We start from the raw sequence: 271,527 nt of genomic DNA on the forward strand, positions 1-271,527 counted from the left end.
TGCTCCTCCGATACGACGGATTTGTTGTGACTGCCCCTCCTCGCTTTTGCGGTTTTAACTCTCTTATGTGTGTTTTCCCTTCTTTGCCCGTGTTTTCGTGCCGCAGATTGCAAATAACCGGAGAGTCGAAAATTATTTTTTTACACGGCGCTTCGTATCTGGGGGCCAGCTTCGCCGCGAATCCTTCTGCTGCTTTTGATAGATGGTGCTCCTTGGCCCATACCGTATCTCCGATCTGCGGTCTCCAAGGGCGCCTCCGGAGATTGTAGTGGCGCGCCTGATCCTGCGCCGCCTTCTCCATGTTCCATTTAACGCATTCCTCACCATGACTATTGGTGGGATGTACGGACTCCTTGACGGTTCGATGCAGCCCTTTTCAAGTAGCTCGTCTACTTTGGCGTTGATCTCGCCCTGCATTTTTGGATTTTTCGGATAGTACCGCTGTTTGACCGGCTGATCTTCCTTCATAGTGATCCTGTGTACTGCCACGTTTGACGTGCCTTGCAGATTTTCCAGGCTCTCCAACTCGGTCTTTAAAAACTGGCCCACATCCTTTTCTGTCCCGGTATCACAACGATTTTACGTCTCCGCATCTAGCGTCCGCAACCCGTACTTGACTCTTTGTAGGTCCAACCTTTCCTGTCGCCTGCAGCCTGTCCGCCAGCTCTTTGCTTATGAAGCTCGCTGTGGCCGCAGGTGTCCACCGTGGCCTTAACATTTGCGTCACCTATGAGCACTGTGGCGGAGAGTTGCACTTCTTCCGCCTTCAGGTCGCCCCTCGGAGGCTGGGATCGTTGCGCGTTTTCCGAACAGCACTCCACCGTTCGGACACCTATTTTACCGTATCGCCAGCAGAACGTGTCTCCGCTTTGCCCGGGTCCAAGGTCCGTTGTTTACCGTTTGACCTTGTTGCCCTTCACTCCTCCGGCATTCTCGCCTCCTTCGATGTTGCTAGGCAGCTCTCCTGCATCGGGATTTGTGGGGAGTTTTAAGACTCCTCACAACTTTATAACTTGTAAATTATAATACCCTCGTATTAATAATTAAGAAACAACAAAAAATTATGTTTAGTTGAGAGATAATTTGCTTAAATCACCAAAAAGGTATTGGAACTAAAAACAAACGCCTTACTATTAAGAGTAGGAGCTAGATTACAAAACTGCCTAGCCGTATTTCATACAAAACATCCGATAATTCTAGATAAGTGTAAATTTAAAATTTTCTTTGAAATAATTTCAAATCAAATCAATCCCGCCGTGTTAATGTTTCTCTACTAACTTCACTAATACTTTACTGATTATCAAGTATTCACATAGAGAAATATTAACATGGCGGAATTAATTTGATGCGAAATTATATTCAAAGAAAATTTTGTGATATTCGTATTGAGGTACAGTAAAGTGTGCAAGATCTAGACAAATTACGCCAGAATAAATTAAGGGAAATTTACCAAAAGCATAGAGTTACTAAGGCCCACCCGTTTTTAAATACTGGGGTGGACTATAAGATGCTCAAAGAATCGTGGTCAAAAATCTATAAAAGGTTAATTTACTGTAATTGTTTGCATGCCAACGAATGCCTTCCATTTGAAAGTAGTTAGCGATTTGATTTCAGATGCCTTTATATTTGCCATCAAAAATTCTTTTCAGAAGGGGAAAATGTGCGATAAAAAATTTCTGATAGAGGAACAAATTTTTTGGTTGCCTTCAGAGAGTTAAATGGATTTAAAAAAAGTTCTTAACGAAAATTATTCCCATATCCCAAACGAACAAATTGAATGGGATTCTAAGCCCCCGTAAGGACCCCATCTTGTAGGTATATGGGAGGCTATAGTGATATCTGTAAGATATCACCTTAAAAGAATAATAGGGGATAATAATCTATTTTATGAATAGATAAAACTCTTTTATGCCAAATTGAAGCTGTTAAATTCTAGACATTTTTATACAGCCAATACTGACATTGACTATTTAGAAGTTTTTACTCCAGGTCATTTTCTGATAGTAAAGCCCACTACAGGACCTATAGTCATTCATACATAAGAGTAATTATTTTGTCGGCTTTTTTGACGATTGGCCTTCCGCAGCGTGCCCTATCTTTAACATCAAAATTCCAAGATCGAAATCAAGGAAACCAGAATCGTGCATGGTTGGCAGTTTCAGTATTAGGGACCTATATTCCATTCACATTTTTAGCTGCCTGGCTTGCGTTTTCGCCTTTGACACAGAAAAATTGTACAATATAGCGAATTTTTGAGCTCTCAAAGCGTTGGTGCTTGCGATCACAAAACTTTTCTTAGAAGCTTTTTAGTACGAATGCTCAAATTTCTAATGCCACCTAATAAAATTAAATCGGACTTAAACAACGCGAGATACAGATCACTAAAGTCATCTGTTGTTCTAATAATGTATTACTTTTTACTTGACCTTATATAAGTAAATTTTGCATTTACTCATATCACATTTGGAAAAATTTCGATGCATTGTCGAACAAGTGCGAAAGTTCTGTTTTGAAAATTTCTATTGCAGGCTTTTTGTTTGTTCATTTTACTAAAGAGAGTTGTTATGCATTAATGTTGGCGCTATTTAATCTTCATTTATATTCCAAGAAAATAAAAAAAAAGTAAAAGAAAAGATGCGTTTCATAGTCACCTTATCTGATTCTATCGCTGACGCTGTGCTTCTAAGGTTTATGCTTAGTTAAGCACACCATTTGCGGTCGAAACAAATTTTTTGACAGCAAACAAATTAAAAAAGAATTTGGTTTAGTATAGGCAGTGCATTAATTTTAAAACTTCTTTAAGTTTGTCGCGTGCAATAAAAAAACCAAAAATTTAGAAATGATTTTATTATATATTATTTTAATGTAGATGAAATAAAGGCAAATTAACATAAACGGAGTTGCAATTTAGTTTATGCCATCTAAATGAATTTAAAAGATAAGTTAAGTCATTAAAAGTTTAGTTAAATGAATGACATGCAAAGCAAATAATATTTTTTGTTTTACCTTAATAAAAAAAAAATAATTTAGGTTTTATGCACGTCTAATTATTTCAAAAGTAAATAAACAACATTAAAAGTATGATGGATGAAAAGGTCGCTTGCAACATAACGCGTGCAACAGTGATTAAAATACAATTTGTAAAGAACAATCAATTTATAAGATTAAAAAATTAATTTTATTTAAATCTTCCATCACGTTTTGCTGAAACCAGGGTTTGAACTAGTTTTCAATGAAGTCACTTCTGTCGGTGTAGCGTGCAAATGGCTTAGATTTTGTTAATATCCTGAAAACCAACAACGGCCAAAACTCTGTCTTATCACCAATTACAGGGCTTATTAATAGCTAAAAGAATAGCCTTTTGTAATAATAATACAAAATTTGGAGCTTGAGTTTGAGTTTGCATTTGTTTGAATGCATTGCTGCCTCCCAGAGCCCACCGAAATGTTGTGCTCTAGGCGGGATAAAGCAGAATTTTACTCCAGTGTTTTTGCTGAATGCTTCAAGATCCTGTTTACTTTGCGGGCTGAAGAGTTCTTGCTTGAAGTGGTTAAGTTGAACGCAGGCTCCAGTGAAGTTTGTCGCATTATCACAATATATGCGACTTGGGCTGCCTCTTCGAGAAACAAAGCGCTTTAATGAAAGAATAAATTTATAACTTGGTATGTTTTTATCTCTTACTTGAAGAACTCTGAGGAATTGGTGTCCTACGTCAACCTTTGACAAGTACGGCGAAAATCCTTGAAGAGTTTTGTCCTTGATTTCTCGATGTCCCATGAGTTGTGCGATCTCCTTTGAGAACGAAGCATGTTGAATTCCAGCAACGATGTGTGTGCAGCTGCAGTTTTTCAGGTGCGATTTTCATTGCGGCTTGAATTTCGGATTGGCTGGAGCTCTGTTAAATACGCGGAGGACATCCGCCACTGTCCTGGGAACACGCCGATAGGATCCAAAGCGAGAGATGATGTCCAACAGAACGTTGCCGAGAAGTTGCTTGTTGTAGCGTGTAACGTCCGACTAAAGTGCAAAGTACTTTAATGTTTTCAAGGATCTGTATTGGCTGGGCACGCTAAATATTCCGGCTCTAGCTCGCCGGCTTGGTGGGTGGAGATCTTGCTCGTACAGATCTTGATATTAAATCTACGTATTAAATCAGAATTAAGCGTGTATGCACCAATATCAAAAGATAGTTACTTAACCGGAAGAAAAGATGCATAATTAAGAAAAGAAAAGTTTTGAGAAATTATTGAAAGGGGACAGAGTAAAAGAAAGAGAGAGAAATTTGTCGTTTGCGACGCCTTAGATGTAATTTGGCTCGCATATTGCCCACCCTACCTATGACCACCTGCCGCTAGAGCATAACTCTCATCAGCTGAGTTCAGTTATTTAGTTATTTTAAGCTTCCATTTCAATATTTAATTCTACTGCTAGTAACATATTTAATCTTTCTTAGATAATTTACGACAGGGTGAAACAATTTCGGCGAGAAAAGATAAAATATACTAAGTGTTAAACCGCATGGCCAAATACTGGGCTTCACAGGTGTATATAATTATTAATGTAAAGTACATATGTGTGGTAAAAATAGTTAAAAATAAGTATTGTGTGTATCAAACAATATGATTTTTCAAAAAAAAAAATTGTTTTATGTTCAAAGGAAATTCAATAATTTGTTCTTTTATGATTATTAATATCCATTCTCAATTCATCATTCATCAGTGGCTCGCTAGTTAATTACTTTTAATTTTATTTAAAATTATTTTTTTTTTTCAAAAGGAAATAATTCACAGTGTAAATTCATTTTTTGGTTCAATTCAATTTTTTTCATATATATATGTTTTTTTTTTGCTTATGAGACTTTAATTGGCACTAATATTTTTAATTTTTTTTTTGTTTTGTAATTTGAAATAAAGGTAAAGCAACTCACACAGCTGGTTTCTTGGCGGACGATCGATCTTCCGACGCAGGCAGGCTGGAAAAGAAATCACGGCATTCCTGCTTTGACATGGGTTATATTTTATATAATAATATAATGTAATATAATATATATTATATTATATGTGCACTGATAAACGTTCCATAATTATTTTATTGTTTTTCGAATCAATACGAATTCAAGAAAACTTTTTGCAGGGAGATAGAAACCGTAAATTAACCGCGCACTAGATGAATCATAACTTATTTTTGAGCTTATAATTATTTAATTAAATTAAATTACATTTTTTTATAACATAATTATTGTCACTTCAATATTCAATCGCATTCTTTAAATAATTTTTCTTGATTTACGTTAACACATGTTTAGGAATTTTTCCCCAGTGTAGCCTGTTTGGCTGATATGCAAGTGAAAATTTTCACAAGCGTAGCTTTTACATTTTTTCTTTAAATTTTGGTTAGGGCCGATCTAATTGGACATTTTTTCCTAGCTTTTATGATTATCTGGCCGAGGAAATTCCTCGTTAAGTTAAACGAGAGAGTGCTCCCTGATTCAACTGCTGATCACTGTGATTCGCCGGCCAAGGCGGATGCTGCTCAGGGCGGGTGCTCCTCCGGGCGGATCCGAATCGCTGGGCAGCGTGGGTGCTCCACAGGGCAGATCCGGATCGCTGGGCAGCGTGGGTGCTCCACAGGGCAGATTTGGACTGCCGGCCGATGTGGGTGCTCCCCGGAACGTCGGCGAAAGTTACCTGGGCACCTTGTACATGCACTCGTGCAGGTTTGCCGTGGCGGCTGAGGCGGCCGTATCGGGAAACGTAGAATTTCAGCCTTTAAAAAAAACCGAAAATTCAGCACTTGAAAATATTTAGCGAGAAAACCCAGAGAACTCACTTCTTTGCTTGAATTAGTTCGTTGGAAAAATCACTTTGCGGGAACTTCGAAATGCCGCGTGTATTTTTTTTTTTGCACCGCTTTACCGAATGGGAACGAATAAAATTTCACACGTCTGACTGCCACGCCGGATTAATTAAGAAGGAAGTTCATAATTCATGCGGCGTCGGTTTCGGCCTTTTCCAGAAATTTCTGCCATTTCGGCTTAGGACAAGCTTCTCAGCAACAGCTGATTGTAGAACTATCTGGCATTACCCGCAAAAAATACTAATTAGTATTTTTTTTGCTAATCACTAATTTCCGACACTAAATTTGGCTAGTCTCCAAAGGTCGCTAAATACTAAAATAACCGCCAGTTTCCAAGCTAAACAAAAAAAAACCCCAAACGTTCTACAAAGCCCCCCGGAAAATCTGGCTGGGGTTACCCTAGACAAATACCGACTGAAGACATGTTATTGTCGAATATCTTTTGCATGATAGGTACCTCTAATTCGACCCTTTAAATCTTCCAATTCGTAATAAGAGTTTCCTAACTTTCTCCGAACCCTCGCTTTCACAAAGGAAGAACCGAATTTGGCGTTGTAACCAGTTTGAAAACAGCTTTGTTTAAAATTTCGACGGAAAATCTCTTGCCCTTCTTCAAAAGACACAACTCGAGATCGAAGATTATATCGCCTCTCGCTTACATCGTGCTTTTCCTGCATTAACTTGCAAGCTTTTTCTCGAACTATTTCAAATGAATCCTGACGATTGAATTTCAAAGAACGATCATCTAGTAAATTTAACTTCCTTTACAAAGAATATGTACCACCGGATGTAATCATATGTTGTCCGAAGACCATATAGTAGGGAGAGGTTCCCAAACTAGCATGAACGGACGATCTCAACGCGCAACATATTCTGTTGAGATACTCGTCCCAGTCCTTTTGGTCAGGTAGAAAATAAGCTCGGACGCATTAGCCTGAGGCGAATGGACGGCCGTCAGCGTATGCGTAATGCCGTATTGCTGCACTAATTTCTGAAAAGCGTAAGAGCGAAATGGTGAGCCGTTGTCGGACACCACTGTTTCAGGAGTCCCATATGCCAAAAACAATTCCCCTCCTAGATATTTTATTACTGCAATTGTATCTATTTTCCTTACGGGTTTGAGAAAGACATATTTTGAAAAATGGTCGAGCACGATAAATATACCGATATTTCCACTTCTAGATCTGGGATAAGGTCAAAGGAAATTTATGAACAACCGTTGGAAAAATCGCTGACTTTCCGGCGCTTTTCCTAATGACGATCGCAATACACAATTCGGAGATTTAGTGGTCTTGCACACTTCGCAGTCATTTATATAAGCCTTTACATCTGGAACAAGGCCAGGCCAAAAATAGTATCGCCGCCGTGAGAAGATAAAGGACTATCGTGACCTCGCGAGAGGATTTCTGGAACCAGTTCTTTAGGTACCCTAGGCTCTCCTGTTAAATGTTCGTCTTTCTGATAAACATAACCACTGTCAGACTTAAGATCAGGAAAATTTTCTTGGTTGGCTTTTACCTTTTCCACAAGAGAAACATAGTCAGCTGATTGGAAATGCTCTGAGTTCATGTCCACTACAAATCCTTCGCGTAAGTCTATAGTGGCTACCACGTCTTCGTTAACACGGATAAGTGAATCGGGCACAATATTCAGAGAACCCTTTCGATGTTCAATTGTGAAATCATATTTTTGTAAAACTAAAGCCCATCGAGCTAGTCGCGAATTTAGGTCGTGAATAGACACTAGCCACTTCAAGGTGGCATGATCGGTTATGATTTTAAATTTATGTCCCTCCACATACGCCCTAAAATTCTTACCGCCGCTAGACATTCTTGCTCGGGAACAGTATAATTATGCTGAGCTTTGTTCAGCTTCTTTGAAAAGAAGGCAAAGGACCGTTCGTCTCCTTCTTCAAACACCTGTACTACTACTGCGCCTATCCCTGTTTTACTAGACTAGAGCCTTGCTGAGTGAAAGTTTAAAGACTTCGAAAGCTTTAATGGCTTCGTCGGTTAAACTAAACCTTCGTTTTGTGGTCATTAAGTCATTAGGAAAGGAGCTGAGAGTAAAGCGAAATTGGGAACAAACTTACGATATCACCCACACAAACCCATAAAACTTCGTAGACTGCGTAACGTCTTCGGTAACGGAAAATTAGTAATTGCGGCCAGCTTTTCTGGGTCGGTGCGTATTCCACCATCGCCGATTATATGACCTAGGTATCGCACACGAAGCATACAGAAGTGACTTTTGCCAATATTGATCGTCAAACCTGCACGCTTTGTCTGCAGACCGATCTCTCTGAGAACTTCAAGATGCCTCTCAAAGCTGGAAGAAACTACCAAAAATCGTCAAAGTAAATGAACACCTCGTTTCTGAGATGAGCTGGCACAACCTTGTCCATTAAACGGGACATTGTACTAGTGTCATTGCACAGCCCAAAAGGCATAACCTTAAACTGGTAGAGCGGTCTACCAGGGTCAGTGAAAGCCGTTTTTGTCTCGTGATGAAACCTCTAAAGGAACCTGCCAATAGGCATCCTTAAGGTCAAGGCTGGATATGAATTCCGCCTTAGGCAAACGACTTAAAATTCCCGCTATCTGGGGAAAAGGGTATGCATCCTCTTCCGTTAAACTGTTTACCTTTCGGCAATCTAGACATATCCTAACATTTCCGGGTTTCGTCACCATTACAATAGGAGAAGACCACGAACTTTCGGACTCCTCTATCACACCTAATTGACATTCTGTCAATCTCGGCATATATGGCCTTTTCTACTGCGGGTGAGACATGAAAGTGTCGTTGTTTTATCGGTTCAGCCGTACCGACATCGATTGAGTGCGGTATCAAGTAGGTCTTGTCGAGACCTTCTTGAGTGAAAGGCGGAAAACAATTAATGAGGTTCGTTAATTTGGCTTTGTCAAACTCGGACAAGTTATGCTGATCAGCATTAACCTTACGGTCGGGATCGGATTCTAGTGAAGATATATTAATCCATTTCGGAAGCAAATGGTAAAGTTTCCAGAAATCTATGCCTAAATACAAATTTTGCTTCAGCGAAGGTACCACGTAAATTTTTAAAGGTCTTTTAACGTGGTTGTATTCTACAACAGATTTTAAATGACCAACTATCTGTTGAGTTGTTCCATCATCAGTTGTAGCGCTGCCTTTTATCGTCTTAAATTCTTTGCTGTTAATTATGTCACTGGCTAGGTTTCAGAGTCTAACATTCCGTAAACGGTACGATCGAACATACGAATTGATAAAAAGGGTCGAGGATCTTTTGATCCTGCAGTCCGACTTTACACGTTTTGACCTCTTGCCAAAATTATTTTATTCGGACGGAACTTCGCGTTTTTCGATTTTCTAATTCTTGTTCATTATTTTCCTCCAGGATATTAACTTTTTCTAATATTGGAATTTTCCTATGAAGCAAAGGACAGTCTGGGAATATTTGTACGTCAAAGGAAAATGTTGATGCAACTATAGCTGCGTGCTCTATGGATCGGTCATCGTTGCCTGGCTTCGAACGCCACTGGAGGCCTTCTGTTTGTATGGCGGCATCGACACGCCCGCTCTGGAGCTTTTTAAACACTTGTTACAACTTGATTTGTATATGTTGGCGGCTCCGCATCCATAACAAAAACTCTTCTTTTGGCTACACAGTCCTGATACCTGTGACCTTCCTTGCGGCAGTTCCTTCACAACAAGGAAAAGGCTTCGATATCGCCTTCTTTATCGGATTCCGATTCTGGAGGCATCTCATGTTCTGGACTAAATTCCGAGACTTCACGTTTGAAAGGGGAAGATCTGAAATAACCCTGACAACGTCTGACATCAGACAAAAACTCTTCACGCCTGCGACAAATCTCCCTCAGTTCTGAAACTGATTGAATGTCGATATTCAAAATTTCATGTCTAATTTCGGGACAAAGATTGTTTCGGAGAACCCGAGTGAGCTTGTGAGGCATCCAAGGCTGTTCTAATTGATCTATTAGACTTGAAATGGGGTCATAAAAACTATCAAACGTTATGTTTGACTTTAGTTTGGTGTTCCTAATCAACTCCTCAAGATCGTCATCATCCCTACTCGGTCGAAACTGTAGACGCAAGGCTTACTTGCTTTCCCGCGTTATCTGCGGGCTGACGGTTCTTCGACTGGCTACGAGTTTGTCGGCTATCCCCACTCTTTAGGAGAGTTGGTCTACAGGAAGCTTTGCACACCGGACACAGTGCACTTTTCTTCCAATGTGCTTCTATGCATCGCTTGTGAAATTCATGTTGACATGATGTAAGGCAAACCTCTACTAGGTATACTTCGGCCTTGCATATCGGACAGACGATGTTTGCGCCCCTTTCGGCAACCCTTTCCGGAGATCGGTCTTTCCCCATCATGCACACGGACGATAAAAAAAAATAGTTTTAGCAAATCAACTATAATAAACGGAAAGATATTTTCCTCAAAAATATCAGCGGTACGAGAGTAGTTTCAGTGATAACATTTTAGCGGTACGATAGTAGTTTCATTGATAAGATACAAGAGATACGATAATAGATCAGCAAAATTTTAAATCTTTGAAACAAACGAAAAAATCGATATTACGTATATGGAAATAATAACTGAACTCTTTGCTTGATGCTCTGTGACGAAGAGTATTTATATTTTAAAAAAATTTCTCAGAAATTAAAAAATAAAAGAAGAAGAACGAAAAGAAGTTTTATACTTTATTTGGACTTGGTCAGCGGATTGTTCTAGAACATACTCGCTTGTATTCCAACTCCAGATTAAAAGAATATAAATCCTCTAGTCACAAGAAGGGAAAAAAATTTGGTCATAACCTCATTCTGGATATGGCACATCTCGTGAGTAATGCTAGTATTTTCCGTTTAGAGAAGTATATGTACTCATTTTATTTAAGAAGGGTGATTAGCTCAATGACTCGGCGTATGATTCCGGGACAGAAAATCTACCTAGTTCTGGTTTATGCCTCTGTTTTCCTCAGATCAAGCCACCATGTCCTTTCTGCTATTTATTATTAATATCGGGGTGTTCAGTGTACCGCGACCTGTAAGATCTATTGTACCCCCATTCAGAGCCTACAGCTCAGATATTAGCCCACTTCCTCGAATAAAGTCGAGGAGTTTTAGTGAGTTGATTCTTCCTAGGAGCTCAGATGTAAGAGTTCTGGTTCCTAAGATTTTATATCTTATACTTGCTAAGGCCGGACAGTCTGCGCTGATGTGTTTAGAGGTTTCGTCCTCTATGTCGCAGAATCTGCAAGTTCTACTGCTGGTTATTCCCATTATACCTAGGTGACTTTTCAGTCTACAGTGCCCGGTTAGTAATCCGGTAACGATCCTAAGTGAATTTTTCCCTAGCTGAATAAGTTCCTTGAACCTCTTCTTGTTGTAGTTATTTATTTGTGTTTTGGCTTGCCTTAGGCCTGGGGTATTTCTCCAGTGTTCTTGTCTCATGGCGCCTTGCTCTTTTCTAAGGTATTCTTTTATAGTGTGCCTCCCTATGCCACAGTAGGGCTCTGGGCCTATCAGGGGCTGTTCGGCTCCTAGTTTTGCCATTTTATCGGCAAGTTCATTTCCGGATATATCCTTGTGTCCCGGAATCAATCTGAGGGCCAGTCTGTTTCGGCTGCCCAGTATATTTAGCTTACTCTTCACCTCTAGGACTAGCTTCGAGGTAATTTTGTTACTATGTAAAGCAGTAATTGCTGCTCGGCTGTTCGGAAGGATCGATATGTCCTTTTCCTTGTATCCACGCTGTATGTTGAGCTCTGCACAACGTCCAATGGCACATACCTCAGCCTGGAATATGCTGGTGTATTGGCCAAGGGATTCGTGGTGTTTTATGCGAGGCCCTACCACTCCAAGGCCCGTGCCTTGTTGTGTCAGGGATCCATCTGTGTACCATGCAATGGTGTGTTTAGCCATCGGGTGCACTTCAGACAATGTGGTCCAATCTTTCTTATTGCCTAGGTGTGCTGTGAAGTTCTGCTCGAAGATTAGTTCGGCTGTCATTTCATCCCTAGGGTGGAGTATTAGGGGCACCTCACCTAACAGATTAGTCGCATCCCTGTTATTTAGAATGCAACCACAACCTGTGCCCTCGGTGCTTATTCTCAGGAGTGTAGCTTTGCGTTGGATTTCAATTTCTCGTTAATTTATAATTTTCGGACAGTCAAAAATACTAATAGTCACTGGATCTGTTTTCCAGGAATAATTAAAAATTTAAGAAAGAACTTTAAAAAGAGTAAAGAAAAATGTTAAAGACTGTTAAATTTATGCATCTGTGAGTCTCAATGAATTAAACTGTATTCATTAAGGCCCCACATTGGGCGCCACTTTTCTTATTAATAATAATAAATTATAACTGTAGCGTGTAACGTTTGACTAAAGTGCAAAGTACTTTAATGTTTTCAAGGATCTGTATTGGCTGGGCACGCTAAATATTCCGGCTCTAGCTCGTCGGCTTGGGGGGTGGAGGTCTTGCTCGTACAGATCTTGACACTGTCTACGTATTTCTATTAATAAAATCAGAATTGAGCGTGCATGCGACAATATCAAAAGCTAGTTACTTAACCGGAAGAAAAGATGCATAATTTAGAAAAGAAAAGTATTGAGAAATTATTTAAATGGGACAGAGTAAAAGAAAGAGAGAGAAATTTGTCGTTTGCGACGCCTTAGATGTCATTTGGCTACCATATTGCCCACCCTACCTATGACCACCTGCCGCTGGAGCATAACCCTGGCGATCCTTTGTATACCCTAAGACCGCAGAGACATCAGATGAGTTCAGTTATTTAGTTTTTGTAAGCTTCCATTTCAATATTTAATTCTACTGCTAGTAACATATTTAATCTTTCTTAGATAATTTACGACAGGGTGAAACAATTTCGGCAAATACTGGGCTTCACAGGTGTATATAATTATTAATGTAAAGTACATATGTGTGGTAAAAATAGTTAAAAATAAGTATTGTGTATATCAAACAAAACAACGATTATTCAAACAAAATAGTTTTATGTTCAAAGGAAATTTAATAATTTGTTCTTTTATGATTATTAATATCCATTCTCAATTCATCATTCATCAGTGGTTCGCTAGTTAATTACTTTTAATTTTATTTAAAATTAAATTTTTTTTCAAAGGAAAAAATTCTCAGTGTAAATTCATTTTTTGGTTCAATTCATTTTTTTCATAGTTAATTTTAGAAGTAATAGCTTTCTTAAATTTTCGGCATTGATATATATGTTTTTTTTTGTTTATGAGATTTTAATTGGCACAAATATTTTTAATTTTTTTTTTTTGTAATTTGAAATAAAGGTAAAGCAACTCACACAGCTGGTTCCTTGGCGGACGATCGATCTTCCGACGCAGGCAGGCTGGAAAAGAAATCACGGCATTCCTGCTTTGACATGGGTTATATTTTATATAATAATATAATGTAATATAATATATATTATATTATATGTGCACTGATAAACGTTCCATAATTATTTTATTGTTTTTCGAATCAAAACGAATTCAAGAAAACTTTTTGCAGAGAGACAGAAACCGTAAATTAACAGCGCACTAGATGAATCATAACTTATTTTTGAGCTTATAATTATTTAATTAAATTAAATTTCATTATTTTTTATAACATAATTATTGTCACTTCAATATTCAATCGCATTCTTTGACTCCTGTCCGATTCCCTCTGACTTGACTGCGGCGAGGGGCGAAACTCTGCAACATAATAAAAAAAATCACAATTAACAAGCATATGCACAAATAAAAAAATTAAAGTCTACACATTTCTGACACAGATGCGTCTGGTGCTCCTGTCCAGATCCAGCTGACGAAGCTATGATGAGGTTTGAGACTGCGTGTAAATAAATACAAATTATAAAAACATTTGAAATCAAAATAAACACAACACTTACCTGCCTCAAACGCATTCTGGCTCCCTGACAAATACCTACTGTTGTGACTGCAGAGAGGGATGAGACTGTGGAAATAATAAAATTAAAATAAATACACAATAAATAAAATTAAATCAATGACCACACTTACCTCCCAAAATAGCGTTTTGACTCCTGTCCGATTCCCTCTGACTTGACTGCGTCGAGGGGCGAAATTCTGAAACATAATAAAAAAAACACAATTCACAAACATATGCACAAATAAAAAAATTAAAATCTACACATATCTGCCACAGATTTGTCTTGTGCTTCTGTCCAGATCCAGCTGACGTAGCTATGATGAGGGTTGAGACTGCGTATAAATAAATACAAATTATAAAAACATTTAAAATCAAATAAAACACAACACTTACCTGTCTCAAATGTTTCCTGTCTCCTTGACAAATCCCTACTGGTGTGACTGCGTCGAGGGATGAGACTGTGGAAATAATGAAATTAAATTAAATACACAATAAATAAAATTAAATCAATGACCACACTTAACTGCCAAAATAGCGTTTTGACTCCTGTCCGATACCCTTTGACTTGACTCCTGCGAGGGACGAAACTCTGAAACATAATAAAAAACACAATTAACAAGCATATGCACGAATATAAAAATTAAAATCTACACATATCTGCCACAGATGCGTCTCTTGCTCCTGTCCAGATCCAGCTGACGAAGTGTTACGTCGGTGTATTAGTGCCCAGTCCAAAGGACTTGGGCCGAGGGAGTTGCGTCCTGGGTAGGCACGCTGGGTGCCGGCTCAGCTCCCCGGATGGGGTGGATTCTTTGGAAACCACTCCCTCCACCTACATAACGAGAATAAATTTATCGTGCCTTAGGGAAAAGATAGAGATCGTTAATTCCTTTTTGTCATTTGTCGTCGCTTGCTTCTCAACTAGCTAGTTCGAGCGCTTGACTGAATTTCGATCGGCAGCGTGTGGCTGTTTTACCCTGCCCCTTCATACCTCCCGTATGCCGATGTATCGCCGCCGGCCACTGCAATGTGATCCCCTATTGACAATGTCGTCACTCGAAAGTTACGTCATTGTTCTTGACCCGAGTTTTTCCATTTGCGCCTGCTCCCCCTTTTATAAACGATTACCAAGACATTATTGAGTTCTGCTTCATATTAAAATTTATTGAAAAGATTTTTCATTTAAAAGGTGCGCATAAAATTGACAGATAAATGGGTAAATTAGGGTGTCAAATTAATTAAATTGAGAAATATTCTACGCGGTGTATATAATATTTGTATAAACGTATAATAAAACTGTTGAGAATGAATAAATTTTTAAAGAATAATATTTTGAGTTAATTTATAAAAATAATAATATGGATAATATGAGGATTCGATACATATCAAAATGAGTAAGTTGCACATAGATCTAGGTATATATGCATATGTGTAAATATATATATCTATATACTTTTGCTACACAGTAAGTCGAACGCAACGCACTTACCCCTTTTTATTTCCATCGACGAGAGCTCTCATTGTGGTATTTTGGGTTTGGGAAATTAATTATAGACATAAGCATAAATATATTTATATTAGTGCAAATTCACTTAACATTATTACTAAAGTGTTGGATTAATTTATATAAAAAAAGTTATGTTAATTGTAATTTCTTGGGCAATTGTTGGTCTTATTTCACAAACAAAAGAAAAAGTTATTCGCTTTATTGCGATACGAATTGCGAGGAAGAGAAGAGTGAAAACGCACTCGCGACGATTGACGGTAGCACTTCTAGCTGCGGCTTCTTCTAGTGGTTCCAATTACAAATAGAAACTTTGGTCTTTTGCTTGCATTTAATTGTTTGTTTATTATTGATGGGTGTCGTTGATTGTTTTGCCGAAATTGAAATAATAATAATGAAGTAATTGTTATATTTGCACGGGTTGATTTGTTAGTGCTGGCTCCTTTCTGGCCAATTGGCGGTGGCAGCTATGACTTTCTCCAGCTCGTGTCCGTGCTCCCGACGACTCTGCACAGATCGCTTGTACATCCGTAGGATCCGTAGTACATCCGTAGTTCAGAATCAACATAAGGATCAAGAGTCCAGTAATGAGGCACAAAACATTGTAGACTTTGGTTATGTCCTCCTTGTGGTCTACAATTTCGACGTTGCTCACCACGTTTGCCGTGTTGTCAGATGGTTGTAGATCCCATGATATATAAGTTATATTTCTATCGGGTTCTAGGTTCGATCACTCAGATAGATCCTCCGCGATTACTGTTTTTGCCAGTAGAGGACTTAACGCGGTTCCGCGGTCGTTTCTGTCTCGACTCCCGATTCTCAATTATCTTGGACTATGACTGCCCGATTCGCAATCATCTTGGACTATGACTGCCCGATTCGCAATCATCTTGGACTGTCTTCCTACTGGTCTGACTGCGGGGAGGGATGAGACTGTGGAAATAATAAAATTAAAATAAATACGCAAAAAACAAAATTAAATCAATGACCACACTTACCTGCCAAAATAGCGTTTCGACTCTTGTCCGATTCCCTCTGAATTGACTGCGGCGAGGGACGAAACATTGAAACATAATATAAACACAATTAATAAGCATATGCACAATAAACAAATTAAAACAATACAAACATAAAACACATTAGATAAAACTGCGTTTTCTGACTCCTGTCCTGATTCCGCGAACTAAGCTGTGGCGAGGGATGCGCCTGCGAAAAAATCAAAATTATAAAGACACGTAAAATCAAATCAAACACTTTACTTACCTGCCTCAAACGATTTCCGGCTCCTGGACAAATCCCTGCTATTGCGACTGCGGCGAGGGAGGAGACTGTTGAAATAATAATAAAAAAATATAATCAAAACAAATACGCAAAAAAAATCAAAACAAAAATCACACTTACCAGCCAAAACTTCGTTCCATGCTCCTGCCCAGATCCAGCTGACGATACTGTGGAGAGGGATGCGCCTGCATAAAAATGAATATTAAAACATGTAAAATTTACAAAATCAAATCAAATGCAACACTCACCTGTTCAAACTGCGCTCCGGCTCCGGCCAAAATTCTACCAAAGTGACTGCGGCGAGTGATGCTGCTGTCTTGCAGAGTTGTATTTGGAACAGCTGAATATGATGTGCGATGCGTTATCGAAATCGTTGCAACTGGCACATCTGTTGTTGTTTACTACGTGCATTTTGTTTAGAGTATAATTGTCAAAAGCGTTACCGCTCATTAATCTGTTTATGATTTTTATACCCGAAGGTCTGAGGTTGCAGTTCAAGTTGTTAAACCAAGGTTTGTTTAGCGTTGTTGGGAAGAGTTCGCAGTAACCCCGCTGTTTACCACTAGCGCATTCGGCGTACTCCTTGTCCCAGTCCTCCTGTATTAATCTGTGTATTTCAGCTGAGGCATCATTGTCAATCGCTAGCAGTTCGTCCGATAGAGACAACAAAATCTCGTTCGTTTAGAAACTGGCTGTAAAATTCGAGCTATTTACTAGAAACGCTGCTCTTGAATACCTATATGTTACTGACCCGTCTGTGAAAATGATGTCAAAGTCCCTATTCCTAAGAGATCCCATTTTATTCCTTCATTTCCCATTTACTCCTTCCTTCCTATATCACATTTGTTTTTGGCTGTTCCCTTAAAGAAATCTAGGTCTACCCCTCTTTTACTATTATGTACAGGTAATGGATCACAGATTTTGACTTGATCTAGGATATGTTTAAAGTCTTTATATAATTTGGCATAACTAGTATTAATTTCACTATTGGATACAAGTGTATCTTTGGCTGGCAACTCATGGGCAGCTCCGCTGCCATGTGATGTACTATCGGTACCAGTGAACACTTTATTAAGCCGAGTACGCGTCTAAGACTGAAATTAGTTTGTACTTTTATTTTATCCATAGCTGTTTTGGACATATTGCTAAATGAGAAACATGCATATTCTAGCCTACTTCTGGCAAACGCTTTGTATAGCAGAAGACCTTTCCTGGGATTTACCCCGAAAGTGCATCCACTAAGCAATTTTAAAAATGCTCATGTTTTGTCCAGTAATGAGGCACAAAACATTGTAGACTTTGGTTATGTCCTCCTTGTGGTCTACAATTTCGACGTTGCTCACCACGTTTGCCGTGTTGTCAGATGGTTGTAGATCCCATGATATATAAGTTATATTTCTATCGGGTTCTAGGTTCGATCACTCAGATAGATCCTCCGCGATTACTGTTTTTGCCAGTAGAGGACTTAACGCGGTTCCGCGGTCGTTTCTGTCTCGACTCCCGATTCTCAATTATCTTGGACTATGACTGCCCGATTCGCAATCATCTTGGACTATGACTGCCCGATTCGCAATCATCTTGGACTGTCTTCCTACTGGTCTGACTGCGGGGAGGGATGAGACTGTGGAAATAATAAAATTAAAATAAATACGCAAAAAACAAAATTAAATCAATGACCACACTTACCTGCCAAAATAGCGTTTCGACTCTTGTCCGATTCCCTCTGAATTGACTGCGGCGAGGGACGAAACATTGAAACATAATATAAACACAATTAATAAGCATATGCACAATAAACAAATTAAAACAATACAAACATAAAACACATTAGATAAAACTGCGTTTTCTGACTCCTGTCCTGATTCCGCGAACTAAGCTGTGGCGAGGGATGCGCCTGCGAAAAAATCAAAATTATAAAGACACGTAAAATCAAATCAAACACTTTACTTACCTGCCTCAAACGATTTCCGGCTCCTGGACAAATCCCTGCTATTGCGACTGCGGCGAGGGAGGAGACTGTTGAAATAATAATAAAAAAATATAATCAAAACAAATACGCAAAAAAAAATCAAAACAAAAATCACACTTACCAGCCAAAACTTCGTTCCATGCTCCTGCCCAGATCCAGCTGACGATACTGTGGAGAGGGATGCGCCTGCATAAAAATGAATATTAAAACATGTAAAATTAACAAAATCAAATCAAATGCAACACTCACCTGTTCAAACTGCGCTCCGGCTCCGGCCAAAATTCTACCAAAGTGACTGCGGCGAGTGATGCTGCTGTCTTGCAGAGTTGTATTTGGAACAGCTGAATATGATGTGCGATGCGTTATCGAAATCGTTGCAACTGGCACATCTGTTGTTGTTTACTACGTGCATTTTGTTTAGAGTATAATTGTCAAAAGCGTTACCGCTCATTAATCTGTTTATGATTTTTATACCCGAAGGTCTGAGGTTGCAGTTCAAGTTGTTAAACCAAGGTTTGTTTAGCGTTGTTGGGAAGAGTTCGCAGTAACCCCGCTGTTTACCACTAGCGCATTCGGCGTACTCCTTGTCCCAGTCCTCCTGTATTAATCTGTGTATTTCAGCTGAGGCATCATTGTCAATCGCTAGCAGTTCGTCCGATAGAGACAACAAAATCTCGTTCGTTTAGAAACTGGCTGTAAAATTCGAGCTATTTACTAGAAACGTTGCTCTTGAATACCTATATGTTACTGACCCGTCTGTGAAAATGATGTCAAAGTCCCTATTCCTAAGAGATCCCATTTTATTCCTTCATTTCCCATTTACTCCTTCCTTCCTATATCACATTTGTTTTTGGCTGTTCCCTTAAAGAAATCTAGGTCTACCCCTCTTTTACTATTATGTACAGGTAATGGATCACAGATTTTGACTTGATCTAGGATATGTTTAAAGTCTTTATATAATTTGGCATAACTAGTATTAATTTCACTATTGGATACAAGTGTATCTTTGGCTGGCAACTCATGGGCAGCTCCGCTGCCATGTGATGTACTATCGGTACCAGTGAACACTTTATTAAGCCGAGTACGCCTCTAAGACTGAAATTAGTTTGTACTTTTATTTTATCCATAGCTGTTTTGGACATATTGCTAAATGAGAAACATGCATATTCTAGCCTACTTCTGGCAAACGCTTTGTATAGCAGAAGACCTTTCCTGGGATTTACCCCGAAAGTGCATCCACTAAGCAATTTTAAAAATGCACATGTTTTGTTTGCAGATGATATTGCCTGTTCAATGTGTGCGCATGGAGAATTATTGGCGGCTACTATTGGAATTCCCTTATAAAAAACTTGAAGCGGCTGTTTGCGAAGATTAAAGTGAATAACTCTGGACTTAGTTAGATAAAAGTATAAATTTAGCTCACTACACTCTATTTCAAACTCTGCTATTTTTTCTAAAGGTATATCCCTTGCTCGTAAAAGGGTAGCATCGAAGCAAACCAGAAAGAAGTCGTCTGCGTATTGACACTTTTCGCAGTTTTCGTCATTCAAACTGTGAAGATTGGCAGTGTATAGATTAAACAAAGTGGGGCTAAGGCAACTGCCTTGGCAGACTCCTCTATCAACTTTAAGGCGACTTTTCCCCTTGACAAGAAATCGCTTCCTAAGGAAGTTAACCAGGCAACGTGGTGTTGATTGAAGTTGAGTGAAAGGCTTGCAGATCCTTACCGACCACCAGCCACTTACCTTTTCCGTCTCGGACAAAAACCCTAACGCGAGACTAAATCGCTGGAAGGGGACGATCACGGCGCGAAATTAGTTTATAAACCTGGCAAAAAAAACCTTGTGGCAGACGCGCTGTCTCGCCAGAACATAAACGTCTTAGAAGACGAAATAGAATCAGACGTAGCAACCATACACAGCGAACAATCACTGACATACACCATAGACACGACGGACAACCCAGTAAACTGTTTCCGGAACCAAATAGTAATTGAGGAAGGAAACAGCTCCTCTGTTGACACATTAATCTTGTTTAAGAGCAAGGTGCGACACGTAATAAAAATTTCTAACCGAGAAAATCAGCTTAACACTTTACAAGATTAAGTTAATGCTGAGGTGGTAAACGCAACATATTGCTCCCTACCGATCTTGGCATTTATTCAACATTGACTAGTCGAATTGTTCCCCAACACGTCATTCAAATATATGAAAAGCTTCGTGCAGGACATAACGGATACAACAGAGCAAAGGGAAATTGTCATAGCAGAACACAACAGGGCTCACCGAGCAGCACAAGGGACTATTTTTTCCCTAAAATGCTTCGGTTAGCAACAGAGACACCTTTGAATTGCAAGACCTGTTCAATGGCAAAATACAAACGCCATCCATCTAAGCAAGTGGTAGCAGAAAAACCGAATCATTTCAATATCACCATCGCCAACGCCCCGCCCCTACATAGCTCCTCAAACGGTAAAGTAGAAAGGTTTCATAGCACCCTGGTAGAAATAGCCAGATGCTTGAAAATAGAGGGCAACTTAAGCGATACGACCGAACTAATTCTTTTGGCAACCAACAAATACAACAATTCTATCCACTCGGTAACCAACAAAAAAACCATAGAGATTGTTCACTCAAAACCCGCGGATTTCGAAAGCAGAATTAGAATTAGAATTAGAATTAGAATCCAACAGGCTCAAGAAAAATCCCTTGACCAGGTAAACAAAAATAGGACCCAAAAGGGCTATCAAGCTGGTGAAAAAGTTTTCTTAAAGGCAAACAAACGCATAGGAAACAAGCTCTCGCCACTATGTTCGGAAAAAATCATTGAAGCAGACCCAAATTGAGGGGAGGGTGGACCACAAGGACAATCTACGCTAACCATCTTCGCGAGATTACTGAACCCCTTTTTCTATTATTTTTATATTTTTCTAGGTTAGGAAAATTCGTCTTAGTTTTTGTACTTACGGCTGTCAAGACGGACGCGACAAATGCATCCTGTGCTCCTGTCCAGATACAGCTGACGAAGATACAATGAGGGATGAAACTGCCGAGTGGTTTGATGTGAAATTCAGAAATTGTTTCACTAAGGCATTTTTCAAGTTCCAATCCTGCTTGCGAAAGAATATTAGTTACTTCACGAACCTTTTCCAATATCTCATCAAGGGAATCTGCCTCTGTGAGCAGTACTGATGCACCAATAGGATTCTGCTCTTGGCTTCGTTAAGCAATAAAGCGAAGACTCCTAATGGCCGTATAGTGCTCATGCGATTCCGTAGGTTACCGTATTGAGCTGATAAGTTTACAATGGGTGCTCAGGTAAAGATCTCCAAAATATCAGCTAAAATTTTCGAACGTTGGGGTGAACCATATGTCCGCTGTAAAAATATATCTGTGAAGGCGAAATGAAAGAATTGTAATTAAAAATGTGAATATCATTGAGCGATAAGTCACTAGATGTGGTAGCTGACGCATCGAATACTACGCGCAACTTCGTGGTGGAGCTGTCTGGACGCCGCACTCCGCTGTGAGGGATGAAATAGTTTGGCTGGGAAAGGTCAACCGTATCTACAATCTGCATGTGTACATCTGCTTAAGTTGAGGGTTGTGATCTACACGCTTCTTCCATTGTTAGAAGCGAGATTTGGCAGTCTCCAATGACGAACCAAGAGTTTATGGGGGTGCTTGAATGGTAAGCACATCTCAATGCGAATCAAGAACTGCCACATGAGGATCAAAATGTTCTTCACAGGCTTTATCTTATTCTGTAAGAGGTGGTTGAACTGTGCCAAGTTTCACGATTTCCCAAAAACGCGGCAAGTCGAAATTGATATCGCAATTTCTTTTTCTTTTGCTTATAAATGCGTGAGTATTTACTATGCTCTCTGGCTGACTGAGTAATAGATTTGGTTACAGCGAATTCGAGGAGCCACTCACCTAGTCCGATTCTTGATTTGATTGTTGTGGCAATCGAGAACATAATTTTGGTACGTACATCTGCAATGCCACATCATAAGTTTCATAATGTTGACGAACATAATTGAGTTGGAACCGCTTCACCAGTTCCTCGGTAATGAAGGGAATCTCGGATCCCGAGTCTAGAAGAGCTCTTGCTTGTTGATTAGTGCAACATTTATCCTTGATAAGTACAACTGCTGTTGGAATAAGGGAACGTCGGGACTGCCTGGCTAAAAGAGATACTAATCGATTTGTGCTGAGGTCAGCTTGTACAGTATCTTCCATTATCGGTACTGCTTTGGCATGCTGAGCAAACAAACCCCCAGTTATTTGAAGCGGCAATGAATTATAAGAATAGGATAACTAGAATGTAACTAAACGTTAAAATAGAGTACCATTAGAATACGCATTAGATCTCCTCACACCCATGTCATCCCGACATATTCATACACGCACCACAGACTCAAGCCCCGGGGATCGAAGTCCCTCGTAGTTTTAGATACACCCTGGAAAGAATTCGCAAGTGGAAACTACAATTTGATGGCCGATCCGGCCCTCTAACCTTTATCGAGGCGGCAGATAAATGGTTTCAGACCAGCCGACTTCAAGGGGCGGACTGGATAACCTTGCGCAAGGAATTTTTAGAATTCTTCTTACTTTCACGGCTAGACGATAGGACAAGGGGGCGAAACCAGTAGGACGGCGAGAGCTTTAAGGACTTTGTGCTGGATCTTCGTGAACTCATGAGGCATGCGGGTTACCCCGAACAACAGGGGCTCAACCGACTCTACGAGAACGCTGCACCGGAGTACCAAATGTACACACGTCGCCCCGAATTCAAAACTAACGGAAAACTGACCCAGCTTTCCACAGAATTTGAAACCGTTAAACAACGTAGCCTAAGTCGAGACCTCAACATCCAATCTCGGCGGCCCTGACTCTAGTGAAGACGAGGTGGCTATCGACCTGACAGACCCACCGTGCGCCCCCGTGAGCGCTGCGCTGCCCACTAGGCACTCAACCACCGGCCCGGCGCGTCAGTCAGAGCGCGCACACTCCGCTCCCGACGCCGCCCTGGACCTGACGCCCTCACCAAAGTACCCCCACACAGCCTCTAGTTCGCGTTCCACGCTGAAGCACCGGCCATCTACGATACCCTACCTCAGAAGGCACCCTCGCCGCTCTCAAACAACTATCAGCTATCACCTGTGCCGTACGTCATCTGGATCACGTGTGATCGTCAGTCGCGGCCAGTGGAAAGTGCATGGACCAAATCAAGCGACTCCAATGAAGACAACGTCGCCATATTTCGACGCAGCCGCAGGAGGAAACGTAACCAGCAATCCCAACAGCAGCAGACAGTGGGCGCTATCAAGAAGACTCTCCGTGCCCGAACTCCTTCGGACACCAGCGTCAACGCACTATAGCTAGGGATCTCCGACGAAGCAATGGACGACTTAATGGCCGAACTTCATCCAGAGGTCGAGAATATGGTGCTGGACTGGATGCCAGATGGATACGGACCAGCTGCTCCACTAGTTCAGAGCTCGGATCAACCGCTGGACGACATCCACCAAGACCTTCCGGAGAGGTGGATCCAACGGCCGGAGGGAAGCTTCAGGGTCACCAGTTCAACAAACGGCACCATTCGGATCCTTTTCGACCCCCCGAAGTAGGAAGGGGGTGTGACGCATCGTTCCACGAGGCACAAAAGTTTCATTTAGTTCTCTTCCTTATTGACAACTATTATAATATATTATGTTATGTTATTAATATAAGAGAAACTCCCATGGAGTATTTTCGTTATAATAGTTCTAAGGACCCCTGTGAAACCAATATACGTTGCCATTTACTTCGCTCGTGGACAACGTCACCAGATCGCAAGACCTTGCCAAACAGCCACGTTGACAGACCACTATCGATAATCGTAGTGGGTACTCGATACTTGAAGGGGTGGCAACCTAGAAAGAATAACGGGCAGCGATCTGAATGGTTCGATCAGTGACAGGGAGCAGTCGCGTGCTCCAGAATTTTGTAAAGTTAAATCATGCGTGGCTTAAACATTTAAGAACTCGATGCAGCAGCAGGGAAGCAAGCCAGGTCAAGTGAGAATAAAGTGAATCCTTATGTTTTAATCTCCTTAACCCCAGTATATTCCTTAAGTACGTCTCCTTAGATAAAGCCTAGCGGCTCTTCCGTTGCTGCTGCTCCTCGTCGTCGACTGCTGGCTAGTGTCTGACTCGTGACGGCTTTTCCGAGACTCTTGATGTTATGCGAACCTTACTGTCGGGGCCAGCAAGGTGTTTCGCCTAGCAGGTAGAAATAGGTTCTAATTCTTCGTCCAGCCCACTTTATCGCAGGCTCCCTAAGCTTGGTCTGGATTGTGTCGGCAAGTAGTGGCAAAGACGAAACTGGAAGCCCGATGAACAAAGTAATTGAGATAATTTCGGCGATGAGCAATTCTTCTCAAAGGGAAGGTTCACGAATATTAATCAGAAACTGCTATACGACATAAGTTCGCGTGAAATTATGACGTTTTAAAACTACTTGTGGCGGACTTATGTCGTTTTAAAGAGCCTAAGTCCGGCGAGGAAAAAACGACATAATTTTGCCAACCGCGAAATTAAATCGCTGCTAAACAACATAAGTTCGCGCGAAATTATGACGTTTTAAAACTTTTTGTGGCGGACTTATGTCGTTTAAAAGTGATATAAGTCCGCCGAGGAAAAAACGACAAAATTTTTCCGGCCTGGAAACTATAAATATATTTATATATACATATGTTGCAGCATTGATATTTTTTTCCGACATTGTAATAGCGCAGCGAGTTTCGGTTTTACACGCACGAAATCCTGAACGCAACTACTGGCGTCATCCCTTCTTCTTTCTGTGCTTACCACCGAACCACACTCGGCGACAGCAACACAACGCTGTCGCCCCGCTAAAACGGTACTTCTTAAGCGACAACACGCATACAACCAAACAAAGCACCGTTAGAGGCCGATGCAATATAACTTTACTGATGAAATTAGTCTTCTGGAATTTTCTAGAGACTGTATACCCATAGACTCATACCAACATCCACACACTTTTAGTGTGCGCCGACACGGCCATCCTGACCATTACACGACCTCGTGCAATTTTACCAAAAATGCTTTGTTACCATTCAACACCTTATAAAAGTTTATTCAAATATAATTTTTAATTTTTCATCTTAATCTATTATTTTCATTACAAATAACATCTTCTTATTGATACAGCTCATTTTTACATTATCATTAACCACTCAGGTTTCTTAAAATATTATCTAATGCGCCACACGCCATGATCAAAACAAATGTTTTGCACTTGTGCTTACATTATTATAACAGATTTTATTATTAACTCTTAAAAACAAATGTCTCTTTCAACAGTTTATCTTTACATTATTTCAGTACTGTCTCTTTCAACAGTTTATTTTTACATTATTCAGTACTGTCTCTCTCAACAGTGTCCTTTTCAACTACTTCATTACTGTCTCTTTCAACAGTTTCTGATTCAATTCATTTTCTTTATTACTGTCTCTTTCAACAGTTTATTTTTACATTATTTCAATACTTTCTTAGGAGGTGGCAAGGTAATTAACGCTGTAGCTTTAAGCGAATTCGGGCGGATTTCACCTGCACTCACTTCATACCCCAGATATTGAACTGTTGACTAGAAAAAAGAAAATTTTTTACATTGAATGAGAATCCAGCCTCCGTGAGACAATTAAGAGTAATTTGCAACCTTTCCAAAGCCTCACTTTTTGTTGCAGCAGCCACCATTACGTCATCCATATAAACGACGACAAACGTATTTGCAAGGTCTCCAAGAGCTTGCATGACTGTGCGTTGAAATACTGAAGGTGCGTTTCTGAGCCCAAAAGGCATTGCCAAAAATTCATATTGCCCGTCTAGTGTGACAAATGCTGTACACTCTACCGATTCTTTGTGCATGGGAATTTGATAATACCCACTTGCCATGTCTAAACATGTAAAATATTTTGCTCCATAAAGTCTGGCTATCTGAACTGATATAAGTGGCAAGTGATATCTATCTTCGACTGTATTAGAATTTAATTCGCGGTAATCAACACACAAACGATGAGTGCCGTCTTTTTTGTTAACCAACATTATGAGACTGGCGTAAGGTAAGCAACTTGGTTTTATGATTTTATGTTTTAATAATTCCTTAATCTCGTCTCGTACCAATTCTCTTTTATTTGGGCTAAGCCTATATGGTCTTCTTTGAACAATTTTTCTTGGGTCTACTAATTTAATTTTCATTTCACCCGAACTAACTCTAGACGACGGAATTCCATTAATAAAAGCTTTTGAATATTTTTCCAATATATCTAGTAATTTATCTCTATCTTCTCCCACAAGATCGGTATTTAATTCACAAAATTTCTCATCTGAACAATAATTTACAGTTTTTGATCTAACAATTTCAAATTTTCCTGGTGATATTATATCATTAAATCCAGGATACAGTACTTCTCGACCAATAACAATATCATTCTTCAAATACTCATTGTCCAAAACATGAAACAAAACTTCAATACAGTGTTGGTTAATTTTTACGTTGCTAAGTATTTGTAATGTGCTACATATGCCACCACTACCAATACCCTTCAACATCACTACTTTGTTAGTTCTTTTACCAACTAATTTGACACTTATCTTCTGCTTTATCAATGAACATTCCGATCCAGAATCGAAAGTTGTTATGAACGTCTCGCCTTGATGAACCATCTCTCCTTTGGGCCCAACCACTTCGCATAGCTCCACTCTTTTCATCTGGTGTGTATCCTTGTGTTTATCCATCTTGAACTAATTGCAATGTGTTGATATATGGCCAAGTTCACCACACTTAAAGCAGGTTACGTTCACTTTTTTATGGTGAGCAAGTGCGCTCCTGTCGCTATTGTTCCAGAATGTTCCGTTAGACGAAGGATGAAGGCCTAATTTTCCACAAAAATGGCACTTGATTGTTGAAAGTTTCGGACGCTTTACGTCAGCTGAAGATATTTCCGCTTGCAAAGTTTTCTTTCTTTTGTTGAACATGAATGCTTTAAGCTCGGTTTGCAACTCACTTCTGGTGCGCATATTTGAAGTAAAGGTTAGGCGCTGCAATCTGTTATCAACATGAGCCATCTTGGCAAGCGTTACCGAAACTGCAATTTCCTCCACATTCATGTCACGCCATTTTGTGAAAAGTGTCGTCATCATACGGCTAGCATAATTAGAGAGACATTCGCCATCGGCCGGAGATTTAGATAACATTGACAGAAACTTAGCCGCTGGCGTTTCTACACTGCCAAAACGCTGCATGAAGAGTTCTTTAAATTCGTCCCATGTTATGTCAGGATAACATGTTTGTGCAAACCACTGCGACGCACTACCTTCCAACGATGCACTCAAGGCCATCACCAACGCGCTGCCTTTTATGGTATTTTCTGTCAAAACTATATTCACTGTAGAACACCACGCCGATGCGTCTGCGCCATCAAGATCCGCGTTGAATTTTGGTAGCACAATTGTTTTTTATTTGTTGTTTCAGGTGTCGATGATTGTACAGCTTTAATAAGCTCGATCAAATTTTTATTTAGCATTTCCATTAAAATTCGCCATGGTCCATCTGATTCATTAGGCACCGAGCAAAACCCACTTCTGATTTTGCAGCATTGATATTATTTTCCGACATTGTAATAGCGCAGCGAGTTTCGGTTTTACACGCACGAAATCCTGAACGCAACTACTGGCGTCGTCCCTTCTTCTTTCTGTGCTTACCACCGAACCACACTCGGCGACAGCGACACAACGCTGTCGCCCCGCTAAAACGGTACTTCTTAAGCGACAACACACATACAACCAAACAAAGCACCGTTAGAGGCCGGTGCAATATTACTTTACTGATGAAATTAGTCTTCTGGAATTTTCTAGAGACTGTATACCCATACACTCATACCAACATCCACACACTTTTAGTGTGCGCCGACACATACATGTGTGGGTGTACAAATTGTATATGTAAGTAAGTGAATATAAGTAATACGTTGATTTCACTTCAAAATTTTTCTATTATTCATCAACATTTTTGTATTTATTTATTTTTGATGCAACAATATTTTTTAATTTTTTACTTATGTTAATATATAAGTGAAGACAAGACTATTTAGTTAGAATTTATAATCTTTGTTAAATGGAATCACTCCCGTTCGTTGATTGACATTAATTAGAAATCCGTTATTTGTATACCCTTGCAGAGGGCATTATAATTTCAGTCAGAAGTTTGCAACGCAGTGAAGGAGACATCTCCGACCCTATAAAGTATATATATTCTTGATCAGCATCACTGTCCGTCTGTCCGTCCGACTGTCCGTCTGTCCGTCCGTTTCTATGCAAACTAGTCTCTCAGTTTTAAAACTATCTGCATGAAACTTGTCTTTCTATTGCAGGTAGTATACAAGTCGGAACGAGCCGGATCGGACGACTATAGCATATAGCTCCCATAGGAACCATCGGAAAAATAAATACAAAAATATTATAGCTTTGGAGTTTTTTAATTTTTTTTTTAGTTCTTCGACATATAGTAATGGTTAAATATTTCAGAATTACGGTTTAAATTTCATCAAAATCGGACGACTATAACATAAAACTCCCATGGAAACAATAAAAATATAAAAAAAATTTGTTTTAATATAACTTTTTTATTTTGTAATTTTTTTTTAATTCTTTTTGAATATTTAATTATTTGACAGTTCAGAATTACGCTTTTAATTTTATTAAAATCGAAAAACGATATCATATAGCTGTCATAGGAATTATCAAATAATTGAGCTGCAAATCTTCATAGCTTCAAGTAAATCATAATTTTAATGTCTTCAAGAATATTTAATATTTGCCATAGCTGCAATTGTTTATGAACTTCGGCTTGCCGAAGTTTGCTTCCTTTCCTGTTGCAACTACTTTTTGTTTTTTAAATTTGTCCGGGAGTCCGTTTGAATTCCTTTCGAGTCTGTTAAGAACTAATTAGAACCAAGAAAGCCGGGCAGAAGGCTTGACGTCGGCAGTGACGAGCAGATTTGACGGCAGCTCTATGGGCAGAGAGCTAGCCTTGTACTTCGCATCCACTGCATAGCCAGCTGCATTACATTACCGCCTTGGTCAGCGGGACTAGCGTGGGACCGCTAACTTAACGCCTCGTGCCCGGTGCATTCCCCCACCAGGTTTTATATATCATTTTTGCAGACCGCTGATTTGGAGAATTGCATCCGGTTTTGCAACACCTTTGGCTTCCGTGCTAACTTATATGTACATTCATACATGAACAGACAATACATGAAATATTCTCAAAATACTAAGTAGTGATGATTTTAAAATGGAAATGTTATTGATAAATAAAACCAATCATCACCATATCATCGGCAAAAAAACACTTCGTCGCAATCGTCGTAATGATGAAAGCCTGGTGAATTTCGCGCGCAAAAGAAATATTCGCTACATATCAAGTTATGTATAAGAGATCTGCATTGGTGCACAGCAATAACAAGTTCACGGCACACACGTAACGTTTTTTTAAGCTCGTGTGACAAAACACCGCATTAAAAAATTATGCCCGGTTTTTTTACTCGTTTCTTTTGTGCTTTGTGGGACCAAAGAGTAACTGCATATATTTCTTTGTACACTTTTTACTCTTATGAGCGGCCACCGAATACAAATTGTGTATGCAAAAACAACCCATTATTTTTGGTGCCAAATGAGCTTGCATTGAGTTGGTGCTCGAATGTAGTTAGCAAGAGTAAATCGGAATCGCAACGTAAAAAGTCAAAGCAACTGTAATATTCGAATTGTTTTCTAGCATATTGTCATTCTTCTATGGTATATTCGCCTTGTCTGATTTTCGGCTTGTGCATTTTGCACCGCACCAAAAAAGAATGGGCGAAAATGACGCATAAAAGCAACAGACATAAAAAACATACATAAAAAACATGCGCCGCGTGTCATGAAAAAATGTAACTGTATGTGAAAGGTTTTCGGACCACGTGAGTTGCACATATATGTACAGTTACGGTCAATATAATAGTAGTTTTTACCTTATGAACATATGAATCAAAATAGTTTAGAAGAAACTATTTAAAACTATTTTTTTTTTATTTTCGTGAAGTTATTACTATAAAATAATTGGGAGAGTAATAAAAATACAATTATTAGGGGTATAATATTTTTAATTTTTTTTTTTAAGATTTGAAAATTTAATACTATTTTGTATTAATAAAAGAAAGCTTGTCCTTCAGCTCAGAACGGGCAACAGGGCAAGTCGGTGCACTGCTCGCCGATACTCCCCCTCCTGCGTCCTAAAGTCCACCACGCGAACCTTGCTGTCGGCGCGGGCGTGCACTGCTAGCACATGATCAATCCTCCACTGCTGGAGCGGAAGGTTGTCTTCGGCGACGACGACGATGTTGGTTTTCCCCTGTACTCCCGGGACCCTCGCTGCCAACACATGTGCCTGAGACACGAGACACCTCGCCATCGTCGCAAGGAGGTCAGGCTGATCTGGTCCGGGAGCGCCACTGATGGTGGCGCCAGAAGAGGGCCCCCGATGAGCAGATGACCGAGGGTCAGGGCTTCTCCGTCGTTCGGGTCGTTGAGGGAGTTGAGCACGTCCTCCACGCTAGTGAGGAGAGTTCCGCGGTCAAGAGGTCTTGGCCTACCGTCCGAAGCAATAGGTGCTTTGCAGACTTCACACCCGCCTCCTATAGTCCGCCGCGGTGCTCTGGGCGGTATAAACGAAAACTCACATCCTTTTTTGATGCGACCTGTGAGCTTTTCGTACGGGATAGGAGCATTCAATAACCGACCCCCAACTCATATCTATGTCGAGGAACACCAATCTAATTTATTTTCCTGAAACAACAAGTTTAGCAGGTATGACACATAGAATCTGACGAACTATGAACTTTTCGTACTTGGAGCATTCAATAACCGACCCCCAACTCATAGCAATGTCGAGGAACATCAATCATCATAAAGAGTTTAGCTTTTGAAAATTCGTTGCTACCGGTGTATTTTTTCGAACTTTACTTATGTCGTCCCTAAATTCGTGAAATTGGGGGAAATTCAAAATTTTAAAGCGAAATCCAGTTCTCTTGGCGGAATACTTTTTTAAAGGGCTTTCTGCGCCTTTTGAATACAACGGAAAACCCACACGAACACTCTCGGAAGCTTTAGGTGCGACGAAAAGGAATCTATTTTCTGAAGCATATAATTTGATCTGGGCTGACTACGAGAGCTAGTTCCGATTGGCGTAGCTCCATCGACACTACATAAATCGGCAGTTTGAAATGTCAACCTAAAGGCCAATTATTTTCTGAGTCAAGCAAGAACGAAGGCCCACCGAACTAAATAGACGTTGTAAGCTCCTCTACGTCACATCCTCGGTACAAATTGCTTTCTCTGTCCACTCCTGAATTTCTGAAAACCGGCTCGAAACAAAGCCGACAAATACGAGGGATGGGTTTTGATCCAGGAAAACATTCTCAACGGGACTATTTAGCAATGGCCTGACACGCTGATAGAGATCTGCTAAAAGGTGAGCTGCACACGGCTCAAGGCGGGGCAAAGTTTACGTCTTGAGGGGAGCTACTTTCGATTTGGCGGTCAATAAAGAAACTTTCAAACCTTTAGAAGTTTGAGTTTGAACGTAGATGGGCGCTCCATACGCTCGAATGAAAGGGTCAGTGAATCCAAATATTTGAATCGGGACTTGTGGATCTGTGTGGAGTAATCGCGATACCTTAATTTTCGGCAGCTGCAGAAGCGTCGCTTTAAACGTCTCCCACGATGTAAGCAACTGCATCGGTAGCGACTCGTCCCAATCTTATTTTCGAAGCCTGCAACAATATCTTTGCCTTTGCGGCCAAAGGACGCAAGAGACCAAGCGGGTCAAGAAGTCGAGCAGTCATCGACAAAATATTTCGCTTTGTCGCGCGAAGATCCACGAAAGAGTTATCCAGCCAATATTAAGGTAATCAAACCACTCCTCTTGCAAGACCTGAGAGACTTCGTCTCGAAGACTTTTAAGGTCCTCAACGCATCCGGCGCCAGTCAAAAAATCGTCAACATAAAAATCATTCTGACTAATCTTTGCGACTTTTGGATGAGTTGCTTGCGCTATTTCTCCTAGCCGCATTAAACACCGAATCGCCAAAAAGAGTGCTGGCGAAGCTCCATATGTAACGGTGTTTAACTTACATATTTTCAGGGACTCGGAAGGATCTCGTCTCCATACTATGAGCTGAAAGTTTCGGTCGGCTTCAGCTGCGCCGACGTCAACTCAACAAGCAGTGTCACACTCGCCCTTCCCATAGCGCCGATATAATTATAATTAGGAACGTGGTCCGAACCAACCCTACTATTAAAATATAACCATACTCTGTAGGGTTCGATTTGTGTTATTCTTTGGAGAAAGTTGAAATAAATTTCTGTCTTGAACCCTGGCCACGGCGAGCTATACCGCCTCCCGAAACAGGGTCGTGACAAGCTCCTCTTGGATAGTTATGCCTACCATCAAGATGTGATTCAACGCTACCTGCGTGGAAGTACGGCTCGATGCATCGAAAACTACTCTCAACATAGTTCAAGTAGAACGCATTGGTGCGGAATGAAAAAGTGCGGAGTATTCGGAATTTTGTAATTGGTTGAGTACATATGGCCCATTAAAACATATTCCTGCATGAATTCAAGATACATCTTCTTCAGCGAACAGTCCTTTGACCATTTCCTTTCTAGCGGCAAAAATCTACATTTCGCAACTTCGTATGATGAACCAACATTTTTTGGGTCCAGTTTGAACGGCAAACGAACCGAAAATCTACCGGACGACGCTTGAGCTAATACAAAGTCGCCACTTTTGGTTTGAACGCTCACAACAGCAGTTGCAAGATTGACTCGATCTGATGCATTCGCATGCAAAACATGCGAAGTGGATGGAGACTCCTGCATGAGCGTGGGCTGAGAAGGGGGTTTCAACGTGAAATTTGTGTTTGGGCAATATATGTTAAGCAACGAGTGTGTGAAGAATTGTACACACTACACTCTGTTAGGGTTGCGAAGAAAGCCCAATCTAATCTTCAGCTGAGTTGCAATACACGCATTGAACAGGGTTGTTCCTGGCAGCGACAAACGAAAAACTCCTATTTCCATTCTTCTTACGGTTAGTTTGGGTCTGCTGAACAGTTTTGGGCTTTGAAGCCTCTTCCGATACCATACCTTGGTATCACCTGTTGAGGGCCGCCTTTCATTCGCTCCGAAGTAGATGCGAAGTAAACATGCCTCTTACAGTTTTCATTCGGAGATGAATTCGTTAACATTCAAATTTCCCTTGCTTGCTACCAAATTTCCTAGGGAAAGTACTATTTGGCGGGAAATAAAACAGCTGACTGCCGCTACTGCTCTTGATAAAAGCCTATGTTTGGCCTCAGTTTTCCAGGCATATCTCTGTTCAACATTTGGCCCGCCGCTGTTCCTTATCTTTGTGCATTATTGGAGCACACATTTAATGTCTTAAATCAGTCAAGAAATCATTGATACCGAAAAATAAATAAATTTTACTTATTTTAAAGGCAGTGATGGAAACTGACCAACAAAAGTGTTGAACAGCTCGTGTGCCCGAAATAGTTCAAAAATTGTTGGTTTGATTTTAACAATGTTTTTGCAACTTTTGGCAAAGAACGAGTTGAGAAGACAACAACTGTTGGACATTAAAAGCAATAACCGAAATTTAAGATGCAATGCTCCATTTGGCATCCAAGGTAACTCTGTCACCTTTCACGAACCCCCGGGCAATTTCCACGTTCTCCTCCATGGACTTCATAAATATGACGTCTTGCTTATTGTTCTTATATTTCATCCTAATAAAATTAATTTTAAATAGAGAAAATACAAGTTGTTCTTACTTACGTTTTTATACCCTTGCAGACGGTATTATAATTTCAGTCAGAAGTTTGCAACGCAGTGAAGAAGACGTTTCCGACCCTATAAAGTATATATATAATTGATCAGCATCACTGTCGATCTAGCCATGTACGTCTGTCCGTCTGTCCGTCCGTTTCTATGCAAACAAGTCTCTCAGTTTTAAAGCTATCTGCATGAAACTGGTCTTTCTATTGCAAGTCGTATTTAAGTCGGAACGAGCCAGATCGGACGACTATAGCATATAGCTCCCATAGGAACCATCGGAAAAATAAATACAAAAATATTATAGCTTTCGTGTTTTTTAATTTTTTTTTTAGTTCTTCGACATATAGTAATGGTTAAATATTTCAGAGTTACGGTTTAAATTTCATCAAAATCGGACGACTATAACATAAAGCTCCCATAGGAACAATCGGAAAAAATAAAAAAAAAAATTATAACTTTGGTGTTTTTTAATTTATTTTTAGTTCTTCGACATATAGTAATGGTTAAATATTTCAAAATTACGGTTTAAATTTCATCAAAATCGCACGACTGTCCGTCCGTTTCTACGCAAACTTGTCTCACAGTTTTTAAGCAATCTGCATTAAACTTTACCAAAAGTTGTCTTTCTATTGCATGTAGTAAATAAGTCGGAACGAGCCGGATCGGACGACTATAGTATATAGCTCCCATAGGAACAAACGGAAAAATAATAGTAATAGTTAAATATTTCAACATTACGGTTTCAATTTCATCAAAATCTGAGGACTATAACATAAAGCTTCCAAGAAAACAATAAATTTATTACAAAAAAAAACAACATTAAAAATGAAACTTTTCTGTTTTGTTGTTTTTTTTTATACCCTTGCAGAGGGTATTATAATTTCAGTCAAAAGTTTGCAACGCAGTAAAGGAGACGTTTCCGACCCTATAAAGAATATATATTCTCGATCAGCATTACTAGGAGAGACGATCTAGCCATGTCCGCCTATTTGCATAAAACTTTCCCAAAAGTTGTCTTTCTATTGCAGGTAGTATATACGTCGGAACGAGTCGGATCGGACGACTATAGCATAAATCACCCATAGAAACAACCGGAAAAATAAATGAAAAAAATTATAACTTAGCTGTTTTGACATATAGTAATAGTTAAATATTTCAAAATTACGGTTTGAATTTCATCAAAATCTGACGACTATAACATAAAGCTTCCAAGAAAACAATACATTTATTACAAAAAAAAAAAAAAAAACAATATTAAAAGTGTAACTTTTCTATATTGTTATTTTTTTTATACCCTTGCAGAGGGTATTATAATTTCAGTCAGAAGCTTGCAATGCAGTGAAGGAGACGTTTCTCGATCAGCATCACTAGGAGATCTAGCCATGTCCGTCTGTCCGTCCGTTTCTACGCAAACTAGTATTTCAGTTTTAAAGCTATCTGCATAAAACTTTCCCAAAAGTTGTCTTTCTATTGCAGGAAGTATATAAGTCGGAAATTCTTTTTGACTTACTAATAAGTTGACAGTTCGAAATTACGCTTTTAATTGTATTAAAATCGGAAAACGATATCATATAGCTGCCATGAACCAAATCATAATAGCTTCAAAGTTTTAAATGATAATTTTAATGTTTTCAAGAATATTATATTTTTGCAATATCTGCAAGGGTATATAAACTTCAGCTTGCCAAAGCTTGTTCTATTTTAAATTTTGTGCGTGATTCAACTGTTTGTTATCAGTGTGCAAACTTTTCACAATTGTGTTTGGGACCAAAGTTGCCAAAGACAATGAAAAAGATCCCAATACAACACGCTTTGCACAATAAGTACATAAAATTAAGGTGTAATAAGAACAAAAATACTTTAAAACTAAATTTAGCTAATTTACACTTCTAACCATATGAGAACAAACCGAAAAGCACTTGCTAAAAATAAGTCCTAAGAAAATAATTATTAATTTTCGTACCATGACAACCCTTGCTTTGTTTCTGTATAATTCGTTCGGAAACTAGAACAGGGGCGTCGGATTTCCAAAACTTCAGTAGGTTATAATCGAAGCCATTCTGAGGTGCCTACACAAAATAATTTTTTAAAAGTCAAATATGTAAAAACTGGAACAGGGCTGATAATCTATCTATTCTTCCCATTTCTTTTTAGTTTCTGCATCGACCTTGCTCATTACCAGATGAATTAAAAGAGCATTAGTGATGCGTCTATCATCCCCAACAGACAGCGAGGAGTCATACAAGGCTGTGACCGTGTCGATGAGGGCTTTCAAGGCTGTAGCTAAAGGGTGCAAATTAAAAAGTGTCGATGTGTTGTTAAAAAAAAGACAATCATTATCGTACACTGGCTTCAGGCTAGTGCTCATAGCGTGCTCAATAAAAGTCAAAGAGCAGATGAATGACGATTTCGAAAAGTGAATTTTAAGGAATTATTGACAGTTTTTAATTTCCTTAAAAAACTAAAACAATATCAAAGGCTTTTTAAGTCTCATTTAACACCGAGAAAAAAACCGTTCTCAACAGTCTCGATTAGAGTATTTCCGTGCTCAATAGTGAGCCAAGAACGGAATTACTAAAATCAAGAAGTCGTTTTCTAAGATCAAGACTGCTTTTTTAAGACTGAACATACTCGATTTCAGAATATGTCTTTTTGGCTTCGAGAGTAATTCGCTCTCAAAATCAAAAATGATTTACTCTTGAAAACGAGAGCGCCTATACTTGGACTCAAGAACCTATTCGTTCTCAGAACCAAGAAGACCTCTTCTTAAAACTAGAATAATCAGTCTTAAAAAACATTTTCGATTTGAGAATAAGTCTTCTTGGCTTCGAGAGTAAACCGTTCTTACCTATTCGTTCTCAAAACAAAGAAGACTTATTCTCAAATCCAGGATTTTCAGTCTTAAAAAAGCATTCTCGATCTATGAAAATGTTTTTTTGATTTCAGTAAATCCGTTCTTGGCTCTATTGAGCACGGAAATACTCTTATCGAAACTGTTGAGAACGGTTTTTTGTTCAGTAAAAATCCCAAAATTTTTTTTAAAATTTTTGTTTTTGTTTTATTTTTTTTCTTATATTTGTTTTTTTATACATCTTTATTCGAACTTAAATTTCTAAATATATTTTGCTGACAAGGAAGCCTTAAGGACTTTTAACTTAACAAATGACTTACTTTTAAATGTGAAATTAGGTTGTTCGGTATTGAAAATGATTTATAGCATCAAAAACAGGTATACATGATAACTTAGTCTTTATTCAAAAAATCAAAGAGGTTTTGCAATCGTTAAGTTCGTATCCCAGCCCAGGATTCTCAATTATTTCAAATAGAAAAAAAAATGTTTGCCTAAGCAAAATTTAAACTAACAAGAAACGAAGCAAACTTCGGCAAGCCGAAGTTCATATATCCTTGCAGCTATTGCAAAAATTAAATATTCTTGAAAACATTAAAATTATGATAGACTTGCGTATATGTTTAAAAATATTGAAGCTATGGTGATTTGCAACTCAATTATTCGATAGTTCCTATGGCAGCTTTATAATATCGTTTTCCGATTTTATTAAAATTAACAGCGTTATTCTGAACTAATGCGTCTCCAGCTAAACACGAAATTAAATGATTGAATTTTTCAATATCGTGTAAAGTGTCGTTTTTGCCAACGAACGTTTTAAAAGTGTTAAACAATTTTTAAATTTGTAGTGATTTCCGCTATATATTGGAAAAGCGACGCTCGGCAGTCGGCATTGAGGCAAGCGAATTGCCGGCGGAGCGAATTTCTCGATATTATTTCGTTTGAATTTGTCAATACAGCCTTCTCTTCCAACTCTTCGCGGTATACGTATTTTGTATTTTTCACTTCTTTTCGGTTTTGCAAAAGTGAAGCATTTTCAATGTGTTTATTTAGAATTTCAAATCGACACTCAAACTCAACCGGATTCACAGATCTTTTCAGAGGCGATACGTTCGGCTAATACTTTTAACGCAAACAACTTGTTGGTGTTAAGCTCTTCGATATCGTTGGTTGCAATTGCGTTTATTTGTATTTATTTTTGTTAGTATCGAAGAGGTGTTAAATATTTATTTTTATTAATACTATTTTATTGTTTAATAATCTAAATAAAAACCATCGAGTAATATGCCGAACGCACGCAGTGTAGGGAAACTAAGTGCCAAGACAAGTACAGCAAAAAAATCTAAATAGGGTTTTTATATTTCAAGCGAACCGAAAAAACTAACAAACGTTTAAGCATACCAAAAATTGCACTGCTCCATCGTTCGAAAACGAAAACGACCAAAGATAACTCGAAATAGCGGCAGCGGTGTCGGTAGGCGAGTGTATGTGTACGCTGCTAGCATCTATACTCCTAGGCAAATGCTAACGGATACACTGACCGACAACTAAGGTCAATGAATATATAAGCCTGATCCCGAAAAGCGCTGATAGTGAAAAGCGCGGGAAAATGTTCAGACAAACTGCGACGGAGTTTTTTTTTCCGCTAATTTTTGAGAGTTACTCATTTCACAATTTTCACTTTTGTTCAGCTTATTTTATACCCTAAATTGGTGCTTGTGTGTTTTTGTTTAGTAATTGTTTTAATTTTTCACCGAAAAAAATTGGTAAAAAATCGCGAACTCTACTGCGATTACGTCGGGGTCACCATATAAAAGTTAAGGCCAGACATGGCCGGGGGGTACGAAGCTCCCCTATACTACCTTATCGTGTTGTTTATCAGCTGCATCTCACTTGATCACACGTCCTCTTTAGTACTCAAGGAAGGCAACAACTTTACTTTTTTGATTACGTTATTTTTATAATCTAATATTCAGTCCGCACGGTACTACGGTGGTTACAGAAGTGAGCTCTTAACCAACTCCGGTCCTCCGGCGTCAGCATGCCGTTGGCAGACGCGGAAGTACCGTAGCCGACGGCAGCGGTTTTGGTTGGTCCGCTTGTTGCGCTCCGGATGTGAGCGCTGCATTTTATCTAGCGCAGTGGTAGGGGCGGCGGCTGTTGAGCTGAGGCAGCTAGCGGGCGGTCAACGGTCTTTCGCTTGCTTGTTGCTGCCGTTGCTCTTCTGTCGCTGACGTTCTGGCGCTGCCGCTGTCGTTCTCACGCTGCCGCTGTCGTTCTGTCTCCATCGTCGCGTCGCTGCCGCTGCATCGCTGCTGTTGCATCTCTGCCGCTGTTTAGCTGCTGCTGCCGCCGTCGCTATTGCTGGTTCTGCCGCTGTCGCTATTGCTGGTGCTGCCGCTGTCGCTATTGCTGGTGCTGCCGCTGTCGTTATTGCTGGTGCTGCCGCTGTAGCTCTTGTGGCCCAGCGGCCGGGTCATTGCAGCCACTTGAGTTGGTGTCGTCTTCATGTGACCACTTGAGCGTAATGTTGTCGCTGTGTGGCCACTCGAATTGAATGTGTACGATGTGGGTGGCTGAGGGGTTGAATGCGATGGGTCGTCGTCGGGTATCGTGGATGTTGAGAGGGGGTGAAGGGAAGGGGGCGCTAGCCGGTGTTAACTCCTCCCCACCACAAGATCTGTGTCCCACAGATCCTTAAGCCTTTGTCGGTTCGAGGTTCGCAGGTGGGGGTCGCAGCCTTGGGATCCCTTTGGTTGATGTTATCTTCCTCCAAACAAGGTAGATTGCTATTATGATGGATACTGTTATAATTATTTCTGCGGAGAAGGATATTAAAATTTTATTAGACATAGTTGATAATTTTTTTAGGTTCTCCACGCTGAAGTCATGCACGTATTTCAGTGATAGTTCGTAACCCGTTGTCGTTATTTGAGTCAAGACCGCTGGCATTGCCATCAAGTGCGTTGACGAATAACTGCTGAAATTCCGGTCACCGATTGTGACCGTTTCGTTGTCAAATTGTACGACGTAAGAGCCTTCCAGGTGGTGTTCTTTTGTTGGAGTGGATATTGTGCCATTGAAGTTCGTCAGGAAGATTGTGCCGTCATCGATGAGTTCCACCGTTTGTTGGTTTGTCCTAAGATAGTCGCATGCAGCTTGACCTCCTTTAAGAAGTCTTGGAATACAGCTATCCTTTTCTCGGCAGACAGTTGTATTGCCGATGGATACGCAATTCCCAAGAAGGGCGTATGTTTCCACCTTATTCATGGCCAGTTTGTTGTACTTCAGCACAACCTGTTTGCCGTCGGATACCGTTGGGTAAATTAGCATCAGTCGGTATTTTTGGTCCATCACCTTGGGCATTGTCAAGATATACAATAATGTAGTTCCATTCGTGAGGATTGTTGGTCGGGAAAATTCAACGGCTTCGACCACGTTCTGATAAGGAAGGCTTTCTACCTCTGTCAAAATTTCGTCTATTTCCTCGTGGTCCAATAGATTCGTGTTGACCACGTCAGTCTTTGCCAGTTGGCAGGCTCTTAGTATTTCACTGACTTGGTCCGCTATTATTATTGCCTTGTGGAGTACGGCGGTTGTGACATGGAAATCGTCGTCTATTGCGTTGACTCTTCCGATGACGTCGTTTAATCTCTGGAGTGATTCGTGTGTCGAGTCAAAGAGTTTGGTATTTATCCGGATCTGCTGGTTATTGTTCCTGGTTATGTCGTCTTCTGTTTTTAAGATCGCGTTCCAGTCAGACCTATCAGGTGACCCTGCTACCCATTTTCAGGCTGATCCTAGCCAGTCGATTGATCGTGGCCTCCGTGCTGGTGTGCCATCCATGCGTGAGATGCCCTCTGATGCGTGTTGCAGGTAGTGGAAGACCAAAGCATTGATCCGTTGGTCGGTGATTATCGTAGCTTCGTTGGTTGTTTGGTCGATGACTTGCTTAATGCGGCCTAGATCGATAATATGGGCCAGCTTAAAAACACCGTTGGTTCGCCAGACGGTACCCTGTTGTAAGGGGACAACTGGTGCGTCATATTTGAAAATACGAAGTGCGGTCGCTACGTAGAGCGTGGACACGCTTGTAGTGCCGAAAAAAAAGGGTAATAAATTCTTATAGTTAGGTGATTAATAGTTCTTAGTCTAGATATTTCGTGTAGGTGTTGTTTGTGTTGTTTCTTAATTTTTGGTCTTAATTTTTGGTATTAAGCTAAGTTTATATTATTTTGAAAGTTTTATATTCGATATTGTTTAATTTCATTACTTTAATTTAGGTTCTCTTATTTGTTTTTTAATTTAGTTTATTTTAGTTTATATGCTCAGGTTTGATATTGTTTTAGTTCAGTGTGTTTCTCTGTTAGGTTTTTTTGTGTTTTTTGTTTTTAGGTTTGTTAATTTTTTTGTGTTTAAGTTTGTTTTTGTTGTGAATTTTGTGTTAAGTCTGTTAGTGTTGTAAAAAAATTTTCCTGTGTTTTTCTTATCGGTCTAGATTGGTTTTGTGTTTTTATTGTGTTTCTCTTATTTTTATATGTCTTAATTTTTTTGTGTTCTAGTTTGGTTTCCTTTATTTTATATGTTTAGATTAATTTTGTTTTTTTTTTTTTATATGTTTTTTTTATGTTAGCGTTTGATGGTATTTTGGTGTGGTTATTTTGTAATTATTTTTGAGCTTGTGAAACGTTAAATACACTTTTCCCTTTTATTATTGAAGTGACATTTAAAAGTTGTAAAATTTCAGGGATATCCTGTTACCAGCCTATTGCTAACGGCGGGGGTGCTATTAGTGAGCGTGAAAAATGATTGTATTTATTGCCCATAAATTAACTTCTCAAGTGAGACTTATGGAAAATTTTTCCCGAAGATGGATTGCGGACTTTGATTGCAGTGGAAAAAGTTTGGCGAATTTGGAAAATTTATCAATGCAGCTTAAAAAAATTTTTTTCTCTAGTGTAAAAACGTCTATGTGAAGAATTTCGCAAGGGTAATTGGGGATAGGCGTAGGTTGGAGTGTTGGTTTATTTGGGTGTGTATCGTACTTGTGTAATTTACAAGTAGTGCAAGTAGAAACTTGTGTTCTAATGATACTAGACATCTTAGGAAAATAATATTTCTCCAGGATTTGAATACGGACTTCCCTCGAACTTCTATGGGCTCTATGGTGCTCTTTTTCTATGATCTCACAAATTTCTTCTTCTTCTGTCACATCTTTTACTAAGCGTTGCGTTATACGAATCTTGTATAGCTTGAAATTTTGGTGACAGCAAGTTTGAAGAAGCTGCAGGTAAGTGTCCGAAATTTTAATTCCATTGATTATTGAGGGCTTTAAATATTTATTAAGAGAATCTATCAAGTCTGATGGGTTGTGGTCTTTAATAGGGATTATGTGGCGCTCATAACTGGGGTACGGGTACTCGCATGAGTAATCGGACACATCTGAATAAAAAATTAATTGGTTTCGATAAGCATTAATCGGGGTTTCAACATGAGGAATTAGACGGGAAGCGTCTTCTAGAGCGCTATGAATTGTTGCGATTGAATCTGTCTCGGAGGCGGTGTCATTACCCAAGTGATTTACGTACGTCGTGACGCGTGAAAGAGCATCGGCTACTATATTGGATTTCCCTGGTTTGTAAATTAGTTCGCAATTGTATTCTTCAATGCGGGACTTCCAACGTTTTAATTTGGCGTTAAAATTCCTATTGCCCAGAGCAAATGTTAATGGTTGGTGATCGGTGTAAATCTTAATAGACCCAGCACCATACAAATATGATCGAAGGTTGTCTAAGGCCCATACTATCGCCAACATTTCTTTTTCGTTTGTGGCGTAATTCTCTTCTGATTTACTTAATGATCGGGAGATATAAGCAATTGGCCGATCTTTGTTAGAGTCTACCTGGGAAAGGACTGCACCAATGGCATAGTTTGATGCGTCTGTGGTTAGGTGAAAAGGTTTCGAGAAGTTGGGGAACGCTAGAACTTCTGAGGACGCTAGAATGGTTTTTAAATCATTAAAGGATTTTAAAGCCTGCTCATCTAGTTCAATGGGAACTTTTTTTGACTGAGATGATTTAACCCTCGCAAACTCCCCTCGAGTTAGATTGGTAAGTGGTTTTGCAACTTTCGCGTAATCTTTAATGAATTTCCTATAATATGATGTCATACCCAGGAAGCTTTTCAATTCTTTTACATTGGTGGGTGGTTTCATTTTTGTGACCCCCTCTACCTTTTTCTCGTCCGCTCTGATGCCATCTGCGGTCACTACATACCCTAGAAATTCAACGTGTGTCGAGAGAAAATTAGTTTTTTCCAAGTTGACCTGGAGTCTAGCCTTCTTCAGATTGTCGAAGACAGCTCGAAGGTTTTTCCAGTGGCTATCATAGTCTTCACTGAAGACTATTATGTCATCGATATACACGTAGCATATCTTGCCAATGTGCTCCCTTAGTACGTCGTCGATCATCCTCTGAAATACCGCGGGGCCGTTTTTTAGTCCAAAAGGAAGACGAAGAAACTCGTACTTGCCGTTTAAAGTTGAAAATGCGGTTTTCGGGGTATCAGATTCCAGCATGTGGATTTGGTGGAATCCCGATGTCAAGTCGAGGGTGGTAAAATATTTTGCTTTACCCAGGCTTGCTAGTATGGAATTAATATCTGGTATTGGATAAGAATCTGCAATTGTGATGGCATTTAAGCGCTTGAAGTCGATGACCATGCGGTATTGTTTTTCTCCGTTCGGCTTAGGTTTTTTCGGTACTACCCAAACCGGGGAGTTATATGGGTTTTTTGATGGTTTAATGATCCCATCCCGCAAGAGTTCTTCAATTTGTCTATCCACTTCCCCTCTCATGTTTGTAGGGTAGGGATAGCTTTTTGTGTATATAGGGTCTGAGGTGCTAGTGCGAATCTCAGCCCTGATGCTCGTGTCCACGGCCTCTCCGGGCGAGAGTGGCTCGAATATCCTAGAATATTCGCGAATGAGAGCATTTAACGCACCCTAGCAAGCTCAGGGTGCGTTGCGTCTAATAAAGGGTGTACATTTTTTGAATTTTTTGCCAGGAGGGGTATCTTAATATTGGGTGTTATTGTCAACAGGTCATTTTTCCTGTCGATCAGGGCTTTTAGGGCTTTCAATGTGTCGTCCCCTATAATGCCGTCGAAAGATTTTAGACCCGGGAGTACAAAAAAGGTGAGAACAGTGTTGTTCCCCATTGGCTTAAAAAATTGTCCTGTGATACAGTGTGTGATTTTTATGTTATATCCCCCAGCGGATTGTACAGAAAAAGGCGTTAAAAGTGTTTTTGAACCGGCGGAGTTTTTGGGGCTAATAAAATTATTGTTAGCGCCGGTGTCTATCAGGAATTGCAATTTCACCCCATCCCTGGTCTCGTATTCTATGTATGGTACGCTTGAGGGGCATCGGTCATAAAATTTTGACCCTCTTTGTTGATGGGTCCTAATTCCTCCATATGAGAATCTGGTTCTATTCCCTGAGATGAGTCCTCAAATTTGCCTGTGTTATCTTGGTTGTCATTACGATTGTAATAGAGGTCATCTTGTGATTCCTGATGATATTCGGTCGGGGCGAGGTACGTTGGTGGTGCAGACGTAATGTGGTAAAGCTTTTGGGCCTTACGGAATGGGTTTAAATTGAAGTTGGCACTTGGGCTTCGTTTGATGTCACCTGCCTCTCCCTGGCGCGAGTTGAAGCTGCCCCTATAGGTTTGGCCTGATTGGTTAGGCTCGTGCTTAATTGCCGATCTGGCCCCCTGAAACCTGGGTGATCCGCGGCTGTTTCCACTTTGGGCGTAATTGTACGCGGAGCCAGTTTGCACCCTATGGCTGAATTGATGGGTTGGGGGAACTCTTTGTGAATTTGGTGGTCGGTAATTCTGATAACTTTGGTAATTAGTGTTGGGAATTTGCCTGAATGTTGGGACGCTTGCTGGGAGGTTCCTTGATTGCATTTTTTTCAACTCTAAGCTAATGGAGTATGCTTCATGAACGTCCCCGGGCTTGCGTACAACTAGCAACCTAGAAGCGTCGCCCCTCAACCCCCTTATAAATGCGTTCAATGCCTTGTCTCTTTGACCCGCAAGGAGGGCATTCGTGGTTTCTACGGAATAATTCATACCCTTTATGCGATTCATAATGAGCGAAACGTGATTGTTTACTCGTAAGTAAAAATCCTCTAACTTTTGGTTGCCCTGGGTCATTTGCGTTAATTCGTATTCTAACGTACCGAAATCTCGTTTATCCGCGTACCGTAGAGCTAAAATGCGTTTGATTTCCGGCCAGTCGTCATCTCGTACGCTGTACGCGTTGAGCGCTGAGTCGGCGTTACCCCTGATTTTTTGCCTGATCTGAATGAGAACAGACCTATACAAAGGCCTTTCCCTAATGATTTCGTAGTCATCCACAATAGACTGGGCCCTATTCAACCAAGAGACGTATTTTTCGGGGTCTCCCTCAAATGTTACTAATTCTTTTACACAATCTGGTATGACTGATGATTCCTTAAGCTCGTATTCAGTGCGTGGGTGTGTTAGCGGTAGCGGTATTTCCGTCACCGGGTTACGTTTCCCGAAATCGGACTCGAGAGTACCTATTCTATTCCCTACTTTCTTAGCCTCGTCCTTCATCTCTGCCATTTGGGCAGTCAAGATTGTCATGGAGGCATCAAGGCGTTTTAATACTTCCTTCATTTCCTCCATTTTTTATTTCCTGATTTTTTGCTAAGTATTTTAAAAAGAATTTCCTTTGGTCAGACCGTGTATTTTATTTTTTTTTAAAAAGAATAGAGTGAAAAATGCAGATGGCGTTAGACCCATCTAACAGTTTGTCTCCTTACTATTTTTTTTATGTTTTTTATTTATTCAGGGGAAATTGTTTTATTTAAACGTTTCACTCACCCGTTGGTTTCTTTTTTGCTTCGCAAAGAATCTGTGGTTTTTCCTGATTTGTGTGTGTTTTTTGGCCGTTTTCTTGTAGTCTTGTGGTGTTCTTACAGAGTTCTGAAATTAAATTTTTTATTAGTATTTTGTTTTTTGAAAAATTCGTATGGTTTTGTAAGATTTTTCTTCTTGGGGCGTTGTGCGTTAATACTTTGTGTGAGTTTTTTCTTAGTGCGGTTATTGGGTACTGGGCGCGATGGTCCGTATTTGTCCGTTCTGGCGTTTTGCCTACTAAGGTACGGTTGCCACACAATCCACTGGGCAGCCCTTTTTGAATGCATTCCGCATTCGTGAGCCTTTCCAGCAGATTGCCACACACCACTTTTTGTTTTATTATTATTTTAATTTTATTATCACCTTCGGCTTTTTTCCTAGTTTGAAACCCGAAACAACACTAAAAAAGAATTGGAAAAAAAGTATTCCCAATTATTTTCCAGTGCTATCTCCTTTCTCAAACTAAAATAATTATTTTTTGTTGCCAAAGCCTTTTTCTGTCTTTTTTTATAGTGCAATTTTTGCGCTCGCGATTAAGCTACCTACTTAAGTGGACTTAACGCCGCAGCGGGTTATTGCTTCTTTTATTTTATACAGAATTTTTTGTGCCTGCGAATACGCCACACTGAGAGGTGCGTGGACATATCACCGCGGCAGGTTCACTGTTTTATTATTTTATTACAACTTTTTTTGCGCCCGTGGGGAATGCCAGCTGCGAAAGGCAGCATCCTCACCGCGGCGGGTAGTTGTATTACACACATTTTTGCGCACTCTCACATACACAACGCTGTATTAAATAATTTTTTACCCTTTTTTGGGTTTTTCGCTTCACACACACAACGCCGTATTAAATACTTTATACCCTTTTTTGGGTTTTTCGTTTCATTTTAATTTTTTCCCATTTTTGGGTTTTTTTTTTTATTTTTTATATTTAATAATTATTCACAGGGTACCCGTAGCTTTTTAATTTTTTATGTTTTCTTGCTGGGGGGTACCCTTCTTCTCTTTTCCTTTTTTTTCTTAACACATTTTTATTCTCTTTGATTTTTTGTCGGGGGGTACTCGCAAAAATTTGGGTCCCACTTTCGTGAGAAAGTGGAATCTGCTCGGGCGCCAGTTAAGGCCAGACATGGCCGGGGGGTACGAAGCTCCCCTATACTACCTTATCGTGTTGTTTATCAGGTGCATCTCACTTGATCACACGTCCTCTTTAGTACTCAAGGAAGGCAACAACTTTACTTTTTTGATTACGTTATTTTTATAATCTAATATTCAGTCCGCACGGTACTACGGTGGTTACAGAAGTGATCTCTTAAATACTAGTGGGTTGGCCTCTTAACCAACTCCGGTCCTCCGGCGTCAGCATGCCGTTGGCAGATGCGGAAGCACCGTAGCCGACGGCAGCGGTTTTGGTTGGTCCGCTTGTTGCGCTCCGGATGTGAGCGCTGCATTTTATCTAGCGCAGTGGTAGGGGCGGCGGCTGTTGAGCTGAGGCAGCTAGCGGGCGGTCAACGGTCTTTCGCTTGCTTGTTGCTGCCGTTGCTCTTCTGCCGCTGTTTAGCTGCTGCTGCCGCCGTCGCTATTGCTGGTGCTGCCGCTGTCGCTATTGCTGGTGCTGCCGCTGTCGCTATTGCTGGTGCTGCCGCTGTCGTTATTGCTGGTGCTGCCGCTGTAGCTCTTGTGGCCCAGTGGCCGGGTCATTGCAGCCACTTGAGTTGGTGTCGTCTTCATGTGACCACTTGAACGTAATGTTGTCGCTGTGTGGCCACTCGAATTGAATGTGTACGATGTGGGTGGCCGAGGGGTTGAATGAGATGGGTCGTCGTCGGGTATCGTGGATGTTGAGAGGGGGTGAAGGGAAGGGGGCGCTAGCCGGTGTTAACTTAAATGTAATACTATTTTGTATTAATAAGCGCACAGCGAAACTTGTGTAACTGCAGTAGGAACGGCGGATTTAATTGCGAAAATAACTTGTATAAAATTTAGCGAAAATTGCGACGTCGAAAGGGAAATATTCCAACAATTTCTCTTAGAACCTACATATGCTAGGGTGGCGAGACCCGGGCGAATTCACAAGAGCGAACGAACGAACGCTTTATCGGCTACCGCTCTCTCCCTACAACTACTAACTTCAATTTAATTCAAATAATAGCGCCAAGTGCGCAAACAAGATTGTTAAAATAAAAGGGATTAAGTTTTTAATTAAAAACAGGTCAGATATTAAAAGCGTGCTCATTAAAAGTCAAAGAGCAGATTAATGACGATTTCGAAAAGTGAATTTTAAGGAATTATTGACAGTTTTAAATTTCCTTAAAAAACTAAAACAGCCTTTTTAAGTCTAATTATACATCGAGAAAAAAACCGGTCTCGATGAGAGTATTTCCGTGCTCAATAGTGAGCCAAGAACGGATTTACTGAAATCAAGAAGACGTTTTCTTAGATCAAGACTGATTTTTTAAGACTATTGCAAAAAATTAAATATTCCTGAAAACATTAAAATTATGATTGACTTGCGTATATGTTTAAAAATATTGAAGCTATGGTGATTTGCAACTCAATTATTCGATAGTTCCTATGGCAGCTTTATAATATCGTTTCCGATTTTATTAAAATTAAAAGCCTAATTCTGAACTGTCAAACTATTAATTAGTCAAAAAGAATTTCTAAAAAAGTTAAATTTTATTTAATTTTTTTATTTTATTGTTTTTATTGTTCTTATGGGAGTTTTACGTTCCAGTCGTCTGATTTTGATGAAATTTAAAACATAATTCTAAAAAAAGAAAGCGTGATACTGCTTGATAAGTGGCGTTGGCGCTGCTGAAGGGCCGAATGTGGTACTTCTTGTTGATATCGACGCTGCGGAAGGGTCGAGTAATCGCAGCTCGTTGAGTATCGCACTGCTTTGTGTGCGGGATTGGCTCTAAGGAAGGGCCGTAGGTTGCACTGCTTTCTCCTGGTACTGCGCAATGGCGTTGCCGATGTGTGATGGCTGAGTGTACTGCTTGTTGTCGACACTGCGCGGTAGTTGGGTGCACTGCTTGGTGTCGGCGCTTCGGAAGAGCCGATTGTGCACTGCTTGGTGTCGTCGTGACTCGTCGTTCGGGTACGTCGGGTTCGTAGTGTTCTGGGTCGTTTTAGAGGAACAAACTACTTGGATTTTCTAGTGGAATGTGGGAATGTAGGGCATCGTTAGTTTCGAGCTGCCGGGCATCGTTAGTTTCGACCTGCCGCTTTATTCCGTATCGTTTCCGGGTCGGAAGCCGGAAACGTGACTTCTGGTAGGAGCTGACTGAGATGGGCCGGAGTTACGAAAACTGTGCCGGGCTCAGCGATCACGACCGGACCTGGGTGCGTATTCCTAATCCACACCGGGCGTAGGTGATTCTCACCGGGTCGTAAAGCCAAATTCAAACCGAACTCTTACGGATCAACCACCACTACCAAGACTAACTACCAGAACGCTTACCCGGGTGTTCCTCCTAGTTGTTGTTTCCTCGAGAATCGTCCGAACGCAAGTGCCTGGTCTGGGGCTGTGTCTCCGTTTATATAGGCGCTGCTTAGTGTGACCAGATCGGACGAATATGATAATCCCGATTTGGGGGAGTCGGGTTTATTGGGCGATGATTATCGGCAATCGATAACTTCGTCGAATAAGTGTGACCGGGTGCTGTTGGCTTTGGGCGCGCGTTTGAATAATAAAAAGCCAGTATTTGGAATGTTCTTTTTTTTTAATTATATATATTTGTGACGGTGGGTCGTCACACTCCCCCCATTGCCGTGACTAGACCTCGGTAATGGACCAACGAAGTCTATGCAGAGTGACTCCCAGGGTGCTTTTGCTATTTCTGTTAGCATTTTCTCTGCTGCCTGCTGCTGTGAGGTCTTGTACCGTTGGCATGCTTCACAGCGGCGTACGTATTGTTGTATGTCTCTGTGCATCCTTTGCCAGTAGTACGATGCCATTACCCGATGCTTCGTTTTCCTAACGATGGCCTGCTGTAGCTTCGCTGTGGTTTTCTCGTAGCACTCGTTCTCTTTGGTTCTTTGCCACGCATGGCTTCCAGGATTGTGTATTCTCGTCTGCGGCCCATGACAGTAGATGTCTGTATAGTTTTTCTTCTATTAATGCGTAATCTGCAATTTTTCTGGTTCTTTTTCTATTGCAAGAAGTTTCTGTTTTATCCACTCGTCCTCCTCTACTTCGGCTCCGTTTATTTCATCCTCGAGCATTCGGAATAATGCGTCTGACGCCGTTAAGCTTGCCTTTGCGATAGCGTACCTCGGCTGCATTGCCAATGCCCATCTGGGAATCCGCCCTGAAGGGCTCTCGATCGAATTAAGCCATTTATGTGCTTGATAGTCCGTGACAACGACGAAGTGGTACCCTTCCAGGTACATCCTCATTTTCTGGATGCCCCAGTGTATTGCCAGGCGCTCTTTTTTGGTAGCCGAGTAGTTTTGTTCTGTTTTTGTAAGCTTCCGACTGGCATATGAAATAACGTGTTCTCCGTTTTCGTACTCTTGGGTCAGTACTGCTTCTAGTTCGTAATTACTGGCGTCCGTCTGAAGTACAAATGTTTTTCCAAAGTCCGAACAAGCCAGGACCGGTGCTTCGGTTAGTGCTTTCTTTAGGTTTTTGATCGCCTTTTCTGTCTCCTCGGTCCATTTGAACTTTGTCCCCTTCTTGACCAGGTTGTACAGCGGTTGCGCTAGTTCAGTGAAGTTCGGGACGAATCTTCTGTACCAGGAGGTCATCCCTAGGAAGCTGTGTACTTGCTTCGTTGTCTGTGGGCTTGGCATGTTGAGGATCGCGACTATCTTTTCTGGATCGGTGTGTATACCTCTTGCGCTGATTACGTGTCCTAGGTATTTCAGTTCTTCTTTAAAGAAGTGGCTCTGTGTTCTCTGTGTTGATCTTTAGATTAAATATTCCTGAAAAAATTAAAATTATGATTGACTTTAAAAATATTGAAGCTAAAATTAAAAGCCTAATTCTGAACTGTCAAACTATTAATTAGTCAAAAAGAATTTCTAAAAAAGTTAAATTTTATTTAATTTTTTTATTTTATTGTTTTTATTGTTCTTATGGGAGTTTTACGTTCCAGTCGTCTGATTTTGATGAAATTTAAAACGTAATTCTAAAAAAAGAACTAAGAACTAAAAAAAATTAAAAAACAGCAAAGTTATAATATTTTTTATTTATTTTTCCGATTGTACCTTTGGGAGCTATATGCTATAGTCGACCGATCCGGCTCGTTCCGACTTATATACTGTAACGACCCTGTTTTGGGAGGCGGTATAGCTCGCCGTGGCCAGGGTTCGAGACAGAAATTTATTTCCTCTTTTGATCGGTTTACCTCCCTTTCCCCAAAGAATAACTCAAATCGAACGCTACAGAGTATGATTATATTTTAATAGAACGTTTGATTAAGACTACGTTTTCTAACTATAATTATATCAAGCGTGATACTGCTTGATAAGTGGCGTCGGCGCTGCTGAAGGGCCGAATATGCCCTTCTTGACCAGGTTGTACAGCGGTTGCGCTAGTTCAGTGAAGTTTGGGACGAATCTTCTGTACCAGGAGACCATCCCTAGGAAGCTGTGTACTTGCTTCGTTGTCTGTGGGCTTGGCATGTTGAGGATCGCGACTATCTTTTCTGGATCGGTGTGTATACCTCTTGCGCTGATTACGTGTCCTAGGTATTTCAGTTCTTCTTTAAAGAAGTGGCATTTCTCTGTGTTGATCTTTAGATTTGCCTTGCGGAGTCGCCTCATTACTTCCTGTTCCGTTTCGTGCGTCCGATTACCACTATGTCATCCAGGTATGCGAACGCGAATGGTTCCATCTCTGGAGGGCGAGGGTTCTATGAGGTTCTGTGCTATGAGTTCGTCGATTTGTTTGTTTATTATTGACTGCATTGCTGGATTTCGAGGGTAGTACCTCTGTTTAATTGGGCGGTCGTGCTTCATGAAGATTTTGTGGCTAGCAATGTGACTTACTCCTTTGATTTGGCTCATCATCTCTAACTCCCTTTTGAGGGTCTTTTGGATCTGTGCGTCTGTTAAATCCCCCATTTCTAGTGATCCGATGCCGTGTCTTGTGATTCTTGCTTCTGCGTTGGTTTCCCTTCTTCTTTTTAATTTTCGCAGTGATGCCTCCGCAATCTAGTGTAGCGTTGCATTGTTCTAAGAAGTCTATTCCCAATAATAGCTCTCCGATGACCTCGTCGAGGACTAATAGTGTTGTTGTGTTTGTTTGTGTCCCGAGTTGTATTGGTACTTATAGTGCCTTTATGACCGTTCTGTTTGTTCCGTCTGCAAGTCTTATGGCTTCAATTACTTGTTTTCTGTTTCCATGTCTAGCGATTCTGCTGGCTAGTTCTTGGCTCCTGAGTCAATTGCACCGCGAATTCTTGTGCTGCCTATGATGACTTGTGCTAGTAGACGTCGACCGTTCAATTTTATTGATGTTGTGGGTGTGGTGTGTGCCCTGGGTGTCTGGGTGTTTCCCGTCGTTTTATTCCTGCGGCAGCAATGAATTGTTCGTATTTCATCCTGTCCGCATACCCAGCAAAACAGTCTTGGTTGGTTATTGGATCGCCTGCTATGTGTCCCACTGCTTTGCACCGCGAGCATCTATTGCTCATGTCCCAAGAACTTGTGACGCCTCTGTTAAGTATTGGTTTTGTTTCTTGAGGTCTTCACTGATTCCTTGGTGGTCTCCAGTAACTTCCTGGTGGTTGGTGTCCCAAGCGAGTTTTCGGTGTTTGTTGCGTTGTCTGCTGTGCTGTGTGCCCATGTGGTTGTAGCCTCGAATTCCTCGGCTAGTCGGAGGTATTCCGCCAGGGCTTGGCATTCTCCACGTTTAGCATATCGCTTGAACTTCACTCGTCTGTTTCGGTACACCCACTCCAGCTTTTTTTCTTCTCTGAGCGTAGTGATTCGCATGATTTTCCTGAATTCTAGCGCATATTTCTTCGCTGGCTCGTTCTCGCCTATGTCTATGTGTGATGCTTTCCATAGTTTTCTCCTCATGATCCGCTGGCCTGTAATACTCTAGGAATTCTCCATGACGGCATCGGGTTTGGGTGGGTGTGCCACCAATCCAAGGCACAGCCTCTGAGAAGTATTACCATTGCTCCTGCTGCATGATCTAGATCTATGCCGTATGCCTCTGCTAATTCCTCTGTTCTACTAATGAACTCTTCCGGGTTTCCAGTTCCGTCGTATTCTTCTCCCCAACTTCGTATTACTCCCATCGTGGCCACTTTATTTCCTTCTGTCATTGAGGGCTTAGGTCCAGACTTTCCTTCGACAAACTCCGTCGGGTTCGGCACTTGCAGGTATTAATGTTTTTCCTCGATGTGTTCCTCTGTGTTGTCCCACTAATGCTTTCGGTTGGTTTTCTGTTCCGTTAGGTGCTGGTGATGGGCTTCTTGCGTATTTCTGAGCCAATTCTAAAAGGCGTTTGATAGTTTTCTCGCCGTGGTTGCCGTTCCTTATAAAATCTGACATTTGTCTTCGCTTGTCCTCGCACAGTGTTTCTGGTTTGACCTCGAATTCTATTAGATAGGCTTCCAGTTGGGCTTAATTGGCATTGCTTAACCAGCCTCGAGTTAACTTGTCTGCCATTGTGTTATTTTGTGTTGTGTTGAGGAAGAGGGTAAACGATCTTTGGTGTTTCTATTTGAAGATACTGTCTTTTTGAGTTCAATTTGCTCGGGTGCCACTGTAACGACCCTGTTTTGGGAGGCGGTATAGCTGGCCGTGGCCAGGGTTCGAGGCAGAAATTTATTTCCTCTTTTGATCGGTTTACCTCCCTTTCCCCAAAGAATAACACAAATCGACCGCTACAGAGTATGGTTATATTTTAGTATTACGATCGATTAAGACTACGTTTTCTAACTATAATTATATCGAGCTCGTTGAGTATCGCACTGCTTTGTGTGCGGGATCGGCGCTACGGAAGGGTCGTATATTGCACTGCTTGATGTTGGCACTGCGCAATGGCGTTGCCGATGTGTGATGGCTGAGTGTACTGCTTGTTGTCGACACTGCGCGGTAGTTGGGTGCACTGCTTGGTTTCGGCGCTTTGGAAGGGCCGATTGTGCACTCCTTGGTGTCGTCGTGTCTCGTCGTTCGAGTACGTCGGGTTCGTAGTGTTCTGGGTCGTTTTAGAGGAACGAACTACTTGGATTTCTAGTGGGATGTGGGAATGTAGGGCATCGTTAGTTTCGAGCTGCCGGGCATCGTTAGTTTCGACCTGCCGCTTTATTCCGTATCGTTTCCGGGTCGGAAGCCGAAAAAGTGACTTCTGGTAGGAGCTCACTGAGATGGGCCGGAGTTACGAAAACCGTGCCGGGCTCAGCGATCACGACCGGACCTGGGTGCGTATTCCTAATCCACACCGGGCGTCGGTGATCCTCACCAGGTCGTAGAGCCAAATTCAAAACGAACTCTTACGGATCAACCACCACTACCAAGACTAACTACCAGAACACTTACCCGGGTGTTCCTCCTAGTTGTTGTTTTCTCGAGAATCGTCGGAACGCAAGTGCCTGGTCTGGGGCTGTGTCTCCGTTTATATAGGCGCTGCTTAGTGTGACCAGATCCGACGAATATGATAATCCCGATTTGGGGGAGTCGGGTTTATTGGGCGATGATTGTCGGCAATCGATAACTTCGTCGAATAAGTGTGACCGGGTGCTGTTGGCTTTGGGCGCGCGTTTGAATAATAAAAAGCCAGTATTTGGAATGTTCTTTTTTTCTAATTATATATATTTGTGACGGTGGGTCGTCACACTCCCCCCATTGCCGTGACTAGACCTCGGTAATGGACCAACGAAGTCTATGCAGAGTGATTCCCAGGGTGCTTTTGCTATTTCTGTTAGCATTTTCTCTGCTGCCTGCTGCTGTGAGGTCTTGTACCGTTGGCATGTTTCACAGCGGCGTACGTATTGTTGTATGTCTCTGTGCATCCTTTGCCATTACCCGATGCTTCGTTTTCCTAACGATGGCCTGCTGTAGCTTCGCTGTGGTTTTCTCGTAGCACTCGTTTTCTTTGGTTCTTTGCCACGCATGGCTTCCAGGATTTTGTATCCTCGTCTGCGGCCCATGATGTCTGTAGATGTCTGTATAGTTTTTCTTCTATTAATGCGTAATCTGCAATTTTTCTGGTTCTTTTTCTATTGCAAGAAGTTTCTGTTTTATCCACTCGTCCTCCTCTACTTCGGCTCCGTTTATTTCATCCTCGAGCATTCGGGATAATGCGTCTGACGCAGTTAAGCTTGCCTTTGCGATAGCGTACCTCGGCTGCATTGCCAATGCCCATCTGGGAATCCGCCCTGAAGGGCTCTCGATCGAATTAAGCCATTTAAGTGCTTGATAGTCCGTGATAACGACGAAGTGGTACCCTTCCAGGTACATCCTCATTTTCTGGATGCCCCAGTGTATTGCCAGGCGCTCTTTTTTGGTAGCCGAGTAGTTTTGTTCTGTTTTTGTAAGCTTCCGACTGGCATATGAAATAACGTGTTCTCCGTTTCCGTACTCTTAGGTCAGTACTGCTTCTAGTTCGTAATTACTGGCGTCCGTCTGAAGTACAAATGTTTTTCCAAAGTCCGAACAAGCCAGGACCGGTGCTTCGGTTAGTGCTTTCTTTAGGTTTTTGGTCGCCTTTTCTGTCTCCTCGGTCCATTTGAACTTTTTCCCCTTCTTGACCAGGTTGTACAGCGGTTGCGCTAGTTCAGTGAAGTTCCGGACGAATCTTCTGTACCAGGAGGTCATCCCTAGGAAGCTGTGTACTTGCTTCGTTGTCTGTGGGCTTGGCATGTTGAGGATCGCGACTATCTTTTCTGGATCGGTGTGTATACCTCTTGCGCTGATTACGTGTCCTAGGTATTTCAGTTCTTCTTTAAAGAAGTGGATCTGTGTTCTCTGTGTTGATCTTTAGATTAAATATTCCTGAAAAAATTAAAATTATGATTGACTTTAAAAATATTGAAGCTATGGTGATTTGCAACTCAATTATTCGATAGTTTCTATGGCAGCTTCATAATATCGTTTTCCGATTTTATTAAAATTAAAAGCCTAATTCTGAACTGTCAAACTATTAATTAGTCAAAAAGAATTTCTAAAAAAGTTAAATTTTATTTAATTTTTTTATTTTAATGTTTTTATTGTTCTTATGGGAGTTTTACGTTCCAGTCGTCTGATTTTGATGAAATTTAAAACGTAATTCTAAAAAAAGAACTAAGAACTAAAAAAAATTAAAAAAACAGCAAAGTTATAATATTTTTTATTTATTTTTCCGATTGTACCTTTGGGAGCTATATGCTCTAGTCGACCGATCCGGCTCGTTTCGACTTATATACTCTAACAACCCTGTTTTGGGAGGCGGTATAGCTCGCCGTGGCCAGGGTTCGAGACAGAAATTTATTTCCTCTTTTGATCGGTTTACCTCCCTTTCCCCAAAGAATAACTCAAATCGAACGCTACAGAGTATGATTATATTTTAATAGAACGTTTGATTAAGACTACGTTTTCTAACTATAATTATATCAAGCGTGATACTGCTTGATAAGTGGCGTCGGCGCTGCTGAAGGGCCGAATATGCCCTTCTTGACCAGGTTGTACAGCGGTTGCGCTAGTTCAGTGAAGTTTGGGACGAATCTTCTGTACCAGGAGACCACCCCTAGGAAGCTGTGTACTTGCTTCGTTGTCTGTGGGCTTGGCATGTTGAGGATCGCGACTATCTTTTCTGGATCGGTGTGTATACCTCTTGCGCTGATTACGTGTCCTAGGTATTTCAGTTCTTCTTTAAAGAAGTGGCATTTCTCTGTGTTGATCTTTAGATTTGCCTTGCGGAGTCGCCTCATTACTTCCTGTTCCGTTTCGTGCGTCCGATTACCACTATGTCATCCAGGTATGCGAACGCGAATGGTTCCATCTCTGGAGGGCGAGGGTTCTATGAGGTTCTGTGCTATGAGTTCGTCGATTTGTTTGTTTATTATTGACTGCATTGCTGGATTTCGAGGGTAGTACCTCTGTTTAATTGGGCGGTCGTGCTTCATGAAGATTTTGTGGCTAGCAATGTGACTTACTCCTTTGATTTGGCTCATCATCTCTAACTCCCTTTTGAGGGTCTTTTGGATCTGTGCGTCTGTTAAATCCCCCATTTCTAGTGATCCCATGCCGTGTCTTGTGATTCTTGCTTCTGCGTTGGTTTCCCTTCTTCTTTTTAATTTTCGCAGTGATGCCTCCGCAATCTAGTGTAGCGTTGCATTGTTCTAAGAAGTCTATTCCCAATAATAGCTCTCCGATGACCTCGTCGAGGACTAATAGTGTTGTTGTGTTTGTTTGTGTCCCGAGTTGTATTGGTACTTATAGTGCCTCTATGACCGTTCTGTTTGTTCCGTCTGCAAGTCTTATGGCTTCAATTACTTGTTTTCTGTTTCTATGTCTAGCGATTCTGCTGGCTAGTTCTTGGCTCCTGAGTCAATTGCACCGCGAATTCTTGTGCTGCCTATGATGACTTGTGCTAGTAGACGTCGACCGTTCAATTTTATTGATGTTGTGGGTGTGGTGTGTGCCCTGGGTGTCTGGGTGTTTCCCGTCGTTTTATTCCTGCGGCAGCAATGAATTGTTCGTATTTCATCCTGTCCGCATACCCAGCAAAACAGTCTTGGTTGGTTATTGGATCCGCGTGCTATGTGTCCCACTGCTTTGCACCGCGAGCATCTATTGCTCATGTCCCAAGAACTTGTGACGCCTCTGTTAAGTATTGGTTTTGTTTCTTGAGGTCTTCACTGATTCCTTGGTGGTCTCCAGTAACTTCCTGGTGGTTGGTGTCCCAAGCGAGTTTTCGGTGTTTGTTGCGTTGTCTGCTGTGCTGTGTGCCCATGTGGTTGTAGCCTCGAATTCCTCGGCTAGTCGGAGGTATTCCGCCAGGGCTTGGCATTCTCCACGTTTAGCATATCGCTTGAACTTCACTCGTCTGTTTCGGTACACCCACTCCAGCTTTTTTTCTTCTCTGAGCGTAGTGATTCACATGATTTTCCTGAATTCTAGCGCATATTCCTTCGCTGGCTCGTTCTCGCCTATGTCTATGTGTGATGCTTTCCATAGTTTTCTCCTCATGATCCGCTGGCCTGTAATACTCTAGGAATTCTCCATGACGGCATCGGGTTTGGGTGGGTGTGCCACCAATCCAAGGCACAGCCTCTGAGAAGTATTACCATTGCTCCTGCTGCATGATCTAGATCTATGCCGTATGCCTCTGCTAATTCCTCTGTTCTACTAATGAACTCTTCCGGGTTTCCAGTTCCGTCGTATTCTTCTCCCCAACTTCGTATTACTCCCATCGTGGCCACTTTATTTCCTTCTGTCATTGAGGGCTTAGGTCCAGACTTTCCTTCGACAAACTCCGTCGGGTTCGGCACTTGCAGGTATTAATGTTTTTCCTCGATGTGTTCCTCTGTGTTGTCCCACTAATGCTTTCGGTTGGTTTTCTGTTCCGTTAGGTGCTGGTGATGGGCTTCTTGCGTATTTCTGAGCCAATTCTAAAAGGCGTTTGATAGTTTCCTCGCCGTGGTTGCCGTTCTTTATAAAATCTGACATTTGTCTTCGCTTGTCCTCGCACAGTGTTTCTGGTTTGACCTCGAATTCTATTAGATAGGCTTCCAGTTGGGCTTTATTGGCATTGCTTAACCAGCCTCGAGTTAACTTGTCTGCCATTGTATTATTTTGTGTTGTGTTGAGGAAGAGGGTAAACGATCTTTGGTGTTTCTATTTGAAGATACTGTCTTTTTGAGTTCAATTTGCTCGGGCGCCACTGTAACGACCCTGTTTTGGGAGGCGGTATAGCTGGCCGTGGCCAGGGTTCGAGGCAGAAATTTATTTCCTCTTTTGATCGGTTTACCTCCCTTTCCCCAAAGAATAACACAAATTGACCGCTACAGAGTATGGTTATATTTTAATATTACTATCGATTAAGACTACGTTTTCTAACTATAATTATATCGAGCTCGTTGAGTATCGCACTGCTTTGTGTGCGGAATCGGCGCTACGGAAGGGTCGTATATTGCACTGCTTGCTGTTGGCACTGCGCAATGGCGTTGCCGATGTGTGATGGCTGAGTGTACTGCTTGTTGTCGACACTGCGCGGTAGTTGGGTGCACTGCTTGGTTTCGGCGCTTTGGAAGGGCCGATTGTGCACTCCTTGGTGTCGTCGTGTCTCGTCGAGTACGTCGGGTTCGTAGTGTTCTGGGTCGTTTTAGAGGAACGAACTACTTGGATTTCTAGTGGGATGTGGGAATGTAGGGCATCGTTAGTTTCGAGCTGCCGGGCATCGTTAGTTTCGACCTGCCGCTTTATTCCGTATCGTTTCCGGGTCGGAAGCCGGAAACGTGACTTCTGGTAGGAGCTCACTGAGATGGGCCGGAGTTACGAAAACCGTGCCGGGCTCAGCGATCACGACCGGACCTGGGTGCGTATTCCTAATCCACACCGGGCGTCGGTGATCCTCACCAGGTCGTAGAGCCAAATTCAAAACGAACTCTTACGGATCAACCACCACTACCAAGACTAACTACCAGAACACTTACCCGGGTGTTCCTCCTAGTTGTTGTTTCCTCGAGAATCGTCGGAACGCAAGTGCCTGGTCTGGGGCTGTGTCTCCGTTTATATAGGCGATGCTTAGTGTGACCAGATCGGACGAATATGATAATCCTGATTTGGGGGAGTCCGGTGTATTGGGCGATGATTACCGGCAATCGATAACTTCGTCGAATAAGTGTGACCGGGTGCTGTTGGCTTTGGGCGCGCGTTTGAATAATAAAAAGCCAGTATTTGGAATGTTCTTTTTTTTTTAATTATATATATTTGTGACGGTGGGTCGTCACACTCCCCCCATTGCCGTGACTAGACCTCGGTAATGGACCAACGAAGTCTATGCAGAGTGATTCCCAGGGTGCTTTTGCTATTTCTGTTAGCATTTTCTCTACTGCCTGCTGCTGTAAGGTCTTATACCGTTGGCATGTTTCACAGCGGCGTACGTATTGTTGTATGTCTCTGTGCATCCTTTGCCAGTTGTACGATGCCATTACCCGATGCTTCGTTTTCCTAACGATGGCCTGCTGTAGCTTCGCTGTGGTTTTCTCGTAGCACTCGTTCTCTTTGGTTCTTTGCCACGCATGGCTTCCAGGATTGTGGATCCTCGTCTGCGGCCCATGACAGTAGATGTCTGTATAGTTTTTCTTCTATTAATGCATAATCTGCATTTTTCTGGTTCTTTTTTTATTGCAAGAAGTTTCTGTTTTATCCACTCGTCCTCCTCTACTTCGGCTCCGTTTATTTCATCCTCGAGCATTCGGAATAATGCGTCTGACGCCGTTAAGCTTGCCTTTGCGATAGCGTACCTCGGCTGCATTGCCAATGCCCATCTGGGAATCCGCCCTGAAGTGCTCTCGATCGAATTAAGCCATTTAAGTGCTTAATAGTCCGTGATAACGACGAAGTGGTACCCTTCCAGGTACATCCTCATTTTCTGGATGCCCCAGTGTATTGCCAGGCGCTCTTTTTTGGTAGCCGAGTATTTTTGTTCTGTTTTTGTAAGCTTCCGACTGGCATATGAAATAACGTGTTCTCCGTTTTCGTACTCTTGGGTCAGTACTGCTCCTAGTTCGTAATTACTGGCGTCCGTCTGAAGTACAAATGTTTTTCCAAAGTCCGAACAAGCCAGGACCGGTGCTTCGGTTAGTGCTTTCTTTAGGTTTTTGGTCGCCTTTTCTGTCTCCTCGGTCCATTTGAACTTTGTCCCCTTCTTGACCAGGTTGTACAGCGGTTGCGCTAGTTCAGTGAAGTTCGGGACGAATCTTCTGTACCACGAGGTCTTCCCTAGGAAACTGTGTACTTGCTTCGTTGTCTGTGGGCTTGGCATGTTGAGGATCTCGACTATCTTTTCTGGATCGGTGTGTATACCTCTTGCGCTGATTACGTGTCCTAGGTATTTCAGTTCTTCTTTAAAGAAGTGGCTCTGTGTTCTTTGTGTTGATCTTTAGATTAAATATTCCTGAAAAAATTAAAATTATGATTGACTTTAAAAATATTGAAGCTATGGTGATTTGCAACTCAATTATTCGATAGTTCCTATGGCAGCTTCATAATATCGTTTTCCGATTTTATTAAAATTAAAAGCCTAATTCTGAACTGTCAAACTATTAATTAGTCAAAAAGAATTTCTAAAAAAGTTAAATTTTATTTAATTTTTTTATTTTAATGTTTTTATTGTTCTTATGGGAGTTTTACGTTCCAGTCGTCTGATTTTGATGAAATTTAAAACGTAATTCTAAAAAAAGAACTAAAAACTAAAAAAATTAAAAAACAGCAAAGTTATAATATTTTTTATTTATTTTTCTGATTGTACCTTTGGGAGCTATATGCTATAGTCGACCGATCCTGCTCGTTCCGACTTATATACTGTAACGACCCTGTTTTGGGAGGCGGTATAGCTCGCCGTGGCCAGGGTTCGAGACAGAAATTTATTTCCTATTTTGATCGGTTTACCTCCCTTTCCCCAAAGAATAACTCAAATCGAACGCTACAAAGTACGATTATATTTTAATAGTACGTTTGATTAAGACTACGTTTTCTAACTATAATTATATCAAGCGTGATACTGCTTGATAAGTGGCGTCGGCGCTGCTGAAGGGCCGAATATGCCCTTCTTGACCAGGTTGTACAGCGGTTGCGCTAGTTCAGTGAAGTTTGGGACGAATCTTCTGTACCAGGAGACCACCCCTAGGAAGCTGTGTACTTGCTTCGTTGTCTGTGGGCTTGGCATGTTGAGGATCGCGACTATCTTTTCTGGATCGGTGTGTATACCTCTTGCGCTGATTACGTGTCCTAGGTATTTCAGTTCTTCTTTAAAGAAGTGGCATTTCTCTGTGTTGATCTTTAGATTTGCCTTGCGGAGTCGCCTCATTACTTCCTGTTCCGTTTCGTGCGTCCGATTACCACTATGTCATCCAGGTATGCGAACGCGAATGGTTCCATCTCTGGAGTGCGAGGGTTCTATGAGGTTCTGTGCTATGAGTTCGTCGATTTGTTTGTTTATTATTGACTGCATTGCTGGATTTCGAGGGTAGTACCTCTGTTTAATTGGGCGGTCGTGCTTCATGAAGATTTTGTGGCTAGCAATGTGACTTACTCCTTTGATTTGGCTCATCATCTCTAACTCCCTTTTGAGGGTCTTTTGGATCTGTGCGTCTGTTAAATCCCCCATTGCTAGTGATCCTGATTCTGTTTCCATGTCTAGCGATTCTGCTGGCTAGTTCTTGGCTCCTGAGTCAATTGCACCGTGAATTCTTGTGCTGCCTATGATGACTTGTGCTAGTAGACGTCGATGTGATGTGGGTGTGGTGTGTGCCCTGGGTGTCTGGGTGTTTCCCGTCGTTTTATTCCTGCGGCAGCAATAAATTGTTCGTATTTCATCCTGTCCGCATACCCAGCAAAACAGTCTTGGTTGGTTATTGGATCCGCGTGCTATGTGTCCCACTGCTTTGCACCGCGAGCATCTATTGCTCATGTCCCAAGAACTTGTGACGCCTCTGTTAAGTATTGGTTTTGTTTCTTGAGGTCTTCACTGATTCCTTGGTGGTCTCCAGTAACTTCCTGGTGGTTGGTGTCCCAAGCGAGTTTTCGGTGTTTGTTGCGTTGTCTGCTGTGCTGTGTGCCCATGTGGTTGTAGCCTCGAATTCCTCGGCTAGTCGGAGGTATTCCGCCAGGGCTTGGCATTCTCCACGTTTAGCATATCGCTTAAACTTCACTCGTCTGTTTCGGTACACCCACTCCAGCTTTTTTTCTTCTGTGAGCGTAGTGATTCGCATGATTTTCCTGAATTCTAGCGCATATTCCTTCGCTGGCTCGTTCTCGCCTATGTCTATGTGTGATGCTTTCCATAGTTTTCTCCTCATGATCCGCTGGCCTGTAATACTCTAGGAATTCTCCATGACGGCATCGGGTTTGGGTGGGTGTGCCACCAATCCAAGGCACAGCCTCTGAGAAGTATTACCATTGCTCCTGCTGCATGATCTAGATCTATGCCGTATGCCTCTGCTAATTCCTCTGTTCTACTAATGAACTCTTCCGGGTTTCCAGTTCCGTCGTATTCTTCTCCCCAACTTCGTATTACTCCCATCGTGGCCACTTTATTTCCTTCTGTCATTGAGGGCTTAGGTCCAGATTTTCCTTCGACAAACTCCGTCGGGTTCGGCACTTGCAGGTATTAATGTTTTTCCTCGATGTGTTCCTCTGTGTTGTCCCACTAATGCTTTCGGTTGGTTTTCTGTTCCGTTAGGTGCTGGTGATGGGCTTCTTGCGTATTTCTGAGCCAATTCTAAAAGGCGTTTGATAGTTTCCTCGCCGTGGTTGCCGTTCTTTATAAAATCTGACATTTGTCTTCGCTTGTCCTTGCACAGTGTTTCTGGTTTGACCTCGAATTCTATTAGATAGGCTTCCAGTTGGGCTTTATTGGCATTGCTTAACCAGCCTCGAGTTAACTTGTCTGCCATTGTATTATTTTGTGTTGTGTTGAGGAAGAGGGTAAACGATCTTTGGTGTTTCTATTTGAAGATACTGTCTTTTTGAGTTCAATTTGCTCGGGCGCCACTGTAACGACCCTGTTTTGGGAGGCGGTATAGCTGGCCGTGGCCAGGGTTCGAGGCAGAAATTTATTTCCTCTTTTGATCGGTTTACCTCCCTTTCCCCAAAGAATAACACAAATTGACCGCTACAGAGTATGGTTATATTTTAATATTACTATCGATTAAGACTACGTTTTCTAACTATAATTATATCGAGCTCGTTGAGTATCGCACTGCTTTGTGTGCGGAATCGGCGCTACGGAAGGGTCGTATATTGCACTGCTTGCTGTTGGCACTGCGCAATGGCGTTGCCGATGTGTGATGGCTGAGTGTACTGCTTGTTGTCGACACTGCGCGGTAGTTGGGTGCACTGCTTGGTTTCGGCGCTTTGGAAGGGCCGATTGTGCAGTGCTTGGTGTCGTCGTGTCTCGTCGTTCGAGTACGTCGGGTTCGTAGTGTAATGGGTCGTTTTAGAGGAACGAACTACTTGGATTTTCTAGTGGGATGTGGGAATGTAGGGCATCGTTAGTTTCGAGCTGCCGGGCATCGTTAGTTTCGACCTGCCGTTTTATTCCGTATCGTTTCCGGGTCGGAAGCCGGAAACGTGACTTCTGGTAGAAGCTCACTGAGATGGGCCGGAGTTACGAAAACCGTGCCGGGCTCAGCGATCACGACCGGACCTGGGTGCGTATCCCTAAACCACACCGGGTGTTGGTGATCCTCACCAGGTCGTAGAGCCGAATTCAAACCGAACTCTTACGGATCCACCACCACTACCAATACTAACTACCAGAACACTTACCCGGGTATTCCTCCTAGTTGTTGTTTCCCCGAGAATCGTCGGAACGCAAGTGCCAGGTCTGGGGCTGTGTCTCCGTTTATATAGGCGCTGCTTAGTGTGACCAGGTCGGACGAATATGATAATCCCGCTTTGGGGGAATCGGGTTTATTGGGCGATGATTATCGGCAATCGATAACTTCGTCGAATAAGTGTGACCGGGTGCTGTTGGCTTTGGCCGCGCTTTTGAATAATAAAAAGCCAGTATTTGGAATATTCTTTTTAAGCTTTAATATGAAAGTTGATTTTTATATATTTGTGACGGTAGGTCGTCACAATACTACCTGCAATAGACAGACATCTTTTGGGAAAGTTTCGTACAGATAGCCTTAAAACTGAGAAACTAGTTTGCGTAGAAACGGACGGACAGACGGACGGATGGACGGACATGGCTAGATCGACTCTCCTAGTGATGCTGATCAAGAATATATATATACTTTATAGGGTCGGAAACGTCTCCTTCACTGCGTTGCAAACTTCTGACTGAAATTATAATACCCTCTGCAATGGTATACAAATTAAAAAAAATGTAACTTTTTATTTTGTAATTTTTTTTGAAATTTTTGTTTAATAATTTGACAGTACAGAATTACGCTTTTAATTTTATTTAAATCGGAAAACGATATCATAAAGCTTTCCTATGAGCTGCAAATCATCATAGCTTCAATGTTTTTAATCGTATACGCAAGTAAATCATAATTTAAATGTTTTCAATAATATTTAATTTCGACAATAGCTGCAGGGGTATATGAACTTCGGCTTGCTTCGTTTCTTGTTAGTTTAAACTTAGCTTAGGCTAACATTTTTTTCTATTTTAAATAATGAGAATCGTAGGTTGATTTTTTGAATAACATGTCTTTAACTTATAACTTACATGTTTACCTGTTTTCAAAAACAACAAATAAAAAAAAATAAAAAAAAACAAATATTTTAAAAAATTATTGGGATTTGGCAAACCGTTCTCAGCAGTCTTGATTTCAGTATTTCCGTGCTCAATAGTGAGCCAAGAACGAATTTACTGAATTCAAGAAAACAGTTTCATAGAGCAAGAATGCTTTTCAAAGTCGTAAAATCTAAGAGCGCACTTGTATCCAAGAGTGAAGACTCTGGAATCCAAGAGTAATTAAAGTTTCACTCAAAAGAAACCGAAAGTTTTCTCAGAACAATTTCAGAACTCACTCAAATCCCGAAAAGCTCGAGACCGAGGCTTGATCATCAACAGAATCAGATCAGCACGTTAAGTTCAGTTTGAGACCTCAATCTAATAGGTCGGTGTTCTTCACAAATAAATAAAGTCTTGTAACAATCAGTTGAAAAAATTAAAATTATATTTTTTTATTTAATCGGAGTTGCAAACGTATAATTCGCCAATCGGTAGGATCCAAAAATAAATGTCCTTTTAAAATACGGTACTGATCAACAAAGGATTTCCAAACAACTAGTTATACTGATCAGCGAATTGAATAAAGTGCGCTTAATAAATGATCCGTAAAAGAATCTACGTGACGTAAAATCTACGAGTGCACATAAGACATCCAAAAATCAAATTCGGTCAGAAACAAAAACATTCTAAAAATGAAATTAAATCTACATGACATAAAACCTACGAGTGGTCATAAGACATCTAAAAAACCAATTTGATTAGAAACATAACGTACTAAGAAACCCAAATACAAATCCAAGACAAAATGGCAGTTCAACAGTTTTCAGAAATCCATCTGAACTACTGGGTCAGATCAAAGAACTACAGTACTTCGATGGAACACCAGGAAAACTCTCAGGGTTCATCAATGAAGTTGAATTTATACTTCAACTTTATCCAACCAAAGAATCAAGACAGGCACACGTTATTTTCGGAGCAATCAGAAGAGTGGTTGTCGATACAGCAGAAACCGTTGCACATTCTGGAACTAATAACTGGGTTACAATGAAGACAGCTTTAGCCGTCGCCTTCTAAGATCACAGGCCGTATGAAATAATCATCAAGAAGCTGGCTGAAACACAATTCAGAGGAAGGCTTAGTAAGTTTATAATAGAATTAGAAAAACAATACAGGAATGTGTTCGACAAATTAGAATTAGAATCTGATCCATCAGACAAAATAAATTATAAAAGAATGTTGGATAGAACACTTCATATTACCATTGATCAAAAACTTCCTGATCGCACGTATATGTCACTAGCAAGAAAAGACATAACCAATATTCCGAAATTAAAACAAGCAGCTATGGAGTTAGGATTCTATGATGCAAGCCCAGAAAAAGAATACGCACAAAATAGAAATAACCATACAAATCAGAGGAATAGGGAAAGATATCCGGGTAACAATCAAAGATATTATGATAATCAAAGAAATTTAAGTTCGTACTATAATTCTAATTCTAATTTAAATTCTAATCCTAATGCAACAACTTCTCAGAATAATCAAAACCAATATCAACAACGTCCCACTCCCCCACACTTGCAAGGTAATTACCAAACATTTCGGAACGGGTTAAATCAAGCTAGACTACAAAACCCAAATAATCATAAAAAGTCGAACGATCAGGCTAATGTAAATAGATTTAGTGGTGCCCCAGTAAAAAGACAAAGGAAAGTCAAAGTGGCCAAAATAGGATGGACGTAAATTTTCATCAAAAAAGAGACCGAAGACACAATCCCTATGTTAAAATTGTCTTTCATAATAAATTTTATAATGAATACAAATTTTGGTAAACTAAAAGAAATAAAAGAAGATTTAAAAGTGTATACTTTTAGAGTTCCAGTAAAAATACATAATCATAGTAAAACCAAGTGTAAAATGTCCGTCAGAATAAAAATTTTATTTTCATAAATTTTCCGATAATTATTATATCCTGCTAGGTCGAAATTACCTAAAAGCTGCTAAGGCAAAAATTGACTATGACTGTTTTCGACTTATTTACATCGATAGCCAGGTGACTGTTGTAGTTACCACGGCCTATTCTACCACGAAAATTACCTCAATAGGCTTGTCCTTCATGTGCGTATAGTATGGAGTTCGCGTTGCCCGTCATTTCCGTACCACATATTCTTCGTGATGGCATCATTCATTGTGGTAAAGTTACCAACTTCTAGTGTAAGGTTGGTTGTATGTATGTTAGACTTTTTTTATAAACACAGGAAAAGAGTGCACTGTAGTGTTATAATATATATTGGGCTTTATTATTTCGTCCGTTTAGATCGGCGGTCGAGGCGGTCGAGCGCCTCACAGTTTGTCAAGGGTTGGCCACGTTCCTCACTAATTGTGGCAACAAAAATTGAAGAAAACCTGGTTAATGGAAAACGCCTACACAAGAAAGGGTTTATCCGGCGACAGGACAAAGTTGAAGAACAGCAAGGAAAGCCGGAGAGCCGACCGAGCTACAAAGTTTGGGCCAAGTGTGGTCTCTGATGTTCGTCTCTATGCAGACAATTCGTCGGTCTTATTGAAGACAATGTTGGTCGTCTTATTGAAGACAAAAGTTGGTCGTCTTATTTAAAGACAATATTATATCGGGGTTGTATATCCTGAAGACAGAAAACGCTACTACGCTGCAAAGCAAAGCACCCAATACATTCGAAGGCCCAGAAAGCCAGAGAAGGCAAACAAAACAAGCAAAAAATCCAAAAAAAACAAGAAAGAAAGCAAACTTCGGCAAGCCGAAGTTCATATACCCTTGCAGCTATTGCATGAATTAAATACTTTTGAAAACATTAAAATTATGATTTACTTTCGTATATGTTTAAAAACATTGAAGCTATGATGATTTGCAGCTCAATTATTTGATAGTTATTTTATATATTTTTATTATTTCTAAGGGAGCTATATGATATAGACGTCCGATTTTGATAAAATTTAAACCATAATTGTGAAATATTTAACCATTGCTATATGTCGAAGAACTAAACAAAAAATTAAAAAACAGAAACGTTATAATTTTTTTTCATTTATTTTTCCGATTGTTCCTATGGGAGCTATATGCTATAGTCGTCCGATTTTGATGAAATTTAAACCGTAAGTCGGAAATATTTAACCATTACTAAATGTCGAAGAACTAAACAAAAAATTAAAAAACAGCAAAGTTATAATTTTTTTTCATTTATTTTTCCGATTGTTCCTATGGGAGCTATATGCTATAGTCGTCCGATCCGACTCGTTCCGACTTATATACTACCTGCAATAGAAAGACAACTTTTGGGAAAGTTTCATGCAGATAGCTTTAAAACTGAGAGACTAGTTTGCATATAAACGGACGGACAGACGGACAGACGGACATGGCTAGATCGACTCGCCTAGTGATGCTGATCAAGAATATATATACTTTATAGGGTCGGAGATGTCTCCTTCACTGCGTTGCAAACTTCTGACTGAAATGATAATACCCTCTGCAAGGGTATAAAAATAAACAAATGCTACAATGGTACAGTGATATAAGCGGTACAGTGTGTACCCTATATATGAGCATACTACACTAGAATTGTATTTAATCTGCCATGCTCAACCAATTTGACTGCTGTTATGAATCTTCTTCCTATGTTTTTGGTATTGTTAATACCGCAGGTAGGATTAGATCATGTAGATCGGTTTCTTTTAACTTAGTTTCTTCCTCTACCTCAGAGTCAGAGCTTTCTTGCGGGTCTGACTCAGTTGGTTCAGAGCTATTCAATTCAATTTCTTCACTTGGATATCTTGTTAAAGGGGTATTTAAAATTGTTGGTATAGTTACATCCAATTTATACCTCTCTCTGAATGTTATTAAATTCGAACGTAACTTGATCAATAATTTTTATACCTTTAACCAGTTCGTTGTTCTTATTATTTTTCTATTTTCATGCACTTATATTCTTGCCTCATCAAATAAGTCGACAAGTATTTTTGCATGTTTTCTTATTGTATCTTGTTGTATTGGCCTTTTTTGGCTTAAACTCTTATGGGATTTTATAAAAGCGTCTCTTATTTTAAAGGTATGGGAAGTTAATTCCTCCCATTCCATACTAAGGCTTTTTGTAAGCGACGAACCCAAATATTAATTTTCTTTTATAACTAATTTTACAAAAACTCCTCAGCAATGGATCATTGGTGAAAAATCTAACCTAAATAAATCAATGTAACTGTATTCGAGCTTTAATATGATCCTCGGGTATCGTTGAGACCAATTGTATAATTATATGTCAAAAATTTGGGTAATTTTGATAGGCCTTTGTAACAGCTTCTAGAGTGTTCATTTTTAGTTATTTAAATAAAATAATCAGGATATTAGGAATTATTGGATTTGAGTGAAGTAAGTTGAATGAATATGGTATTTATTGTTAGTTTTTTTTAATTAATTAATGGTGATCGCAATTATGATAGGCAAGTTTTAAATTTTGTCCAAGTCGTTTGCTTGACTTTGGAATCTTTTGAGTAGGTGCTTATTGTGCAATTTATATATTTTTAAAAACGCTTTTGCTACCATTATAACTGATATTAGTATTAACAATATTGTGATCATTTTGGTGTCATTTTTTCAGATTCCATCTTATTTACAACGTTTGCCCTTGATTCTACCACTTTGGTATCTACTAAACCCATTTTGGTTGCTTTTTCAAATGGTTTATAGTTTATGCCAATTATATCTAGTATTTTTCTCGATTTATTATTAATATGCCATGTATATATATTTTTTTTTTTTTGATTTGAATTTTTAACTTAATTTTTATTTATTTTGATTTAAATTTAAGGTATTTGTTATTTGTATTTTGTTTTTTTTTTTCACAAGTTATTTCTAATATTTCGTACAGCTTTACGGGTCATACTTCTAACGGAGCAGAAAGGGTTCCGCTCGTTTTTACAAAAAGTATTTTATATTATTAAAAAAAAAATATGCATCGCAGTGCAATTAAAAAAACTATGCATTGCAGTGCAATTAGTAATAAAATATTTCTCTAGTGTTCTAGGCGTCAGCTACTTATCGTCGGCTTGGCTTTACTGACCCTCCTTCGAAGGCGCAAGTGCCGGATTGCTCCTCGCACTGTTGTTTTGGCTGCTTCCGATGGCCGGGGCCTATTGGCTCAGGCGGGGCCGGTGCTGACTTCGCAGAGGCAAGGGGCGGATTGCCAGTCACACTAGTTGTTTTTCTTAATGCATTTATATTTACAATGCACGCTGTCTAACGGGCCGGGGCAGTCGGAGGTTTATTAGTGTTCGTGTTATTTGTTGATTTGATCACCGTCGAGTGAGTTGTGAATGGGGAGTTGTGATTGGGCTTCGTGAGTCTCAATTTAAAAAATCGAGCTCGCTTTTAGTTTTTGAGCTGTTGTCCATGCGGGAGGTGGTATGTTCGTGTACAATAGCCACTTTAAGTTTGCTATTCTTTTCTGTACTTTGTTTTTCACTCCTGCCCGTCCCATCAAACTCTACTCACTTTCAGTTTAGTTCCATATATTGTGTTGATTAATTCCTTTAGTTTTTGTTCATATCCATAATAGTCCATAGTTTTTCAGGCTTTTTTTTACTATTTTGTAATTTGGGTGGTAAAGTTTTTAGGTACGCTCACTGCACGGTCGCCATAAGGTATCTTCGTTTTAGACCAATTAAACATCAAGTTTAAGTTAAGTTTTATCTTTATTTTGTAGGAGCAGCAATTGTGCCGCTCCAACGTTTATATGTTTCTATTCTTACATTATTCTTTTAATTCTAAGTAAGGCCACAAACGGCGGCAGATAGACGGCTATGTATATAGGCTATGCTCTCTTAAGCGGAAGCGCGAGGTATATAGACATGTAGTCCGTACGTGTTACAACTGTTGGGAAGGGACATTTTTATTAAATTTATTTAAAGTTGTCATTTTCGTTTGTTTATACTATTTTGTAATTATCTAATGGTTCAATTAGTTCCTTTAAGTGGATTATTTCGTTTCATTTGTAGTATTTGTAGTATTTAAAATTCAGACAAATGTATTTTTTGAATCTGCAATGGAGTTTCCAATGAATGCTCCGTTCTGGATTTCTTGGTTTGGTATAAATGCATACTTGATTGCTGCGTTTATAGCAATATTTCTGACAACTTCGGACCTTGCTGGTAGAATTGTCAAATTGTGTTGAAGTGTATGATTTATTGGAATGTTTATGGGTGATCGAGATTGTTGGGCCTTGGTATAAGCCAATCGTTTTCTGGTTTTAGGTCTATTTGACAATTATATTTTTTCATAAAGTCGATGCCAATTATTCCATCACATGGAATTGGGCAATCTGTTATTACTTAATAAAAATTATATGGATGGCATAGTTATTTTAAAGGAGTTCTATTGAAGTTAGTCCCTTAGAATTGGTTGTTCCTTCACCAACACCTGATATTTGAATAATATTTGTGTGATATACGTTGTTAAATGAACCTCAATTTTCTTTTATAAATGAAATATCTGCACCAGTATCAACTAATAATGTATATAATTTTTAAGTTTGTTCATTCCTGAGTGAAACGAGTAGATTGAAATTAAGGTTGATTGTATGAACCGATTGTTTTACGTTTGTTTCTATCTTAAGGGGGCTTGCGAGTTTTCCGACGTAGCTTGTACATTTCGGACATTATTATTATTATTATTATTGTAGTTACCGTTATAGGCTCCGCCACGTTTGTTTCCTCTGAAATGTCCACTCTACCACGAAAATTACCTCAATAGGCTTGTCCTCCACGTGCGTATAGTATGGAGTTCGCGTTGCCCGTCATTTCCGTACTACTTTGTATATACTTCGTGATGGCATCATTCATTGTGGTAAAGTTACCAGCTTCTAGAATTGTTTTTGGTCTACCATGCTCACAGTTTTTATCCATTGTTGTGATGGCTTCTTTTATGCTGAACTTATCAGCATGTTCGGCTGATAACCCTTTATAGAAATACGAAGCTGCAATTAGCTTTCGTAAATTGTCTTTTTCATTGGTAAATTTTTCAGCAGTTTTTCCTTTCTGCGTTGTTTTAGTCATTTTAGCCTTTAGTACATCGAATGTTTCACCGATGACGTTGGATTCCAGCTTCGCAATTATTGCCGTAATAATGGTTTCATTTTGCACCTTGTATAATTCCGACTTAATTACTTCGATAGCCATGTGTTCAAATGGTCCGTTTGTAAATTCAATTAATTTGACTGCTGTTATGAATCATCTTCATATTTTTTTGGTATTGTTAATACCGCAGGTAGGATTAGATCATGTAGATCGGTTTCTTTTAACTTAGTTTCTTCCTCTACCTCAGAGTCAGAGCTTTCTTGCTTGTCTGTCTCAGTTGGTTCAGGGCTATTTGATTTAAGTTCTTCACTTGGATCTCTTGTTAAAGGGGTATTTAAAATTGTTGGTATAGTTACATCCAATTTATACCTCTCTCTGAATGTTATTAAATTCGAACGTAACTTGATCAATAATTTTTATACCTTTGACCAGATCGTTTTACTTATAATTTTTCTATTTCCATGCACCAATATTCTTGCCTCATTAAATAAGTCGACAAGTATGTTTGCATGTTTTCTTATAGTATCTTGTTGTGTTGGCCTTTTTTGGCTTAAGCTCTTATAGGATTTTATAAAAGCGTCTTTTATATTATGGATATGGGTAGTTAATTCCTCTCATTCCATACTAAGGCTTTTTGTAAGCCACCAAATCTAGTGTTCGTCCTAAATATTAATTTTCTTTTATAACTGATTTTATGAAAATTCCTGGAATTGTTGATAGTACAAATCCTTTTTGTGTTCTTGAGCAATGAATCATTGGTGAAAAATCTAAACTTAATAAATCAATGTAGCTGTATTCGAGCTCTAATATGCTCCTCGGGGTCGTTGAGACCAATTGTAGAATTCTATGTCGAAAATTTGGGTCATTCCTATAAACCTTTGTAACAGCTTCTAGATTGTTCATTAATAGCTATTTAAAAAACTAAGCAGGATATTGGGAATAATTGGATTTGAGTGAAGTAAGTTGAATGAATATGTACATTTTTATTTTTTTTTTTTTAATTTTGATTAATGTCAATAATGATTGCAATTATAATTGGCAAGTTTTAAATTATGTCCAAAACGCATTGGCTACCATTTAACTGCTGTGATCATTTCTGTGTACATCTTTTCAGATTCGATCTTATTTACAACGTTTGCCGTTGAGGTACCACTTTGGTATCTACTAAACCTATTTTGGTTTTTTTTGAAATGTTTTATAATTTAAGCCAATTATATGTGGTGTTTTTCTCGATTTATTATTGATGTGCCATGTATATTGTGCCATGTATTCCCCGGTGTTCTCCGCGTCAGCTGTTGGCGCCGGCTCGGCTTCACTGACGCTCCTTGGAAGGCACAAGTGGCGGATTGCCCCTCGCGGTGTTGTTTTGGCTGCTCCCGATAAAGTATCTTCTGGTGTTCTTCGCTGGTCGTCACCGGTTTGGTTACGCTAACGTTCCTTGGAAGGCGCAGGGGGCGGGGCACCTCTCGCGCTTGTTGAGTTCTCTGCTGCTGTTGTCCCGAGCCTATGAGCTCAGGCGGGGTCGGTCCCGGTCTTCGCACAGGTCGCGGTCTTTGTGCAGGTTGATGGCTTTAGAGAAGGTGGTTTCGTTTGTTTAATTTTATTGATAACTTGACTTTTTGCTGAGTGAGCTTGCGGTGTTGGGTTTTAATTTTGTATTTACTTCAAGCCTGGCCTGTAGCTCAGGAGTTGCTTTTCACGGTGCTTTAGATTTCGTTGAGTATAGTTGCCACTTAATTTGTGCAATTTTTATTGCTCAACTGTTTAATAACTCCACCGCGACCTATCACTCGCAATACTCTGCTCACTCAGCTTCTCTCTTTTCTTCTTTGCCGGTGTTCCAGGTTGTTATTCCTCCATATATCCGTAATAGATTAGGGTCCTTCAGGGCCATGTCACGGTTGCCATAAAGAATCCTCTTTATTTACAAATGAAACATCAAGTTTAAGTTAAATTGTTTCTTTATTTTGTAGTGTTTTTGTAATGGTGCCACTCCAACGTTTATATGTTTTCTGTTCTTACATTATTCTTTTAATTATAAGTAAGGCTAAGTCTCGTCGCTGCGCTGCCCACAGACGGCGGCAGAGAGACGGCTATGTACATGCTTAGGTATATAGGCTATGCTCTCTTTAGCGGGAGGGACATTTTGACTGTAACACTTTTTTGCAGTGTGTACCCTTTAGGTACTCTTGGTACTATCGGTATACAATATGTGTGCATACTACTATTTAAAAGAAAACATTGACATGAAATTAGTTTTAAAGAAAAATACCACATTTGAAAACATATTAGAGGGACATTTGACTGGGGCGGAAAATATATTGATATAAGGGGCACAACTGGTTTCATATTTAAGATGTTTGGTTCGAACTTTTTTTGTTGGAACACAAAATGACAAAGTAGAGTACATGGCCTTGTTTGAAGCCGAAATAGTGTAAATATAAAGTTGGAAAGACCAATAACAATGTATGAAGACAACCAAGGCTGTATCAGTATAGCAAATAATCCCTCATGTCATAAATTAACCAAACATATTAAAATTTAAGTATTATGCAAGAGAGCAAGAAGAGAATAACATTATTTGTATTGAGTATACATCCACAGATACTCAACTTGCAAAAATGTTTACCAAACCGTTTCCAAACAAAGTTTAACAACATAAGCAGACAGTTGTATTCGAGAATGTGTTATGACAGAAGGAAGATCATTGATAAAAAAAACAAAAAATGGCCCTATTGACGACCTTGATATACTCCAGATGTTACGTGACCATATTGGAAACAGCGTTTTTAAAAGTAACCCTCATAGTTCTTCCATTCAAATAGCTTGCAAGTTAATAGATTATTCGGAAACCCAAGATAATCTTATTTAAATAAAAGAAGAGAAGGACAAGCCTTACTAAAATCTGTATACATAACATCTGTCAGCATTAAATTATTATGTTTTAAATACAAGAGATGTTAATTCAGGTAGATTCGTAATAGTGGACCTTTGCTTAACAAAACTATTTAGACTATTTAGAAAAATGCAGACTATTAGAAAAATCTTTCTTTCCTACGTTATTATGGAGAGGATTAATGCAAGAATCTTTCCATATAGTTGATGTTGAGGTAGACAATTTAAAGAATTTAAAAATCGATTAACAAAAATTTGAGGCCCAAAACTTAAGCACGAGTTAACCATATGTAGTTTCTTTGACAAATGTTCCTGGATAAACCCGACCAAATAATTGTTTGGACTTGCTGGTTTCAAGTTTAAAATCAGAATGAATTCTTTATTTTATAATTCTTTGCTCGAAGCCTAGTGTTTACATACAATATGCTGACCTAGCGGAAGGGAATCGTAATTTGACCGGATGCATATATGGGGCTTGGATTCAGTAGTGGTTGCGATGTTTGTTTGGTTGGCAACTTAGTTGCCAATGAAGTGTTTGGTTTCTAGCTGCTCGCCAACCGTAGAGGTTTAGGTGGGGAACCGCCGAGGATATGTGTTGGGGCAGTAACTCCTCCCCCCTCAGACTGAACCTTCGACCACAGTGGGGCTATGGTTGGTGTGAAAGTGACAGGTGGAGCAATGGTTGGTTCGAAACCAGCGGGTGGGGAGACTGGTGTGAAGGTGGTCGTTCGTTCAGAAAAACAAGCCACAGCCAATACTATTATCATTATCACTGACAACATGCTATATGTCGTTGTCGTGTGTATTGTTGCTCCCGTTTGTATCCTATTGATCCATAGTTTTGTTTCCAAATCTTCCATTTTTAGCTCATGGATTCCCAATTCTTGGGTTGTTTTGTTCTTCTTCATGGTTGAAATTTGTGGTATTTCCAGCTTTAGTTTTGCCGTACCAAGTTTTTCTACCGCCTCATATTGGACGTTGTTTACCGTGGCTCTGCACTCGCTAAATGTGATCATTACGGACCCATTCAGGGTTCTGTTCTGCCCACAGCCTGTTTGCAGTTTTACATTTTCTCCGTTGAAAATTGCGATGTAGCCCTCCTCTGGTTCGAAGATCCTGGTTACGAGTCCGGCATCCCTCGTCTCACATTCCGCTTCCTTTCCGGTAATCAGACTTTTAAGACATTCTTCATTAATTTGGTTTACAATCTTATTATTCTTACAAATATACAAATTTCTTATCTTCTGACATTTATCCTTATAATAGTACATTTATTCTTTATTGTTTACTACCTAATCTGGTGCGATAATGAATTCCGTTTTGTTCATTGGTAATGGTATCATTCTCTGTAAGTAGTACTCTTCTTTTTAAAAACCTTATCGAAAAATTATATCCGTGCTATTCATAATTGTCCTTAGCTCCAAAAACTCAAACACATGCTCCTCTGATACAACCTGTATTCCTTGCTCCTCCAACTCTTTTATACATCTAGCTGTTTCCTGTTCATCGTAAATAAATTTGGAAATTAGCCCTATCTTTGCTAAAAATAAACTTTCGGCTAACTCATTCAAGTTTAGCCCTAGCATATCTGTTGTTATCGCAATTCTATCGATATATTCTATTCTGTAAATCCTCTTGTCTTTCTCTAAAAACGTCTTGCTGATTTCATTCTTGTAATTATTAATAAATGTCGTTACTCGACCTTGCTCCTCGTTTATATATTTCGTCAATTTTTTAAACATTATCTTGATTCTAGCTCCTGTCCTCTCTTGGGAACTCAAATTCTCCTTCAATCTCCTCTCCTCTTTCCTGCATTTTCCTTATCTCCTCTTCTAACCTTTCTGCGTCTTCCGCGTCTAAGTTCCCTGTTATGGATTTAACTACAGATTCTAATCCATTGATTAGTCACCTTGCTTTCCTTCTCCTGGGGCATATTGCTTCTTATCTGCTCTTGATCATCTGTAATTTGTTTTGCAAAACCTTAACAAGGTCCCTTGTTTCCGAGTCTTCAACTATCTCTGTAAGTGTTCGTTCCAACTGTTCTGTTGCCTCTTGATGTTCTTGTATTTTACTATGTTTACCAATGTTTTATGAATTTGTATTATCTTTGCAGCGCCTAGATTTATCTGCGCTAGTGGTTCTTCCCCTAGCAATGGCCGGATCTCTCCTTTCTGCGGCCATGATCCTTGACCACCTGTAATTATTGTTAATTTGGTTTGATTAATCTTCTGATTTTTTCTTTATGCATTTTTTGTGGTTTAGTAGAGGTTAGTGTGAGACCGTTGTCTTCCATTACCTTGTGTTTTTAAAAACGAGGAGTTAATTTATCCCTCCTGTTTTCCTTCCTAAATATTATGTCTCCTGGTTGTATTGTGTCCGGGTTTTGCCTGTCGATATTCGCCGCCTCTATTCTTTTGTTCTTTTCTTGCTGAACCTTTTCCTTAATTCTTGGATAAAGCTCCGCTTGAAAGGCATTAATCTTCTGTAAATAATCGTGTTCGTTATTAAAGGACACGTTATTTAGGAAGTTATGCGTTCTCCCTGTGAACAACTCCTGCGGTGTTAGTTTCGTCGCTGAATGAATGGCGTTATTATAAGTTATAAATTCCTCATCTAGGACTTCTTCATGCCTGATTTCAAGTTTCTTTTTCCTCTTTGTCTCATTTATTAGTCTATATATTTCTGTGATAGTCGAGTGCAATCTTTCGACTGTAGAATTGCTCGACGATTGCTGAAAGGATGTAGTGTGTTCTTGAACAAGTTGGAAGAGAATTCCACTCCTTGGTCACAGACTATCTTTTTAGGCACCTCGAACAAGGCCATGAAACTCTTTACTGCTTTAACGATATTTACGCTTTCTTTTGCTGGGATTGTCAACCCCCAAGCGTATCTCGAGAACTTGTCAATTATGGTTAGCAGACTTTTCTTGTTTATGAAGTACAAGTCAATGTGCTCTATTTCCATAGGCCTCTGTGGTGTCTCTGTAAAACTATATTTGATCTTATTTGGTTTCCTATCGTACTTTTGTATTAAGCAACTGTCACAATTATTAATTTTTTGGGTAATTATATGTTTCATATGTATGAAAAACACCTTCCTTTTCAGGTGTGCTAAAGTTTCGTCTATTCCCCTTTGATTTGACCTTTCGTGTTAGTCTTTGATAACCTGTTCGTGTTCACAACTTTCCGTTATATCCGGTAACAAGACTGTACATCTTATTGCCCCAAACAACTTGATATAAGCGAAATGCTTGCAATATGCCTCTTGGATTTTTATCACCAAGTTGTCTGGAAACAGGAGTGCCACCGTTCTTTTAGGTTTGAGGATCTCCTTTAACCTGCAAGCAACTGTTTCCTCATCAAAATTGTTATCCGTCCAAATTATTCTCAATTTATTTCTGAACGGAATTTGTTTCTGTATCCCCGCTACTCTACCTTCCTGTATGACCACCTGGATGTTATATTCGTTTAGTGGTCTCTCCGATATTGGGAATCCTAACTGGAGATCTTCTCCAGCAGAGTGAATTGTCTCTCCATTGGTTACCATCTCTGAGGCGTCTTCCAACACATTGAGCTCCGGTTGAATTCTGCTCAGTGCGTCAGCCACTACATTTCGAGACCCCTTTTTGTATACAATCTCGTAATTGTACTCCAACATTTCGAGTCTCCGCCTTACAAGTTTGGAATCAGGTTCCTTGACGCTCATTAGCCATGTTAATGGCCTATGGTCAGTGACTATCTTGAACTTTGTGCCGAATACGTAATGCCTAAAATGCTTAATCGCCCAAATAATGGCGAGCATTTCCTTTTCTATTGTGGCGTAGTTCACTTCTGATCCTGACAGAGTTCTGCTATTGGTCTGCCCGTTCCCAAATTTCCTTGGGATATGACGGCGCCAATAGCATAGTTACTTGCATCTGTGGTAAGTATGAAGGGCTTATCGAAGTCAGGAAACTGCAAGATTGGATCATTGCACAGTTAGGTCTTTCATACCTCAAAAACATCCTTGTATTCTTGGTCTATCTGCACGGCCTTTTTTCCTTTTAACTGTCTTGTCAATGGTTTTGTTATAGCCGCGAAATCCCTTATGAACTTTCTATAGTATCCCATTTTATCTGCTTCCTAGTCTTGGGAATCTCGAACCTTTTTATAGCTTCGATCTTTCCTGGGTTTGGTCTGATCCCTTGTCCTAAGTATTCCATCTCTTTCCTTAAAAACTCTGTCTTGTCTAGTTACAACTTGAAGTTTGCCTCCGCAAGTTTCTTAAATACTTTTTACAAATCCGTAATGTGTTCTACCCAAGCTATCCAATACGTCATTTATTAATGGCATAGGATATCTGTCTTTATTTACCTTATCGTTAAATTTCCTATAGTCCACCACCATTCTCCTCGCATTTAAATGTTCAGTTCTGATCTTATCAAATGGTATCTTTTTATTTCCATTATCTGTCTCCTCTATATTGTTGAGCTCGAAATGTTTGTCAGTTTCGAATTCAACAACTTCCAACGGTTCGTCCAAAAATAATTCCTGATCTTTTTCTGCATAGTTTGTTATTTCGACCAGGCTCTTTCCAGCCACTTGCCCTATAGATTCCTTCTGAAATGATCAAATCCTCTTTTACTATTGTTTCGTTTAGTAAGAAATCCCCATCGGGTACTCGTACCGGCATAGGAATGACTGCTTTTGTCCCTGCTTCTATTGAGTGGACCTCGCTGGGTCTATACTTAGTGGAATGTATCTGCAATTCTGTGTCCGCCGTGCGGAACCAGCCCCTCTCAATATCAATCACGGCTTTCATTTGTTGCAGCAAGTCTATACCAATTAATCCCTCGAAAAACTGAGGAAATCTGAAGAGCAATAATCTCATTTTTCCTACTCCTCTGAATTCTTTGAACATTGGTACGTGTGCTTCCTGCAAAATCGTATGTGATTGGGTAATTGTCTTAATGGCTATTGGGTCATGGAGCTCCTTCACATACTGTGGTTGAGCTAATTCGGGACGAATGAAAGAGTAAGTGGATCCTGAATCAATTAGTAATTTTATGGTTTTGTGTGGGGTAATTTTGATCATTACATATGGTAGGGTGGAGTGGCCCCTCCTTTTTCCTAAATATCCTGTTGGTTGTTCGAGGCTGATTGCGAAAAATTGCCTCCTCCTCTTGTATATTATGCAATTGACTGCTCATCGACTGTCTATTTCCGTCTCTCTCTAAATTATTGATCGAATTGTATGATGGCTTGGAGCTGGTCGAATTATTCGACTGCCTCGAATTAATTGAGTTATATGATTGTTCCGAATAGTTTGAATTGAATAGACATCCTTGATTGTCCAAAACTTCCATCTCCCGCTGCCTGGATCGCTAACTGACGTTCTCTCGGCTTGCTGTTGTTTTAGTTGTTGCCATACCACTGCCTCTCACGATTATTTTGGCCATAGTTCCACTTCGTGTTTCTGTAGTAATGATTACGGTACGGTTTAACATAATTAGAGGCTTCTGTCTGATTAAGGTTATCTGTCCTGAATGGATTACCCATCATTGCATATGGGAACCCAAATCCTGGCCATTCATTCATGGTGGGCATTGAGAACGGCATCGGAAACTGGGGTTGGGTATTTGCAGCCCACCGATATTGCGGCCAAGAGCCCATCTGTGCCTCTGGCACTGGGTTATCCTGTTTTCCTAGCTTCTGTTTTGGAGCCTCCTTAACCCCTTTGGCCTGCGAACCTGTAGTTTCTTGACCAATCTCTTCTACCCCTGTTTCCTCTAGGGTACCTAAATTGTTCTTCCTGCAGGCTATTTCATAAGCCTTTGCTATGTTCGGTACCCCCATGTTTCGGATTGTAACTCCTATAGGCTCCTTTAATGCCGAAACAAAGGCGTTTAGGGCCATATCCTCGTACCATTTGATCTTTTCGATTCTCAATAATATGCCCTGTTCGCTGGACTTGGCCAGACTCACCAGGGCCTTCTTCAGGGTCATGACTTTTGTATACAATGTTTCCAATTCTAGCTTCTTTTCTTTAAAATGGGTCAACTCCATAATAAGATCTTGCTCGGATCTCTTATCCTTAAAATGTGTAATTAATACCTTCTTAATTTGATCCCAGTTGAGCTCTGACTCATCTAAGTCGAGGATCTTATCTGTGTCTCCTACAATCTCACTCCTCACTGCTCTAAGCGCTATTACCCCTACATTTGATCTTTCCTCTCCTTTGATCAGGTCAAGTACCTGCTCCACTGCACCTATAAATCCATCTAATTTACCGGAGTCCCCTTCATATTTTGGAATAATTTCCACCAGGTCTATTACCTTGATGGCCTCTAATACACTTGTTGTTGCCATTGGTGTTAACCTGCGTTCTTCTGAACTAGTTGCTGTAAAACTCTGTTGGCTACTTCTAATTTTTCAAATTATTGCTTTTAAGTATGTACTGTATGTATGCTACTTCTAACTGTTTCAAATTCTTATTTAATACTTATGTTATGAATGTATATTAGTGCTTAACTTAATTTTACTCAAGTATATGTATCCGTGTGAATTAATTGTATAGTCGTGTTCTTCTGTAGTTAGTGTTTTTGAACTTCGAGTTTCCGTGTTGAAATGGAGTTCTGTGAATTAGTTTGAATAAGTAATTTGTCTCACACTTAGATAAAATAGTAAAATGGATCGTAATAATTTTATTCTTTATTTATTTATTTACTAATTTTTTTTATTTTGATTTATTTGTTTCTATTCATCTTATTTTGCCTTTTTCTTATTTGTAGCTTGCCCTTTTTTAATTTCCTCACCCAGCACGCCAAAGCTAGTTGATCACTGTGCGATACAGCTTCACAACCATTTGCGGATAGTCATTGCTCTACACGTGATATTTGCCATTTTCCAATTGTATAGGACCCCCCACGCTAGGCGTTGCCCTGTGCATTACAGTTCGCCGCCTAATACGTGTGCATGGACCTTAACAATTTTATTTATTTATTTATTTCCAACTTGTTGCAACCATCACATGCTAAGCCTCGCCCTGTGCATTACAGTCCGTCGCCTAATACATATAAATGGATCTCAACAATATTTCTTATTTATTCACAAATTGTCGTTACCGTCCCATTCTAAGCTTCGCCCTGTGCGTTACAGTTCTTCGCCTAATACATGTGAGCGGCTCCTGACAATATTTTCATCGCATTTTTATTCTGTCTTGATCCGATCGAGCCAATTTCTTCTCCCTTCCGCCATAACTTCGCCCACTATACAAAATTGCCTTCGAGCGGCAACAGCAACCGTTCGCCGCCTCGAAGGCAACCGTCCGCTTGGTCGACCCGCTCGGTGCAGCACCGAACGTTCGGCGCTCTCGACCATATAACGACGCCGCTCGACAATCTCTTGTCGTACCGATCCATCGGCCATTTATTTTAACCAAAATTAAAATCTCGCACCTGATTTCTATTACTTCTTTAATCTTTACTGCCCATCTTCGAATATTAGCACCGTTATTCTCATTTTTACCCACTGTGCACAATTCTTGTTACATTTCTTCTTTCTCCTTCTCTAAACGTGGCTCGACCTCTTTACGCTTTACTTTATTGATTTATTTATTCTCGCACTTTTATTTACTCCATTTATTATATATTAATATCTATATTTTCCTTTATATATCATTTTGTTTCATATTTATTTGTAATTTATTATTTCACTCCATTTTGCTCTAATCACTCTTACAATATGAGGATAATTATAGTGTTGCAAATTCCTGGTATCCTCCGCAGTCACAGATCCTTCCTTGAGCTTTTTGGGTAGAATTTGTCCTTAGTCGAAGGCCTGCCGACTGCGCCAGTTAACTATATGTAGGTTCTTTGACAAATGTTCCTGGATAAACCCGACCAAATAAATGTTTGGACTTGCTGGTTTCAAGTTTAAAATCAGAATGAATTCTTTATTTTATAATTCTTTGCTCGAAGCCTAATGTTTACATACAATATGCTGACCTAGTGGAAGGGAATCGTAATTGGACCGGATGCATATATGGGAATCAGCAGTGGTTGCGATGTCTGTTTGGTTGGCAACTTAGTTGCCAATGAAGTGTTTGGTTTCTAGTTGCTCGCCAACCGTAGGGGTTTAGGTGGGGAACCGCCGGGGGAATGTGCTGAGACGGTAACTCACGCTCCCAGGAAGCCCGTCCGTCCCTGGAGAATACATTGTTGTAGTGGTCTCCAAATCGCTTAGAAAAGAACTTTCATTACCTTTGATTGGATTTAGACAAGAATACGCACTATAGTTAGTTTGGAAGAACCACTCATCATACAACATATGGACTGGTCATTTCATACAACGAAAATGGCCACAACGACAGACCCCAGGGGATCTCCGCTTCGTGTGCTTTCGGTTTTTTGCTCTCTCATTCTTATTCTCATTTTTATGCTCGCGCTCTCATTGCACGAGCTCGGTCGTTCAGTCGCAGAGAGGCGCATTTTTAAGAAGGCTGCCCTGTGCTTGAATTCGTCTTTGTATGCGTGATCATGCATTCTCATACACGGGAGCATGTGTGCGTTTAATTCATTTCGGCGCATCGAGAATATTTTGTCTTTTGCCACTTTTTAAACTTGGTACCCTAAGAATATGGGCGTATTTACTATTGGGTTATGATAAAAATATGAATATTATATGTTATAATATATTTTCTTTAATATTTCAGCATACATTTTATTTTTGTTTACAAATTCAAATCAGTGGTAGCAGTAAAATGTTTTACATATATGTCTGTATTCGAATTTATAGAAATCAGTCCACTGAGATGGGAACAGGGCATATCGCAGTTGTGTCACTTGAAACACCGACAGTGGTTGAAAAAACTTCAAACTAAATCAGTTCTTGTCGATGTTTTGCGAGCGGTTGGTGCCTGCATACCCTACCGACGATTGCTTTTAAGGGGATCGGGCTTTGTTTTAAATGTTATGTTTAGTGATCTTTGGTTGATTTATTTTTTTATGATTCGCAGTGTTATTTTAATTAATTTTAAACAATTCGTTTTAATCCAAGATATTGGTACAATTAAAATATAAAATTATTATCATTAAAATAAATCATTATCAGTGGACTGATTTCTATTAATTCGAATACAAACATTTTACTGCTACCACTGATTTGAATTTGTAAACAAAAATAAAATATATGCTGAAATATTAAAAAAATATATTATAACATATAATATTTATATTTTTATCATAACCCAATAGTAAATACGCCCATATTCTTAGGGTACCAAGTTTGAAAAGTGTCAAAAGACAAAATATTCTTGATGCGCCGAAATGAATTAAACGCACACATGCTCCCGTGTATGAGAATGCATGATCACGCATACATACAAAGACGAATTCAAGCACAGGGCAGCCTTCTTCAAAAAGCGTCTCTCTGCGACTGAACGACTGAACTCGTGCAATGAGTGCGGGAGCATAAAAATGAGAATAAGAATGAGAGAGCAAAAAACCCGAACGCACACGAAGTGCAGGGACCTGCTGCTGTGAGCACGGGAGGCATCCCGCGATCCGTTTTTTTTGTGTCCAAATGCGTTGTATGAAATGACCAGTCTATATGTTGTATGGTTAGTGATAAAACTATGAGTATTATGTTTATAATGTTATAAACTATTTTTTAAAATTTCAGCATATATTTTATTTCTGTTTAGAAATTCAAATGATTGATATATGTATGTATTCGAATTAATAGAAATCGGTCTACCGAGATGGGAACAGGATATTGTAGTCGGTGTCCATTAAAACACCGACTGCTCTTAAGTGGTTGAGAAAACTTCTGACGATCGCTTTTAAGAGAAGCGGGCAGAAACAAAGACAGATGATTGGCTTTTGTTTTGCTTACATTTTTTGGGACACTTGTCTCAAATGTTATGTTCAATGAAAGAACAATTCAAGCGCATGGCAACATTCTTCAAAATGCGCCTCTCTGCGTTGCAAGCTGTTGCAAGGAGTGCAAGCAATTGAGTCAGTGGAAGAGCACCAATATATATCTGGGAGACTAAAAACACCCAAATTCATCAAATGATCCCAGTCAGAAAGTAGAGATAGAACTAATTTATTACCAGACAAATGAAAGAAATAATAAATTTTTCCGCTGGAGAAACTGTTTGTCGATCTGAGGCTTTAAGCTGTAGTCTTCCCAAACGTTGTTTGTTAAAATTAAATTAGAACTAAAGTATACTTAAAAGTATTTTTTGGTAAAAATCATGGTAACAATATTGGTGTCCTTTTACTATATTTCAAACCAAAACTTCTGATGTCAAACAAACACACTTTATAAATAATAGTTTACGATCGCACCTTCAACACAAAAACTTCTGATATCAAATTTTGTGACGCTAAATGAATAAATATTTAAGCAAATAATAGACGGATTCAATTGGCGCATTAAAACGCATTGAGCCTAATACGCATTTATTTACACAGGGAATCCCAAAAGGATAAGTGCTGCATTTAAAATAAATGAGATAAATTAATGCAATAAAAAGTACCGGAAAATACCGATGATTAACGATATTTTGTTCGTGCCACTAATACCACAGCTGTTTTCTATACTCAAGGTTGGCGCGATTTTTGATTTCTTTCGAGTATAAAATCTATTTTGTATAAAAATTACTGAAAACAAAAGCGCACGCTCCAAATTCTGCTCGCAGGACCACAATGCATTACTGCTGGATCTCTGGCAGGAAATAACTCCAACATATACGGGCATTCTAGATCTTTTTAGAAACTGTGGTGTGTGTGTCTTCATTGCAAACCCGTCAAACAACACCATCAGCTTCTCTCCCTTGTCGTACAAGTTGGCAAATGCCTCGGTCGCATTATGGATGTCCTGCTGAGCATTAAAGAGTTGATTAAACTCACTCATATTAATTATTTTTAATTAATTGCTTTTGAATTTGCCAAAAACAAACGCAGATCAGATGTTCGTGCCACTCACATGTCGGAGTAGCATTAGCTAAATGTAATTTATCATATAATGTAGAGCTGTTGTTTGTAGATTTATTGACTTTTTATTATTTTTTATATGTGGTTGCCCCTAGAACATAATCTAGTGAAAATAGGACGCTAAACCAACACTTGAATTGGTTTAACTCGGAGAAAATCATGCATATGAGGGCCTAAGACACAGCGATGCTCACTCGTAGAATGCAGAGTAATTGAATACACAAGGATTACTTGAGTACTGATTTTATTAGGGTTGAGGTCGGGCTTATATACACGATTTCAGAGTCAATGGGGCTACCATTGCACAAAAGTGGAATGGGGTTGTTAGTTAAAAATACATTGCATTGCTTAGGTTCTAAGATATACAAAGTCAACATATTTGTCTCCTACACAGGGAATTTATAGGCTAGAGTTAGAAAAAATAGAATCCGGGTATTTGAAGGTAAAGCAGGCAGAGCTAGCGCTGCTTGTATGCGTCGACTGAAGTGGTGTGCTAACATACTCCCGGCCGTTGAATAGGTGTTCAACATCATCCAATATTTATCTAAAAGGCGTCGGATACGGACGTCTGGTGATGTCTTCTTGGGGTGTTGATTAACATTGGCTTCGCTGACTAGTCGATGTCCTTTGACGATGACGAGGTTGGTTGAGGTGACTTCTTTTGGAAACGTTTCCATACATAAAATATTATCAACCCAAGTGATAAAATTAGGGCGATATAGGCACTTATGTGGTGGTGTTGTAGTTCGACGATCACGTTTGGCATTTTTATTTTTGTTCTTGGAATCAGTTCCTTGCTGAGCTCAGCTAAATCATTATAACTTAGCTTTAATGAATTATTTGCTTGCGAAACTTTAGCAAGCGGTGTTAAAGATTTATTTAGACTACAAAATCGAGCATACGACAATTTCAATGTTCCAGTAGAGGGTACCTGATGGCCAATAACACTTAGAACAGGATTTCGTAAAGTGTATTATCAATTGTAATGGTTGATAATTGATCATCACATACTGCTGATAACTCCATCGGTGACTTAATTGAAAATATCCATTGATTTTTGATCCCTTGTTTGGCACAATGACGAGGATTTGTTATTAAACAATTGAAACTCACAATGATTGTCAATGGAGAACATGTATTGCTTTTCTGAGCAAATATACTCTTCGCCATTAAGTATGTTACTAAGTTCAAATTCACTTGACGATATAGTAATGAATTGATCTCGATGTTGCTTCCTCCATTTGCTGAGTCATTATTTTTATCCTTTTATCGATAGCAGCTTCATCTCGTTTCATAATGTTTATTGTAGAATCATTTATCGAAGTTTGATTCTTAACTAATTCTAAAATGTAATCTTCATTCGATTTCACCTTTTGAATAGTTGATGACATCTTCTTGGCATATTCTGTGTCTAATACGCCAAATAAACTGTTGGCAATATTTCCAACAATATCCAAGGGAGAACGACGCGTTCTTGACATGTAGAGTAAATCATTTTCAGTTTTTATTTCTTCATAAACGTGTTGAAAATGATGGTATACAGCAGCACATGCTTGGACTGGTTGTATATGTGAACACATTTGACCAACCTTAATTGTCCCCATGTAAAATGTCTTTACATCTTCGAGGTACGGTTTTAAATCATAATAAGCTATGATTGTCCAGTCTGCAGTTGCTAGTCGAGTAGATCCAATTTTTTCGTAATAAATTCCTGGCCTTAAATCAAACCTGGTTATGTTAATCGGGCCTGCACCATCTAATGTTAATAGCAGCAGTAAGATTAATAACGGCATCGATAGCATTGGTAAGGATGGGCTCTTCCGCCTTTTTGGTTCTTGATCTTCTTCTTCTGCATCTCTTCATTTGTTTCCTTTCGTTATGAATCGCTCTTTTAAATACTCCTATTCCAGTTTTTACGTCTGCAACACGCATATATCCATCTTGGCCTGGATAAATTTTAACTATTCGTCCAATAGGCCATTGCAGCATAAGCACATTGTCTTCCTTGACAATAACCATCATGCCTTCTCTTACATTTTTATGGGCTTGTTTCCATTTTGAGTGTTGTTGCAGGCCTGTTAAATATTCTCTGGACCACTGTGTCCAGAATGTGTGCATAAGTCGCTGCACCAGCTCCCTTTGTTCAGGTAGCGATTTTATTCGAAGTGATTCTGGGTCTGGCTGAGCGACTAGTGCTTCTCCAATCAGTAAATGACCTGGTGTTAGGACTGTAAGGTCATTAGGATCATCTGATCTTGGAGTAAGAGGCCGAGAATTTAAAACTGCCTCAACATTTGTGATAACAGTGCTCAACTGCTCAAAGGTGAGGTTAGCAGTTGACACATTTTTTAATAATAGTGTTTTTGCTGATTTTACTGCAGCTTCCCATATTCCACCAAAGTGAGGGGATCTCGGTGGAATAAATTTAAAATGGACACCCTTCGTATTGCACAGCTGGACTATAGAGTTCTTAGTCTGCTGTGAGTGGATTTTTTCTTTTAACTCTTTTAATTGGTTGTTGGCGCCAAAGAAAATTTGTCGCATTGTCGCAGTATAGGGTCTGACACTTTCCTCTACGACTTATAAATCGTTGTAGTGCTCCAAGGAATGCAGCAGTTGTTAAATCTCCCACAAGTTCCAGATGGACAGCCTTTGTCGAGAAACATACAAATACTGCTATGTATGCCTTATCAGGTCGCTTGCCTCGGACCTTGTGGTGTAGTCAGAAGGGTCCGCAATAATCGACTCCGGTATTTAAAAACGGTCGATTTTGTGAAACTCTTTGCTCAGGTAGTTTTCCCATTATTTGGGAAAGCAATTTCGGACGAAACCGAAATGGCACGCATTTCATGATAACGTTTCTAACCATAGGAGTGATTTTGATAATGTGATACTGTTGTCGTACAATACCCTTCAAAGTATTTTGTCCACAATGCATATTTTCTTCGTGAAGTTTATGTATCAGCATTTTGATGATCTCGTCATTATATGGTAGTAAGTAGGGATTCATTGCATCCCGAGAATTTGGGGCATTCTCCACCCCTGTTCCTACTCTTATGATAGAGTTTTCGTCCAAATGAAGATGAAGAGAAGCGACCTTGCTGCTGTTGGGTAATGGTCGTTCGGGATGAAGTCGAAGGTGGTTAAATTCATTTGTGAAGTCAGCCTGTTGTATACACCGTATAATTATCCGCCTAGCTTTTTCCAATTTGTCAAACTCCAGTAGCTCGGCTTGTTTTCTATTTTTACGATAACAAAATCGTAACATGTATGCAATTATACGTTGTAAGCGATTAAATGAGTTTCCATGTAGTGTACATGTTGCCAATGTAACAATTTTAATTTTCCGTTCCAAAGAAATAGTGTTATCCTTTGGAGCTTTAAATATAGCTGGCCATTTCTCTTCAGATGCATGAAGAAACAGTGGTCCGTATAACCACAATGTATGACCGCTTAATTGAGATGCGGCTGTCCCTCTAGATAATACAACTGCGGCGTTGAGATTTGATGACACATGTCTCCATTGATTCGGGCAGGTTGTATCTTGAATTTTCGACAACCTATTTGCAACGAATGTATGGAAATTCGATGCTTTCGCATTTATTCAACATAACACGATTGTCGAATCTGTCCAGTAATGACATTTTATGGATTCTGATTGTAAATTAAGATCCTTTTTCACCTTTTCAGCAAGCTCTGCGCCTAATACAGCTGCACATAACTCTAGTCGCGGTAGGGTTTGCTTTTCAAGAGGTGCTACTTTTGATTTAGCGCATAATAGACGCACAGTCGTTTGTCTGTTTTTCAGCATTTATGTTGCTAGCAATATCTTCAGGTAAAACATCCTTTGGTAGCTGGTGTGAATTAGAGCACCATTTTCTAAGCTTAAATCCACAAGGCAGAAAGATTTTGTTCAACTCTCCTTGAATCCTTTGAGCATCTATAATTGTGTCTGCTCCGGTTAGGCAGTCATCAACATAGAAATCGTTCTTTAGTGCATTTGATCCCAATGGCAATTTTGCCAAATGTTTATTGGCCAAATGCTCCAAGCATTTTGTGGCAAGAAATGGAGCTGACGTTGTGCTATGAGTCACAGTTTTCAGCCGGTAAAATTTTATTTCATCAGACGGATTGTAGCGCCAAACAATCATTTGATTGAATTGGTCTTTTGGATTCATCCAAACTTGCCGATACATTTTTTTTATATCAGCCGTAAAAACATATTTGTGAATTCTGAATCTCAATAGAATAGAAAACAGATCACTTTGAACAACTGGTCCTGGATAAAGCACATCATTCAATGATTTTCCTGTAGATGTTTTACAGGAAGCATCAAAAACTACTCTTAATTTTGTAGTAGTACTTTCCGGTTTAAGAACGCGGTGGTGAGGAATAAAGTAATGCTCCTTTGGTATTTGATTAGGCAATACTTGTTTCATATGACCTAGTTTTTCGTTTTCGGCCATAAATTCGCTATACAAAATTTTAATATCTGGGCTGGTTCTTCGTTCCATCGAAAGGAAACTCCTTGTCGCAATATCGCCAGACTTCCCCAGGGCTGAGGGATCTTCAGAACAAGGTAATCTGACTAGTAACCTTCCGTCTTGTGCATGTTGAAGATTTTCCAAAAAATGTTTTTCGCAATGTCTTTCCTCTGGTGTCCTGTATTTCCTTATTGGTTCCATGTTGTCCAATTTCCAGAATTTTTACATAGACGATTAAGCAAAATCAGCCGAGGAAGCAACCTCGGCTGAGGAAACTACCATGCAATTTTGTGGCATTTTTGAGCACATGTTGATTTTTCCAGCAATGATCCAACAAAATTCGGTGTTCTGGAGAATCGGATGGCCTGGAGACGACTTGATTTGTTCTGGCCTTATGATAGAAAAGTGATGTTCCGCGCCAAGCAGTAAATCAATTTTTCCTGGTCTTGCGAAATAAGGATCAGCAAGCGGAATATTGTTTGAGATTTTTAAATCACTTATTTTTACTTGTTCAGTGGGCTGATCTGCCACAATATGAGGAAGAACAAACGCTTCGACTCTTGCTTCAAAATCACTATGTTTTGATTTAATTAGTGCACTAACACGACCTTTACTTATTCGCGGCTGGGCTCCAACTCCCTCAATGCGAAGGTATGTTGGATGTAGTTGCAACGATAACCGCTTAACGAGTCGTTCAGATATTAAATTTATTTGTGATCCGGAATCGAGAAGTGCGCGAAAATCTCCTTCTTGATTGTTTACTCCTTGCACTATGACTCTAGCCGTTGCTAACAGTGCGTATTTTTTCTCACAACTGTTTTTAGTAGCAGCATACGCGGCTGTTTTTGGTTCGGTACTGGATTTTCCGTTACCTAAATGTAGCAATGTGTTGTGCTTTTTGTTGCATTTTATGCATCTATATTAAGATATGCATTGTTTGGACATGTGGTCTACCTTTAAGCAATTAATTCACAATTTCTTTTGCTGGACCCAGGCCAGCCTTTTACGAGGAGAAATATCCTTAAATCTATCGCATTTGTAAATGCTATGTCCTTTTTGACAAAACAGGCACGCCAATGAACTCGCTATCGCTTAAGCACTTGTTTTGTGTTTTCCGTAGGCATTTTGCCGCCAATGGCTTCAAGTGCGAGAAAACGTTGTTCCAGAAACGCAAGGAACCCTTTTATTGATTGAATTTCCCTGGTATCTAAAATTGTTTGCTCATACAGTGCGTGTGCGTGAGTCGATCTAGTTTTCTTGTCATATGAAACAGAAGGACTGGATCCCAGGTTTCTGTTCTAATTCCAATATTTTTTAAGGCTTGCAATGATTCATTGATGTTGTCATGCAAATTTTTTATTGATTGTGATCAAATATCGCAGTAGAAAGGACTCGCTTATTATTGAAACATTCTTTAAGCATGGTCCAGGCGCCATAATTAACTTCTGTTAATTCTAAATGCCTAACTAACCTTTCTGCTTCTCCAGAGAGATTTGCTTTAAGATACCACATTTTTGTATCTTTGGGATAGCAGATTCATGATTTTTATTCAAAATGTCATGAAATTGTTGCCATTTTAGATAGCTTCCATCAAATTTTGGAATGCAAACTTTTGGCAACTGTATTGAAGAGATTGCAGCCACCAATGAATTGGTAGCTACTGAAACTGCTTCAGTTGATGGCTGACAAAATTGTAACATTGTTTCTTCAGCGGAGATATATCGCTCCATACTATAACCTAATTCATCAGGTTCGATGCACAATTTGTGAATTTCAATTGACTTTCAATTTGTTCCATAAATTATCAATTACTGATTTATAAGTAAATTTGTTTTCGGGAGCTATATGTTTCATAGTTATTGACATAGATTCCAGAACCGCCGCTTGGTGTCTTATTAATTTTTGTATTTGTTCCACCACTTCTGACGATGTTTCAGTTTCCATCGATTGAAGAATTTTAGTATTGAATTCTTCGATACCTTGATACACAATCTTTTTCATTTGATTGTAGTATTGCTTTTGAAAATATTCATGCGACATTGGAGTATCATTTAACATTTACAGGATAATATTATTTCCTTTGTCGAATTTTTTCCAATACTCCTCAATTTGGCGATTTCTGTCTTCGAACTAAGACGTCTTTTCCTATCTTTTGCTGGAATTCTTTTTGATGTTTCTCAGTAAAATTTGGATTTCTTCGCCAATTTGGCTTTGAATGGCAATCAAATTTTCAACCTCCATTTTGCCTTATATAATGCCTGACCCTTTGGAAGATAATTTAGTTGCTTAATATAAGCTGGATACGCTTCTACTCGCAACTGATTTTATGGTCAAAGACAGGTAATGTTTTAAGGGTTAGAAAAAGAGCCAACTCAATAATTTCAAATCTTTTTAACTTGTTTGTTAATTGTTAGGATACAATCGCTTCCCAAAATGTGCAAGAGTCGTCGTGTTGACTACTTGAAATTGTTGTATTCCAGTTGAAGAGCCGCCTTGTTGACTACTTAAATTTCGGAAATTAATCTACGGTTATCCTGAAAGTCGCCGAATTGACTTCAGTAAATCGGATTACATTTTTGATGTAACTTCTTCTACTGACTTCTTCTACTTTTAAATATTTGTGTTATTGGAGTCGCCAAGTTGACTTCCAATATTGTAGTAAAAGATCGCCAAGTTGATCATTTACTCCTAATAACAGGATTATTAAGCAAGATTTTCACAACTTTAAATCTAGATGATTCGATCGCCAAGATGGTCGGGAATCTGTCTAGAAAAATATGTGCAGAAATAAGTCGCCAAGTTGACTAGAATTTCATGCAACACTCGGGGTCACCAAAATGTTTGTAGATTTATTGAGTTTTTATTATTTATATATGTGGTTGCCGCTAGAACATAATCTAGTGACAGTAGGACGCTAAACCAACACTTGAATTGGTTTAACTCGGAGAAAATCATGCATATGAGGGCCAAAGACACAGCGATGCTCACTCGTAGAATGCAGAGTAATTGAATACACAAGGATTACTTGAGTACTGATTTTATTAGGGTTGAGGTCGGGTTTATATACACGATTTCAGAGTCAAGGGGGCCACCATTGCCCAGAAGTGGAATGGGGTTGTTAGTTAAAAATACATTGCATTGCTAAGGTTCTAAGATATACAACCTCGATAGTGCCACCACTCGATATTTTCGATAGTAATACTTTAAACAATCGATATCGATTTTTTAAATGCTTTATTGTTATTATGTTTTCTACAGTTTCAATTTGTTGAAATTAATATAATTATGATTTCTAACAAAACAAAACAATGAAATCCGTTATTTTGAAACTTAAGTAATGTAAGTCAAAGAATAAAAATAAATTTAGTTCAGTAGACATTGGGCCAAAAAAAAATTAAATCCATTGTTTGAAAAGTAAAGCAACAAACCATACGGTAAAAAAAAATTAGTCTATTCGATTTTTGTCTCACATTAATAACATGTTTAAATGCTGTACCTTTAAGAAGGCTCTTCTGTCTGAATTTATTTGGCCGGCTCTGCTTAACATCCGATCAGAATCCGTCGAGAATGCACCACCCTTGGTTGTTCCACTCGATATGTCGATGGTGGTGGAAATAATCGATGGCGACCCGCAGCACATTCGCCATCTATAAAATCACACTATCGTCGATTGTTTTGTAGCTCTAATTTAAAGTAGGTAGTTTTTTTTTTATAAATTTACAAAATTATTTTTTTTTTTTTATATATAATTAAAAATGTTGGGAACAATTATTTATTTTACATAAATATTTTTATGTGTTAAACAAAATAAGTTAAGCTGTTTATTTATATTATCATGTAAATTTGTATTTCGTCTATTTAAAGTACGTTTGTTATTATGACTATTATAAAACTAACAGTAATTCATCGGTTTTAATTGTACGTTTACTGGATATACAGAAACTGTATTTAATTTGCTGTTTCACAAGCGTCTACCCAGTCATTGTAAACATCAATCGGCTCAGAAAGAAAGTTGATTCCAGTCTGAAAATCTTCCAAACACACTCTACAAGTTATTTTGGCAGTGTTTCTCCCTTTATCCCTGAAATAATTAATACAAAATAAATTAATTAAAGCTTAGACACAATAATTTTAAACACATTTAAATATATATAGGCGATGCCAAAGTTGCTTAAAATTTAAATCAGAACATGCTCGAAGCTATACATTTTAACTTCACATGACTTTTCATGGTTGCAGAATGGACAATTAAATTGTTGGTCAAGTGGTTCAATGTTTTTTCTTTTCGGCGGAGGCTTTCTTTTAGACTTTCTTCTTCCCATTTTATTTTTGACAAGTCCTAGTATCTATTAAAGACCAACAATGTAAATATATTTAAAACTTGTCTCAAAAAATAACTTGATCCCCGTCAAGATAACAATAAAATTTGTATGTCAAAGCCATAGAAATCGGTGTTCATTATACCCTATTTCCAATGGAACAGATCTAGGCATTTAGAAAGTAGCTTATAGCTTAAGTACACTTAAGCGGGTTTCCATCGATATCGGAATGAACGGAATAAAACACAACTGCCGGGTACGTTTAGAAGGCTCCAGTATATTGTGTAACAGGAAATTGCTTGTCATTTGTTTTGATACATAGATAAATGAAAAGTAACAAAATCTTTTAATATTAAGATATTGGAACCGAGCACGACTTAGACTCACTTTTTCGCCGTCTATATGTGACTGTGCGTGTGCCAAATCTAAGTAAAAAATCTGTGTTTGGTCCCAAACACAAGAGCGTTATAAGCAGCCTCAGACTGCTTTGCGACCTTAGTGGCTTAGTCCCACAGTCTCTTTGAAAGATGCTCCGTTAGGTTTTGCCGTGCCAAAAACTTTCCCGGTTATTCCTTGACTGTGGAACTTACGTTCCAAACCCTCTTGTTTCATGCCGATATTTAGCAGTTGCTTTTTCGGTGCAACTCTAAAATCTTGGTGCGATAGAATGGCGGCTATCATCGTTTCTGTGAAACAGAGGCATAGTCGAAAGAGATGGGAGGCATTTGAGGTTTACGCTCCCCCAGGAAGCAATTTGAATACCCACTAATCCATAGCATTAAAAAAGTAGAAGCAGGAAATAGAGTTAAAGACCCCCTCCAAATAACACTGCTTATGACACTGTAACTTTTGACGGCAGGTGGAGGGCAGCTGGTTGCTCTGCGGGTACAACTCAAAATATACGTTTTCAAGATATGTTAAAGGATGCCAAAAAAAAATAGTTGTAAAATTTACCCGAAAAATATTGTTTCTTAATGCTATAAAAAATCCAACTAATAGCCGGATTCCATTGGAATCCCACAAGGCTATATGCCGCATTTAGTATAAATGCGATAAATAAATGCAATTAAAATCCATTCGCCCGAACATTTGTTAAAAAATACCAGAAAAGTCTGATTTTTAACGATATTTCGTTAGTGCCACCACTGTAGCAGCTGGGTTTTTATGCAAGGATGGCGCATTATTTGATTTCTTTAAAACATAAAATCAATTTTGCGTAAAAATACCTGAAAACGATAGCAAACGCAGCAAATTCGGCTCGCAGGTCTACAATGCATTACTGCTGCATTTCTGGCAGGATAAAACTCTCACACATACGGGGTTCCTTGCTCTTTTTTAAAAACTGTGATGCTCTCCATTGCAAGCCCGTCAAACAACACTTTTAGCTTCCCTTTCTTGTCGCCCAAGTTGGCAAATGCCTCGATAGCATTATGGATGACCTGTTGCTCACCATAAATATCTTAAACTTGTTCATATTCATGATTTTTAATTCATGTCGTTTTGATGTGCGACAATTCAAAAGAAAACCAACCCAGATCAGCTGATCGTGGCATTAGCTAAATGCTAATGCGGCAATGGAATCAGGCTATAAATATATATAAATCCTGTTTCATAGCTGGATTCCATTGGCGCATTAAAACGCATTTATCGTAATGCCCATTTATTTACACAGGGAATCCCATTAGGCTAAATGTCGCATTTAAAATAAATGCGATAAATAAATGCGATAAAAAATCATTCGGCCCGCACGTTTTCTGAAAAAAAAACAGAAAATACCGATGTTTAACGATTGTTTTTCGTGCCACCACTACAACAGCTGTTTTCTATACGCAAGGTTGGCGCAATTTCGGAATACAATATCTATTTTGTATAAATTAAAATTGATCGCGAAATTGTAGCTGAGTTATTAGTTCTGAATTTTTTTCCATAACAGTATTTTGTGTGTAATCTTTTAGTTTTGCGCTATATAATTTTCCATCCCATATCTGGAATTTTCCCGATATTTATTTGTAAATTTTCTTGTAAAAGAAAAAAATTTGTCACTTGGCGTAATTTTTTTTTAATGAAACATAGTTTTTCGGGTAATTTATTAAATATTCTATTGATGATAAATGGGCGTATTTACCAAAACAACATGGTCACTGATCACTGATTTATCAGTTCTGCTGAACGATAATGATACGTTACGTATTTATTAATACATTTTTGATTGTTTTCTTTTTTGGAGTCCATAAAGTGGAGCCTTAAGTCTGATGAGGGTCTAGCATCCGCCACGTATTTCATGAACAACTTGATCGAGGCTGTAAAAATATGAATGGCGTTCTTTGCCGCGAATTGCAAAAATGCAAACATTCTGCTATTTTTGCAACGAAATGCATGGTTAGAATAATATTTTTTTTTTTGTTACTTAGTTTTAGACTTGAATTTTCTTCTTTTATTATTGAATTCCTTATTTTTCTTATACCAAACTGAAATTGATTTTGATCTCTAATATTTTTAGTTGTAGTTTTCAGTACTATTACAAAAAATCTGCATAAAATCTATATAAGTATACATAATTTCGAAATTGCCTATAATTTTATAGCCTAATTCCATTGCCGCATTAAAACGCATTTAGCCAAATGCGCATTCATTTACACAGGGAATCCCATAAGGCTAAATGCCGCATTTAAAATAAATGCGATTTTTAAATGCGATTAAAAAGCATTCGCCCCGAACATTTTTAGAAAAAATACCGGAAAATACCGATGTTTAACGATATTTTGTACGTGCCACCACTACAACAGCTGTTTTCTATATGCAGAGTTGGCGCAATTTTTGATGTCTTTTGAATATAAAATCTATTTTGTATAAAATGACTGAAACATAGGGCGCACGCTGTAAATTCTGCTCGTACTACCACAATACATTACTGCTGGATCTCTGGCACAAAATAACTCCCACATCCTTGCCCTTTTTAGAAACTGTGGTGGTTTCGATTGCGAACCCGTCATAACAACGCAATCAGCTTCTCTTCCTTGTCGTCCAAGTTGGCAAATGCCTCGGTCGCATTATGGATGTCCTGCTGAGCATTACATTTTAATTAATTTCTTTTGTATTTGCCAAAATTCAAAAGTAAACAAGCCCAGATCTGCTGTTCGTTCCACTCACATGTCGTAGTAGCATTAACTAAATGCTAATGCGCCAATGGAATCAGGCACATTTAAAAAGTCCACTAATGCGACAATGGAATCAGGCTATTAATCTGTTTAAAGAACCATACAAATCGAATTTTTGCTCTCAATACATCGAAAATATGGACTGGGACCAGTATCGATAGTTTCCCAGCTCTACTGTGCCTTAGAGGTGGAGAAACCTTGATGTTAACATCGATGTCATCGATGTTTTCGAAACATCGGTGACATTGATGTTCCGCAAGCCAACATCGATGTTTTCCATCTCTAACTGTGCATTGAACAAGGAAAAGGTGTACATCGTAAATTAAATTAAATTAAATTGTGTTTTATGAATTATCTTATGTAATAGCCTGATTCCATTGCCGCATTAATGACCTTTGTAAAAGTGCCTGATTCCAATGGCGCATTAGCATTTAGCTAATGCTACTCCGACATGTAACTGGCACGAACAACTGACCTGGCAAATCCAAAAGAAATTAATTAAAAATAATGAATATGAGTGAGTTTGCTCAACTCTTTAATGCTCAGCAGGACATCCATATTGCGACCGAGACATTTGCCAACTTGAACGACAAAGAAGAGAAGCTGATTGCGTTGTTATGACGGGTTTGCAATGAAGGCCACCACAGTTTCTAAAAAAGGCAAGGATCCCCGTATATGTGGGAGTAATTTTATGCCAGAGATCCAGCAGTAAAGCATTGTGGTACTGCGAGCAGAATTTGCAGCGTGCGCTCTAGGTTTCAGTAATTTTTATACAAAATAGATTTTATATTCAAAAGACATCAAAAATTGCGCCAACCTTGCTTATAGAAAACAGCTGTTGTAGTGGTGGCACGAAGAAAATATCGTTAAACATCGGTATTTTCCAGTATTTTTTCTAAAAACTTTCGGGGCGAATGGTTTTTAATCGCATTTAAAAATCGCATTTATTTTAAATGCGGCATTTAGCCTTATGGGATTCCCTGTGTAAATAAATGCGCATTTGGCTAAATGCGTTTTAATGCGGCAATGGAATCAGGCTATAAGTTGTTTTTGTTAGAAACAAGTAAAGTACGCATGTTCAAAATTTGGAGATGAGTTTATTTTGGGGTTCATATAAAGGTGCCCTGGCAATTGTATAAATCGGAGAAAAGCTTTAAAAGCTGCATTTGAAAACTTTCAATTCACCTTTTTTCTAAAGCTTAGCTGTCAGTCGTTATTTCTTCAGTAATCGTTCGAATATTGTATATAATGTCGCTTATTTTTGTGTAGATACATACATACATAAACGAGATTTGCTTAAACTTCGAAATAAATTTGAAAGTAAACACAAATGTACATAATTGATAGTAATTATTCGGTTCCACTTCTGTTTAAATGACTTTTATTATTCATCTGCTAATAATTTTTTTTGGTGCAATTTTTTACATTTTGGTTTTTTATTACAATAATACATAGATTTTAATTCCGTGTAATTACATATGTATGTATGTAACTGCAATACTTACTTTCATATGTTGGGCCACTTGTTTGTACTGTTTATAGTGCATCACCGTTCAACAATATTTGATATGAAATATTCATACGTACATATGTAAGTACAATTATATGAAGTAGTGTTGGAAATCATAAGTTTACGCGTTATAATCAACGTTATAAAAATATATGTATACATAATAATCATTATAAATCAAATCAATAAATAAATAATATCCAGTTTCACCAGACGAATTGATTGAATTGCTTAATAATCCTTACAAAAGTAAAGTAATTAACGTGCGTACACAGATATGCTTGTTTAAACCTTATGTTAATTAGAAATTGTTTTTCCCGAAGGAATCGTGTGTAAATATGTCTGTACCAACATATGTATGTCATTATAGGTATAAGCATTTATTAGGGTGGTCAAAAATATGTAACAGGCCCACACAGCTTATTTCAACCAAACACTGTCTAAAACTTGAACAGCCTATTTAAAATAACCTGAACAGTTTATCAAAAAATTTTAACGTAGGATTATTCTCAAAAAAGCGAAAAAGTTCCAAAAATATGGCCACAGCAAAGATTAAAATAGAGCTATAGAGTCTTTAGCCATAGCTAATTTCAACGAAGTAAGAAACTTAACTCGTAGATAAAGTTTATGGTCATTTAAAAAATCTAAATATATTGTTAAATAATCCTTCTATTCAACAATAATTTGTATTACTTTTTGAATTGATTCCACAAATCCTATTTGTTTGTTGTATTGGGTAAATGATGGTCCACTCCTTAAGCAAAGTTATTTTTGTGATTTTGGTAATGGCTTAATAATTTCAAACGTTATTTTGTATTTATATTTTCAAATAATTATATTAATACTAAAATATAAATAATTACAGCTTCGTTGTTCTTAAATTAAAAGAAATCAAACAAAAACATCTCTTAACGAGGTTAAAAAGTCGTGACGATCTTCAACATGCAAAATACATATCTGAAACCAAATTTATGACGAAAAATTAATAAGCATACGACTAAATAAAATTTTCCCAATTGTGATCGCTTCATCCAGGAATTTTGCCTACACAGGCATTTTTATACTCTTGCAGAGGGTGTTATAATTTCAGTCAGAAGTTTGCAACGCAGTGAAGCAGACGTTTCCGACCCTATAAAGTATATATATATTTTTGATCAGCATCACTAGGAGAGTCGGCCTAGCCATGTCCGTATGTCCGCCCGTCCGTCCGCCTGTCCGTTTCTACGCAAACTAGTTCCTCAGTTTTAAAGCTACCTGAGTCGAACGATTATAGCATATAGCTCTCATAGGAACAATCGAAAAAATACATGAAAAAACTATAACTTTGCTGTTTTTATACCCTTGCAGAGGGTATTATAATTTCAGTCAGAAGTTTGCAACGCAGTGAAGGAGACATTTCCGACCCTATAAAGTATATATATTCTTGATCAGCATCACTAGCAGAGTCGATCTAGCCATGTCCGTCTGTCCGTCCGTCTGTCAGCCCGTTTCTACGCAAACTGGTCTCAGTTTTAAAGCTATCTGCATTGAACTTTCCCAAATGTTGTCTTTCTGTTGCAGGTAGTATATAAGTCGGAACGAGACAGATCGGACGACTATAGCATATAGCTCCCATAGGAACAGGCGGAAAAAAATTATAACTTTGTTATTAAATTTTTTTTTTTAGTTCTTCGACATATAGTAATGGTTAAATATTTCAGAATTACGGTTTAAATTTTATTAAAATCGGACGAGTATATTACATAGCTCCCAATCGGAAAATTAAATAAAAAAATTTTTAACTGCTGTTTTTAAATATTTTTTTTAGCTCTTCAACATAAAGTAATGGTAAAATATTTCAGAATTACGGTTTATATTTCATCAGAATCGGAGGTCTATAGCATATAGCTCCCATAGGAACAATCGGAAAAATAAATGAAAAAAATATAATTTTGCTGTTTTTTAATTTATTTTCTATTTCTTCGAATTAAATTTTATCAAAATCGGACGACTATAACAAAATGTTCCCATTGAAACAATAAAAATATTAACAAAAATTTTATGATATTAATTTGTTTATTTTTTATTTTTTTAATTTTTTTAATTTTTGTTGACTAATTAATAATTTGACAGTTCAAAATTACGCTTTTAATTTTATTCGGAAAATGATATCATATAGCTGCCATAGGAACTATGAAATAATTGAGCTGCAAATCATCATAACTTCAATGTTTTTAAACATATACACAAGTCAATCATAATTTTAATGTTTAAAGAACCAAAACTGCGTCTATCCACAGACGCAATGAAGCAACCCAAGTGTAACTAGACCCTTAGAAACTGCAATTGTCTCTTTAGCAAACCTGTCAAACGACACCAACAGCTCCCCTTTCCTATGGACGTCCTACTGAGCGTTAAAGAGTTCCGTAAACTCACTCATGTTCATTATTTTTCATTAATTTCTTTTGGATTTGCCACAATACAAAAGGAAACAAACCTAGATCAGTTTTCGTGCCATTCACATGTCGGAGTAGCATTAGCTAAATGCTAATGCGTCAATGGAATCAGCACATTTAAAAAGTTCACTAAAGCAGCAATAGAATCAGGCTATTACAATCAGCTATTTGAGATCGTGGTCTGATTTTAACAAAATAAGAACCGTAATTCTGAAACAATAAAACATTACTTTGTATCGAAGTATATTCAAATTAAATAAAAAACAGCCAAATTATAATAATTCAATATTTTTCCCGATTGTTCCCATGGGAGCTGTATGATATAGTCGTCCGATTTGGCTCGTTTCAACTAGTCTAGTTTGCGTAGAAACGAGTGGACTAATAGACCGACATGGTTAGATCGACTTCCTATTGATCCTGATAGGGTCGGGAATGTGTTCTTCCATTAATACCAATTGTAAGCATATAAAATTGAACGAGAAAGTTGTCTGACCCCCAAATGAACATTCAAGTCTTCATAACTTCGTTGTTTTTAAGATATTTGCTTCATCTTGATGAAGCAAAGTTTCTGATTTCGTATTAGTTTGCTTAAATTAAAAATAGTTTTAAATTTAACTTTTGAAAAATAATTAACATTTTACAAATATTTAGTTAAAAATGGGTCTTCCTTTAACCAGGAACCTGGAAAGTTAAACACAAATCGGATCTAACAAATTTTTAATAGTTTGCAGAATAAGAAAAATAAAATAAAATCCTGAGCAGGCTTCGTGAATGGGCCTTTTTGATAGAAAAGGCTTTATAGTGCGTTACCGAGATTGGTTCCTTGTTTAAAGTTAAAGTTAAAGAACATAACTGAAAAACGGCTAAATCAACTAGTCTCAAATTTTAACACGAGCTTTCTTTTTTAGTAATTAAACAAAACCTTCTTTTTACCGAAAACAAAATTTTTGGAAACAATTTAAAGTCAAATTTGTGGTCGAAACTCAAATTTATTAGAAGAAACCGCCATTTTGGTAAAAAAAAATTGATTAATTACTTGATTAAACATTAATTCTGCAAAGTTTGTTCGGAGGATCCAGTTTAGAGATACATATGTGGTCGTCGCAAAACATCTTTTTTCAGAGCAGCTCCCGGAGATCAGCTGTAGCTCCTTTTCAAACAAATAATGGAGTTTTAGATCAATTAACCCACAAATTTTTTTCAGAAAAAATTCTGAAAGATTCCCTTTTTTTCTACCTTCTAACTGTATACAACCCCTTAAGCCATCTTACTCAGCGGTTTCCACATTGATGGATTCTAGTTGTAATCTGGTGAGTGCCGGCCTGTAAAACCAAGGTATAAATTTTCGAACCACGCTGTCATTCCTTATCTTAATGTTTTGTTATCTATACTATTGAAAACCATTCTATTCTAAGTCAGAAATACTATCCAAAAAAGTGGTTTTCAATAAAAAAAATGTTAATGATTTTGTGTGGCCCACTTAGCAAATTCTAACTTCCATCTAAAATTCGGTTATTTGTTTAAAGCAAACTACAAAACTGTTTTAAAAGATCAGTATATTGTATGTATATGTACATTGTGCATATGCTTAATACATTTTAGATATTTTTTTTAAGCAAGAAAGAAAACCTAGCTTTTACTAGTTTTTTATTCTGTAAAACGACGTTATTTTGTTTTTATCGGATATGTTAACAAACAGCTAGGTCTAATTTCCAATGAATTTTTCGATCCTTCTTATGGAAGCTTGAAAATATCGTTCTTATTGATCTAATAGCCTGATTCCATTGCCGCATTAAAACGCATTTAGCCAAATGCGCATTTATTTACACAGGGAATCCCATAAGGCTAAATGCCGCATTTAAAATAAATGCGATTTTTAAATGCGATTAAAAACCATTCGCCCCGAAAGTTTTTAGAAAAAATACTGGAAAATACCGATGTTTAACGATATTTTGTTCGTGCCACCACTACAACAGCTGTTTTCTATAAGCAAGGTTGGCGCAATTTTTGATGTCTTTTGAATATAAAATCTATTTTGTAAAAAAATGACTGAAACCTAGAGCGCACGCTGCAAATTCTGCTCGCAGTACCACAATGCTTTATTGCTGGATCTCTGGCATAAAATTACTTCCACATTTACGGGGATCCTTGCCTTTTTTAGAAACTGAGGTAGCCTCCATTGCAAACCCGTCATAACAACGCAATCAGCTTCTCTTCTTTGTCGTTCAAGTTGGCAAATGTCTCGGTCGCAATATGGATGTCCTGCTGAGCATTACAGAGTTTAGTAAACTCACTCATGTTCATTAATTTTAATTAATTTCTTTTGTATTTGCCAAAATTCAAAAGTAAACAAGCCCAGATCAGCTGTTCGTGCCACTCACATGTCGGAGTAGCATTAACTAAATGCTAATGCGCCAATGGAATCAGGCACATTTAAAAAGTCCACTAATGCGGCAATGGAAAAAGGCTATAATAAAGGTACAACGGTTATACTAAAATAGTTAATCATCACTATATCTTTTATATAATATAACGAAGATATAATTTTTTCATTTTTTTCCGATAGTTCCTAAATGGACAGACGGACATGGTGGTGCTGGTCGAGGGTGTATATATGCTATATTGGGTCGGAAAAGTCTTTGACTGAAATTATAATACCGTCTGAAAGGATATACAAATAACGTTAAGAAACATATGTCAATTAAATGCCCATTATTTCCTAAAATTGTAATGAACTGGAACATCAGAACAGAATAGATTAGTTAAATTACTCTATAAAATAGGACTTATAGAAATAGGCATTTTTGCAAAAACACCTGACCGGCCTAATAGAAGTAAACAAACCTAAAAACAAGAAGAAGAGATCACAAAATTCAATTTTCCCGACAACAAAATGGATAGTAGCTCTAACAGTAGATATGGCTTAAGTTTACAGAATGTTATGCGTGGCGCAGTGTTGAAAAAGTTAAATGCTACCGTGTGTGGTTGCTACATGTTTTCAGTTCCGTTTAAATTCAAATTCAAAACTTATAATTATAACGATAAATCTCATCCAACATTCTCCTCCAGTTGAAGAACCATTCATTAAGATTAAGCTACGGGGAAAGAATCGAGTTTATGAATCAAACGCCTCATAATACCCTTTGAAGTATTCAAATCGTCGACGCGCACGGCTCCGTCCCGATCTGTGATAACCTTCTTCGCCCTTGCAAGGAGCCAGTGTTGTGGAGGCATGTTGTCCTTTTGAAGAACGACAAGGTGGCCAACCTCCAAGTTTAGCTGTTTTGTTGTCCACGTAGTCCGTTGCTGAAGACTGTGTATCCTTTTGGATCCATGGCGTAGAAGACTCTTTCGTTAGGTGCGGCTAGTAAGCTTGAACCGTTAATTATCCACAATGTATGACGCAATATTGCTAGCAGTGCCTCAGACCCAGCATGAGGATTTTAGCGAGAAAGATATTCAAAGTAAAGATACACAAACCTATGATTCTTTGATAAAATGGCTGGAAACTAAGAGTAAAATGGTAGTTCGGAACTGATTAGTCGTTCTCCTACTCTCTCAAAACGAGTTTCTGGTGTAATTTCCTGTAAAAAGGGTGCACATGCTTTCTTTTCCTTAACGCAAAATGTCTGTTCCATTTTGCGGGCAGGATGATGTCTCCGTCTTGTTATTTGTTAAAAGTTCGGTAGACATAAGTGAATTCCGAACAGTTTTACATATGATGAACTGTTGATGATTGACTCTAAAATAGACTCTTCGGTCCTGGCGAATTGCAGTACAACTCGAATCCGCACATCTTTTGGTTCCGTATGTGCTCCACTAAGAACAGGCAATTTTCCCTTTGGTTCCTTCAAGAACGCTGGTCCAGTATACCAGATATTGGTCCAAAGATCTTCGGTTCGACATTCTCGTGATATGATATCTGCCTGGTTTTTGCTTCCAAATAATTAGCTACAAAACATTGTAATTGTGAAGAATGCGTTGCCATCCAACGAAGGGCGTTAGTAAATCAGCTGAGAGATAAGGTTTTAGCAATCCTGCAATTTTTAGCCACGTTCTACTCGATAACAACGCATCCATGCCAAATTTCGTCACATGATTCTGATTTTTTAGTTAGAAAATAACGAGGAACAGTAAGATGTTCTAACTGACGAAGATCACCGGTGATGTACTTCATGGTAGCCTTTCCAATGTGAGATCATGAAGAAACATTTTGGTGCGTATTATAATATCATAGGTGTCCTTGAATGTGTCCAGTCAGAAGTTTACAACGCAGTGATATTTTACCCTGTAAAGTATATATGTATATTCAATTTTTTTGTACAGTTTTTCGATATTTAGTAATAGTTTAAATTTGATCAAAGTCGGCTATATCATAAAACTTTCATTGGAACAATCGGAATGTTAAAAAAAAATAAACACAAAAATTACAAATTCTCTAATTTTCAATTTTTAAAAAAATTTTTTTTGACAATAGATAAATATCTTAGAATTGCGCTCTTAATTATATTAAAATCGGAAAACGATATCATACAGCTGCCAATAATTGAAGTAAAAATAATGATAGAAATTTATATGTTTAATTTTTGCAATAGTTGCAGGGTATACAAATTTCGGCTTGCCGAAGTGTTCTTCTTTTCTTGTTCACTCTTCTTTTCCCCAAAATTGGTTTGAAGTGTAAAATCTTTTTTTGGATGACGTTACATATTTGAATATGTTTAGCTCTTCCTACGCCTTTGTTGCCACCTATAATCCAACGAAACGCTGTATTTACTAAACTTGGTAAGTTTTCTCCTAGGCTAATCTTTCCTTCTCGAATCGCTTCAAAGAAACCTTACTTATTGATAAAGAGATCTTTTCTTGATAAAATTGAGGGTCTGCTAGAATCAAGCCTTCTGGCTTGTTTCTTTCCAATTTGGAATGTAAACTGATGCTTCAGGCTGTTTCGCACAAAATGTTTTGATTTCTGGGAACGTTAAACACCATTTAAATGGACAGGTCCGCGATTTAATAGTTGCAAACACGGTATAATTAATCTTTTGTCTGACTTCAACGATTCCACTAACTTCTTGTTGTACATGAGATGTGATGTTTCCTCGGTTATGATATTAGCTTCGGAATAGGAGTCTAACAAAGTGAGAACTGCCCAAATTTGTCATTGATTAAAACAACTAATGTCGAAATAATGCACATAAAGCAGTCCGTATAAACGTGACTTTGTTCTGGGACCTTGGATGGTGTCTTCATAAACTTTGAAGAATCGCTTGATTTGTGAATTACCTCTCGGCTTGATTTATGTTCGATGCTGATACAAGCTCTTGTTGGAATTGCTGAAGTAGTGAAATGAGACAGATTTTGCATCTAGACTGAGAACGGCAAACCCTGATCTGATAAGACGTTCGAAGGCAATTAAAGCTCTTGGCGTTGTTGAATTGCTAACTCTGCAAATACTTTGCAGCTACTGATGAGTTGTGCGAAGAATTTTTGAGATAAATGTGTTTTAGACCTTCGAAAAAGTGGCAACTACGATTTATAGCCTGATTCCATTGCCGCATTAGTGGTTTTAAATGTGCCTAATTCCATTGGCGCATTAGCATTTAGCTAATGCTACTCCGACATGTGAGTGGCACGAACAGCTGATCTGGGCTTGTTTACTTTTGAATTTTGGCAAATCCAAAAGAAATTAATTAAAATTAATGAACATGAGTGAGTTTACTAAACTCTGTAATGCTCAGCAGGACATCCATATTGCGACCGAGACATACGAAATAGATTTTATATTGAAAAGACATCAAAAATTGCGCCAACCTTGCTTATAGAAAACAGCTGTTGTAGTGGTGGCACGAACAAAATATCGTTAAACATCGGTATTTTCCAGTATTTTTTCTAAAAACTTTAGGGGCGAATGGTTTTTAATCGCATTTAAAAATCGCATTTATTTTAAATGCGGCATTTAGCCTTATGGGATTCCCTGTGTAAATAAATGCGCATTTGGCTAAATGCGTTTTAATGCGGCAATGGAATCAGGCTAATAGAACCTTACATCATTCATCCCAAGACGGTAACTGCTCAAATCATTAATGTTCGTTGCATTTAGTCTCTGTTGGCCTATCGACCTTTGATAAAAATACGTAAATCATTACGGTATTCATAATATCCTATGCACTCCCCGATGACAGTAGAGAGTCACGAACGGCTGAAGCTTTGTCGAAGAGTAGCTGTAATTGTGAAGGATCGGGAAGCGCGAGTAAACGAGAAATATTAGCACGTCGATATCGTACCTTGACTTTAACCGCTCTAAAGCTTTCAGATAGCTATCTTCCGAAATCTAAAATGCCTGAACTACTTCCAGCTCTGGCCCAGGTAGGCCTAGTAAAAATTATACTTTTCCATTTGCGCGAGGAAAGAGTCATTATGAACCAAATTATTGAACGAAGAAATGATTATTATACTAAGTGATAATTGATTGAAGTAATGAACCGCTTATACTGAAAGTATTTGCCATCAAAGCTTGGAAGCTTCTGCTTCGGCAAACTTGGTATGGTGAGATCCAGCCAATGTGTGTCGAACCTTGTTTTGTCTGAATTAGTGACATGATACTAACTCTAGCTGCTATGAAACGTTCATATATTTCTGCCCGATTGTTATCAGTAGACCATAGAGATTTAGTTAAAGCTTAAATCTGACACAACTGACTATAATGCGATTCTAGAACTTTCGGCCTCACTCGTTCCCAAGGGAGCTATATGTTATAGTCCGCCAATAATAATAAAATTAAAACCGTAATTCTATAAAATTAAATCATTATTATTTGTCGAAGAATTAAAAAAATAAAATAAAAATTGCAAATTGCAAATTTTTTTTTTCATTTATTTTTCTGATTGTTCCTATAGGAATAGGAAAATAACTTCTGGGGAAGTTTCACGCTGATAGTTTTAAAACTCAGAGACTAGTTCGCGTAGAAACGGACGAACGATCCCGACTTGTCCCAGAAAGAGGTAGAAGTATTAGTAATTTTAGTGTTCTTTCGTTACTAATGAAAACAAGTTAATGGCGGCGAAGAATGTCTGTTTTTTGGTTTGTTTTTCTTTTATAAAAGTAAAGATTTTGCTGCGCTTGCTCTTTTTTTTGTCATTTTATGAAAAATAGATTTTATATTCGAAGGAAATCAAAAATTGCGTCAACTTGATATATGAAAGCCAGCTGTTGTAGTGGGAGAACTAATGAAATATCGTTAAATATCGGTATTCTCCGTTTTTTTTTTTCTAAAAACGTTGGGGGCGAATGAATTTTTATCGCATTTGTTTTAAAGGCGGCATTTAGCCTTACGATAATCCTTATGTAATAAATGTTCTTTGGGCCAAAACCGATTTAATGCACCAATGGGCTTCGGCTATAGGACCTTTAATTTATTCCCGCCATTTTTATATTTTCAATGTTTATTCGGCCTTTCGCTGGAAAAAATCGTTGTTTAAATTTGGTTCTATTTATTGGATGAAATATAACATGTACAAACTCTTTTGGGTAGCCTTTCCAAGTATACATTGGTTATTGTAAATATTTCAGTTATATCTATAAACATATTTAATTTAACAATTCATTGTTGCCGAGGCTGTCCCTGCTATTTTTAAAAACACTAAATAGATTTTTGTAGCTTAACTGTTGTTTAGTTTTTTTATTTTTCATTACAAATCAAAACTAAAACAGCAGATTTTCTACCCTAGACACAAATACATATTCTCCTAATATCGCAGAGCGGTTCTACGCAGCCAATACATTTTTATCCATCCAGTAAACTTTTTGATTATCTATTTTATACTCCTTACTGTATACAGTATAGTTAGAAATCCTACCTTCATGCGTCAGTTGGACCTTATATACTCTTTAGTTCGCCATTAAATAATTATATTTTTGGGTGCACATAAAGTCTTTCCTTTAGAATTTCAGTGTGGTCGTGTATGCCATATGGTTCTTAAATTTCAAATTAATATTCTCAGCAATTGAAAAAACTTAATTCTTAATTTTCGAGTCTATTTCTATTTCCAATCGTCTGAGTCATTTCGAAGCCAGCGTCAAAAATTCTGCTGCTGCTACTCCAACCATATCTACCTGCAATGTAGGCCGCGACCATGTCAAATCCATATTGGAAAAAGTGGAGGATGCCGCAAATAGGTTATCTATTTTAAATTCGAAATACGATCAAACATTCTCTGTGTACGAAAAGTTTTTCGCTCAGCTCAGGAAATAAATCGAACAGGGCTCCTCCTAATCATCTCATGCAGTTCCTTTGGCTGTCGGCTTCTTCCTATCGATACGGTTTTCGCGGGAGATTATCTTCCGAAACTAGAGGCAAAGCTCACGTCTTAGTTTCAAGTTCGCCACTCACTAACTACGGCTGCCTCTTAGCTTTGGAGTTTCGAGAGTTTCGAAACCGAGCGAATGCAATAGCCACCTGAAATCATTATTTCATTTGCAATCGATTGCACACAAATTTGCAGCAGCCTTGAAAAATTAAAAAAAAATTAAAATTAAAATAAAGTGTAGCATTCATTGTGAGCAGACGTATATTTAGTTGCTCTCTGGTTAAAGTTGTCAATATCGATATTTTATTCGGATAAAACACCTTAACGGATAAAACGGATCTATGAGACAGCGAAGTCTCCAATTTTAAACAATATATTAAACAAAAGAACTGTTTAAAGTTATTTTTCACTGCCGCTGTGTGTTTTGATTTTGTTTTGCGGGTTCTACTTCTATCAAACATCAAACCCATACAGTGCACCGTTCCCCGAACACTAAACAGTTTAGTTTACAAGTGCACTTTTAAAATCCACAATTCAATAACTGTAAACTAAATCTACATGCAAAACAAAAATATAAACGCGTTACAAAACAAACATATAAACACGTTACAAAACAATCATATAAACACGTTTCAAAACAAAAATATAAAACAAAATAATGTTACTACGGAGCAACCGAACAAAGCGCACCCGTAATAATTCTGGACTTGCCAGTGAACGCCTTTCGGACGCCCCCTCGCCACAACTGTTGGAGCTCCTTGAACCAACCAAATCGCGTCACATGTCCATGAAGCGGAAAAACGCATCCTCTACAGTATCGAGAAGCTGATGGACATGATCGGGAGAGATGTCAAGGAGATGGTCTCACGAATCGTAGGCCTAGAACGCAAAGTATTTGATCTTCGCTCTGAACAAGATAAGTTAGATGAGCCGGTCGACCAGCTGAATCAGGAAATGGCTGACTTGCATGCACTGGGTGAAAAAATATGTGGGCTAAAAGCGAAGCAGTCTGCCCAAAAGATTGCAATCAGCTCTTGCGATGTGTGTATTTGGACGGGGAAAACTTACGAGTTCTGTACCACAAGCTGTGCTTTAATCACCAGCTGACATCGCCGCCACGTAAACGATACATTTTTCGCGCCCGTAAAACACAAAACACGCACACTGACCCGGTGGTTATTATCAAATTGAACAAGAAAGGAAGCAAATTTCGGCAAGCCGAAGTTTATATACCCTTTCAGCTATTGCAAAAATTAAATAAACTTGAACACATTAAAATTATGATTTACTTGCGTATATGTTTATGGCAGCTATATGAAATCGTTTTCCGATTTCAATAAACTTCTGTACTATCAAATTGTTTATAAATCTAAAAGAATTTAAAAAAAAATTACAAAATAGTAAAGTTACATTTAAAAAAAAGATGTATATATTTTTATTGTTTTCATGAAAGCTATATGAAATAGTCGTCCGCTTTTGATGAAATACTATATGTCGAAGAACTAAAAAAAAATTTTAAAACAGCAAAGCTATAATTTTTTTTCCGATTGTTCCTATGGGAGCTATATGCTATAGAAAGACAATAGAAATAATAAATAGAAATGCCTCCTCCACTGCGTTGCAAACTTCTGACTGAAATTATAGTACCATCTGCAAGGCTATAAAAACGTCCGGGAGAAGATATCACTGTTTACATAAATTGGGTTGTACCGGCGCGAGAGAAAAAGTCAACTGAGCTTGCAGCTTTTGGGTCTCGGATCAGACGCTGCAGTATACATCAATGAGCAGCTCTCTAAAGAAAATTACAAAATATTTAAAGAGGCAATGCAAATGAAGAAGCGTCGACTCCTCTCTGCTGGTTTTACACGTTGCGGTCTTGTGCATGTCCTTTGCACTGGAAAAGTGGGCGTTCACTGCGGCGGGAGGATAGAAGAGCTTTCTTTAATGTACGCCAATCCTCTCACCACCTCTTCAAATGCTGCTATAACTCACTCTTTAATGGGGAGAAAGACCACCTCGTCTGCAGATGATAGCTTTCTCTCTTAATTACTTTGAATGCACTCTCTTCGAATCTCTAGTTAATATATCTTTATTATTATTTAATATGTATAACCTTTTATTGTTTAAAAAAAAAAACATTTTTAAAATTCTAAAAATTGAGCTTGCGCCCCTAATAAGAGTTAAATATCAAAAAAGAAATAAGCAATTTCAAAAATGGTTTAAAAGTTACACATATCAATGCACAAAGCTTATTAAGAAAAATTGATGAACTTAGGTTAATTTTTATTCAGTCTAATGTGGATGTCTTACGTTTGTCAGAAACCTGGCTTACTTCTGATATGTGCGACTAGTGAACTATGTGTGATGGCTATAATTTGTATCGTGCTGATCGTGTTAGTCATGCTGGCGGTGTCACGATCTATGTCAATAACAATCTTAAATGTAAAATGAAGTCGAAACACTCAAATTATAGTCCAATAGAACTTTTACTGGTAGAAATATCTGTCATAAGTAATACGAAAACAGTACAATAACATACGATTTCGTCATTGATTCCATTGAGGACTTATCAGCTTTTTATGTTGACATTATCTACTTCATGATCTTGAGTCTATAGGGCTTTTTCCTGTAAACGTAACTATACCCACACATTTTAGCAACACCTGTGATACCCTTTTTGACCTTTTCCATCATTGACCCAAACAAGATTTTACTTTATAACCAGATTTTAGTACCAGCTTTCTCAAAACATGACCTTATATTTCTTTCTTATGACCTTAATTTAGACTAATTTAGACTCATTCTTTTAAATATAGGAACTAGAATTAAATGTATGTGATGCTATTTATCGTAATAACAATGTTCATTGTCAATTAAATGTTTCGAATAGTAACATAAACCTAGTTCTTAACTTCTAGTTTAACTTCTTTACATACTTCTTTTTTCCGACGGTATGGAAAAAACCAAAAATAATTCCGATACCAAAGGCCAACAATGTCTATAGACCAATTTCCATTCTACCTTTTCTTTCCAATGTTATTGGAAGGAATATAATGTTATCTGTAATTGAGAAATGGGCAAAAGAAAATGGCTTGGGGATAAACTGAAAAAAAATCTAAATGTATATTCATCGGCAAAAGACCCGTTGTTACTTTAACTTTACAGAATTTATTGATAAACAATAACCTATTGAATACGTAGAACACGCAGTAAATTTGGGAATTACATTCAGTAACACATTGTCTAGGAGCAAGCACATAGGAACAGTAACCGGGCGAACATATGGCGTGTTACGTAAACATTCCATTACAAAATTATTTCCTCCAGAAGAAACAAAGCTGTTAATCGCCAAAGACGTCTTCGTTCCTACACTATTCTACGATGTTGAAATATTTGGTCGTTGCGACTCGCGAGATATGAGCAAACAAACATTAGCATTTAACTCAATTGTTCGTTTAGTGTTTAATTTAAATAGATTTGACCATGTATCACACCTGACTAGTATAATTCTTGACCTTAATTTAAATTCATGGATTAAATATAAATCAATAAATTACTTATATAAAATTCTGACCAGTACCGAACCAATGTATCTAATCAGCAAGTTCATTCTTGCAATATCTCAACGAACTTAAACCTATATAACGGAGAAGGAGTGTTTTCATGGTCTGCCATTTCGATTGCGCAGTAAGTCCCGATCGCGCCAAGAGCCCAATTCAAACTGACCACCCTTCAAATACCAGAGCTCATCTTCTTGCAACTTCTTGCTCTCCGGTTCTCTCTCTCTCTCTTGGGCGACCGGGCCTCACTCGACGACTACGCCACTCTAAAAGAGATCTGGCAATGCCGTCGCGCTACGAGTAGAGCAGGAGTTCCTAGAATCCATGTTTTACCAGGAACCAGCGGCTTATGCTAAGCGACAACCAAATCGGAGCGCCAAATAACTTTAGCGTTCATCGAATTCAAATATTTCTGAGAACTGCGACACGGGCTTCCTGACCTGCACACGTCCTCGTGTATGCGTGGTCATGACCCATTAAGCTTTACAACAAGCAGTAGTCCTTTCAATTATTTATTGACATTAGCTTCTAATCTAAATCATTCAATTATTTCATAAACATACAACCAATAACAGCGTTTCTTGTTATATCTCAACCATATTCATTTTCACAATTTCTCTTTATTTCCAATTGGACACCAACTCGTCCTCCTGACTCCCGCCACGTATCCACACAGGATCATGGTGCAGTCGTATACACATATACTCCCGCCACGCATTCACACAGAATCGTGGTGCAGTCTCACACAATTGTTCTTGCCAAGCATCCTCGTAGGATTTACACATACGCTCCCGCCAAGCATCCCCATAGGATCATGGTGCAGCCGTATACACATACATATGCTCTCTTTTTAATCAAAACATAGTCACCAACCTGGTGCTTTACAATCTTTGCTTTGTTTTTATCAAATCTCTTTTTATCGTAATTGGCGTTCCGATCAATGTTTTCTTTGGCTTGCGCTCTAATTTTGTCCCTATCTATTACCTCCTCTTCTTCTGTAATAGGCAACAAACCGAATGGCCTTCCTTCCCTGCCGATCATTAATTCCAAAGGACTTACTTTGGTGACACGGTTAATCGTACTATTAATAGCTAACTGAACTTCTAATAGCGCATCTTGCCAGGAGCGCTGGCTTGTTTCGACTGCTGTAAGCATACTTTTAAGCGTACTCATTACGCGTTCAACTTGCCCGTTAGATCGGCTGGCGCCGGTGGCAATCAAATGAAGGTTAATTTTCTAGGAAGAGCAAAACTCGCGGAATCCGGAACTGGCAAAAGATCTACCCTGATCGGCAATCACACGCATTGGCAAACCAAACAACGAGACAACAGATTTCATTGCTCTCACACAGTTTTCCGTATCTAAACTCAAAGTGTGATACAAATATACGAACTTAGTAAAGGCGTCTATAATAACAATGACATACTCTTTTTGGTCATTCTTGCCACTCAATTTTCCTGTAATATCGATATGCAGAGTATGCCAAGGTATATCTATTTTTGGAATCGGATGGAGTTCTGCCTGCACTTTACCTTTAGAGCCTTTTGATATTTTGCATGTAATGCAATTTTCTACGAAACGCCTAACATATTTTGACATGTGGGCAAACCAATAGTGCGCATAAACTTTATCTAATGTCTTCTCCCAACCCAAGTGCATTACAGCTTCGTGTACGTGGTTTATTACAGCCCATCTGTAAGCTCTGGGTATTACGGGCAGACAGCGTGTTCTTCCGTTGCGTTGGATTTTTCGATGAAGCATACCTTTTCTCAACTCATAAGTTTTTAGTAAATATTCCTCTAATTCGTCGTTACGTAGCTTTTCGATTATTTCAGAAACTTCTGGATCGCGCTGTTGTTCGGCGAGTAGCCAGTTGTCGGAGACCTCGGTTAAATTTATGCGCTTCTCGACTACCTTTTCTAATTGGGAGTCCTTTTGGACGGGTAGAGGATTCCGAGACAGAAAATCAGCATGAGCCATTCTCTCCCCTTTTCTATATTCAATGCGAAACTGAAAAGCCTGTAAGTACCCCCACCACCGGTGTACCCTCGGCGTCAATGTGGTCTTGGAACGACTAGCCCTTAATGAATCGCAATCCGTAAAAATCACAAATTCGAGACCCTGCAAATAATGCCTGAAATGTTTAACGGCGTTCACCACTGCGAGAGTTTCTAACTCGTAAGAATGGTATTTGGACTCGACTGGAGTTGTGCATTTACTAAAATACTCGATTACATAAGGCTTTTTATCTATTCGGTGCATCAAAATGGCACCATAACCAACCATACTTGCATCTGTATGCAACTCGACAGGGTGTTTGGGATCGAAGATGGTCAATACTGGAGAACTTGTCAAAATTTCTATTATTTTCTGTCTAAGTTGTTCATGTTCGTCTTTCCATGTAAGTTCCTTGCATTTTTGAGAAGTTAGTAGAAATAATGGTTTTAATAACTCTGAAAATTTTGGCACAAACTGCCGGAAGTAGGAAGCCAATCCTATGAATTGTCTTAACTGAGGTACCGTCTGAGGAGGTGGTAGTTCCACAAGTGCTTTTATTTTGCGACCATTTGGTCGTATTTCTCCCGCACTAACTTCATACCCTAGGTAATTTATTTTCTGTGTGAGGAATGTACACTTGTTTATGTTAAATGAGAAACCGGCTTCCATTAAAATTTTAAGGACTTCATCTAATCTTTCCATTGCCTGAACTTTCGTTTCTGCAACTATCAAAACGTCGTCAATATAAACAATAACATAGGTATGGGCTAATGGTCCCAAAGCATTAATTATTGCACGTTGAAACACCGATGGAGCGTTCATACTGCCCCTCGGGCGTTACAAATGCCGTCCGTTCGACCGAGTCCGGGTGAACTGGAATTTGATAAAAGCCACTAGCCATATCTAAGCAAGAAAAGAAACTAGCTCCCCTCATACGGGCTATTTGGTCAGCTATAAGTGGTAACGGGTATTTATCTGCCACCGTATTTGTGTTTAGTTCCCTGTAGTCTACGCATAAACGATCTGAACCGTTCTTCTTCTTGACCAGCATCATCGGACTAGCAAAAGGGGAACTACTAGGACGTATAACTTTTGCAGACAATAATTCGTTAATCATTTCCCTAACATTAGCCTTTTCTTCTTCACTAAGTCTATATGGGCGACGCTGAACAGTCTTATGTGGATCAATGGGCCGTATGCTGAGCAGCCCTGTTGTTACTCGTGTGTGTGGAATGCCCTCTATAAATGATTTGGAATATTTTTCTAATATTTCACTTAATTTTTCTTTATCAAGCTCACTTAAATCTTTATTAAAATTAAAACGATTTTTCAGATTTAATTCATACGACAGTGCTTGTACCATTTTAGGCTTATAAATAACAAATTTATTTGCTTCAATTACGACTCCGAAGCCTTGACTTAAAATATCTCTTCCAATAAGAATATCAAAATTCATAAAAGTATCCATAATAACGTGAAACAATATTTCAATAAAATGTTCGTTTATATTAACATTACAAATTATCTGTACTGTGCTCCACACCGGTTCGTTTCCGATGCCCCTTAAAACCACTGTGCTAGACTGACGCTTTCCTTGTAACTTCGCTGCTACACTTTCCTTTACAAGAGAACATTCAGCGCCTGAATAAAAACAAAATGGAATAGACTCACCAAATTGTTTCAAAACTCCCTTTGGTTCTATGGCCACCAAGTTTACTCTTTTGTTAATCTCGACTTCCTTGAGATTATGTCGATTACGTGGGCATTCCGAAGCATAGTGCCCGAACTCCCCACATTTGAAGCAGGTCCTGTTGTTGACTGCGCGTTGTTGTTGTCCTGGAGTTGAGGTGGTCCGTTGTCTCTCGTCCGTTCGCCTTTTTTGACAATCCGCAATCTTATGGCCAAGACGCCCACAGTGATGACACTTCACTAGAGATGGTAGTTTCATTTTCTTCCTTTCGACTTCGTTTCCAAAGGATTCGTTGCGTTTTAAATACGCATACGCCTTTAATTGTTGCTGCAGATCGTTGCGGGTTTTAACAGCGCCCGTAAACATTGACTTTAAAAGGCGAGCATCCACGTTTGAAAGATGCGTCAAAACGATGGATACGATGAGCTCTTCCAATTCAATTGATTTGAATTTTGACATGAGCGACGTCACCAGGCGGCTTCCGTATTCGGGTAAATTCTCTCCTGGATTTGGACGCCCATTAAAGATGTTCATTAAGTCGCTGCCGGGGTCTCGATACCAACGAATCGTTGCACAAACAATTCCTGGAATTGCGGCCATGTCATGCCGCTGAAACAAATTTGCGCCAACCACTGGGAAGCACTTCCTTGCATAGCTTTGCTGAGTGCCATGACAAGAGCACTGCCTTGTAGATTGTTTTCAGCAAATATAAATGCAACTGTATTACACCACGCACTTGCATCCGCGCCCGCACTATCAGGGTCGAATTTCGGCAATGATATGGAATTCGGTTTAACTTCCGTTAATGGCACTCGCGGTGTGTTCATTGATTTCACAAGTTCCAACAAGGCACGATTTTGAGCTTCTAATGCAGCTATAACACTTTCATTGTCCTGTGGCAAGGCCGATCCCACTTCTGATAACGGAGAAGGAGTGTTTTCATGGTCTGCCATTTCGATTGCGCAGTAAGTCCCGATCGCGCCAAGAGCCCAATTCAAACTGACCACCCTTCAAATACCAGAGCTCATCTTCTTGCAACTTCTTGCTCTCCGGTTCTCTCTCTCTCTCTTGGGCGACCGGGCCTCACTCGACGACTACGCCACTCTAAAAGAGATCTGGCAATGCCGTCGCGCTACGAGTAGAGCAGGAATTCCTAGAATCCATGTTTTACCAGGAACCAGCGGCTTATGCTAAGCGACAACCAAATCGGAGCGCCAAATAACTTTAGCGTTCATCGAATTCAAATATTTCTGAGAACTGCGACATATATATGCTCTCGCAGTCGATTTCTCTGCTCGTAGAGGCAGTTCTACGTTAATGCAATCCGAATATAAAACAGTGTGGTAACACGAACTTAAAACATTTAGGAGATCAACTCAATTTAAAAATAAAGTTGAAGAAATTTACAAATAGACATATACATTAAAATATTTTAAAATTCTTTCAAATTAGATAGTTTATAGGTGTTAGTCTTAAGTCAATAATGTTTACATTAATTTTTTCATAGTATAATGACCAGTGCCTTGACAATAAGCATATGCTTGTAGCGCTGGGATAAAGTATTGAGTAAAAAAAAAAAAAATAAAGAAAAAACAACATCCAAGGCTGTTTGAAATTTTTAGAAATTTCCGTCGTTAAAACTGAGAACTTGGACCCTATCCCGGTTTACATGTGTTCCCCAAAACTTCCAAATCTCATGCTCTAATTATGGGAGCAATTCTTACACAAAAAAACTGAAATGCCTTCCTGGTTCGAGCTCATTTCATTCCTGATCCGATCTTCAAATTGGATTCAGCACAAGAGACGAATTCCAAAGGGAAATCTCACAGAATAAATTTACTCACCACGAGGATAGTTTCAACATCCAAAGGCTATACCCAAAGGAAAAAGTTTTGCACAAATTGTTTTTCAAGCGGCCACCAACTTGGCAGTTGCACAAGCCCCCGTAATTGTTTTACATGCCATAACCGCTCTTTGTTCAGAACTCCGACTGCATACCATCCTTCAAGGCCCGTTGCGCTGCATTCCAAAACAAAATGCAAAAATTTAAGGCAAAGCTCACGCCTTAGTTTCAGCTTCACCGCATACTAACGATGACTTTGACTCAGCTTGGGATAAGCTAAATGAGCTTTTCGGAAACAAACGGTTGCTGGACAGTAGCCATCTGAAAACCTAGTTCCATATTAATATCTCGGTTAATACAATTTTTACGGTTTTGGGTTATACAACTAGAGGCTGAACAACAAAAAGGCTATATATTTTAAAGAAAAAAAAAATTAAATCACCAATGTCGGAGCTTTATTCGGTGAAAAGCTTGTAATAAATCCATAAGCTACAAAAAAGTGTTATAGCTCAATTTCTCGCTCAAATTGATAAAAGCTGGCCACGAATGTACTATGTTCTGTACTATCTCTACTTTCTGACAGTGATCATTTGTTTGTTTGGGGTGATTTTAATCTAATCCAGATATATCTTGGTCCTCTCCTGGTCGCCCCTGTCGGATCATGACTTTGTTGATCTAAGCAATTAGATCTGGTATTTGTTTTGGATCCATCCGGGGTCGTTGAATCTAGAATTGACCCTCTAGTTGCCCCAGAGGACCTATACCATCCCACAATGGAATTGATAATTTCCCTACCCAGTTTTGATACCTATTCCCATTAAGTTTCTCAAACTAAAACAAAATGCTTCCATAAATGTGACTTAAATAGGCTAGACTAATTGATCTCCGAATACAACTGGACACACTTATACAATTGCATGGATATGGAAAGTGCCACTGAATTATTCTATAGCGTTTTTTTAATGATTGCGTTCCTCCCAGGCTTCCTCCATGACATAACAGACTTAAATGCCTAAAAATACACTCTTACAAAAACTACAAAAGGACGAGCGAGCCATCTGATTTTTCGAAGTACGTGGTTGCTCGATCGGATTTTTATGTTCTTAACAGTCAATGCTATTCTATGAATAAGCAATTATATAACTTTGTAAATTTTAAGAGAAAAAACTCCGCCTTGCCTTCATCAGTACGATTAAACTCAATTAAGGCGAAAATTGCAGACTTATATGCTAAGTTTTTCAAAACTACCTATAGTGAGTATTCTTGTCTAAATTCAATTCACCCTTACAATTTAAACAGGTCAAATTGTATTTTTTCATATTTGCAAAACTTGTGATCCTCTTTAATATCACATTTTAAAAATGGTTTTGTTAAGCGAAAGTCAACTATCACGATTCTTTTGAATTAACATATATGGTAGTTAAAGGATTTAATAATAAAATGCTGACTGATGTTATATAAAAAGATTTTAGTAAGGCTTTTGTTTTTGTTAAACCTTTTTCTTAACGTTTCTTTATTTATTTAAATTAGATCATCTTGGGTTTTTGAATAATCTATTTATTTGCGTTTTAAGCTATTTGAATGGAAGAACTATGAAGGATATTTTTACGCAGTTACGCAGTTTCTAATATGATCACGTTACATCTTGAGTGTCTCAGGGTAGTCATTTGGACCATTTGTTTTTATTCATCATGTTCATCAATGATCTTCCTTTTGTCTTAACACGTATGCTGATGATGTTAAACTTGGTTTGTCCAAAAATAATTTGCAGTCGTTTTTCGGTTTAAGTCTGTTATTAATTAATAATATTAACTAAAAATAACCTGATAAATAATTTATTAGGTGTAACGTAATGCCTTTTTATTTTTTATTATTTATTATCTTCATAATATGTCATTGTACCGTATATATTCGGTCAACGATTTTAGAGTTTTTCTTAACCCAAAATTAAAATTCGACTGTCACATAATGTCTAATGTTAATAAGGCTATTATTGTTCTTGGGTTCATAAGCTATGGTCTAAAGAATTTGACGATCCTTATTCCCTTGCCCGTCCTAATTTAAAATATTGCGCTCCCGTTTGGAGTCCCCAATATTAAGTACACATTGATCGTATTGAGTCGGTACAACAAAATATTTCTTTTCGTCCTTCGTGGTTTGTACTGGGATCAAACGTAAGGTTGTTTTCTTACTCTAGTAAATTAATATTGCTTAATTTTCCTATATATTCATATATATATATATAGTGCTTAGATTCGCTGGGCCACTTGCTTGCACTGTTTATAGTGCATAAACGTTTAACAATAAAAAAATCATCTCTTTTACTGCGTTACAAACTCCTGACCAAAATTATAATATCCTCTGCAAGAGTATAAAAAGATTACCTATATGTAACCAATTTAAATTTTAAATGGCAGCTATAGAATATCAAAGCAAAACACCTCTTAACGAGGTAAAAAAGGTTGTGACCGCTTCATCCAGGTATTTTGCCCAGACAGACATTATTTATTTCAGCATGATGAATGGGAACATTTAAAAAGTGTATTTATTTAGTAGAATGCTTATTAATTATTCGTTACAAAATTTGATTTCATATATTGTATATGTTGAAGGTGCGATCGTCACGACTTTTGTACCTCGTTAAGATGTGTTTTTGTTTGATATCAGAAGTTTTTGTCTGAAATATAGTCAAAGTACCCCAATATTGAGACCATGGTTTTTACAAAACAAAACTTGTACCTATACTTCAGTACTAATTTCGTTTTAAAAAACTACGTTTGACAAGATTTTAAGGCTTAATTAACAAGCAAGGAAGCAACTTCGACAAACTATATCAGCGTACACATGTTTTAGGACGGCTGTGAAAGTTTCAGATCGCTAGCTTTTAAACTGACTTCGTAAACGGTATTGAAACAGACAGACAGATGTCCGGCCATATCGACTTCCCTATCGATCCCGATCAGGAATATGTAAATTTGATTTTTTACTTTGAGATATATTAAAAAAAACAAGAACAACAGCAATCTTCGGCAAGCCGAAGTTCATATACCCTTGTAGCTATTTCAAAAACTAAATAGTCTTGAAAACGTTAAAATAATGATTTACTAGCGCGTATGTTTAAAAACATTGAAGCTATGTAATTTGCAGCTTAACTATTCGATAGTTCCTATGGCAGCTATACGATTGTTCCTATAGGAGCTATATGCTATAGTCGTCCGATTTTGATGAAATTTTAACCGTATTTCTGAAATATTTAATTATTACTATATGTCGAAGAACTAAAAAAAAAAATTATAATTTTTTTATTTTTTTTTTCCCAATTGTTCCTATGGGAGCTATATGATATAGTCGTCCGATTTTGATGAAATTTAAACCGTATTTCTGAAACATTAAACCATTACTATATGTCGAAGAACTAAAAAAAAGTTAAAAAACAGCACAGATATAATTTTTTTTGTATTTTTTTCCGATTGTTCCTATGGGAGCTATATGATATAGTCGTCCGATGATGAAATTTAAACCGATATTTTGAAATATTAAACCATTACTAAATGTCGAAGAACTAAACAAAAAATTAAAAAACAGCAAAGTAATAATTTTTTTCATTTATTTATATATATACTACCTGCAATAGAAATACAACTTTTGGGAAAGTTTCATGCAGATAGCTTTAAAACTGAGAGACTAGTTTGCGTAGAAACGGACGGACAGACGGGCAAGGCTAGATCGACTCTCCTAGTGATGCTAATCAAGAATATATAATTTATAGGGTCGGAGATGTCTCCTTCACTGCGTTGCAAACTTCAGACTGAAATTATAATACCCTCTGCAAGGGTATAAAAACGATTTTTATATTAATACACAGTGGAGTTTTATTGGTAAAGTCTTTATATTTAGATTCCCAATTTTGAACTGATTATACAATTGCATTATTCTTATAACAATGGCTTTTATCGGTGACAGCGACGCTAGCAGCGAAAGTGGACTTCGATCAGAAGATTTCGATTGGCTGAAATGGTGGCCTGATGAGTGGATTGTCAGGCTGCATCTTCTGTTTAATAAATTTGGAGTGGTCAAAGCTTTTATGCTAATGAAGGGGTTCTCATGCTGCACCCTTTGTTTAAAATTTTATTGTTTGTTTATGTCATTATTATTGTGTGAAATGTTTACAATGGGACTGTTGATATCAGACGTGGGAAATGTTTATGTTTAATGGGAAATGTGTATGTCTGATTATTTTGAATATCTCCTATAGTAGGCTCTGAAATTTTATGTTTGACAAATGAAGTAATGGGCATCTCGGGATATACAGGCTGGGTGTTAATGTTATGTTTGACAAATTAAGTAATGGGTATCTCGGGATATACAGGCTGTGTGTTAGGCTTGATCCCTAAAGTATTTGGTAATGCGTCACGCGCAACAAAAAATTCTTTTTTGTTGGATAGGCGCCTGTAGGTAAATATAATGTAAGTAGTGATGGTTAAAATTATATTTATTAAAATTGTGAATACAACCCAATTGTAAACTGTTTCTGGTTTTTCTTAATAACTAATTTATTTCTTAATTTTTAACAACGGAATTGGTTCATATAATGTTACATTCGTGCTAGATAATATAATTTTATATTCTTTTTTTAATCTTTGAAGTAGAAAATTTTATGTTCTTATTTCTATAGTGCATTGACTTAATTGTATTATGTGTTGTGTTCCGAGATTACACGAACGGGTTGAGGTCAAACATACAAGTGAGTCTAATCGGCTCCCTTCGCAGTCTCTTATACATGTTTTGAGTGTGTTATTATTGTGCGTGTACATGTTATAAGATGATGTAATAGGAACAGAGTTTTCATAAGAAGGGCTGATACCAGAAAATAACTTTTAAGAAGAATGATGCAATATTCTTTTGAAGTTACGATACATATCATTATGTTGTTTTCCTCTATCGTTTTGTTGAATATTTCGCCATCTTGTCTATATTATATGTATATTTTATAATTCTTTACTGTTGGGTTTCTTTAAATGAAATTGGTATATGAGCTAATTAAAAGTGTCTTTATTCTGGCTACTTATCAAAGCTGAATTTTTGATTGATAAAAGTTTTTCTTCGTCTATGTCATCCAACTCTTCATGTTTTAATATTTTAGGATTGAATATTCAAGGAAAATGTTTAATGACATCTAAAAATGTGTAATGCATATATTTCTTCTTCATCTTTTACAAGTCTTTTTATGTCTTCGGATTCAATTAATTATATAAATTATTATTGTAACTGTTTCATTAAAATCTTTATTTTCAATTACTTGATATTGTAAATTTTCTAATTTATCTTCTAGCTCTTTTTTATCGTTTTCTGTTAAAGTTCCAAATAAGTATTTATAAGCAGTTCCCACAATATTAATTAATCCTCGTTTTTGTCTTTGTGTAAAAATAATTCCCTTGATTTCATGTTTTAGTTGTTTTAGTGCTAAGGCAATATCTGGTACGTAATTAAACTTGTTTTTGTATTTGATAAAGTCCTGATATGTTTCTAAAATTGTTGTTTGATTAACCTGTATCATATGATTTTCGTAATTTAAAGGTGTTTTTACAATCCCTGTATTCAGAAGTAAGTAACCGTTATTTGAAGTGAAAGGTGTAATACTAATTTGTTGAGCCGTTGTCGATATTACGTTCGTCCACTTCATTATCATGATCATTTTCAAAACCAGAGTCAGTATTGTCAGATTCCCTGGAATGTTTAGAGAGATTTAGCGCTTTAGCTTTTTTTAAATTTACTTATGTGATTTATTACTTTATGACCCCTTTAGTTCTTGCCAATGCTTTTCGTCTTTCTGTTCTAATGCTCCTGTCTTTTTGAATGGGTTTACTAATATTGGTATATCTAAGATCCACTTCATGTTCTTCCCGGTTCTTATTAATTTTATCTATTTTGTGTTCTTTTTGTTTTTGCATATTTTTGCTTGGTTCCATACCATAAAGAGAGATTTGTGCAGGGGTTTTACCAGTGGCATCATGGGTTATTTCATGATTGTAAATATACGTTGAGTTTTTTGAACCCTTTCAATATCAGCTATACCACTTTTACTACTAGTGATTTCAAAATTAATATTTTCTCTCTTTAACCAGTTTTGTAATGATTTGGATACTAGGCCAGGATCTTGATTTATTTTAATAGATTTCGGTTTACCTATCATACAAACAATTTTGAGTAATGCTTTTTTACTTTCAATCCAGTCTGTGGTTTTTATTTCTATAATAGAAATAAATTTTGAATGAATGTCAATACATGTCAAAAATTTACATAGGTCAATGAAATAATAGTCAATAACATATTTATCACGAATATTTTGGGTTGCAGGAGTGAAACTTTTCTGTGCTCTGCTTTGCATAAATAACAAATCTCGCATTTATTTATAATGTTTTGAAAAGATTTTTGTGCGTCTGGGAAACATCATTTAGTTTTAAAATCGTCATACGTATTTTTAATGCCTTGATGTATCGTCTTTTCATGTATTTCTAATATATTTTCGTGGAAGTCTGCTTACGTGGGCAAGTTTGGAAGTATAACTGAAGCTATCATTAATTTTGTACCAGTGTTTGGTTTAATTAAGTCCTTATAAGCTCGTTGAAAGACTGCAACGTCTCCGTCATTATTAATGAACATAACAAAATTATGTCCACATATGAATTTTATAATTATATCTTTTGCTAAACGGTCTGTCATGTCACTGTAAATTAATTTGTTAATAGTTTTGTTGAAGTAGTGAGTAAGTTCGTTAGTGTCTTGATATCTTTTTTCAAATATTAGTTGGTGATTAAAAACGTTAATAGGTCGTTCAGTTATCTGTATGCAATCTTATGCAATATGCACTGTTGCTGCTGTAGTTTCTAATTCATCATCATTTTAAAAAACTTCTTCATATTTTTATACCCTTGCAGATGGTATTATGATTTCAGTCAGAAGTTTGCAACGCAGTGAAGGAGACGTTTCCGACCCTATAAAGTATATATATTCTTGATCAGCATCACTAGTAGCGTCGATCTAGCCATGTCCGTCTGTCCGTCTGTCCGTCCGTTTATATGCAAACTAGTCTCTCAGTTTTAAAGCAATCTGCATGAAACTTTCCCAAAAGTTGTCTTTCTATTGCAGGTAGTATATAAGTCGGAACGAGCCGGATCGGACGACTATAGCATATAGCTCCCATAGGAACAATCGGAAAAATAAATGAAAAAAATTATAACTTTGCTGTTTTTTAATTTTTTGTTTAGTTCTTCGACATATAGTAATGGTAAAATATTTCCGATTTACGGTTTAAATTTCATCAAAATCGGACGACTATAGCATATAGCTCCCATAGGAACAATCGGAAAAATAAATGAAAAAAAATTATAACTTTGGTGTGTTTTAATTTTTTGTTTAGTTCTTCGAAATATAGTAATGGTTTATTATTTCAGAATTATGGTTTAAATTTTATCAAAATCGGACGACTATAGCATATAGCTCCCATAGAAATAATAAAAATATATAAAATAACTATCTAATAATTGAGCTGCAAATCACATAGTTTCAATGTTTTTCAGCATATACTCAAGTAAATCATAATTTAAATGTTTTCAAAAGTATTTAATTCATTAATTCATTCGGCTTGCCGAAGTTTGCTTTCTTTCTTGTTTATCTTTAGTTTCCTTTTTTGTAATTCTTGATATAGCACTTGATACGTGATTCTCTTTTCCTTTAATGTTTTTTATTTTCCAACGTTGTAACTTCATATCAGGTTCTTTTATGTTATGTAACCAAACAAACCGCTTGTTGGTCTGAGCATATTTTAAAACTTCTTCCAAAAAGATAGGGGCGGAAATATTTGGTTGCCCATACTATAGCTAGTAATTCTTTTTTAAAAGCTGCGTAATTTAACTCATGTAAAGTTCCACTGGCGAAAAAATAGACTTTCCTTCTTGTTTTAAAACAGCACCTAATGCATAATTGCTTGCATTTGTAGTTAAATCAAATTTTTTTTTGTTGAAATCCGGATATGTGAGAATTGGGTCGTTATTTATTAAAGATTTTAATTTTTCAAATGGTTCGTTATAACTGGGATCTTTAACATTTATTTTGGCTCCTTTCTTTTAACAAAGAGTCATTGGTTTTGCCATTTTTTCGAAGTTTTTTATAAATTTGCTATAAAATCCGCAAAAGGCCTCAAAACAATTTAATTTGTTTCGGAGAGTTTGGAATCCTGAATAGCTTGAATTTTATTTGGATTTGCCTTGATTCCTTCAAATTAAGTTTCTCGTTTCATAAACTCACATTTATCAAATTGCTGTTTAAGATTTGATCTGCGAAGACGTTCGAATACTTTTCTAATAGATTGGATATGCTCTTGCACAGATGTTGAAAATATGACAATATCGTTCAAATACACAAGATAATGGGTACCTATTATGTCGTATAATATATTATTCAACGCTTTTAAATGTTTAACATTTTTTTCCGCTACTGTATCTTTTTAACACTTTAATAATAATTTTGACTTAATTTCCATAAAGTTATCGTTCCTTGTAGATAAATCTGTATGACACTCTTTTATAAGCCACCAACGCCTGAAGATTCTGGTTATTTTAACCACCTTTCCGCTATCAAGTCATTTAACAAACTTTCCGATATGGATTAGTTGGTAGTTCTAGCAGATTTTAATTTACCTAAAATTACGTGATTAATAGAAAAAAAATTAAATGGCATATGACTTATTTGATGGCTTGCGACATATCCTTTTTCCAAATAAACCACTTTAAAAACAAACTTAATCGCTGTGCTTTGTAACAAAACCTGAAGCCGTGTTTCTGTCCAGAGTGGCAATACTTACGCAACATCAGGATCCATTTCACTATTTTCTCGGTATGAAAATCGACACGGGTACTGTTATAGAAGAGAAAATCAGAAATGTATGCTAAGCGATTACATTGTTTTCGCAATGCAGTCTTTTTATGGCTAAATAATTATATATTTGTCTTTGATTGGTCCGATCTCTACTTATACAATGCAATCTGCAATAAAATGTTTATTTAATTTCTGTGTTCTGTGGTACTATTCGCCTATCTCCAACAAATCACCTTGGTTTAGCAAACACCTGAAACTTTATAATAAACCGGTTCTCAATCTGTTTTTTTTTAGATTTCTAGGTACTCGGTTGAGATTCACTGTGTTTATAAAAACTATTAAAACCGTTGTAGGGCGCAGTTCTCACAGGACCCTAAGTATTTTTATAACTTTGTTAACACTAAGCGTAAATCTAATACTTATCTTTCCTTGCTTTACTTTGCAACTAAAGATCAGGCAATAGCCGAATTATTTACCCAGTTATTTCAAACGACTTATTTTACCTCAGCACATTCAACGCATCCATTTTCCTACACAGTTTCCAAATCGAACTTAATTTTTTGTTCCACCTTAAACAACAGTTCTCTGCTATTAGATATTCAACGTGTTAGGCCTGTTTATTTGCCATGGACCGAGTGCGGAATCTCTGTGCAAACCCTTATTAAATTATTCACTAATTTCCACATATTTGGGAGAGTCTTTACAAGAATATAACCAAATACTGGATTCAAAGAATTGTAGAGGTATATATCAGTTAATTCTCCCCGTCAACACGGGCTTTTGAAACGGAGGTCAACCACCACTAGCCTGTTGGAGTTCACTTCATTTCTGATAAAGGGCTTTGCTCCTGAACGCTTGCATCTAATTAAATCAACTTATAATTTTGGCGTATAATGACATCCCATATATTCTTATATTTTAAGAAGAACTTTTCTCTTATATTTTATGTACTCACTTTTCTTGAGTTGGCAACGCCGCAACTATAGCGTCTCGTATGAAATTCAATTCAGTACCAAATAGGCTTCGCAACTGGAAAGAATAAAAACATACAGTCCACGAAACCCCGCTTGTCTTATTCCTGATCATATTGTTAGTCCATCGTACCAGATTCTTGGACAGTTAGTGAAGTGCTTTGGAACTCAGGGTAATTGGTTGCAATGGATCAATTAAAAACACTAGTGAAAAGCCGTGCCAGGCCCAAGGCCAACATCACACGCACACTGGCATGGACTGAACAAACGGAGTCCACTGCGCAATCGGAGTTCACTGCACGTATGGAATTGCTGCAGGCAGTTTCACGAGAGTGTGAAAAGTAATGCTGATCCGGAGATCAACAACGCGACCTGCGAAACCAAATTTCTTAGGGCAAACGCACTACTCACCAGCGGTTGTAGGTGCACCAGGCACTGCAGTATTCTCAAAGGAAAATGGAGTCAAGCGAAGCATACTACCCACTGCCATGGTGTATGTTCAGAACGCGAACAGAGACATCTTAACATGCCGAATCTTATTGTACACCGGCTCCGAGCTTTCTTATGTTTCCGAACGTTGCATCCAGGCTTTAGGATTGGCACGATCCTCATTTCGTATATTGATTACAGGAATCACATCGGTGAAAGCAGACACCACAAGGGGATGCAGCAAACTCCATATTAAGTCGCGTATATCGGATGATAACTTGGTTGTCAACGCTCACGTACTGGGAATAATCACTTCTTCGTTAGAAAGACAAAACATCGACGCATCGTCACTGGAGGTATTCAATAATCTGCAGCTGGCAGATACACTCTTCAACACAAACGCACCAGTGCAAATTCTTTTGATCAGTGAACACGTTTGGTCCTTATTTACTGGTAGAAAACTGTAGAACAACAAGGGCGACTTAATCGCAATTTCATCGGTTTTCGGCTGGGTTATAACGTCACTCATGGTTGCGCCCATCCAAGCAACGCTAGTGCAATAGCTAGTTAACATTAAAAACAGCATCAAATCGGAACCGGAATATCAACAAGTCGAGAAGGACTTTATTACCAGTCACAATCGCAACGATAACGAAAGTATATCGTGGAACTTCCATTCAACACACCGAACACTGAATTCGGAGATGCTCTTCAAGGAGCGCTCAAACGTCTTAAATCTGTGGAGCGACGATAACAACAGAACGAGCAGCTGCGTACGCAGTACGTATACTTTAAAGGGGAATACATCAATCTTTGACATATGAGAGAAGTACCGCCAGACGAAATTGCTTAAGCGATCTTTTTACTGTATGTAAAAATTCGCGTTCTCAGCGGACATTGTTAAAATGTTCCGCCAAATATGGGTCAGCGAGGGGCATAGAAACTTCCAGAAAATTATCTGACGAGAGAACCCAAACGATCAAGTCAAGCATTTCCAACTATGCACAGTGACTTACGGAACTTCATGCGCACCATTTCTGGCCATTCGCGTACTGGAGCAACTGGCTGTCGATCATCAACAGCAAAAACCAAACGCTGCGAAAATCCTGCTGGATGATTTTTACGCTGATGACGTTCTTACTGGTTCGAATAGCGAGGATGAACTATTAAGAAACCGAAACGACTTGATTGAACTGATGTCTTGAGCAAATTTTAGGCTCGGTGAATGGGTATCTAATACTCCCTGCATACAAGCGATCGACTCCAAGGGCACTACTAAACCGTGGCCAGTTTAAGTTCTTGGGCTATACTGGCATCCTGAAAAGGACACGTTTACCTATAATGTGGACCTCGCTGCAAATCCCAACTGTACAAAGAGACAAGTCTTGTCGGTCGTGTCAAGGATATTTGATCCTTCTGGACTTTTGGCACCCATCGTGATTCAATTTAAAATATTGTTACAAAAGCTCTGACTTCTAAATCTGGATTGGGATGATCAACAGCCAAGCAAACTGGCAGACAATTGGCTAAAATGGCGAAAAGATCTAGACATTCTTCAGAAATTCCAATTTCCAACATTGAACTCCTCGGATTTTCCGACGCTTCAACAAGGGCCTATTCTGTTGTGGTCTACAGCAGGATGGTTACAAGGATTGCTCAATTTCGGAGTCAATAGTGGCTGCAAAAACCAGGGTAGCTCCACTAAAACAACAATCGCTGCCGCGCCTGGAACTTTGCGCTGCACTTCTTCTGAGTCAACTTATATGCTCGATCACTTATGGAGCATAACGAGCTCTAGACGAAATGCAAATGCAATCATCACAACAGCATCACGACATTGTCACCAGCACCCTTACGGATGTTCGAACCCAATCGGTTTTCATTCCTCCGAGAGCACCTCACTGGGGAGGGAAATGGGCATCCGCAGTTAGATGTGTAAAACTGCATCTTCACAGAATCATCGGGAATTCTACGCTAACTTCTTATCTCTAGCTCACTTCTTGATTGGCCGACCGTTTACCACTCTACCGGATCCTGATATACGGCACATTATAGTGGGTCGATTGGGATACTGGCAAACCATTCAAACTATGTATTAAGGCTTCTGGAAAAAGTGGCATCAGGAGTACCTGATCACTCTACAACAGCGCCCAAAGTAGGCCACGTCAACACCCAACATATCGATTGATGATGTTGAATTGGTTTATGAGTCTAATACACCACCAGCAGCATGGCATATCGCACGGATTATTAAAACCTATCGAAATATTTTATTTTATTTTATATACCGACTGCGATATAACTGCGATTATTTTACTGCTACCACTAATTTGAACTCGTAAACAGAAATAAAATGTATGCTGAAATATTATAAAATATATATTATAACATATAATCTTCTTATTTTTATCATAACCCAATAATATTTACTATTTTTAGGGTACCATAACCATATTTTTAGGGTACCAGGTTTGAAAAGTAGCAAAAGACAAAATATTCTTGATGCGCCGAAATTAAATAAATGCGTTCTATGAAATGACCAGTATCTATGTTGTATGGTTATTGCTTTAGTAAAGCATTCGACATTCGACTAAATTACTTACTTTTGGTTCGGAAACTCGAACTGTTAGGGTTTTCAGTTGATTTAAGTTATCTGAGTGGCAAACTCAAAGGGTCCTCTTTAAAAATGCCACTTACGTCCCACGTCCCACGTCCCACGTCCCACAGAGATCCATCTCGGCCCGCTACTCTCTACTTTTTTTAACGACCTCTTCTTAGTTATAAGTCATTCTCGCGTTCTTATGTACGCAGGTGAATTTAAATTTCTGCAGTACGAGGATATTTCCTGCCACAAAATCTTTCAATCCGATTTAAGTCAAAACTGGTGCCGGGTTATTTTACTTAATTTAAAAGCCTTTAAGTATAAGATGATGGCTTTTTATCGTGTCAAATTAAAAAAACGCGACTTGTTCTCGAGGTGAATACTCTTTGGATAGAAGTGCTGTTGTAAACGATCTGGTCGTCCTTCTCGACCCAAAACTAAAATCCTGGAGAATGAGTTATCATATTGATAACCCGATGCCCTCTGACCATGTCTGACTAGTCGAATGAGGGACGAAACGGCTGCTAGTCTTTCGGCTACCCGGTCGGCTATCTTGACGTCAATCTCCTTCCCCTTCTCGGACATCAGGCGTCCGTCGCCGTGAAGGTCATGCACAAGGGACATCGCTAGCCTGTCTCTGTCTACGTCGCTGAACTCCTTCTTTACGACGGAGGTAGGCCTCAATCTTCCTTGAGCTTCTTTTGCTCGCTTTGGCGCGCTGACTTCGTGGGAGCGGCCCCTCTTGGCGTGCTCTGTTTTACGCCTCTTTAGGTACTCCTTGAATGCCGCGATCTCCGCAAGGAGATCGAGTTAAGGGTGAACGCAAGGTACACGAAAAAATCAAAGTTTGCGAACAACGTTTCCTATAAAGCTCTCGCACAAGTGTGTAACTTGAAATACCTTTATATTTATACTTTTTATTTTATTTGTGATTGGACCTTTGAATTATTTTTAGCGCACAGTTATTTACATTAAATTTTTTCTCAGTGTTCAAAATATTACACATACAGTGTTTTCGTTGGTTAGTCGCCAATTATTAGATTTGAGGTTGGTCCCACGCCGCAGTCATGGGAAATTGTTGGGATAGCCTACGAACTCTTAAGTGGCAGGTGTAGTACCGGACAGATTACTACCGTCTTGTCTTCATTTTAGTAGACGATTAGGTAGAGAGAAACTTGCCTCTGTTATTTTTGGCCCTTAAGGCGCGATAACCCAATTCAAGTAATAATTTGACGGGGAATAATAATTTGTTCTAATGGGAAAAGTCCGTTATAGATAAGATATAGTCGACCGTTTCATTTTGGTCCGACTTATTCCGATTTATTACCTGTATTAGAAAAGGTAACACATTGTGGTTCTGCGTCATGTGGAATCATTCATTATTAAGTCAACTATTGCGATAATGTACTCTAGCTGTTAAATATTTCACAAGCCTGTTAAACGAGTTGTTCCGAAAAAGTTGTTTGTCGACCCATTGAACTTGAGCTAGCGCAATGTCAAGCAAGTCGTCAATAAAGTCATGCTGCGCTAAAGGAAGTAAGATACTAGTCTTTTCATCAGTGGACCAATTCGTAATCGGTTTATTAAAATCACCTTAAACTTTTAACAGATTTTTATAAGACAGTTGTTTAAAAATGGACTGCTAAACCGTTGCCTTAGCTTTGACTCTTTTACTACTAAATGTTGCGGCCAAAAGTCGCAAGAGCACTGCGAAGAGCTCGTTTGGACAGTAATCTTGAAAGATGAAATGTCCCTACCGTAAGAGAAGTTGAATTTTTTCACCTTCACATAAACGTGATCGACTTTAGTTTTGTCTTGTTTATAAGATAGCACATCAGAAGATGTTTGAGTAGGGAAGAGCCGAGAAACAAATATTGGTTTCTTGAGTGGAACCACAAAAAGGGGTTTTGGAATTGCAAACCGAGTTTCTGCAGAACCAGCTTAAGTCAGTATTTCGAAAACAATATCCCCTTGTGCCGGTAGAGTTAAGCTACTAGGGTTTGGTAGGTTTACTGATTGTGAAGCCACAGCGGACAAAACAGAAATTTGTGACATCCCTCACTGCACACCCTCTGCTACGGATTGTCCGTGTTCTTAATATTTTTTAACTGCTGATCTACGGGAGCGTTCTACTTCACTCTTGCCGATGGCTGCCATCGTCTAGCCTCAACGTAACAGCTGATAACCGCTAACAGACCGCCTTTAGTTAGTCGACATAACAAAATCGCAGATTGGACCCATAGGAAAGATCATCACATGTTCTGCCTGTAAAACCAGCGCACTTAGTTTGCACCAAATTTTGACAAAGCCAACAAGTCATTTTGACTGGTCAGCCCTGACCATCAGCTTGCATTTCTTGCAGAAACACGAAAAATTGTTATTCATGTTTATATTAAATTTTGACAGTAAAAGCGCAGAAACTACACGCATAGAACTGTCGAAAGAGAGAGAGAGAGCTCAAGAAAGCGAGAGATCAAGAGAGCGGGACTGTAATGTAAGCGCATGCAAGCCCAACACCAAATACAGGACACAAGGGAATCACCACAAAATCACAAAAACAGAACAGAAACGATAACCAGAAACACGATAACAGAAACACAAATGTTTAAATTGTTTTCTTAGTATTTGGTAGGTAGTTTTCACTGGCGAAGCGAGAGAAACTAAACTTAAGCTATGAAAAAACAACTGCGATAAGCTAATGAAACTTTATAAAGCTAAATCTTATTGAAATAAGGATTTTAGCACAAACGAAAACTGGCAACAGAAGGTTTAAGAACATACTTGTTTATTCATTTGCAATTAATTTTTTTAATTGACCATCTTAACGGCTTTGTTGCTTCGTTTTATAATTTCGGCTCGTCTGTGGTTGATAGGCTCTGCCATGTGATCTTGTGAATCCCCCGGCGCTTACGTTGCTTGAACAAGTTTTAAATTTTGTTTACTTTACAGTTTTATTTTTCACTTTTACGTTATTAGTGGATTTTGGCAATATTCCTGTGTGATGTTCCAGGAAGCCTTGAGCGCCTAACTCAATGAAGTCAAAACTGGAAACAACAATTTTGGATAATGTCACATTATGAATAGAAGTGCAGAAGGCTTCTTATTTTAATTATGATATATTAATTACAAATACAATTATAATCCACAGACATTTTTATTTTTCTTTTTTTCCAAGTAGGTGTTAGCTTGTACGGTAATGATTTGCGCTGACAATTAATATATATAACCATTATTTTGTAAACTTACTGAACATGTAGTAAGTGTAAGAACTAATAATCAAAGTCCAAGTTTAATTGGGATATAATTTATTTATAAAATTTGTTTGTTGTTTCCAGGTGAAAAAAATATGACACGATAAATAACGCAAGATGAAAGTAAATAAAATGCACGATCGTTTTCTTGAAAACTTTATAATTAAAAAATGGAAGTCATAGTACCATCAAATGATCACAATATAAGCAAAAAAATCAATCAGCAAGGATAATCGAAAGAATTCGCTAAGCTCAATAATGATGACGCTAACTACTTGTGTTTAACTGTGCGAGTAAAAGATTGAGATTGACATGAGAATTTAAAACTTTTTATCTTCCAATGTACAAAAAATCTATAAAAAAAAATTTTGTGTGAGCTTACCGTCCATGACAACGAAGTGCCAAGTGATCAGCACTTTTCTTTGACTAGCAACCAAATTTCAAGTTTTCAATTAATGACAAACTTACACGAAAAATATTTTACTAATATTCAAGTGAGTTTATTAGAAATGTCAGACTCCGTGTCAAAGAATTCAAAAAATATTACAAATTGCTTAAGTTTGGATAAAGACATCCGTGAAATATCTCCAAGCAACATTTCTTGTGCACCAATTAAACATGAAACTGGATCTAGACTTCAGTCAATGGAAATTCGACCTATATATCCGAATGTACCGTATAGCCCCTACAGTAGTCCTTTTGGAAGTCCTCAAACCAATCGACGTCGCCCGGCTTTTCGAGAGTCCAGAAGAATATCAATAGAAAAATCGGGAAGCTTTCATCAATTAAACCAATATAAATTAATGGAACAAATCGGTCAGGTAAATATTTGATTCTTAACTAATTTTCATATTCGTATTACACAAGTCTTATTAAGTCAAAGCGTGTAGATAGGACAAAATGTATCATTCTCTAAAAGTTTTCAGCTGTTTGATATAGTCGTCCGATTTTGAACAAACACAAAACCGTATATAGCGCTTTTATCTCGAGTTCAATGCATATACAAACAATGGTTCACAGCTTATTTGATGCACAGCCTATTTAAAAATTTAACTTTTGAACGTAAAGAGCTATGTTAAAAATTGTAATGGCTAATAATAGATTTATACATCTAGTTTTATAAATGACAATAGTTTATTTCATTAAAATTATTTAATTTATTTTCAAAAAATACTAGATATTTTCTGGTCACAGCTTATTTGATGCAAGATCAATACTGTATTTTACAGTTGCTTTTCCGTTGAATTCGCTTGCAGTTCCCGCTTAAGTTTTTTTTTTAGTTTTGCGCTTTAACTTGAAGACAATGTGACCTCGCACATAAATTCAGAAGCGTGAATTAGTCCTACAACATTTCAAAAATGGGGTCTCCCAACGCGGAATTGCAAAATTGTGGATTTAAGTCCGTCTACTGTTCAGCACACGTTCACGAAAATTGAGTCGAAAATAAGGTCAGAAACGCACCGAATAAGATTTCCAATGCTTACGACGACCGCTTAATAGTGAGGAAAATTAAAGAAAACCTCAGGCTGTCATGTTGCCCAGAAACTATTCGCCGGGTGCTCCGTCACATCACATCACATCACATCACATAAAGATCGAGTAGCCAGTATGTTTAAAAATCACGTAGTTTTTGTTTTATTTATTCTACTATTCCGCCTTCGTCATCCTATCCGGCCGTTCCGACTTATATACCACAATAGATTGGAGTGATTTTGTCTGATTTTTCTAACATCAATAATGGGCTTCTGACACTACATTGTTGGCTTCATTTATTGCTCGTTTATTTTTTTTAACTGTACGATTTTACGTAAGCGCGAGCAAGACAAACATCTGACGAACCCAATGAACAATAGGACGATACATCAATGATCAAAATTGTTTTTAAAAAGTACAATTTTGCTCATTCATTGGAGTTGACAATAAAACAGAATAAAAAAACGAGGCTTAAATGTGAACAAAATACGAAAGGTAACAACTGAACACCTTTAAACGTCAAAATTAGCGGAATAAACACAATATAATAAACGAAACAATAAAGTTTGAATACAACGTTAAAAATACAGTGTGATCGTGAACTGTATACCAAGAGAATCTCAAGCAGCATCCATATAGTTGTCTCTGTCTCTGAGCTTCAATGAATCCGTTAATGAATGAGACGAACAATGTAATGTCATACCCGTATAAGTAAACTCTAAATCAAAAACACCGAGTTGTTTACACTCGATAAAACAAGAAGACCTATTAAAAATTTAGCGCAAAGACATACATTAGTTGATTTATTTTTGTTTGTTTGTTACGTAAGTTTTTTTGTGCCTAGTCCACAGGATTTGGGCCGAGGGAGTTGCGCCCTGTTAGGGCTCGCTGGGTGCCGGCATAACGAGAATAAATTTATCGTGCCTTATTTTTTTTTGTGCCTGGCATTAGTCCTCCGCCCATATCCGCAAGTCCCGCTGCGTGTCGTCCCTCAGCCGTACTAGGTCGTTAAGTCGTACGTAGTTGGCGTTTATTCTCGCCATAGTTTTTTCGATCTCTCGCTGCGTTGACCGCAGCGTATCTTCCAGGGGAATATCCGCCCAGGCCAGTCTTTCCCGCTTGTCTGCCGCTATATCTCTGCGGTGTCGAGCGTCGGCTTCTGAGGGGAGGGGTCTTCCCTCAGCCTCGCACCTTTCAAGGTGTTTCTCTACGGCCTTCCTTGTAATTTCAATCTTTCCTTTTTTTTGTCTTTTGTTTTGCTAAACGGCAAATCTGTTCTTGCTTGACTGGGTAGTACAATTGCACTGATCGCTGGTAGTTTTCACCAAGATTCAAACAGCGTAAAGGTCTTTGGCGTGATATACCAATCGTACCCGATTGGGCCCTAGCTTTGCATTATACCCTTCTGTTCGGCTACTCTGCTTGTACTTTTATCGGTATACAACCTGACCTACCGCAAATTTAATTTTCTTACTGCGGGTATTATACGTCCTTTCAGCTTTTTCGTGTTCCCGAACTAATCCTTGTTTAACTACACAAACATTGCATAATATGGTTCCAATACCAAAGCTTCGTGATAGCCACTTCGTAGTGTACACGCGATTCGACTCAGGTGTTTCTCCCAATGCCGCTGGTTCTTGTCAGTAGCTGCCCTGAGCATTTGTAGCACGGATTGGTTTACGCGTTCTGCTGCATGCGCTTGTGGCGAATTAAAGCCCGTTTGAACGTGTCGGATTCCATATTAGGTGATTTATTCGGTAAATGTTGCCGCCACAAGTTGCTTAACGTTATCGGAGTGAATGCATTCTGGCAATCCAAATTGATGAAATATGTTTCTTTAGAGAATTGTTACTACGGCTGTTGCGGTTGCTTTTCGCATTGCCTCTAGCCAGACGAATTTGGTGCTTCCGGATTTGGTCCGGGGATAAGGTCCCATGAAATCAATGTAAAGTCTTTGACCTGGCCGTTCAGTCAGCGCTCTGCTGGTTTTGTTCGTTGCTTTGCTGACTCTGCAAATTTCACAATTCTTAACAGTTGTTTGTACATCAACCGTCATTGCGGTCGAGCCAAATTTTTGTGTATACCGCCGTGACCTGCCACTCGAGAATGGTGTGCCTTATGAACTAGGTCTTGCCGAAGTTCCTCAGGAACCCACAGCTTCGAAGCAAAAGGACCATGCTTGTTAATTGTTTCCTCAATATACCAACTATCAGGACCTTATAAAATCGGTACACAAAGAGTTCCTTTTGTTTTCTTTACGTGGTTTAAACTGGGATAATCATCGTCATCTACCATCTTACGTGGATAGACTGCGTCTACTGAACCTGTCCTCCCTTAAGGATCGTCGGACCTGCCATGGTGTCATGTTCCTTCACAAATTAATAACTGGGTCAAATACGGTCATCCATCCCTTACGGTCTAGTCGTCACTTTCGACCTATTGCCCTCGATATTAGTAAAACGAATTTCGAGGTACATGATCCATTTCGCGTTTTATGTTCGCAATATAATGAACTGTATTTTTTTATATTTTCTGAATGCTCAATTAAATTGTAACAAACATCCTAACTCACCTGTTCTTGTCCCAACCCACTTGATGTGAGTCGGGTAGTATGTTTATGTTGGCAGATATTTTCTAACTTTAATGTAATTATTAAAATAAATAAATTTCGCCTGTTCGGAATCCTAACCTCTTATACACGTATCTATCGGACGTCTGGGTATCAGGAGTCTTTTCTGCGTCTTTTTCAACAGATTGAACTAATTCTTTGTATTCCATTCACTGAAAAGCTGCTGATCGAAGTTTACCTCTGCCGCATCCCTAAGTCCCGATGTTACCTCATCCATATGTACCCTTAAAAATCCGATGATGTTAATTCAGGTGCTAATACCAGGCTGGTCTTCAGAGCCTCAAATGTTTTAATGCCTTCTTCATCGAGCTAGTATTTTCTGACTCGATCCTTTCATGAAGCGGTGCTGCAGTTTGTACGTATTTTTGTATAAAACGTCGGTACCACCCTGTCATTCCCAAAAATTGCATCTGCTTAACGGAAACTGGCTGTGAAAATTCTTGAATAGCCTTTATTTTTCATGGATCGGCTTTTATGTAACCCCCACCTACTACAAATCCCAGGCATTTAGCTTGCCTGTAGCAGAACTTACTTTTTCCCATATTAATTGTTAATTTTGCTTTCCTCAAGCAATCACTGACTTGCCACAACATTTCGAAATGTTTTTCAAAAGTTGTAGAACAGACCAGTAAATCTTAAAGAAACACGAAGACAAATTCTCTTAATGCTGCTGGAATAACTTTGTCCGTCAGTCTGTACATTCGCTGGGCAGCGTTACATAGGCCGAACGGCATGATATTTGCTAACTTTAAAAATAAAATAATTAAATTTTGCCTGTTCGGAATCCTAACCTCTTATACACATAACCTTGTTTAATTTTAAATCGTGATTTCTACGTCTATAATTTAATGACATTAGGTGAATCTATTGAAGATGTGGCAGAGATCATAAAGCAGACAACGTAATTATTAAAGGAAAGCCATTTTCAAATTAGATTGTGGTGCTCTAATGCATCGGAAATCTTGAACGGAATTTCTGGCCAGGATAAGGAGAGGAGCTAGTTTCAGGGCGGAACGGACATCACAAAGACCCTTGGTCGGTCCTGGAATCCGGTTACAGATCGATTTCTTTGCTCACTTTTATGATCCCCTAGGATTAATTGGTTCCGTGATAACAAAAGCCAAAAAATTTGTATATTTAGTGGGATGAAAGCTTGCTAGCCTCATTGGCATCGGCCTGAATAACTTCGTACGATAGTCTGTCTAATTCTTAGAGCTTTTCCTTCCCACGACTAGTTTTACTTCCAGATTCTCAAGTTGAAGTCCATGGATTCTGCGACGCCAGCACACTCTCAAATGTCGCTTGCGTATACGTTGTAGCAAGGGCACATGGCACAACTCGTGCGCTTTTGCTGTGCTTAATGTCTTATGCATAGTGGCGTTATACATATACCCACTAAAACTATGGTTGCAATGGCCAGCTTTCATATCTAAAGATCAAACGTCATGGCCAATCTGTAATTTAAAAATAACCATAATCAGAGCTTCGTAAAAGAGTCTTAAAAAATGTGTGTGTTTCTGCAAGAAATGCAGTCTGATGGTCGGGGCTGGCCAAACAAATATGACTTGCTGGCTTTGTGAAAGTTTGGTGCACACTAAGTGCGCTAGTTTTATAGGCCGATCACGTGATGACCTTTCTTAGTGGCCCAATCTGCGATTTTGTTGTGTTGTGAAATCGTTGATGCGCCATACTAAAAGCGGTCTGTTAAAGTTTGTCAGATGTTTCGGTGAGGCTAGATATAGTTTTTGCCGAGCAGATGAGCTGTTCTCTGCGCTCAGTTTAATAGCCGCAAGCTATTAACAGAACCTCCTAAGTGGTACGTCGCCTTAGGGGAACACCCCACAGCAATCAGCAAGCAAGCTGCAGAACGCTCCCGCGAATCAGCAGCCCATCGCAGCAACCCCTAAAAGCTGCTAAGATCGGTATAATATTTGGAACCCAAACAATCCGTGGCGAAGGGTGTGCAGCGAGAGACTTCCCGAATTTCTGATTTGTCCGCTGTGGCTTCACAATCAGTGAACCTACAAAACCCAAGTAGCTTAACTTTTTCCGGGGGATATTGTGTCCGGAATACCGGCTGAAGTTGGTTCTGCAGAAATTTCTGTCTGCAGTTCCGAAACCACTTTGTTTCTCGGCTTTCCCCTGCTCAAACATCTTCTGATGTGCTGTCTTATATACAAGAAAAAACTAAAGCCGATCATGTTAATGTAAAAGTGAAAAAATTCAACTTTTCTTCCGCAAAATAAATCGTAGCTAATACGAAATGCTCGTGGGAGTCTGTTTTCTCAATCAAGGCACGAATAGTGTATCATCTTCATCTTCAGCTCTTTCTTCTGCTCCCTCTTCAAAAATCTAACATCCCGCCTCCTTCTTTCCTATCAAAATACCTGGAGGTTACTTTTTTTTCTTGTATCCCATGTTATTCTGTTTACAGAAACCTGGTTAAAACAGGAGGAATCTTTATTTCTGTAGACTCAAACCTCACGTCTGAATTGAATTTCTGGATATAAAATTATCGTTCCCCGGTAATTTTGTATATGTTTATTATTCATACATTCCGCCAGCATCTGAGTTTCCGATTTATGTGAACCACCTTTACGTTATACAGTCCATTTTTACTAAAATGTCAACTAGAGATCAGTTAATAGTTTTAGGTGATTTTAATATACCGAATGCGACTTGGTCCACAGACTTGGCGCAGCGTGACTTTATTGACGATTTACTTGGCATTTCGCTATCACAAGTGAACCATGTTCAGAATTCTTTGGGTCGCTTACTGGATTTGTGTTTTGTGTCACATCCAGAAAGCGTATGTTTATTAAAAACGAATCCACTGCTTTTCCAAGACTAACTTTGACCGCTCAAATACCTGTATAAATGGCTTTAATTGGTCCGAACTTTATTTATGCACTAACATGGCAGAGGTCGTTAATATCTTTAAAAGTGCATTAAGTGCATTATTTATAAATGCTATCTAGCATAAACATTTTTAAGTCCAGACTGTATAACAAATGTAAATAAGGTGGATGTACACTGCCTTTTCGAAATAAAAAAGTGTTCGGTCTTATTTTACCGTGCTTTATGTTGTTATGCTTATTTAACTCGTTGTAGGATCCAGTTTTCAATAGATCCAAAACAGTTTTATAATTTTGTTAAAACTAAGCGTAAGCCCGCCTCTTCCCCAGCATCGCTTTTACTAGCAAATTCTACGGCAAACATCGATCAGGCAATTGTCGATATTTTGCACAGTTTTTTCAAACGACATTTTCAGCTACGTGCGGCTGTGTGCTTAGATACTGCTCAGAGACCCTGTGCAGACCACTTCACAAATTAATTAGCCTATCCCTAAAAACTACTGACTTTCCACCTATCTGGAAAGAATCATTTGTTATTCCCCTTCATAAAAAGGGAAATAAATTAAATACGAGCAATTATAGAGGTATGTACTGGTTGTCCACTATCCCCAAGGTTTTCGAAAACGTTTGCAAGATCTTTGTGATCGATTGAATCTCCATGTCGGCATGGATTTATAATATTTGGACGCCTTTCAAACCTGGTGCAAAATAATGACATTCTATCGAGCCAATCCACAGTATGCCACGTATACTTTTAGTGGCTGTGGGTTGACTAGAATTAGACAAATTGATGACCTTGGCGTTCTTCTTAACCCAAAACTTAAATTCTCTGAACATATTTCATTCAAGGTGAATAAATCCAGGGGTGTGCTTGGATTTACAAAAATGTGGTCAAAGGAATTCGATTATCCATATGTCACAAAGACCATACTTATTTCGTTAGTTCGTCCAATCCTTGAGTACTGCTCACCAGTTTGGAGTCCCCAATTTGGTGTGCATGTAAAGAAACTTTTTAATGTTTGCTCTACGCAGCCTTATCTAGGAAGCAAACCTTATCTTACCATCTGACTCCAGTAGACTTCTCCTATTAACGTGCTTGGTATTACTTCTATTTGTAAACTTATTTACGAGGAAGTGGAGAGTACCGAACTAATGGGCAGCCTTTATTTCTTAGTGCCTAATCGTATGACTATGAACTTTATTCCTCTTATTTTGAAATATTGTAGATCAAACTATGATATGCATGAAACATTTAGAGTACTATGAAACGACTATAACAAACTCTATTATATCATTTCTACTACTGACTCTTTACCACTTAATTAGTATTATTAGTTGTTTTTTTAGCTTGGTATATATTTTGAAATAGTCAGTCCGATATTATACTCTCCCTTTTCTTATAACTCTCCCGATCTCGTTTTTACGCCAGGGAAAAAGGGCTTCGCGCGTAAAAAGCTTTGCTTGGTGTCGTATGGGCCAATTGTTTGTACTAATCATGGTGCATCAACGTCCGAAAACGAACACAAAGATGTTCATTATCGGATCTAACGGAGGGCATAAATTCGCAAACTGATTCCACAAATTACAGCGAACCTTTGGATTCATGTTCTAGTTTAATCAGAAGACAAAATCAAGAGGGTTGTCAGTGACTGATATCCATGCTATCCATTGATGAGTTTGGGATTCTGAGCGTCTGTGGAAGACTTAGGAATTCATCTCTGGAGTTAAATGCTCGCCATCAAATAATACTTCCTAAGGGCCACCCTGTCACAGCCGCCATGATCTTACATTTTCATGAAAAGTATCTCCACGCTGGACCTCGTGGGTTGCTTGCTATAATTCGTCATCAGGTGCTTTTAAGCTAAACTACGTTTACTGTAGCACATCATGGCAGACCTCCCCAAGGAAAGATGGATGGTTCCTTATACACTTTTATGATCACTGGAGGATACTTTTGTGACTCTTTCTATTATAAAGTGAAGTGCGTACCAATACGCCAATAAAATGTTACATTTGTCTGTTCATTTGCATCGAAACGAAGGACATACTCCTGGAACCCGTGCAGGACTTATATACGTCTGTCTTCATCTGTGCTCTTCAGCTGTTTATTTCTACGAGATGTCGACCCAGGGAAATCTGGCTGGACAACGCGACCAACTTTGTGGGCGCCAGCAACGATCTTAAGCACTTAAAGGAGGTATTTATGAACGATCCGCAATTAGGTGGACTTTGGGAGGCCGCCAAGTACAACTGCCATTGCTCCATTTCCAGTTCAACCCACAGTTTTGGTGACTTACGTACTCTAGTTTGGCATATTACTGCAGTTATATGCTTACGAACATTAAAACCAATAACAGAACATCCAGGCGACCTGGATGTGCTGACGCCGGCTCATTTTTTGGGCACAACTTAACCCAAACCTCTGGCAGTTGTAGATGTTACTGGATTAAACTTAAATCCAGAGCTAGCAAATAACAGTTGTAAGAGCGATCTAATAAAAGAAGTCTACATTTGTTGAGTTATCATTTTAAACTGTTTTTATTTCATGAAGCTTCTTAACAAGTAACATTGGAGTGATTCGTATTCTATTCTTATCTATGGACTACGCAGAGACCGCATTTGATTTGCCCTGGGCGGGAGAGCTATATTTTGACCCCCGCGCAAGTGCTTTGTGTAGCGTGGGAAACATTTCAAGGGATTATATTTGGAGGCTCAAGTGGCCTGCACTTACAGATTAAAAGTGTACAAGTGATTACAACTGTGCCCTCGCATGTTTTAGTTAGCAGATCGTAGATTATGGCTCTGGATCGATTGACAATGTGACATGCACGAGCTCATAAAATCTTATAATTGGGATTAGTATTTTAGAGTGGGAAAATATTCTTAAGTGCGATAAGGGAGATCACAAATACCCTTATTGCACTTACACTCAAAGACATTCTGTGACCGTTCATTTTACATTTTATGTGTGTATATTTTGTTTTACACAAGTGGCTGCTATACTTATATTTAGACGTGTTCATGTTTGAACAACAGTTGACCATTATTCCTTTTAGGGTCTATGCCCGAACATAACCAAAAAAAAGTATCTCTCGTTTTGGTTTTCGGTCGAGTGTTGTGTTACTATTCTAAATATTTTTCATTAAGAACTTTTACAGAGCGCTTGGTAGATCCAGAGCTTATATATTTAGAATCAGTAGATGAAAAATAAATAAAATACTCAGCTCAAAAAGGTTTCCCTTGCCTTATCATTTCGTTTGTTAAAATTTAGAAGAAAAAATTAAGGTTACAAGTTGTTTGGTCTATTTTTATATCGATTTTTTCCTAGACCAACGGTATTATTACTTAGTTTGGAAATATATAACACTTTTTATTTTGAGTGAGGCAACTTTAATTCATGTCGTCAAATAAATGTGAATTGTTCGCATTAAGAAGTAAGGAGCTCTCGTCAGATTGAAGTTATGAACATTAAAATAAATATTAAATAAATATTAAGCAGTTTGACAAAAACGGGGTCTTTGGCTTTGAAGAGTGTCTCTACGCTATCCCAGCATTCAGAAAACTGCATTTTTTTGCAGTAAATATATATCTGGCCACCCTCTGCCACATTTTGGCATGCACCTTAAATAATTAGTAAAAAACAACAATGAAAAACTAAAAAGACTCTTTTTTTGTTTTGATCAAACGGTCAGTAAACAACCGAAACAAAACAATCGAAAATATCTGTTGTACGTTGAGCAAAGACCGTTTGACTGAAAGTTCTGACAATTTGGTTAAAGGGTCCTAAAGTGAGACTTTTTTTTGGAGATTGAAAAACGTTCATCTGTTATTTGCTAGCTCTGCTGAAATCGCCTTGAAAGGAAAAGTATTTCACCCTTCTATAGGAGTGGTTGAAGAAAAAATTGAATCAACTTGCGGACTTGCGGTTGGTGATATAGACCTCATCAACAGCAAAAACCTACCCCCACTTAGTTGGTCACTAGCAAGAGTGACCAAGCAAGCCTTCGGAGTTATTGGCATTGTGAGGGTGGCTGATCTTAAGACCGTACGTGTTGCCAAACTGTGTGTACTGCCAACGAAGGATGTTTAAGACCAGTGCCCTTCAATGGGGGGAGTTTGTTTAGCTAAGCGCCATTCAGCACAACGATGCTTAGCTTTCGGAGATTATTTTGGTTATTTCTTGGAATAATTACTAGATGACCTTATATAAGGCTTTAAGGTTTTTCAGTCCTGCTCAAACAAGCAGATGCGGTCTCTACGTTGGCCATAAATAAGACCAGAGCAAGAATTGTTGCTTGTTCTTTAGTCATTTAGTTCTTGACCCCAGGAGGTTCAGGGGTGAAGGTTGTTTTGGTTTAATAGGGAGAGGCTACTGAGCCGGTTTAGCTGTCTGGCTTGGATGTATTGACAGTCTGGCTTTATATTTAATTTTTATGCATCCAATTTCTTCTTAAACGGGTTTTATACCAATTCTCTGTGGATGTTGTCGTTGCAAATATATTTCTATGATTTCTATGTTGCCTTTGCTAACATTAAAAAATAAATAAAAGTTAATTTTAATTAAAGTAAATACTAATTGTAAAAACATTTTATAGCAACAGTTTTGGAGTTGAGGGTATCTATGTACATACCTCGTCAGAATTTTTTGAGGAACTTTAGCTAATTTCTGCAAAGCTCTAAAGCCTAGTAACAATAAAAGACTACATCAACACCACGATCATTAGTAAGTCCGGTATGACTTGGCTTTTGACTTTTGATCTTAGCCGAACGCGACCTGACATCGGCACCCTCGACGAGGGTTCAGTATGAGGATTTTTGTTAACCAAGTATTATTCTCTTACTTTAAAAACAATTTCTCAAACTTAATTTTTTTTTTAAATGAATCCTAAAATTAATGTATAATGTCTTTTATAAAATCGTTAACCATGGTGAAATATTGCACTTGATAAGCAGTTTTGTTAAGGGCCTTCATTTATAAGCTCTCTTTATAATAGGATTTCTTCTTGATACAAAATTTAAATTTGACTGTCACATAAAGTCTACTGTTAACAAGGCTATGAGTGTTCTTTGGTTTATTAAGCGATTGTCAAAAGAATTTGACGATCCTTATACAACTAAAATAATATGTACTTCCCTTGTACGTCCTAATTTAGAATATTGCGCTCCCGTTTAAAGTCCAAGTACACATCGATCCTACTGATTCGGTTAAAAATAAAGTTTCTTCTTTTGCCTTTCGTGGTTTGAACTGGGATCAAAACGTAAGCACTTGGAACGCGTTTAAAAATGCTCTCTTAAATGAGTTTAAAAGTGTCGTAAGCAGCAAACAATACAAGAGCAGTGGAAAAAGTGGAGTGTAGTTTTGCTTACCTATACCGAATGAAGGAGTTGGCCATTGGTGGTGACATTAGTGATTCAGTTTTAATACAGTAATCGATGGCATAGACGATCATCAAATTAAAAAAAACTCTTCTTTGCGGTGCCAGAAATTTAAGTAAGTTCTAAGAGAAGTTGAAAAGTTACGTCACAATAAAACGAAAGAGAACAAGTCTACTACCGCGAAAAACAAAAGCGTTTTGAGGTCATGTTTCAGAACAAGAAAGGTGCAATGGTGAGCAAAAACATTAAAAAAGAGGTTAACTGTTATAATTGTGGTGCAAAAGGGCACCTTTAGAATAATTGCAAAAACAAAGAACGAGGCACAAAATATTTCTCGCAATTGTGATCCACATAAAAAAACTGAGAGCAGGAAAGTGAACACCCATAGAGTGCAGTAGAAGAGTAATTTTACGAGCAAGGATGTTATTCTCGCTAACAAAAAGTGCGTAGCTCTTTTCGACACCGGTAGAAAGTTCAGCCTTTACCTCGAAGACTTGTATGACGAAATTTGACGTCCGTGGCTGCAAAACTGTAGTGTAGCTCTAATTGGTTTCGGGAGTGAGTGCGATGCAAGCAAAATAAATCCAATTGGACATTTCAAAGAGAAAATTCAAATTGACAATGACTCGTTCCTATTAGATTTCTATGTGGTTCCAATCGGTTGCATGGACTTCAAATTGATTGTTGGTGATGAACTTTGCTTACATGCTGAGATTATTTTCAATCGTAATGGCTTGCAAGTGCGTAAAATGCCGAGTGACGGCGAAAAGAACGATTTCGTATATGTGATGTAAATTCATATGGCTGAAAAAAATGAGCTACATATTAACGAGCAAGCCAGTGCGATCGCGAAAGAATAAGTTTGTAAATTAATTACCAACTACAAGCCGCTTCACTTAAAATCAACTAAAATCGAGATGCGCACACACGAGACACTAATTTTTGACAGACCACGACGATTACCGTTTGCTGAGGCGCGCCTTGTAGATGAGCAAGTAGGGGGATGGCTACAAAATGGAACCATCGAAGAGTCAGACTCCGTGTTCACAAGCACCGTAGTAATGGTTAAACAGCAGGACTGCTCTCCACGACTATATATTGATTTTTGAAGGATCAATAAGGTAATCGTTAAAGGTCAGTTTCCCCAACCCCTTATTGATGATCAATTAGACCGGCTACAAGATGCAAAGAATTTCCACACAATCGACTTGAAAAACGGATATCTTCATGGCAGAGTCAAGTCGAAAACTTACGTCCTTTGTATGTAAAGCCTTTCGGTTGGTTTCCTGTTCCGTTAGGTGCTGTGATGGGCTTCCACAGTGTTTCTGGTTTGACCTCGAATTCTATTAGATAGGCTTCCAGTTGGGCTTTATTGGCATTGCTTATCCAGCCTCGAGTTAACTTGTCTGCCATTGTATTATTTTGTGTTGTGTTGAGGAAGAGGGTAAACGATCTTTGGTGTTTCTATTTGAGGATACTGTCTTTTTGTATTCAATTTGCTCGGGCGCCACTGTAACGACCCTGTTTTGGGAGGCGGTATAGCTCGCCGTGGCCAGGGTTCGAGACAGAAATTTATTTCCTCTTTTGATCGGTTTACCTCCCTTTCCCCAAAGAATAACACAAATCGAACGCTACAGAGTATGGTTATATTTTAATAGTACGATTGATAAAGACTACGTTTTCTAACTATAATTATATCGAGCGTGATACTGCTTGCTAAGTGGTGTCGGCGCTGCTGAAGGGCCGAATGTGGTACTGCTTGTCGATATCGACGCTGCGGAAGGGCCGAGTATATCGCAACTCGTTTAGTATCGCACTGCTTAGTGTGCGGGATCGGCGCTACGGAAGGGCCGTATGTTGCACTGCTTGTTGCTGGCACTGCGCAATGGTTCGAGGAACTGCGTTGCGCGGTAGCTGGCAGTGTCGACGATGCAGTGTCGCCGATGCGTTGTGGCTCGGTGCACTGCTTGGTGTCGTCGTGTCTCGTCGTTCGAGTACGTTGGGTTCGTAGTGTTCTGGGTCGTTTTAGAGGAACGAACTACTTGGATTTTCTAGTGGGATGTGGGGCATCGTTAGTTTCGAGCTGCCGGGCATCGTTAGTTTCGATCTGACGTTTTAGTCCGTATCGTTTCCGGGTCGGAAGCCGGAAACGTGACTTCTGGTAGGAGCTCACTGAGATGGGCCGGAGTTACGAAAACCGTGCCGGGCTCAGCGATCACGACCGGACCGGGTGCGTATTCCTAATCCACACGGGCGTCGGTGATCCTCACCAGGTCGTAGAGCCGATTTCAAACCGAACTCTTACGGATCAACCACCACTACCAAGACTAACTACCAGAACACTTACCCGGGTGTTCCTCCTAGTTGTTGTTTCCTCGAGAATCGTCGGAACGCAAGTGCCTAGTCTGGGGCTGTGTCTCCGCTTATATAGGCGCTGCTTAGTGTGACCAGATCGGGTTTATTGGGCGATGATCATCGGCAATCGATAACTTCGTCGAATAAATGTGACCGGGTGCTGTTGGCTTTGGGCGCGCGTTTAAATAATAAAAGGCCAGTATTTGGAATGTTTTTTTTAAGCTTTAATGTGAAAGTTGAATTTTATATATTTGTGACGGTGGGTCGTCATTGGACTTTCAAATTCGCCTGTCATTTTCCAGTGGCACCTCAACGCTATTTTTCGGCAGCTAACTCGCAGAGGCATTGCTTTGCCGTACGATGACGTCATCATTCCGGATATGAACGAAGAAAACTCATTGCTAAATCTGTAACGTACACACTTAGGTGTACGATACAATTTTTGAATAGTAATATGTAAGGTTATAGGTATAAGCGACTGATCGTGAATATACAATATTAAGTTAGTAGTATGTAAGTTATAGGTGTAAGTGACTCATAATGAATAATAGATATTAAGCTGAAACCGCATATTAAACCGTAGTTAAGCTAAGTTCCGAACCCGAGTGGCAACGCCAGCCGATATTTAGTGAGTAAGGAAAATATTAGAAATTAAGAAATATACTAGAAATCCCGAAAGCGGGAAAAAGGGAGCGTGGGGAAGGTGGTCTCACACCGATCGAGCAGGCGGTCTCTTGTGTCGGAATGGTAAGACGGGGCGGACGTGTCTCCCGCAGTAATTTTCCGTGTAATTCGAGTAACGCCTCGACCGCGCGACGACAAAAGAATAAGGGGCTCTCGTGCCGGAAAAGTAAAACGGAGCGGACGTGTCTCCCTTAACGTGCTTGCCGGATAATCCGAGTGACGCCTCGACCGCGCGAAGGCACGCGGTCAGTGAAGAAGTGGACTAGTGAGTGTTTTTGAGGTTAGTGTATGCAAAATTCCTATCCGTTAAGTAAAGACGGTGTAGCGGACTCGTAGGAAGATAGTAGATAAATAAAAAATAGCCTAGAAAAATAATAAAGTGAAGTAAATGATTGAATTCCAAGATCGAGATTCTTTTTATTCATAGTATCCTAACCTCCCCCCTCGTAGTGCATGTGGCCTGTACGTGGACATCCGTCCCGTCTGGTCTAGTATCCTAACCTCCCTCCTCGTAGTGCATGTGGCCTGTACGTGGACATCCGTCCCGTCTGGTCTAGTATCCTAACCTCCCTCCTCGTAGTGCATGTGGCCTGTACGTGGACATCCGTCCCGTCTGGTCTATTATCCTAACCTCCCTCCCCGTAGTATTTGAGACCTGTACGCGGACACCCGGCCCGTCTGGTCTAGTATCTTGGTTCCCCACATTGTAGCGTTTGAGACCCGACGCGGACACCCGGCCCGTTCGGTCTAGTACCTTAGATTCCCCTCCTCGTAGCGCATGCGACCGGTACGCGGACACCTGGCCCGTCTGGTCTAGTACCCTAGCTTCCCTCCTCGTAGCGCATGCGACCGGCACGCGGACACCCGGCCCGTCTGGTCTAGTACCCTAGCTTTCCTCCTCGTAGCGCATGTGACCGGCACGTGGACACCCGGCCCGTCTGGTCTAGTACCCTAGCTTTCCTCCTCGTAACGCATGCGACCGGCACGTGGACACCCGGCCCGTCTGGTCGAGTATAATAGCTTTTCTCTTCGTAGGGCATGTGACCTGCGCGCGGATATCATTCCCGACTGGTCAATCGTACCGCCATCCTTTCTCCTCCAATCCCCCCTCGTGTCTGACAAATCCTATCCGGCTTGGCCTCGCCCGAAGGTCCAGCCCGGTGGATTTTTGGCATCCGATACGTCGAGAACGACTTGCGCGGTCCTACTCTCGCGAAATAGTATCCCGGCTTGGCCTCGTCCGAAGGTCTAGCCCGGTGAATTTTTGGCCTGCGACACGCGGAAAGCGACTTACGTGTCCCAATCGCGGAAGTGATCAGCGGGACTACCCGGCGTCCCCATACTCGCGAAACCGTTCGTCTGGCTTGGCCTCGTCCCAAGGTCCAGCCCGTGGAATTTTTAACCCAGGAGCAAGGTACGGCGCGACCAACTCCGACACCAACTCTCCCTCTCCCGACGTCTATGAGAACCTTCGGCGTGACTCCCCAAACGACTCATTCACTCGTTGAATGATACTCTCTAGTCCGGTGTTTCGGTGATTTACAAATTTCTTGTAAAGGACTCCTGGATCTGACTGAGATCTGTACCCCGGCCAGAGAGCATCCTTACAAGTGGCGCCCGAGCAAGGACACCGAGACTAGCTAGAGAATCACCCAAGTGGCTTAAAGACCCACTGAAGAAAAAGAAGGGTAGAGTCACCCGAACCGATCTCCGGAAGGATCTAGAAGACTTGAGAAGGAAGTTCAACCAAACTAAATCGAAGAGGATAACCAATGATGAGTAACCCTAAGGAATCTGACGGTGAGTACGAAGAAGCCGATTTTGTTAAGAATCCAGGTATAGGAGTCTGCTGGATATACGCTCGCCGAAAAGACGAACTCAGCTCTCTCGCCCTGGAGTTTGGTTTTAAAACCGACGGAACCGTCGAGGAGACCAGGAAGGCATTCGCCAACCTCGTCAACACAGGGTCGTTCCCCCAAAGTGTGTGGGACCGACTGGCTCAGTTGCAGGAGCAATATAGTAGCCGGGCCCCAAGTCCGAACCCTCCAGGCAGGAACGGTGAGACGGGATGCCACCGGTAGACGCCCGCTTACCCGCCGACCTACATGCACAAGACACACGGAGCAGCACGGCTCCAACTCAACATCTGCTCCCCGAGAAGATGCACAAATGGAATTTACGGTTCGATGGGAGTTCGGATCCGTTGACTCTCATCGCCGCGCTCGAGGAAAAGATGATGACTTACAGGGAGGGCCCGGCGGCACGGTGGTTTCGCACGAGCCACCTACAGTCGGCCTCATGGGGAACTTTCAGGAGGGAATTCCTCGACTTCAAGATGCAGCAAACCGGTTATCGAGAAGAGGAAGAATTGTACCGGGCATATGAAAACATGGCTCCAGAATACCGACTGTATATTAAACGCAGTGAATTCGCGACTTTGACACAATTGACCCATATGGCCACAGAATATGAGAGTGTCAAACAACTCGAGACGACTCGACGCGAGCCAAAAGTAACCACGGACAGGAACCAAGAAGAACCTCAACTTCGCCGATCGCCGAACCCATTCCGGAATCCGGTGAATTCAACGCAGACAGGACACGTGACCCATCAGATGATCGGTCAAGGAACCTCTCGAGTAGACATAAGGCGGGCTTGTAATCGCTGTGGAGAGAACGGACATCTCCAAAGGAACTGCCCCAATCCACGTCGGGATTTCTGTTGGGACTGTGGGCGACCAGGAGTTTTAACGATAGAATGTTGCCGTCGAAATGTGTCGGGAAACGGAGAACGCCTCCGCCGGAACCCGGGTGCGGCGGAGACGAACGGAGCAGCAACCCGACCCCAGTAAAACCCCCGTTGAGATTACACGGCGGACTCATCACAGCAGCGATAGAAGTCGGAGGACAACGTGTGGACGCCACCATTGATACAGGGGCATCGAGGAGTTTCGTCAGTGAAAGTTTTACTCGACTGGCCGCGAGTGCATGTTTGTAATGCCCACCATGTTAGATCGTGTAATACTTGGAATGGACTTCCTCAAAGTAGCGGGAACTCAGGTGCGATGTGGTCGAGCTACCCTCGACTTGCAAAACGAAGCCCAAGCGGCTGGAGACCCTTTCTTACAGCCAGTACTTATAAAGGCGCGGGGTAACCAGGAGAAAACGGTGCACCCTGTTGCGGTTGGTGCCCATTTGGGAACTGCCAGGCCAGAAGAAGCAGAGACACCCAGTCCTATTCCTACGCGAGCTATGACCCCGAGCATCAATGCCGGTGCGCCCATTAGGATGGGGACGGTAGAAGACGAAGAACAGCGACAGAGCACATTATTGAGTCCGGAGCAACAAAGCTTCATCGATCGGGAACTGGCCTTATTCGAGAAACTGCACGGGGTGTCTCACGTCGCCGAGCACACCATCGTCATGCGCGACGACAAGCCCGTAAAACAAAGATATTATCCTCGGAACCCCGCGATGCAACATGTCATCGATGCCCAAGTAGACGAACTGCTCCGTGACGGGGCCATTGAACCCTCCAGGAGCCCACACAGCGCTCCCATCGTATTGGTCAAGAAGAAAACTGGCGATTGGCGCATGTATATAGATTACCGTCAATAAAACGCACACTCGGTGCCCGACGCCTACCCAGTCCCGAGAATCAATCACATTTTGGAAAAATTACGCCACGCCCGATATATCTCCACGTTGGACTTGAAGCACGGCTATTGGCAAATTCCCATGGCTAGGGATAGCCGCCAATATACAGCGTTCACGGTCCCTGGGAGAGGATTGTATCAATGGAAGGTCATGCCCTTCGGGTTACATTCTGCCAGCGCTACGTTTCAACGCGCTCTGGATAGTGTAATCGGCGTGGAAATGGAACCGGTCGCCTTCGCTTACCTAGACGATATAATATCATAAGCGCGACAGAAGAACAGCACTTTACTCATCTCTCGGAAGTTTTCCGCAGATTGCGGGCTGCGAATTTAAGGATAAATCCAAAGAAGTGTTGCTTCTTCAAGCAGAAACTCGTTTACCTCGGCCACGTCATCAGCAGTGACGGAATTCAGACTGATCCCGAGAAGGTGTCTGCGATCAACGGGTTGAAGGCCCCCTCCAACTTAAAGGAACTCCGCCAATGGATCGGGATGGCCTCGTGCAACCGATGACCGCGCTACTAAAGAAAGGACGGAAGTGGACCTGGGGACCAGCACCGTCTTGGAAGAAATTAAAAGATGCCTGACTACTGCTCCCGTACTAGGCTGTCCGGATTTCGACCAGAAGTTCATTTTGCAAACAGACGCGAGTGACGTCGGCTTGGGCGTAGTTTTATCACAGAGCTCCGAAAGTCAAGGGAAGGTCATCGCATACGCTAGCCGCCGATTAACCCCCGCGGAACAAAATTACACTACCACGGAGAAAGAGTGTCTGGCCATAATCTGGGCAATCAGGAAGATGCGGTGCTACCTGGAAGGGTACCGATTCGAGGTCGTTACTGACCATCTAGCTCTCAAGTGGCTAAATTCTATTGAGAGCCCTTCTGGCCGAATAGCGCGTTGGGCGCTAGAATTGCAGCAATTCCAATTCGACGTACGCTATCGACGAGGTAAATTGAACGTCGTGGCCGACGCACTTTCTCGACAGCCTTGTGAGATACTGCAAGGTGCTGTCGGACTCGAGGACCACTGCGACTGGATCAAAAAGATGAAGGACCAAATACAGGAGGAACCCGAGAAATTCGCTGACTACATGATCGAAAACGGCCAGCTCTACAGGAACATGGGCTACCGAGCTGACGATGAGGACTACTTCCCGTGGAAGCTCTGTGTGCCAACTTCCCGTAGAAGCCGCGTCTTACGTGAATGTCACGATTCCCCGACCGCAGGACACTTGGGAGTCCTAAAAACGATCACGCGTCTGACCCAAAGGTATTTCTGGCCCGGTATGTATCGTGACGCGAAACGCCATGTTCGCCATTGTGAATCTTGTCAAAAGTTTAAGACGGAACAAACCAAAGCGGCAGGTAAGATGCTAACCCGGGTCGTCAGCGAACCTTTCGACATTCTCTGCGCGGATTTTGTAGGCCCGCTACCCCGGTCAAAACAAGGAAATACTATGCTTCTGGTGTTTCACGACGTATTTTCGAAATAGATAGAACTGATACCACTCCGGAAAGCCACCGCAGCTCAAGTGCAGAAGGCGTTTCGGGAACGCATACTTGCACGAGTGGGCATTCCCCGGAAGTTCGTGTGCGACAATGGAACCCAATTCACAAGCCGGGTCCTGAAAGACTATTTCACCAAGCTCGGCGTAGAAGTCCAGTACACGGCTCCATATTGTCCACAAGAGAATCCCACAGAAAGGACCAACCGCACTGTGAAGACGCTGATATCCCAGCTGTCGGAAGGCGACCAGAGTTCGTGGGATAATATGCTGCCAGAGATATCCCTCGCGATCAATAGCAGTATATCGGATTCGACGGGGTATAGCCCCTAACTCAAGGACGGGAACCACGCTTGCCTGCGATGCTGTATGATGAACTCACCCCCGGATCGGCGGTCGTACGAAGTTCACATCTCCGAACTTGGTACGCCTACAACGTCCCGGAGATCGACGGCGACGGATCGCCAACATATCCCAGCTCAAACCATACTACGCAGAAGCCACTCCAGACAGGATCGATGACAGCGTCGCCGGACTGAGTAACCCGACACAGTAAGCAGCATGCAGCCGCAGATTCATTGTATAACCACCGTATAACCATTGTATAACCACTGTATAAGCCTCGTATAACCATTGTAATAGATTAAGACCGAGTCCTTTGTTAGCTACGCCGTCACGTAGGGAATTCGAAGGTTAGTTTACCGGCGACGGGCGCCTTTTTATCGCGCCACGGGAAGAAAGGGGGGGTGTAACGTACACACTTAGGTGTACGATACAATTTTTGAATAGTAATATGTAAGGTTATAGGTATAAGCGACTGATCGTGAATATACAATATTAAGTTAGTAGTATGTAAGTTATAGGTGTAAGTGACACATAATGAATAATAGATATTAAGTTGAAACCGCATATTAAACCGTAGTTAAGCTAAGTTCCGAACCCGAGTGGCAACGCCAGCCGATATTTAGTGAGTAAGGAAAATATTAGAAATTAAGAAATATACTAGAAATCCCGAAAGCGGGAAAAAGGGAGCGTGGGGAAGGTGGTCTCACACCGATCGAGCAGGTGGTCTCTTGTGTCGGAATGGTAAGACGGGGCGGACGTGTCTCCCGCAGTAATTTTCCGTGTAATTCGAGTAACGCCTCGACCGCGCGACGACAAAAGAATAAGGGGCTCTCGTGCCGGAAAAGTAAAACGGAGCGGACGTGTCTCCCTTAACGTGCTTGCCGGATAATCCGAGTGACGCCTCGACCGCGCGAAGGCACGCGGTCAGTGAAGAAGTGGACTAGTGAGTGTTTTTGAGGTTAGTGTATGCAAAATTCCTATCCGTTAAGTAAAGACGGTGTAGCGGACTCGTAGGAAGATAGTAGATAAATAAAAAATAGCCTAGAAAAATAATAAAGTGAAGTAAATGATTGAATTCCAAGATCGAGATTCTTTTTATTCATAGTATCCTAACCTCCCCCCTCGTAGTGCATGTGGCCTGTACGTGGACATCCGTCCCGTCTGGTCTAGTATCCTAACCTCCCTCCTCGTAGTGCATGTGGCCTGTACGTGGACATCCGCCCCGTCTGGTCTAGTATCCTAACCTCCCTCCTCGTAGTGCATGTGGCCTGTACGTGGACATCCGTCCCGTCTGGTCTATTATCCTAACCTCCCTCCCCGTAGTATTTGAGACCTGTACGCGGACACCCGGCCCGTCTGGTCTAGTATCTTGGTTCCCCACATCGTAGCGTTTGAGACCCGACGCGGACACCCGGCCCGTTCGGTCTAGTACCTTAGATTCCCCTCCTCGTAGCGCATGCGACCGGTACGCGGACACCTGGCCCGTCTGGTCTAGTACCCTAGCTTCCCTCCTCGTAGCTCATGCGACCGGCACGCGGACACCCGGCCCGTCTGGTCTAGTACCCTAGCTTTCCTCCTCGTAGCGCATGCGACCGGCACGTGGACACCCGGCCCGTCTGGTCTAGTACCCTAGCTTTCCTCCTCGTAGCGCATGCGACCGGCACGTGGACACCCGGCCCGTCTGGTCGAGTATAATAGCTTTTCTCTTCGTAGGGCATGTGACCTGCGCGCGGATATCATTCCCGACTGGTCAATCGTACCGCCATCCTTTCTCCTCCAATCCCCCCTCGTGTCTGACAAATCCTATCCGGCTTGGCCTCGCCCGAAGGTCCAGCCCGGTGGATTTTTGGCATCCGATACGTCGAGAACGACTTGCGCGCGACGCAATCCCCCCGGTCCTACTCTCGCGAAATAGTATCCCGGCTTGGCCTCGTCCGAAGGTCTAGCCCGGTGAATTTTTGGCCTGCGACACGCGGAAAGCGACTTACGTGTCCCAATCGCGGAAGTGATCAGCGGGACTACCCGGCGTCCCCATACTCGCGAAACCGTTCGTCTGGCTTGGCCTCGCCCCAAGGTCCAGCCCGTGGAATTTTTAACCCAGGAGCAAGGTACGGCGCGACCAACTCCGACACCAACTCTCCCTCTCCCGACGTCTATGAGAACCTTCGGCGTGACTCCCCAAACGACTCATTCACTCCTTGAATGATACTCTCTAGTCCGGTGTTTCGGTGATTTACAAATTTCTTGTAAAGGACTCCTGGATCTGACTGAGATCTGTACCCCGGCCAGAGAGCATCCTTACAAGTGGCGCCCGAGCAGGGACACCGAGACTAGCTAGAGAATCACCCAAGTGGCTTAAAGACCCACTGAAGAAAAAGAAGGGTAGAGTCACCCGAACCGATCTCCGGAAGGATCTAGAAGACTTGAGAAGGAAGTTCACACCAAACTAAATCGAAGAGGATAACCAATGATGAGTAACCCTAAGGAATCTGACGGTGAGTACGAAGAAGCCGATTTTGTTAAGAATCCAGGTATAGAAGTCCGCTGGATACACGCTCGCCGAAAAGACGAACTCAGCTCTATCGCCCTGGAGTTTGGTTTTAAAACAGACGGAACCGTCGAGGAGACCAGGAAGGCATTCGCCAACCTCGTCAACACAGGGTCGTTCCCACAAAGTGTGTGGGACCGACTGGCTCAGTTGCAGGAGCAATATAGTAGCCGGGCCCCAAGTCCGAACCCTCCAGGCAGGAACGGTGAGACGGGACAGTTCGCAGAATCCCTCACCATTCCCATGACGTCCGGAGCCACATCGATCGGGACTCCAGCCCGTCATCGAGGGATCCACCCAGGATCGATGCACGGTACCTGGATGCCACCGGTAGACGCCCGCTTACCCGCCGACCTACATGCACAAGACACACGGAGCAGCACGGCTCCAACTCAACATCTGCTCCCCGAGAAGATGCACAAATGGAATTTACGGTTCGATGGGAGTTCGGATCCGTTGACTCTCATCGCCGCGCTCGAGGAAAAGATGATGACTTACAGGGAGGGCCCGGCGGCACGGTGGTTTCGCACGAGCCACCTACAGTCGGCCTCATGGGGAACTTTCAGGAGGGAATTCCTCGACTTCTTCCTACCACCTCAATATTTCGAGCGGTTGGAAGATGAGATACGGACCCACGTGCAGCGGAGAGGAGAGCCTTTCAAGACCTACTTGATCGAGCTCAGAACCAAGATGCAGCAAACCGGTTATCGAGAAGAGGAAGAATTGTACCGGGCATATGAAAACATGGCTCCAGAATACCGACTGTATATTAAACGCAGTGAATTCGCGACTTTGACACAATTGACCCATATGGCCACAGAATATGAGAGTGTCAAACAACTCGAGACGACTCGACGCGAGCCAAAAGTAACCACGGACAGGAACCAAGAAGAACCTCAACTTCGCCGATCGCCGAACCCATTCCGGAATCCGGTGAATTCAACGCAGACAGGACACGTGACCCATCAGATGATCGGTCAAGGAACCTCTCGAGTAGACATAAGGCGGGCTTGTAATCGCTGTGGAGAGAACGGACATCTCCAAAGGAACTGCCCCAATCCACGTCGGGATTTCTGTTGGGACTGTGGGCGACCAGGAGTTTTAACGATAGAATGTTGCCGTCGAAATGTGTCGGGAAACGGAGAACGCCTCCGCCGGAACCCGGGTGCGGCGGAGACGAACGGAGCAGCAACCCGACCCCAGTAAAAACCCCGTTGAGATTACACGGCGGACTCATCACAGCAGCGATAGAAGTCGGAGGACAACGTGTGGACGCCACCATTGATACAGGGGCATCGAGGAGTTTCGTCAGTGAAAGTTTTACTCGACTGGCCGCGAGTGCATGTTTGTAATGCCCACCATGTTAGATCGTGTAATACTTGGAATGGACTTCCTCAAAGTAGCGGGAACTCAGGTGCGATGTGGTCGAGCTACCCTCGACTTGCAAAACGAAGCCCAAGCGGCTGGAGACCCTTTCTTACAGCCAGTACTTATAAAGGCGCGGGGTAACCAGGAGAAAACGGTGCACCCTGTTGCGGTTGGTGCCCATTTGGGAACTGCCAGGCCAGAAGAAGCAGAGACACCCAGTCCTATTCCTACGCGAGCTATGACCCCGAGCATCAATGCCGGTGCGCCCATTAGGATGGGGACGGTAGAAGACGAAAAACAGCGACAGAGCACATTATTGAGTCCGGAGCAACTAAGCTTCATCGATCGGGAACTGGCCTTATTCGAGAAACTGCACGGGGTGTCTCACGTCGCCGAGCACACCATCGTCATGCGCGACGACAAGCCCGTAAAACAAAGATATTATCCTCGGAACCCCGATATGCAACATGTCATCAATGCCCAAGTAGACGAACTGCTCCGTGACGGGGCCATTGAACCCTCCAGGAGCCCACACAGCGCTCCCATCGTATTGGTCAAGAAGAAAACTGGCGATTGGCGCATGTGTATAGATTACCGTCAGTAAAACGCACACTTAGTGCCCGACGCCTACCCAGTGCCGAGAATCAATCACATTTTGGAAAAATTACGCCACGCCCGATATATCTCCACGTTGGACTTGAAGCACGGCTATTGGCAAATTCCCATGGCTAGGGATAGCCGCCAATATACAGCGTTCACGGTCCCTGGGAGAGGATTGTATCAATGGAAGGTCATGCCCTTCGGGTTACATTCTGCCAGCGCTACGTTTCAACGCGCTCTGGATAGTGTAATCGGCGTGGAAATGGAACCGGTCGCCTTCGCTTACCTAGACGATATTATTATCATAAGCGCGACAGAAGAACAGCACTTTACTCATCTCTCGGAAGTTTTCCGCAGATTGCGGGCTGCGAATTTAAGGATAAATCCAAAGAAGTGTTGCTTCTTCAAGCAGAAACTCGTTTACCTCGGCCACGTCATCAGCAGTGACGGAATTCAGACTGATCCCGAGAAGGTGTCTGCGATCAACGGGTTGAAGGCCCCCTCCAACTTAAAGGAACTCCGCCAATGGATCGGGATGGCCTCGTGCAACCGATGACCGCGCTACTAAAAAGGACGGAAGTGGACCTGGGGACCAGCACCGTCTTGGAAGAAATTAAAAGATGCCTGACTACTGCTCCCGTACTAGGCTGTCCGGATTTCGACCAGAAGTTCATTTTGCAAACAGACGCGAGTGACGTCGGCTTGGGCGTAGTTTTATCACAGGGCTCCGAAAGTCAAGGGAAGGTCATCGCATACGCTAGCCGCCGATTAACCCCCGCGGAACAAAATTACACTACCACGGAGAAAGAGTGTCTGGCCATAATCTGGGCAATCAGGAAGATGCGGTGCTACCTGGAAGGGTACCGATTCGAGGTCGTTACTGACCATCTAGCTCTCAAGTGGCTAAATTCTATTGAGAGCCCTTCTGGCCGAATAGCGCGTTGGGCGCTAGAATTGCAGCAATTCCAATTCGACGTACGCTATCGACGAGGTAAATTGAACGTCGTGGCCGACGCACTTTCTCGACAGCCTTGTGAGATACTGCAAGGTGCTGTCGGACTCGAGGACCACTGCGACTGGATCAAAAAGATGAAGGACCAAATACAGGAGGAACCCGAGAAATTCGCTGACTACATGATCGAAAACGGCCAGCTCTACAGGAACATGGGCTACCGAGCTGACGATGAGGACTACTTCCCGTGGAAGCTCTGTGTGCCAACTTCCCGTAGAAGCCGCGTCTTACGTGAATGTCACGATTCCCCGACCGCAGGACACTTGGGAGTCCGAAAAACGATCACGCGTCTGACCCAAAGGTATTTCTGGCCCGGTATGTATCGTGACGCGAAACGCCATGTTCGCCATTGTGAATCTTGTCAAAAGTTTAAGACGGAACAAACCAAAGCGGCAGGTAAGATGCTAACCCGGGTCGTCAGCGAACCTTTCGACATTCTCTGCGCGGATTTTGTAGGCCCGCTACCCCGGTCAAAACAAGGAAATACTATGCTTCTGGTGTTTCACGACGTATTTTCGAAATGGATAGAACTGATACCACTCCAGAAAGCCACCGCAGCTCAAGTGCAGAAGGCGTTTCGGGAACGCATACTTGCACGAGTGGGCATTCCCCGGAAGTTCGTGTGCGACAATGGAACCCAATTCACAAGCCGGGTCCTGAAAGACTATTTCACCAAGCTCGGCGTAGAAGTCCAGTACACGGCTCCATATTGTCCACAAGAGAATCCCACAGAAAGGACCAACCGCACTGTGAAGACGCTGATATCCCAGCTGTCGGAAGGCGACCAGAGTTCGTGGGATATAATGCTGCCAGAGATATCCCTCGCGATCAATAGCAGTATATCGGATTCGACGGGGTATAGCCCCGCGTTCCTAACTCAAGGACGGGAACCACGCTTGCCTGCGATGCTGTATGATGAACTCACCCCCGAATCGGCGGTCGTGCATACAGGTCCTGAAGACAAGGCGTCTCACCTCAAAGGAATCTTCGACATCGTACGAGCGAATCTTCAGCGAGCGTCTCAAGACCAGGCGAGACATTATAACCTACGAAGGCGAGAATGGAGACCCACGCTCGGCGGTCAAGTTTGGCTGCGACAGCATCCCTTATCGAAAGCAGCCGAGGGATTCGCCGCCAAACTTGCTCCCAAGTATGACGGCCCTTACACCGTTACGAAGTTCACATCTCCGAACTTGGTACGCCTACAACGTCCCGGAGATCGACGGCGACGGATCGCCAACATATCCCAGCTCAAACCATACTACGCAGAAGCCACTCCAGACAGGATCGATGACAGCGTCGCCGGACTGAGTAACCCGACACAGTAAGCAGCATGCAGCCGCAGATTCATTGTATAACCACCGTATAACCATTGTATAACCACTGTATAAGCCTCGTATAACCATTGTAATAGATTAAGACCGAGTCCTTTGTTAGCTACGCCGTCACGTAGGGAATTCGAAGGTTAGTTTACCGGCGACGGGCGCCTTTTTATCGCGCCACGGGAAGAAAGGGGGGTGTAACGTACACACTTAGGTGTACGATACAATTTTTGAATAGTAATATGTAAGGTTATAGGTATAAGCGACTGATCGTGAATATACAATATTAAGTTAGTAGTATGTAAGTTATAGGTGTAAGTGACACATAATGAATAATAGATATTAAGTTGAAACCGCATATTAAACCGTAGTTAAGCTAAGTTCCGAACCCGAGTGGCAACGCCAGCCGATATTTAGTGAGTAAGGAAAATATTAGAAATTAAGAAATATACTAGAAATCCCGAAAGCGGGAAAAAGGGAACGTGGGGAAGGTGGTCTCACACCGATCGAGCAGGTGGTCTCTTGTGTCGGAATGGTAAGACGGGGCGGACGTGTCTCCCGCAGTAATTTTCCGTGTAATTCGAGTAACGCCTCGACCGCGCGACGACAAAAGAATAAGGGGCTCTCGTGCCGGAAAAGTAAAACGGAGCGGACGTGTCTCCCTTAACGTGCTTGCCGGATAATCCGAGTGACGCCTCGACCGCGCGAAGGCACGCGGTCAGTGAAGAAGTGGACTAGTGAGTGTTTTTGAGGTTAGTGTATGCAAAATTCCTATCCGTTAAGTAAAGACGGTGTAGCGGACTCGTAGGAAGATAGTAGATAAAAAAAAAATAGCCTAGAAAAATAATAAAGTGAAGTAAATGATTGAATTCCAAGATCGAGATTCTTTTTATTCATAGTATCCTAACCTCCCCCCTCGTAGTGCATGTGGCCTGTACGTGGACATCCGTCCCGTCCGGTCTAGTATCCTAACCTCCCTCCTCGTAGTGCATGTGGCCTGTACGTGGACATCCGTCCCGTCTGGTCTAGTATCCTAACCTCCCTCCTCGTAGTGCATGTGGCCTGTACGTGGACATCCGTCCCGTCTGGTCTATTATCCTAACCTCCCTCCCCGTAGTATTTGAGACCTGTACGCGGACACCCGGCCCGTCTGGTCTAGTATCTTGGTTCCCCACATTGTAGCGTTTGAGACCCGACGCGGACACCCGGCCCGTTCGGTCTAGTACCTTAGATTCCCCTCCTCGTAGCGCATGCGACCGGTACGCGGACACCTGGCCCGTCTGGTCTAGTACCCTAGCTTCCCTCCTCGTAGCGCATGCGACCGGCACGCGGACACCCGGCCCGTCTGGTCTAGTACCCTAGCTTTCCTCCTCGTAGCGCATGTGACCGGCACGTGGACACCCGGCCCGTCTGGTCTAGTACCCTAGCTTTCCTCCTCGTAACGCATGCGACCGGCACGTGGACACCCGGCCCGTCTGGTCGAGTATAATAGCTTTTCTCTTCGTAGGGCATGTGACCTGCGCGCGGATATCATTCCCGACTGGTCAATCGTACCGCCATCCTTTCTCCTCCAATCCCCCCTCGTGTCTGGCAAATCCTATCCGGCTTGGCCTCGCCCGAAGGTCCAGCCCGGTGGAATTTTGGCATCCGATACGTCGTGAACGACTTGCGCGCGACGCAATCCCCCCGGTCCTACTCTCGCGAAATAGTATCCCGGCTTGGCCTCGTCCGAAGGTCTAGCCCGGTGAATTTTTGGCCTGCGACACGCGGAAAGCGACTTACGTGTCCCAATCGCGGAAGTGATCAGCGGGACTACGCGGCGTCCCCATACTCGCAAAACCGTTCGTCTGGCTTGGCCTCGCCTTAAGGTCCAGCCCGTGGAATTTTTAACCCAGGAGCAAGGTACGGCGCGACCAACTTCGACACCAACTCTCCCTCTCCCTCTCCCAAACGACTCATTCACTCGTTGAATGATACTCTCTAGTCCGGTGTTTCGGTGATTTACAAATTTCTTGTAAAGGACTCCTGGATCTGACTGAGATCTGTACCCCGGCCAGAGAGCATCCTTACAAATCTGAGAGAGGTTATTGACACATGTGCAGAATAGGGCTTTGAACTGAATCTTAAAATATTTAATTTTAAAAAACGCGAGTACTATTTCTTGGCCATATCATTGAAAATCAAAAGATTTACCCAACACAAGAGAAGATTGAGGCTGTTTCCAAATTTAAGTCTCCGCGAACTTTAAAGCAGCTGGAAAGTTTTTTGGCACAGACGGGCTATTTCCGAAAATACCTTCGAGCCTATGCCATTATTTCCAAGCCCCTTACAGACCTAACAAAGAAAAATACCAAATTTTGTATGGGTCCGAAAGAAGAAATATCCGTAAGCAACCTGAAAAAGATTTTGACCGCAAATCCAGTTCTAAGGATCGACAACCAGAAACTCGAGACTGATGTTCACAACGACGCTTCCATTGACGGATTTGCAGAAATCTTTAGACGACAATCAGAGGCACAGTATATTTAATGAGTAAAAAAACGCTCAACAAAAATATACCAGTTACGAACTTGAGATTCTTGCAGTCATCAAAGCTCTCACCAAGTTTAAAGTTCACTTGCTAGGCATTCACTTTAAAATTATTACCAATTGCTACACTTTCAAAAAAACCTTGGATGAACAAAATCTTTTCACAAGAGTCGCTCGCTGGGTCCTGTTTATACTAATTCCTTTGGACAAAGGAAATGTTCCTCTGCACACTTTCCATATCGACTTTTTAGGTCCGTTAGAGTCAACCAGCAAGGACTACTAGCAAATCCTAGCAGTAATAGATTCCCTCACCAAGTTCTGCTGGTTGTACCCGACTAAGTTGACTTCATCTAAAGATGATAACGAGAGTGTAGTATTTGGAAACACTGCAATCATCATCTCGGATAGAGGGTCCGAATTTACTTCGCAGAAATTATTAAGCTATTGCGACGAAGAAAACATTAAGCCTATCAAGACGACCACACGTGAACAAGCAAGTCGAGAGATTCAACGCCACTATAATTGCAATCCTCGCAATGTGAAGTATCGACGACCCAACAAAGTGGTACAAGCACGTCAACAAAGTGCAGCAGTTCTCTAGAGCAATGACGGGCGAAATTTGAGAGTTAAAGCTAAAACTCAAATTTCAAAGGTACAAAACGAAACAAAAATCCTATAACTTGCATCGCAAGCAAGCAATAAGTACGATGTCGGTTACATTGTCGCTATTAAAAGGACTCAATTCGGCAGCGGCCTAAAGCTAAAACCAAAATCCTTCGACCCGTATAAAATAGTCATATCTAAAAGCAATAACTCCTACGATGTACAGAAATCCTATTAATTCTATTAAATCTTCAACTTGTGATTAGTATTTAAAGCGCTGGTCAATGCAGTCGAGGCGAAAGCTTAGCAGGATGGCCGAATGTGGGGAGTGTGTGTTTTGAGGAGCGAGCATGACATTCGTTTACTCTAGACAGCAACTAATCGAGCTGAACGAGAAGAAGTTGAGACGGAAGACGAGATCAAGATCAATTGGAGCAAAGACGAAAGATGAGAAGAAGCTAAGACGAAAAAAGAACGACGAGGATGAGGATGACAACAAGGCGAGGTGGCTTTCTGCAGACGACGATAAGCCACGATAAGGAGTTGAGTTCAAACCTTTGACAATTGTGGTTCTATGACGTTGATAAAGAAGATGATAAGACGAGAGATCTATTTCAATCTGCTAAAGTGTATTCTTATATTTTATATTTAACCAAACATTCTTTAAATAACATAATAAAACAAAATCAGTCTGAATTTTAATATTAAATTCTTTAACTACAATAGATGCGGTAGTTGAGCTTCGCTTCACAACAATGTTGCAAATGAGAAGTTGACATACTCTCAAATGCTTTAGGTATTGCAGGCAATTTATAAACATCTGACTTTTCTCCCTTTTTATGGTGTTGTATAATAAAATAATCTTTCCAGATAGGTGGAAAAACTGATGTTGAGGCTCACAGTTTAAGAATCAGTTTACAAATAGTTGAGGCACAAAACCAAAGCACGGAGAATAAGTTGGTGTTGTGGTCTCCAAATCCCTTAGAAGAGAACTTTCTAATATTACTGTGAAAAAAAAATGTTGACCTGTTTAAATTGGAGGGCTAAATTAAATTTAGACAAGAATCCGCACTATAGGTAGTTTAGAAGAACTTGGCAAATAAATAAAAATTTTATTGTCAGAAAACGCCTCAAATGATTTTAATCGTAAGGCGAGGCAAGTCATAGTTTTTTCGCTTGACATTTACAAAGGTATAAAATTGCTTTGGCTCATTTGAACATTAAAATCTGATCGAAAATTTAAATGGCTCGCTCATCTTTTTGTACTTTTTGTAACAGTTTATTTTTAGGTTTTTAAGTCTTTGAAGCTCTCGTGTAAGCCACGGAGGTCTGTTATGTCTTGGATGAAGACTGTCAGGAACGCATTCATTAAAAAACGTGTTTAAAACGCTATAGAATAATTTGTTGTATATGGAAATCAAGTAGTTTACAGTAGTTTAAGTCACATTTACTATAGCATCTCGTTGTAGTTTGAGAACCTAATTGGGAATTGCTGACAGGGCAGGGCAGGGAATTGTTATTTCCATTGTGGGATGGTATCGGTCCTCTGGGAAATCTATCACTTTTCAACTAACTAAAAATCAAATTTTTAACGATTTTTATAAGTATAGTTTATTCAAACCAATGTCGGAAATTATTTCCAATTTTGGCATTTTTTTTTTATATAAAAAAAAAGTTGGAAACGGTTTCAACTTAATTTAACAGACATTAAAGTATAAAATACAACAAATAAAAACAAAGTCTAAGCCACTTAAAAATATGGTGACCGCAGCGCCAATTATTGTAAAATAATCGAATTATTCCCTTGCTGAAGATTACAACACCGTGAAGGAGACATTAGGAAAGTCGATATAGCCATGTTCGTCCGTCCGTCCGTATGTGCGTCCATCCTTTTCTACGTAAACTAGTCTCTCAGTTTGAAAGCTATCTGCATGCTACTTTTCCAAAGGTTGTCTTCCTATTGCAGGTTTATATAAGTCGGAACCAGCCGGATTGGACGACTATAGCTCCATAGGAACAATCACAAAATAAATGAAAGAAATACAACTTTGCTGTTTTTACCCTAGCAGAGGGTATTATAATCTCAGTCAGAAGTTTGCAACGCAGTGAAGGAGACATCTCCGACCCTATAAAGTATATATATGTCTTGATCAGCATCACTAGGAGAGTAGATCTAGTCATGTCCGTCTGTCCGTCCGTTTCTACGCAAACTAGTCTCTCAGTTTTTAAGCTATCTGCTTGAAACTTTCCGAGAAGTTGTCTTTCTGTTGCAGGTAGTACGACTATAGCATATAGCTCCCATAGAAAAATATTTTAAAAAAATTTTAAATTTGCTGTTTTTTAATTTTTTTTTTTGTTCTTCGACATATAGTAATGGTTAAATATTTCAGAATTACGATTTTAATTTCATCAAAATCGGACGACTATATCATTTAGTTCCCATAGGAAAAATCGGACAAATAAATGAAGAAAAATTATAGCTTTGCTGTTTTTTTTCTTTTGTTCCTCGAAATTTAGTAATGGTTTAATATTTCAGAATTACGGTTTAAATTTCATAAAAATCGGACGACTATAACATAAACTTCCCATGAGAACAATAAAAATGTTAAAAAACATTTTTTTTTTAGTTTTACTTTTTTATTTTGTATTTTTTTTTTTTTCGAAATTCTTTCTGACTAATTAATAATTTGGTAGTACAGAATTACGCTTTTAATTTTATTAAAATTGGATAACGATATTATAAAGCTGCCATAGAACTATCGAATAATTGAGCGGCAAATAGCTTCAATGTTTTGAAACATTTCTGGCAATCAGCGGCTGAACAGCGCCTCTGCCGTGCCAGAGGACATCAAAACTACATAACTTATAAAGTATTGGCTCTATTTTGAAATCTACCGATAGATATGACCGAAACAAATAGTGGCACTATCGATGGTTTTCGATGGTTTTTAAAAATAATTGAATACCATCGGTGGTATTCAGGCTATTAACATTGCTTCCAAAACAAAAACTTCAAATAAAAAAACGGCCAAACATTTTTGTGCCATTTTTTAAATATTTTTGGTAAAAAAAATTCTTAAAATAAAATGAAAAGTTACCTTATTATGTGCAAAACGTTTCAAAACATTCTATCTAGTAGTAGTAGTCTTTTCAGAAAAAGAGGATGCTGGAACGCAAAGGTATTCCTTGGACAAAAAAAAGCATCGATAGTGAGGAAAATCGAATTTCTCGATGGTTTGAGACACGATACAATTTATGTTTTTATCGATTGTTTTCCAGCTATAACCAACGGTTTAACATGTCTCAGAGCGACGGGACATACGTGTTAAGTTTTTTGCTATTTGTGAGCGGTAGAGTTGGCGTGACCGCTTTGAAATAAACTAATGCTGCGTAGGAAAAACTAGAATCTGCATGCCAAATCCCAAATCTTTAGCTTATGTAGTTTCCGAGATGTCGACGTTTATACAGACGGACAGACAGACGGACATGGCTAGATCGACTCGACTATTGATCCTGATCAAGAATACATACTTTATATGGTCCGAAACGGAGAAGAATATTATATAGCTGCCTTAGGAACGATAGAACAATTGAGCTTAAAATTATCATAGCTCCAATTTTCTTAAACTTTATACGCTATAAATCAAAATTTAGCTGATTTAAAGAATATTTAATTTTTGCAATAGCTGCAAGGGTGTATAAGCTTCGGCTTGCCTAATTTAGCTTTCTTTCTTGTTTTTTTTTTTTGTTTCATAATTGCATATACATCATTAAAAGTTATAAAAAAACATAGTTTAAAATTAAGCTAAATAGTATTTTGTATTGTTATGTTAATTAATTTCGTTTCTTTTTACTAGATTTTTGTATTTTTTATTCTCTTGTATGAAATTGGATGCCAATAAAAACCCATCCAATGAAATTTTTTGAAATGTAATAATTAACCTAATTATTAATGTGTTTCAATTAAACTAATGTGCTTTACTAATTTTATTAATTTTTTTTAGCCAAAACTCGGTCAAGATAAGGCATTAAAATGGAATCAAGCAAGAGTAGGTAAATTAAGCAATAGTATTGTACTTAAATAAAAGAGCAGCTTTACATTTTGATCCCAGTTCAAACCACGACGGGAAAAAAAAGAAATTTGTTCTTACCTACTCAATAAGATGTATGTGGACTTGATATAGGGTACTAGTTTTTACTTCCGAAAGATTCAATCGGATTCGATATTCCCAGACCTTTTCCAGTTTTCACTTCCGAAAGATTCACACGGACTTTAAATTCCCTCTGTTCATTCTCTGTAAACTTATGTAAAAATCTCATGGAAACTTTCCGCCAAGCAATTGGCTGGCGTATTCAATTCCGCAAGGATAGTAATCAATTGATTAAAAATACTTTGCAATAAGTTAAAGTGTAAATGATATTTTTTCGTTATTCTTTAATGGTTTAAGAACATTATTGCTTTACAAATTTGGTTTATAACAACATATTTGACCTATTACATATTATTTTGTGGTTGCGTCTCAGAATCGATTCGATTCTAGACTTCGGCATTTTAGCAAGGGTTGTCATGGTACGAAACAAGTATTTTTGTGAGACTTATTTTTAGCACGCTTGTTTTTGTTCGTTTAAATAATAGTAGCTGGCTAATAAGACAGTGGCTGAAATGTTTTAATGAGAACGTCGATGCCTAAGATTTGACGAGCAAGCAGAAATATGTTAGCGTTCGGATAAAAATTAAGGGAACAGCTAAGTTATTTGCTGTACTTTTAGACGAATTTGACAAGACTCTGACCAGCGCTGAGATACAGAAGCAGCTAAGATATCGTCAGAATAATCAGAAAGAAAATGCTCACGAGAACGTATAACAGCTCTTGGAATAATTGAAGAAGAGTTGGTGATGCGTTATATAGACAACCTATTAAAGACACGTGTTAATCTTAAATATACTGACTTTAAAAAAGCAAGAACTTCATGAAGGCGATCCCATTACCTGAGCATATGAGAGCCCAATGCAAGGAGGAAACGAAATTTTTTAAGAGCAATGACTGTGGACATACTTCTCGAAGAATCCCAAAAGCTTTCAACGTAAAAAATAAACAAAAACAACATTAACAATTTTTAAAAATTTGAAAAAAGTAAAAAAAAAAATAAAATAACTTATTATTTTATTTAACACAAAAAAATTCTTCCAAAACTCTAAAACAAGTCCTTATTTGTATTTTTTTAATATATACCAAAAAAATTTGTTTTTTTAATAGCTTTTGACCGGAGCAAGCAATATTGATGTCATTCGACGCGTATTTTGAAAAAAATTTGAACTGTGTTAAAAAAGTGTAATATTTTTCCAAACCAAGCTCAGGAACTCCACTTAAACAAATTTTATGTATGTCACTTTCACCGCCCTTTTCTCCTCAATCAATCAATTTTCAATGTAATTCTTATTCATTTAGTGATACCTTTCGATTGGTGTATTACTAGTGTATTACTCACGATCGAACCATCACATCGAATTTTCAATTCTGCGACTATATAATAGTAGTCTCCTACACAAGCTCTTGATGCGCAACGTCACTACATGTACTGTCGTTCATAGTGATTCTTACATAGCACACTGGGCGAGCAGGCCCGAGTTTTGGCCAAAAACCCTATTTTTTTTGAGGAAATTTATAAATAAAGTATGGAACCCTTTTTAAGCTAATTTATGCCAACATTTCAAAAAATGTATATAAATAACTGTTTTTTAAACATTTGATAATGCAGATGCAAAACAATACAAAAAAATATATACATTTATTTTATAATATAATTTAATTTATTAATCTAATAATAATAATAATAATAATAATAATAATAATAATAATAATAATAATAATAATAATAATAATAATAATAATAATAATAATAATAATAATAATAATAATAATAATAATAATAATAATAATAATAATAATAATAATAACTTATTTGCAATATGTTGACTCTGTTTTTACAGCTTTAAATATATATTTTTTTCATCCCATCAACACTTATATCAAGTCTATTTATTTGGAACAAGAATACAACCAAACTTTGACAAGCCGAAGTTCATAGACTATTGCAGCTATTGCAAAAATTAAATACAGCAATGATAACCAATATAACTATTTCGATTAAGGTTTCGGTTTTGGTACAAATTTTTTCATATTTTCTTTTCAATGATATCAATTGTGAAAAAAAAAGAATTTGCAGGATCTGACATATTAAATAGCTAAGATGCTCGATGTGAATCACTAAACCGTATTTCAACAGAGATCCATCCACCTTCCACCATCCGTTGAAGGGATGGTCCATAAGGTTTCTGCGGTGCAACCCTCTTTCCACGCAGTCCATCCCTGAAAAAAAATTTTGAAAAAAGGGAATTTAAAGTTAGAGTGTGCCTCGAAGGTAAGATAACAATATAGTTTTGATCGTGCTTCATTTTTAATGTTTTAAAATTGTTTGGAAGATCATTCCAGTAGTACAGTTTGGATAAAGAAGTGTTTCTCTGCGGATACTGACATCTGCAAGAAGTGACAGCTGTGGCTCCTTCCTGGATATTAGTTTGTGTAAAAATAAGAGAGTTCTTAGCTTAATTCACGACTCAAAGCATACATCGAATATCTTTGGGGAGTAAGCTGTAAAATGCTCTGTGCGATCTAGGTCAAAAATATATCGTGCTATTGAGTTACACGAAACTTTCAGCTTGCGCATAATTGCTGCGTCAGAGAAGTCAAAAATTTCAAGGCCGTAAAATAGAGTCGGTAATACACAGGTTTTGGCTACTAACATTCTGATATTCTGTGGAACAAGGTTCTGGGTTAATGACAGCTGCCTGATTATATCATAAGTTAGTGGCCTTAGTAATTTAATCATCCCATGTCAACGTCGAGACTTGTGGTCCTTTCAACATACTTAGTAGCTATATTGGTAACATTGACTATAGGGAGGAAACGTATGTTTATATATCTTTTCTAAATAAATAGACTTTTTGTTTTACTAGGATTTTGTGCAGCCCGTTCGCCTCCGCCCACTTACTTATTTTTTGGATTGTATAGTTGCTAACTCTAATATACATTCATTAATTTGGCCTAAGGGACGACTTATATAAAGGTGTACATCACAGTCAGACAAAAATTTAAGAAGATCGTTTACGTATAACGAAAAAAGCAATGGACCTAAGACTGACCCTTGTGGGACCGGACCCCCTGAGCGAGGGGCAAGATATCAGATTTCAGATTCCCCTAAACAACTGCCTGCAGTCTGTTTGTAAGACAAGTTTGGAGAAGCTTTACTGCAGATGGAGAAAAATTATAAAGCGTTCGCAGTTTGGTACGAAGAATCACGTGGTCAATAGAGTCAAAAGCTTTGCTAAAGTCAAGAAGGGTTATTAGTGTCACTTTACTTTCATGAATCTGTTGGCGTATATCTTCAGAAATCTTCAAGGTGGCAGAAGTACAGCTTTTACTCTTTTCGAACCCAGATTGCTTGTTGCTGAGGATAAAGAAGTTGTTTTTTGCAAACTTCAAATGACTTGGACAGCAATGGATAGATAGAGATGGATCGAAAACCATTTTTAGTTTTAGGAATCGGGAGTATCTTTGCCATTTTCCACGCTTCGGGAAACAGAGATGTGGTTAAAATAGTGTTAAAAATGTGGGAGATGTGGTGAATTAACTTTGGTATCAATATTTTTATGTTGTCCTGACTTTCTGCATTGGATTTTAAACTTAGTAAAAATTCTATAACATCACTTGGACGGATATACATAAAGCTAAAAATATTATCACAGATGGTTGTCGAGTTCTGGTACATATTTTGGGGCTGACTATAAGAATTAGCTCGAGCAAATTTTTCATTGAGAGCATCCACATCTAGGTCTGACTTAGCAGCCTGAGTTTGTTTGGCCCTCCCCATACTTCTTAGCTCCTTCCAAACCAAACCAGACATATGTGCCTTTCCAAATTTTGTATTATAAAATCTACGTTTGGAGACTTCTATCTTTCTCGTGACGTCAATTTGTTTAAAAATATTGTACAAATCTTCAGTTCGCGCTTATAGGCTGCGTCCCTCAATCGAATTAGTCCCTTTATTTCTGAGGTAAACTAAGGCTGGTGTTTTTAGAATTTTAGTTCAAACTGGGACACATTTCTTAAATAGTTGTCCAATATTAGAGTTAAAGAGTAATAGTTAATTTTCAGCAGATGTCAAGTTGTAATTAAGGGTCCAGTCATAATTGACAAATTCAGCCTGAAAGTTGTTATAATTAATTGACTCATAGTCCCTATAGCTAATTACAGAGGGGGGTTGTAGGAGATAAAATCACACGTCATAAAAATCAGGTCTTGTTTGGAAAAAGCAGGAACACATAGTTGGTCATATAAAAGGACTTTCGACAAATCACAAACAAGGAATATCTAACAAGGAGCTAAAACTATTTGTAAAATAAGTAGGTGCGTGAATGTTGAATTAAAATCATTGTGAACAAGATTTTCAATTCACATGTTGCTGTTGAGATCTCCTGTTAACATTTTGTTACCCAACGGTTCGTTCTGCAAACGTTCTCATAAATTCTCCGAGTTGGGTTAGGCGATGGGGTCTGTATATGCAGCAGATAAGAGCTTTATTCTTAAATTTTCGATCACTAATCTTAATGAAAGCAGATTCAACGGTACTTTCCAAACCAGTCAAGGCTTGGATACATTTAAAAGCAAATTTCTTACTGACACAGGCCATAGGCATGGTCCATCCGGTCAGCTCTAAACGACACGTACCCATCACACACAAACGAGACATCACTAGTCTTATTGACAAACCAAGTTTCTGACACACAAATTACATCAACATGAGATCCCACAAACAACTCTCATAAACAAACTCATAAATGTTTCTTACTAGGCTTTGGGCGTTTATGTGGACAATTAAGAACATTTTTTCGTTTACTTTGAATATTAAAGAGACTGCTCGCCATATTATTATTTGAAACGATCCGCATTAGAATAGCCATTTATAAATATTGGAAACACACACAAATGGTCGTTATAGGCACACTGTAATTCTAAAAGAAATAGTATTATCAGAAACCTTACTAAACTTGATTTACTCTTAAGAGAAATTAGTCGCGAAAATTATTATTATTCCCATTATCTAGAGCGGAGAAAAGAGGCAGAAACAGAAAGAGAGAGGGACCCAGCAGCGTTGACAGAGCCAGAGAGGGATTCAGCAGCAGTGATATCGATATATGTAGATCACGTCGTCTCTCCTTGTGCATTTCACGTGCACAATCCCAAGTCGTGTAAATACCACAGAGCTTTTTAAGGCGCATAGCTTCTTTCAAGATAAAGAAATTATTTTTCGTGAGTTCTTCATTAACATAGAGCACAGCCGGTGATTGCTAAGTTTTTGGTTGTTTGCTCGCCGGTATGCACCCTTGTCGTCTCCAGCCTTATGATTATTGGAGGATCGACAAGGATCGGTGCCGGAACAAGGTTCGTCACAAAACATAATTTGTTGAATAGGGTTCGGAGTTTTTCCGCATCAACATACGGAATGCCATGCATAGGTACCGCGCACGCATGTCTGTCCGCACGCTGTGCCTGTAGTTTCCCTTCGACAGTCCCTACCTTGCTTTCAGGCTCCTCCATATCCCGCTCCAGTTTATCCAGGCGCTCAGCCGTATTGACTTTTAGTTGCTGGACTCGCTTTCCAAGACCGCGTCGAATTTCTGGTCAATTTCGCTGGGTAACGCTTTCAGTAACCTTTATTCAGCCTCTCGCGCAGTGGTGTTGATGAGCTCAGTCAGCTCAGCGAAGCGAACGTTGATAAGCGCTGATAATCGTGCGTCCATTTGCTCTATCAGTTGCGGGGATAGAGCATATGAAGTGCGACCAGTTTTCCCGAATCTCAATTCCAGGGACAAGTCAGTTCTTAATCAGTGTCTGTGTGTCTGTGATAGTTTTTTTGTTCAGTGAAAAACGTTTGAATTTTCGGAGCTCAAATAAACACGACTGCTTGCCAAAGGAACTGACCAAACTAAGTAATAGTGACTAGTGACAAGTACAAGAAAGATTCCTCTTGATGATCTCCAGCCTCTTTTCATTGATGACAGCAGTAAATTTTGGCTCCACATTTAACAGAACCCTTACCTGGCTGATCCAATCTCAAAGGCAGTTGGAAAAACATACGACATTTTTAGCATGCCCCGTATGGCAGACTAAATGAATGGATAAGTATGCGAGTATTGTTATATCTTCAAAAATTGATTTTTAATAACAATCAATACATCTGTTTTAAAAACTAACAAATTTTGGCCCCTAGACGAGTTAACAACTTAATTGCCTTAAGATCTAGATCACTGACTTGTGAAAGACAATTTTTTATTAACGCTATTAGATTGTGGAACCAGCTTCCCGATTACCTCAAAAATATTATCAAAGCCACGCTAACTAATTCACAAAGTAAGTATTTAATTAAAAAGCGACTTAGAATTAAGAAATAAACTGTTTGGGCATAAGTCACAAATGAAAAATAATATAAATTGCATAGGCTTAGGTCAATAAGAGGAAAATTATATTACGCAGTGAAAAAAGCTATAAGATTCAAATTGTAGCGGTAAATTACCATTTTTATAATAAATACAAATAAAAACGAATTTATGAAACAGAGATCAACCACCTAGCCTTTTGGAGTTCACTTCATTTGTGATAAAGGTCTTCAAATGTTATGTTAATGTTGTTCGGAAACTCGGTTTGTTAGGGTTTCCAGTTGATCTGCTTTGATGGATCTTAATTTATCTGGTTGGCAAAGAGTCCTCCTTAAAAATTCGACTTCTAAACTTCTCCGGGCTACCTCCGTTCTCCCACAAGGGAGACATCTCGGTCCGTTACTTTTTACTTAATTTATTAATATTCTCCACTTAGTTATAAGCCATTCTCGCGTACTTATGTACGCAGATGATGTTAATTTAAGTATGTCTGCAGAGTAAGGATATTTTTTGCCACAAAGACTTAAAATACGCTCTAAATGTTTTCCAAAACTGGTGCCGGGATAATTTTTATCGTGTCAACCCAAAAACCGTGAATCATACCCTAGTTGACTGCTCCTTGGGTAGAATTGCTCTTTTAAACAATCTTGGCGTCCATCAGAACCAAAACTTAAGATTGATGGTTAATGAAGCTAGGGGTGTGCTTTGTTGATCAAATAGTGGTTAAAGTAATTTTAGGATTCCTTTGTCACCAAGACTTTACCCGACTCTGGACTACTGTCCTGATTAACTAGAAATTATATTCCCCTAATATTAAATCATTGTAGATCTAAGTATGACTTGCATGAGACTTTCAGATTATTATGCCGCTCTTTAATTCTTACCTAAGTAACGTATATTTAGATCCTTCTTTTTCCCCGGAATTGTATCCCAATTTTCATATCTCGCGTCTATCCTCTCGATTGTTTGGTACTAAAACAATCCGTCACCAGAATGTCAGGCAGCAGATGGAACTCCATCACTATAAAACGATAATAACATGGGCCTGAATTAACTCTAAACAAGAAAGAAAGCAAACTTCGGCAAGCCGAAGTTCATATACCATTGCAGCTATTTCAAGAATTAAATCATTTTGAAAACATTAAAATTATGATTTAGTTGCGTATATGTTGAAAAACATTGAAGCAATGATGATTTGTAGCTCAATTATTAGAAAGTTATTTTAAATATTTTTATTATTTCTATGGGAGCTATGTGATATAGTCGTCCGATTTTGATGAAATATAAACCGTAATTCTGAAATAATTACCCAAGACTATATGTCGAAGAACTAAGAAAAAACTTAGAAAACAGCAAAGTTATAATTTTTTTTCATTTTTTTCCGATTGTTCCTATGGGAGCTATATATATAGTCGTCCGATTTTGATGAAATTTAAACCATAATTCTGAAATATTTAACCATTACTATAGGTCGAAGAAATAGAAAAAAATTAAAAAAAAAGGCAAAGTTATAATCTTTTTTTATTTTTTTTTCGATTGTTCCTATGGGAGCTATATGCTATAGTCGTCCGATCCGGCTCGTACCGACTTATATACTACAATAGAAATACTGCAATAGAAAGACAACTTTTGGGAAAGTTTCATGCAGATAGCTTTAAAACTGAGAGACTAGTTTGCGTAGAAACGGACGGACAGACGGACGTAGAGACGGACATGGCTAGATCGACTCGCCTAGTGATGCTGATCAAGAATATATATACTTTATAGGGTCGGAGATGTCTCCTTCACTGCAAACTTCTGACTGAAATTATAATACCCTCTGCAAGGGTACAAAGAACAAGGACACGCATACAATTTATCAGGAAGAATATTGCCACCCTAATCGGAGTATTCATGGGACATTGTCTCCTAGGCAACCATGCTCTAAAACTCAGGTCCAACATCACGAGTTCTGCCGCAGCTGTAGGCAGACGAGGAGGAAACCATATAAAACCTCTTGTGTCTATGCCCAGTGCATAGCCACCCAAGACTAAAACACTCTTGCGACTATACAAGGAATTAATTATGGCATCCAAACAAAATTATTGAATAATACCAAACGGCTTATAATTTAAGGAACCTATTGCTGCAAGGGTACTTGTCACAGTGAAATAACAGAAGAGTTTTCAAAAATACAAAATTAGTCATAGAATTAATTAATTTGGTTTTATTATTTATTTGAGCTGGGATTATTAACGTTAACAACCTTCGTTGAATTTCAAATTCAAACCTTGCCAACTCCTCGGCGTGTTTGGACTCTTGTAAGGTCTAGCCAGCATATTTCATAATGATTTTTATAAATATTGAGAATTTTATAGCCCCGATTTGGATAACTTTGGGAAGAAGATATCCAGAAGCATTTAGACAATAATAGACATTTATTAGAAGTGCGTTTAACATTTAAGTAGACCTGCTTTAAAATCTTTAAAAAGGACACTCCCTTTTCAACGAGCTACAGTGATGATGTGTTCTCGATACCTCAAAAAAAAAATATCATCTAACAGTACATAAAAATCAGGAAAACTCAACTTAAACTAACTTTTCTCTCGCCTCTAGTTTCCTGTGCTTATCATGTGTAATTAAACCGGAGTTTTGCCCAAAAGGGGCTTCATTTTCTGTTCCATAATGTGTTAAACATGTTCACCCTCACCCTCATTTCTCATATTTGCAAAAAATCAATTGTAATTCCTCTTCCCAAGAAATGTAATAAACTGGATGCCAAGAATAATAGAGGTTGTTGTCGTCTTTTCCAAAGCTAATAGAAAACCAGAAAGGAAGCAAACCGCGGCAAGCCGAAGTTCATATACCCTTGCAGCTATTGCAAAAATTAAATATTCTTGAAAACATTAAAATTTTGATTTACTTGCGTATATGTTTAAAAGCATCGAAGCTATGATGATTTGCAGCTTAAAGTTTCGATAGTTCCTATGGCAGCTATATGATATCGTTTTCCGATTTCAATGAAATCAAAAGCATAATTTTGAACTTTCAAATTATTAATATGTCAAAAAAAATTAAAAACAACAACATTATTATTATTATTAATATCGGGGTGTCCAGTGTACCGCGACCTATAAGATCTATTGTACCCCCATTCAGAGCCTACAGCTCAGATATCAACCCACTTCCTCGAATAAAGTCGAGGAGTTTTAGTGGGTTGATTCTTACTAGGAGCTCAGGTGTAAGAGTTCTGGTTCCTAAGATTTTACATCTTATGCTTGCTAACGCCGGACAGTCTGCAATGATGTGTCTAGAGGTTTCGTCCTCTATGTCGCAGAATCTGCAAGTTCCACTGCTGGTTATTCCCATCTTACCTAGGTGACTTTTCAGTCTACAGTGCCCGGTTAGTAATCCGGTAACGATCCTAAGTGAGTTTTTCCCTAGTTGAATAAGTTCCTTGAACCTCTTCTTGTTATAGTTATTTATTTGAGTTTTGGCTTGCCTTAGACCTGGGGTATTTCTCCAGTGTTCTTGTCTCATGGCGCCTTCCGCTTTCCTAAGGTATTCTTTTATAGTGTGCCTCCCTATGCCACAGTAGGGCTCTGGGCCTACCAGGGGCTGTTCGGCTCCTAGTTTTGCCATTTTATCGGCAAGTTCATTTCCGGATATGTCCTTATGTCCCGGAATCCATCTGAGGGCCAGCCTGTTTCGACTGCCCAGTGTATTTAGCTTACTCTTCACCTCTAGGACTAGCTTCGAGATGATTTTGTTGCTATGTAAAGCAGTAATTGCTGCTCGGCTGTCCGAAAGGATCGATATGTCCTTTTCCTTGTATCCACGCTGTATGTTGAGCTCTGCACAACGTCCAATGGCACATACCTCAGCCTGGAATATGCTGGTGTATTGGCCAAGGGATTCGTGGTATTTTATGCGAGGCCCTACCACTCCAAGGCCCGTGCCTTGTTGTGTCAGGGATCCATCTGTGTACCATGCAATGGTGTGTTTAGCCATCGGATGCACTTCAGACAGTGTGGTCCAATCTTTCTTATTGCCTAGGTGTGCTGGAAGTTCTGCTCGAAGATTAGTTCGGCTGTCATTTCATCCCTAGGGTGGAGTATTAGGGGCACCTCACCTAACAAATTATTCGCATCCCTGTTATTTAGAATGCAACCACTACCTGTGCCCTCAGTGCTTATTCTCAGGAGTGTAGCTTTGCGTTGGATATCAATCACATAGTGGAGTGGTGTTAGCTCCATCAAAACTTCTAAGGCAGCTGTAGGACAGGTTCTCATTGCCCCTGTCATGCATACGCAGGCAAGTCTTTGTAGTTTTCCTAGCTGGTTTTGCATGCTGATGAGCTTAGCTCGTTTGCCCCATGCAAGTGCTCCGTAAGTGAGGATTGGTCTCACGATCATTAAGTATAGCCATCGTATTATCTGAGGCCTGGTTCCCCAGGATTTCCCAGCAATTTTCCGACAGGTATAGAGTGCTCTGTAACACTTTTCCAATGTCTTTTGGACATGGGAAGCGAAAGTCAGTTTACTATCTAAAGTGATTCCTAGATATTTAACCTCTCGGCTAGTTTCTATAGGAGTTCCTAGCAGTGAGATTTGTCTCATTCTCTGTAGTTTGTACTTCCTTGTGAAAGGAACGATGACTGTCTTAGCAGGATTTAAGTTGAGTCCAACCTCCCTGCACCAGTCTAGCGTTGTCCTTAGTCCGAGTTGGACGATGTCGCAGAGTGTCGCTTCAAATTTGCCTCTGGCGATTATCACGATGTCATCGGCGTATCCTTGACATTGAATTCCTTTTCCAGCAAGCTTGCTGAGAAGGTCATCTACTAGCAGGCTCCATAGCAGAGGGGACAGTACTCCTCCTTGCGGGCAGCCTTTGCTGGTAGCGATTGTTACTCTTTCCGAACCCAGTGTACATGTTGCTTGCCTGGATTCAAGTAGGTTGCCAATCCATTTGCTCGTAGTAGTGTCTATGTTCCTTCTGGACAGGGCAGCTCGAACTGCATCATGTGATGTGTTGTCGAAGGCTCCCTCTATGTCTAGAAAGGCACAGATAGCTATTTCTTTGCTGTCAATTGCCCCTTCTAGGGTGCGACATAGTTGATAAAGTGCAGTGTCTGTTGAACGGCCTGCTCTATATGCATGCTGTGTGTTTTGCAGCGGACAGTCTCTGAGAGCTGTTCTTCTGATTTTGTAGTCTACCAGTTTTTCCAGCGTTTTGAGACAAAACGAAGTTAAGCTGATAGGTCTGAAGGACTTTGGGCTGGTGATGTCTTTCTTCCCGATCTTGGGGATGAAGACCACCCTAGCGCTGCACCATGCACTTGGGATATACGCAAGGGCTAGGCTGCTCACCAATAGTCTTCTTAGGCGGGTTAGGAGTAGTTCCTGCCCCTGCTGTAAGAAAGCTGGAGAGATCATGTCTAATCCCGGTGATTTAAATGGTTGGAAGGTTCCAATAGCCCATTTGAGTTTCTCGGGCGTAACTATAGATTTGGCTGTTGCCCAGTCACTGGCTACTGTCCTAGGGGTTCTATGTTGATCACGCCTTGCGTTTCCCATAGTGGGAGTATTCCCCGGGAAATGCGTGTCAAATAGCAATTCTAATTTCTCCCGATCCGTGGAGGTGAAGGTGTTATTCCCTTTCCTCAGGGCTAAATTACTATCCGCTGCACTTTTAGCCATTGCTTTTTGCAGTCTCGCGCCCTCGTTGACGTTACTTATTGCCTCACAGAAGTTCCTATAGTTTTTCCGTTTGGCCTTCCTGATCTCTTTGTTGTAGAGCGTCAGGCTTTGCCTGTATAGTTCCCAGTTTCTATCAGTTTTTGGTTTGTTGAAAAGCTTCCGAGTGGTTACTCGTAGTCGTTCAAGACTAGCATTCCACCATGGTGCGTCTGTTTCCCGCCTCTGTCTACCTAGAGGACAACTGTCTTCAAAGGCATTTACTATCTTGTGACCCAGGTTGTCTACCGCTCTGTCTAATTCCAAGGGATGTCTAGGGTATCCTGACGGTTCGTTGGAAAGATTGAGCTCTAGAGTTGACCTGAATTTGTCCCAGTTTGTTTTTCTGGGGTTTCTTTTAGGGCTACATCTTTTTGTTTTGAAGGCTACTTCAAACAAAATTGTCCTGTGGTCTGACATTGATTCTTCTGGTGACACATGCCAGTTCTTAATGTGGGGTTTAAAAGAATTGGTTACTAGAGTTATGTCTAGCACCTCTTCTCGTACCCTAGTAACAAATGTCGGCCTGGCGCCGACATTACAGATCTCTAGGTTATTGTTTAAAATAAATTCTAGTAGTTGCTCACCTCTGTTGTTGACATCCGTGCTACCCCAGATCACGTGATGTGCGTTGGCATCACATCCTATGATGAGGGGGATCTTGTTCGTCCGGCAGTGGTCTACTAGCCCGGGTATTCCTGGCGGTGGACAGGCCTCCTCCCCGGCAAAGTAGGCGGAGGCCACTGCTAGTTTCGGTGCAGCTTCTGTGCCGTTGATGGTTACGGCGACGCAGTCTCTGCTCATGAACTCTGAAAAGATACTATAGTTGATATCTTTCCTTATAACGATGCATGATCTGGGAGGTGATCCTCCTGGATCGCATATTACCTTGGTGTCCTTCGTGTACAGGCCTTTTATGCCATACAAGGGCTAACCCGAGGTGTTGGGAGGTGAACATCCTCGCCAAGACAGCAGATGCTGCTTTGGCCCGATGGATGTTTACCTGGGCTAGCCAAGTGCTGCTTGTTGCAGCCATCACTCCGAGGTTTGATGCTCCGTGAGGTCTGGTGAAGAGAGAGAGCAAGTCTCTCCACCACCGGCTATCACGGTAACCTCGGCTTCTTCGCAGCTTTCGTCCAGGAGGAGCTCCTGGGCCAGCTCTTGGGATGACATAGGGTGTCCATCCCCTTGGTCGTCCCCAATGTCCATGCTGGTGATGGATTGTTCATCCTGTTCACCACGCTGTGACTTCGGCTCCACATTCGGTTGTTCGAGGGTATCCTCGACAGCCTTGCATGTGCCGTCATTGGGCGTCTCTTCCGGAGCTCTCTTGGTCTTTTTCAGACCGCTCACGGTGACGTGGCCAAACCGGAAGTTGAGTTTGTGGTCACGCTCCACTATCTCATCCCTTCCGGTCTGGTCCATCCCTACGACCAGGAGTGCACCAGCTCCGTCGTTCTTCCTGGAGATGACCTTCCAGGCGTCCGTCTCGACCCGGTTTTGGAAACCAATGAAGGCCAATATTTCCTCATTGGTCCGGTCGGAGCTCCTCGGGCAGAACAACGTGGCGTTGTATGCTGCCGGGATGTCTGCTCCCGTGCGGGTCTCTAGGGGTACTCCCTTCCACGTCCGCAGCTGAGGTACGGCAATCTTGAGCCACTCAGCTGAGCCTTCATCCAGGCAGTCGATAATCAGGTAACCCACCCTGAAGTGGATTCCCCTGAACACGACGGGACCGCTCCACGCTGACGTGAGCATCTCGTCCATGACCGACTCCTGAAGCCCGGATAGTTCCTCTGCGGTCAGGCTGGCCGCCGGGAAACCGTCCGGGAGTATAGCCACCCTGATGAGGGTGGCTTTCTTGGCAGCCTCCGCGTAAGCCGGACGGGGTCCGATGACCGGCGGTGCCGAGCTAGAGGGTCTTCCTCCAGCGGTTGTCGGCTTCTGGTTTTGATGGGGCTGGGAAGGTATCTTCCTGGCCCGCACTTTTGCCTTTTCTGCCGCTGCTGCTGATGTGCTAGGCCCCTCTTGCTCAGGGACCCGTGAGGACGTCTCACTAGCCCCCGGGCCGTGCCTAGACCTTTTGGGGGTGTCCGTCGGTGGTGTGCGGCTGGTGTTCAGCCGTTTACCAACCGGTGCTGTCCCCAATGCCGGCTGCTCCCTTGGCTCCTTTGCCTTCTTCAAGGCCTCCTCTGGTGTCATGCCCTGCATGAGGTACCTCAGGTACCACTTTACCTTTGACCCTGGCAGGCCACGCCTGTTGGGGTCGTCCAGTCCTCCGGGCTGTCCCAGGGCTGGAAGAGCGTCCTGCTTCTTCAGCTGCCTGATAGAGGTTGGCCTATCAGATGCGAGAGGTGGGCGTGCTGGCAGGGTAGCTCCTGCTGGCACCCCACGCTCCCTGGCTGGGAATGTCTGGGCTGCTGGTGTAGTCCTAGGCGGGTGCGCCTGGGGTCTGTCGCCTTCGAGGGATCTTTCCTCAAAGTGTCTTGCGACACCGGTTGCAGGGATATCCTGCGGGATTTTTATTTCTTTACTTCTTTTCATGTGGTCCCACGAGCTGCGGAGAAGTATGTGGTCCGCCCGGGCAGAGATCCGCTGTACCCGGGTAAGGCGTACTTAGGACAGGCGGTCGCCACTTGCCTGAACCCTCCGTTTGCGACTGGGCTATTTGTTAACTCGGGCCCCCAGCCAGGCTGACTATCGGCACGGGTCGAATGACACCTTAGTCCGGCACCGAGGTGGGATGTGGGGGGATAGGATGGAGGTGGGTAGTCGTGAGGGAGGGGGTGTGTAAGGCTACGGTGTTAAGACGGCCAAACAAGCGTCTTGTCGGTATACCTCCATCGGTATACCCGCTGTTTGTCCGGGGTTGCTTATTTGCTTACGCTTATTCGCAACTAACCTTCCCAGAAGGTCGTTCGCTATCCGCAACCTGCGACCCGCCTGCTGGCCCCAGCTAAGCCTCCCTTCGAACCATCCCACTAGTTCTTGAGGACCAAAACAACAACATAAATTTTATTGTTTTCATGGGAGCTATATGATATAGTCGTCCGACTGTAATTCTGAAATATTTAACCATTACTATATGTCGAAGAACTAAAAAAAATTATAAAACAGCAAAGTTATAATTGTTTTCATTTATTTTTCCGATATGGGAGCTATATGATATAGTCGTCCGATTTTAAAGAGATATAAAACGTAATTCTGAAATATTTAACCATTACTATATGTCGATATGTCCGATCGTTTGTATTATCTGCCGGTGTAGAGCTACAGGTCTCTATCCGCAGTCTCTATCCTAGTTCCATATCCATTTCATTTAAGACATATATAAAGTGTGTGATAAAAAACTTTAATCCAGCCACAGTAAAATTATCGGAACTCAATTTTCCCTCCAAAATTGTTATTCACTGTGTTCCCGCTGCGTTCGTTTTAACATACTCCTATACACTCCACTACTCAAATAATTTGTCCGAAAAAATAAATACCCACAACTTCGTTTGCATACATATTTACTGTTATTTTTCAACATTTACATACGTCTGCCTACAATTTCTTCGCACAGTGGTACAAGGGCCAACGATAAATTGAGTTGCCCAATATACGAAATATATTCGTCAATATTTTCCGAAAAGTTCCAACTAACTAGTATAGTTAGATAACGATCCAAAACTCCATCCGTTCGTCGGTGTAATATATACTGTTCAGTTTCCCATTAAATAATTTATTAATTATTTTTGGGTTCGTTCTACAATATGTTATTTCTGTGAGAAATTTTTTGAAAACTTAAATTTATGATTCCTTTAAAATTCATCCACATTCAATTCCAGTGCTGTCTTATAGCCTTACGTATTTTATTTGGTTCCTAAATTCCAAATTTATCCATAAATTCCAGTACCCGTATATCAGTATATATGCCACTTGGTTCCTAAACTTCACAGACTAGTATTTTCAGGGATTGAGAAAAAAAAACAAGTCTAATTTTTCGAGTCCAATCATAAATAAATCTAAATCCGCAATGGCAACCGTCGCTTTAAATAAGTTTATTTCAATGTTCAATCGTCTGAGCCAAATCGAGGCCCGCGTCGAAAATTCATCTGCTGCTATTCTAACCTTATCTACCTGCAAGGTACGCTGCGACTATTGTGGGATAATGAGGAGGAAGCATATGATACATGCTGCCGCAGATACGTTGTCCATCCTCAATTTCAAACACGGTCAAAAATATTCTGTGTATGAAAAGCTTGCCGCTCAGCTCAGAGAACAAATTGAACAGGGCTCTTCCAAATCATCTCACGCAGTTCATTTGAAAAACGTATGTAAATGTTGAAAAATAACAGTAAATATGTTGTGGAGAATTAAAAAATATGTATATGGCTGGGCGTTTGTTTTAAAGAAACACAATTATTTAACCGGGGGGTATTTATTTTTTCGGACAAATTATTTGAGCAGTGGACTGTATAGGAATACTCTATGTATAAAATAAAAACGAACGCAGCGGGAACACAATGAACAAAAATTTTGGAGGGAAAATTGAGTTCCGAAAATTTTACTGTGGCTGGATTAAAGTTTTTTATCACACACTTGATATATGTCTTAAATGAAATGGTTGTGGAATTAGGGTAGAGACTCCGGATAGAGACCTGTAGCTCTACACCGGCAGAAAATACAAACGCTTTCTTGGCGTGAACAAAATGAGTTGAACAATCTCTTAACTTATCAATTTTTTTTTTCCTGGATATTGTAATAGTAGTTAATAATATAGAAATCAGAAAACGATATAATATATCTGCCATAGGAAGGCTCTAATAATTCATCATAGCTTCAATGTTTTTAAAATATACGCATATTATTCGAAATTTAGATATTTAAAAAAATATTTAATTTTTGCAGAAGCTGTAAGGGTATATAAACTTCGGCTTGCGAAAGTATTAAACCCTTCTTGTTTTTTTTTAATTTAAATTTATTTTTTTATATATATTTTTATGTATCTGATCGCTTTTTACATTGGGAAGGTTTGGTGCTTATTGCTGTTAACTCCAGTCTTACATCGGAGATATTTCAGACTGATTAGAATTTCTTAGTGTATAAGTTTCCTTACATGCCTAATCTATTTTTGTAACCGTTTTTATGTACCCCCCTGGGTCTGACATTTAAATTTATGAACATCATTTGTGTGCTACTAAATGTTCCATCTCTACTTTCTGAAAGGGATCATTTGATTGTTTTTGGGAGATTTTAATCTCCCAGATATATCTTGATCATTTCCTACTGACACACTTTGCCGGATCATGACTTTGTTTATGGACTTCTAGACCTATCATTACAATAGCTTTATCCATAACTCTTTGAGTAGGCAATTTAAGGCGAGGAACCGGGCTTTTGTTTTGGATCCGTCCGAGGTCGTTGTATCTAGAATCGACCCTCTAGTTGTCCCAGAGGGCCGATACCATCCCACAATAGAATTCACATTTTCCCAGCCGTGCCATGATACCTATTCTTATTTAGTTTAACAAACTAAAACGATATGCTTCCGTAAATGTGACTTTAATAAGCTAAACTACTTGATTTCCGAAAGCAACTTGACAAAGTGAAACTGAATTATTCTATAAAGTTTTTAACACGTTATTTATTGAATACGTTTCTGACAGTCTTCCTCCAAGACATAACAGACCTTCGTGCTTTACACAAGAGCTTCAAAGACTTAAAACCCTAAAAACAAACTTTTACAATAAGTACAAAAGGATGGGCAAGCCATCTGATTTTTTAAAATATGTGGTTGCTCTATTGGATTTTATTGTTCTTAACAGTCAATGCTAGTGTATGTATTTGAACCGGTGTAAAACCGTATTTTCAAATTATCCGAAGCAACTTTATAACTTTGTAAATGTTTGTAAACTCTGTAAATGTCAAATCAAAAGACTTTGCCTTGCCTTCAATAGTACAATTAAACTGGGTGCGTGCTTAGGTTTTATGCCTCAACAATTTGTAAACCGATTCTTAAACTGTTTCAATTGTCTACCTCAAAATCAGTTCCTTTCTTGAAAATATTTTTTTTACCACTCCATAAAACAAGAAAGTCGGATGATTTTAAAATTATAGAGATATTTCTAAATTGTATGCAAAGCAGAGCGATTTATTACTTCTCATTTGCAACATTTGCGTTCCTCACTAATATTATCTTATCAACATGGTTTTGTTAAGCGAACCTACTTGAATTGACATCTATTATAGTTAAAGTATTTAATCATAAAATGCAGACTGATACAGATTTTAGTAAGGTTTTTGATTCTGTTAACCATTTTCTTCTTTTATTTCAATTAGATAAGCTCGGGTTTTCGAATAATCTTTTAACTTGGATTTCAAGTTATTTGAATGAAAGAACTCAGAGCGCCATTTTTAAAAACGCGGATTCCAATGTGATAAACGTAACATCTGGAGTACCTCAGGGTAGTCATTTGGGTTTATTAATATTTACTTTTTTCATCATTGATCTTCCTTCTGACATAACACATTCTCGAGTATTAATTTACGCTGATAATGTTAAAATATGTTTGTGCTAAAATAATTTGCGTTCGGGTTTCGGTTTTCACTCTGATTTTGATTGTTTGTTCCTTATACAACTAAATTAGTATTTACTTCCCTTGTCCGTCCTAATTTAGAATATTGCGCTTCTGTTTGGTATTGAGTCGGTACAAAAATAAATTCTTCTTTTCGCCCTTCGTGGTTTGAACTGGGATCAAACGTAAGGTTGCCTTCTTGCTCTAGTAGATTACTATTGCTTACTTTACCTTCTCTGGTAAATCATAGAAGGCTTGGAACTATTTTTATGCACAACTTGTAAGAGGTGATATTGAGTCCATAGAATTGGTAAGCCGCTCAACTTTAAATGTGCCTTTCAGACCAATCCGCAACTACCATCCTCTGAACTTTGGCCTGCATGAACTTTCTTTTTCTTTGTAATAATTATAATAATCTATATAGTCAAATTTGCATTTCAACATCTATCCATGTCTTAAAAACGCGTAACAAGCTCGTGCTATGTTTCGTTGAGCCACATGTTTGTACCCCTTTTAGTGCACCAACGTCCATTTTGTTATTTTACATTTTTTTGAAAAAGTCAACTCGATAGTAACATCTTAATCAATGAAGAATTTATTTGATTTCTTTTCCGTTCTCTAAAAGGTTTGTAACCATGTCAACCAGGATTTTTTTGAAGACCCCACTCTCGGCGAATTTTGTTTCGTATTTTTTGTTGGTTTTTTTGTTTATATTCTTTAAATGTCAATAAAAAACATATACAAAAATGTTTAGTTAAAATATTTTTCGTTATTTTTTATCTGACTTGAAAAGAATGAACAAAATTCTCCTTAAAACAGTTTAGATGGCTCTTTTGTGGGACGCTAGAGATAACATCAACAAGGTTAGAAATATAAATTTTAATTAGGACTCTTTGTGTCCTGCCCCTTACATAGCCTAAAACTCATCTTAGGAGCCAAACCTTATTTTATTTTTTAAATAAAAAAAACACAAAAAAAATTTTTCTTAAGCTCTTAAAGGATTACCTTTTGCTTTATGTATATAAAATATGTAATAAATTTTAAAATTGTTTTGATACCTTTGCGCAAGAATATTCACCGTTTCCACAAATGGCATTTGGACTTTAAGTTTTTACTACTCGAAAGTAAAAAAAAACGCTGCTCGAATTGCTTCAACCAATGTAACTTCTTCAGTTTAACTCCAATTAACTTGGTATTTGTAGACTAAAAAAAAATATAACACAAAATAACAAAATTTTAAATCAGCCCAATTTGAATTTTGGATGGACCTTTAATGCCATTGTCAGGAATTTCTGACAAAATTTCTTAGCCTTAATTTATATTTAAGAACAACACTTTACAACATAAATACATTTTTATTTATGCCATTATAGGGTTCTTACGGTCTCGTAAAGTTGGCTTATTCCGAAGAAGACTCAACACATTACGCTATGAAAATTCTTTCGAAAAAGCGCCTCTTACGGCAAGCTGGACTTATGCGCCGGGGTCCCAGGAAAGCAACATCACCGTTAGATCGGGTTTACAGAGAAATAGCAGTTTTAAAAAAACTTGACCATCCCCACGTTGTAAAGCTGGTTGAAGTGTTGGATGACCCACTTGAGGATTCACTTTATATGGTTTTTGAATTGGTAAAGCAAGGTGAAGTTCTAAGAATTCCAACAGATAAGCCGTTATCTGAAAAAAGAGCTTGGTGTATATTTCGGGAATCTTTACTTGGATTGGAATATTGTAAGTAAAAAAGTGTTATATTAATATTTTTCCTAACTCTGGCAAAGCGCATTTTTTATAAAATGATATTCTATTCAAAAGCCTAGTACTTAAGACGAAAAATACTTTCGCCAGCGGAAGAATTAAAATCTTTCTAGTGTTTTAAGAGTTCATCCTAACATGTGTATTATTGTCAGTCAGCTGGGCTTATTGACAACAGAAAACAAATTAATTTTATCCCCATTTTCAAACCGGATTGTTATACCCCTGCAGAGGGTATTATAATTTCCGTCTGAAGTTTGCAACGCATTGAAGAAGACATCTCCGACCCTATAAAATATATATATATATAAAATATATATGGGACGTTTCACGCCAACCGGCCCAGAGCTCTGCCCAAAAATTTTACTGAACGAAAATTATAGCTAAAAATTTTCATCAATTCATACCCTTTCGAATGAAAAGTGGCGTTTTGAAAAATTCAAAATGGCGTCCTTTCTGTGACTCTAAATGCACAAGTATTTGTGGACTTAGCAAACAAATATATTAAATACTTTATGAAAAACAGTATATCTCGATGGATAATGACTGATTCTTATAGTTTTGAGGTTGGTGATTACGAATTTGAAGTCAGATTTTTAAAATTCAAAATGGCGGATCCAATATGGCGGATCAATTTTTTAAAAGTTAATGAATTCACTTGAAATTCATAACTCGGGGGTTTTTGGAGTCGCTCATTACGAATTTGAAGTCAGATTTTTAAAGTTCAAAATGGCAAAGCCAATATGGCGGATCAATTTTTTTTTTTTTTTTTTTTTTGCATAGGATGTGAAAACCTGCTCTCAGGTACCCTGTAGCCATGCTTCAGGGTTATGCGGGGATGGCGATGTGGCAAAAACGCACTACAAAAGTATCCAATAATTTTATTACAATAAAAAGCAGCATGAAAGAGTTCAGCGATCTCTGTCAAAAAGATTTTCACCAGCATCTGCTGTGATTAAAATTCAAAATTCTCGTTTTTTTAAAGTTCCTTCGGAAAAAAATTAGAAATATACAGGTATTCAAATGCACCAAAACCAACTGCAGTTATCCAATACCAGTGTATTCGAAAGGGTATGATTGACGAAAATTGTAAGCTATAATAAGTCAATTTTCGTTCAGTAGAATTTTTGGCAGAGCTCTGGGCCGGTTGACGTGAAACGTCCATCCGGTTGTGCGCAAAAAAGTCTATCAGTTTTAAAGTCATCTGCATGATTCTTTCCCAAAAGTTGTCTTCCGGTTGCTCGTTTACATGTGTTTGACCAATATGCTAGTAATTTTTTTTAAGCACAAGATGACTTGATGAGTTTTGCGTTGATTTTGCAGTATCATCAACAAATGATGATGTTGTAAGTATTAGTGTCGGCAGATCTGCTGTGTAAATGTTATGCAGTTACTACCTTGGGGTACTCCAGCTTCAACTGGATGAGATTCAGAAATAAAATCCTTGTATCGTACTGCGAAACTGCTTTTTTGTAGATATTTTTTTGGTGTTCTGTGGAAGTTTTTTTTTTAATTTTATGAATAAAGCCGTACAACCTAACGCATTCAAATGCTTGGGAGACATCCAAAATAAACAGCGGAGCAATACTCTCGACGTTCAAATGCATTTCGTATCTCCGAGGTTCAATGGTTCCGTGTTTTTCGAAAAAACCAAATTGGTGCATTATAATGGCAATATAGGCCTCTAGGTATTGCTTGATACGATTTAGGAGCAGCTCTTCAAATATCTTTGATAGCCGAATCTCCTGTCAGGCTATTTATGGGTCACTTTCGTCAAAGCCTTCTCTTATTGCGTAGCAGTTATTTAACATGCCTAGAAGCACGACTGCTGTTGGAAGGTTTATAAGCAGTTATAAAGTTTAACGCTTATAACGCTTATACTGATCAATGTCTCCTTTACAGGAACTGTTCGGACAGCCTTTATGCGTTTTGCATTATAGCTGCTACAAAGCGGTCACCTAACAGGTAAATTTAACAAATTCTGCTTCGGAAATGGAGAAACGCGGTCAATACCGTCAAGGTATTGATGTGTAAATAGGCTGTAGCCAACAATGACAATTGATAATGCCTGATGCGATTCTTATTCAGAATGCCAGTACCTCATCAGGATGATTTGTCGCATACAATAATTTTTAATTAATTTTTGAATCTTGATAAAATGTCTGTTTCTGCATTATTTCTGCAGTAGTTTGGTGAAGCGTAGGCTTAGAGGCTGAGTTGCTTAGAGGCTTGTTGTAACTCCTGAGCAAAAGAAACTCCCGGGGTTGATGGTATATTCAAAAAGTTTTGTCGTGGGACTGGGTTTTGAGATGCAATTATTTGTTGGCTTTGGCGAGTGTTTAGCTCTCTATCGACAGTGCACCCTTTATAGTGGCAGTGGGGTTTCGCCCACAGTTGTTACAAATAATAAAATTTATCAGAACGCATTACTGTTAAGCTATCAGCTTTTTATGTCAGCTGTTGCTGCTGCGTAAATCGAGCGCTGTCAAATCGTTTTTTTATCCTCAAAGTCTAAGCTTCAAAAAGTGTCAAATATAGATATTCTAGTGAAGCTATTAGGATATTCGGCTAGAACAATAAATATGCAGCATATAAAATATTCATCAAAAAGAAGTTCTTACCGATTTTTTAATCTTTTTTAGCACTATTTCTGTATTTGTTTTAAATAAAACTTGGGAAAAAAACAAAAACTGCGATTTCATGGAAGAAAAGGGAGGCCCACGACCATTTTTTTCTTTCAAAAGTGTAATATTTTACCAATGTCTTTACAATAAAAAACAAAAATGTTTAATCTCCAATTCCCACGGTGCAGACGTGTAAATAATTTGCCACGAAGACTGTTGCCGAAGTGCCACCGAAATATATCGGAAACAATAAAAAACCTTTGTTTTTCATTTTTCACCAAAAAAAAACCTTGACCTCGAGCCAGCAAAACTTTAAATTAATAAACAAAAACAATAAACAAATTTAATATTAACCAAAAATTAACCATTTGAATCAAAGTATCTTCCTTCCTGTATTATAAACTTAAATTAAAAAATGTTGCTTCGTTCAAGAGTTATTAATTAATGCCACAAAAAATGATCGTTGGCGCCATAGTGCATTTGGTTGGGCCATTTTATTTGTATTTGTTATGTTCTTAGCTATTTGAACATTAAAGCCCTTTTCATGAAGTCCAGCTATTATCTCGTCGATAGCAACTGTTGATTCGATTCCTTTGATAATTACTTGTAGTCCTTTTTAGTTGGTAGGTGTAGTAACTTATTTTTCCGGTGTCGAGTTACTTGGTCAGTGATCGATGATCTTGTTCGTCATTTACTTGCCTTTTGTCCCACTTATGTTACCCCTTATTATACCTTTGCAGTGCGTATTATTATTTTAGTCAGAAGCTTGCAACTCAGTGAAGAAGGCATTTCCGACCTTCTATAGAATACATATTCTTGAGCAGCATCTCTACGAGAGTCGATCTAGCCAAGTCCGTCTGTCCGACCGTCTGTCAGTCTGTGCGTCCATTTCTGCGTCCGTTTCTACGCAAACTAAAGCTATCTGCATAAAACTTTCCCAAAATTTTTCCTTCAGTTGCTGGACGTAATGAGCCGTTTCGGACTACTATATCGTATTGCTCCCATAAAAAACAAACAACTTCAACATATAGCTGCCATGAAAACAAACTAAATATTAATACAAAAATAAATGAAAACAAAAATGTAACTTTTTTATTTTTTTAATTTTTTAAAAAATTGTTTAATTGCGCTTTAATTTTATCAAAATCAGAAAGCAATAAAATTAATAAATGAGCTGAAAATCATCATAGCTTCAATGTTTTTAAACATACACGCGAATAAATCAAAATTTAGATGTTGTAAAGAACATCTAATTCGTTTAATAGCTGCAAGGGTATATAAACTTTGGCTTGCCGATGTTTGCTTCCTTTCTTGTTATAGACGAGACATTTATTTAAGCAAATTTGGTCTGTTATTTTTTGACCACTTCAGCACAATTTGCCTGACGAACATAAATAGACTTAAGTGGACTTAGTTGTTTGAGTGGAATCATTTTTTTTGTTTGTGTCACTAGGAATCGAGAATCTATGTTTTGTCTGCGCATTATTTGACACAGTGATACTTTGTAAATATTTTTTTGCATTGAATAATCGGGTTGATATTTTTAAAATATTTTTTTTATTATCCAGAAAGACTTTCTCTTCCTAGAATGGAAGTTAAAGAAATCGATAACATATGGTTGCAGCATGACGGAACTTCGTGCTACACAGCCAACGTTGCCACTATACTTTTCTAAATCGAAAAATAGGCCGAAAAATCGGGTCTGTTAATTGGCCTTCTGCAAGCGCTCCCGGGACAGCCATACAAATGAACACACAAATTAAGCGTAATGTTAGGACTATTCAATAAAAAAAAATTTATGAAAATATCAACTCTTTTTAATCAAAGTGAATTTTAGATGGTTGGCAACGCTATGCAAATCGTTAGAAAAAATCCCTGACTCTCACTCTCTCATAGCTAATAAACGGACTTTGTTAATCCGAGTACTTGTCCGTCCGTTTCTACGCAAACTAATCTCTCAGTTTTAAAGCTATCTGCATGAATCTTTCCCAAAAGTTGTATTCCTGTTGCAGGTAGTATATATATAGCTATAGCATATAGCTCCCATATAGCTTTTGAATTGATAAGCTGAGTCAATCTTGAAGTTTATCAACAGATTTGGATAATAAAAACCTATCTTTGGAATATAAAGGTTGGAATCAGTTGAGTGAGACTAGAAGTGGTTAGGTAAGTTAAAATCACCAACGGATGTGAGTTGATTTTTTTCACCAACTTCAGTGATTATTCAATGTATGTATATACCTTGATTTTTTTTTTTTAACGCAAAGTCAATTGCGATTACGGAGTCTAAAATATGAACTTAAAATCTATAAATATAACGATTAATCTTAAAATTTAATGTAGATACAGCAGATATGGCTTTACGTTGCACATCGTTCGTTTCTTGGCTAATTTTGTATGTGACACCAAGGTCCAGGGTGGCACCGGCTTTGCGTAGGTCCAAGACACAGCATCCTCGACTCATTCGCCTTGTATCGGGATTTGTGGGGAGTTTTACGACTCCTCACATCTTTTTTAATGGATTGGGGTCAAATATTGCTACATAAACTTTTCTGCAAAACGATAGAAATTTAAAAATTAAATAAAAAATGTAAAAGATTGTAAACACGGTCGATTTAAGTAATTATAGTATAAATGTTAATTATAATTAGTATTTATCAACCATAACCGTAAATAAGTAGGACAGCACATTTTATGGTATAACAAGAAAAATTTGAAGGCTGCACCAAAAAATTTAATTTAATTTAAAATAAAAATTAAAAGTTTTTAATATATATATATAACAATATTTTAAAACGAAGAACATAAGTAGTACAAGTTTATAATATCGAAGAATAAATCTAGTTACCATTTATAAGCCGGAAAATATTTTTTAAATTGAACATCCGTTACTAAGTAGAACGTTTAAGTGTTTTTCTAGGACGCGTTGGTTCGGCCCTAGAGCATTTTATAGTCAAATTTTTCCCATTCTTTAATCATGACTTCTATTAACTGTTTAATTGCCTTCAATCAATATTATGAAGCTGTGAGATTCTTTTCCGTCCCTGTGATACGGACACTTCGACATTGGTGACCCGACGTGATCTACGAGTGAAAATCGTGCGGAGATTCATTGCTATGCTGAACTATTACCGCCGTTTTCTGCCGCAAACAGCCGTCGTTGAAAGCATTCTTAAAGAGCTCATCCCTGGCAACAAGAAGAACGTCCAATCGCCTTTGGTATGGACCGAGGATTCCGCGCTGCAACACGGCTGGCGCACCCAATAGCCAACGCGCCCCTTGCTCTTCATGTCGACACCAACAATAATGCAATCGGTGCAGCGCTTCACCATATTAACGAAGGGCAACTGCATCCGGGAGCTGCTACCAATTTTCCAGGTCGTCAAATTCAATAGCTTCATGGAAGGACGCGACTGCACCATTTTTACCGATCACAAGACACTAGTATATGCACTTCGGCAGGATCCCGAGAAAGCATCGCCACGACAGGAGAGGCAGTTATCGTTTATAGTCGAATCGAGCATATTACTGGTGCCGCTAACAGCGTTGCAGACACCTTATCCTGCATTGCGGGAATCGAGCAGATCAACATAGACAATGGCGCACACCTACAAAAAGAGGATGACGACGTCAGGCAAATCATCGTTGCAATTGCGTATACTTCAGCTGCCTAACTCTAACATCAGCGTATATTGTTATGTATTGTCGTCCCGTATTCGCCCATACATTCCGTCGCCAATGCGAATAACCATATTCGACGTACTGCTTGGTATGGCCCATTCTGTGTGGCCCAGCTTCAACAAGGACATCGTCTCATGGCCTGCCCTGCCTTCAGTGCCAGCGATGCAAAATACACCGCTACAACAGAACCGCCCTCGACAGTTTCGATGTGCCCGATGCCCGATTCCAACACATTAATTTAGACCTGATCGGCCTGCTACCCCCGGCCAATGGCTTTCGTTACTGCTTGACGGTCATCAACAGATTCAGCAGATGGCTGACTATAATCACTGCTGAAGACTTCGCACTCCTGCAGGGATGGATCGTACCGGTGAGGATCACGACCGACCAAGGACTCCAGTTCGAGTCCGACCTTTTCAAAGAGTTGTCGCGCATCCTAGGCGTAAAATTGAGCAGGAATACACCATACCACCCGCAGTCGAATGGTGTCATTGAGCGCTTTCATCGCACAGCATTGAAATGTCAGAGCACCGTAGACATCGCCCGCCGATATGCTGTACGGCACTACCATACGGCTGCCGGGTGACCTCTTTGAAACAAGCCGGATTGAAGATTGCATTCCGACCTCGGCAAGAGCCTGCATAACATCATAACGCAGCTTCAGGCACCACAAACTTCAGACAACGCTGCAACAAGAACCTCATTTGTCCACAAGCTTCTGCAGCCGTGCTCATCATAGACGACACCGTACGCGCCAGTTAAAATCGCTGTACGATCGACCGTATCTTGTCCTACAACGAGAGGACACATCTTTCGACATGGAAGTGAAAAACAAACGACTAAGAGTCAGCAAGGATCGACTTAAGCCAGCACTCCTGCCTGACGACTAGGCCATTGAAGAGCATGCATAGAATCAGCCGACGACACCAGCTGCATCTCCAGCAACCAACGTTCCGCAGCCAACATCAACGACATCGCGAGGATGACGGCGTGTGCAGCTACCAGCTCGTTTCCTAAATTAATTGTCAACTTCCTGGTCCGGCAATCAGCCGTACCGTTTACTGGGGGGAGTAAAGTGGAAGACTTCCTTATGACGTCTCAGCGTCTGTCTGGTGAATGCCAAACAGCTGATCCTGCGATTCACCGTGAATGGCACTTCTCGATAGAAAAAGCTTGATCGTGAGATCCCATCTCTGGTTATTTCTTAACCAACGAAAGTAACAGCTCAGGAACATTACCAAACATTGTAACCAAGTACAGCAGTTAATTAAAAATTACTGATACGGACATTCCCACAGCCTTAACTGTGGTTCTAACCATAGTGCTTCCTCCCGTCAATATCTTGCCAATTTCCAGTCCATCGAGAATCGTAAGCCCAAAAAGGTTTTAAAAGCATTTATTTGAAAAGTTAAGAGTGCTGCAAGTTACTGACACTGCTGTAAATTTCTTGAGGGGCGATAACGCGCCTTCACGAACAGTCGTCTCATCGATACTTATTAAGAAAACAAGTCCAAACATATATTTTTGAACGTTGATGCCATATAAACAGTACAGACTAGTGGCCCAACGAAATCAAGTACGAGCTTGTTACGCGCGGGCCCTTTTAGCATAGCTATGAGGTTCTCGAGGAAAACACAAATAACATAATATAGAGACATTTATAAAAAACTAAAACTATGTTCGTTGCAAATATGTTAAAATTGTGGTTTTTAAGACAGGGATATAGGTTGAAATGCAAATTTGATTTAGATTATTATAAATATTACAAAGAACACAAAAGGGTTCATGCAGTCTAAAATTTGAGGTACTCTTGGCAAGTTAAGTGGATGGGAGTTGGGGGTTGGTCTAAAGGCAAAAGTAAAAAAAAATGCTAAAAATTCTACGATTTACACGAGTACTAGTACTATGTTCTAGAGTAAGAATGCAACCTTAAGTTTTGATCCCAGTTCAAACCACTAAGGGCGAAAAGAACTAATTTTTTTATACCTACTCAATACGATTAATGTGTAATTGATATTGGGGACTCCAAACGGGAGTGCATTAGTTTAAATAAGGACGGACAAGGGAATTTAACAAAAATTAAGTTGTATAAGGATCGTCAAATTATTGTAACCATCGCTTAATTAACCCAAGAAGACTCATAGCATTATTTACAGAAGACTTCACGCGATAGTCGAATTTTAATTTTTGGTCAAGAAGAACTCCTAAATCGTTGACCAAATATATACGGTCCGTACCCCTATAAAAAGTCATTACGTTACATTTAAGGCAATTCATATTTAAGAAGTTAGACTGACACCATCTCTGAAAACAATCAATATCAGACTGTAAACCAAAACCTGATTGCATATTATTATAAGTCAAACAAAATTTAACATCATCAGCATACATTAATACTCGAGAATGTGTTTTGACAGAAGGAAGATCATTGATGAATATAGTAAATAGCAATGCGCTCAAATGACTACCCTGAGGCACTCCAGATGTTACGTTTATCATATTGGAAACTGCGTTTTGAAAAATAACCCTCTGAGTTCTTCCATTCAAATTACTTTAAATCCAAGTTAAAAGAAAACGCGAGCTGAATAATTTAAATAAAAGAAGGGAATGGCTTTAAGATTCAAAAGCATTACTAAAATCTGTATATATAACATCAGTCTGAATTTTAATATTAAGTTTTTTAACTATAAAAGATGCCAATTCAAGTAGGTTCGCTTAACAACACCATGTTGATAAGGTGATATTAGTGAGGAACGCAAAAGCTGCAAATGAGAAGTAATACAGCGCTCAAATGCTTTAGGAGTTGCAGACAATTTATAAATACCTCTATAATTTTGAACATCCGGCTTTCCTCCCTTTTTATGGAGAGAAATAATAAAAGAATCTTTCCTGATAGTTGGAAAAACAGATGTAAATGCAAAAGCGGAAGAGCGCGAGAGAAAATCTTTTCTAGCAATGTTACAAAATAAAGCACTGGCAAAACATACACAAGAGAATGAAATTACAATAACAATGCACAGGGATTAGATAATTAAAAGCAAAATTATAAAAACTCTAATAGTGAGCGCAGATTTATAAAAAAAAAAACTACTTTCAGAAATTAATTAATACTTTACAAATTCACAGAGCACAAGATAAACACAACCGATCACAAGCGACGCTAAATCGATTCTTCGTCAAAATCGTTCATCGTAACTGTGACTCAGGCAGTCATTATATCAACCATTGTAAGCCCTTTTCGTTAAGATAGAGCCTAAGACAGCATAACCTGGTTTTAGAACACATAGCTAGTCAAGGGTGTCCCTAATTGCGCGCACGGAAACCGTATAAGTACAGATCAAGGATGGATGCTGACCTCAGAGCCAAATTTCCGAGAAAACTGATAAGTGACTCCAGTAAGCAATATGCCGCGTATCTCAAACCATCAGCTAAATTTTTTAACTTTTACAAAACGTCTTACCACGTGTCTGATTTCAAATGGTCTTCGAACTTCTCCTAAATCAAAAGAATTTGCACTAAACAACACACCAAGTCTATTGATGTTTCACAACGGGACATTCCAGATATCATCATGATATTAATCAAACAATTGATGTTCTTATACACAGAGAATATTCTGACGTTCAGAAATTGAGAATTTGACTTCTCAGCTTGAGGATATACTCATTTAGAGTACAGATTTTGCCCAAGAACTCAAATTAAGAATATTTGCACTAATTTTAAGAAAAAATACTTAAGCTGAGGATATATTTGAGAAAATATGTTCTTATAATGAGGCAATATGTACTCAAAATCCGTGGTCTAGCGGTCTGAGATGTCCGGACCAGGAAGCCAACACCCAAGGTTTTGAGGTTCCGAATGCACTTCGAGTTGTGTGATTCTTTTTTTTGTTGTTTTTATTTTTATTTTATTAATGCTTATTTATCTTTACCATTTCTAAAAAACTCCGCAAATATTTTGCTTAAAATACGAATTCGCCTTTTCAAAGAAAATATGTGTGCGCCTTTTGCTTAGTGATCAGGGTTCAATTCTCAGTCGAGGCATGTGCTTTTCATAAAAATATTTCGTAAGTAAAATGATTTCATTTAACACGTAAATTAATAATATAACATTTAATTATGAATAATTATGTTTATAAATAATCAATTTAGCTCTACCAGTGGACAACTTAGACCGACGCTCGTGTTCACATTAAATTTCTTCACAAATGTATGTAAAACAAACAATAAAGATGCAAAAAAATGTTAGTTACATTTTTGGCCGATTTATTTTCGAAGAATCTCATTTCGAGTTTGTTCATTCTTGAAAATGTTGTACTCAAACTGAGTAAAATGGACTCATAGTACGAATTTTTGATCTTGGATTTTTTTTAAGTACGATAATCCAGATTGAGTGCAAATATACTATATTAATTTTATCTTAGTAGGATTCTTTGAAGCACAAATTTGAGGAAGTAGAGGAATACAAAACAGCTCCCCAAACACATACTGACGAGGCACAACTCTGTGAGCAACATTACTCGAATACTGTATCTTTCTAACCGATAGGCGTTTTAAGGTGCGCTTCCATTTTATGAAAACTCCTGTAAAGATGGGATAAATCGTACAAAATAGAAATAAAAAATCTCGGGGAGTAATTCAGTTAAATGACAATTTACTAATTTAATTTTCTCTCATATTTATATTATATGTATTTAATTTTACTTTGAAGCTATTAACACTCTTAATGATTTTTAAGCCATTGGATAGTTCCTACCAATATCGAAACGGAAAAATTAAAAATTGTTTTTCAGAAAAAGATCTTCTAAGTCTTATGCAGATAATATTATTGGTTTGTCTAGAAGTGGTAAATGATTGTTTATTGTGAAGGTAGTCTTTGTTGCTTATTATTATGTATTTGGAACTTATAAGTTAATGCGCTAGTCTCTAAGAGTTTCAAATATTTAATTATTACATTATACTTAAAACTAATTCTCATAAAAACTAACCTAAGTCGCCTTCTATTTTTACTTTAATTTACTTAATAGTATTTTTAAGGTGTGTGAATAATTTTATCTTGAATTGCGTGGCACTGCTAATATTTTTAAGATGGATGGGGAGCTGATTCCATGATCGAATAGCATTAAATAAAAATTGTCTTTCGGAAGTCAGTGATATAGGTTTTATGCAAGTAAGATTGTTTGCTCTTCTAGAGGATGTAAGCTGCAGTTATTCGAAAAGATACGAAAATTGCGAAAATTCGGATACGTGAATTCTATGTGGTAGGTTGAATATATACCTAGATAAGCATTTAAATATAACTTTAATTTTGTTTTTACTGATAGTGTCAAAGTGTGTTTGAAACAAGAAAGCAAGCAAACTTCGGCAAGCCGAAGTTCATATACCCTTGCAGCTATTTCAAAAACTAAATACTTTTGAAAACGTTAAAATTATGATTTACTTGCGTGTATGTTTAAAAACATTGAAGCTATTATGATTTGCAGCTTAATTATTCGATAGTTCCTATGGCGGCTATACGATTGTTCCTATGGGAGCTATATGCTATAGTCTTCCGATTTTGATGAAATTTAAACCGTACTTCTGAAATATTTAAACATTACTATATCTCGAAGAACTAAAAACAAAATTAAAAAACACCAAAGTTATATTTTTTTTTTATTTATTTTTATGATTGTTCCTATGGGAGCTATATGCTATAGTCGTCCGATTTTGATGAAATTTAAACCGTTATTCTGAAATATTTAACCATTACTATATGTCGAAGAACTAAAAAAAAAATTAAAAAACAGCAAAGTTATAATTTATTTTTATTTATTTTTTCGATTGTTCCTATGGGAGCTATATGCTATAGTCGTCCAATCCGGTTCGTTTCGACTTATATACTACCTGCAATAGAAAGACAACTTTTGGGAAAGTTTAATGCAGATAGCTTTAAAACTGAGAGACTAGTTTGCGTAGAAACGGACGGACAGACGGACGGACAGACGGACAGACGGACATGGCTGGATCGACTCTCCTAGTGATGCTGATCAAGAATAAATATACTTTTAGGGTCGGAGATGTCTCCTTCACTGCGTTGCAAACTTCTGACTGAAATTTAAATACCCTCTGCAAGGGTATAAAAACTTCTACTCCATAACAATGCAGGTTTTATCCATTAGTAAACGTATATGGGTGGGCAGGCAATTTTTAGTTACGGATAATGTCCTAATTATGCCATATGTTTTCCCTACCGACTTTGTTATATGATCATTCCAGGTAAAAGTTCTGATGAATGTGAAACCTAAGTTTACAGCTGTTTCAACGTACTCAAGTGGCGTGTTATTTATACCACTAACCATATGGTTAGTGTTTATACTCAGTGCCTGCAAATTATTAAGAATTATCTTTCGTTTACTTATGGCAAGACATTTTTATTTTGATGGGTTGATCCCAAGTCCATTGTTGCGGGCCCACTCATTTACACATGCAAGTTCTCTGTTACAAACATCTATACACTCATTTATTCTGTTTAAAGGACGACTCACGTACATTTGGACATCATCAGCATACAAGTGTACATTACATTCAGATATCGGGTCATTAACATATAAGGTAAACGTTAAGGGACCAAGCACAGACCCTTGGGGTACACCACGATTAACATTTTCATATGAAGACAAGAGCAAGAGCAAGACAAGATTGACAGAAATTTTAGAAAACATAAACATATTACGTAGTTTTGCACAAAGGACATTATGGTTTACTGTATCGAAGGCCTTACTTTAGTCCAGTAAAACTAAGAGTGTAACATTGTTTTCGTCTATTTGTTCCCTTAGGTCGTCTGTTATGTTATGTTATGTTATGTTATGTTATGTTATGTTATGTTATGTTATGTTATGTTATGTTATGTTATGTTATGTTATGTTATGTTATGTTATGTTATGTTATGTTATGTTATGTTATGTTATGTTATGTTATGTTATGTTATGTTATGTTATGTTATGTTATGTTATGTTATGTTATGTTATGTTATGTTATGTTATGTTATGTTATGTTATGTTATGTTATGTTATGTTATGTTATGTTATGTTATGTTATGTTATGTTATGTTATGTTATGTTATGTTATGTTATGTTATGTTATGTTATGTTATGTTATGTTATGTTATGTTATGTTATGTTATGTTATGTTATGTTATGTTATGTTATGTTATGTTATGTTATGTTATGTTATGTTATGTTATGTTATGTTATGTTATGTTATGTTATGTTATGTTATGTTATGTTATGTTATGTTATGTTATGTTATGTTATGTTATGTTATGTTATGTTATGTTATGTTATGTTATGTTATGTTATGTTATGTTATGTTATGTTATGTTATGTTATGTTATGTTATGTTATGTTATGTTATGTTATGTTATGTTATGTTATGTTATGTTATCTTATGTTATGTTATGTTATCTTATGTTATGTTATGTTATGTTATGTTATGTTATGTTATGTTATGTTATGTTATCTTATGTTATGTTATGTTATCTTATGTTATGTTATGTTATGTTATGTTATGTTATGTTATGTTATGCTATGTTATGCACGAATTAAAGGTGGAGTCATAAGGGTCATAGTTGATATTTCTAAAGTCTCTAAAAACTATTGGATGGTCAAGGTATTGTAGGTCAAGTGCGTAAGGCAAGAATAAGAGGTCATGTTTTGAAAAGGATGGGACAATAAGTTGGTCATATGTAGCTACTTTGTCTGTATCAGACACAAAAAATAAATCTAAACGCGAATTGCGGGTTTTGGAAAAATGCGTAGGGGACACAAATTTAATAACTTCATCCCCACCGATTTCATGTCCTCTGCGAGGTGGGTGTTATAATGACGTCTGAATAATTTAATGACACGTCAGGAAGGCTATTTAAAAATTGATCATAGTCAACCCGGCAGTTAGTTCGGTATATACACCCAATTAGCAGCTTATCAGCAGATCTTTGTCATCTAATTTCTAAAAATAAGTATTCTATTGCTGGTTGAGTGTTTACATACAAACGTGGAACTTAACTTTTTACTCACATATATTGCAACCCCACCCCCATGACTATCACGATCAGAGCGATGCAAATTATAACCATCACATTCAACTAAAACATCACATAAATGAGAAACAAACCAAGTTTTAGAAACACATATAACATCGACGCTGGAATTGATAATGAGGTATCTAAATTCTTAAATTTTTCGTGTCAGACTTTAAGCATTTATATGACACACATTAAGATCAGCTCTCTTCTTTCCGAGAACCCTAAGCATCGCATGGCTATTTGATCGAATTGGATTTTTGTTTATGTTATTGCTGTCACCCATTTTAAATTATTTAATTGAAGTATTAGCTGCGCTCGCAGTCTACAAATATTTATGACACAAAGAACCACCATACCAAAAAACAAAATATAATTAATGCGACTGATTCTAATCCTAATAAAATTATATAAAACTACTGATAATTTCACAAAAAATTGAATATAAATATAAACGACTTTTAGGCGCGAAATGATTTAATCATTTAAAGTCCCAGAACTAGCAGCTTCCAGAGCAGCTAATTCATCGGGGGTGCAAATCTCCATTTTAGCCAGTTCGCACGAGTGAGTGAGCCTCTTGAGATGCATCGCCCCCTTGAAGATTTCGTATTTTGGTTTGGTCAGTTTGGTTCGTTTATATATATAAACGCTGGCGAGTCTAGGCCGATGAGCTTTAAGCTTAGTTGCGTTTTATTTTCTTTTCGGTATGCCCCGATCGCACGCGGCACCTGTTCCATTTTTATAATTATAATTGGATCCACTACTGTAAGGTTCGATTTTCTCGGTCGCCTTTGAAAAATCGAACGTACTTTAGGCGGCGTGGTCAGTTTGAGAGAGAAGCACAGTACGTGAAAAAGTGCTTTCACATTTTCCCCCTGGACTTGTGGGACCCCATGCCAACGCAAGTCACAGGCGACTTCAGACTCCGCCTGTGCGGTGTCCCTAAACTGGATCCATGATTAAAGATCAACTTTCGATTGATAGTCAACAGTTGCTACGTGCAGACGTGTTTTTGATCTCTCCTCGAGTAATAAAAAAAAGAAACAAAAAAAAACTTAAAAGCGAAAAGACGATGGCAGCAATGCCAAGGGCACAGTTCCCTTGCAAATCTAATAACCGGAAAAAACAAATAAACTCACATTTCACCTAATGTCAGTTTCTGATCAGCTTTCGTTGCGAGCAGACGCGTTTTTCATTTGGTTGTGACCCCATTTACGTGCTCAGAGTGCAATGTTGCCCTTACGCATGCGCAATTTCGCGGTTTTGAGGCGGTTCGATGTTCATCGCTTTGTCATCGCACTTTCCACACTTCTTGTGTTGATTTGCCTGAAGAGGCAATAAAATTGCTAACTATTATGCCGAATCTGTTATGGCAATGTGATAGCTGTGTAGTGAGCAATGATTCGCACTCAAAAAGAGACGAAATCATTGAAGAACTTCGTGAACTTAAAAGCCTATACTTGCACTTAAATACAAAGTTTCAAATCGCTTTTCCGGAATCTGTGGATGCCCCGGCTAATGTTAACACCAACAAGCGGAAGAAGGAAAAAGTTGCCAATAAACCTCCGGCTTCATCTACTTCCCATCATACCAATCCCGTCCCATAACCCTCTCAATGAGGGCTTTACGGTTGTCTTCAAGAAAAATAAAAAGAATCGTAACAACAAAAAACATATTATTGTTTCGGCGCTCGCTTGTGATCAACTTGCAGTATTGCCAGAGGCGCTGTGCAGGTTTGTTTCTGACCAGTTTAAAAGTTAATTCTGACAGCATATCATGCTATTCATTAACAAAAAAAGAGGTAGATGTACACCAGCCACATGAAATTATTGTTATCTATCATTGTTATAGTATGGGTCTCACCCAGATAAATTATATCTTTAATGATTTGCATAGGCTACTAGATTTAATATTCATCAATTCTATTGTTCATTCCTCGGTAAGCCGAATTTAGTATTTCTAGTTGTGATGTTCATCATAAGCCCTTATGCTTTAATATTGAATTTTATAATTTCTTACCAGTTGTTAACTTTATTCCTATGTATAGTTTTGATCAAGCCAGATGGTTGCCGTAAGTAATTGCTTCACGTCTATGGATTGGGTTTCCTTGCTATCAAATGCTTGCATTGAGACCAATTACAATAACTTTCTTGTCACTTTAAAAAATATTCTTGACAGCACTTGTTCAACCAAGGTACGGGGTTCCTATAGGCTTCCTTGATATACAACAGGTCTCCAGAAATATAAAAATCTAAGAAATAAGTTCTACAAACGGTTCATTAGATGAGGTAATCCATTGGATCGTGATAGATATAGACAACATAAGCGGGAATTTGAGTTTCTTAATAAATTTCTATATAATCAATACATTTCCGACATTGAAAATAGCTTAAAGTCAAATCCAAATGTGTTCTGGCGTTTTATTAATTCAAAGAAATCTTACTCTTCCATGCCGTCAACTGTGTCATACAACAATACTACCGCTAATTCTGGCACAAATATTGCAAACTTATTTGCTTCCTTTTTTTCGTCCAATTTTGAGCCTGCTTGTGATTGGAATGACCAGCAAATTCTAAATAAGATTCCAGAAATTTGTAATATTGGTTCTCTTGAAATTAATGATGAGGACATTTCTGACGTTATTTCGCAATTTGACGACTCCCTTAAGCCTGATATTGATGGAGTTTCTTCATTTTTTCTTAAAAAATTTTATCACAGTCTTCTTCAACCCCTTAAGATGATCTTCTCGTCTTCGCTACTTCAGGGTAAATTTATTTCTAGATGGAAAATTGCTAAAATTCTACCGGTTCATAAAGGCGGAAGCAAGTCTGAGTTTTTCTAATTACAGGCCGATTGCTAAAATAAGCAATATTGCAAAGCTATTCGAGAGAATTGTAGTTAAAAAGTTATCCTTCCTGATACGTACTTATATTGACCCTAATCAGCACGGGTTCATACCTGGTCGTTCTAATACCTCGAATTTAGCTATTTTCGCGAAACATTGCATACAAGCCTTTGAGTGACATTCCCAAGTGGACACACTTTATACTGATTTGGTTTTGATAAGGTTTCTCACTCTGCCTTGCAAGCAAAACTTTTTAAGCTTGGTATTCACGTCTCTTTTCTAAATTGGATCTCTTCTTATTTGGCAAACCGATCCTATCATGTCGAAGTCAGCGGGTTTGTCTCTAACCTCTTTGAAGCTACCTCTGGTCTTCCTCAAGGCAGTTCTCTTGGTCATTTGCTTTTCATTATTTTCATTAATGATATTTGTTTCTGCATTCAATCTGCCAAGTATGTTCTTTATGCGGATGACTTTAAAATATACATGCCAGTGAATTCCTTAAATGACAGTTATTTGCTACAATCGGACTTGAACAAAATCAGTTTATGGTGTATTCAGAACAATTTACCTCTCAACATAAATAAATGTTATGTTGTTCGCTATAGTAAATATATCTTAAATATTATTTCTACATATGTTATCAATAACCATTCACTCTCTGAACTTACCATACTTTTAAGGACCCATACTCACGACTGACAGGGTTCTCAGCATTTTTGCGTTCAAGAGTAGAATATGCTTCCTTTATCTGGAACCCGTCAAGTTTTGTTCATATCAATAGAATTGAGAGACTGCAGAAAAAGTACCTAAAATTTGCACTTCAGCCGTTAAACTTTTCGGAACCTTTGCCAGCTTACTCTAGCCAATGTTGCCTACTGCATAGCTGCAGTCTAGAAGATCGCCGTTCGATAGCGAGCTTGCTCTTTATCAATGATGTTATAATTGGTAATATAGATAGTCCATTCATATTACGCTCAATTAAATTCAATATCCCTGCCAGGAGTCTCCGTACCATCCGTACCTATGCGCGTAATGAGCCAATATTAAGAACTTTAAGACTTTTTAACTCTTTGCCATTAAGTATTCGATTGGTTTGGGGATCCAAGAAGGATGTGCTTAGGCAATTACTTATGGAATATTTTTTACTTAATAGTTAGTTTTAAGTTAAGTTAGCTGATAGCCAGATAAGGAATTATCCATTGGTTTATAAAAAAATTAATAAATTAAATTAAAATGCCGACAATGAAACAGTTTAGTTTTGGTGCTCGCAATACCCATCTCGCCTCTCATCGTAGATGCACCGACTACGTCAGCATTGGTAAACACTACAACAAAACTACAACACCACCAATAGTTGCCGGCGTCGATGGCAAAAACAAAGCTTCAGACAAAGACAAAATTCAACAAGCGACACCGGTTTGGCAGGACTGGTATGGGTTGCTATATAAAAATTAAAAATTAAATTTTCGCTCTTGGCGGAGTCTGAGTCAAACCTGTAGAATAAGCTTCAAATCAAAAGCCCCAGGAAAACGAATTTTTCTTGCCAAAATCATGATAAACATAATGAACAAAAATAAAAAGCCACAACCCCTTTTTAAAGTCGAGCTGGAGCCAGACAGTAGAACTTTAAAGAAAAACGAAGTTTACCCGATCCACAAGTTCCAGAACTTTCTGCACCGTAGGATCACCGTAGAAGAGCCACACAAACGGAAGGGGCTAGTACAATGAATAAGCTGACAAAAAATATGGCCACAGCAGGTTCTTCTGAATCCTAAGTTTCGTCGTGTAGCGGGTGGAGACCGCCACGACTCCACACCTTGTCCTGCCAATAAAGAAAATTCACTAATGAAAAAATGTGGTAACTGTGGTGGAAACAAACACAGCAAACTATAGAGGCTGTCCTTTCTATAGGGAGCTAAAAAGTCGTATTCATCGTGCAACAATGGCACTCTCTCAGACAAAATAAAACGTTTACTTTACATCGCAATCCACACCTGAAGTTTTCTTCGGCGGAGCAGCCATACCATCTAAGAACAAGAAGAACTCTCGCAGTGCTGAGAATCGAGAGCCGAGATGATCGCTTTGCAACAAAGTATGATAGACTTTATGTCATTCATGAAAACCACTATGCAAAATCAAAATTTATTGTATCTCAGCAGTCTAAATAAACCATGCCTTACCTACGAATATCTCTGGGGAATGCGAACGGCGTTTCCCGGCATAAACTTGAAATTTCACAATTCCTGAACGAAAATCACATCGACGTTATCTTGCTAGCAGAAACTTTCAAATACGAGGTTACACGTTCTACGGAACCGATCATTCAGGTGGCAAAGCCCTAGGCGGATCCGGCATCTTAATAAGAGACCGCATGACAAGCATATGTGCTGGGGATCTCTCCTTGTGAACCCAAAGGAAGGCAACTATATAACGCAACAAACTGGACTACGTTTTAGCAGGCACTCCTCCATACCGACAGGAAGATCCCACAAAGCTTCCAGATTTAGTTGATTTTGCTGTGACATTCGCATTCTGATAATTTGAAATCGCTCCCAGACCCATTATCGAACCTTTTTCCAGTTCTACTGACTCTTCTCCAAAGTCCGGAAATAGTCGAGCACCCCATAGGCTAACGTCGAACGGACCCAACTGGCTTAAATACAAAAAGTATGTAAGTTCCCATATTGAACTAGCCCGCAGCTCAACATTAAGGAGAACACATGCTGTGCCGACGGACTGGAACCTGTACTTGTCGCAGCAGCCAAAATCCAATACCACAAGAGAAAGATGTGCAGACCAACCAATACAATACAAAAAGGACGTTTGAGACGTGCTTGGCAAACCAGCAGATCACCAACCGCCAAGGAGACTTCTCGCAGACTCACCATCGCCAACCAGAACAAAGCATGACTTATGTAAATCTCACCCAAACCTAAGCGTTCCGGCCGAAACAGTGACTTCTATATGGATCTCTGCATGCAGCTGGGCCCGAAGCGAAAGGGACAGAGCCTGTACATTTGCCTTACATCTTCAAAACGTAGTCCATTTAAACTTTGCAATTGATTCGTTTGCACTACCGTCGCCTTCAATTCGGACTGAAACAAATATGTTTCTACCAAACGAAGTTGCTAAAGTCATTAAAGTGCAATTGAAACCTTAAAAGTCTCCAGGCGGTGACTTGATTACTCAAAAATACTTGTCTGACGGGAGCTTAAAACTTAGTTACTTCTCAAAAAAGTGGAAGAAATCCGTAGTCATAATGATACCGAAGCCTGGCAAAGATCGTACACAACCAGCTTCGTACAGACCAATAAGTTTACTCTCCTGCATCTCAAAACTATTCGAAAAATGCCTTCTAAAGCGCATAATCCCACATCCGAAATCGCACAGTGATATCCCGGCACATCAATTTGGCTTTCGAGAAAGTCATGGAACCGTAGAGCTAGTCAACAGAATAACATCAAAAATACGGACAGCATTCTAGTATCGGGAATACTGCAGTGCAATATTCCTTAACGTCGCATAGGCTTTCGAACCAGTCTGGCTTGATGGTCTAATGTATAAAATTAAAACTATCTTGCCTAAATACAGCCACAAGTTACTTGAGTCTTACCTTTACAATAGAGTCTTTTCAGTAAGATGCAACGATACTATATCTGACGACTACGTAATAGAAGCTGGAGTTCATCAAGGTTGCGTGATTGTTCCAAGTCTTTTCGTCATAAAAATAAATGAGCAAAAGTGCAAACATATGATGTTCACTCTCAACAGGCAAACGTGTACCCCACTATTTCCGAATAACACGCAGCTCCAACAAGTCGACGATGTAAAGTATTTAGGCGTCCACCTTGACAATCGACTTACGTGGTCGAGACACGTCGGAGCTAAGAAAATACATCTAAAACTAAAAGCCAATAGCCTTCACTTCACTACACGTTCGTGCTCTACAACTTATTACACCAAGCTATCATCCAAACACGGTTTCTTCAAGTAAAATAATTACGGAATTATAGCCAAAATTAGGTTTTTGTGTTCACATTTTAGCGTTTTAATTTCAATACGTCACGAACGATTTCTTTTTAATAGCTTTTGAGATTACAGAACTTTTAATATATACCACATTTTTCTCGATTTTGAGAGGTATTCAGCGTTTAAAAATTAGTCATTTTTTAAGTAAAATGAAAATAGAAGCTAGAGTATTAATGACAATAATAATTTGTTTATGATCAGGGTTCAGAACCGTGCTCTTCGGTTTTTTCAATGACCACATAATATGAGGTCGGCTCCTGGTCATAGTGTACTTTAATACCAAATTTGATTTTACGTCTCCAGTGCAAATTAATAACATCTAACAAAAAAAATAAAAATATATTTAAGTTTTTATACCCTTGCAAGGGTATTATAATTTCAGTCAGAAGTTTGCAACGCAGTGAGGAAGACGACCCTATAAAGTTTTTATATTCTTGATCAGCATCACTAGGAGAGTCGATCTAGCCATGTCAGTGTGTCCGTCCGTTTATACGCAAACTAGTCTCTCAGTTTTAAAGCTATCTGCATGAAACTTCCCCAAAAGTTGTCTTTATATTGCAGGTAGTATATAAGTCGGAACGAGTCGGATCGGATAGCTCCCATAGAAACAATCGGAAAAATAAATGAAAAAAAATTATAACTTTTCTGTTTTTTAATTTTTTGTTCAGTTCTTCGACATATAGCAATGGTTAAATATTTCAGAATTATGGTTTAGATTTTATTAAAATCGTACGTCTATATCATATAGTTCCCATAGAAATAATAAAAATATATAAAATAACTATCAAATAATCATTATAGCTTCAATGTTTTTAAGCATATACGCAAGTAAATCATAATTTTAATGTTTTCAAAAATGTTTAATTCTTGCAATAGCTGCAAGGGTTTATGAACTTCGGCTTGCCGAAGTTTGCTTTCTTTCTTGTTTATTTATAATAAACCCGTTAAACTGTTTTATTTAAAAGCTAAAAACAAACAAGAAATAACGCTATATACGAGTTCCCCGACTTTAAGATACCCGTTAAAAAACGTATAACTACGTATTTCCCCTACAAAACAATCGAAGTTTAGGTGGCGCCATCTGTCGAACTGCATAGCAAACACTAAAAGTAAGTGCGTGCAGCAGACCCTCCCCCCGCTAACAGTTCTTTCATTTTGTTTCCCTACTGCAACGATTACCCCCAGTGTAGCGACCGAACAGTGGCCGAGCAGCGACAGATGGGAGCCAAAGGCGCGGCCTTCGGCTGGAGGCAACAACGCGGTATATAGTGATGGTTGTTACCAATCCAAAAGGATCAAACAGCGAGGATGCTATGGAGAGTATCGTGCACTTGGTAAAATGTCTGAGTTGATCCTAGGCGAGAATGAAAATATGAACATATCCGACACTTCGTCCCATTTAAGGCCAACCGTGCGTGGTACAGTGTTGTTATCCAAATAAAGGTAAGGTACCCTTGCGGAGGGTATTATAATTTCAGTCATAAGCTTGCAACGCAGTGAAGGAGAGTCGATCTAGCCATGTCCGTCTGTCCATCTGTCCGTCTGTCCGTCTGTCCGTCCGTCTGGCCGTCCGTCTGTCCGTCCGTCTGTCCGTCAGTTTCTACGCAAACTAGTCTATCAGTTTTAAAGCTGTCTGCATGAAACTTTCCCAAAAGTTGTCTTTCTATTGCAGGTAGTATATAAGTCGGAACGAGCCGGATTAGACGACTATAGCATATAGCTCCCATAGGAACAATCGGACATATCGACATATAGTAATGGTTAAATATTTCAGAATTACGATTTAAATTTCATCAAATTTAAATTTCTCCCGTAGGAACAATCGAAAAAATAAATTTAAAAAATTATAACTTTGCTGTTTTTTAATTTTTTTTTAGTTCTTGGACATATAGTAATGGTTAAGTATTTCAGAATTATGGTTTAAATTTCATTAAAATATCATATCATATAGCTCCCATAGGAACCATCGGAAAAAAATACAAAAAAAGTTATAATAGGTAGTATATATACCTACCTATATAGTTATATAGGTAGTATATAAGTCGGAACGAGCCGGATTAGACGACTATAGCATATAGCTCCCATAGGAACAATCGGACATATCGACATATAGTATTGGTTCAATATTTCAGAATTACGTTTTAAATTTCATCAAAATTGGAAGACTATATCATATAGCTCCCATAGGAACAATCGGAAAAAAATACAAAAAAAATTATAACTTTGCTGTTTTTTAATTTTTTCTAGTAGTTTTTCGACTTATAGTAATGGTTAAATATATCAGAATTACGGTTTAAGTTTCATCATAATCGGACGACTATATCACATAGCTTCCATAGAAATAATACAAATATATATATAATAACTATCTAATAATTGAGCTGCAAATCATCATAGCTTCAATGTTTTTCAAATATACGCAAGTAAATTATAATTTTAATGTTTTCAAAAGTGTTTAATTCTTGCAATAGATGCAAGGGTATATGAACTTCGGCTTGCCGAAGTTTGCTTTCTTTCTTGTTTTATGCCATTTCACTAGTTCGAATTGGCCGTCCTTAAGAATAGCAGTGACTTCTCTTTTGATTTGATAAATTTTCTCTACTGTATCGGCTCCACCAAGTAAGTCATCAACATAAAACGAAGATTTGATGGCGCACCAATTTTGAGTTTGTCAATGAACAGGTCTACAAGATATGTCAAGCTACGTATCGCTAAATATGGTGCTTGAGCAGTACCATAAGTTATTGTATTAAGTTCGTAAGTGCGCGGTGGCTCTGATGGTGAAGTTCTCCAAACTATCTATTGATATCTGCGGTCCTCCGCAGACACCTCAACCTGGCGGAACATTTTTACCACATCCGCAGTGGTTTGATGTGTGCGAAAAGGAAGAAGCGGCTGAATGGGGGGTCCGACCATAAGCAGACCGTTGAGAGCCTTTTGAGACGTTGTCTGACGGGATGCGTCGAAGACAACTCTCAGTTTCGTTGATGTACTATTGGGCTTGAGCACGCAGTGGTGCGGGTGGGTGATCTACAATGCTCCTGTGATCCAAGATCTTAAACTCCTGCATGAATTCGATGTATTTGAAATTTTGGACAAGTTTAATTTTACCGATTGCCAAGATATCGAAAAAGGTTTCCGTGCCCAGATGCAAATCGATTCGGCGAGACTTGTTGAAGCTCTCATCAGCTATGATATGTCTATTTCCGATTCCGGATGCTAGGCAATATGTGATGTGATGCAGAAATGAAGTCGTAGTTCCAGTTCGTTGTGCCGCGACTTGATGCTAGTAGCTGTGTGATGATTGATCTGCGTTTGCGTTTCTGCGATGCTGCGAATCTCCAAGTAACGTTTGCTACGTGGAAATCGAGCTTATGGGCGGATTCATTCGATTTGAATTTTACCTGGGAGCATGAATCCATAAGGCTCTTTAAATCTTGTAGCTTCCAGATGCATCCCTTACCAGAACGAGTGCCGTGGCTAGAATGACACAGTCAGACCGAGTACCGCTGTGGGAATGGGCAACTGCGTCTGTAACTAGCGATACATCTGGTTATGATTTTGTTGAAGGCGTTGAAGGAATGATGCGCTAATGAGCAGATGACCTTTATGCAGGCAATTAATGCAAAGCCTAAGGCTTTTTAGAACATGGATACGGTTTTCTAGGGTTAAGTTGATCAGTTCTGAACATTTAAAAACCTTGTAGGTTGTGGATCTTATAGCTCATGGCTCTTGGCTCATGGCAACGTCAGCAGATGGTTTTTTCCGAGTCCAGATATTGGCAATGGCGTTACACGACTTGAATGCAGGTTTCCCATGAAGGTAAAGTGGAGCAATCCAGCGACTCGTTGCACTTACTTTTGGTCTCTTGTTCCACCTTTTCCATGACAATCGAGATGACCATGGCTTGGGTGATCTGCAATTCAGTGCCCAGAGGGCGCAACGAGTTGTATAATGCGAAGGCATTATCAATGAGGTTGCGCAACTTTGGACCATTAAACTTGGCGGCAGTTGGCAATCCGAAAAGCGACGCTATGTTGTCCAAGAAAACTAAAGTTGGATTGTCATTAAGCTTCCTCAAGCGGTCCAGCGCTTTTGTATAATTATCCGGGGTCACTTGGACTGGTCGAACTTTCCTTAGAGCTGGTCCTCGAAGACAGTTTAACAACTGGTTGAACTTCTCAATGTTTTACAGAGATAGTTGATTCCCAATGACTTGGTTAAACGATGTGATGAAGTTTTGGTACTCGAAGTACTTGCCGTCAAATAATGGCAACGATAACCGTGGTAATTTGACTGCAGACGTATGAGTCAGATTAACAGTTGTTTCGTTAATGCCGGTGCTGTTTGCGTCGGGACCAAGCTGCTCCTTAATAGTGACCTTTGCGTGGATAAACACCTCCTCCAATTCCTTACAATAATTGTGATTCAGCACTGCTAGATCCAATTGCTCCACGGAGTCCTGTATAGAAATTGCGATTTTGAAATACAATTCCAAGATGAAGACAAGCTGCATGATAGCTCCAACGGGGATAAGTTAAAGCCGGAATCCCCTCATTTGGCAATACGAGTGAGATTCTTACGAGCACTTAAACGATTAGTTTTAAACTGTTCAATTAACGCCATGTTAAGCCTTGTGATCGCTTGGTTCAGTAATTGTATTTTACTTTACGCAAACTCGATCCGACAATGCTGTGCGTAACAAAAACGCATACATGGTATGCAGGTATGAGCGAGACGACTATGTTAAGTGGAAAGCTCGTCAAAACATTGGCACTATAAAAAACGGTACAAGATGCTGCGGATCGGGGCTATGTCCGATGTATGTGTATGTGGTGTCACTCCAATAGCGATCTAAAAATGGAGGACCCCATGTCGACTCCAACCTCGGCTAAGTCCAGCGGCGGAGGCGGGAAAAGCCGCGGCGTGCCGTAGCTGTTGGTATGTGTACCGTATCAGCGCGTACATAACTGGGAGGAAAGTTAAGCGGCAGAAAGCATAACCTTAACCACCACGCGACTTAGCCCTTAAACTAACACAGTCCTGTGACGGTCGCCAAATGTTTACACAAGAGCTTTTTTTTGAGTATGAATAAGAAGTCAGGCAGTGCTAGTTTTGAGTATGTTTTTAATGATGACATGTGAAAAAATTGGCTGCACTCAACTTCCAATTGAAGTCTTGGCTTTTCCTATACTCTTTTACTATCTTCTTCTATTTTATCTGGTAACATGGTATAACGGAGATGGAGAGCGCATTCTATGTTAATTAACTGTAAAAGGGCGCAATAATAAATATAAGTTAATGACCCAACGCTAATAACTAAAATTTAAAAAAGTGTACTAAAAAAAATTTGTTTTACTTAACCATACAATTTTTATCAATATACCACATTTAGTTTGAGCCATTAGAACTTTTTAAGTATTTCGCGTACTAAGAATTGAGAACTATCTAACTAACTGTGAACTGCTTCGTAGACTAATAAACTACTTTAATGATCAATACACTTGTACAAAAGCTTGCTTTGCGTGCTATGTGTGCTATGGTTTTTTCAAAAGCCAAGCCATTAAGGACGATTCATTGTCGTGGTTTTGAGGTACTCTTTTATTGTAACTAGGTTTTGGAGCTTTGTAGTAATAAGACTGTAGTTTCAAACAAAAACTTCTGATATCAAACAAAAAACCTCTTGACGAGGTAAAATTAACGTGACGATCGCACCTATAACTCCAAAAACTTCTAATATCAGATTTTGTGACAACTATTATTTATTTTACCAAAAATTATTTTTTTTTTCAATTTGTTTTGTAATCGGCAGAAAGCTTTTTTTTGAAAATTTCAAAACCAATTTAATACGTTAATTTTACCTTGTCAAGAGGTGTTTTTGTTTGATAGGGGTTTATCCATCTGTGTGGAATCTGCAACATAGCGAAATTTACCGCAGTTAAGACTTACAAACGTCTTGTAAATCTATTGGACTTATGTATAAAAGGGCGTAAATTTCTCAACGCGAACTTGGCCGTAACAATACTGAAGAAAGACAAGATTTCACAGAAGAGTAGAAAGGACTATTGTGTGACCTTTTTTTCTTAATTGAGCCTTGCAAAGAGTTGCTAAAGCCAGTGAGTTACCATCGTATGTGAACCAATTTTGACTAATGATGGGATTGTTGACTCGATCACGACTTTATTGAAGGCTCCTTCAATGTGGAAGTACTTTTTTATGTTGCTGACAGATCTACCCTTAAGGTATGCTTTAATCCGCTATATGTAGCTTTTTTCAAATTGGCGTTCAGAAGTTAACAGAAGTCTTTCCATCGTAATGAACAAACACGTACCGTCATGATGTTTTTATTGAAAATGGGCAAAAGCATTTCAAATTTCGGATCTTACCGCATCCCATGAAAAAAAATGTAATAAAATAAAGCAAAAATTTGCTAAAAACAAATATTAGCATAATAGCCTATAACCTTTTTTCAAGTGTCAGTGTGCTAGCTTACATCACAAGTCCTGGCATTCAGCGCAGATGATAGATACTTAGATGCAAAATACTAACGAACTAACTAATTAATAGAACGTAAGTTCATTTGGAGTCTAGAAACAAAGAGAACTTTGCAGGTTTTGAATCCCAGTAGGCCTAGGCAAGGTTTTGCTATAGTTGCACTTCTAAGAAAAAACCTTTTGTAAACAAAACAAAAAAAAAAAATAGAAAATAAATATTTTTTAGATTTTATATCTCGTCTTAGAACGGAAAGTTTTACCTATTAAGAGACGATTGAGATAATTGGAGTTTTCAGTTTAAGTCTGACTACTCCGTTCCAATTTTGGACACCCCTCCCCCTCTTATTTCCCAACTTTTTTTCTATCCGAAGATATAAGCACATAAATACATACAGACACATTTTTAAATAAAATTAAATTATTCATCTACGTCATATGTTATTTTAAATGTAATTGTAAGTTTTTAATAAAAACATTGAATACAAATACCAACGGATTATAAAATAGAAAACAAAAAAATTAAATCAATACAAAAAACAGCCGTTGAACGGATGTGAAACATCACAATTTGATCCCCTTAAGGTGCTATACCAGTGTAACCCACAAAAAAAAATTTTTTTTTTGTTTTTAGAAAGTAATTATTAGAATTTTTTTTAACTTTAGCTTAAGGTTTTTGTTTTACAAAAATTTAGAAATAACGGAACTATAGGCTGTCTGCCGAGGCTCCAGAAAAAAAAATGATCCAACTGCTGACTTGATTCCGGTCGAATGAGTGACTGAAATCGAAAAATTCAAAAAGATGAATGCGAAATATATTTAAAAAGGATCAAATAATAACAATGGCATCGGCTTGAAAAAAAAACGTTTTTTTTTGGGGTGAAAAAATGATTTTTTTAAATGGACAATTTTAAACCATCCCAAGTTTCCGAGAATCGCGCTTCGATCAGAAGTCTCAGCAGGCAGCTATTGTTGCTGCAAAGGAAGAAGCAGATGAAGAAGTGGTTGTTTTCTAGTTGTTCTTGTTCTTGTTGTATTTATGAAAGTTATTTTTAATTCTACGCACCGGAATAGACCTCATTCGGAACTATGTATGTGGAAGCTGGATGGGCTCAACTGCTTTTGGAGGTATTAACCGTCCTGTAACGCTGCTTAGTATAAACGTGATTAGACACATTAGGTAGAGCATCGAGAAATTAGGTATTTAAATCCATGTATAACCTTTCCAGCTCAAGAACTATATTGTTAATTTCGTCAACCTTAGAGTAAGAGTCATTATGAACAACACAGCCATCACTCTGCCAAAATAGATTAGGCAGGTTTATTAACACACGCACACGCACACGCACGACCCACGTTATGTGAAGGGTAGCTTGGAAATTGCATTCGGATCAGATAAACATAGCGAGGAAGAAAGCACGTCCGATCGCAATGAGAGCTGGCTGAAGGCTGATTACCCCTGGTTATTTTAGCGGGCAGAGAACGTTGGGAGAGATTAGCGCTAAGTTCATATTGTTATTGATCATATATATTGCACGGTCTCACACATAATTAGTATTTTAAGCGTTTGCGATTTCCCCCATGCTGAACACCGATTATTATTTGAACTGGGCTTGGAAAATATAATAAGACTGGGTATCACCGCAACACCTGCTTTGCCCCAGGCTTATAATGCTTGGTATACCTCGCGCCGTTTTATATCCTTGGAACTACTAAACAACCGGCCCAGGATAAGCTTCTGGAATTTATTGATAAATTAAGGGAGCAGCACGAGGCTGATGCGCTGGCCCAAGCGGCTTCAATTGACAAACTGTTGGTACGTTTCGATCAAATGATGTTGGTGATGACGCACGCCATCCCGTTAGGATGGTCTAATTACGGGCTAAATAGTTGGTAAATCACTGAAGGTTGCGCATCTTCTCAAGGATCGCAACATCGACATTCTACTTATTTCGGAAACAAATTTTACCAGCCGTACTTTTTCCCCGTATTTATGGATATGCTACACGCTTTTTTTTTATTTATTAATTAGACATCCAGCACTACAAGTTAAACCAGGATTCTGACACGCAGATAATATCCGTCTCGGATCTAGCAAAAATATATTTAAACTCATCTACATTGTTTACCAGGCTTTGTGCATTTACGTCAATAATTGTAAAACCTAGTGCTTCATTTTTAACATTCTAAGTAAGCTGTGCGCGATGGAATTACATATTTCGACTTGCATCAATAGTAAATAGTAATAAAAGCGAAAAGTTCAATATCAGATTGCTAAAAAATTAATTTTATGGTTAAGATACGTTGAGAAAAAATACTAATTACAGACGAACATTTTTCCAGAGATATATAATTGTTATTTTGGGTTACGAAATGACAACTCAGTTGATGGAAAGGTCTCCGTGAACTGCTGCATTTTATAGATAGCGAGACATTTAGCCTTTTTTGGATTTATTTGTAGACCATTTAGCTTCGATCATATGTATATGACAGATAATTCAGCTTTCGACAACATTTAATCTCCACCAAGGCCACGATACACACATATGTACTTCATCAGGATGCATATGGACTTTACTAGAAGACACTGTATTTGGAAGCTCATTTACATACATAGAGAATAGCAGAGGTCCTAAATATGATCCCTGTGAAACTTCTCTGGAGAGCTGCTCAGAGTTGGAAGTTTAAGAGGGTTTAATTATGGCCTGACGTCTGCAAGCTAAGTAAAAGCGTTTAAACTTGTCTGCTGTAAAAAAAAGTAAACATTTTTATAAACTGCCAGCTAAAATTATCGTGGCTCACAGTATCGAGGGCTTTGCTAAAATCTAGTAAAGTACTACTTGCTTACTCGTGTTTTCCGACTATGTTCATTAAAGCTGTTACGCAGCTACTATTTTTCCTGAAACCTAAATGTGCGTTACTCAACAGACCATTGATCTCTACATAAGCTTTGTCATATTGATATTGGCCTATACATTTGCTTTAGCAACTGGAATTTATCTGGCGTCTTTCCACTTCTCAGAGAAGTGCCAGCACTTTTTTTTATGACAAAAGTGACATTTGGCTTAATCTGTAGCAAACAAACGACCTCATTTGATCCTATATATATTACGGACAGATTTTAGTAGCTTTTATATCCCAGTCTTTATTAATCACAACATTACATTACATTGCTACATGTGCAAGGGTGCCACAATTAAATAAATATTAACGCTATCCTTAGATACTTCTGATTTCCCACCTATTTGGAAGGTGTCGTTTGCCTTTCCCATTAAAAAAAAAAAGATAAATAATTCAAGTACAAGCAATTATAGAGGTTTATCCATGTGTGTGGAATCTACAATATAGCGAAATTTGCCGCAGTTCAGACTTAAAAACGTGTCTAATTGCTTTTCAACATTGTGTCTTGTTAACCTGTTGGACTTAAGTATGAGAGGTCGTACAATTATCGAAGCCGGTCGTTTGGCTGTGACAATACTGAAGAAAGACAAGATGGCACAGAAGATTAGAAAAGACTTCCCATTGAGGCGAACCTCGTGTGACCTTTTTTTCTTAACTGAGCTTTGCAATCGTATATGAACCAAATTTGACTAATGATGGGGATATTGACTTGATCTCGACTTTATTGAAGGCTTCTTCGATGTCGACGTACTTTTTTATGTTGCGGACTGTCTCATGTAGTCCAGTTTCGAAAGATCTACCCTCAAGGTATGCTGTAATCCGCTATATGCAGTTGGTGTCAATTTGGGTTTCAGATATATTTCCAGAAGTCTCTCCATCGTTATTAACAAACACGAACTGTCATGACAATGGACAACAGCATTTCAAATTTCCGATCTTACCACAGGCTTTCTCCGCTGAGTTGGGCTGATTCAATAAAAGCAATCATTTGCTTTGCCCTCTAGCACTATAAATCCCTCTAATGTGTCGTATATATAAAATGGAAAAGTTGAAGAATGGTCTTTTTCTAGTAAAACAAAATGTCGATGAAAGAAAATGGTTAAGTAGAAGTGAAGATTTAAAATAATTTAATCAAATAAAATTTATCAACCAGTGTATTTTATCATGCTAATGCTAAAAGAAAAATATTCATTATTTTTGGTAAAAAAAAAGCAATGCTAATAATACTTTTCATTAAAAGTTGTAATGACAAAAAAATTTTAAATTATTAAAATATTTAAAAATTATTAAATAACTGCAGTCGAAGTAGCAAAAGTCGCAAAATGTTTGCTATTCGCTGCTTTAACTGAGGACGACTTTTTAGAATGAGCTGTTGCTTCTGCTTATGCTCCTGAAAAAAGCACAAGTCGCAGTTGAAGCAATTGCAAAAATCAAAAAGCGAGAAAATCAGAAAGCAGCAACAGTTGCTGCTTTTCGTTTCATTGCTCTCTGCTTTGATTTTGCTAACAGTTATGACCGTAAGTCGGAGCTGCGGCAGGTATCGACTTTCGGAAGTTGTCTAGCAATATGCATTATATGCAAAAGCTTTTAAAAAAAATAGAGTTACAAACTTAACAAGAAAGAAAGCAAACATCGGCAAGCCGAAGTTCATATACCCTTGAAGCTACTTCAAAAAATAAATATTCTTGAAAGTATTAAAATTATTATTATTTAAAAGCATTGAAGCTACATATGATGATTTGCAGCTCAATTATTCGATAGTTCCTATGACAGGTATATGATATCATTCTCCGATATTAATAAAATTAAAAGCGTAATTCTGAACTGTCAAATTATTAATTAGTCAAACGGATTTTCTAAAAACAAATAAAAAATAAAAATTTTTTTATTTTTATTTATTTTTAAAATTTTTATTGTTTCTATGGGAGCTTTCAAAATTCAAACCGTAATTCTGAAATATTTAACCATTACTATATGTCGAAGAATTAAACAGAAAATTAAAAAACAGCAAAGTTATAATTTTTTTCATTTATTTATCCGGTTGAGCTATATGCGATAGTTGTCCGATCCGGCTCGTTCCGACTTATGCACTACCTGCAATAGAAAGACAACTTTTGGGAAAGTTTCATGCAGAAAGCTTTAAATTATAATACCCCTGCATGGATATAAAAACGAATTTACAAAAGCTGCAGAAATTTGAAAAACATTGAATCGGCGTTTTTTTTTTTAATTTTTATTGTCGCCGGAATCGTTTAGGGCCATCTGAACATAGCCGGTCGTTTAGAGGATGGGGTATATATGGTACACATGGGATATGGGCCTGGACTATATAAAATTATTTACAAATATTCACACATATTTACAAATTGTTAACAAGGATTACAATATTATTGTACAACACGGGAAGACAGATCGCTGGGGTGGAATCTCTTTAATCTTCTTAGAGATTGTGGGTCGGTTTGGATGGTTCCTTAGCCTGTCCGAGTACCGTTGGCTGTGTTGGTTGAGGAGGTGGCCCACAGAGACAAGTCGCAGATCGTTTAGGATGGCCTGGTTTGTTACGTACCAGGGAATCGCGGATGCCCGTCGAGCAGCACGTGCCTGCACTATCCTCAGCTTGTTTAGTTAGTGCTTGGATGCGGTGTCCCATATTTGGATCGCATATGTCCAGGTTGGCGTAAGGATTGCTTTGAGCAGCAGGACCTTCGTTGAGAGCTGGAGGCTTTTGGAACTCAGGAGTCAATCGAGCTTCAGGAGTTTGCGTACGCACTTGGCTCGGATTGCCGTGATGTGGGTGTTCCAAATGAGACGGTGATCCAAGTATACACCCAGGTAGCAGTGAGAGGTGGTGTTTTTGATGGTGTCACCATTAAAAGTATGGAAGATGTCGATGACAAGCCTTAGAGTAAAGGTGACGCATGCCGACTTGCTGCAGTTTATGGCTATATTCCATTGCTTGGTGCAGCGCTCCATCGCACGCAGCCAGTCTTGCACTGCAGCCGAAGCTGTCAGTTGGGACGTGTGGGACGCAAGCAGGGCCGTGTCGTCAGCGTAAGTAACCAGAAGCATACGAGCGTTTGAGGTGGGCGACGGAACTGGTATGTCACTTGTGTACATGGTGTATAAGAACGAACCAAATACACTTCCTTGGGGCACTCCTGCATGTATGTATACCAAGCTGGATCGTGATTCCCTTACCGCTACTTCGAAGGTTCTATCGGCAATAAATGACTTCAGGATGGCGAAGTAGGGTGCAGGAAGAAGTTCCTTCATTTTATAAAGGAGGTCCTCGTGCCACACCTTGTCAAAGGCTTGTTTGACGTATAGGAAGTCGCCTATAGTGTGCAGCTTGTGCTCGAGTCTGTGGGTGATGTGGTTAACCAGGCGATGGACTTCTGGGCAGTCATGGGATTTCCCGAAGCCGAACTGGTGTTGGGGTATGTGGCCTTCTACTTGTGGCAGTTCCAAAAGTCTACTGAGTAGAATCCGCTCGAACACTTTCGGTAAAGTGGATAGCAGACTGATTGGGCGGTAGGAATCGATTTTCGACGGTGGCTTGCTTGGCTTCGGGAACATGATGATCCTTGCTTGCTTCCACTGCCTTGGAAAATGTCCCAGGCATAACATGGCGTTGAAAATTTTTACCAGCGCTAGCACTCCTTTGAGTGGAAGAGTCTTTGCCGCTCGATTGTCGATTCCATCGGGTCCAGGAGACTTTTTTAGACTGAGTGCCTTTAGTTGCAGCGTGACTTCCTGCGGCGTGGTGTGCCTAATGGGGCGCGCTGGCTGGATGGGAGCGCTTAGGCAGTTTGCAACTTCATCGCGGTGCGAAGCGTCTGGAAGTTGGAGAGAAGTGAAGGTAGCAGACAGATGTTCAGCAAAAGCGTTTGCTTTGTCTGAGTCCTTCTTCAGCCAGTGGCCACTGTGGCTCTGTATTGGGGATTGGACAAGCGGCTGTCATTTAATTCCTCTCGTGAGCTTCCATATCGAAAAATCGCTGTAATTGTCCGAGCCAGCTCCCTACAGCAGGGTATCGATGTTCTTTTGGCGAGTTTTTGATAGCAGCCTGTGCAGTCTGTTGCTAACGCTTGATAGTAGCTGCTTAGTATCGGGATCGCCTGACACAATAAATTGCCTTCTTAGGTGCCTTTTTTGATCCACCAGTGCCCTTGCCTCCGGTGTTAGTAAGGGCGCCCTCCTAGTAGGTGGGAGACCAGATTGGCGCTGAGGTGGCGTAGCTCTCCGGGCAGCTTCAGTAATTGTGGAAGTGAAGCTATCAACTTATGCATCTAGATCGCTGCAGGTTGTTATTGGTGTGTTGAGCATCGATGAAGGACCTAAAAGTGGCAAAGTTTGCATGGGCCGGCAGCATTTCGGGGACTCTTTTAAAGAATTGAGCTTCTTCATTTATCAGGTATAGCAATGGGAGGTGGTCAGAAGAAAGCTCTGTGAGTACTCTAACGGAGACCTGCTGTTGTCTGAAGCCTTTTGAGATGCCAAAGTCAATGGCACTGGGGGTGGCGTTTGCACGATAGGGGTAGTAGGTGGCTTCTCCAGTTGCAACAATATCGACATTGACATTGGCCAGAACAGAGCTGAAGGTCCGGCCTCTGGCACAGATTCTGTTGTTGCCCCACCATCTGTGTTTGGCATTCTAATCACCTGCAGCAAAAAACTTATCTCCAAGTCTGGAGAGGAGCGCCATGAAGTCTGCTTCTGTCCACCTGACAGCAGGAGGGCAGTACACCGAAGCAACGTTAAACCTCCTTCTTCTTGAAGAAATCTCAATGGAGACGGCTTGAATGTGCTCTTCCGAAAGAGTGGAAGAGAGTTGATGGGATATGCACGACTTGACGAGGATCGCTGCGCCCCCATGTCTCTGTCTTTCGAACTTAGCCCATTGGGGTTCCAGCAGGCTATTTTAAGCACACCCATTGTGGAGAGTAGAGGAGGAAGGACGCTTCTGCAGGAGTGCTTGCATTAGTGTCTCTACCAGAGACATCATCCTGTCGAGCCTCATAAAAAGCTGTTCCAGCTTGGCATCCAGAGCGGCATTAGCGGTGAAAAGAGTTTGAGGGGGAGTATTTTCCATCTCTTTGCGAGGGTTGCTGCGTTGTGCGATGGGTAGGTTCCTTTTGGCTACACTAGCAAATGATTCCCTACCAACGTTGGGTTGGTAGGTGAGAGAGATGGGTTGGAGGAATCGTGGTCGATTCTGAGGCTGCTGTGATCTTCGATTGGTGATTTTACTTAAATGCGACTTGCAAGTATTTACGGCATCCTCTGAAGAGTTTCCGCAGTGAATGCAGCACCTAGGGTCGTCTTTTCCAAACTTACACTCTGGGGTAGGGTGGTTTTCTCCGCATTCCCTGCAGATGTAATGCCGCAGTATGCTTTTGTATGCCCGTATTCCTGACATCTTTGGCATCGTACAGGACCGGATTGCTTGCGTGCTTCTCCCATGTCACTATGTGTCTACAGAGAGCAGTGATGTTTTTAAGAAGCTTGTTGTTGTCAGCCTTTTTAACGTCCACAAACCTCATGTTGAGTGGAAGCTGAGTTGCCTTGTTACGAGGGGTATAGATGCGCAAAACGCAGTGACCCTTTTCCTGCAAGCACTCAATGATATCCCCCGATGGTGGAAAACAAGTCCTTTTTCGCGGAAGTGTTTGGCCACGAGCCTGTAGGCATCGGAGGAGTTGCACTGAACGGCGCATTCACCCGAGTTCAGCTCTTTGATGAAGTAGGCGTCTCCTATAAGAGCATGCAGCTGACTGCAGAAAGCAGAGAAGTTGACCACACCGGGAACCATAATCCTTGGGACCTTGGGTGATCGAGCGGCTTGCGGTGCGGCTGTTTGGACTTGTCCTGAGCTGTTGGATTTTGCTGGCTGTAAAGTTGCGTCACACTTATTTGCGGCGCGACTTAACGCGACTTGCGAAGTGGAAGGCTCGACGTCCATTTCTTCGTCATCGCTTAGGGCTATGAAGCGGTTTCCGGAGTTGGCGGTGGAGCTTGTCTTCTTTTGGCTGACCTTGGGAGAGAGAGCTGTACCTGCTCTCTTCTTTGCTGCTCCTTTGTTAGGTTTTGAGGTGACTTGCTGCCACCCTGTGGTGGAGTTGCCTGATGGTGTGTGAGTAGGAGCAGAATCTTGCCCCGTGCTGGATGCAGCGCAACACAAACTGTCATTCGAGCTTGTTGAGAACGTCAATGAAGATGAGATCGAGGCTGTTACAGTACAGGTTTTGGTGCAGCTTGTGGGAGCCCATCTGGTTGTACTGCGGGCTTTTAAGCCGTCCATTATATTATATCGTAATATAGCCCTTAGTTCGGCAGGAGTTGCTCCAGCAGTCTTCCTCATCGATTTCAGATCGATGGGTTTTTGTTGAAGAGGGGGGTCCATTTTTAGTAATTAGCAAAAACTTTACCAAATAAAGTTGAGTAATTAACAAAATGCAAGATAAATGCTAAGCCAAGGTATGTCACTGTTGCTTAGCTCAGATATAAACCTGTTGAGAGCTTAAAGCTTGAACAACTGATCAAATCGTCTCCAATACGTCTGATAACTGTGCACATATGTATGCTTAATACAACCAAAATCTTATCATTTGTATCCGAGCGACAAATTAAAAAGGACAACGAAGACTGCAGCAACGACGATTACTTAAAAAATTAAGTCAATAGAAAAAGTGCCAAATGTACTAGTCGGCAATACACAGGTATGTCGTTGTGCCGCACATACAGCCCAGCTGGTTGCGCTGGACGTAATTAAGTCATCTGACTTACTCGCTAGATTGTTTAATTGTCGAAATGACAAAAGAAAAACGTCAAACGAATATTCTGAAATGGGGATCAACGTAGGACATGTTGAAAAGCTTATTGGATGCCAAAGATATTTTAAATAAATAAATCAATTAAAAATTAATGATGAAGAACTTTTTTACATGGATTCCCCGTTTTGGGCTTTTATTGAGAGCTATTGACACGTTTTCAATCCATTGCATAAAATAATAAAAAAAATTTCAAGAGGAATAATTACACTACAGTAACTTTTACGACCCATGGCTTACGCTGAATATATCTACAGAAACAATAGTAAACGATTCAAGTGATGCTTTAACAAAAGTTTTTGAAGAACAAATTTTAGATTGTATAGAAAAACGAACAAAAATTTTTTTAAATACCAAGTTCGTAGTTTCCTGCTTGTTTTTGGATCCCCGTTTTCAGTGTACTGAAATTGAAATCAATGTGGGATAGACTATACAGGCTTAGCCCTACTGGAAATTTGTGCCCAACCCCGAGCTCCAGCTCAAACCAAATAGACAGCGTATTGACATGGAAGACGCATTATTAGATGCATAATTATCGCAAGGTGTTATTTCGGGAGAAAACAGTGTATTGGACGTATATACGAAAATTGAAAATCTCCAACTTCCTTATCAAAGGATTAACATGGACGTATTATCGTTTTGGAAGGGAAAACAGTACACCGACTAGTTATAAGCAATTAGTTATGTTTGTTTTGCCGTACGGCAATTCAGGTCAGATATTCCATGAATTATTTAAGTTTACTAATAATAAATTAATTTATTTATTTTGTAATAGATGTCGATTGAAAGAGCATTCTCTACCCTAAGACTGGTCCTTACTAACCACCGCAATCGCTTAGGCCAAGATTTTCTTGAGAACATTTTTTTTGTAAAACTAAATCCCAGCTTTTTGGACAAAGCCATTGATGCCTTGGATCTTAAATAAATAAATAAAGAAAAGCGATTATTAGTTCTTTGGGTTATGTTGTGTGCAAATCGTTGCTCTAATGTCAAAGCAAATGAAAGTAAGCAAACAATTCACAATCGTTTGCTTGCTACTTTATAGACTTACGCTGCTAAATTAAAACAAAAGCGACTAAAAGCAAAGTCACCCAGCAGTGGAACGCATTAACATACATATTGTGTTTCGTAGAGTAAAAGTACTCTCAGTAGATTCGTTATACAATTGTATATTTCGTCAATGTCTTAATAACTTGTAGTTTTTGTAATCCACTAATGATGAAAATAAACAAAGTACAACCTTCCTCTTCTTAAGAATTTGCGGTTTAATTTTTATTTACTTACTATAACCTAAATAAATCAAAGAAATTCAAGTACTGATTTCTTGTATATGTTTGAATAGATTTGTCAAAATATACTCATATACTGATGCACTGTCCACTCCGCTGCAGTATGATACAAAGACGGCAGAAACTTCAGCTTTTTTGATGGACAAAAAATCGCTGGGACAAAAACATCATTGCATTTCGGTGACAAGTTTCCTCCAGCGCTTCAACTATGTCTACTGTTTTACCATTTGGAAGTTTTAGGTCCTCGGACGCACCATTTTACCTTCAGTGTTAAAATTGTAGGAACAAAATAACCATAAAACATAGTTTGTTCACCTTGAAGAAAATTAAGCCCTTTTGCCAAAGGTTCCATTAACTTGCAGTTCTTCTACAAATATTAAAATTCGCTGGTCTTCAGTTTGGATACATTCATACAACATAGGTCGTCGAAATGATCTTTGAGTCGCACAATTTCCTTAAGGGCGTCATATGTATAAAGGACTCTACCTAGTTGCAACTGGTGCTCGAGGGAACTAACCTAGGACTTGGGCCAATTGCATTTCAACAACAACAAACCTTTTCAACACATTTTTATGTAAGATGCAAAAATACCCTGTAATTGAGGAACGTCTATTGTCCGCCGTCTGTCTGTCCGTTTGTATGAACGGAACTATAAAAGCTTGGCATGCAGATTTTTAAAGTTGTGAAAGTATGTACTGTCACTCTCTCTAAAGGGTTCTCACTTGTTGAAATTTTAAACTATCGAGTAAGCTCAAAAAAAATTTTGATTTAAACATTGGTCCATTTACTTTATTAAGATATCGACGGAAAAATTTCTTTTCAGTATTTAATACAGTATACAATACAATATGCAACTTTGGCTAGCCAAAGAAAACATATGTTTATCATTACAAATATCTTGCAAGGAACTTATGTATATTTGAATAACTTTTCTTTAAACAGTGCACCATCAAAAAATTATTCATGCCGACATCAAGCCTGGAAATTTATTATTAACTGAATGTGGACATGTCAAAATAGCAGATCTTGGTGTGTGCAATGAATTTCTCGGAGAAGATGCAAAAATAAGCAATGGATCTACGGCTGGAACTCCAGCCTTTAGAGCACCCGAAACCCTCATCTTAGGACAGGTATAGTATTCATTAAATAATATAAAATTTAAAATTTTATAATTTTTAATATAAATTTAATTTAGAACGAATATTGTGGAAAAGCAGCAGATGTCTGGGCTTTAGGTGCAACTCTGTATTCCTTAATATTTGGAAATGTGCCCTTTTTAGCTGATTCCGTTCCCTTATTGTACGAAAAAATTAAACATGATTGTGTTACATTTCCAAAAAATCATTTAGTTACTGAAAATTTAAGAAGTTGCATAGTTCAAATGTTGGAAAAAGACGTTAAACTCAGAATAACAGTTCCACAGTTAAAGGTATTAAAAAAATAATTTTTGCTCCAATGATAATAATTTATATTATATTATTTATAGGTTAATAACTGGGTTACCTCTGATGGGGACTTTCCATTGCCCACAGAAGAAGAAAACTGTTGCTTGGTACAAGTTGATGATGAAGACATAAACTCCGTCATTCGCAGCATTCCAAAATTAGACACACTTATATTAATAAAAACCATGTTAAAAAAACATTCATTTGGTAATCCATTCACAAAAGGATCCTCTGAAAAATCCCCAGAACCAAGTGGCTCGCGGATAGAAAGATTTGTCCGGGCGGGAAGATCTAACTCGGCACCAGGTTCATATTTCAGGTTTTTAGACAGGTAAAAAAACGTCACTTTAAATAAAACTTTGTTAGTTATTCTTTTAATTATTCACAGTCAGCCATCAGCGAATACTCTCCTTCCAGCCCTAGTGGAACATTGTTCAAGCCAATGTAATGAAGATACATATGTTGATTCAGATTGTTAGATACTTAAGGGGTCATTTTAGCAAAACTGGACGTCCAAAAATTATTTTAAAGAAATTTAATTTCGTGCACAGAACATAATTTAACTAGGCAAATAATGTTATTGTGGATATAAGTCACGAGAACCAATTTGCAATATAAATATGTTTTTGGTAAAGGCCCACAATTTGAAAACATTCACATTCCCCAAAAAGGAATAAAAATATAATAAAATTGTCCTCACACAATAAAAGAAACATGTATGTAAATTAATTATTTCCCCGGAAATTTATAGAAAAAACAAATATAAATTTTATTTCCAAAAAGTATATGATGTTAAACCTTTATTAAAAATTTTTTACACATGTGTCTTGCAAGACACTGAATTAAAGTAAAACTTATACTGATCTCGGTTCGGGTCAAAATACGACTGCCGACAAAATCTTAAATCTAATTCAAAGAACCTCGCCCAGATGCTTTTTCTGGAGCTTCAGAAGTTCCTTTTTTTGTTTTTAGTAAAAGCTCATAATGCAAAAGTCGCATTTTGAAATTCAATTATGCTGACCAATGCAATTTATTTGGCTTTGGAATAGAAAAGTCAGCAGCTGTTGTTTACTTCAAGTTTGATTTGTTTATCTCGGCTGGGGAATTAAGAGAGGACCTCAAAGCCAAAGGCAAAAACAAATGCGAAAATCGCTAAGATTGAAGTTGGATATATTGTTTATAAATGGCTTAAGGGTCCTGGGTTCATGGGGTGGTTAACTTGTCTGTATTGTTGAAAATTTTTCAGAAAAGATTTAATTCATTGTCGTTGCTATTCCTAGGGTTTGAATTAGGAAACCCAAATCAATATTTGTTGTGTAACACTTTGCAAATTTTACAAAATATTTAATTATTAATCCTTGGGGGTAAATTTAGATTATGTCATTATTTTTTTGTTACTTTCAATGTACATAAGCATGACTGTCCAGTTTTTCCAAGAAAACACTTATTTTATTCTTTGAGAATGGTTTGTAAGCTTTTTTATAATAAAATTAATAAAACTACAAAAACAAAATATTTTATTATCGTTTATTTTTTTGCACTTTTATATAAAAAGTCAAAATAATAATAGTTTTTTCTTTAGCACAAAGGACAATAGAACTCCGAGATTCTGTAGCTTACAGACCCTAAAAAGGAAATGCTTCTTTGGTTCAGAAAATCCAATAGAATTCTCGTCTTGGAAATGTCAACTTTGCTTAAGCTAGCGACGGTGTCATTATTTTGTCTGATTACGCCGGGTAGTTCCGTTTCGTCAAAAAAGTTGACCTCTACTATAAAGTGTGATGTATGTGACGCAGTCGTATGACAGACCAGCATGTAAAAAAACGCATTTTCTTAATATCATTAAATACAGATTGGTTTTTTATGTATTGAATGGATTTATGGATTCTTTAATGCATTACTAAATACATTGTGATTCTCTTTAATTTTGTTATTGTTATTTTTTATCTCAATTCCAGTGATACCTTGACGTTGTCGGACGTGTATTTTTATCGCTCCTCAACTCAATGACTTATACGTAATTTCCATAATTACATTATCTGAAAATGTTTTGCGTGTTTGCGTTGTTGCTTTACACTTTTCTAAAGTTTACCGCAAACTTCTACACTTGTGTTTTGTTGTTGGTGCATTTGCTTACTCATCGTTTCGTCGCGCGTAAAGCTTATCACCGACCCAACTGCAAGCAGCGCTTTCTACATTCTACGTGGTTTCTATATGCGTATATATCACACTACAACATAACAATTTACTATGTCTGCCGGATCCACCAAGCCTTGCATTTTAAATCGTTAAATCTCCTCTCGACATCCCACAATTGGCTTGGATGGTTGACTACATTGCTCGCCCTAAATGTGCCGACCTTGGGCACAGTGCTGGCTTTATTGCAGACCGGACTAAATCAAATTCTAACCTGGATTGGACCTGCTCCAGTTGGCAGCATATTAAAGTCGATATTATGGCTTTCATAAGGCAAGCCGATCTGAAGTACCAGTCTTTATTAGCCGGTGTTAAGGACTTATCCACTAGGTTTGAAAAGGCTGAATCCAACTTTAAAAGCCGTTTGGCTACCAGGATGGCCTCTACTGATGTTGCTGACGGCCGCTCGGCAGACGCTGCCTCTGGTCCTTCACCCGCCGCTGCCTATTCTGGACCGCCCGATCGACTCGCACCTTCTGATCCGCAACTCGTCAACATTGACCAGGAATCTACGTCGTTTTCTGCTGCAGTTGGTTTTGGCATAATTTTTATACCCTTGCAGAGGGTATTATAATTTCAGTCAGAAGTTTGCAACGCAGTGAAGGAGACGTTTCCGACCCTATAAAGTATATATATTCTTGATCAGCATCACTAGTAGAGTCGATCTAGCCATGTCCGTCTGTCCGTCCGTTTCTACGCAAACTAGTCTCTCAGTTTTAAAGCTATCTGCATGAAACTTTCCCAAAAGTTGTCTTTCTATTGCAGGTAGTATATAAGTCGGAACGAGCCGGATCGGACGACTATAGCATATAGCTCCCATAGGAACAATCAGAAAAATAATTTAAAAAAAATTATAACTTTGTTGTTTTTTAATTTTTTGTTTAGTTCTTCGACATATAGCAATGGTTAAATATTTCAGAATTATGGTTTAAATTTCATCAAAATCGGACGACTATAGCATATAGCTCCCATAGGAACAATCGGAAAAATAATTGAAAAAAAATTATAAATTTGTTGTTTTTTAAATTTTTGTTTTGTTCTTCGACACAAAGCAATGGTTAAATATTTCAGAATTATGGTTAAAATTTCATCAAAATCGGACGACTATAGCATATAGCTCCCATAGGAACAATCGGAAAAATAATTTTAAAAAAATTATAACTTTGCTGTTTTTTAATTTTTTGTTTAGTTCTTCGACATATAGCAATGGTTAAATATTTCAGAATTATGATTAAAGTTTCATCAAAATCGGACTACTATAGCATATAGCTCCCATAGGAACAATCGGAAAAATAATTGAAAAAAATTATAACTTTGCTGTTTTTTAATTTTTTTTTTAGTTCTTCGACATATAGCAATGGTTAAATATTTCAGAATTATGGTTTAAATTTCATCAAAATCGGACGACTATATCATATAGCTCCCATACAAATAATAAAAATATTTAAAAGAACAATCAAATAATTAAGCTGCAAATCGTCATAGCTTCAATGTTTTTAAACATATACGCAAGTAAATCATAATTTTAATGTTTTCAAAAATATTTAATTCTTGCGATAGCTGCAAGGGTATATGAACTTCGGCTTGCCGAAGTTTGCTTTCTTTCTTGTTACGCATAATTTTGAACACGGAACCACCGCAGTCAACGTTAAATGGAGTCGCTCATCTGAAACCTAAGCCTTTATGGGGCGTTGCACTAAAAAGCTTATTTTTGTCTCCAGCCTTAGTCCTGCTGCTTTTGAAGATGACGTCAAAAACTACCTGAGCAGCAAAGTGAATGTCGAAACTGAATGCCGAAATAAGCGTCTTGAAGTTCAAGTTACAGCAAAGACGTGAACTATCTTTGTTTAAAATTGGATTTCCTGAGGAACATCTTAATAAGGCTCTGGACGTTTCTATATGGCCTGAACATGATATTGTTCACGAGTACGTAAACATGCTTAATCCTCGGGTCCATGGGACTCAGATTCCTTGAACCAACGTTCCAAAAAACTAAATAATTCTTTTTCCCTACACTACCAGAATGCTCACAGCTTATTGGGCAAACTTAGTAAGCTGCACGTCAACAGTGTCTCCTTCGATGCCAATGTGATTGCTTTTACCAAAACGTGGCTTAATTCCTCTGTGTCTGACTGCGTAATAGTTGCTGGATATTATGTTATATACAGATGTGACCGCACAATGCGTCTTGGCAGTGGTGTTCTTATTGCCGTCAAGTCTCTGAACGCGAGCCGATCATTGGTACGGACAGCATATTAAAGTTTGTTGCAGTTCGGATTAAGCTTCATGATTATTTCGTTTTTATATCATGCTCGTATATTCCCCCTTGTTCTGATCTTAGCTTCTACCTTCATATCTTGGATGCCATCAACTGATTCAATTGCTGTCGTTCCCACCACCACGTTTTTTTGATCTTTCATTAAGACATCTTAACTCAGTCTTAAACTGCTCCAGAAAAGTTTTAGACCTTATTTTTGTCTCGGAGCTCGCCAATGCCTACGTAACTCGAATTAGCACTCTCTCCAATTCTGAAGACGCCTACCATCCTACACTTGAGGTCACTTTAGACGCATCAGCTCCATTACTGTCATCTCCCGAAACCGATGAAATGAATAAGCATTTATCGGAATTCGATTGGTCTTTTATGGATTTGAACGATGATCCCTTACACAATTTAGAGCAGTTTTATGGTATTTTCTATTCAGCTTTCGATACGTTCGTTCTCTCATTTCCCTCTGCAAATGCGTCTCATTAGCCACCGTGGCTCTCTCAAAGACTCTCTTTCCTGAAAAACTCCATTTCCAGACTTTTTAAGAAATTTAAGCGAACCGGGCTGACCATTCGAGGTATCCAATTATTCGCTCAAATTTCTTAGTCCTCAATTCCGAATGTTACAACAGTTATCTAAATAATTAAATAATTAAAATAACACTGCGAATCATTAAAAAATAAATCAACCAAAGATCACTAAACATAACATTTAAAACAAGTGTCCTAAAAGCCCGGTCCCCTTAAAAGCAATTGTCGGTAGGGTATGCAGGCACCAACCGCTCGCAAAACATCGCCAAGAACTGATTTAGTTTGAAGTTTTCTCAACCACTGAAGAGCAGTCGGTGTTTCAAGTGACACGACTGCGATGTGCCCTGTTCCCATCTCAGTGGACTGATTTCTATAAATTCGAATACATACATATATGTAAAACATTTTACTGCTACCACTGATTTGAATATGTAAACAAAAATAAAATGTACGCTGAAGTATTAAATAAATATATTATAACATATAATATTCATATACGCCCATATTCTTAGGGTACCAAGTTAGAAAAGTGGTAAAAGACAAAATATCCTGTAGTTCTGAAATTCCCTTCCCTGCCTTTTCCTGGCCGGCATGTTCGAAAAACAAAAACAAAGCACATGGGCTTCATCTAGCGAAGTTCAAAACAAAGCAGGCTGACAAAATTCTGTCGGCACTTCTGCCACTGCCGAAGTTCGAACTTTTTTGTTGTTGTTTATTTCGAAGTAATTCGGAGCAGCGACTGAAAAAGGGAGAGGGTTGGACGGAGAGAAAACTGAGAAAAAAATCAAAATGTCAAGAACAAAAGGAACTGTGTAGACTTTTGAATACCCTTTTTTAGAAGCGCTAGTATATTTATTAATTTTTTAGATGATATATAACATTTTGGAAGTTATTGTAAAGTTGCAATATACGCCAAAATGTTAATATTTGATTATCTGCCTTATGTGATTTTAACTTCAAGGCATTGTTATGGTCGGATATACCCTGGCACGCGTCAGGCAGAAATTTCGGTTTCGTTTTTCGTTCTCCCCATTCCCTTTGCACTTGAATTCGACTGCAACAGAGTGAGGAAGTGTTTTTAAAAGTGAAAATTTTAGGCAAGTATTAATTAATCAGGTAAGTGCATAAATTTAAATAAATAAACAATATATAAATAAATATATTTGCACATTTGAAATACGGTGGCTAAACGCGGCAAAAGCGAATTAGCTGACGGCCATGCTGCAGATTTTCCTTAAGGGAAAGTCCAATGATGCAGAGGTACCTAATTCCTTCCCGATCGAAGGTTAGAAGTTAAAATATGCTCGTCTACTAAAACCGCCTATGTAAGTATAATATTTATGAAGAAGATGAGTGTGGAATAAACTCTGTGTTGTTTCTACAGATTGAGACCATCACCGCCATTCTTAGGCGAAAAATTTTGCCTAAGTCTATTAAAGTCTTTGCGACTTTAATATAAACGCCGTGAATGGAAAAAAGCCCCTTAAGGGCTTTCCAGGATTTTTTTAAGTTATAGTCGGTATGTATAATTGAGCAAAATGTGTCAGATTTTTTATTTTGTTCTAATATACATATCTGTTTTGTTTACAGACAACATATCTGCGTTGGGAGGCCAGCTGCCGGAGGAAAAGGCCCTTGCGCACGCATTATCTTATAAATGTTAAAACAATAATTTTTATAAATGTTTATAAATTGAATTTCAGATGTTTTTTACTATGATTTCCGTTAGGATTCCTAAAAGAATTTCCTTGACTGTTCCTCAGGAATTCCTGAAGATTTTCCTAAGAACTCGGTAAGGATTGCATGCAGTTTTCCCCAGGAGTTCCCAAGAAATTCCCAGGGATTTTCATTAGACTTTCCGGAGGAATTCATTGCAATTTTCCCCAGAAATTCATGGGGACTTTTTAGTATTCCTTGCGAATTTGCCTACTGAGTAAGTTACATATTCCTCAGAGATTCCGGGGGGAATTCGATCAAAAAGTCCCACGGATTTATTTCGAAATTCCTCAGGAATTACCTAGGAATTCCCGAGCAATTCCTTCTGGATTCCTCCCAATCTTCGAATTACTCGCCGGGAAGGCCTGCTTCATACAAATTAATTTCCGTTTTGTATGGAGAATTCCCCGGGATTCTTTAGAATTCTTGGCGGCGCCCGGGGGATTACTTAGGGAATCTTTAGGGATTGGTACTGCAGGGTATTCGAAATGAAATAAACGCACACATGCTCCCGTGTATGAGAATGCATGATCACGCATACATACAATGACGAATTCAAGCGCAGGGCAGCCTTCTTCAAAAAGCGCCTCTCTGCGACTGAACGACTGAACTCGTGCAATGAGTGCGCGAGCATAAAAATGAGAATAAGAATGAGAGAGCAAAAAACCCGAACGCACACAAAGTGCAGGGACCTGCTGCTGTGAGCACGGGGGACCTCCCGCGATCCGTTTTTTTGTATCCAAATGCGTTGTATGAAATGACCAGTCTATATGTTGTATGGTTAGTGATACAATTTTGACATCGCAAATGGAAAGTTTTAGATCTGCTCTTGATTTATCCACTGATCTTGGCCATAATGACCACACGATCCATTATTTTCTACTATTATTATTATTAATTATTATTATTAATTATTATTAATTATTATTAATTATTATTAATATCGGGGTGTCCAGTGTACCGCGACCTGTAAGATCTATTGTACCCCCATTCAGAGCCTACAGCTCAGATATCAACCCACTTCCTCGAATAAAGTCGAGGAGTTTTAGTGGGTTGATTCTTACTAGGAGCTCAGGTGTAAGAGTTCTGGTTCCTAAGATTTTACATCTTATACTTGCTAACGCCGGACAGTCTGCAATGATGTGTCTAGAGGTTTCGTCCTCTATGTCGCAGAATCTGCAAGTTCTACTGCTGGTTATTCCCATCTTACCTAGGTGACTTTTCAGTCTACAGTGCCCGGTTAGTAATCCGGTAACGATCCTAAGTGAATTTTTCCCCAGTTGAATAAGTTCCTTGAACCTCTTCTTGTTATAGTTATTTATTTGAGTTTTGGCTTGCCTTAGGCCTGGGGTATTTCTCCAGTGTTCTTGTCTCATGGCGCCTTCCACTTTCCTAAGGTATTCTTTTATAGTGTGCCTCCCTATGCCACAGTAGGGCTCTGGGCCTACCAGGGGCTGTTCGGCTTCTAGTTTTGCCATTTTATCGGAAAGTTCATTTCCGGATATATCCTTATGTCCCGGAATCCATCTGAGGGCCAGCCTGTTTCGGCTGCCCAGTATATTTAGCTTACTCTTCACCTCTAGGACTAGCTTCGAGGTGATTTTGTTGCTATGTAAAGCAGTAATTGCTGCTCGGCTGTCCGAAAGGATCGATATGTCCTTTTCCTTGTATCCACGCTGTATGTTGAGCTCTGCACAACGTCCAATGGCACATACCTCAGCCTGGAATATGCTGGTGTATTGGCCAAGGGATTCGTGGTATTTTATGCGAGGCCCTACCACTCCAAGGCCCGTGCCTTGTTGTGTCAGGGATCCATCTGTGTACCATGCAATGGTGTGTTTAGCCATCGGATGCACTTCAGACAGTGTGGTCCAATCTTTCTTATTGCCTAGGTGTGCTGGAAGTTCTGCTCGAAGATTAGTTCGGCTGTCATTTCATCCCTAGGGTGGAGTATTAGGGGCACCTCACCTAACAAATTATTCGCATCCCTGTTATTTAGAATGCAACCACTACCTGTGCCCTCAGTGCTTATTCTCAGGAGTGTAGCTTTGCGTTGGATATCAATCACATAGTGGAGTGGTGTTAGCTCCATCAAAACTTCTAAGGCAGCTGTAGGACAGGTTCTCATTGCCCCTGTCATGCATACGCAGGCAAGTCTTTGTAGTTTTCCTAGCTGGTTTTGCATGCTGATGAGCTTAGCTCGTTTGCCCCATGCAAGTGCTCCGTAAGTGAGGATTGGTCTCACGATCATTAAGTATAGCCATCGTATTATCTGAGGCCTGGTTCCCCAGGATTTCCCAGCAATTTTCCGACAGGTATAGAGTGCTCTGTAACACTTTTCCAATGTCTTTTGGACATGGGAAGCGAAAGTCAGTTTACTATCTAAAGTGATTCCTAGATATTTAACCTCTCGGCTAGTTTCTATAGGAGTTCCTAGCAGTGAGATTTGTCTCATTCTCTGTAGTTTGTACTTCCTTGTGAAAGGAACGATGACTGTCTTAGCAGGATTTAAGTTGAGTCCAACCTCCCTGCACCAGTCTAGCGTTGTCCTTAGTCCGAGTTGGACGATGTCGCAGAGTGTCGCTTCAAATTTGCCTCTGGCGATTATCACGATGTCATCGGCGTATCCTTGACATTGAATTCCTTTTCCAGCAAGCTTGCTGAGAAGGTCATCTACTAGCAGGCTCCATAGCAGAGGGGACAGTACTCCTCCTTGCGGGCAGCCTTTGCTGGTAGCGATTGTTACTCTTTCCGAACCCAGTGTACATGTTGCTTGCCTGGATTCAAGTAGGTTGCCAATCCATTTGCTCGTAGTAGTGTCTATGTTCCTTCTGGACAGGGCAGCTCGAACTGCATCATGTGATGTGTTGTCGAAGGCTCCCTCTATGTCTAGAAAGGCACAGATAGCTATTTCTTTGCTGTCAATTGCCCCTTCTAGGGTGCGACATAGTTGATAAAGTGCAGTGTCTGTTGAACGGCCTGCTCTATATGCATGCTGTGTGTTTTGCAGCGGACAGTCTCTGAGAGCTGTTCTTCTGATTTTGTAGTCTACCAGTTTTTCCAGCGTTTTGAGACAAAACGAAGTTAAGCTGATAGGTCTGAAGGACTTTGGGCTGGTGATGTCTTTCTTCCCGATCTTGGGGATGAAGACCACCCTAGCGCTGCACCATGCACTTGGGATATACGCAAGGGCTAGGCTGCTCACCAATAGTCTTCTTAGGCGGGTTAGGAGTAGTTCCTGCCCCTGCTGTAAGAAAGCTGGAGAGATCATGTCTAATCCCGGTGATTTAAATGGTTGGAAGGTTCCAATAGCCCATTTGAGTTTCTCGGGCGTAACTATAGATTTGGCTGTTGCCCAGTCACTGGCTACTGTCCTAGGGGTTCTATGTTGATCACGCCTTGCGTTTCCCATAGTGGGAGTATTCCCCGGGAAATGCGTGTCAAATAGCAATTCTAATTTCTCCCGATCCGTGGAGGTGAAGGTGTTATTCCCTTTCCTCAGGGCTAAATTACTATCCGCTGCACTTTTAGCCATTGCTTTTTGCAGTCTCGCGCCCTCGTTGACGTTACTTATTGCCTCACAGAAGTTCCTATAGTTTTTCCGTTTGGCCTTCCTGATCTCTTTGTTGTAGAGCGTCAGGCTTTGCCTGTATAGTTCCCAGTTTCTATCAGTTTTTGGTTTGTTGAAAAGCTTCCGAGTGGTTACTCGTAGTCGTTCAAGACTAGCATTCCACCATGGTGCGTCTGTTTCCCGCCTCTGTCTACCTAGAGGACAACTGTCTTCAAAGGCATTTACTATCTTGTGACCCAGGTTGTCTACCGCTCTGTCTAATTCCAAGGGATGTCTAGGGTATCCTGACGGTTCGTTGGAAAGATTGAGCTCTAGAGTTGACCTGAATTTGTCCCAGTTTGTTTTTCTGGGGTTTCTTTTAGGGCTACATCTTTTTGTTTTGAAGGCTACTTCAAACAAAATTGTCCTGTGGTCTGACATTGATTCTTCTGGTGACACATGCCAGTTCTTAATGTGGGGTTTAAAAGAATTGGTTACTAGAGTTATGTCTAGCACCTCTTCTCGTACCCTAGTAACAAATGTCGGCCTGGCGCCGACATTACAGATCTCTAGGTTATTGTTTAAAATAAATTCTAGTAGTTGCTCACCTCTGTTGTTGACATCCGTGCTACCCCAGATCACGTGATGTGCGTTGGCATCACATCCTATGATGAGGGGGGATCTTGTTCGTCCGGCAGTGGTCTACTAGCCCGGGTATTCCTGGCGGTGGACAGGCCTCCTCCCCGGCAAAGTAGGCGGAGGCCACTGCTAGTTTCGGTGCAGCTTCTGTGCCGTTGATGGTTACGGCGACGCAGTCTCTGCTCATGAACTCTGAAAAGATACTATAGTTGATATCTTTCCTTATAACGATGCATGATCTGGGAGGTGATCCTCCTGGATCGCATATTACCTTGGTGTCCTTCGTGTACAGGCCTTTTATGCCATACAAGGGCTAACCCGAGGTGTTGGGAGGTGAACATCCTCGCCAAGACAGCAGATGCTGCTTTGGCCCGATGGATGTTTACCTGGGCTAGCCGAGTGCTGCTTGTTGCAGCCATCACTCCGAGGTTTGATGCTCCGTGAGGTCTGGTGAAGAGAGAGAGCAAGTCTCTCCACCACCGGCTATCACGGTAACCTCGGCTTCTTCGCAGCTTTCGTCCAGGAGGAGCTCCTGGGCCAGCTCTTGGGATGACATAGGGTGTCCATCCCCTTGGTCGTCCCCAATGTCCATGCTGGTGATGGATTGTTCATCCTGCTCACCACTCTGTGACTTCGGCTCCACATTCGGTGGTTCGAGGGTATCCTCGACAGCCTTGCATGTGCCGTCATTGGGCGTCTCTTCCGGAGCTCTCTTGGTCTTTTTCAGACCGCTCACGGTGACGTGGCCAAACCGGTAGTTGAGTTTGTGGTCACGCTCCATTATCTCATCCCTTCCGGTCTGGTCCATCCCTACGACCAGGAGTGCACCAGCTCCGTCGTTCTTCCTGGAGATGACCTTCCAGGCGTCCGTCTCGACCCGGTTTTGGAAACCAATGAAGGCCAATATTTCCTCATTGGTCCGGTCGGAGCTCCTCGTGCAGAACAACGTGGCGTTGTACGCTGCCGGGATGTCTGCTCCCGTGCGGGTTTCTAGGGGTACTCCCTTCCACGTCCGCAGCTGAGGTACGGCAATCTTGAGCCACTCAGCTGAGCCTTCATCCAGGCAGTCGATAATCAGGTAACCCACCCTGAAGTGGATTCCCCTGAACACGACGGGACCGCTCCACGCTGACGTGAGCATCTCGTCCATGACCGACTCCTGGAGCCCAGATAGTTCCTCTGCGGTCAGGCTGGCCGCCGGGAAACCCTCCGGGAGTATAGCCACCCTGATGAGGGTGGCTTTCTTAGCAGCCTCCGCGTAAGTCGGACGGGGTCCGATGACGGGCGGTGCCGAGCTAGAGGGTCTTCCTCCAGCGGCTGTCGGCTTCTGGTTTTGATGGGGCTGGGAAGGTATCTTCCTGGCCTGCACTTTTGCCTTTTCTGCCGCTGCTGCTGATGTGCTAGGCCCCTCTTGCTCAGGGACCCGTGAGGACTTCTCACTAGCCCCTGGGCCGTGCCTAGACCTTTTGGGGGTGTCCGTTGGTGGTGTGCGGCTGGTGTTCAGCCGTTTGCCAGCCGGTGCTGTCCCCAATGCCGGCTGCTCCCTCGGCTCCTTTGCCTTCTTCAAGGCCTCCTCCGGTGTCATGCCCTGCATGAGGTACCTCAGGTACCACTTTACCTTTGACCCTGGCAGGCCACGCCTGTTGGGGTCGTCCAGTCCTCCGGGCTGTCCCAGGGCTGGAAGGGCGTCCTGCTTCTTCAGCTGTCTGATAGAGGTTGGCCTATCAGATGCGAGAGGTGGGCGTGCTGGCCGGGTAGCTCCTGCTGGCACCCCACGCTCCCTGGCTGGGAATGACTGGGCTGCTGGTGTAGTCCTAGGCGGGTGCGCTGCCGCCTGGGGTCTGTCGCCTTCGAGGGATCTTTCCTCGAAGTGTCTTGCGACATCGGTTGCAGGGATATCCTGCGGGATTTTTATTGTTTTGTTTTTCTTCATGGGGTCCCACGAGTTGCGGAGAAGTATGTGGTCCGCCCGGGCAGAGATCCGCCGTACCCGTTTAAGGCGTACTTAGGACAGACGGTCGCCACTTGCCTGAACCCTCCGTTTGCGACTGGGCTATTTGTTAACTCGGGCCCCCAGCCAGGCTGACTATCGGCACGGGTCGAATGACACCTTAGTCCGGCACCGAGGTGAGATGTGGGAGATAGGATGGAGGTAGGTAGTTGTGAGGGAGGGGGTGTGTAAGGCTACGGTGTTAAGACGGCCAAACAAGCGTCTTGTCGGTATACCTCCATCGGTATACCCGCTGTTTGTCCGGGGTTGCTTATTTGCTTACGCTTATTCGCAACTAACCTTCCCAGAAGGTCGTTCGCTATCCGCAACCTGCGACCCGCCTGGTGGCCTCAGCTAAGCCTCCCTTCGAACCATCCCACTAGTTCTTGAGGACCAAGTATTTTCTACTATATTTCCCTATAAATTTTAGTGCATTTCCGCACTAATTTTGGCATTTTCTCCTTAAATTATGTTCAAAGCATTTCCCTTAAAACCGCAGACTTTGCCAAAATGCATCTCCATCTCCAAAAAAATTTAAAATAGCCAAGTAATAATCATCTAAATGCATACAAAAAACTGAATCACGACCGTTACAAGTTACAGCCAACTACTTGCAACAACGAGTTTTAGCGACTTTTTTCCGTATTTTTATTGCACATGCACCTTGTGGAAGAAAAAGCCGCTGAAGCGGAATTTGGACGCTGAAGCAGAAAAGTCGCCTGTCTGAATACTCTATAATAGGGTTGGTAACAAAAATTTTTTATTATGGTATTTTTGAAGAATAATTATGCTAATTCCTTTGATAGTCTACCAATTTCTGCACTATGGTTAATTGAGTAACTTTCAAATGGGCTCCAAACAATTTTTGGTATATCCGTGATATCAACTATTACGGTGATTTAAACACATCTTGCCTCTCTCTTCTGAAATCTTTTCCTCTAGCAAATTAATTAATTCAATTTTTGAATTTTGGTATTGGATTCTTATTTTAGTATTCATACAAAACTTAAAGAGTCAAGTGCTTTTTGCTTCTAATTCAACCCAAAATGAGTTAGAATCTAATATTCGCTTATATACACAATAAGCTGGTCTACCTGGCTTGAGTGGTCTTAACTCCCATGACAAATCATTGACATTACTCCCCGGCCTATTTCCTTCACAAACTCTTTTTTGAGTCTGCCACTTTTGACACTTATTCAAAGTGCTTTCCGTTATTAAATAATAAGAGTCAACCTCAAAAATACTCTTAATTTAAATAAACTATTAGCAAACTCTCTTCTGAACAAACTGGAACTGGAAATACCCTATATAGTTTTAATGGGTGTCAGCTAAATAATGGTATTTTAACATTTATTATCAATTTTTTGTCTACAAACAAACCCCTAGCTGTCAAATGCGTTTATACCTCATTTAGCTCTGTTTCAGTTCTTTTTTATGGTAAAACTAAATTCGGTTATACTTTTCCTTGGTCTAATTATACCTGCTTGTGACTTTCACAATCTTCAATCAAACTAGTCATCTGTTTTGTTACCATTCGGAAGTTTATTGACTCCTTGAAGTATAGCTGTCATGTTCTCTATTCATTTGTGCATGTATTTGAATTACTATTCACTTCCTCATTTGTTTTTTTAAGAACATTAGCCGTTGAATCCACTATAGACTTTTGCTTTTTGCCTAGATCATTCATGCTGTGTTGGTTATTTAATAAATTTCTCATATTTTGATCCATTTCTACCCTATCGTCTTCATCCTTTATTCCAAACAGAATGTGAATTGGGTCCTATTGCTATTAGCCATAAACAATATATTATTTCTTCGTTCTCAGTCAGTTGTTTTAATGTATTGTCTAGAACAAGGTTGCACTGATCTTCGAAGCTATGAAACTTCTCACATATCCGTCTCATCTTGTTTACTAGAGTACTTATCATTTCAAAATAGGCATCCATATTGTAGAAAAAGACAAAATTTCAAGAGGAGTAGACAATTTCCACTTCGCCAATTGGGCTTATTTTCTGAGGTATGTGCTGCATAAGACATCTGACAAAATATCATTAATATCAGCATACTCATTATGCCCTTGCAGAGGGTATTATAATTTCAGTCAGAAGTTTGCAACGCAGTGAAGGAGACATCTCCGACCCTATAAAGTATATATATTCTTGATCAGCATCACTAGTAGAGTCGATCTAGCCATGTCCGTCCGTCCGTCCGTCTGTCCGTCTGTCAGTCTGTCCGTCTGTCCGTCCGTTTATATGCAAACTAGTCTCTCAGTTTTAAAGCTATCTGCATGAAACTTTCCCAAAAGTTGTCTTTCTATTGCAGGTAGTAGTAGTAGTAGTCGGAACGAGCCGGATCGGACGACTATAGCATATAGCTCCCATAGGAACAATCGGAAAAATAAATGAAAAAAAATTATAACTTTGCTGTTTTTTAATTTTTTGTTTAGTTCTTCGACGTTTAGTAATGGTTAAATATTTCCGATTTACGGTTTAAATTTCATCAAAATCGGACGACTACAGCATATAGCTCCCATAGGAACAATCGGAAAAATAAATGAAAAAAATTATAACTTTTCTGTTTTTTAATTTTTTGTTTAGTCCTTCGACATTTAGTAATGGTTAAATATTTCCGATTTACGGTTTAAATTATATCAAAATCGGACGACTATAGCATATAGCTCCCATAGAAACAATCGGAAAAATAAATGAAAAAAATTATAACTTTGCTGTTTTTTAATGTTTTTTATCAAAATCGGACGTCTATATCATATAGCTCCCATAGAAATAATAAAAATATATAAAATAACTATCAAATAATTGAGCTGCTAATCATCATAGCTTCAATGTTTTTAAACATATACGCAGTAAATCATAATTTTAATGTTTTCAAAAATGTTAAATTCTTGCAATAGCTGCAAGGGTATATGAACTTCGGCTTGCCGAAGTTTGCTTTCTTTCTTGTTTTAATTAATTTCTACTTATCTAAATACCCTATTTTTCATTCTCATTTATGGGCTCAATCACATGCAACGGTTGTAACCTTTCAGAAAGTGTCCAGGTGTTAGAACTTTATTGTCCTCTTTATTAGACGGTGTGAGTTTAAAACTTTTTCTATATGATATAACAATGCTGACATCTCTTAGTATGGTAGATTTCTGTCACCAATAATATATGGTATTTCATAGATTTTACGCCGGCCTCCCAGGGACCTTCAAAGAAAGGTCCTGCCGGAAAAAGGAACAAAAACACACAATTCCTTCTATCCTGAGTTGAGATCCAATCGCGGAATTTTCTTGTATTGCTTTCACCAATTCTTCGTCCATCTTTCTGGCTGCGCCAACAAAATTTGTTTCATTGTACACTGGGACAGCAAGCCCAATTTTTGGTCAAAAGTCAGTTTTTTTTTTTGAGAAAATTAGGAAATAAAGGCCCTTTTTAATATACATCAAGCTAATTTATGCCAACACTTCAAAGAATTTCACTGAATTGATTTTTTTTTTGCATATTTTTAAAGAATCAATTTCATTCAAAATTTAATAAAAAATAAATAAATTAGTGAAAAGAGATGAATACATATCTGATCGAATTTCTTGTGAAGTCATTGAAATTGATTAAAATGTCAAGTAACAAATTTAATTTAGCTGGTTTTCTTACTTATTTATCAAATATAGACAACAACTTTAAAAATCATACTTTTTTTCGTAATGAAATACTTTGCTTTAGAATTAATTTCGGGTACCATCAGGCAATGAAGTGTTTCCTTTTAAAGTAAAGTTATTTGACAAATTAACTTCCAAAATCTCCCGCCGATTTCACACGGGTTGGCTTTAGTTTTGGAGAATCGCGGCTTTAAGTATAATTTTAATTTGAAGGAGAGGCAGCCCACCGAAGCCCAAAACTATGCTGCATCTTCACATACTCGTAAAATACATACGCAAAACATATAATAATGCATACACTGAAGAGCCGTTTGGTGTCATCATAAAGCATTTTAAATATTTAAAAAATAAATACTTGTTGTTTAAACTTTTGATGATGCAGATGCAAAGAAAAAACAAACAAAAACAAGAAAGAAAGCAAACTTCGGCAAGCCGAAGTTCATATACCCTTGCAGCTGTTGCAAGAATTAAATATTTTCGAAAACTTTAAAATGATGATTTATTTGTGTATATGTTTAAAAACATTGAAGCTATAATGATTTGCAGCCCAATTATTAGATAGTTATTTTATATATTTTTATTATTTCTATGGGAGCTATATGATATAGTCGTCCGATTTTGATAAAATTTAAACCGTAATTCTGAAATATTTAACCATTACTATATGTCGAAGAACTACAAAAAAAAACTAAAAAACAGCAAAGTTATAATTTGTTATGTTTTTTTTTTCGATTGTTCCTATGGAAGCTATATGGTATAGTCGTCCGATTTTGATGAAATTTAAACCGTAGTTCTGAAATATTTAACCAATACTATATTTTGAAGAACTAAAAAAAAATTAAAAAACACCAAAGTTATAAATTTTTTTTATTTATTTTTATGATTGTTCCTATGGCAGCTATATGCTATAGTCGTCCGATTTTGATGCAATTTAAACCGTAATTCTGAAATACTTAACCATTACTATATCTCGAAGAACTAAAAAAAAAGTAAAAACAGCAAAGTTATAATTTTTTTTATTTTTTTTCCGATTGTTCCCATGGGAGCTATATGCTATAGTCGTCCAATCCGGCTCGATCCGACTTATATACTACCTGCAATAGAAAGACAACTTTTGGGAAAGTTTCATGCAGATAGCTTTAAAACTGAGAGACTAGTTTGCGTAGAAACGGACGGACAGACGGACATGGCTAGATCGACTCTCCTAATGATGCTGATCAAGAATATATATACTTTATAGGGTCGGAGATGACTCCTGCACTGCGTTGCAAACTTCTGACTGAAATTATAATACCCTCTGCAAGGGTATAAAAATAGAAATTTTAGTTGGGACAATTATTTATTTAATATTTTAAAAGTTGACAATTCTTAAACCACTTAATATTTTTTAATTGCTTTAATTTGTTTATTTAATGTTGTAGCTCATACTTAATTGAATGCCAAATGAATTGAATCCGTTTTCTACTTTTCTAAATATAAAATATGCAAAAACTAGAAATATTTTCCGACTTTGGATTGGATTAACTATCCATAAACTAGCCGACTGACGGATTTACATCCGCAAGAACAGTAATTAATTCTTTTAAAATACTTTGCGATATCTTAAAGTGCAAAAAAAAATTTTTACATTGTGAAGATGCAGCATACATTTTTGCTTCAGTGGGCTGCATAAAACATTCAAAACTGCCTCTGCTTCAAATTAAGTTCATACTTAAAACCGCGAACCTCGAAAACTAAATCAAAATCGCCTGAAATCGGCGGGTGATTTTGGTAGTTAGTTTTGGTAGATCAAATAACTTATTTTTAAAGTAATCACTATATTTCCAGTGGGTACACGAAAGTAGTTCTAAGGCAAAGTAACCCATTGCGAAAAAACGAATGATTTTTTAAAGTTTTTGTCGATATTTTAAAAATAAGTAAGAAATCCAGCTTAATTAAATTTTTTACTTGACATTTTAATCAATTTCAATTATTTCACGAGAAATTCGATGAACTAAATATTCATCTCTTTTTACTGTATTTTTTTATTCAATTTTGCCCCATACTTTATTTGTTAAATTGCTCAAAAAAATTGAAAAACAAAAACCTAAAAAACGAGCCAGATCGGACGGCTAAAACATATAGCACCCAAGGGAACACTCGGAAGAAAATTAAAAAAATATAACTTTGCTGTTCTTAAATTTTTTTTTTTAGTTCTTCGATATATAGTAATGGTTAAATATTTCAGAATTACAGTTTAATTTTCATTAAAATCTGACTACTATATCATATAGCTTCCATGGAAAAAATCAAAACAATCAAAAAATAAAAATAAAAATTAAAAATTTTACTTCTTTATTTTGAATTTTTTTTTTTAAATTCGTTTAAAAAAAGAAATAATTTGATATTTCAGATATACGATTTTAATTTAATTCAAATCGTAAAACGATATCATATCGCTGGCATAGGAACGGTCGAATAATTGCACTGAAAATCATGATAGACAAAATGGTCTTAAACATATACTCGTATAAATCAAAATTTAAGTGTTTTCAAGAATATTAAATTTTTGCAATAGCTGCAAGGGTATATAAACTTTGGCTTGCCAAAGTTTGCTTCCTTTCTTGTTTTTATAATTTTGATAGGGGCTAAAGACAAAAGTTTATAAAACAAGACGTGTTATTTCAGATATTTTCCATCGACGGCAAAACTCTCGCAAGCGGTAAAAAAGGGGGCGTTCACTGCCCCCTTCTTCAAAAAACGGGTTAATATTTGATTTATATTGAACGACTATATCATATAGCTCCCAATGGCAACAATCAGAATATTCAAAAAATTAATGAGAACAATATTTTTAATTCTCTAATTATAATTTTTTTGTTATAATCGCTTAATAATTCAGAACTACGCTTTAATTTTATTTAAGTCGAAAAACGATATCGAATAGCTGGCATAGGAACGATTGTATAATTGAGGTGGAAAGCATCATAGCTTTAATGTTCTTAAAAACATTCGCGTATAAATCGAAATTTATTTTAAAGAATATTTAATTTTTTCAATAGCTGCTACGCTTGGCGAAGTTTCCTGTTCTCTTGTTTTACTTTCACTTTACTTTTCCTTTTAAGCTTAACCATTTTAGCAATTTCGCCAAATGATTTGTTTTCTATTCTGTGTTTTATCACCAATTTCCGCACAGCGACAGGAATTTATTTTTCAAGAAGCTGGCTAAACTCCAAATAAAAGGGTCGTATGTAGATATTAGTCCGCCACTGTATATTTTGCATATGCAGCTAGAGATAGGGAAAAAATGTGTGTAAGTTGTGTTTGGCGTTGACCTAGTAGCTTTTTATATATCTAATCGATATTTAACATTTCGCTCCATTATCGTGCGCAAATTTCATCTCTAAAAACAACCAACAATATTAAAAAACTGTTTTCACGCAAAAGCGGGAGGCTACTGCAATAACATTAGATATTAGCACAATCGATATTTTTGTTATTTTGCGGATTAAACATCGTTACTATCGCTATAATATCGTTCATAGATAAACTTTAGGGGTATTCACGCATGAACGAGTATACAAAGGGAATTACTGCAAAAAAATGATCGTGTGAAAATAGTGCAATTACTCAACTTACAATTTGCAATATTTCCGTTAAAAGTTCAAATGGTTGTATTAGTATTAATTCAAATAGGATCCTAATGAACTATTTTTTTGTTATCTTTGGCATGTTGTTTCGGGCAAAATAATAATAACATCCTATAAATTTTAATTTTTTTTTGTGTTTGGTTGAATTTTACTTTGTTTAGACGGTCTTCTCATTGTTCTATAAAAAAATTCTGTAAGAATAAATCAAACTGACAGTTATTATGTGATGGTATAAAAATATACCAAATATACTGGGTGAAACAACACAAGATACGGACAGCAGAGGTTGACGGTGTAATATTTTGAAAAAAATTCGGACCGGCAAGTTTGTATCACTAACCATACAACATATAGACTGGTCATTTCATACAATGAAAATGGACAATTTTTTAAATTTTCAAATTTTTTGTGTCCAAATTCGTTATATGAAATGACCAGTCTATATGTTGTATGATTAGTGGCTATGGTCAAGGAGAGCTAAGAATGTTGCACAATTATTGTCCAGTTTACAGCGAATGTCTTCAACGATGTCTGTTATAGCACTTACACAGCTCCTTTTTTTCTAAAGCCAGAATTCTTTGGCGAAAACAACAAGTTAAACTGTATCGGGATAACCACATATCTCCGCCGTCATATCTCCGCCCAGTGTATTTTGTCGGCGGAGATATGTAGTGATTTATTTGGGGGAGTTCTGTCGTTTAAAAGCGACATAGCTCCCCCATTCCCCGCGGAGTTATGTTTTAAAACGACATACATATCTCCGCGCGAAATTTTAATACCTACAGAGTTGATTTTTTATATATATGTACATACTCATTTTTAATACATATTCATATTTGTGCATGTAAAATCAGGACAAATTATAGAGAGCAAACTTATTTTCCACACACACAAGCGTACATACATACACACATAAATATTTTGTCACATTCCCTTCTGAATTTGATGTCCTATGTGTGAAACAGCGGAAAAAAGCAAATTATAAATCATTATTGGATTAAATCAAGTTCAGATACAAATATTTTGATCATTATGAAAAAACATAAATATATTATAATTTTAGAAGTTTATATCAAATACAAAAATATCTTTTCCATTTTTGGGAATCTAAATGTTTTGTACCACTGTACTATAAGAAGAGAGAAGTGATAAGGCTCGCGCCAAAATTGCATTTTACCGCTCTGTTCTTCTATTAAGTGCAGTGTACGTATACAGAAGTCATTTGACTCCATAAGTTCCCAGCGAGCAGTTGACCTAATAATGGACTTGGAAAACATTAAATTTGAAATTCGGGAAGGAAGCCGCAATGGCTCACAACTTTTGGTTTCGATGTGTGATGAGCAGTTATTTGTGAAAAATATAATATTGAAGCTCGGTGCTATAGCATACGTCTGCCGCGTGGAAGACTGCAAAGCCAGACTATATATAAGTTCAGATAAAACACGTGCTTTTTGTAATGTTAATAATATGGAGCATAATCATCCGTCCCACAGTCGCGAAATACCAAAACTCGGTGCGGAATCAAAAATTAAACAAAAATTCCAAGATAATACTAATTCGGACATAAAACAAGTGTTTAATGATGTTCTTGCTGAGTGAGTAATACGTACATACATTCTGTTTTATATTTCTGTGAGAAATTTGTAGATCGCTGCCCTACAGTATATTATTTTTTAAGGTATCTATTTTTTTGTACAAATTTTTCAGATTTCTTTAATAAACGCGCGTCGCAGTAACTAGTCCATTTCGCTCATTCTTATTAGATACTTATATGATGTGCTTGGAAGTTTTCTAAATGAATCAAGTAAAAGTTATAAGTATTTTGACAGTTCTGAAATTAAAATTTTTTTGTAAAAATAACAATTCTAAAAAGGTAATATTAAATAAACATTTGTTTTTTAATATTAAAATTTTTTAAGAAAATCAAAACTGTTTAAAATTTGGTTTTATATTGGTGTACAAGTAGAAAACCGCCGTTTTCCACTGGGTGGCGCCACCTTTTGAAATCGGTGAGGGAATTCCGATCAGAAGCATCACATGGTAAGCTTAGGTATCGGTCAACAACTCCACATCATCTCACTCGTCTATTCTCATTGTCCATTTTTTGTTGGTGCGCGAAAATGTCGAAATTTGAACCGAATAAGCGTCATTTGCGGGAGATTTTGCTTTTCGCGTTTCATTCTGCTGCTGAAGCGCGTCGAATGATTGTAGCAACATATAGTAAGTCGTGTATCAGTGAAAAAACGTGCCGAGAATAATTCGTGAAATTCAAAAATGGTGATTATGACGTGGAAGTCAATAATCGGCCGGGTCCCGTGAAAAAGTTTGAAGATGCAGCTTTGGAGACTCTGTTGGATGAAGATTCTTGTCAGACACAACAAGAATCCATCACAGGAGCTCTCTATTTTGAATAATCAGTACGTAGCTATTTTTACGCAACAAAGCCTCTTACTATGAAAAAAACGGCGGTTTTCTACTTGTACACCTAATAACATTTTGTATTTAGATTTTTGTCATATAGAAATTGTCAAAGAACATGTAGAAACATGAACTTCATAAGTATCCAATAAGAATGAGCAAAATGGACTCACTTATTGATTCATAAAAGAAATCAGTGGCGCTTTTATTAAAATTAAAACGTAAAAAACGGCCCATGCAAATTAAATAATCACTTAGTGCATTTAAAAAAAAAATTTATTTTTTATTTCTTATTTACTAGCTTACACAATTGTCATTAATACCGAACTTAATTTACACTGCTCACGATATTCTGTTTGACGACCGGTCAATTCGGATTCAAAAACGGACTGCCTGACCTTGGTTCAATAATCAATAATCAAACGTCGGCTTAAGAGATTTATCTCAAAAATCGGATTAAGAGAGTAATCCAAGAGAGTCGGAAAATAGGATGATGAAATTTGTCAATTAAATTTGAAATTGAAATTTTGCAGAATTAAAATTCTGCCGGAAATCGATGTTTACGTTAGCGGACCTGAGGCTCCCTTTTTGGGGCTCTGGTGTCTACAATATCGGCTTGGATGTTGACAGAATCCGTTTGAAGCTGAGAGTATGAAACTGATCTGGGTGGGAATCGATTGGAGGCTTTGTTTAAAGAATGGAAAAAAGCTCTTGGCTCAAAGTTGTTTATAAATTGTGCAAGGGCCCCTAAGTAATGTGTCATATAACTCCCCCCATTCTAAATTGGATCGCCCCGATTCTTTGGAACTGATGGGTATAATGAATGTAGCTGATTAGTCAATTCGACAATGATATTTTCCTCTACCGTATTTTCATTGTCGGGGATATTAGTTTCTGGTTGTGTTTCAATGTGAATTTGCCGTGGTTTGAATATTAAGAATTAATTAAAAGAAATTAAATATAAAAATGCGATAATGATTAATATTAATGCAATTGGTATTTGAGTTTGTTTAATTTGAATAAATGGATTTATATTTGGAAATTAAGAAGACAGTATATTTTCGTGCAGTGTACATCACAATATCTTATTGTCTACATTAGTGTAGTATTTATTATTAATTTTAGTGGTGCCATTAAAGGTTAAAATGAATGTTATTATCTAAATGAGTGTTATTAACTGTATTTTCTCCGTTTATAAAAATGGCTCCTTCTTGGATTAAATCTACATTTTTATTTTTTTCTCTAATTTTATTGCATAAAGATTTTTCTCCTTAGTAATCTGGTTAAACAAGAATCTTCTGGGTTTAATGTGCTAGTTGCTAAATAATTCCGTCTTAAAATTAGACATTACATAAAACTTATTTTTGCATTTTGCGACATGATTATTGATTAACAATTTTCCATCACTGTGAGAAATGGATCTTGAGTTGTAAACTTCACAACGGTCGATAATTATAGGGTATTTATATATATAATAATAAGATCTTAGTGCAAAGCGATTTTAATTTCAGATATATCCAATAGATCAGTAATAATAACAGGTTTTTGTTCATGTTTATAAATTTCTTGTATGTCATCATTGTTTAGAATTTTTGTGTTGAAAACATCTATGTATTTTTGCTAATGTAATTTTGTCCATTAAATTCATAAGATCGTAAGTCAGCAAACGAAGTCGGTGTTTTCTGTGTGGAATTTCTTGATCTTTAAAGGCGGTTTTAAAGTTATCAGATAGAGGTTTTATTTCTTTAAATATTTTGGAATTAATAACGAATTGATCGTTATTGTTTTTTATCAAATCATCAATTGTATTTTGAACTGTTATGAAATAAATCTAAATTAAATTAAATCGTGGAGTATTTCCCATTGTGAATTCTGAACGTTATGAACGTTTAAAAATTCTGTTTCAAGAGTGATAATATCTTTATAAAAACTTTAATTAGTTATATGAAATAAATCCGCGTATGATTCATAAATGAGGACTTCTTTGGTATCCTTGTAAAGAAAGGTTTGTGTAATCCATAATTTCGGATTTGGTTGTAGCTACCAGCAATAATTCGTACATTGTTGAATTCATTATCTGGAATTTAAGATAAGTCAATTTGTTTAAAATTTAATATTATCTTTATGAATCGTACGGTTTCTGTTATTAATAATAACTTTATTAGGATGATTTTCCTTAACTACCTGTTTTTTATATCTAGAATTTAGCTTATTTCTTTCCCCGTGTTCCTTTTTGTAAATTACTTTTCCTACGTGATAGTCCTTTTCTTTTCTGTCTTTTTTATGAAAATGTAACATTTTATCCTGTGCTTGCTTTAACAATTGGGGAGTTTTATCGTGTTTGATTTTATTAAATAATATATCATACGGTCGTTGATTGGTAATAGTGTGAATTGATAAGTTGTATTTTTGTGCTGCTCTAATTACTATTTCGGAATAATCAACTAAGTTAAGTTCATCTTTAATGCAACGTGCAATTTCTGTTCTGTGTGCCCTTTCAATTTGTCCTTTGGAAGTACTATGTCGAGGATCTGCCTAAAATAAAGATATCCCGTTTCCTTGTGCAAAAGATTTAAATTGGGATGAAAAAAAACTTGGTTCGTTATCCATCATCAAGGTTTTGGCTAATGGGAATTGTTGCAGAATCCCTGAAACTTTGTTTTCTATATTAAATTTATTTGGGATTTTTTTTACGACTAAAAATTTTATAAGATTTTGGGCGTAATAAATGTCAATATGCAAACTTTCACCTTCTCTATCCGGAATAGGTGCTTGACCGATAGGAATTTGCACTGGATGTCTGTTATATTTGTTCTGATTGCAGATTGTGCAATTCTTAACAAACTCCATTAGTTTTTGATATAAGTTAGGCCAATAATATAGCCGGTTAATTTGTTTGTAATTTTCATCAAGCCCTCTGTGTGCTCGACAATGCGTTTCTGTTATTATAAGCTATCTGTCTTCAGCGTTTTCTACGTCTTGGTCAAATATTCTAGTAAATAAACATTTATTTATTAAATTATCCTTAAGTGGTTTTTGCATTATATAAAGGTCTTCTAAGCTACAATGAATTCCGATTATTATATTAGGTGGAATGTATTCCTTTTAGATAATTATTAAATTTTCCGGAGTGTCATACTCCATTATATGTCTAGTATATCCGAATACCTCCCCGTTGCTATTAGCAATTGTTGCTTAAACTGGTTTAAGGGTTTTCTGGTTTCTTGTATAACATTCTCAAAACTACTCTCTGCTAAATGCTGAGTGTTTTGGTCTGAGACCGACTCGATACTTTCTGTTATGTTATTAATTTGTATCCTAGATAGTGCATCTGCAACAAATATGGCTTATAAATAATTTTTGGAGAATAACTTTCAATGAACGAATACCATCTTTTCATTTCGATATTAGAGTTTTTTTGAGAAATTGAAAATAAAAGAGTTTTATGATCTGTGTAAATTTCAATGTTGTTAACTCCATATAAATAATTTCGTTAATTTTTAAAAGCCCAAACTATAGCTAAAAGTTCCTTCTTATTAGTAGCATATAATTGTTCAGTTTTTGTGAGAGTTTTTGATATAAAAGTAATTGGTTTTCCTTCCTGAGAAAGAACCGCACCAATAGCCAAATCTGGCGTATTGGTTGTTAAAGTACATTTTTTCTTATAATCGGGTTGAAATAACTCTACTTGTGCGTTTAAATTATTTTTGAGCTCGTTGAAAGCTCTTGCAGCTGGCTCATCCAACTATATAGAAGTTTTACGGGATGCCTTTTTTGATACTTCTAAATATTTCGTTAACGGTTTAGCAATTTTGGCGTAATTTTGAACAAATTTTCTGTAGTATCCTGTAAGGCCTAGGAAGCTTTTAAGCTCTTGAATATTTTTAGGGATTGGATATTTTATGATTGTGGACATTTTTTCGGGATCGGTTTTGATCACATTGTGAGAAACAACGTAACCGAGAAAGTTTGTTTCAAATTTGAAGAACTTTGATTTTTCAATCGAAATTTTCATATTTGCGTTCAGCAAAATTTTAATTATAACAATTAAATCTTTATAATGCTGTTCACTTGTTTTTGAGAATTTTTATATCGCAAACTTTTATTTTTGTCGGATAATACAACGACGACGTGTTCAGGATTTATGCTTCCCAAATTAAATTCACTTTGATTTCCCTCTTCAGATTCGGATCTGATTTGAGGCTTTTGATCAAAGTATTTATTATGAATTCTTTTAACGCAGGAATGGTGTTTTCTTCTGTCAAAGAATGTTTGCTTAAAATACTGCCGTTATCGCAATTTAACTTTTCCTGATTTCCATTATACTTTATTATCCCTTTTGCTGTATCAATTACAGCTCCGATTTTTTTCAATAGGTTGTAGCCAATCATATGATTAATTATTGAATATTCATTCACTGTGGATACTCTTTTATATATTGGTAGTTCATTATACCCTTGCAGAGGGTATTATAATTTCAGTCAGAAGTTTGCAACGCAGTGAAGGAAACGTTTCCGACCCTATAAAGTATATATATTCTTGATCAGCATCACTAGTAGAGTCGATCTAGCCATGTCCTTCTGTCCGTCCGTTTATATGCAAACTAGTCTCTCAGTTTTAAAGCTATCTGCATGAAATTTTTCCAAAAGTTGTCTTTCTGTTGCAGGTAGTATATAAGTCGGAACGAGCCGGATTGGACGACTATAGCATATAGCTCCCATAGGAACAATCGGAAAAATAAATGAAAAAAATTATAAGTTTGCTGTTTTTTAATTTTTTGTTTAGTTCTTCGACATATTGTATTGGTTAGTTATTTCAGAGTTACGGTTTAAATTTCATCAAAATCGGACGACTATAGCATATAGCTCCCATAGGAACAATCGGAAAAATAAATGAAAAAAAATTATAACTTTGCTGTTTCTTAATTTTTTGTTTAGTTCTTCGAGATATAGTAATGGTTTAATATTTCAGAATTATGGTTTAAATTTCATCAAAATCGGACGACTATAGCATATAGCTCCCATAGGAACAATCGGAAAAATAAATGAAAAAAAATTATAACTTTTCTGTTTTTTAATTTTTTGTTTAGTTCTTCGACATATAGAAATGTTTAATTATTTCAGAGTTATGGTTTAAATTTTATCAAAATCGGACGTCTATAGCATATTGCTCCCATAGAAATAATAAAAATATGTAAAATAACTATCTAATAATTGAGCTGCAAATCATCATAGTTTCAATGTTTTTCAGCATATACTCAAGTAAATCATAATTTAAATGTTTTCAACAGTATTTAATTCATGCAATAGCTGCAAGGGTATATGAACTTCGGCTTGCCGAAGTTTGCTTTCTTTCTTGTTTTTGTTTTTATAAATTCCTATTTTAGTATAACAAGAAGTTGCCCCTGTATCAATCAATATCTTTAATTTTTTATTTATTTTATTATCATGTCTTATTATGTAAGGTAGGCCTACTCCTGAGTTTGCCCTAAAAAATGGTCCTCTTCAATGTTGTTAAACCTCATAGTCTTGTTAGCAGGTTGGTTAACAGTTCCTGTTTTTACTCTTTTATTTTGAGGCTGTTCCTGTTGTGTGTTTTGTGTTTCAATTCTTTTAGTTTGATTCCATTTATTCTGATTGTATTTGTTATTTTGATAATTATTATATCCTTGATTATTACTGTTCTGGGATGTATTTGGCCTCTGAAATGATTCATCAACATCCATTGGCTCTGGCTAACATTGTTGTGATCTAAAAGAGTTCCACTGATTTTGTTGGATATTATTAAATCTTCCCTGATTCCAGGAATTATTTCTATTTTGATTGAAATTGTTATAATTATATTTGTTTTGATTATTTGCTTGATTAAACCTTAAGTTATTAGTATTTATTTGATTATTATTTTTATTGTTATATTGTCTTGGTTTATTATTTGAGTTTTGTTGCCCATATAAGTTTGACTCATTAGTCTTGCGTTGTGATAATATAAAATTGTTCGCGAATTGGGCCCTCAAATTGTTGCTATCAAGTTCTTGCACTATTAACATTGCGTTCGGTTAATCGGGTTGATTCACTGAAAATATTAAATCTGAGATATGGCCGTTAAGGCCAGTTATGAACATTCGTATTGCTGTCTTTCTATGTTTTTCATTAAGTTCAGATGTAATTGGCTTATTCCTCCCATGTGTCATAATGGTTTTGTTAATCAAAAGATTTAATTTTTTATTTATAAAATTATAAAATTCCATAATCGATAATTTCCCCTGACTTAATATACTTAAGTCCTGTTCTTAAATATGTATAGGTCGCTTCTCAATAAAAACAAAATCTAGTCTTGCCATTATGGCGTAAAAATTCAATGCAGTTCCATTATGAGTTAAAGCATCATTGGCAATGCCCGTTATTTTATTTCGAAGAATAGATAGTGCCGAAAAGTATTTTTCACTTCCCCTTTTGTATTGTCCCATTGCTATTTCCGCCGATTCTCTCCAGCTAACATAACTATCTTCTTCTCCTTTAAATTCTAGAACCGACTTAATATTTCATAAGAAGTATCGCACCGTACGTTTGAATCAATATCTTCCACCTCGAATTCCTCAACCTTCTTTATGTTGTGATTTAATTGTGTCTTTAAACTTGAGATTCCTTAAAGGACTCAATTCCTTATTTACTATTTGTGTTATTAAATCGCTTACATTAACCGTCTGGCTGCTAGAAGCCAATGCAGGTAAGGGTGGAGTCATGATTAGATTTTTTTTAAGTCGTTGATTAACTTTTCCACCTTGTTTGTTTTTATTTAAATTTTTTTGAAGTAACTTCTTATATGTATAAAACAAGTATTAAACAGCTCACTAATTGTTCTTCTTAGTTTCTTTGATATGGGATGTCTTCTTTTTGCCTGATGATCCTGTTTGGGGTCTTCGTAAAGCGAGGGATGGCCCTCAGCTCTTCCTTCAATTTATTTCTCGGCTCTTCCTTTTATCTCTTGAATTCGTATTTGATTTTTAATTAATTTGTTATTTGTCCGTTTGATTTTTATACCCTTGCAGAGGGTATTATAATTTCAGTCAGAAGTTTGCAACGCAGTGAAGGAAACATCTCCGACCCTATAAAGTATATATATTCTTGATCAGCATCACTAGTAGAGTCGTTTTAGCCATGTCCGTCTGTCCGTCCGTCTGTCCGTCTGTCAGTCTGTCCGTATGTCCGTCCCTTTATATATAAACTAGTCCCTCAGTTTTAAAGCTATCTGCATGAAACTTTCCCAAAAGTTGTCTTTCTATTGCAGGTAGTATATAAGTCGGAACGAGCCGGATCGGACGACTATAGCATATAGCTCCCATAGGAACAATCGGAAAAATAAATGAAAAAAAATTATAACTTTGCTGTTTTTTAATTTTTTGTTTAGTTCTTCGACGTTTAGTAATGGTTAAATATTTCCGATTTACGGTTTAAGTTTCATCAAAATCGGACGACTATAGCATATAGCTCCCATAGGAACAATCGGAAAAATAAATGAAAAAAATTATAACTTTTCTGTTTTTTTAATTTTTTGTTTAGTCCTTCGACACTTAGTAATGGTTAAATATTTTCGATTAACGGTTTAAATTATATAAAAATCGGACGACTATAGCATATAGCTCCCATAGGAACAATCGGAAAAATAAATGAAAAAAATTATAACTTTTCTGTTTTTTAATTTTCTGTTCAGTTCTTCGACATATAGCAATGGTTAAATTTTTCAGAATTATGGTTTAGATTTTATCAAAATCGGACGTCTATATCAAATAGCTCCCATAGAAATAATAAAAATATATAAAATAATTATCAAATAATTGAGCTGCTAATCATCATAGCTTCAATGTTTTTAAACATATACGCAGTAAATCATAATTTTAATGTTTTCAAAAATGTTAAATTCTTGCAATAGCTGCAAGGGTATATGAACTTCGGCTTGCCGAAGTTTGCTTTCTTTCTTGTTTGTTTAGTTCTTCGACATATAGCAATGTTTAATTATTTCAGAATTATGGTTTAAATTTTATAGGAACAATCGGAAAAATAAATGAAAAAAATTATAACTTTGCTGTTTTTTAATTTTTTGTTTAGTTCTTCGAGATATAGTAATGGTTAAATATTTCAGAATTATGTTTTAAATTTCATCAAAATCGGACGACTATAGCATATAGCTCCCATAGGAACAATTCGAAAAATAAATGAAAAAATATTATAACTTTTCTGTTTTTTAATTTTTTGTTTAGTTCTTCGACATATAGCAATGTTTAATTATTTCAGAATTATGGTTTAAATTTTATCAAAATCGGACGTCTATAGCATATTGCTCCCATAGAAATAATAAAAATATGTAAAATAACTATCTAATAATTGAGCTGCAAATCATCATAGTTTCAATGTTTTTCAGCATATACTCAAGTAAATCATAATTTAAATGTTTTCAAAAGTATTTAATTCATGCAATAGCTGCAAGGGTATATGAACTTCGGCTTGCCGAAGTTTGCTTTCTTTTTTGTTTTATTTTTGTTTAATTGAGGAATAGTTTTTTTGAACAGTGTGTGTTTTTGTTACGGCCATTAATTAAAGGATTGTTGTAAACAAAGGGGAATTATTGCATTTATTGATTTCCTCCTTAAGCTATTTTCACGATGTAAACACTTTTTCTAATGTCATTGGATAGGCTTTTAAGCGGCGCGAATTCCTTTTTTGTTTTCGAAAACTGTTTTGTTTTAAAACTTATTTCAGGAATTTTTTTTAAATAGCTCCACCCCAATGCGCCAATTTAATAATCACTTAGTGAATTTGAAAAAAATATTATTTTGTATTTCTTAATAATTAATACTTAATACTATTTTGTATTAATAACGCGAAAACTTGTGAACGCAGTAGTTCGAGACGATTTAATTTGCGAAACTTTGTGAAAACTATGTCGAAAGCGCGACGAAAAGGAGTGGCTACGATGACGTTCAATTGATCACTAACAATTATATTTCAATAACTAACTTATGCTACGGTGGCGAGAGACGGAGCGAATTCGCAAGAGCGAACAGACGAAAGCTTTATTGGCTCCCGCTCTCGCCCTACAACTAGTGATTTAAATACAAGCGCTGAGTGCGCAAACACCGCCCCCTCTGAAGGGACGACGTCCTTCAGCCCAGAACGGGCAACAGGGCCAGTCGGTGGACAGCTCGCCGATATTCGCCGTCCTGCGTCGTGACGTCCGCCACGCGAACCTTGCTATCGGCGCCGGCGTGCACCGCTACCACTCGTCCAATCCTCCACTGCTGGGGCGGTTTTGTCTTCTGCGACGACGACGAGCGCTCCCACGACGAGGTTGGGCTCCCCCTGGTGCCACTTGGACCGCTGCTGGAGGCTGGAGATGTACTCCCGGGACCATCGCTGCCAAAACCTGTGCCTGAGAGACGAGACACTTCGCCATCGTCGCAAGTAGGTCAGGCTGATCTGGTCCGGGAGCGCCGCTGATGGTGGGGCCAGAAGAGGGCCGCCGATGAGCAGGTGCCCGGGGGTCAGGGCCTCGCCGTCGTCGGGTCGTTGCTTAGAGCGCCGAGGGGCCTGGAGTTGAGCACGGGCTCCACGCTGGTGAGCAGAGTTCCGAGCTCCTCCGCGGTCAAGAGGTCTTGGCCTACCGTCCGAAGGAACAGGTGCTTTGCAGACTTCACACCTGCCTCCTATAGTCCGCCGAAGTGCGGTGCTCTGGGCGGTATGAACGCAAACTCGCATCCTTTTTTTGATGCGAATGTTTCGATACCGCCCCACTGCTCCTCCAGACGGGCTCGGAACTCTCTCATGTGGCGATCTGCGCCGACGAAATTGGTGGCGTTGTCGCACCACACCTTCTCCGGAATCCCGCGACAACTCACGAACCTTTGAAATGCCAACAAGAACGCATCAGTGGTTAGGTCAGACACTAATTCTAAGTGGACCGCTTTGGACGCAAAACAGACGAACAAGGCCACGTACGACTTGTACGGTGGCTTACCACGGATACGATACGTTGTGCTGAAGGGACCACAAAAATCAACGCCACAAATATTGAACGGGCGGAGAGCTCGAAGTCTATCTGCTGGCAAGTTTCCCATCATTTGCGTCAAGAGTTGCGGCTTACAGCGAAAGCCGCGCATGCACGACCGAACTGTTCGTCGGCAGACTTCTTGAGCATTAACTAGCCATATTTTCTCGCGCAGACGACTTACGAGAGCTCGTGGGCCAGCGTGACAGTTCGTAACGTGCAGGTATCACACATAGGATCTGACGAACTGTGAGCTTTTAGACAGCAACAACGGGAATTTGGCTTCGTACGGGATAGGAGCATTCAATAACCGACCCCAACTCGTAGCAATGTCGAGGAGCACCAATCTAATTTATTTTCCTGAAGAAAAGGGTTTAACTTTTGAATATTCGTTGTTATCGGTTTATTCTTCCGAATTTTACTTATGTCGTCCCTGAACTCGTGAAATTGGACAACTTCGACAATTTTATCAAAAGCGAAATCCAGTTCTCTTGGCGAAATACTTTTTTCAAAGGGCTTCGACACCTTTCTGCACCTTTGAATACAACGAAAAACCCACACGAAAACTCTCAGAAGCTTCAAGTGCGACAAAAAGGACTTTATTTTCTGAAGCACATAATTTGGTTCTGGGCTGACTACGAGAGCTATTGCCGATTTGCGTAGCTCCATCGACATTACACCAATTATTTTCTGAGTCTAGCAAGAACGAAGGCCCACCAAACCAAATGGACGTTGAAAGCTCTTCTACGTCACATCCTCGGGACACTATGTCTGCTGGGTTGACTTTCGTGGGAACGTGTCTCCAAATTGCTTTCTCCGACCACTCCTGAATTTCTGCAACCGGTTCGAAACAAAACCCGACAACGACGAGGGATGGGTTTTAATCCAGTGTAAAGTGATCTCGGAGTCTATCCACAGGAAAACAATCTCAATGGGAGAATTTAGCAATGGCCTGACACGATTATAGAGATCTGCTAAAAGGTGAGCTGCACACAGCAGCACTTTCAAACCTTCAGAAGTTTGAGTCCGAACGTAGATGCACGTTCCATACGCTCGCATGGAAGCGTCAGCGAAACCATGTATTTGAATCGGGACTTGTGGATCTGTGTTGACGAATCGCGATACCTTAATTTTAGGCAGCTGCAGAAGCGTCGCTTTAAATGTGTCCCACGACGTGAGCAACTGCATCGGTAGCGACTCGTCCCAATCTAATTTTCGAAGCCATAGTTCCTGAAACAAGACACAAGAGGCCAAGTGGGTCGAAAAGTCGAGCAGTCACCGACAAATTATTTCGTTTTGTCGCGCGAAGATCCAGGAAAGAGTCATCCAACCGAAATTGAAAGTAATCTTTAACCGGTAACCAAACCACGCCAAGGGTCTTGTTTACGTCTGAGTCTGCCATAAGTAGCATTACAGCGCTATCAGATGCGGATAACTCTGGGCAGTTTGAAAACCACTTTGCCAATTCAAAGCCTGCCTCTTGCAAGACCTGAGAAACTTCGTCTCGAAGGCTTTGCAGGTCCTCAACGCATCCGGCGCCAGTCAACAAATCGTCAACATAAAAATCATTCTGAATAACCTTTGCGGCTTTTGGATGAGTTGCTTGCGCCATCTCTCCTAGCCGCATTAAACACCGAATCGCGAAAAAGGGGGCTGGCGAAGTTCCATATGTAACGGTGTTCAACTTAAAGATTTTCAGGGACTCGGAAGGATCTCGTCTCCATACTATGAGCTGGAAGTTACGATCAGCTTCGTCCACCATCACTTGGCGATACATCTTTTTGACGTCGGCCGCAAGGGCAAACTTATGCAATCTAAACCGAAGCAGAGTCGAGTACAGCTCCTCTTGAATAGTTGGACCTACCATCAAGATGTCATTCAACGCTACCTGCGTAGAAGTACGGCTCGATGCATCGAAAAATACTCTCAACTTAGTTGAAGTACTTTGTGGCCGTAAAACGCATTGGTGCGGAATGAAATAGTGCGGAGTATTCGGAATTTTGTCATTGGTGGGACATGTGGCCCAGTGAAACATATTCCTCCATGAATTCAAAATACATCTTCTTCAGCGAAGGGTCCTTTGACAATTTCCTTTCTAGCGACAAAAATCTACGTTTCGAAACTTCGTATGACGAACCAAGAGTATTTGGGTCAGATTTAAACGGCAAACGAACCGAAAATCTACCGGACGACAATCTTTGAGTATTTTTCTCAAAGTGTTGTTGACAGAGTTGTTGCTCAGGAGTATGGACTTTAGCCTTGGGCAGCAAGTCCTCCACAGACCAAAATTTCTGCAGGGTTGTGTCAATTGACTCCAACGCTTCCTCCTGGCAGCTGAGATGTACCATTTTTTCAACGTTTTTATTATTTTCGGAGGCACATCTTCCTGGCACTATCCAGCCGAGAACTGTCTTTTTTAGGAGGGGGATTTAGGCCCCTGCTTTATCTGGTCAATAGATAAAAGTTCAAAGAATGTTTCAGCGCCGATAAGCATATCTATTTTTTGGGGCTTGAAGAAGAATGGATCTGCCAACTGAATATTTTCAGGCACCCACCACCCGCTGGTGTTCACCGCTTGATCCGGATGATAACCAGAAATATTTTTCATAATCCAAAAATCGGACGACAATTGGCTGTTCCCTACTCGCGACTTCACAATCGTGTGTATTTTTTTTGTGGCTTGGGCATTAGTTCCACCAATGCCTCGCAATCTCATGCACACGTCCTATCTTGTAATTTTGAGCCTCTGAGCGAGCTCGTCGGTTACAAAGTTTATTTGTGAACCAGAGTCGAGCAACGCTCGAGCTAATACAAACTCGCCGCTTTTTGTTTGGACGCTCAAAACATCAGTTGCAAGAACTGGAACTCGAACTCGATTCGATGCATTCGCATGCGAAACATGCGAAGTGGATGGAGACTCCTGCATGAGCGTGGGCTGAGAAGGAGGTGGCAACGCGAGATTTGTGTTTGGGGCATATATGTGTAGCAAAGTGTAATGTGAGGAATTGCACACTCTACATCTGTTCGATTTGCATTTTTTGACAGTGTGACCCTTTCTTAAGCAGTTAATGCATTAGGGTGCTCTTTTAGCGAAATCGAATCTTTGCTGAACTGTTAGGGCTGCGAAGGAAGCGCAGTTTCCAATCTGATGTTCAGCTGAATTGCAATACATGCATTGAACAGAGTCGTTCCTGGCAGCGACAAACGAAAAACTCCTATTTCCATTCTTCTTAGGGTTCGATTGGGTCTGCTGAACAGTTTTGGGCTTGGAAGCCTCTTCTGCTACCATGTGTTGGTATCGCGTGTTGAGGGCCGCCTCACATTCGCTCCAAAGTGGAAGCGAAGTATAATCTAACTGTTCTTCCCATTTTCTTTTATTTCCTGCATCGACCTTGCTCATTACCAGATGTAAAAAAAGCATTAGTAATGCGTCTATCATCCACAATAGACAGCAAGGAGTCATACAAGGCTGTGACCGTGTCGATGAGGGTTCTCAGCTGAAGGCTGGGAAATTTTTTGCAGATTAAAAAGTGTCGATATGTTGTCAAAACAAATAAGACAAACATTATCGTACACCCGCTTCAGGCTAGCAAGGGCTTTGGGATAATTTTCCGCAGTGACTTGAAAGGCCCTAACTGTTCCTAAAGCGTCTCCAGCTAAACACGAAATTAAATGATTGAATTTTTCAATATCGTGTAAAGTGTCATCTTTGTCAACGAAAATTTCGAAAAGGCTTATAAAATTTTTAAATTCGGAGTGTTTTCCGCTAAAAGTTGGGAGAGCAACGCTCGGCAGACGGCATTGAGGCGGGCGATTTGCTGGCGGAGCGGATTTCTCGATATTATTTTGTTTGCACTTATTTAAAATTGAAATCAGCAATGACTTTGTCATTACGGCCCTCTCTTCCAACTCTTCGCGGTATACGTCTTTTGTATCTTTCACTTCTATTTGGTTTTGCAAAAGGGAAGCATTTTCAATGTGCGTATTTAGAATCTCTAATCGACACTCAAGCTCGACCGGATTTATAGAAAATTTAGCTTCTTTTAAGTGGCGATAACGATTAACCGAACAATACTTTTCATGCAAACATCTCGTTGGTGTTTAAGCTCTTCGATATCCTTAGTTGCCATTGCGTTTGTTTGTATTTATTTGGTTGGTATCGAAGAGGTGTTAAATATTTATTTTTATTAAATTATTTATTTGTTAATAATATAATAAAAATTAACGAGTAATATACTGATCGCACACGGTGTAAGGGAGCTAAGTGCCGAGAGAATTACAGCGAAAAATCTAAATAGGGTTTTTATATTTTTTATATAAACCCTGCGACAGTATATGCCGCACGCACGCACTGTAGGGGAGCTACCGCTCAAGCTCAAGCGTACCGAAAAAACGAACAAACGTTTAGGCAGACCGAAAATTGCACTGCTGCAGCGATCGAGAACGAAAGCGACAAAAGATAACTCGAAATAGCGGCAGCGGTGTCGGTGTGCGTGTGTATGTGTACGCGGCTAGCGGCTCTTCCTATGCAAATGCTAACGGAGAATGATACACTGACCGATAACTAAGGGCAACGAATATATACAGTGCCGAACTAAAGTGTTGGCACAGTTGCAAATGTCAACTTCAAATGATATTCCCAGGCGTATTCAGCATTTTTATGATACAGTTTTTTTTAATATATTTAAATTAAACATTTGTTTATTTAAAGGTACATTTGTTTTGGTATTTTCTTGGAACGTACTTAAAACTATTTAAGCTTAAACAAAAAAATAACTTATTTCGTGAAACAAAAGTCTTGGCACACTTCACCAAAAATCGTTTTTTTTCCCCGTTTTACATAAAAATTAATATTTTGTTGGCAGTCCTTTTTGCTTTATAACATCTTCAAGACGCCTAGGCATGGAATGAACCAACTTTTTTGTGGTCTCATCAGAAATATTTCGCCATTCCTCCAATAAGGCCTTCTTAAGGTCATTTCGTGTTTTCTCATCCGCCGATCCAGTTCATCCCAAAGGTGCTCGATCGGATTCAGGTCAGGTGACTGTGGTGGATGTGGCAACAAATGTGCGGTGTTATAAGCGAGCCACATACGCACATCTTTGGCAGTATGCTTCGGATCATTGTCTTGCATAAATGTGAAGGAACTCGGCATATTCAGCTTTAGTGCACTTTTTTTTAGGTTTTCCTTTAGAATGTTGAGGTAGTATACCTTGTCCATGATTCCCTCGATGAAGACAAGCTCTCCAACACCCGCCGATGACATGCATCCCCACACCATGACTCCTCCGCCGACGTGTTTTACTGTAGGTGCCAAGTTCTTTTTATCTAATTCTGTGTTAGGCTTTCTCCACACTTGCTGACGGCCATCGGATCGAAATATATTAAATTTGCTTTCATCAGAGAAGATAACCTGATCCCAATATACAATTGGCTTAGTCAAGTGCTCTTTGGCATAAGCTAAACGCTTTTTTTTATTGATCTCAGAGATCAATGGCTTTCTTCTAGCAGTACGGCAATGGTAATTGGCTTTGTGAAGGGTCCTTCTAACTGTTATGGGATGAATTTCCTTCCCAAACTCAGTTTTAACCTCAGCGACAATCTGGGAAGAAGATATTTTCGGGTCCAGCTTAACCTTTCGGACCACCTGGTTAGATTCACGGACAGTTAAGGCTCTCGGGCGTCCTGATCTGGGAGCGTTCTCCAAACTTACTGCTCCCTTAAAGCGCTGCACGATGTTCCTGATTGTGAATCTGCTAAGTTCCATTATCTGGGCTATTTTGCCATAAGATTTGCCTTCACTGTGCAGGTGAAGGACAATTTTTCGCTGAGCTGCATTAGTTTCCTTCCGCTTTTGGTCCATTTTGTATAAATTTAGGCAAATGGCAAGAAAAATTGGGAAAAACGTCGCTTTGTTGCAAAATTTTTGGCGCCATGTAGTTAAGGAGAAGTTCCGTTATAAATTTCATAGAACAGTGAGACCAAATTAAGCTTACGATAAAAAGAATTCAAATAAGAAAGGAAACTGTGCCAAGACTTTTGTTTCACGAAATAAGTTATTTTTTTGTTTAAGCTTAAATAGTTTTAAGTACGTTCCAAAAAAATACCAAAACAAATGTGCCTTTAAATAAACAAATGTTTAATTTAAATATATTAAAAAAAACTGTATCATAAAAATGCTGAATACGCCTGGGAATATCATTTGAAGTTGACATTTGCAACTGTGCCAACACTTTAGTTCGGTGGTTAAATAGGTGCTCACTACGACGAAAGTTGGGGGAATTAAGTTCGCACTAATTGGGTCGACGACGAGTATTTTATTGCTTGTTTTTTGGCCAAAGCGATTTACATATAATTCGAAATATATTATGTTTATTGTAGAATTTTGGTTGTTAGTACATGCAAATTTTTATTTATTGGTTAGAATGCTCACTATCTACCGATTTTTACACGAATGCAATTAGTTGAAAGATGGACCAAAACACAATAGACAAAACACCACAGATTGACTTTCAACTTTTGGCACTCTATACCTGGATGGCCGACTTGATAATTGCAACTTCCTTCTTAACTTCAATTTGGCGGCAGCAGCAAATTAAGCAATTAAATTTGCCGAAACGTCAGGCGCAACTTCAGGAACGGCAGAAAAATTCCAGCGACGAAATATTGTTCAATGTAATTTATTGGCCGAACCGACACGAATAAATTGGTTTTGGTAATGTTGGTAATGTTTATAGTTTTTCACCGAAAAAAAAATTAAAACTCGCGAATTCTACTGCTAATCACGTCGGGGTCACCATGAAAATGTAATACTATTTTGTATTAATAACGCGAAAACTTGTGAACGCAGTAGTTCGAGACGATTTTTATTTGCGAAACTTTGTGAAAACTATGCCGAAAGCGCGACGAAAAGGAGTGGCTACGATGACGTTCGATTGATCACTAACAATTATATTTCAATAATTTCTCTTAGAACCTAACTTATGCTACGGTGGCGAGAGACGGGGCGAATTCGCAAGAGCGAACAGACAAAAGCTTTATTGGCTCCCGATCTCGCCCTACAACTAGTGATTTAAATACAAGCGCTGAGTGCGCAAACACACTAGTTTACACAATTGTCATTAATACCGAACTTAATTTACACTGCTCACGATATTCTGTTTGACGACCGGTTAATTGGGATTCAAAATGGACTGCCTGACTTTGGTTCAATAATCAATAATCAAACGTCGGCTTAAGAGACTCATCCAAGAGA

At 39.0% G+C, this 271,527-nt stretch overlaps 3 protein-coding genes and 2 long non-coding RNA genes across 8 annotated transcripts; 1 reads left to right on the forward strand and 4 right to left on the reverse strand.

Moving 5' to 3' along the window:
- Window positions 1-16,562: 16,562 nt before the first annotated feature.
- Window positions 16,563-17,315, reverse strand: LOC121467228. Its single transcript, XR_005977361.1, has 3 exons — window positions 16,829-17,315; window positions 16,701-16,765; window positions 16,563-16,627 (listed from the first exon to the last, which is right to left on the reverse strand). It is a non-coding gene; the product is annotated as an uncharacterized LOC121467228 (long non-coding RNA).
- Window positions 17,316-18,531: 1,216 nt separating this feature from the next.
- LOC121467229 lies at window positions 18,532-19,240 on the reverse strand. The gene is made up of 3 exons (XR_005977362.1): window positions 18,799-19,240; window positions 18,671-18,735; window positions 18,532-18,596 (listed from the first exon to the last, which is right to left on the reverse strand). It is a non-coding gene; the product is annotated as an uncharacterized LOC121467229 (long non-coding RNA).
- Window positions 19,241-39,947: 20,707 nt separating this feature from the next.
- LOC121467227 lies at window positions 39,948-40,722 on the reverse strand. Its single transcript, XM_041708546.1, has one exon. It carries the CDS (start codon window positions 40,704-40,706, stop codon window positions 40,038-40,040), a length of 669 nt encoding a protein of 222 aa, XP_041564480.1. The 5' UTR covers window positions 40,707-40,722; the 3' UTR covers window positions 39,948-40,037.
- Window positions 40,723-94,936: 54,214 nt separating this feature from the next.
- Window positions 94,937-95,534, reverse strand: LOC108150082 (transcription elongation factor 1 homolog). Its single transcript, XM_017278047.2, has 2 exons — window positions 95,319-95,534; window positions 94,937-95,193 (listed from the first exon to the last, which is right to left on the reverse strand). The coding sequence occupies exons 1-2, from the start codon at window positions 95,432-95,434 to the stop codon at window positions 95,061-95,063; spliced, it is 249 nt and encodes an 82-aa protein (XP_017133536.1). The 5' UTR covers window positions 95,435-95,534; the 3' UTR covers window positions 94,937-95,060.
- A 4,254-nt stretch (window positions 95,535-99,788) lies between these two features.
- Window positions 99,789-233,105, forward strand: LOC108139219 (calcium/calmodulin-dependent protein kinase kinase 2). Of its 4 annotated transcripts, XM_041708542.1 has the most exons (8): window positions 99,804-99,909; window positions 100,132-100,180; window positions 136,143-136,879; window positions 191,065-191,419; window positions 231,134-231,321; window positions 231,387-231,620; window positions 231,678-231,967; window positions 232,025-233,098. In XM_041708542.1, the coding sequence occupies exons 3-8, from the start codon at window positions 136,514-136,516 to the stop codon at window positions 232,113-232,115; spliced, it is 1,524 nt and encodes a 507-aa protein (XP_041564476.1). In that variant the 5' UTR covers window positions 99,804-99,909; window positions 100,132-100,180; window positions 136,143-136,513; the 3' UTR covers window positions 232,116-233,098. The 4 variants fall into 4 exon arrangements, with proteins under 4 accessions (XP_041564479.1, XP_041564478.1, XP_041564476.1 ...); XM_041708543.1 differs by lacking the exon at window positions 100,132-100,180 and having other exon boundaries at window positions 99,808-99,909; XM_041708544.1 differs by lacking the exon at window positions 231,387-231,620 and having other exon boundaries at window positions 99,795-100,180; window positions 232,025-233,105.
- Window positions 233,106-271,527: the final 38,422 nt, after the last annotated feature.

The sequence above is a fragment of the Drosophila elegans genome, unplaced genomic scaffold (genome assembly GCF_018152505.1).
Source record: "Drosophila elegans isolate 14027-0461.03 unplaced genomic scaffold, ASM1815250v1 contig_257, whole genome shotgun sequence".
NCBI lineage: Eukaryota > Metazoa > Arthropoda > Insecta > Diptera > Drosophilidae > Drosophila > Drosophila elegans.

Bases quoted from the DNA above. Each gene is read 5' to 3' on its own strand.
- LOC108139219 (XM_041708542.1), top strand. From the start codon at position 136,514: ATGACAAACTTACACGAAAAATATTTTACTAATATTCAAGTGAGTTTA. The intron at 136,880-191,064 runs GTAAATATTTGA...ATGCCATTATAG, and splicing joins TAATGGAACAAATCGGTCAG to GGTTCTTACGGTCTCGTAAA. The intron at 231,968-232,024 runs GTAAAAAAACGT...AATTATTCACAG, and splicing joins TATTTCAGGTTTTTAGACAG to TCAGCCATCAGCGAATACTC.
- LOC108150082 (XM_017278047.2), bottom strand. From the start codon at position 95,434: ATGGGAAGAAGAAAGTCTAAAAGAAAGCCTCCGCCGAAAAGAAAAAAC. The intron at 95,194-95,318 runs GTATAGCTTCGA...TAATTATTTCAG, and splicing joins AAGTCATGTGAAGTTAAAAT to GGATAAAGGGAGAAACACTG.
- LOC121467227 (XM_041708546.1), bottom strand. From the start codon at position 40,706: ATGCCCAAGGTGATGGACCAAAAATACCGACTGATGCTAATTTACCCA.